Raw genomic sequence first — 283,507 nt, 5'->3', positions numbered from 1 at the left:
AGACCACACACAAAGCGCTTTCTATATCCGACCACTCCCTCAGTCACAGTGCAATTAAAGGGACCAACGAGAAACACTACACTGCCATGGCACGTCAGAAACAAGCAGTTCATACAAAAGGTACAGATACATACTACACAATACTTTCAAGACAACGAGGGCTCGTGGAATCGGCCTCCACTTTGTGGGAGGCTTACAAGACAGTGATCAGAGGATACACCCAGGTACAAATAGGCAGTCATAGAAAAGAACAAAATAGAGAAGCTGAAAAACTTGAACTGTACAAGAGTGTAGCAAGTAAGGTTGCTCCCCATCTTTTAAATATGTACCTTGAGTTAAGGGAAAAAGGGGAACTCCCCCTGGACCAACGCACAGCCACGATAGTGGCGATCCCCAAAAAAGGTAAATCGACGGTCATATGTGGGTCGTATAGGCCGATATCCTTGCTAAACACAGAGGCATAGGTGCTGGTGAATATACTAGTAACCAGACTACGGCGGTCAATTCCAATCCATCTGGATCAGTCAGGGTTTATGCCTCATAGGGACACACGGCTCAACCTTCGAAGCTATACTGGACCAAAAAGACACAAGATGAGGAGGCGGTGCTCCTTTCATTGGATGCCCAAATGGCATTCGATAGTATTGAATGCCAATTCATATTTGCCACCCTTGAAAGGCTAGGCTTTGGACCCAACTTCTGTGAAACTCCTTTAACAAGACCCCCAGGCAAGGGTGTGAGTTAACGGAGAGGTGTCTCGCTCCTTCCTGCTTAGCAAGGGTACGCGTCAGGGATTCCTGCCCTCGCTGATGATCTTTGCCCTGGCATTGGAGCCCTTAGCCACATGGGTCCGTAATGACCCAATAATACAAGGAGTTCCATTAGGGGGAGACTGGGAGGACAGAATATCCTTATACGCTGATGACGTACTGCTCTACCTGGTCCACCCATATAGGTCAGTGTTTAGGGTGCTCCATATATTCCAATTATTCTGTAGTTATTCAGGATTCACAATAAATTGGACTAAGTCACTCATCTTTAAATTGGCGTGTACGGTCCCTCGAAGATTGGTAGACACCACCCCACTAATAGTTGAAACAAGCTTCACATACTTGGGTATTCAGATATCCACAGAGGAAGATTTCCTATCAGACAATTTATATCCCCAGATACAGCGGCTGGGCAATGACGTGGAACACTGGAGGAAACTACAGGTGTTCCTGAAGGGTAGGGCGGTCATTTTCAAAATGATGTCACTGCCCAGGTTACTATATGTTTTACAGAATACCCCATGAAAGATACCCAAGAGGTTGTTGCATGATACAAATAGTGAGCTGCAAAAACTCCTTTGGGGTGGAGGCAGTTCTAGAATAGCTCCCTTTAAGCTCCAAAGGGGAGTTTATGAAGAAGGGCTTGCTGTTCCAGATATGTGCAAATACTACTGGGCCTCACAGTTGACGGTGGTGAATGACTGGGCATTTACTGATTGTGCAGACCTGGCCTTCGGGGCAGACAACTGGGCTGTGGGGGAAAGGGGATATCTAGCGGCGCTGTACTGCAGAAGTAGGGAAACAGCTTCCCCCACATACACAGATGTTGGTTCGAGTTTGGAGGGAAGCGTCAAAACACACTGGTTGGGAAAGGAAATTGATAGGAAGATCTCCACTGTGGGATAGTGATCAGTTGTCAGAGGTGAGGGCCCTGAGAGGGACCTTAAAAAAATGGGAATTGCTGGGAATCGGAAGGTTGGAAGACATATGGAGAGGACAGAAACCGCTTACTTTCGAAGAGCTAAAAAGTGAATATGAAATGGTGGTCACTAAAAGATATAAATATATGCAACTAAGTCACGCTCTACGCCAATATCTTAGAGAGGGGGTGAACCCTACCTGATTACTCGCCCCCGGGAGATAGACTATTGATGGACCCAATTGTGGTAAAGACCACCTCATTGACATACAAGAAAATAATGTACAACTCTCCTAACCCGGTAGACCCCTTGAGGTCGGCCTCTGAAGGAGAAGTAGGCCTATTAGAGATGACGACTGGGAAGAGGCTGTACAGAGCCCATGGGAGGTAGCCATAATGGCCAGATTCCGTTTGATTCAACTACGTATATTCCACAGGTCATATGCCTCTAGAACACTACTGCATCGACTGGGGCAGGGTATGTCCAAATATTGTGCTAGGGAATGTGGTGAAATTGGCTCCTTCTTTCATATCTTTTGGAAATGTAAATGCATCAATGACTTTTGGAAGGCGGTGACGAGAGTTATGTCTGACGTCACTGGGATTGAAATTCCAACCGAGTCAAGATGGTTGCTATTGTGTGTTACTGGGGAGGAAAAATTGCCCAAATATGCAGCTATATGGTTGAAAGTAGCTGCGATGGTGGCAAAAACGAAAATAGCCAGGAAGTGGGGAGTGAGACAAACACCAGATTTATTGGAATGAGAAAATACCTTTGACTGGTGCTCTGGGGCCGAGAATGTGAAATATAATGCCAGAGGATGTCCACACAAATGGGGAAAAATCTGGGGTTGCTGGCGGACATATAGGTGTTACTGAAAGGGGTGTGGGAAGGCGGGGTAGGTTAGTGGATTATGAGTAGCGTTGGATCCCGGCAGCTCTGGGATCTCCGGGATGTATGAGAAGGAAATCTACCTGAGAAGTAAGAGATTTCAGTATTGGAATATGTATAATTGTTGTCCTATGTGTGCAAGCCTTGTTCTGAGCTTTTGTTTAATAAAAGGTTTTTAAAAAACAAATGGAGGCTGTGTCGCATTTATTTACTATAAGCCCTGTCGACCCTCCGAACCATCAGAGGCCTCGGGAAAGCCAATCCGAGCGGCCAAAATTGTTGGAAATGGGGATTGGAGCTGTTCAGCCAACCCCATTCCCCCCCCCCCCCCCCCCACCTCCAAACCTCAAAAGGCACCTGCTTTTGTCCTATCAGACATGTGTGTCTGGACTTATTGGGGGTACAGTGTCTGCCTCAAACAGTATGTTAGGGTTAGATGTGGAAGGACACTAGCACTGCCATAGTACATACCCCATGGACATCCTCGTCTCTCAAAGACCAAGTTTAGCGTGGTTGAAGAAGTTTGTCATCTTAAAAATGCTTAAAGTGGGTATGATTCCCGGGTAACTTTTACTCCATTGGTTTGGGCATGCCTAGGAGTCATTCCCACGTAATAGCCTGTGCCGGCATAAATGAGGCATCTGCAGGAACCCACTTCAGAACACTCCTAGACCTGAGGAAGAGTAGGAGAGGACAGGACCTCCTGTCTGTGATCTGAAAAAAGCCCTGAAGGACTTGATCTGCTCCGTCTTGTACTCTGGACAAAGAAGTAGACTTGTAGGGTCATACGGCTGACCTCCTGTTCAACCTACAAGGATACAGTACACTAAAAAGGCCTTTGCTGCAACTGTCCAGCTGACCAGTGGCATGGACTGGACTGGTCACAGCTGTTGGTCCTTGACTGAGCCCATATGAGGCTCTAGGTGCTGCCCCTGAGGTCCTGGGAGGCTATAGAAGTGCACTCCTATTATGGAAGAAGACTAAAGTCAAAAGGTAAAGTCTTTGACCAGCACAAACCTGGTTGGTGTATCCGACCTGACTTCCATTGCGGTCACCATCAGTTTACACCTAGGTCTTGCGCAACAATGGAGTTTCATTGGCACCTTGTTATTCTTGGCACTATCGCTACTTGAAGAGTTTCAGTTCATATCTCAGATTCCCCTTACTGGGTTTTGTCATTTTAGTGTCATTGTGTTAATTACATTTTACTTGTATTTTGTTTTTTTTTAAATTGTTTTGCATTTTGACTGTTACTGGTTTGGTTTCTGCATAAACATTTTACATATTACCCTAAGTTAAGCGTGCCTGTTCCGTGCTTAGGTATCAGTGGGTTGACCCAAGGTTACTTTTAATGGTGTTGAGAATTCACTCTGACGGGTTGTGATTTTTCCTCTTTCAGCACAAATAATAATTCAATTTCTTGCAGAAACTAGCGGAGAGTTTTTAGAACTTATCTGCAAATAGGCAGTTGATAACCTACCGGGGTTGAAGCACTTGGAATATGGGACGAGTATCGTGCGGGAACAGAACCTCTACAAAATTCAGTTTAGAGATAAACCAAGCATCACGCTTGAGCGTCACAATTTTTTAAAACAAAGTAGTCAGGAAAGTGTGAGGAATATATAACAGCTCTTTGCATTTTGACAGCCCCAAGCAAATTTGAGAACAGAGTGGATGTATGTAGCAGAGACGAGTCTGTGTTTAACTGATTCTCTAAGAAGTTGCAGGAGAGATTACTGAGCTGCAGGAACCCAACTTTCCCCGGGAGGTGAATATTCCTAAAAGCATAGAGCGCTCCACGCTTTCATCTAAGACACTGACCTCTGAGGAGGACCCATCACCAGTGAGTCGCATTCTTGGGACTGCTCTGGGTTGTTCTGTGAACTCCAGAGTCAGAACAAATGGGAATGGGGCTGAGAAAGCTCATCATGGCAATTGTTAAAGGCGTGGGTTTAAGTCACTCGTGGGAAGTAATGGGAAATGCTCAGATCTAGGAAAATTTTGCAATGTTGGGGCATTTTCAAGCAGTATGTGTATGCAATTCTGTTAAAGTCGGTACAATTGATGTTTACGAGCAAGCATGTCCCCAGAGGGAATAACTTAGTTTTAGCAATTGATTCCATAGTTCCACCTTCATGTGACAGGTAATGTGTCCCTTGTGTATGGTTCATGCTTGTACGGTGTTGTTAACTGCTTAACCGCGGCGGTTTATCGGAGCACATCCGTTGGCCGACAGAAGCATCGAAGGGGTTAAATGGAATGGCGGATTCAGGACAACCCATCAAGGTTTTGTGGATGTAGCCTTTGAGAAAACTAGAGATGTGAGAAACAGCTGACCAGCTCCAATATAAATTCCAAAGCCTTAGGTGAGCAGGGTATTGATTTATACTGGATTACTTTGTTAGTCTGCTGGAATGATTGGGTAAAAATATTACCTCAAAAACGTATGTAACTATCAATGGAAGGTAAGGAATAGGATGGCAGAATCAGAATAAGTTGGGCTTCGCTATGAGGCATGGTTCTGATCATTGCAAAAACAATAGGTGATGGACAGAATGCAGAACAATGTCATACATTCAACCCAGTACAGATATCCGGGCCTAAATCCATTGTTGTTTTGCTCACCATGCCATTCCAGTTTGAACCCAGCCATATGCAAATCAGTCTTGACCGTGTGCCCCATGGGAACAGTCCAGCCCGAACTGCCAAGGCATGGTCTCCCTGCACAGGAAACAAGCATCCTAGTATCGGTTTCGGACTTTCTGCCCTCATCAGCCAGGGTAGCTTGATTGCAGTGGCATGGAGAGCACAGGACTCACGTCTGAGCATACCCGTCCCACTCGGGGTGACAAATGCAAACACAACAGTTGATGGACAGAATGCAGAACAATGTCATACATTCACCCCAGTACAGAGATCTGGGCCTAAATCCATCATTTTTTTGCTCACCATGCCATTCCAGTTTGAACCCAGCCATATACAAATCAGTCTTGACCCTGTGCCCCAAGGGAATAGTCCAACCCGAACTGCCAAGCCAGGTCCTCCCTGGACTGGAACTGGAAACAAGCATCCTACGACCGGTTTCGGTTCTTGTCAACATGATATATTGATAATCCAGCTGTGCTGTGTGACATGCCTGTAACTAATGTAGAGTTTTATTCCAATTACAATAAGAATACTTTACTACATTCTCCTGATGTTTACCGAGTGGGAGCAGTGAATGGTTGAGCATTGTATCAAACTTAAAGCTCAGGCAGTACCTCTCATTCATAGAGTGCGCTCTGTTTTTCTGAGGGTACGGAGTGAGCTTACTGCCCTCATACATGATTTATGATGTCGCCAATTCTTCTGAATGGTTTCACCAGTTTTTATTGTCCAGAAGAGGTCTGGGGGCATGCATCTTTTAAAGTTCACAGACCACAGTCCTTTGGTTTGAACCCTTAATGGTGTCAGTAAGGCCCATGTAGAGCTGCTAAGGCTGTTTTTAAAATTACAACTTTGGCTTCAAATTAGTACACAGAGACAGAAACTACATGGATGGCTGCTTATCTAGGATGCCACTTTTGGGTTGTTTGGGTGATGAGGATTTGGATGTTCATGAATGTTTGTGGTAGCGGTGTTAGACGCTGTCCATGATGTTGCTTCTGCAGACCCAGGAGTGGTGCAAGTTAACAAGGACTTCACAGATGGTCTCCCCTGAGACTGGTGCTTAAGTGCTGAGGTGTTTGGGTGTGCTCGAGTGGCGGCAGAGCTAGCTGTGCCTCTGGGTATGGTTATGAGACCAGATTATTTTGTTCTACTTGGTAAGCCGAGACCGTGCTTGTTAAGTATTTGCCCTGTGTGAGTGTGGATTCCTAATTGCTGGCCTGCCTGAAGTTATGATGCTGCTGACAATAGCGTGTCTGCTAAAAGCGATGGCGTGACTAGTGGATCTATAAAGCCAAATAAGAGAAAGTTATCTCCCGACACCACAGTCTTCGTGACTGAGACCAGTAACACTGACGACTCTGAGACTCACAGCAGTATTTTCTCCTTTCAGAGCGTTATTGCTGCAGATGGAGTGAAGCCCAGAAGTAAGCACATTACTATGCAGGGAGTGCAGGGAGTGAGTGACACTGCAGGGAGTGAGTGACACTGCAGGGAGTGAGTGTCAGTGCAGGGAGTGAGTGTCAGTGCAGGGAGTGAGTGTCAGTGCAGTCAGTGCAGGGAGTGAGTGTCAGTGCAGGGAGTGAGTAAGTCTTAGTGCAGTGGGCAGGGCCCTGGTCTCCTCTGGGGTGATCTGCTCCCTTGATTCTGGGCCCTCCTCCTCCTCCTTGCTTTGCTTCCTTCTGTTTGGATCAGTTTGCCTCGTTTCCTGGGGGGGGAGGGGGGGGGGGCGCTCTGGTTGTTGCAGAATGTATTGGGGCGCTTTACATGAGGCCCAGTCACTTTATACACGGTCACCTTCACTTTTTGTAGACCCGGGCGATGGAGTGATTTGCCCAGTCCCATGTCAGGACTCGACCCAAAGACGGCAGCTCTGGCCGCTACGCCACATCGTTTTGGGTTTGTGTCTCTCACACGTGAAGTGCAGGATGTGGATTTCTGGTGAATAACAACATTCCTAATTGAGAAAGTCTATTTACCTTTTGAGTGTTTTAGGCTCATTTATGTGAAAATACTCTGTTATCGTCCGGTGACCAGGGCAGTCTGCGCATGTGCGGAGGAGCGGTGTCCAGCCACTTCCGGTGTCTCGGCAGTCTGCGCATGTGCGGAGGAGCGGTGTCCACCCACTGCCTCGGTCTCGGCAGTGTGCGCATGTGCGGGGGAGCCGTGTCCAGACACTGCCTCGGTCTCGGCAGTCTGCGCATGTGCGGAGGAGCGGTGTCCAGCCTCGGTCGGCAGTCTGCGCATGTGCGGAGGAGCCGTTGTTCTAACTATATTTCCACCCCGTCGTTCTGTACACCCCCTACGTCAGAGGGGTGTCGATTCATGCAGGTTCTGCCTGTGTATTCGTGCTTCCTCGTCTGGCTGCACACCCTTCGAGTGTCACTCACTCTGCGCATGCGTGCTTCGGTTTATTGATTTTATTTATGCGGGGGAAAAATTACCCAATCTGGCAACAGTGGTTGCGGCGGCATTTATAATTTATTTGGGGACAGTGACACTACTGTCACTGAGTGTCACCAAATAATAAATGCCGCCGCAACGGACCTCGAGTGCAGTGCGGCCGCCCTCCCTAGCAACGCCGCTGAGAGGATGGTTGTTGTAGCAGCGGGTGCGGTGAGGCAGGGCTCCTTGTAATGTCTTCATGTTTGATGGGGCCACAGAGGGTAACACAATCACGTCTTGGGAATAATAGGCAGAAGTCACCTGCACCAGTTGTTCACTGCAATCCGATGAGTCTCAGTAACGGAGTGTTTACAACACTGATGCAACAAGATTAGGCATGAAGTATGTTCACACAGAGAGCATGTGTGCAGAGACCTCAGGCGGTGAATGCAGCCAAGACCCACAGTCCTGAGTCCTGAGACCCCGATACCCCCTCTATGCCTCCTGCAGACCTGGTGTGCAGGGCTCACTTAACCAACCCTTCACAATAGGAACAGAACTGAAGCATGAGGAGAAGATTACACGCCAGCATGTTACAAAAGCAAACATTAGATTACATGAGACAAAAGTGACAATCGTGAGCAAACAAAATACATGAGGAGCAAACGGTGCACAGGAGGAGAAAGTGACGTGTGCAGGTTACAAATGCGAACAAAGTACAAGCAAAGGCATAATACTGCACCGGAAACCGACGGCTCGACCGCTGTTGTCTACACATACTGAAGTGCTCGGTCAGTGACGCAGGGCGGCATCTGTTCATGTATCTAAACATAGCTCACTCAGTCCTGACCTCACTCAATCCTGACTCTCACTCCTGACCTGGCCCTCACTCACTCCTGGCCCTCACTCACTCCTGACCCTCACTCAAACCTGACCCTCACTCAATCCTGACTCTCACTACAGACCTGGCCCTCGCTCACTCCTGACCCTCACTCACTCCTGACTCTCACTCCTGACCTGGCCCTCACTCACTCCTGACCCTCACTCACTCCTGACCCTCACTCAATCCTGACTCTCACTCCTGACCTGGCCCTCACTCACTCCTGGCCCTCACTCACTCCTGGCCCTCATTCACTCCTGACCCTCACTCAATCCCGACCCTCACTCAATCCTGACCCTCACTCAATCCTGACTCTCACTCACTCCTGACCCTCACTCACTCTTGACCCTCACTCCTGTCCTGACCCTCACTCAATCCTGACCCTCACTCACTCCTGACCCTCACTCACTCCTGACCCTCACTCAATCCTGACTCTCACTCCTGACCTGGCCCTCACTCACTCCTGACCTGGCCCTCACTCACTCCTGACCCTCACTCAATCCTGACTCTCACTCCTGACCTGGCTCTCACTCACTCCTGACCCTCACTCAATCCCAACCCTCGCTCAATCCCAACCCTCGCTCAATCCTGACCCTCACTCACTCCTGACCCTCACTCACTCCTAACCCTCACCCTATCCTGACTCTCACTCCTGACCTGGCCTTCACTCACTCCTGACCCTCACTCACTCCTGACCCTCACTCCATCCTGACTCTCACTCCTGACCTGGCCCTCACTCGCTCCTGATTCTGTGCCTGGTTTCATGCGCCTGCTGCTATACTCAGTGCATCTCAGCGCTTGAAACGTGGCTCTCCAAGTTTGAAAAGTCAATATTCGATGTGGGCCCTGGAGATGGCTTTGATGCCATGATATTAAAATCCATGAGGGGCGTCCCTCTGGGCGCTGCATGATGAATCAAGAGATTCAGATTCTGCTGCCAGAATCAAAACAAAAACCAAAAAAACAAGCACTGGCGTTGCCAATAGGTCTCGCAGTAGGAAAGTTGGAGCTATTACAATTGCAAATAACAATGCCTTTTAATTTTGTTTTCATTTTAAAAACATAAAGGGCTTTGTCATTTACAAAACCAATAGCTCCAACTTTCCTACTGCGAGACCTATTGGCAACGCCAGTGCTTGTTTAAGGTCACTAAAATAAGTCCCCTTTGATCCTGAAGCTCATCTGTCAAGTGGCATCGGGAAGGAACTCTGTAATGAAGACCATGATTTCGGGAAAGTAGAGCGAATACTGGGCGTAAATGCCCCTGTTGGCTGCACACAGATCAGACAGCACTTTCAGTTGTGGCACCGTATGAGAAGTCTTTGGAACTGGTGTTAAGGGTTAGCAAAAGGTAAATTGTTCAAGAAAATTCTCCAAATTCGCAAAATCAGCAGTGATTTGTTCAATTTACAGCCAAAAGAAGCAACACACAACATCAACATGCACCAAGTGTATTTACTTTTACAATTTCTGAGTGTGTAGAATGCAAGCTAATCATAATATTTATGTTTTCTATTCTCCTCACGATCATCACACTTTTGTGCAGCATAAAAATCATAATAGTAATGCATTATTTTTTTTATATGACTGCACCTCTGCATCACTTACGTCAAAGGAATTTCTAACATACAATCCAGCGGAACTAAATGTACCTACTGTCAGAATGATGGAAGGCTGGTCCGATTCAAACTCCTGACCAGCAGATAACTATTTGTTTCAACACCAAGTGTTCAGCCCACTGAGCCATCCTACCATCTACCTTCAGGGTCATTGTTTACAAGCCTGATGCCAGAGCTCGTGTCCTGTACACCTCACATCAGGCTCATTAAACATGTATATAATCAGCAGTGCAGGTACCCGCCTGCCACACTTGTTAAAATGAATGGTAGGCAGCACAAGGCCTTTTGAGCTATAGAAGGCTTAAAGAGGGGTCCGCACTGGGGAAACGTGAGCCTTGGGTGCAAGAATGCTTTGTTTAATTGTACATAATCAGAAAACTCGAGTTTACACGTGAAATCTGTTCCTAATGATAAAGAGAGAAGGTTCTTGGGCGAACAATACCTTGGAAAGCTGGCGAACTTCCGCAAACGGGCGAGTTTGTGGGTATTTACAAATGTTTATAAAGCACATTCCCATCCTCAATAGACATGGCGATTTATTCCTGAAGAGGATAGGAGAAAACCTTAACTAAAGCAGTAACTTGATTATTTTAACTAACTGATTGGTTGTCGGTGGCTGTTGACAACAAACTAAAATAAAAAGAGCGAGGAGGGGGTGCGAGGGATGAGTGAGGATGGGGTAGCAGGGGAGGGAACACGGCCTCGGGGAAGCTGGCTGGGGAGGAGGAGGAGAAATCCAAGGAAGGCTGTGTAGAGGGAGAGAGGGGAGGTGCTGGAGCTGGGGAACAGATGGCCTGGGTGAAGCTGGCTGGGGAGGGGGAGGAGAAATCCAAACTTGAAGCACCGGGAAACTGAAAGTATGGCCGGCCGGCCGGCCATCCAAGAATAATTAGGGGAGGAGAAGCCGCGGAGCGCATGCTGGGCGAAGCCCTTTGATGTGCTGCGAAGATGAGCGGCCGGTAAACTGAAAGTACGGCCGATAGGAGGAAAGGAGGATGATGCGCGTGCTTGTTTGGTCACGTGATTCACGTGAACTTAAACAAAACCGCACGAACGAAACCCTGGGTCTCACAAGCGTTTTGAGGACATGAATTCTCGCTCCGCTCAATGCGCGAGACCTAAAAACGAGTCCTTGTCATCTCGGTTGAGTCAAATCTTGATTCTTACAATAACTTTCTGTGGATTTCTTTCAGTCTTGAAATGCCTTTTAATGTCACAATCGAAGTTTAAGGAAGACCCCAGAGCATTTCGGGATTGAAGTAGGGTGACCAACTTGCATGGGTGCCAATTCAGGGCAAAAATTGGCAACAAAAGTTATGTTTTAAAGACAGAGGAGGTCACGCAATAGTATACAAGTAAGTAAATAGGCACCCAACACAAGTACAAGTCAAAAAAAGGTTATATCAGGTTGAGACACCGCGCACTTCACAAATTGCGCAGGTCTTTTTGTGGTATTTCATAGGATTTAAGAATCTTGAAGCTCTAGGAAATTGCAAAGCTAGCACTTTTTAGGCAACAGCGGTTTTAAAAAATAAAAGAATTGATAAAAGCATCCTCCTTAATATTTTGCAATGAAACTTTTACAAACATCTTCTTACAGCCGACCTTGCACCATTTCCCCAAGGAATCCCACCCACAGGACTGCAGTAAATGGAGACCTTTTGTTTGCCTCTTTCATCCTAATTGTGGGGATAACCGCGCTGCTACACTACCTTGATCTTGAAGGTATTTTGTCTGTGGGATTTGCTGAAACTTTCAGTGATAGGACAACTGGGCACAGATGAATGCCAGAAGCCAGTGTTGGCAGCAGTTTTACATGGATCTGGAGCTCATGAGGCAGAGAAAGATATTGGATCCACAGGAAGAGAAATGGCACTTGATGGCGAAACGTTTTTTGCAGGACCTTTTAGATGCAGAACTAAATATGTAAAGAAAGCAGCCCTTCTGCAAACCGATAACATCTCAGATGTTTCAAAACTGTGTATGTCTCCTAATCTGTGATGCTTGTTGCTTGCCTTAGTATAAATGATCTGTGAGATGCCATGCCTTCTTACATTCACGTTCACAACATATCAGTGCATTGCCTCATTTAAAGTAGGGCATCCATACCGAGAAACTCAAGATAGCCACAAGAAGCAGGGCAGAGAGGTGAATGAAGGGAGGGGAGGGGGGGGGGGGGCAGGGCAGTGAGACAATATAGCAAACATTTCGAGATAAGCTTCCGCATTGGCAGTTACAGCAGAAAGAAGAAATCTTTCACATCAGGCAGCGTAACATGAACTCTAGCAATGAACAACCCTCCTGCATTCAAGCAGCCTTTACATGCGCAGATTCACTACTTGCCGCATTTCCATCTCTTTGCAGCCGCCCGGCACCCCCTTGCTCCCCCCTCCCTCTGATTCACCGCACATTTATTTTATTCTGGCAGCAGAATCTGAATATCGCGATTCATCCATGTAGCGCCCAGAGGCACTTTCCTAATGGTAGAAAGCGCCTGGTATCCAAATGTGATTCAAACACTCCTAGGACCAGAGAGTGATACCTCCGTGGCACGCCACAACTTTTCTAACACACAAGCAACCAGCTACTGCGTCCTCAATGACTCTATTTCAAAAGTAAAAAAATTACTTTATCATGATCATGATCCTCAAATGTTTCCTCCCGGTTGTGCCTCCCCTTCTCTCCATACCCTTGCATCCCTCCCACCCTCCCTTTGTGCTGTGACTGCATCCACACTTATGGAACTCTGCTCTCTGACTTATTGTAATAACTCTAATTAATGGTATTCGCTTTAGACCTCGCCTAGAGTTTAACCAGTCATTTCCCTTCCTATGTGTATGTAGTTGACTCTTATCACTAGTGTTTGCAGTGGACCTTTGTACTCTCTACCACCCCTATGTGACCCTTAGAGTGTTTCCAGTCATATCCCTCCTGTGTAGATAGAAGATAACTCTAATGACTAGTATCCTATGTGATTCTTAGATTGTATCCATGTGTATCCCCTCCCTGTGTTTAGAGTTATAGCTGTAACGACTAGTCGCCTGTGTGACTGTTGGAATATAGCCAGGTTTATCCCTTCCCCCGTGTGAAGAGATACCCTACTCACTAGAACAAAAAGAAACGTGCTCCTGAAATGTGTAACGTAACTGATTCTATGTAAAGTGCTTTGATAACATGTAACGGAACTGGTGCTATGTAAAGCGCCTTGATAACCTAATCGGTTCAAGTTCCTGAAATGTGTAACATAACTGATTCTATGTAAACTGCTGTGATAACATGTAACGGAACTGGTGCTATGTAAAGCGCTCTGATAACCTAATCGGTTCAAGTTCGCGCTATAGAAAACTCTAAAAATAAATAAAATAAATAAATTCGGTTTCAATTAGGAAAAACCATAAAAGTACATACATATAAGCCAGTTACGTTCATGACATTTGATACAATTTTTTTTTTTTAAAAAAGACGACTCAGTCCAAATAAAATAGCCTAAAATACAAAATTGATACTAAAAACCAGACAATATATAAATCAGAGCAAAGTTGAAAGTGCATCGATCTTCTATTATACATTGCACCTGTAGGGAATACAAAATTAAAAAAATGTAGCGATATTTAACCGCAAGCATTCTATTTCATTTTGACTAGATATAGCTTTTGCAATCGCGCCAGACTCATGTTTCCCAAAATGTTGATACTAAAAACACAGACAAAAAAAATTCCGACCGAGGTTAGAAAGCAAATAGAAGGGGATGATGGACGGAGTGTTGAACATTGCAAGCACTCACCCCCAGTCAACTGATCTGGGTTAATCCATCATTGTTCTTTAGCCCACTCCACCACCTCAGTTCAGACATGGCCATATGCAAATCAGTCTGACCCTGTGCCTCATGGGAACAGTCCAGCCCGAACTGCCAAGCCATGTCTTCCCTGGACCGGAAACAAGGATCCTAGGACCAGTTTCGGGTTCATAACCCTCATCAGCCAGGATAGCTTGACTCCAGTGGCATGGAGAGCACGGGACCCACGCCTGAGCATACCCTTTCCACATAGGGCGAACAAAACAAACAGTGGCAGCCCTCTTCATTCATTTGTTGGTTGTTTTGTCACTCACATTTTTCTTCCACTTCCTAAAGTCTACAGCAGGGGGCTATGGGTCAACCCCCTTCAGCCACTAACTAACTTTAAATTGTGTTTGATGACGTTTTTCAGCCAGCTCACATGTGCACAGCCGCCTGAAAAGGAGTTTGTGCCTGTGCCATTACCAGGTCTTCCAATGCACAACGTGTTGTGTCTACACGTGCTTTACAGGGATTGTGGGGTCGATAAAGCGCTCCGTGGCCTACCGGGTGCGCTCTGCGCTAAATAATACTGAAGACCATGTAACCAAACCGCCCCAATCCACCCCAGTCCGGGACTACACCGAGATAGCGCCTACTCAAGCTCTCACCGGCAGGGGGCGTCCTTCCACCACCCACAGGGGAAAAGCACATAAACCCAGACCACCCGGAGGGACCACCACAACCACATGACCTACTCATCAGTCTGAACTCCAAGCATCCCTCGGGAAGAACCACCACAGAGACCGCCCCCACCCAAGGCCAGGCCACCTGTCGGGGGTGCCACTACAAGAACCAGACCGCCCACCGGAAGAGGCACCTCAGAAGCCAGCACCACCGAATGCCACCGGATTCACTGCAGGGGGCGCTCCACAAATTCCGCCAGCCCTTTCCATGCACAGCCTCCTTGCACTCTGAGGCGCACAGGCCTCCCCCTGCTTTGAGGCGCTTAGGTGATTCCCAAAGATTGATCTGGTAGCAGGCTTCCTAGCAGCCAAGATTATGTCTGCAACTTCCTTGGGATGGGAAAAGGACACTGTCTGGCACCATTCAGTCTCCACTTGTACTGTCGCAGTGTTTGGGGCTCAGGTTGCGGAACCAGACCACCATACTGCAAGAACAAGATCACACTGTATGGTAAGGGGAGCAAAGTATTGAATGCCAGCTGATCAGCATACCAGATCCTCATTGGCTGAATAGGATCAGCCGTGCTCCATCTTTGTACAAAACTTTCAATGGAAGCAGTCAGTGGCTACTTGTACAGCCGACCCCGACTAGATGAACCTAAATGCATCCCCAAGAATCCATTCAGTGAGAAATGTATAGCACAAAACGGAGGACATTCCCTGTTCTAGGTTGAGGTGAATGAGTCTGTGGAAACCCCAACATAGAGATCACCACCACGGTCACTTCAGGGTGAAGAGCCTCTGCTTTCACATTGAGGGAACCTGAAGAGTAAGCTAGTAATGGGAAAATTCCCCATCTTTGCACCCCTGCCAGAGGTGAATCATCTCCCAACACAGGGTCAATTACAGCAATCTTCTCAGTCGATTTATATATTAGATGCTGCTGGAGCAGTCTGATAGAATCGGATTGTTGCCCTCCGAGATGGAGGCAAGAAATGCTTTTAGAACAGTATGGACAGCCAACAACTGCAGCACAAAGAACACCCATTTGGGCATCCGAGGCCAATAAAGCAGCATTTGTGATTACATTAGCCTGTTTTTGACAAGGGCTAAAGGAAATATTTGAAGGAGTCTATTCATTAGTGCAGATCTGATTGGAAAATGATCTACACTGAAGTGAAGAAGCAATGCCTTGGCAGTCATGTGGCACGAACAGGATGTACGAGGCACATCAGATATAAGACATGCAGAATCAAGATCCTTTCTCAGTCAAAAAAAAAATCTATTGAGTATCCATAATCTTTTGAGGAAAAGTCATCATACTGGTCATTCAGACACTTATGTTCTCCAGTATTGGATCTTTCATAGATTAAACATGCCTGAAACATTCTCCATCGAAGTGGGGGTACCATAGATTGGGAAGTTGTTGACAGAGACATTGTGAAGAAACTTGATTCTGAAGAAGCAGTAGCTTTGATTTGTGAAGTCTCTGATTGTGATTTGGGTGCATTTTCAAAAGCACAATGTGAGGTAATTGAAATTTTTATGGTCAAGTATGTCCCCTAACGTGTACCCCAACGTCTCCATGTACGTGCTTAAAGTACATGTAATTTCCCTCCATGACCGAATATGAAGACGCAAATGCATTTGCGTCCAACGTTAACATGTCCTCTACCTGATCCACCATGAATGGATCGATAATTCAGTCTCTAATCATGCCATGCCAACGTCTTTACATGGTACACTTTTTACGTTTTCCTGGCTCTGTCGAGCTAGGCCCTGATTTCTAACTTCGAAACACTTATTTCTCTGCCTCTGAAAGCTGCAGCATGGAGATGCATCCCTGACCTCTGCCTTACTTCCTGCCAAGCGAAGCGGTGCCTGGCTCAACCTGGCCTGCCTGCCAAAACAGTATTTTGCCTTCAAGTTATCAGTTCAGCCTCCTCGACAACACATTCCAGTCTAGTGGTCTAGGTAAACATATTCCCGGCTGCAGAGCAAAGGGCCAAGCCTTCCTGTCTCCTTCATGTAATTCATTGCTCCCGTTACCATGGTAGGCACATGGCCCCGCGCATTACACTTAGACACATATGCATTCAGTATAGAATAGCCTCTGCCCGAGAGACCTTTTACTTCAGATTAAACATCCTCCAAACACAAGATATCAGATATGTTATAGGAACAGGTCGATCTGACATGCCAGACTTCTGTCTCCTTTACTAGTGCTAAAGTCAAGCCCCCAGCTCTCCCTAGTTCCACGTCAATCACACGTCATACTAATTGCGCGCGTACCCATGTCAAAGGTTTCTGCTGACTCTGCAGAATCCTCTATGCATCCACCCACTTATGACACTTTCTGTGACGTTTCCAGTACACGCCTCCGTGCACACCCTTGTACACGCCTTCTTGCTACGCACATGTGTTCTTATCTTATTCTTTTCACTTGTCACGCCCATCACCATTGTACAGTTTTACTATATATATTATGTACTGTTAATAAAACGTTGACATCTTTGCCATCATTGCATATCCCCTCCTGAACCCTTGTATTGATGGATCTGATTTCCACTGGCTCGAGCCATTTTCATTAAAGCCCGTATGACTCAGATACCACGGACTCTGCCTCTCATTTGATTGAGCTATTATTTTACCTGTCATTAATTATACGGAAAAATTGCACGGTAATTTTATTTACCACATAATTTGGCGCCCGAATAGGGACCCCTCCCCCACCCCACGCGCCGGCGATGCGTCGCAGGCCTTGCCCCCTACCACAGCCGTGACGGACTTCTATGCGCATCTGCAGGTTTTCCTGTATCTCCCTCAGGCCCACGGAGGTGACGGAGACTGCGGTTCAGCATCCAGACGAGGCGGTGAGGAGTGCGGAGGATCCCGACCAGAGCCCAGCCGAGAGAGCAGTGTCCGAGGTGTCCAGAGGCCCACCTGTTCCGAAGCGTCGAGGCGCATGCGTAGTGCGTAGCAGTAACCAGACGTCGTAGCAGTCCAGTCCAGTCGAGATTCCGAGGCCTTCCGTTTTTGCTTCCCGGTTAGTACCGTTGCTGGGGACGTATCTAGACGGGTGCATTAATTTGTGTCCGGTCAAGACGGGTTTGGGTACACAGATCCGGTCTGTACTATATTAGCAGTGCATCTGTACTGTTTAACAGTGCATCTAGTAATTCAGTGATTCAGTGATTCAGTATTCTAGTCTTCTAGCATATCTCTCGAGATTTCCAGTATTGTGTTTTATTATGTACTAGACAGTATCTGTTCGAAATGTTTCAATGTGTTTAATGTCGTGGTATGAATGATTGTTTGCATTTTATTACTGTGTTTATCGTGTTTGCGTTCAGGTAGAGGTAATCATGCCTCTGTTCTCAAAATTACGTCAGATAGGAACTAGGAAAGGGATACTCGAAGAAGCAGTTCCCGTCCCGCCTAGGGACACTCCAGGACATTTTATGTACCACAAACATGGCTTAGATGCCATACTGTACTTAGACTTATGGGTGGACTACACAAAGGATCTGGAAGAGAAACATAGATGGCCTGTTACAGGGACATGGGATGCCGAGTGCATCATGAGAGTAGAAGAAGCATTGTGGAAAAAGAAGGCCAGACAATCTCAGAAAGATGCCATAGAATTGTGGCGTAAAGAATCGCATAGAAGAACAGAGAAAGAATTCAGAAAAGCCGAGAAACATAGGGAGGATTCAGAAAAAAACCAAGAAAAAGAACTAATAGAAGAAGGTGAATGAGTTAAAGCAGAACAAATAGATCGACAACGAAATGCACTTATGAATGGCATGTATCCTCTTCTGACCGAAGGCCTACCTAAGGCTACTCCGGAAATGCCAAGTAATCTACCGCCACCATTGGTTCCGACTAAGCTCCGTCAGACCGCAGCAGACATATTCCTTTCTTCCTATTTAGATGGCATAGCTCCAGCATATACCAATGTACCCGTACCACCCGTTAATAATGTACAACAGCCTCCGGCTGTTCAAGCCACAACCCCTCCACGTCACCAACTTCCCGTGCATGTTGTCACTTCCCCTATTGCTGTGGCTACTACTACAGGCCCCCCTGCTACTGTTCCCCCTACTATTGGTCCTCACAATCCTTTTTCGACAGCTGCAACCCAGAGTCCACCCCCATTACTTATGCCCGCCATGACCTCAACAGCTACAACACAGTCAGGTTATGCCCACTCTTCCGCTTCAAGAGGTGCCACAGGAGGCCACCTCCGTACCCCGCCACAAGTGAAAAGGATGACAGTCAGAGAATTAGCATTGCAACGCACACCAAAAGCGGTTGCATACGAAAACCTTAGACAGTATATGACAGATTGTAGATATGATCCAGTACCTGGCAAAGAGGGAGATATGATGTTAGCGTCGTTACGTTTACGACGTGTTACAGATTATTTGATGCTATTACCAGATATGACAAACCATCTAGACAACATATATCATTTTATTCAAACAGGAGAGAGACCAGAATGTATTCGTGAGGCCATGGCATATCAAAAGACTGAGACACAGAGTTTTATTTTACGATTCTTGATAAATTGTTTGATAAGGGAAAAAGACCGGCCAGGTACTGTCAAAGAAGAGATGGATGGCCTGACAAAATGGAGTCCGAATATTGCAGATTGTAAACATGATAAACAAAATTGCGTAGATGCCATGATCAGAAAGATCCGTAAAGAAATAATAAAGATGCATGATAGACAAAAGGCTGAAAGGACAGCCGAGTCAGACAAGAATGATTCCTCAGAGGAGGAAGAAATAGAGTCCAGTAGAGAATCAAGGCACAATAGCGTACGTAGGTAGAGCGAAGCTTCCTAAACAGTATCCTTTAGACAGACCTTTTGACAGACCCATTCGTCTAGAAAACAAGAAACGTTTCCTTCCCCCCATACCAGAACAATGTTCTCTTGAACATGTATTTCAACATACTGATAAAATACTGAAAGAAAGAATAGGTTACAACGAACTTCATACAATGCATGAACAAGAACTAGCACGGTCCGCAGTACAGTGGGCCGATAATAACAGCGTATATAATGATGATTCAGTAGCGCAAACATTTTTGAGCCTTTCCCCAGACGAACAGCGACTAGCTGGTATGTACATGATCCAACATCTCATTACACTATATGAAAATCAGCATTCTGATCCAGGTCCCCTATATAATATATTAGACGACTTACTTCTGAAAAGATGGAGAGGCCTGGGTACCGATTTGATTAACACCATTTTAGAACTACGTCACAAATACAGAACTTTCCTGACTCCACATTTTGTTTCTGCCCCACCCCCAGTAAGACAGCCATATCACCTAGACAGACAGAATCCCTTGCGAGAAGTGCATCCAATCCGGAAGCCAGATAATACGTTTGAACGCGTATTCGTATACACTCCTTTGACCAAAATGGAATTATTGGAAATGAAGAAACTAGTACCTTGTCACGATAAAGATCCTGCAGGGTTCCACCGTGAATTAAAAGACATGTTATTGATGGGAGATTACACGTATTCAGACATTCTTAAAATGTTAAAGGTATTGTTCCGGCAGGGATTTACGAAAAACTGAAAGAGAAAGAATGGGAGGTGGGAGACAAAAAGATTGTTTGGACTGAATTAGAAGACGAAGACAAGGGACGTACCCCAGGTTTAGGTCTTGGGGACAAAACTAAAGCATTACCAGGATTATTAGTACAAGTTTTGCCTAGATTATTGACAGTTAAAAAAGAGGACTGGGATGCAATCTCAGCCTGTAAGCAGAAACAAGACGAAGACACTAGTGATTTTTATTCTAGATTCGAGAAATGTTTTATTATTAATAGTGGCCTGAAAACAAGTAGCGAGTCATATCCACACCTTTTTGTGACCAAATTAGTCGAGAATTCTTTACCTCAGGTTAAGAACCGTGTATTGAAAGTTGAAAGAACATGGCAAGCAAATACGCCTTCCCAAATGTTACAAATGTTACAGTACCACCAGAACAGAATTAGAGAGGAACACGATCATGAACAGAGACGTATAAAAGACACGAAAATGAAAGTTTTAGTAGCTCAGTCAGTTCCAGCTGATGGTCAGAAAAGGGGTACGACACAGTCCAATAATCCGACAGCTCCTGTTAAAGGGACATGCAACTATTGTAAACAGCCAGGTCACTATATAAATGAATGTACGGTTCTGAAACACAATATAGCTACAGGTAAAACGAAAGAAAGACCGCGTCCACCTAGACAGGATCAGGTCCAACAACATATTCCGCAGAATGTGCAGCCTATGCAGATTCCACAACAGACCGTAGCGGTACCACAGCCCCAACCCATTGCCGCAACACAACATGTTACACAGCAGATGTACCAGTATGCACAGTCCGATTACCCCGATTATCAGCAGTATACATGAAACAGCCTAGAGAGGGAGGTTGGCTTGCCTCTCATTGAGGTTCCTGTGGATCAAGAGGGTCCTTATGTACATAGTCAGGTATTAGGAAAGGATAGAAAATTTTTGATTGACACAGGGGCAAGCAGAACTACCATTAGTCATGACGAGGTTCCAGGGGCACCCCTCTCAGGCTCACAGAATGTTTCCCTTGGATTTTCAGGAAAGCCTATTGTTAATGAAGTATCTAAACCAGTTCCCCTTGCAGTTGGTCCATTGTCCCGTACTACAGATTTGTTACTTACGAAATCATGTCCAGAAAACTTGCTTGGTATTAAAACGCTGAAAGCTCTAGGAGCTGTAATTTGTTGTTCTCCGGAAGGAGTGAGGTTGTTCCTACGTGATTTTAAGGGTCATTATGTGTTGAGAGATTTTGATCCCAGGTTACAGAGTGTTCCTGCACATTTGTGGGCACGAGGCCCAACTGATGTAGGTTGTATGCACATCACACCATACCGTGTTACACTCAAGCCAGGAGTTGTACTACCCCGAATCCGACAATACAAGTTACCTCCTGACCCTGTAGTGGCTTTACTGAAAATCATTGACGAGCTCATTGCACAAGGAGTGGTTGTAGAAACCGACTCAAATGTTTGTAATTCCCTTATCATTCCGATTCTTAAACGTACTGACCCGAATGCACCTCCAGTCTATCGGTTGGTGATTGATCTTCGAGAATTAAATAAATGTATTGTACCACAATACCCAGTGGTCCCAGACATTTCGTCATTATTGACAGCTATTGATTCAGAAGCAGCGTTCTTTACTGTAATCGATCTCAAGAACGCCTTCTTTAGTGTCCCCATTGATCCGGAAAGCCAGTACCTTTTCGGATTCTGTTTAAATGGCCGTAGCTTCAAATTTGCACGCGCCCCTCAAGGATTCACAGAAAGCCCTAGCATCTATAGCCAAGCACTGAAACGACAACTTGACAGTATTCACATGCCTACTAACACTGCCCTACTCCAGTACGTCGATGATCTATTGATCACCGCCCGATGTGAACAAGAATGTGAACATGCATCACTGACAGTCCTGTATTTTCTGGCAGACAAGGGACACAAGGTGTCTCCTTCGAAGCTGCAATTCTGTGCCCAGCAAGTTGTATACCTTGGGCACTTGCTGTCCAAGTGGGGTAGGCAGCTAACACCTGATCGTATCCAGTTAATTGCACATCTTCCGCAACCCAAGACACAGAAGGAAGTACGAGCCTTTATTGGACTCACTTCTTACTGCAGACAATGGATTCCTCAATACGCATATCTAGCTAAGCCACTCATACAGTTGACAACCCAGGAGGCAGCGTCTTCGACTGTCCTCCCTTGGACTCAGGAACATACACAAGCTTTTGACGATTTAAAGAAAGCCTTATGTCAAGCACCTGTTTTAGCAACACCATGTTACAGCAAACCTTTTAAACTTTTTGTCACAGAACGCGATGGCACAGCGTTATCGGTTCTCACTCAGGTTCAGGCAGACAAACACAGACCGTGTGCTTATTTTTCGAGTACATTAGATCCAGTAGCCCAGGCTTTGCCTGCGTGCTTAAAATCAGTTGCAGCAACAGCTCTAGCAATAAGACAAAGTGATTCCATAGTATTGGGACATCAATTGACAGTACAGGTTCCACACTCCGTGGAAGTTCTCCTAAACAGAACACAGACTCAGCACTTGACTATAGCACGACTGACAGGTTATGAATTGACATTGTTTCAACCATACATAGAGATCAGATGCTGCAATACACTAAATCCTGCTACACTTTTACCGTCAAGTACAACAGATCCTACTCCACATGACTGCGTGGAAATCATTAACACAATCACGAAACCCAGACAAGACTTGACAGATGTTGCATTACCCGATCCAGACCTGACAATTTATGTGGATGGTTCATGTATGAGAACAAGCACAGGAGAGTTAGTGGCCGCATATGCAGTGACCACTGGAACTGAAGTCATAGAAACACATCGCATTGACACCCTGTCAGCCCAAGCAGCAGAGCTCATTGCTCTGACCCAAGCCTGTATACGAGCCAAGAACCTTAAAGTAAACATATACACAGATTCACGTTATGCATTTGGAGTCGTACACGACTTCGGTGTCCTCTGGCAAGAGAGAGGTTTCTTGACCTCTCACGGAGCCAAGATCCAGCATGGTCCCCTCATTCAGGCTCTGTTAGAAGCAATACATTTGCCTACAGCTATAGCCATCATGAAGTGCAAAGCACACACTAAAGTCACAGACACTATTTCCCAGGGTAACGACCTGGCAGATCGAACAGCGAAACATACAGCTCAGACTCATACTCATAAGACTGATATGACAAAGACTGACGTAACTTCACTGACACATTGCACGACAGTCAGGGATCCCACACAAGATGTACTTGATATACAGACACATGCTACTCCAGACGAAATCAAGAAATGGACTGAACAAGGAGGGGTCCAGACAGAACAGGGATGGATGACGAAGGGAAAAACCACATGGTTTCTCCCCGACTCTATGGTTCAAGTTATCATCAACACAGCACACAGTCCAGCACATTTAGGAGAGAAAGCCATGTTAGACAGTTTACAGAACCTCTGGTTCAACAAGCATTTACGAGCAGCAGCAAAACAGAAAGTGCGTACCTGCATGATCTGTTGTCAGTTCAACCCAGGAAAAGGTATTCCCGTGGAACGAGGTGGATTTCATCCTCCTGACCATCCTTTTGAAGTCCTCCAGATGGATTATATCCAGATGGACCGATGCCGAGGATTCAAGTATGTCCTCGTAGTTGTATGTGCCCTATCCAGATGGACAGAAGCATATCCAGTCCCAGATTACACTGCCGTGACAACTGCCAAGCAGTTGGTTCGTGAATTTTTCCCACGGTACAGTTTGCCCCGTGTCGTGTATTCAGATAATGGACAGCCATTCTCGTCCGAGCTCATGAAGCAGGTTTCACTCTTGTTAGGCTATCAATGGAAATTCCACTGTGTTCGACATCCCGAGGCAGCTGGTCTCGTGGAAAGACACAATCAGACTTTGAAAACCCGTCTTGCTAAAGTATGTGCAGAGAAAGGTGTAGATTGGATGGTAGCTTTGCCAGTTGCCCTCTTTTATATGCGAATGGTAGCTCATTCTAGGACAGGGCTATCCCCGTATGAGGTGGTTTTTGGTAGGCCTCCTAATATGTGGGGGACGCCTATGCCTCGTAAAATTACAGATGTTGACAGTTCTATGCTGACAGATTACCTTGCTTCCTTGATGTCTGCACTACTATCATGTCGTTCACAGGTCGCGGCAGCCTTCCCAGACAACACCGAGGTGAAACCACATGAACTTGTTCCCGGCGACATCGTCGTGGTGCGCAATTTTGACAGATCAAGCCCTCTGGAGCCCCGCTTGAAGGAGCCTAAAATCGTTTTGATGACCACAAGGACTGCAGTTAAAGTCGAGGGAAGGAAGGGGTGGCTACATTCGAGCCACGTGAAGAAGTTTTATGGCCTTCCACCAAAGACTGTTTCCCAGGACTGCCGCATTCCAGACACTGATACTAAACTCCCCCTGTTAGAGAAAACTCCACACCAGGAGTACAGATTAAAATTGAGGTCTAGTAAGTCAGACAGTTTAATTGTTTAAGTCCCCTCCTGGGTGAAGCGGTTAGACAGGTTCCTGACATGTATAAGATAGACCCCAATAGAGAGAGAGATAGACAGGAGATCAAGAAACGAAAATATTGTAAAAGTCTCCGAAGTCGTTGCATTCTAACGTTACTTATTATGTTTTTTCTGAGTCTTACGATAATCTGCATAAGTTGGATGTTACATATATTTTTTCCTATTGCACATTCTTTTTCTAATGACACTGCAGAGCACATGTTTAGTGATCTGCCCCCACATGAATTGTCTTATCGACTTGCGCTGCGCAACAATACATTCATCCGTATGTTACACCATTCTCACCAGACCAGCAATGCTACTAATTGTTGGATATGTGGCCGACTCCCTCCCTATCAGAACTATAAGGGAGCTCTGCCCCTCTTTCCTTATCCGTTTACACACAATGGTTCCTGTGGTGCATGGTTTAGTTTAATATCCTCTTTAGACACTGAATCCAGAGTTTCCCAGGGCAATTGGATATGGGGAAACCTGAACACAGTTATGAACAAAGCATGTTTCCCAGACGAGGAAGGTCTCCCACAAATGACAGGGACCGATCTAGAAAATGAAGTGTATGGATTAGGTAATTTTACACTTAACCTCATGATTCTAAATGTTCAGTCCGAGACAAATCCAGACTTGCCATCAATATCAGTCTTACCAGTAAAAGGTGTATTATGCGTCAGAAAGAATGGTTCAGTACATCTAGGACACAGTGATTGTACTACTGTGGTCGAATTCAGTGATAAAGGCAAGTCTACTTTCAAAGCTTCCCGACATTCCTATTTCATTTGTGGTCATACAGCCTATATACGTTTACCTCTAGACTGGGATGGTACTTGTTTTATTGCATTCCTATTGCCACCTGTTTTTCTAGCCCCATCTGATTATCACAGGAATTCCCGCCTCACTCACGTTAGACAAAAGAGAGGTCTCCCGATTGTCGATCAGACTGAAACTACATTAGAACAATATATAGATTTCAATAAAGGATTTTTTCCATACATAGGTACTGTCTCCAATAGTAAACTAATACGCAAGTTAACCAGAACCCTCGAAGCAGTAGTGAATGAGACTACTTCTGCCCTAGGTAACTTAACAGAGGAGCAGTCTGCTATGAGACTTGTTGTTCTTCAGAACCGCCTTGTCCTTGACGTCTTCCTGGCCGATAGGGGCGGAGCTTATAGAGTCATCGGATCCAGTTGTTGTGTGTTTATTCCTAATAACGCACCATCAGTATACAAAGCTATAACCAGGCTTCACGAAATAGCTCATCAGCTACACCAGAATCCAGGCACCTGGACTTGGTCCGGTTGGCTCTGGAGTGTAATATCAGCCTGGGGATGGAAACTACTGTCATTCCTAGGAATCATACTGCTCATAGTATTCAGTTGTTGTCTATGCCTACAATGTGGGCCAGCGATTTGCGGCTTGTGTGCCACAGCCTGCGTTCCACACCCAAGTCCACGTTCCAGTTCCCGTATGAGAAAAGATGAGCAGATGATGTTATATGAACAGATAGATGGTCTCATGAAAATAGATATATCCTGAAGGGAACGTAGGGGACAAGGAGGGAATGAGGTAATTGAAATTTTTATGGTCAAGTATGTCCCCTAACGTGTACCCCAACGTCTCCATGTACGTGCTTAAAGTACATGTAATTTCCCTCCATGACCGAATATGAAGACGCAAATGCATTTGCGTCCAACGTTAACATGTCCTCTACCTGATCCACCATGAATGGATCGATAATTCAGTCTCTAATCATGCCATGCCAACGTCTTTACATGGTACACTTTTTACGTTTTCCTGGCTCTGTCGAGCTAGGCCCTGATTTCTGACTTCGAAACACTTCTGTCTCTGCCTCTGAAAGCTGCAGCATGGAGATGCATCCCTGACCTCTGCCTTACTTCCTGCCAAGCGAAGCGGTGCCTGGCTCAACCTGGCCTGCCTGCCAAAACAGTATTTTGCCTTCAAGTTATCAGTTCAGCCTCCTCGACAACACATTCCAGTCTAGTGGTCTAGGTAAACATATTCCCGGCTGCAGAGCAAAGGGCCAAGCCTTCCTGTCTCCTTCATGTAATTCATTGCTCCCGTTACCATGGTAGGCACATGGCCCCGCGCATTACACTTAGACACATATGCATTCAGTATAGAATAGCCTCTGCCCGAGAGACCTTTTACTTCAGATTAAACATCCTCCAAACACAAGATATCAGATATGTTATAGGAACAGGTCGATCTGACATGCCAGACTTCTGTCTCCTTTACTAGTGCTAAAGTCAAGCCCCCAGCTCTCCCTAGTTCCACGTCAATCACACGTCATACTAATTGCGCGCGTACCCATGTCAAAGGTTTCTGCTGACTCTGCAGAATCCTCTATGCATCCACCCACTTATGACACTTTCTGTGACGTTTCCAGTACACGCCTCCGTGCACACCCTTGTACACGCCTTCTTGCTACGCACATGTGTTCTTATCTTATTCTTTTCACTTGTCACGCCCATCACCATTGTACAGTTTTACTATATATATTATGTACTGTTAATAAAACGTTGACATCTTTGCCATCATTGCATATCCCCTCCTGAACCCTTGTATTGATGGATCTGATTTCCACTGGCTCGAGCCATTTTCATTAAAGCCCGTATGACTCAGATACCACGGACTCTGCCTCTCATTTGATTGAGCTATTATTTTACCTGTCATTAATTATACGGAAAAATTGCACGGTAATTTTATTTACCACAAATGGGTGCAGGAGATGAAATCTGATTCTATTTTGAAAGAAGTTCTTTCTTTAAATAAGAATGGAGCACCACGAGAAAATATGGTGTCTATTGGAGTTAGACCATATTGGAAACTCTTGGATGAATTATCAGTGTGCAATCATGATGTCATTATAAGAGGTGATAGGTTTGCACCACCAAGTGGTCTTCGTGTTCATATTTTTAAACTTGCCCATGAAGGTCATCTTGGCCAAGGGATGACTATTAAGAGGATCAAACAGGAGTTTTGGTGGCCAGGTATGGAGGATCAGATTATAAAATGTGTTGAAAGTTGTGTCTTGTGTAAAGAAAGTGAGAAGAGACTTAAAGTTGGCGCTCAAAAGTGTGTTGATCATATTACTGATCCAGACAAGGCTTGGCATACCATTTGCTTAGATTTCATCGGTCCACTTGCTGAATTTCTGGTGATATGCGGTTTGCAGTAGTCATTGTTGATGTTCATTGGAGGTGGTTGGTTGTTAAGTTTCTGAATAACATTACTACTAAATCCACTATTGATGTACTGGAAAAATTGTTACTTGATGAGGGTGTTCCTCATATTTTGTTGACGGATAATGGTACGCAGTTGACTTCTGGTGAAATGCATTGTTTTCTTGAAAAGTGTGGCTTTAAACATTCTTGTACTTCTTTATACAATCCCATGGGTAATGGTATGGTGGAGAGTGTCAATAGATTGGTGAAAGGGACATTACAGTTAGCTTTGATAAATCGTCTTCCACCGAGACATTTGATTGATGAAATGTTGTGGGCATATCGTTCTATTGAACATAGTGTTACTGACCTTGTACCTTTTCAAGTCATGAGGGGGCGGTTACCCGGTTCTAGGTTAGTTCCAGCATGGCTTAAAGATTGGGTTTTATCTGGAGGGGAGTCTCCTGAAGCTTTTTCTGATTCAAAATTTAGGATTGGAGATTGGGTAAAGGTGAAGAGTGGAAGGGTTAAGGGTGGTCTCTCTGAATTTTCTGATCCTCAGCGAATCATTAATGTTCGAAAACATTTTGTGGTGCTTGAAGGTGGGCAGAAGTGGAATTTAAGGAGGGTTGCTCTTTATCAAAGGAGGGGTTCTGTGGTCAGACAGGCTAATGACAATGAAGGATGTTCCGGTGCTATGTTCATTCCTGATCATCATCTTAATGTTGAAACAGAGAAGATGGGTCAGTTGGTTGATGAACAGAATGGTTCTGATGAATATAACCCTATTCCTGATTTTGCTACAAGTTCAAGATCTAGCTTGGACACTTCTGTTTATGTAGCTCCCAGAATCCGCAGACCTCCTGTTTACTTGCAAGACTATGTAACTGTATAATTTCCTTAAAAGATTTTATGTTATTTTGGTAATGTTGTTTCTTTGTTTTAGCTAGTTTTTCTCTATTCATTTCTTTCTGTCTTTCTTTTCTTTTTCTTTTTAAAGAGGAAGGATGTGTTGTGATGTTATATTTAAATAAAGCTTCATCTTACCTTGTGACCTCATGTTAGAATTACCTTACCTGTACATTCCTTAGAATGTGAGGCAGACGACACTCGATTGGTGGCAGTTGCTACTTGACCGTCGAAGCTGTCGGAACTTCTTCAAATGCGTCTTAACACTCACCTTAAGTCCAGAAGATTCGTCCCATTAGTCGCTGTTGAGTGCCCAAATGCAATATATGTTTTTCCTACATAGGTTAACATCACACCGAAGTGTTTCAATTATGATTTAAAGTAACACAATCACCCGACGCTGAAAAACACACCTCTGCATCCAGATGCCGCAGTACCCCCCAAGGTGACCTATTAGTGCTGCCTTGGGCCTTGCTCTCTACTCACCTTAAATCCTGGGGAAAGATTCCATAAGTCATTTTTTACATAACCTGATGCAACATATGTTTTCTCCAACGCTTAGCATTACCTCAAAAGGCTTTAATCACAATTTAAAGAGTCAAAAACCTGTTTTCTTCAAACATGCTGTTTAAAAAACATACTTACCTGATTTTGATGATCTTGGGGCCGAAGGTTATATGTAAATGCGCGTTATTTTTATACATTGGTGTGGATCTCCTTATTGAGTTGTGTGATCATTTATTGATTATTGTGTGTATTTGCAGATGTCTAATACGCCTCTCTGATTAGCCTAAGGCTGCTCGACCACACTATCCCCTAGAAGAGCACCGTGGGATTGCTAGAGCAAGCCCTAGTCCACTCGTAAGGGAATACCTGAACTCTTTGTACAGTATACCTCTTTTTGATATACTATATGGAGAGCCAGCTTCCTACACCGCCCTCAACTTACACATTCATTTTTTTAAACTCTAGAAAAAAGAAATTGTCAACAAGGAGAAATGTGGTAGCAAATTTGTTCTGCTTAGTTGGTTGCAAAGTCTGTATTTTAAAATATCTTGTGTGTTTAAAGCACATGCTGCAGAGATCTTTGTGTGCCCAGGAAATCTCAGGGAATAATAATAATGGCAAGATAACTCTGGAGGTTAACACATTTGCTGGAGAGATCTGTCTTTTGTCTAGTACCAGTAGCAGGGAGCGTTATTATATCTCCTGCAAAGCACATCATGTGACGCACACACAACAGATTTTTATTTCATGTAGATCGGTAAGTGGGTTACTGCTTTTAACACAGGGATCCTTTTTTCTTATGTAACATATACTGTACATTGATTTACACATATATGATTTATTATGAAAGTTTAATGTGTAAGTGTGATGTAAAGCGCTCTGACACCCTGCATTGGTATGAGTAGTGCTATAAAAGAAATACAACAAAATAGTGGTAAATTGTTATCTGTGTACATACTAGGATAGACCTACACATCTGACATTATTATGTTAAACGTGTATGGATATCTTTTATTTAAGGGGACTGAACAAAGTCAAAAGCATGCCTCTCTTAAGTACTAGTGAAGTCATAAGCTGTGTGCATTTGTTTCCCCTCCATTGCATTTGCATCAAGGAGTGAGGCTGCAGATACTTGCCAGCCTGGACACTTGAACAAAAGGAGACCTGATGGCCCCTTAACTTCAGCCTTTGTTTTTGGCCCGGCTTGAATTTAAAATAACAAAGCCCTGTCTCCTGGGTGGGCATCTGTCCTAGTGACAGCATTGAGACCTCTGTAGTCCACGCAAAATCTTATCTCTCTCTTACCATCTTGGGTGTGAGGTTTAGGCACAAGGACTACTGGGCTGGCACAGGGGCTCTCTGAGGGCTCAATAACTCCCAACTCCAACATCATTTGGACCTCTGTCCTGATACAATCCCTGACATGGTCAGGTTGCCTGTAGATTTTACTCTTCACAGGCAGACTGTCACCAGTGTCAACCTCATGGGTGCACCAGTTTGTCTGACTTGGAGTCAATGAAAACATATGTCTATAAGCCTGTAGAACCTGTCTGCAGTCCTGATGCTGTTGGTCAGTGAGGCTGCCTGCCAAGGCTACTCCATCAAATGAGCCATCATCAGGGTTCTGAGAAAAGCAGGTCTGGGAGAGGGTCACTCTCCTCCTCCTGTCCCTCATCTGTAGCCATGAGCAAGCCCATGTCTGCTCTGTCAACATATGCCTTCAGTCTGTTGACATGAAGCACCCTGTGGGGGCTCCTGGGAATTCCAAGGTCAACCAAGTAGGTTACCTCTCCCTTTTGCTCAACAATTGTGTGGGGTCCAGACCAACTACGAGGGGCTCGTGTCTTCACCAAACTAGACCTACGAGGAGCGTATCACCTGGTACGGGTGAAACCAGGGGACGAGTGGAAGACAGCATTCCAAACTAAATTCGGACTCTATGAGTACCAGGTGATGCCTTTCGGGCTGTGCAACACCACCGCTGCCTTCCAATTCTTCATGGATGAGGTATTGAGGGGTCTTTTGGATACCATCTGCATTGTCTACATTGATGACATACTCGTATATTCTACCAATTTCCAAGAACACATCTGCCATGTTAAAACCGTTCTAGACCGACTCCGAAAGCATTCGTTATTTACCAAGCTTGACAAATGCCTGTTTCATGTTGAAGAAGTTGCCTTCTTAGGTTATGTCATCAACGCCTACGGATTTCAAATGGACATGAGCAAAGTAGAGGCCATAACCCAAAGGAAGGCACCCCATCATGTGAAATCAGTGCAGAGTTTCCTAGGGTTTGCTAACTATTGCTGGCGCTTCATTAAAAACCTTTCCAGCATTATTCACCCTCTTTCCAGTCTACTGCGAAAAAATGTTCTGTTTGAATGGACTCAAGAAGCTAATCAAGTCTTCGAGGCATTAAAGACCCGTTTCACCCAAGACCCCATTTTACGCAATCCTGATCCCAGCTTGCCGTTTGTGGTGGAAACAGATGCCTCGCAATACGCATTAGGGGGAGTGTTGTCCCAACGTCATCCAGACACTGGACAGCTACATCCAGTCGCGTTCTACTCCAAGAAACTCACTCCATGCGAGGTGAACTATTCAATCACTGACAAAGAACTACTAGCCATAAAACGAGCATGTGAGGAGTGGAGACATTATCTCCTAGGGGCCCTCGATACAGTGGAGATGTACACAGACCATTGGAACCTTCTGTTTCTAAAGACGGTGAGGGCATTAACTCCGAGACAACTGCAATGGTCGCTCTTCTTCTCTGATTATGATTTTATCATCAAGTACAGACCGGGTCCACAAAACGACAAAGCGGATGCTTTATCCCATAGAGCTGATCTCGCAGAACATCCCCCTGAAATGGACAAAGACCGTCCGGCCATTCTACCCTCCTCTGCCTTTCCTGACAAAACTCTTGCCTTCTTGGTGACACAGGATTTCATTGAAGATGTGATGGTGTCGGTGTCCACTATTGATAGCCTCTCATGGATACAGGAAAATCCAGCCCATAGAAGCATCAATGGAGACTTGCTATACCATTACCAGGCCATGTACATTCCACAGCCTGTACTCCAAGAACAGGTGATGACTTGGGCTCATGATTCTATATTAGGAGGACCCCTCGGGAAATACAAGACCATAGCTAGTATTGAAAGAGCCTTTTGGTGGCCCACACTGAGAAAGGATACAAAAGAATATATAAAGAAATGCGCCATCTGTGCCCAGGGCAAAACCAGTCATTCCAAACTCGTGGGTTTGCTTAGTCCTATTCCTATTCCTCCTTCTCCATGGCACACTGTTTCCATGGATTTTTATAGTTGAGATACCTCCTTGTGAGGGCTATACCACAATCCTGGTCCTTGTCGATCACTTGACTAAGATGGGACACTTCATCCCGCTAAAAAGACTACCTAACTCCTCTGAATTAGCGATGGTATTTCTTCAACATGTGGTGAGAGCACATGGTATACCCAGGGTCCTTATAACGGATCGAGGGACTCAGTTCACTTCAAGCTTTTGGAAGGCTCTATGTCAAGCGATTAATATGGAGGCCCGTCTGTCCACCAGTTTCCATCCCCAGACTGACGGAAAAATGGAGAGACTAAACCAAACCCTAGAGAAATACCCTCTTGTCTGGATGGCGGAGTTTGCCTACAACAATGCTGAACACTCCACACTGGGGTGTTCACCCTTCTTTTGTCTGTATGGCTTTCATCCAGAAATGCTCCCCTTTGAGTGGCCTGTTACCTCCACACATCCTTCCATACCGGAACATCACGCCCATCTACGTGCTGTTATGCTTGATGCCAAACACCAGTTAGCCTTGTCCCAGTCAGCCCAAAAGAGATTTGCAGATAGAAAACGAATTTCTGACCCAGACTACAAAGTGGGTGACAAAGTATGGTTATCCACAAAAAATCTGCACTTAAAATGGGTGGGCAAACTAGCTCCCAAATACATTGGGCCTTATGGGATAGAAGAGGTTATCAACCCTGTGGCTGTACATTTAACACTCCTACTCTCCTGGCATATCCATCCCATATTTCGCGTGTCCTTGCTTTAGCCTTGCCCGGTAGGAATGAGACTCCCCGCCAGACCGGGTTCCATTGACATTGATGGTCAGCAAGAGTATGAGGTAGAGGAAATTCTTGATTCCTGTATGGTTAGAGGTCGAATGCAATACCATGTAGACTGGAAGGGGTTTGGGGTGGAGGATAGGACCTGGGAACCCTTTGCCAACCTGCACTGCCCCCTTCTACTAGAACGCTTTCATGCTACACATCCCGGGAAGCCAGGCCAACCGCCGGGACGTCGGTCCTTGAGAGGGGGTTCTGTAGCGATCACGAGCCTGCTGCGTAGGGGTGGGGGGTTGGAACCACGCTATCATCAGCGAAATAGGTGTGGTGTAACCAGAAACGCCTGTTATGTCCATCGAATACCATCAGGAGGAACCGGGTGTACCTTGTACTACATTTCCCAGAGGCATAGCGGGTTTCGAACCGGAAGAGGTAAGACCAGTTTCCTCTACAAAGCCCTTCCAGGTCAAAGGAGCGGGGCTTGTCAATCTTCATCCCGGAGGTGAGCCTATGGAACGAACGGCTGTTCGTACCTGCACAAGACCCAAAGCCTTTTGAATCCAGCGCCACACCTCAATCAGGTATTTGGTACGGTAATACAGAGAGCAGCGCAGGAGCGCATTGTCCGCTCTCCGTCTCAAGCCCCCTTTGGTTTGGCAGCTACAGAACAGTATCTTAGGAACGCCGACTCTTCCTTTCCCCCGTGAATAACAAACAGTGGTGTAGGCTGCTAGTCCCGGCTTTTGAGAGCGTTGAGAACCACGCAGGAGCGTGTTTGCTGTTCTCCATCTCACGAGCCTTCTTACACCACAAAACTCTGATTCAAACCACCACAAGAGGTTCGTGTATCGAGTCATAGGACTCCTATGTCTGATGCCGAGTACTTGTCATTTGACACATCCTGGAGCTCTGAAAAATCCCTTTGTGTTCTATTCCTACGCCTTGCTGATTTTGGTGCTTGCTCCTACTTCCTTGCTGATTTTGTTCTATTCCAATTCCTTGCTGATTTTGGGTGCTTGTTCTTACTGCCTTGCTGATTTTGGATCTTTTCTGATATTGCTTCTTTTGTACTGCGTAGGAGCGCTACTTCCTGGTTTTGTTATTTCATTGTACAAGACGTGGATACTGATACAGCTCTGCTGTGCTTGTCTTCTATATTTGAACCCAGTTTACTGGGATGACTATCCTTCGAGTAAGAAGGGTTCATGACTTATTAGGATTACTGCCATGTAATATTTGTAAGTAGTGTGAGACTATTAACACTTGATGATGTGTTCCCAGACCTTCCTAACCTACGGCTTCTTTTCTCCCCCTTACCTGCAGTTACCCTGTGGTAGACGACTTCTAGAGCTTCTGTGAGGGCCTACTAGCTACAACAGAAACAGGAAAGAAGGAGACATCTCTTTTGGCAGCAGTTTATTATTTTATCCACTTCCCTTTTCCCTGGGGTGCATGGACGCATTGTAGTGTTACCTTCACTCTGTGTGTGGGTGCATCCTGGAGAAGAAGGGGGGATTTACGGCATTCCATCGTTCCTGCTGACATCTTTCTGAGGTTAGTGGTTACATTAAGTGCAGCCATTGACATCGTGACAGCTACTGTTTTAGGCCTTCTGAGGAACTGCGTGTGGCAAGGAGCTGGAAGCACAACTCAACGAGAAGAAGCGTGTCGCCGTCGCTGTGCCTGCCATCGCAACTCCGGAGGAAGGAGTCGCCTCTGGAACTGTCGCACTGCACCGCATTGGAGAGAAGCGCGCCGCAACGAAGAGGAAGCGTGTTGCCGTCGCTGCTGCTGCCGTCGCAACTCCGAAGAAGGAGGGTGTCGCCACTGGAGCTGTCACACTGCACCGCATCAGGAGAAGAATCTGGCAACGAGGTCGGAGCGTGATGCCGTCGCTCGGGCTATCATGGCATCGTGAGCAAACAAATCCAAACAGTTCTGGCTGGCCGCGACATAGAGGGCCAGGTACTGTGTCGGGAAGACCCGCAAACAGGACCTTTTAGAGATGCAGGGCGCGTCCACCTCTCGTTGAGCTTCCGAAAACAAGGCGTCCGCAGGCGTCGATTCCGGATGTCGTTGCAGGAGCCGTCTGGGCCCTCGAAGTCACATGCATTACAGATCGATCTCGTCTCTGCTGGAGTCAGGATCACTGGCGTCGCCGGGCATCGTGTGCTGCGGTGCGAAGTGCAGTGGTGTGACGTGCGGTGCCCCCGTGTCGCGGTGCGAGCAGCGGCTCTGTGGCGGCGTCAGATGGCGTCATTGGTGAGACCAGGGTCACAGTGCGAGCTGAAGGTGGTGCTCATCACGGTGCTGGCAGGTCACGGTGCAAGCAGCGGTGTCGTCCTTGCTGAATCGCTGTTGTCAGCTGACAAACTAGAGTCGATGGCGCCGGCGTCGGTAGCCCAAGGCTGCAGTGCGGGATGAGGGCAGTGCGTCGTGTTACCTTATGAGCGGTGCCCCCGAACTGCGGTGCAAGCAGCTGCGTCGATTTCGGCGTGTAGTGGCACCGTCGAGGATACCAAGGCGTCGTCACGAGGCGGTACTGAGTGCGGTGCACAGAGGTCGCAGTCTGTGAGCTTTCCTCTCAGAGCTTAATGGCCAAGGTCAAGATTTTGCAATATAACCCACAGTGTTTGGTGAGATTACCCTTGACACAGAGTAAAAGCAAATTGTCAGTTAGAGAGAGAGAAAGTTTAAAAGGTTGGCATGTGGGTGCATAGTATTTCTATTTATATAGCGCTTAATGGCCCTAAAAGGCACTGGCATAGGATGTGTGCTCTCATTATTGTGAGTACTTTTTGCAATCCATTCTGGCGAGGGCTTTCGTGCATGCGTCTGCATAGACAATCATGGCTGCTCTTGCCATTTGTCTATAGCAGACAGCAGGCGGGTGTCCATAAGGACTGTGGACAGTCCGACGCTCCAGACTTAGAGTTTCAGCATTCATTTTCTGAATGAATCTGACAAGCATCACTTCTTCGTCATTAACTTCGCTTTTCGAGTCTCTCAACGTATTTATTCATGGCTTCCCCAACTTTCTGCCGTTCTTGACCAGTGGCGTTGCCAACCCCTCACTGGCGGGGGGTGGTGTTGGTGTGCCCTGTTAGGCAAAAGAGATTAGTTTGCAGGGCGTCAAACTCAGCAGTTCTGATACTGGCTATGTTGTCTTGTAACTGTATGCACAAGACACAGTTGTCCCTTGGAGGCTATAGCCTACAGGCCTACTTTTCCTATTTGTGAGTGGCCTGTGCAGGACTGCAACATCCAGGGCTCTTTTCCTAAGCATGTGACAGTAGGTGCCATGACGTAATGCAGATTCTGATCGAGAGTGATAAATGCTTCCATGTAAGCAGCTCTCTGACACAATTTTGGTTGAGTATTTGCAGCGCGTCGTCAATGATGTGTGTCATGGCAGATTCTGTGCTATGGCCTGCACGGAAGCCTGATTGGTGTTTGTTGAGAAGATTAAAGTGATCAATATGTTTCGTAAGCTGTAGGTGCACGCATTTTTCCAGCAGCTTGGCTAAGGTAGGGATATTGGAGATAGGTCGATAGTTGGTAGACTCCATAAGGGATCCATTCTTTCTAAATCATGGTGTTGTGCCGGTTTGTTGCATCTCAGTTTGGAACTCGCGCAGCTCGATATCCGATCAGGGCGGGGGGCAGCGCTAACCGGCTGCAAACACTCACGCACGGTAATGCAAGTACAATTGTCCACCTGACTCCGCTCCAATGTGTATTCGATGGTCGAGTCCCTCGCAGCTCCTACGGGACTGCTCATATGCGGCAGCTCATGCAGCGCCCTAGGCTGTCCAGACACGAGCAGTAGGCTCGTCAAAGCAGACGCGTGTAGTGCTCGAGGCATGGGCGGCCCCCCGTACTTTGCCACTGCCAGTCTCGATCACCCTTAAAAGTGCAGCTGCGAGGGGGAGATACAGGTCCTGCCGCATCCGTTCAATTGACGACCTCTTCAGCCCACATCGGGTGCCAGCGCGGCTCTAACAACGCTCCGCTCTCCTTACCGATCGTCCTACCTGACAGGTGACATTCATCACCGTACTCACTTTGGTGACGGGTCAGGGTTAACATTGGATCATGTGACAGTTTCAGACCGCACTTATTATTTTTTTGACAGGGTATATCAGTACTGTTTCCGCTTTTCGATGACTGACAGTGACTCGCCTAGCAGTTTGACACTTGCGAAGCTCTTTGTAAACACGGCAGGTGAGCCGAGTCTTGTTCAGCAGGTTTTTTCTTATCCAGCACTTAGTTCTATCCAGATTGTTACATCTCTGATATTTATTTCAGATTTTCTATTCAGATTCTCATAGGTATTGTTGAATACGAGCATATGAGCCTCAACCTAGAGTGACAAGGTACTTTTCTGTTCCACCGTCGTTTTTGTTGTAATACCAGGCACGTTTTCACTGCTAATCAGCATGTTGTAACTTCCTTCGTACTAATGCACTGAAAGCTCCATCGACTTCACGAGAGGGATAATAAGGTTGTTTACAACAGAAGTAGTGGAACGTGTCACATGTCACGTGGGGGCACTTGGCAGCTATTAATAATGTTTTTAAGACAATAGAGAGTTTCGCTTTAATCCACCCCTTTTCCCAGATGTCCCTTCTAATATGGACGGGACCACTGACTGCAGGGAAGGAATTAAAATTATGTGGGGGAGTCTAAAGTTTGGAAAGCAGCCCTGATCGCCAGTGGAACGATTAATAATCGCGCAAAAGGCAAGGCACCCTTGGCCTGTGCTGGGTGGCATGTGTGTCTTATCTGTGAAAGTTCCTGCACATTTAAAAGTATCCGTGGTGTGGCAAAGTACCTATTCAGAACCCAAGGCCAAGAAACCCTACTCAGAAAATGTGCAATGTCCCTAATTGGTGAGCAACAAAGAATTTTATTGTAAGTCTCCCGCTCGTCAAGGGCATAAGAGATTGGGGAGCCAGTGTCAAGCAGGAGAGTAATGGACTCTATCATACCCTGACTCTGAAATGAGGTATATCTGTGTGAGCAGTACATAAACAATTATCTCTGCATATACATTCTTTTGGACAACCTCAATTTCTATCAATCTCTTCAGTTGATATCTTTGTAGGTATGTGTATTTATATAGCGCAAGCCTAAATGTGGATCAACAAAGCACTCTGCAGTATGGTGGTATTGGAATACGATACAAGTTTGTGTGCATCAAGTAAAGATTTAAAACAATGACACATTTCAAAATATTTTAACCGCTTCCATGCTCATGACAAGGTCAGCTCGTCATGAGGCACGGTTGAGCTGTGCTTATGACAAGCTGACCTTGTCATGAATAATGGGAATAAATACTTTCCAGCACAGGAAGGGAAAAGCCTTAGGAGCCAAGGTGTTAAGTCTTTTTTTTCCTTCTCCAAATAGGCAAATTCTCAAATACCTCCTGACCCTCAGGCCCCAAACAATGCGTCAGTAGGGAGGTTTTCCTCTCCGGTGTTAAGTATGAACCACAAACCTTGGCATAGTCACCAAATATATTTACCTCACTTTGCCCATTTCATAGGAGGTTCTCCTGGTGAAGTTAGAAAAAATGGTGGGGCTACTGTGTTCAGCATACTAAGTGTTGAAAAGGAAAATAATGATTAAACGCAAAACAAAACTAGAAAAGATTGGAAATATGAGTTGTTTATGTAAAAATGTAGTTACAGAAATGATTTGATTAACTGTTCAAATGTTTCATATTTCCACGTAAATAATCAATGAGGAAATTGGTGAAAGAATCCTGATTGCTGCAGTAATAGATGAGAAACAGGATCTGTCTGACTGCCAGTAACCTTAGCTGAGGGAAAAACAGTTGCTGATCTAGAGCCTCATTTATGAGGCCGTGCGCCACTTTTACGCCGCCGGTGCGTCACTTTTTGTGACGCACCAGCTGCGTAAAAAATGCGCCTTTTTGCGCCATATTTACAAAGTGATGCATCTAGGTAGATGCGTCACTTTGTAAACCCCTACGCCACATTATACCTGCACCAGGTATAATGTATGCAGGGGGGGCGTTTTGACGCAAGAAAGGGTCATGGACGTGACGCAGTGAAATCTATAAGATTTCACTGCGCCACTTCTAGGACTCAAATGTGTCAAAATCTTACGCCTGCCTCACAGCAGGTGTAAGACTGACGCAGGCCCTTTCACATGGGGCTTACCCTATGTGAAAGGACTCATTGCTGGAGTTGCGTCACTTTTATGACACACTCCACCAATGCGTCACTTTTGCGCCTACAGATACTTCAGAAATACTGACGTATCTGTAACTCCTTGCAACATGATGCGTCATACTGTAAATATGACGCATCATTGGTGTCACAAGGAGGATGCAGTGAAAAGTGACGCATCGCTGTTTTCACTCAGCGATGCGTCACTTTTCATAAATGAGGCCCCTAGTGTTTTCCTTTACATTGCTGATCACTTGATGACTCACTAGACATTGGGGGTGGCAAAAACAAGCTGCCGCACAACTCATGCATCCAGGCAGTGAACGGGCAGCAAAGGTAGAGCGTTGTTTCAAATATACTCTCGAGTTTCCAGATTGAAGGAGCAGGACTTTAAAAACCCCAATACAAAGTGTCAAATGCTTGTGAACATGAGAATGAGTAAACATGAGATTGAGCAGACATGATGGTGGTGCTAGCTGTGTCTCATAAGTACTGTTGTTGTACCGTGATGTGTGACAGTAGCTCTAACTGGATGTAGCGTTGAGGTGGCAAATGCTTAGGCGACTGCATGAGCCGTGTCCCAATGCATGATGTTGGCAGGAACTGTGTCTAGCTTGTTCAGCTGACATAGCACACAGTAAGAGTATAACAGGAGTTGGGTGTTATGTTGAGGTGGCAAATGCTTGGCAACCTCTATAGGTTTGAGCCATGTTTTGCACATGTAGCTGGGGTTTGTGTTTATTGAGTGCTCTTTGTATGTCCTAGATGTTCTCCTCCTTAAAATGGTGCAGATGTAGGGTATATCTATGGGAGAGATGCACAAGGGGAGGCAGTGCAAGTCCAAGGCTCACAAGAACAAACAACAGTCATCTGTCTAAGCTTTGGACATCAAACAAGTAAGCATCTTGTCACCGCCTGCCCTCCAACCTAAATTTTGGTGCAGTGAAAACAAGGAAACCCATGTGTGGAACCAACCTGCCCAACAGAGGTGCCTGAACCTCCTACCCTCTGGAAGTGCAGTTTTCTATGTCCGCCATGGCCGCAGTGAGCATCCAAGTGAGCTTTGCAGGTGGAAGGCTGATATGAAAATCCATATGTATGACGTATAGGGACTTGGATCAAGTGTCTCTCTATGACCCAGACTGGCCCACACAACTTGCAATGGGTTTCTCCACCACTAATAAAATGGGGTGACGCGTTTGCTAATATAACTCATTGAACTCGAAAAGTGGCAGCGCACTTACTTTTCCCAGCTACCTTCGTGAGTATCTGTTAATAGCTGCACTCCTGAGACCTCCTTTAGGGTGACCAACCGTCCGTAAATTTCACGGACCGTCTGTAATATGGACCTCACGTCTGTTGTCCGTGAGGATCCTTTTTACGGATGTCTTTTGTCCGTAATTTTGGGTATTGCAGGGCACAGCACTGTTCCCTGTATGAAGCCTCAGCCCCTGATGGGGCCGCCTCGCACTCCTCCTCGGAGTACAAGTAGCCCCCACCCGCCCATTGTCATTCTGTATGCGGCTGATTGCCACATACAGAAGACAATTGGCCAGTTTGGAGTGTTACTTACTGCAGGAGGTGGCCTCCTCCTGCCATGGGCTGGGGGAGATGGAAGGAATAAGCAAACGCACCAATGCTGCTACTATTCCAGTTCATGAAAAAAAGCTAGTGAAACAAGTTGAAAAGAAGGGGCTAGAGTTCTTTCAGTCTCATCACTTTAGAAAAGTGCAATTTCAATATTATATTCAAAGAAGCCATGGTTGCTGCATTTTTATTTTATGCAACTAACAACCATTGACAAAGTCAATAGTTCTGGCTTGTTGTAGGTGTAACGTTACTTGTGTTATATGTCTGGATACATTGACAGAAGAGGCAAAATACTAGTCGGGCGGTACACTGTGCTAAGCAGAGATTTTTTGCTACATCAAACACCCCCATTTGAGAGCCCTCCCCTTTCATCCTGCTTAAAGCCCTGGAAACAACACCATGTCACAGTCACCTCATCGAATGGCACTGTGCATCATGCATGACTCATGCCTTCTACTTTTTCAGATTGCCTATGTGCAGGGGTGTAGTGAATCCTCCCCCCACCCCACTCTTTGCTTTATGAACTAACACAAGGGTGACATTCTTGATGAGCCTCTTCTGTCTGCAACTCTGCAGCCAAAGGCTCAGCTCATAATTAATATAAAAAGTTGGGCGAGTGAGTAAGTGAAGGGATGGGTGGATGGCTGGATGGATTAGTGAATGGGTAAATGGATGAATGAAAGGGTGAATAGATGGATAATGAGTGAACGGATGGATTGATGAGTAAAAGGGTGGATGATTGGTGAGTGAATGGGTTGATGGATGAGAGAAAAGGTAAAAGGGTGCATGGATAGGTGAAAAGATGATAGATGAGTGAAAGAGTGGATGATGGGCGAGTGAATGGGTGGATGTGAGAGAAAAAGGTAAATAGATGGATGTTTGGGTGGAAGGGTACAAGGATGGGTAAAAGGGTGGATGGATGAGTGAAAGGATGGATAGATGAGTTAAAGGGTGGATGATGGGTGAGTGAATGGGTGGATGGATGAGTTAAATGATGGATGAGTGATAGGGTCAATGGATGGATTCATGAGTGGATGAGTAGAAGGATGGGTGGATGGATGGAAGGAAGGATGGCTAAGTGAAAGGGTCAATGGAGAGAGAATGGGAGGATGTATGGATGACTGAAAAGGTGAATTGGTGGAAGGATGCATGACTGGGTGGATGGATGAGTAAGTGAAAGGATGGGTGAAAAGGTAAATGGCTGGATGGATGAGTGGATAAGTGGCTCGATGGATGAGTGGATGATTGGGTGGAAGAGTGAATGGATGAGTATATGGATGTATAGGGTGAAAGGATGGATGGATGAGTGAAATGATGGACGGAAGGATACATGATGGATAGGTTTGCAAATGGATGAATATGTTTGGATGTAGATGGGATTACTTATATACTATATACCTTTTGTTCTGAGGTTTTGTCCTGAATATTGACCTCCTGTCCTGAATTTTTGTCCTGAATTTTGACCCTTTGTCCTGAATTTTTACACTCACTGTCCTGAATTTGCACCCATGCCAGTTGGTCACCCTAACCTCCTTACTGAGACCCATCAACACCAGAATTGAGTTGACGTTTCTTGCTTGGCATTCTAGGTCTTTAGACTCCTGAATTTGCATTAGAAATGGTTGAATGGATATGTTATTTACAGGTTAAACTTATATATAAATGCATTCGTGGTAAAGAAGGATGAAGACCATGCCGAGCAGGTAAGAAACACTTTCTTTATTTGACGGAGAAGCATGCAAAACAGACACTTCCCAGCTGGTCGAAGGATCAACTGACCATACAAGGAATGTTCCGGTTTGATGGCCGGGCGGCTGGCGCAAGTTTGTAAGTATTACAGACAGTGCCACACTCATCGTTTTCTAGTTTTGACCTTGTCACTGATGGTAGTGTTAGCGGACAGCTGTGACTTCCAAGTGTCTACCTCATCTGCCTGTCAAGTTGTCTTGCCCACCTTCAGTGCCGGGTACATGCTGCTTACCGCATGTAGTTTGCATAGACGATCGGGACTAGTTCACACTGAGCTTGTCCTTTTCACCACAGCAATGACTGTATTGCAGGAGGACGACAGTGTTGAACGGAGAAAGCCGTCAACAATGAACTTGCCGCCTTCCTCGAATCCAACAAATCCCACGACCCATCACAATCCGGGTTCCGAGCCAAACACAGCACCGAAACCGCACTCATCACAGCAACCAATGACATTCGAACACTACTGGACAACGGAGAAACAGCTGCCCTCATCCTCCTCTACCTCTCCGCAGCCTTCGACACAGTCTGTCACAAAACCCTTATACAACGCCTCAGCAATGTTGGAATTCAAGGAAAAGCACTGGACTGGATTACCTCGTTCCTCGCCGGAAGAACTCAAAGAGTCCGCCTACCCCCCTTCAGATCAGAAGCCACCGAAGTCATCTGCGGCGTACCTCAAGGTTCCTCACTAAGCCCCACCCTCTTCAACGTTTACATGAGCCCCCTCGCTTCCATCGCACGACAACACAACCTCAACATCATCTCCTACGCAGACGATACCCAACTGATCCTCTCCCTCACCAAAGACCCAAACACCGCCAAAACCAACCTACACGAAGGAATGAAGGAAGTAGCCGAATGGATGAAGAACAGCCGCCTTAAACTGAACTCGGACAAAACTGAAGTCCTCATCCTAGGATCTTCACCCTCCGCTTGGGATGACTCATGGTGGCCACTGGCCCTGGAAAACGCACTCACCCCCACAGACCACGCACGTAACCTGGGCTTCATCCTGGACTCCTCCCTCTTGATGACCAGACAAGTCAACGCCGTCTCTTCATCATGTTTCAACATCCTACGTATGCTTAAAAAAATCTTTCGTTGGATCCCCACCGAAACGAGAAAGACGGTCACTCACGCTCTGGTCACAAGCCGTCTGGACTATGGTAACACCCTGTACGCCGGAACAACAGCAAAGCTACAGAAAAAACTCCAACGCATCCAAAACGCGTCAGCTAGACTCATTCTAGACGTCCCCCGCCAAGCTCACATTTCCGGTCACCTGAAAGAACTCCACTGGCTCCCCGTCAACAAGAGAATAACGTTCTGTCTCCTAACCCACGCACACAAGGCACTCTACGACCTTGGACCCGAATGCCTCAACACGCGCCTGTCCTTTTACACCCCCACCCGCCAACTTCGATCGAACAATCAAGCCCTCGCCGTAATCCCACGTATCCATAGATCCACCATGAGTGGAAGATCCTTTTCCTACTTAGCGGCCAAAACCTGGAATTCTCTCCCTGCCTACCTCCGCCTTACCCAGAACCACCTCTCATTCAGAAAACAATTAAAAACCTGGATATTCGATGAGTGAGCACCCTCCTTCCCCCAAGCGCCTTGAGACCCTCTGGGTGAGTAGTGCGCTATATAAATCCAGAACTTGAACTTGAACGCGCCAGAGAGCCCTGTGATTGCTCTGCTGTGCCTCTCACTGCGGCCTCCAGAAATGGAATCCCCAGCCAGAGCCAGTTAACTCACTCTCTGTAGTAAGTTGTAGTTCGGAGGTGAGTGCTCTGTGGCAGCTATATAAGCTATATAAATATTCCATTGCCACCAGTTGAACCCGTAATACTCCGGTCCTAATGGAAGCAGCCCCTTTGAAAGTCAGCAGTACAGTATTATATTGATATAGCTCTCCCTACCCAGTGTACCTCCCTGAACCCGCGGCGCCGGTATATAGTAGTGCAGCTGACTTGCTGTGGCTGCTATTAATAAATACAATTGATGCTTTCATCGTTCTGAGCTGCCTGTGCCCTCTGCCTTTAGTTTCCTGTGTCGCTGAGCTGTGCGGCCGCTGTCAGACTCCGCTCTGCTCAATTTTCAGTTGCATGCCATTAATGTACTTTAGCTTACTGACTTTGTACAGTTTCTAGTTGCTCAAATGGATGTAATCTTATGTTTCCCTTGCCTTCATTACGTGACTTTGCTCTCATAATGACACTTAAATTATAAAAATGTCACGCACAGCAACTTGAAACCCTGGCAGCTGTGGTTACGCTGCTCAAGCAGGAGTAGTGTTCGCCGCTGGATCTTGAAAGCGCATGCGTGCAATCACACGCATGCGCAATAAACGGCCAGGACAGTGGGGAGCTTAAAAATACACGCAGTCAAGACATGGGGTTTCGACGCATGCGCATTAATTTGCGCATGCGTGGAAACGCGGGGGGTGTAAAGACAGATGGGGTGGGTCTATTGATAGTACACCGGGGCAGAAGGCAGTGTCTGTACTCTGCGCATGCGCAGCTGTTGATCCAGCAGGCTCTCCGGCCCACACTCTGGGGCAGAAGGCAGTGTCTGTACTGTGCGCATGCGCAGCTGTTAACCCAGCAGGCTTCTCTTCAACCCACACTCCGGGGCAGAAGGTAGTGTCTGTACTCTGCACATGCTCAGCTGTTGACCCAGCAGGCTCTCTTCAGCCCACACTCCGGTGTTCTAACTATATTTCCACCCCCGTCGTTTTGAACACCCCCTACGTCAGAGGGGTGTCGATTCATGCAGGTTCTGCCTGTGTATTCGTGCTTCCTCGTCTGGCTGCACACCCTTCGAGTGTCACTCACTCTGCGCATGCGTGCTTCGGTTTATTGATTTTATTTATGCGTTTTTCTCTCGTGACATTATTCCCATTTGTGCGGGGGAAAAATTACCCAATCTGGCAACAGTGGTTGCGGCGGCATTTATCATTTATTTGGGGACAGTGACACTACTGTCACTGAGAGTCACCAAATAAATGAGAAATGCCGCCGCAGCGGAGCTCGAGTGCAGCGACCCCCTCCCCCCCCTGGAGTGCAGCGCGGCTGCCCCCCTTAGCTACGCCGCTGAGAGGAGGGTTGCTGTAGCAGTGGGTGCGGCGAGGCAGGGCTACTTGTAATGTCTTCATGTTTGATGGGGCCACAGAGGGTCACACAGGCAGAAGTCACCTGCACCAAGTGTTCACTACAATCCGATGAGTCTCAGTAACTGAGTGTTTACAAGACGGATGCAACAAGATGAGGCATGAAGTATGTTCACACAGAGAGCACGTGTGCAGAGATGTCAGGCGGTGAATGCAGCCGAGACCCACAGTCCTGAGTCCTGAGACCCCCGAGACCCCTCACTCACTCCTGGCCAGGCCCTCACTCAATCCTGACTCTCACTCCTGACCTGGCCCTCACTCTCTCCTGACCCTCACTCAATCCTGACCCTCACTCAATCCTGACTCTCACTCCTGACCTGGCCCTCACTCACTCCTGACCTGGCCCTCACTCACTCCTGACCCTCACTCACTCCTGGCCCTCACTCAATCCTGACCCTCACTCACTCCTGACCCTAACTTAATCCTGACTCTCACTCCTGACCTGGCCCTCATTCACTCCTGACCCTCACTCACTCCTGACCCTCACTCACTCCTGACCCTCACTCACTCCTGACTCTCACTCACTCCTGACCCTCACTCACTCCTGACCCTCACTCACTCCTGACCCTCACTCACTCCTGACTCTCACTCACTCCTGACCCTCACTCACTCCTGACCCTAACTCAATCCTGACTCTCACTCCTGACCTGGCCCTCATTCACTCCTGACCCTCACTCAATCCTGACCCTCACTCAATCCTGACTCTCACTCCTGACCTGGCCCTCACTCACTCCTGACCCTCACTCACTCCTGGCCCTCACTCAATCCTGACCCTCACTCACTCCTGACCCTCACTCAATCCTGACTCTCAATCCTGACCCTCACTCACTCCTGACCCTCACTCAATCCTGACCCTCACTCAATCCTGACTCTCACTCCTGACCTGGCCCTCACTCACTCCTGACCTGGCCCTCACATCCTGACCCTCACTCACTCCTGACCCTCACTCTATCCTGACTCTCACTCCTGACCTGGCCCTCACTCACTCCTGACCTGGCCCTCACTCACTCCTGGCCCTCACTCACTCCTGACCCTCACTCACTCCTGACCCTCACTCTATCCTGACTCTCACTTCTGACCTGGCCCTCACTTACTCCTGACCTGGCCCTCACTCACTCCTGGCCCTCACTCACTCCTGACCCTCACTCACTCCTGACCCTCACTCTATCCTGACTCTCACTCCTGACCTGGCCCTCACTCACTCCTGACCTGGCCCTCACTCACTCCTGACCCTCACTTACTCCTGACCCTCACTCTATCCTGACTCTCACTCCTGACCTGGCCCTCACTCACTCCTGATTCTGTGCCTGGTTTCATACGCCTGCTGCTGTACTCTGTGCATCTCAGCGCTTAAAACTTGGCTCTCCAAGTTTGAAAAGTCAATATTCGATGTGGGCCCTGGAGATGGCTTTGATTTAGATTTAGATTTAGATTTACTTTTTTTTTAAGTTAACAGAACCTTTATTGAATAGTAAAAATAATTTGCATTATAATAAATTAAAATAACCAACATGGTTTCATAACTATTTCTTGCCACGCTGGGCGGTAGGTTTGGCAGAGTCCTTATCGGTGTTATCTTTGCTTGTGGGTGCAGCCTTTGCTGCCGGTCCCCCCTTCTTTTCACTGGTCTTTTCCTTGGTTGCCACTTTGGCAGCCACCTTCTCCTTGGGCTTTTTGGCTGGAATTTTGCTAGCTTTGTCCGAGTCCACCTTTGCTTTAGGAACAGCAGTCTCACCTTTACTGCTGGCAGCCACTTTTTTCGCAGCCTTCTTAGCCGCATCACCAGGTGCTTTTGGCTTCTTAGCAGCTGCTCCAGAAGTTTTAGGTTTCCTGGACACAACTTTCTTGGCTTTGGGCACCGGTTCTCCATTTGGGTCACTGTTCTCAGATACCTTCTTCAGAGTTTTCGGTCTGGCTGGTGCCAGCTTGAACCTTCCTGTGGCACCTTTCGCTGTAGAGTTGGTCGGTCTCATCAGAAGGCCCTGCTCCATGCCCTTCCCCAGCGCTCGCCTCAGCAGTACTCGGAGCCGCACGGAGTCCACAGACGGGTAGGTGGTGAGGATGTATGTGCGGATGGAAGGCACAGTAGCACCTTTGCGGTCGGTGTTCTTCCTCAGGGCTTCCAATACCATGCTCAAGGTCGAGGGGTGAATAGGAGCATCTGTTGCTTTTGGGACTTTGAGGGCTTTTGCTTTCACCTCGGCAGCTGGTTTAGTAGGCACTGCTTTCGAAGAGTCGAAGGCTGCTACACTACCTTGATCTTGAAGGTATTTTGTCTGTGGGATTTGCTGAAACTTTCAGTGATAGGACAACTGCTCTTGAGGCGGAAAGCCGAGAGCCAGGAGTTACCTTGCCATTTTAAAACAAAGTTGTTTTTAAAAACTGTATAAATTGATTTTACTTGTGTAATTGTGGAAACTTGCACTTTGCTCACCTTGGTTGGTTGAATTGCCGCTCAGCCGAGTAAAGCGCTGAAGCAGGCACCAGGCAACCGCCGCGACCTCCCGGGCTCCGCCCACCGAAGTAGGCCACGCCCCCTCCCTATATCTAGGCGCGCCCTGTGACCAGCGCTGCCTAGACAGAGCTCTTGAGGCGGAAAGCCGAGAGCCAGGAGTTACCTTGCCATTTTAAAACAAAGCTGTTTTTTAAAAACTGTATAAAGTGATTTTACTTGTGTAATTGTGGAAACTTACACTTTGCTCACCTTGGTTGGTTAAATTGCCGCTCAGCCGAGTTAAGCGCTGAAGCAAGCACCAGGCAACCGCCGCGACCTCCCAGGCTCCGCCCACCGAAGTAGGCCACGCCCCCTCCCTATATCTAGGCGCGCCCTGTGACCAGCGCTGCCTAGACAGAGCTCTTGAGGCGGAAAGCCGAGAGCCAGGAGTTACCTTGCCATTTTAAAACAAAGTTGTTTTTAAAAACTGTATAAATTGATTTTACTTGTGTAATTGTGGAAACTTGCACTTTGCTCACCTTGGTTGGTTGAATTGCCGCTCAGCCAAGTAAAGCGCTGAAGCAAGCACCAGGCAACCGCCGCGACCTCCCGGGCTCCGCCCACCGAAGTAGGACACGCCCTTCTTTTTGAATTTTAAGAATGTGCTGTTTCCGGAGGCGCAGCGGACGGGCGCAGCGGGTGCGCCGGCGGTGCGCCGAAGGCGCGCCAAAGGCAAGCCCGTCTGCGCCCGTCCGCGACCAGACGGGACCAGGGGCCACAACCCCTGCCTCCCCTACTCCCCAGGGCAGGAATTACAGCGCGAGGGCCCTACACAGTATAGGAAGAACCGTCGCTGGCCGGTGCACACATATATATGCCCCCATAGAGCTTCCCCTTCGTTGTCCAGACTGTAATCATTCCTTCCGGAATACTCCGCTGGCCTCAGCTCAGAAATACAGCATGTATGCACTAAACTGCCGTTCACTACCTAAGCACTGCACACAAATTGCAATGCTGCTTGGGGAGCACAAACCAGACGTGCTCTTTTTAACAGAAACGTGGCTCACGGCTCACTCGGAGCCTGATATAGTTGCAGCCTTATTAACTGGCTATCATATTTCCAGACTCGACAGACCGGAAGGGAGAGGGGGTGGTCTGGCCATTATTACAAAGGACCAGTACCACTGCCGCACTACAACAGATACCATCCCTGGCTGTGAGAGTCTGGAATTCTGCATTGAGCTCAACGCTAATAATTCCTTCTCAGGTACCTTGATTTATCGCCCCCCCGAGTCTGCTAAATCATTTCTTAGAGCTCTCCCAGAGATCTTAGCAAAAAGAATTTTATTGACGGCCAATCACACGGTGTTGGGAGACTTCAACCTGCATTTTAACTCGCCATCAGATTATACCGCCACGGAGTTACTAGACGATCTTGGAGCCCTCCAACTGATCCAGCTGGTTACTGGCCCGACTCACGAAAAAGGCAACCTCTTGGACCCTATCTTTAGCAACTGTTTGGATTTAATTACGGATCAACCCATTCCCCTTCCATGGTCAGACCATTTTCTGGTCCCGTTCACCTGGGTCACCTCTAAAGCCCCCCAGCCAACCCCTCAAACTACTATGAGGAGAAACTGGTCAAAACTCCCTGTGGAACCATGGAGACGTGAGTTAGACTCCACTCGCCCGTTACCCTGTCCAGACCCCAATGTGGCGTACGATAACTATGTAAGCTGGATCACAAAATCCTTGGATCCACTTCTGCCTCTCCGTAGGTCATCCTCAAAGCGAGTGCAGAAATCAGCCCCCTGGTTTTCCGACTCGCTAAGAGAGTTGAAACGCATCTGCAGACAACGAGAGAGAGCTTGGCGCGTAGACTTCCTCCCGGAAAAAAAGGCTTCCTATAGAGAGGCGATCAGAATTTATAAAGAAGGGGTCAGGACAGCCCAGGCACTCTACTATTCCGACAAAATCCTGGAATCCAAATCTAAGCCCAAAGAAATTTTTAATATAATAAAGCAATGTACCAATGTTGCCACTGCCCCCCCTCTGATCAAGACCCAGGAGCAATGTAATGAACTGGCGGAATTTTTCTACAATAAGGTATCAAACATATACTCCACCTTTCCAGCCACGGCCTCAAATCATGAGGCGACTGAGTCATTCCTCCCGGAAAATTCCCCCCCCCCAGACCAGCCGACTCCTGAGCCTATGCTCGATCATTTCCCCCTCATGGACCTGGACACTTTGAACAAAGTGGCTCGCCAAGTAAAGTCGGGCTCCCCCCGCGACCCAGCCCCTCCAGGAATCCTGATGCAGGCAGGTGAAGTCACCCTCCCTGTTATCCTGGAACTACTAAATCTGTCCTTATCCACATGTACAGTCCCCATTGCTTGGAAGCAAGCCATGGTTCGGGCACTTCTAAAAAAACCTAGCCTAGACCCTGTTGACCACTCCAATTACCGCCTCATCTCACTTCTTCCGTGGGCTGGCAAGGTATTGGAGAAATACATAAACGCCCGGCTGGGCCAGTTCCTGGAGAATCATTCCCTACTTCACACGTCCCAGACAGGCTTCAGACCAAATCATGGGACTGAGACTGCCTTGTTAGCAGTCGCCGAAGAATCTCGAAGGATACTGGATCAGGGAGGATCAGTGGCAGTGATCCTCCTTGATCTAAGTGCTGCCTTCGATACGGTCAGCCATGCCACTCTGCTGAACCGGCTCCAGACCATCGGAATCTCGGGAGATGCACTAAGGTGGTTCAGTTCCTTTCTAGCTGACAGATCTTTTCAGATCTTTGATGGCGACACAACATCTACCAGCAGGCCACTTAGCTGTGGAGTACCGCAGGGCTCGTCTTTGAGCCCTGTATTATTTAATGTTTACATGAAGCCTCTGGCTGGGGTAGTCGAACCGTACGGCATTAAGATCGTGTCGTACGCCGACGATACCCAGCTAGTGGTTTCATTGGCCCAAGAGAACAACAGACATCCCTCGGCTGGCCTGCTGAACTGTTTGGAGAACGTGAGGGAATGGATGACCAACTCCTCCCTCAAACTGAATGGAGGAAAAACAGAGCTCATGCTCCTAGGTCCAGCTTCACCAGTACCTTTTACCTCCTTGTGGCCCGATGGTCTAGGCACACCGCCTATTCCCAAGGATAGTGTGAAGAGCCTGGGAGTATGGCTTGACAACAAGCTCTCTTTCTCCACTCAGGCCACCAGGCTGTCTGCCACCTGTTTTGGCTTACTTAGATCACTAAGGAAGGTTCTTCCACTTCTGCCCCTTGATGCCAAGAAGGTGGCAGTACAAGGCCTCATTCAGTCCCGTCTGGACTCAAATAATGCTCTTTACCTAGGGGCACCCGAGATGACTCTTCGGAAGCTTCAGGTGGTACAAAATTGCGCGGCACGTACCATACTCCAGATTCCACGATCCCAGTCGGCCAGACATGGCCTGAAAAGCTTACACTGGTTGCCAGTAAGGCAGAGAGTGGCCTTCAAGGCACTGTGCATTACGCACCGGGCCTTTTGGAAGACCGGTTCAGCAATTAACAACAGTCTGGTCACCCCCTACCACCCTAACAGGAATCTGCGGTCCACGGGTGCCTTTCTGGCAGTTGTTCCTAGAGTGAAGAGAGCTAGGTCGGGGGGCAGGCTGTTCTCGCTGAACGCCGCCAAGCTCTGGAATGCCCTCCCCCTCACTCTTCGATCTACACCCGACCTGCTCTCATTCCGTAAGAAGCTGAAAACAGCCTTATTTGCCAAATCCCTCTAAGTTCCTGCACCCTCGGCCCTGTCAGATCTCTGTTTAATCTCAGCGCTTGGACGCCTCTGGGCAGCAATCGCGCTCAACAAATCGATAATAAAATAAAAATAAAAAGAAACTGGGCACAGATGAATGCCAGAAGGGGTGCCGCTCGTGAAGGAGTCCTTGCTGCCTGTTTCCGTGTTGGTCTTTGGAGCCCCGCAGGGCAAAGCTATTGCGTGCCAGGAGCCCCGCTGGGCGTCGGAATCACCGTGGGGGAGTTGCCAGCAACGAGGACGGGACTGCGAGTGCCAGCAGGCTGTGCGCGTTCCAGCTAGCACACCTGCCGCCTCTTCCCGTGTCTCCGCCCCCCGCTGGACTGTGAAAACTCCTCGCGGCCCCCGCTCCGCGGGAGCCGCTCGTGAAGGAGTCCTTGCTGCCTGTTTCCGTGTTGGTCTTTGGAGCCCCGCAGGGCAAAGCTATTGTGTGCCAGGAGCCCCGCTGGGCGTCGGAATCACCGTGGGGGAGTCGCCAGCAACGAGGACGGGACTGCGAGTGCCAGCAGGCTGTGCGCGTTCCAGCTAGCACACCTGCCGCCTCTTCCCGTGTCTCCGCCCCCCGCTGGACTGTGAAAACTCCTCGCGGCCCCCGCTCCGCGGGTGCCGCTCGTGAAGGAGTCCTTGCTGCCTGTTTCCGTGTTGGTCTTTGGAGCCCCGCAGGGCAAAGCTATTGTGTGCCAGGAGCCCCGCTGGGCGTCGGAATCACCGTGGGGGAGTCGCCAGCAACGAGGACGGGACTGCGAGTGCCAGCAGGCTGTGCGCGTTCCAGCTAGCACACCTGCCGCCTCTTCCCGTGTCTCCGCCCCCCGCTGGACTGTGAAAACTCCTCGCGGCCCCCGCTCCGCGGGAGCCGCTCGTGAAGGAGTCCTTGCTGCCTGTTTCCGTGTTGGTCTTTGGAGCCCCGCAGGGCAAAGCTATTGTGTGCCAGGAGCCCCGCTGGGCGTCGGAATCACCGTGGGGGAGTCGCCAGCAACGAGGACGAGACTGCGAGTGCCAGCAGGCTGTGCGCGTTCCAGCTAGCACACCTGCCGCCTCTTCCCGTGTCTCCGCCCCCAAGGCGCGGCCGATTTATCAACAGAAGACTCGCGCGTTAGCGGGACGCGTGTGCGGGACAGCACCCGGGACAAAGCCCGGACTAAGGGCGGACCCTCTGAGACCCTCCGAGAACCGAGGAGACCGGACAGGACCAAAATTCCTGGTATTTAATCTGTGTCCCATTGTTACCATAACTGTCACTTTGCGTGCCCTTGTAACCCATTGCTGTGGGACTTTACCTGTATTTACTATGGCCGAAAAACAGGGTGCACTGTTGAACAAAACCCTTGATGATTATTTCACTAAAGCTTCCCCGGATATGCCATTAGATATCGTTTTGGCAGAGCGCCGTGCCGAGCGTCGTCGCTCTGTTGAAAGTTTAAAGCATCGGCGCTTGTCGCCAACATCCACACCTTCAGTGAATCTTAGTGTAAATACCCAGTTAAATGATGTCATTGTACATTCGACTGATTCAATTGATAACCAACCTGTGGTATTAGATGTTTCCAACCCTTGTACAATTCATTCCCCCCATCTGGATATTATAGGTCCCGACGTTACCACACATACAAGTACTCCTAATGTTTTAAAACCTATTTCCCCATTACCATCCAAGATAGTGCGAAGCAGAGCAAAGAAATCCGTACCAGTTCCAAGGGTACATGGACCTCCGCCATGCAAAAAACGACGGAAAGGGGGGATTCCATTGCAACCAAAAATAAGCCACTCTGATTTTGGTAAAAAAGCCAAGACCCCTGAAGCTAGTGTTATTACTACTTCTGCTGCCACAGAAGGGCCAGTTCCTATTACATCTCCTTCGCCCCCCATCGTACCCATAGTCGTAGAGGACATGATGGAAGTCTCTGAGCTGCCCAAATCGCTCACCACTGCTCACGCATCTGCCACTTTAGACTCGATAGTAAACTTAATTAACACCCACTCAGCATCAATCTTGGAAAGGCTGATTGAAATAGAGTCAAGGCTAAATCAACTTGAGCGTGCATTGGGGAATAAGGGCGAGGCAAATTCCAAATCATCGAATTTAGTAACACACAAAGCACCTAGTGTGTCTAAGTCCAATTCAGCCTCTCAAGCAACAACAGCCAACCCTATCCTGTTGGCGATCCCTACCACCTCGGTGCCCAAAGGGAATGCTATAATTACTCCTAAACCAACTCCATCACCAATAAATTCATCAAATAATTTGGCCCCTAAGCCAGCTACTACCAAAATTAATCCACCTAACAAGGTAGTTAGCTCCTCCAATGAAGGCCAATTAATTGATGCAACGGGACAAAAACCAACATGGGGAAGGTCCAAACAGGTGCCAAACCCAGAATTACCACCAGAGGCAGTGCCCTTTGTGGTAGTTCTAACTGGAGTCCCAGTGCTACCCACTAGCAAGAGGGAGGGCTTTGCACAATTAAAAAATAAGATCATGCATTGGTTAAGTCTATACAGACCAATAGCACCCCATATAAATGGCGAAATTGTCCATGTCCGACGCCTCCAATGGTTGGGAAGCAGACCAAAAAACATCGAGGGGGACGTGGTGGTTGTAAACTTTAGGGATCCCAATGCAGTCCAATATGTATTAAATTGGCCCCCAGGCACCACAAGCAACTGCATAATACCCAGACCCTTGACTTTTTTCTATCCAAGGTCTGTGGTTTTTCCCTCCCAACAACAACCAGCCTCCTACATTACAACTCAAACTATGCCCTGCTCTTATCCACCAGTTACGCAGAGGGCTGGTAACATACACCAAATGATACCACCATTTACTAGGCCTAATCCTACGGAGCCTTTCTTTCCACCAAATCATGCACCGGCACCTAATGCTTTTGGTTGGAACTGTGTCCCATATAGGCAAACCAACACTAATAATAGAAGAATGGACCATTTAAAACCGTTCACCCCTTTAGAAATCACCAACAGATTTGACATCTTCAGTGGGCTCGACGACTGTGATTGATGCCATGTGTCTAGGGGGGTTAACGGAAATGAATTGTTGGATGCCAACTTGTTGGGGGAAAGGGGAGTTCTCTGTTTACAGTCAGTTGGTGTTAATATTTACGAAGCCGAAATTGAGGGGAATGTAAACTTATCGTCTGTGTTAGCTCCAATAATTGGGGATAGTTCAATACCATTGGGAAGTGTTGCTCCCCAAAATGAGCTAATGTCTATAGAGCATGATGCAATTAATCGAGAAGGTCATTTTCCAGTGGTTGCAGAGGGGGGAAATGTTCTGATGCAAAAAGTCTTGGAACCTCGACAAACTTTAAAGCTTGTTTCCTGGAACATAGCCGGGCTATCAAAAAATCTAATTGACCCGGACTGGGCGAGTTTCATTGACTCTTTTGATTTTTGTATGTTGCAAGAGACCTGGGCGGTTGAAACTATACATAGGCTAGGATATAAATCTTATGGTGTCAATGCAATTCCCTCGAGGAGTGGAAGACCCTCGGGAGGGTTACTGACCTGGGTAAAGGTAGACCTAAAAGTGAACATTGAAGTGGTGGATACCAACTCCCCTGATATTCTGATTTTGAAAATTGATGCTCGTAAAGAGAAAAAATTGTACCTAGTTAATGTCTACAACAGACCAACCCCCATTACTAGGGAATCTTCCACACTAACATCCCTTGACCTTTTATTGGGTAATCTAGATACTAGAGCAAATTACGTCATCATATCAGGCGACTTCAACTGTAACTATGAGCCTATTGTGGGGCTTAGCGACATCTTCCTAGAAGAAGACGAGGCCAATGGGATCCCTGCTTTAGGAACTACAAAACCAGTAAAATGTTCTCCGATGGCCCTTCAATTGACGAGACTATGTGCAGAACACTGCACTAGAGCATGCAATGGAAGGCTACCATCAGACATCATGAGGAAGCCCACGTTCTATAGAGGGAACTACAAAAGCAATATAGACTTCATAATAGCCTCCGTGTCTTCATGGGAATTCCTTTTGGACATGGAGGTAACTGAAAGGCTAGAGAGTGACCATTTCCCTCTGGCCCTCCATGTCGAGGACTCCCTATTTGGAGATACAGTGTCCCCATCAATAGAAGACAGAAATGGTGGTGACCAAATTGAGTTACACATCAGTAACAACAGACGTTCTCTCAAATGGCCACTAATATTGGGCGATAGTGAAATCATAACAGAAATTTATGGGCTTTTTGCTAGTATCTTTGGAGCATATCCAAATGTCATCCCAACTGAAGGCCACGACAGTCATTTTATGGAACTACACCATAAATTTTTTAATGCACTAAGGCCCCTAGTCACAAAGATGCCGAAAAAAAATCAGCAGAAGACACACAATTTGCTCCATAGCAAACCCTGGTATAACAAGGATTGTAGGGAGTCCAAGAGGGCACTCCTGATAGCAATCAAATCCAAGATCCAAATGGATGTCATATCAGCCAGGAATAGTTATAAAATGGTCCAAAAGGCATGCAAAGTTGCATGGGAAGAAGCAAAATGGGCTGACCTGTTACAAGCAGCAAAAACACGAGATAGTGTAGCCTTCTGGAGGCTGATAGCAAACGGAAATCACCAAGGTAGAGTGGTAAAGGATGTCTATCTAGACGAACGGACTTGGGTAAATCATTTTTCTGAACTTTATAAGGCATATGAGGAACCCAGTACTGATAGCACTCCTAGCCATGTCATTCCGGGAGAAACCTTGGAGTTCACCCCAGGTGAGACAGAATTGGCGATAAATCCAGATTAAATCTGGTAAAGCCCCTGGGTTAGACAAGATTCCGGGAGACTTGTATAAACACGAATTAAAAATTTGGGTTCCATATATTAACCATTTGTGTAACGAGTTATCCCGAACTCTAGACTTCCCAGAAAGCTGGAAGGGGGCTGAAATTGTTTTAATTTACAAGAAAGGTGACAGGATGGACCCCTCAAATTATCGTCCGATAAGCTTAATGGATATACTGCAAAAAATCTACACTAGACACATTTTATTCCGTGTCAATGATTGGCTGGACGAAAAGGCAATTTTGTCTACATACCAAGCGGGTTTTAGAACTAAAGTTAGTACAATCGACCAAATTTTCCGCTTTTGTTGCCTTTATTGGAAATACATTAAGATTAAAAAGGGTCAATTACATGTTGCGTTCGTCGACCTAAGGGCGGCGTTTGATTTAGTTCCACGCAATTTACTGTGGGAAACACTAAGTTCAGCAGGGATGCCATCAACCCTGATAGCGCATATAAAAGAGCTACATAGAGGGAACTTCGCCAGAGTACGGTGGGGCCCAAAAGGCGAACTAACCCCTAAAATACCAATTGAACGAGGTGTGCGCCAGGGGTGCGTACTAGCCCCTACACTGTTTTCGCTATTCGTGAATGACATTCCGTCATACTTGGAAGAATGTAACAATGATTCTCCCAAGTTGAATGGTGAAAAAGTTACTTCCCTGTTGTTTGCGGATGACACTATACTAATTTCCCAGACAAAAAAAGGCCTCCAGTCTCTTTTAAACTCCTTTTATGATTATTGCAACAAGAAAGGACTGGAGATTAACGGGAAAAAGACAAAGTGTATGGTCCTAAATCCAACCAAGAGCGACAAGGGCTGTCTAACCTTAAATGGATCTAAATTGGAATCAGTCCCGCATTTTGGTTATTTGGGGGTAATATTAGACTCCAACTTTACATGGAAAGCCCAATTAGAAAAATGTAAGATGCTGTTTAGCCAGAACACTAAACCTATTTTAAGAGAACAAGGACTAAGCACCAGCAAAGCCGTGTCTCCAGCGGTTGAACTCTTTAAATACAAGGTCCAATCTGCTGTATTGTACGGCTCGGAAATTTGGGGCCCAGGATCGAAAGACGTTTTTAGGGTCATGGACAACAACTTCCTGAGAAGTCTGGTCAGAGTCCCTAGAAGTACTCCTCTGGTTCCGCTCCAGCTTGATCTAAACTTTCGTAGAACGGACCATCACATTATTCTACGTCCTTTATTGTTATGGATCAGGCTGGGGCGTGTACCGGAGTTGGAAGCTTACAAAAATGGGCTAGTAGAAATCATGGAGCTTGATAGCTTTAATGTGATACCCTGGTTTAAACATGTCAAATTCTGGTTCACCTTAATAGGATTGTCACATTATTGGGAACACCCAGATATACTGCCACCAAATTCAAAAATCATGGTTAAAAGGTGTTTTTGGTCGTATATCTCAGGTATGATCATAAACGCTCCTTCTAATGGGTCACTTGTACAAAGATTCCTCAACTTCAAAGATGATCCATTTTTCGAGTTGTTTCTGGATGAAATAGAACCACCGCTAGCAAAGACCTTATTTCTGAAATTCAGATATGGAAACCTCCAAATCGGTTCAACATTGGTCCGTTGGTCTGATGGTGTAAACTCGGCGAATCATGCAGAGGGTGAATTTTGTACCCTGTGTGGCGGTAACCAACAGGAAAATGAGCTACATATCCTCTTCTTCTGCCCAATATACACCAAGGCGAGAAGAAGATGGATTAAGCCCATTTGTTTAAGATTAGGTGTAAGAACATGCTCACAGGCCCTAAGGATCCTCTTGACCGATAGTAGCCAACCTATCGTATTTAGTGTTAGTAGATTCTTGCACAGTATCTTTTTTCAAAGGAAAAAATTGGGTCATAAACTGTAAAATATAATGTACCAAAAGTGTTGTAGACATGTTATAATTGATTTTTGTTCTAATTGAGGGACAATTGATGAACTCTCATTTCTGTCGCCCGTACTTGATGAAATTTATTTCTGTCATCCACATTTGTCTCTATTGATCTAGAGTAATTATCATAACCTTCAGATTTCTTAATCTTGATTTTAGAATCGACATGAAAACTGAATGAATTTTACAGTATGTTATGTATTTTAATGGAATGTTTTTATTGTTGCAATGTATTGTTCTTTTATGGTATTCATGCCGAAATAAAGATATATTGAATTGAATTGAATGCCAGAAGCCAGTGTTGGCAGCAGTTTTACATGGATCTGGAGCTCATGAGGCAGAGAAAGATATTGGATCCACAGGAAGAGAAATGGCACTTGATGGCGGAACGTTTTTTGCAGGACCTTTTAGATGCAGAACTAAATATGTAAAGAAAGCAGCCCTTCTGCAAACCGATAACATCTCAGATGTTTCAAAACTGTGTATGTGTCCTAATCTGTGATGCTTGTTGCTTGCCTTAGTATAAATGATCTGTGAGACGCCATGCCTTCTTACATTCACGTTCACAACATATCAGTGCATTGCCTCATTTAAAGTAGGGCATCCATACCGAGAAACTCAAGATAGTCACCAGAAGCAGGGCAGAGAGGTGAATGAAGGAGGGGTGGGGGGTGGGGTGGGCAGGGCAGTGAGACAATAAGACAATATAGCAAACATTTCGAGATAAACTCCCGCATGGGCAGTTACAGCAGAAAGAAGAAATCTTTCACATCAGGCAGCGTAACATGAACTCTAGCAATGAACAACCCTCCCGCATTCAAGCAGCCTTTACATGCGGAGAAGTGTGGCTCAATGGTTAGAGCGGCAGACCCTGATGCAGAGGTCTAGCTTGGGACCAGGGTTCAATTCCCCGCCTCGGTGGGTCTTGGGCTCAAAAATTCCACGGACCTGATAATTCTCACCTCGGTGCCTATTCCAATCATGGAGTCCCACTCTGCAACTCTGGGCAATAGCTTGCTTAATCTCCACAACAGCCCCCACAATGCTAAGGATGTCTGGCCTCCACCTTGGAGGTGCCCAGGAGTGGACGCCTCACAGGGAAAGCCAGGATGGGTTCCACAGCGGTATTCGTACAAGCGCCTTGAGACCCTTGCGGGTGAGTAGTGCGCTATACAAGTATCAATTTACATGCGGAGATTCACTACTTGCCGCATTTCCATCTCTTTGCAGCCGCCCGGCCCCCTCTGGCTCTCCCTCCCTCTGAATCACCGCACATTTTTTTTTATTCTGGCAGCAGAATCTGAATATCGCGATTCATCCATGTAGCGCCCAGAGGCACGTCCCTAATGGTAGAAAGCGCCTGGTATCCAAATGTGATTCAAACACTCCTAGGACCAGAGAGTGATACCTCCGTGGCACGCCACAACTTTTCTAACACACAAGCAACCAGCTACTGCGTCCTCAATTACTCTATTTCAAAAGTCAAAAAATTACTTTATTCTGGTTCAATTAGGAAAAACCATAAAAGTACATACATATAAGCCAGTTACGTTCGTGACATTTGATACAATTTTTTTTTTTTTAAAAAGACGACTCAGTCCAAATAAAATAGCTTAAAATACAAAATTGATACTAAAAACCAGACAATATATAAATCAGAGCAAAGTTGAAAGTGCATCGATCTTCTATTATAAATTGCACCTGTGGGGAATACAAAATAAAAAAAATGTAGCGATATTTACCCGCAAGCATTCTATTTCATTTTGACTAGAGATAGCTTTTGCAATCGCGCCAGACTCATGTTTCCCAAAATGTTGATACTAAAAACGCACACAAAAAAAATTCCATCCGAGGTTAGAAAGCAAATAGAAGGGGATGATGGACGGAGTGTTGAACATTGCAAGCACTCACCCCCAGTCAACTGATCTGGGTTAATCCATCATCGTTCTTTAGCTCACTCCGCCACCCCAGTTCAGACATGGCCATATGCAAATCAGTCTGACCCTGTGCCTCATGGGAACAGTCCCGCCCGAACTGGCAAGCCATGTCTTCCCTGGACCGGAAACAAGGATCCTAGGACCGGTTTCGGGTTCATAACCCTCATCAGCCAGGATAGCTTGACTCCAGTGGCATGGAGAGCACAGGACCCACGTCTGAGCATACCCTTTCCACATAGGGCGAACAAAACAAACAGTGGCAGCCCTCTTCATTCATTTGTTGGTTGTTGTGTCACTCACATTTTTCTTCCACTTCCTAAAGTCTACAGCAGGGGGCTATGGGTCAACCCCCTTCATTCACTGACTAACTTTAAATTGTGATTGATTACGTTTTTCAGCCAGCTCACATGTGCACAGCCGCCTGAAAAGGAATTCGTGCATGTGCCATTACCAGGTCTTCCAATGCACAACGTGTTGTGTCTACACGTGCTTTACAGGGGTTGTGGGGTCGATAAAGCGCTCCGTGGCCTACCGGGTGCACTCAGCGCTAAATAATACTGAAGACCATGTAACCAAACCGCCCCAATCCACCCCAGTCCGGGACTACAACGAGATAGCGCCTACTCAAGCTCTCACCGGCAGGGTGCGTCCTTCCACCACCCACAGGGGAGAAGCACATAAACCCAGACCACCCGGAGGGACCACCACAACCACATGACCTACTCATCAGTCTGAACTCCAAGCATCCCTCGGGAAGAAACACCACAGAGACCGCCCCCACCCAAGGCCAGGCCACCTGTCGGGGGCGCCTACATGAACCAGACCGCCCACCGGAAGAGCCACCTCAGAAGCCAGCACCACCAAATGCCACCGGATTCACTGCAGGGGGCGCCCCACAAATTCCCCCAGGCCTTCCCGTGCACAGCCTCCTTGCACTCTGAGGCGCACAGGCCTCCCCCTGCTTTGAGGTGCATAGGTGATTCCCAAAGATTGATTTGGTAGCAGGCTTCCTAGCAGTCAAGATGATGTCTGCAACTTCCTTGGGATTTGAAAAGGACACTGTCTGGCACCATTCAGTCTCACTTGTACTGCCGCAGTGTTTGGGGCTCAGGGTGCGGAACCAGACCACCATACTGCAAGAACAAGATGACACTGTATGGTAAAGGGAGCAAAGTATTGAATGCCAGCTGATCAGCATACCAGATCCTCATTGGCTGAATAGGATCAGCCGTGCTCCATCTTTGTACAAAACGTTCAATGGAAGCAGTCAGTGGCTACTTGTACAGCCGACCCCGACCAGATGAACCTAAATGCATCCCCAAGAATCCATTCAGTGAGAAATGTACAGCACAAAACGGAGGACATTCCCTGTTCTAGGTTGAGGTGAATGAGTCTGTGGAAATCCCAACATAGAGATCAGCACCGCGGTCACTTCAGGGTGAAGATTCCACTTGTCTCCAGCGAGAGAAGAGCCCCTGCTTTCACATTGAGGGAACCTGAAGAGTAAGCTAGTAATGGGAAAATTCCCCATCTTTGCACCCCTGCCAGAGGTGAATCATCTCCCAACACAGGGTCAATTACAGCAATCTTCTCAGTCGATTTATATATTAGATGCTGTTGGAGCGGTCTGATAGAATTGGATTGTTGCCATCCGAGATGGAGGCAAGAAATGCTTTTAGAACAGTATGGACAGCCAACAACTGCAGCACAAAGAACACCCATTGGGGCATCCGAGGCCAATAAAGCAGCATTTGTGATTACATTAGCCTGTTTTTGACAAGGGCTAAAGGAAATGGTTGAAGGAGTCTATTAATTAGTGCAGATCTGATTGGAGGATAATCTACACTGAAGTGAAGAAGCTATGCCTTGGCAGTCATGTGGCACGAACAGGATGTACGAGGCACATCAGATATAAGACATGCAGATTCAAGATCCTTTCTCAGTCAAAAAAAAATCTATTGAGTATCCACAATCTCTTGAGGAAAAGTCATCATACTGGTCATTCAGACACTTATGTTCTCCAGTATTGGATCTTTCATAGATTAAACATGCCTGAAATATTCTCCGTCGAAGTGGGGGTACCATAGATTGGGAAGTTGTTGACAGAGACTTTGTGAAGAAACTTGAGTCTGAAGAAGCAGTAGCTTTGATTTGTGAAGTCTCTGATTGTGATTTGGGTGCATTTTCAAAAGCACAATGGGTGCAGGAGATGAAATCTGATTCTATTTTGAAAGAGGTTCTTTCTTTAAATAAGAATGGAGCACCACGAGAAAATATGGTGTCTATTGGAGTTAGACCATATTGGAAACTCTTGGATGAATTATCAGTGTGCAATCATGATGTCATTATAAGAGGTGATAGGTGTGTACCGCTAAGTGGTCTTCGTGTTCATATTTTTAAACTTGCCCATGAAGGTCATCTTGGCCAAGGGATGACTATTAAGAGGATCAAACAGGAGTTTTGGTGGCCATGTATGGAGGATCAGATTAGAAAATGTGTTGAAAGTTGTGTCTTGTGTAAAGAAAGTGAGAAGAGATTTAAAGCTGGCGCTCAAAAGTGTGTTGATCATTTTACTGATCCAGACAAGGCTTGGCATACTATTTGCTTAGATTTCATCGGTCCACTTGCTGAATTTTCTGGTGATATGCGGTTTGCAGTAGTCATTGTTGATGTTCATTCGAGGTGGTTGGTTGTTAAGTTTCTGAATAACATTACTACTAAAACCACTATTGATGTACTGGAAAAATTGTTACTTGATGAGGGTGTTCCTCATATTTTGTTGACGGATAATGGTACGCAGGTGACTTCTGGTGAAATGCGTTGTTTTCTTGAAAAGTGTGGCTTTAAACATTCTTGTACTTCTTTATACAATCTCATGGGTAATGGTATGGTGGAGAGGGTCAATAGATTGGTGAAAGGGACATTACAGTTAGCTTTGATAAATCGTCTTCCACCGAGACATTTGATTGATGAAATGTTGTGGGCATATCGTTCTATTGAACATAGTGTTACTCGCCTTGTACCTTTTCAAGTCATGAGGGGGCGGTTACCTGGTTCTAGGTTAGTTCCAGCATGGCTTAAATATTGGGTTTTATCTGGAGGGGAGTCTCCTGAAGCTTTTTCTGATTCTAATTTTAGGATTGGAGATTGGGTATAGGTGAAGAGTGGAAGGGTTAAGGGTGGTCTCTCTGAATTTTCTGATCCTCAGCGAATCATTAATGTTCGAAAACATTTTGTGGTGCTTGAAGGTGGGCAGAAGTGGAATTTAAGGAGGGTTGCTCTTTATCAAAGGAGGTGTTCTGTGGTCAGACAGGCTAATGACAATGAAGGATGTCTGGTGCCATGTTCATTCCTGATCATCATCTTAATGTTGAAACAGAGAAGATGGGTCAGTTGGTTGATGAACAGAATGGTTCTGATGAATATAACCCTATTTCTGATTTTGCTACAAGTTCAAGATCTAGCTTGGACTCTTCTGTTAATGTAGCTCCCAGAATCCGCAGACTTCCTGTTTACTTGCAAGACTATGTAACTGTATAATTTCCTTAAATGATTTTATGTTATTTTGATAATGTTGTTTCTTTGTTTTAGCTAGTTTTTCTCTATTCATTTCTTTCTGTCTTTCTTTTCTTTTTCTTTTTAAAGAGGAAGGATGTGTTGTGATGTTATATTTAAATAAAGCTTCATCTTACCTTGTGACCTCATGTTAGAATTACCTTACCTGTACATTCCTTAGAATGTGAGGCAGACGACACTCGATTGGTGGCAGTTGCTACTTGACCGTCGAAGCTGTCGGATGCAGGTTACCTCTGAAATAAACTTCATTCATAATTCAACTCACAGAGTGTCTGGAACTTCTTCAAATGCGTCTTAACACTCACCTTAAGTCCAGAATATTTGTCCCATTAGTCGCTGTTGAGTGCCAAATGCAATATATGTTTTTCCTACATAGGTTAACATCACACCGAAGTGTTTCAATTACGATTTAAAGTAGCACAATCACCCGACGCTGAAAAACACACCTCTGCATCCAGACGCCGCAGTACCCCCCGAGGTGACCTATTAGTCCTGCCTTGGACCTTGCTCTCTACTCACCTTAAATCCTGGGGAAAGATTCCATAAGTCATTTTTTACATAACCTGATGCAACATATGTTTTCTCCAACGCTTAGCATTACCTCAAAAGGCTTTAATCACAATTTAAAGTGTCAAAAACCTGTTTTCTTCAAACATGCTGTTTAAAAAAATACTTACCTGATTTTGATGATCTTGGGGCCTAAGGTTATATGTAAATGCGTGTTATTTTTTATAAATTGGTGTGGATCTCCTTATTGAGTTGTGTGATCATTTATTGACTATTGTGTGTATACTCCTCTCTGATAAGCCTAAGGCTGCTCGACCACACTATCCCCTAGAAGAGCACCGTGGGATTGCTAGAGCAAGCCCTAGTCCACTCGTGAGGGAATACCTGAACTCTTTGTACAGTATACCTCTTTTTGATATACTATATGGAGAGCCAGCTTCCTACACCGCCCACAACATACACATTCATTTTTTAAAACTCTAGAAAAAAGAAATTGTCAACAAGGAAAAATGTGTTAGCAAATTTCTTCTGCTTAGTTGGTTGCAAAGTCTGTATTTTAAAATATCTTGTGTGTTTAAGGCACATGCTGCGGAGATCTTTGTGTGCCCAGTAAATCTCAGGGAATAATAATAATGGTAAGATATGAATGGATATACTCTTAGAGTCATATAGGAATGGTAGATAGTACAGAGGTCTACTGCATATACTAGTGATTAGAGTTATCTCTATATACATAGGGAAGGGATACGAATGGATATACTCTAAGAGTCACATAGGAATGGTAGAGAGTACAAAGATCTACTGCATATACTAGTGCACAGCTTTCCAAACCGTGTGGCGCGACACATTACTGTGTCGCGCCCCAACCAGAGGTGTGTCGCGCGATGAGATGAGATGACTTCTGCCGGCAATCGGCAGAGTCGGGCTGCAGGGGCTAGAGAGTACAAAGGTCTATTGCATATACTAGTGATTAGAGTTATCTCTATATACATAGGGAAGGGATACGAATGGATATACTCTAACAGTCACATAGGAATGGTAGAGAGTACAAAGGTCTACTGCATATACTAGTGATTAAAGTTATCTCTATATACAGAAAAGCAGAGTTCCATTAAGTGGGGTCAGAGGGGGGATGCAGTCACAGCACCAAGGGAGGGTGGGAGGGATACAAGGGTATGGAGAAAGGGCAAATCAGAAAAGGGAAGAAACATTTGAGGATCGTCAGGGGGGAAAAGGGTTAAAGGATGTGGGAATGGACTAGTTATCTCTATATACATAGGGAAGGAATATGAATGGATATACTCTAAGAGTCACATAGGAATGATAGAGAGTACAAAGGTCTACTGCATATACTAGTGAAGGGATATGAATGGATATACTCTAAGAGTCACATAGGAATGGTAGAGAGTACAAAGGTCTACTGCATATACTAGTGATTAGAGTTATCTCTATATACATAGGGAAAGGGATACAAATGGATATACTCTAAGAGTCACATAGGAATGGTAGAGAGTACAAAGATCTACTGCATATACTAGTGCACAGCTTTCCAAACCGTGTGGCGCGACACATTACTGTGTCGCGCCCCAACCAGAGGTGTGTCGCGCGATGAGATGAGATGACTTCTGCCGGCAATCGGCAGAGTCGGGCTGCAGGGGCTCTTAGAAGGGGTGAAACAACAACAAAGCCCTATTAACATGCACAAGGTCTTTAAAGACCTGTGAAGTGCTCGGGTGCGGCTAAAGAACAGTGATGGATTAAACCCAGATCTGTTGACTGGGTGTGAGTGTTTGATTGGTTCAGATGCTCCGTCCATCACCACCTCCTTTTGTACCACTTTGTTCGCCATAAGTTGGCAGGGTATGCTCCGACGTGAGTCCCTTGCTCACTTTGCCACTGGATTCAAGCAAGCTGGGCTGAAGACGGCTGAAATGCCAGAAACCGGTCCTCGGAATTTTGTTTCCGGTCCAGGGAAGGCATGGCTTGGCAGTTCGGGCTGGGCTGTTCCCATGAGGCACAGGGTCAGACTGATTTGCATATGGCCATATCTGAACTGGGGTGGCAGAGTGGGCGAAAGAACAGTGATGGATTAAACCCAGATCTGTTGACTGGGTGTGAGTGTTTGATTGGTTCAGATGCTCCGTCCATCACCACCCCCTTTTGTACCACGGGTGCAGCTGTGAGCGGCCCCGGGCTGCCACTCACAACGGGGGGGATGAGTGGGGGCTGAAGCCCTTTGATGCCAATGGGTGTTGCGCGCCTGATACAGTGTATCAACTATAACGCAACACGGAAGCAGCTGATCTGACAGACTTTTTCATGCCGTGGTTTCATCCTTGCTTGCTATTTCAGATGTTTTTAACCCCTTACGGACTGCAGGGAATAAAAGATTGCCTAAAAGAGGCTTCGCTGTAGATGACATCTGCAGAAGTATGATTGGGGGAGGGAGAAAGGGGGGTCCTCAAGGAGTAATTCTAAGAAAGCAATTACGATAAATAATGGTAGAAAACATCCTTTATGCTTCGTATCACCGACTCCTCCCTCATTTATTCACTCCTCCCGAAAGATGAATGCCCCTTGGTTCAGCCCCCCCATTCCCTAGGGGAGGGGGGGTAGTGATAGGGAATGGAGGCAGGGAAGGAGCTGGACCAGCAGACCCCAAGTGTGGGGGTCTGCTAAGTCATAAATTTCATCTTAGGAATTCGGCAGGGAGATACGGTGGGGTTATTTAAGCACAGACGTTGGTCACAGGGCTCTCTTTCTCCTGGGAATTGTACTAGAGAAGAGAGGTGCTGTTTCTGCATACTGTGAGGTGATGAGGGGGTGGGGTGGGCTGCAGGAGCAGTGGGGCTTGGGTGGGATAAAGTGGCGAGGAACAGGGTGAAAGGGTGTGTGAGAAGTGGACAGCTTGCAGGGTGTGCTGATGGTTTGGGGCACACAGGCAAGGGGCAGTGTGGACAATGCCATCGGGGGAGGGGGGACTAGGGCGTTTCACTGTATGCAGGCATAGGGGACATGAGGGAAGGCTGTCGTCTTTCGCCCTCAATGCATTGAGGGCTGGCTACATTCAGAGTGCCCCTGGGCAGACTGCTCTTCCCCTTTCCCTCCAGTGCTTCAGTCTAGAGACCTGGTACGGTGCTCCTGTCAGGCTGTTATTTATTTATTTATGCGATTTTATATAGCGCAGACTTTACCCGAAGGTGTCAGAGCGCTTCATAATAGGAACAGTAATGATACATGAGGAGAAGATTACAAGTGAAAAAATTATAGAAGCAAACGTTAAGTTACATGAGACAAAAGTGACACTAGTGAGCAACCAAAATACAAGAGGTAGCAATCGTTACAATTCAGGAGGAAAAAGTGATGTGTGCAGGTTATAAGAGCGTACAAAGTACAAGTAGAGGTATAATACTGCAATAAATGGCAAACAGTCCAGCACAAGAACAAACATTACGTAGGCAATGGTGGCACTTGTGCAAGTATCTAAAGCAAACAAAATGTGAGAGGTAGCAAACAGTGTGTTACAAGAGAAAAGTGATGTGTGCAAGTTACAAAAGGGTACCAAACACAGGTACAAGGATAATACTGCAATAAATGGTAAACACTCCAACCACAAGAACACACTGCGAAGGAAATTCCATAGTCATGGAGAATAGAATTTTCAATAATGGGAGGTCTTCCTACAGATAATAGAGAGGGCGTGAATTACATTTGGAGGTGTCTTTGGAGGAGGAGAACTTTGAGGTCCGTTTTGAAGGCCTGGGAGGAGTTGGTGGCCCGGAGCTGAGGCGGAAGTGAGTAACAGATTCTCAGTGCGTTGCCTGAAAAGGGTTGGGCCATCGATCTTTCCTTCTTGAAAGTGGGAGGTTCAAGCAGTACATTTTCTGCATTACGAGATGGTCTAGAGCAGAGGTCTTCAAACTTTTGGATGGCGAGACCCCCCCGTCAACATTTTGAGGCTTAAGGACCCCCTCCTGACAAAAATTTCTAATCCTGTAGGCAGGGCTACTAGAATTATGAGACAGTGATGACCAAATTACGCGACAGGCTTGACTAAATTGTGTGGGAAGAAAACGTAAGTGATGTTTTGCCGCATATTTTGGGATAGCATTGCTTCATTATGTTGACATTTTTACACACAGTAACACTGAGGAAAGATTTCACCCCATCAGTACCCGTTTATAACCAAAATGCAGCAATTAACATCATAAAGATTTCTAGTCAACCTTTGAGAAGGGCCTTCCACTCCGCAGGAATACGTGCTGCCACATTAGAAGCTCACCTGGCCCTGGCCAGGAGAAGCAGGGGTCCCTTAAAACCTGGCGGTTTTGTGCAGAGTTAAGCGGTTTACCCATGCAGCTTTCTTCTCACCCCTTCCCTTCAATCCCTCGCTCCTCTCCTAACCCTGGATCCCTCTCTCACTATACAGGCCATTTTCTTTCACCCCTTTTTACAACTTCTGAACTCTCCCTATTTGTATCGTTTTAAACAAAACAGGCAGGCATTTTTCGTTTGGCAACCCTACTTTATATTCCTTTTCATTAAATGCATTCTCACACAACAGCTGTAATTGTAAAATACAAAGGTAAGGAACAGGCAGACCTTGACCGTGAGACTGATAACAGATTATCTTTCTTTTAGAGAGTTCCTTAAAACATTGTTTAGTTGAACAGCTGTGATGAGGCCTCCGAATTTTAATTAGCTTTAGCGCCTGGACATCCTTTCACTGGGGGTAACATCGCGCTTTGTAAATAGTTTTCATTAGTTGATATAAACCTAAGTATCTCTGTATTGGACCAAATAAATCACATGAATTGTTAAATTGCCCACTGAAAAGGCCCTTGCACGGCCTTCAGCCTAAACTACAGAGATCTCAAATGTGCCCCGTTACGAACAGCCACCCAAAGAGTGAATGCACCCGGACACAAGGAGGTGAGTGGCAACTCAGTGCGGAATTAAGACAGATGTTGCTCGAAAAGTAACTACGGAAACGAATACTCGTGGGAAATATGCACAAGTGGCATGAAATTAAACAAATAGAGTGTCCACAGTGATGGCAGTGCCAATCTGGAATTCCTTAAGGGTTCTTGAGCACATTGTGCCGACAGAAACCTTCCTTTCAGTGATAAACTTTGACACGAATGTGAGTCCGCTATGGACATGTGTAATGCCACTTTAAATTTCTATTGTTGCTGAGCAGGAGTAAAGCACACCACACTTGAGAGCTAAAAGAAATGTGCGTAGGGTGCATATCAGACGTTTGCAAACAGAGAAAGTTGTTAGGATCGTTAATAATAGTACTTGGCGCTTATGTGATTGTATACAATCAGATTGCAGTAAGATAGCTTGGTGGGTGAAGGCACCTGGCCTAGGGTCATGATTGTGGCAGGATAGCTCCAATTGATGCTTCGAGCACGTGTCTATATTAGCAAGGGGTAAATCATGACAAAAAAGATATTGCCTGCTATAAGGCACGGTGAATAATTTGTAGTGCTTCTTTCAACCCCCCCTTGTTTACAAATATCACTGCAATCTTGAAATTCAATCAAGTGAGGCCGCCAGGATTGAAGCTGGCTACCAGGAAGGGCACTGCATGGCGTCTCTTTGTATCCAAATACTACGGTTTTTCACAGCAGGGAGAGTTTGTGGTGCAGCGGACAGAGCTGCCGACTCGGGATCTGGTGCGATGGGATGAACTGTTCACTGGGGGCAACCTGCAGTTTAAGTTGACACACCTGCAGAGGTAGTTGAAGGTCAATATCTTTGCTGACACTAGTGTGCTCCACGAACGGACCGCTGTCCGGTACAGTTCTAGATGGGGAGAGTCGATAGATCCCAGCCCAAACTCACGGTTGAACAAACGAAAATGAAAACGCGAGATAATGCATCCTGCCGGAGTCGACACCGACTGGTAATACAAAGAAATTTGTGGAGAAACTTTGGATTGCCCTCCTTGGCGAGGAGATCTTTTCCCCCATGTTCGTAGTAGAAAGGGCGCACTGATCCCTGGGCCCTCGCCCTAACCCTGGAGCCCCTCCACGGCCAATAATTGCGAGATTACTGAACTACATAGACAGAGACATGGTGCTGTCAGCAGCCAGAGAAAAACAATCACTCCAATGTGAAGGTTCTAACATCTCATTGTACCCGGATTTCACGCCTCGGATTCAGGAGGCACGCAGGCAGTGAGCACCGTTGAAGCGACAGTTAAGGGATCAGCACATTGACTACACTATGCTCTATCCGGCCCGCCTGCTGGTGAACCACCAAGGGCACTCTTCACAGACCCCAAAATTATTGCAAAGGCCTTAAAGGAGTGGGCTAAAGAGCAATGGATTAGCCCAAAACCCAGCGTCTTGGAAGGAGCAGTTGGTGGCCAATTAGATGAACAAGACTGATTCCCTACAGATCCGCTTCCCGACCAGGTCGGTTGTGGCTCTATCAGCCAATGGCAAACGTAAGGCTCCCTCCATGGAACCCGCAAGAGACTGGGAATTTATCTTTTTAGCATTGTTGAGGAGGTTCCACGTGTGTCTAGCACTGTTTGGGGATTGTTTATGGGGGGGAGGGAGATTCAACACTACACGTATGTTGTTTAGCACTGCAATGCATATGTTATGCTCAGGAAGGGTTTTTGGGTGTACTTCGTCGGGTTACAGTTGTGGTTTTCCTGACGTGGGTGGCGGTGGAGGGAACATGAGACTCAGTCCACATAACCTATCTTGTGTTGCACATTTGATTACACAAGCACTCTGCACTTCATTTTCACACCACAGACAGAGTTGGAATGACAACATAGACCCACCCCATGATGCATCCTGTTGAGTCCAGTAGGGAAACAAAAATAGACTCTCTCAGAGCACTCACTTGGAACGTTAGAGGGCTTAATGATTACTGGAAGCTATGCAAAAATTTACATACTTGACAAGACAAGAAATAGATGTTGCCCTGCTACAAGAAACTCATCTCCCGCCCAACAGCCCACTGTTGCGTAGCAGAGGCCTACAAGGCAACATTCATGATGCAGGATTTACCACAAATGTGCGGGGGTTCTCACTTGGGTCAACCCTAAGTCGGCCCTCACCCATGAACCGGTAGACACGGACAGAGACGGTAGATACACAATTTCTAGGTGCAGGGGGAAGGGCATGGACCTACTCATAGTTAACATCCACGGCCCTAACTTCGACAACCCTGAGTTTTTTTCGGCACTGTCGGACAGAATAGTTTGTGCAGGCGAGGGACTACAGCTTTGGGGGGGTAATCTTAACATGGTTAGGGACCCCAGACTAGATAGATCGGGGGGCTGGAGAGACATATCACAGCATCTGCTAGAGCAGTGGAGAGCGCGATAGTTAGGTTCGATTTAAGTGATGTGTGGTAACAGAGATACCCGAACAGAGGAGGCTTCACACTACTCAGCATATCATAATCTTCACACCCAAATTGATTATTGGCTGGCAGCAGACGGTATCACAATCTGAGCCTATTCTACACCCTCACCTGCAGTACCTGCAGGCTGCTGTTGTGTGAACAGCGGAGGCTATCGCAAACCCAGCCTATTCTACACCCTCCCCAGCAGCACCTGCAGATGGTGTGTGAACAGCAGACGCTCTCGCAAGCCCAGTCTATTTTACACCCTCCCCAGCAGCACCTGCAGACGTCTGGTGTGTGACGAGCAGACGCTCTCGCAAGCCCAGCCTATTCTACACCCTCCCCAGCAGCACCTGCAGACGTCTGGTGGTTGAAGCGTAGACGCTATCGCAAGCTCAGCCTATTCTACACCCTCTCCAGCAGCACCCGCAGGCGGCTGGTGTGTGAAGAGCAGACGCTATCACAAACCCAGCCTATTCTACACCCTCCCCAGCAGCACCTTCAGGCGGCTGGTGTGTGAAGAGCAGACGCAATCACAAACCCAGCCTACGGTACACGATCCCTGGCAGAACCTGCGGAAGACTGGTGTACTGGTGTGTGAACAGCAGACGCTATCACAAGCCCAACCTATTCTACACCCTCCCCAGCAGCACCTTCAGGCGGCTGGTGTGTGAAGAGCAGACGCTATCACAAGCCCAGCCTATTCTACACGCTCCCCAGCAGCACCTGCAGGCAGCTGGTTTGTGAACAGCAGACGCTATCACAAACCCAGCCTATTCTACACCCTCCCCAGCAGCACCTGCAGGCGGCTGGGGTGTGAACAACATTTATTATTTATTTAGGAGTTATATATAGTGCTAACCAGACCAGAGAGTATCGGAACGCTTTACAACATGTAACAAAGATGCAATCAAACATAAGAAATGACCATAGTAGAACATAGTGATTCGTGACAAATACAGTTCAAACACAGAGAGTAGCAAATCGAACGTAATGATACGTGATGAGTACAGTTCAAACACAGAGAGTAGCCGATAGACTCCATGATTCGTGACAACTCCAGATCGGTGAAGGGGAGCACCAGAGAGAGACGAGAAGTAAGAGAGGTATCGGTCCTCTTAACAGGGTGCCTGTATATTGCAGTATCCGGAATTCGATGTGGAGCGCCAGCTATCCATTCGGAAGAGTTTGTTGAGGAAAAGGTCTTTGAGCTTGCTTTTGAATTTTGGAAAGGCGGGTTTAGTCCTGATATGAACTGGGATGGAGTTCCACATTTTGGGCGCATTTCCAGAGAAGGCGCGTGATGAGGCTTTATGTTTGTGAGTTTTTGGCGGGATGAGAAGTAGAGTGTTGGTACTCCTTAGGTTCCTTGACTGACCGGCTTTGTTTAGTTGGCGGCCAGGTATGCGATGAAAGGAGAACCACAAAGTGTTTATATAAAAATATGTATTTATTTCTAAAACACTCTCTACTATTCCCAATGTGAGAATAGACACAATAAGCAATCAATACGTTTCAATAAAACTATGTAAGTAGCACAATACACAGCAGGCTCTGGGGGAGACCGAACCACATACTTAACAAGCATTTACAATGCAATAGGTCTCGCAGCATTAAAGTTTGAGTTACTGGCATTGTAAATGACAATGCTTTGCATTCATTTTTTTTTTATTTGCAATTGGTATATAAACATTGTTTGTGAATGGTTAGCTGTTGCTTATGCGATGCAAAGTTGGCAGTAATATAGTGCTAGTCTTGCTTGTTATAAGAATGCTGATTTAAAGCGCTCTGATACCTGCTGGTAAAGTTTGCGCTATATAAAAGTGAAAACTAATAAATAAAAAAATGCCTACGCGTACCATGCCCATTCTTATTCTGCGATGCCACATATCTTTGGGTCCCTGTATTTATTAACTGCACCCGGCTGTGGGAATCCTCCATGGCAGGAACAACGTGTTGCGGGGCAGACACAGGCAATGTAGCCACTGTCCTGTGGCTGCACCGCGGGGTAACAGTGTAGGGGCAGGAAGGTAGGGCGTTGGTAGTGCTGTGCCATAGCAGTGTAGTTCTCTGTGTATGCTGGGCATAGGGGTTGCTATTGGCTGACAAGAAGTGGTGAGGAGGTTGCCGGTTCGGTATGCCTGCTTCCTCATCTTGGGCAGGTGACAGTTAAAACAAGAAATTTAAAAAAAGATACTTGGAGGAAAGACAGTCGTGCAGGGAAGGTGTCACAACAATCAGGGAGGCTTTGCTATGCTAACTGTGCTTTACCCCACAGGAGTGTCCATCGCTCTAAGAGGGCAGGGTCTGTCCCAGGTTTTCAGCGCATTCGCTCTGTAAAAGGCTCTCATTTAGAGGATTGTATTCAAGTATACCCCATGTGGATACCCTAAAGTAGGCATTAACTGAGCCTTCAGAAACATCTCTGCCCAGTGCTTAAAGTGACCATGAAGTGGAGACCTTCTGGTGGAGGAGGGCGCAGCACGAGGGAGATTTTAGCCAAGATAGATGTTGCTTCATCAGTGATATGTAAAGTGTGCAAGTAGTTTTCTAGCATCAATGTTAATTCTATTTACTTTTGCAGTGTGGTTATGCATGACGCGTGTTATGGTTTTGGGTAAAGATTTAAGAGTATGGAAAAGAACTGCGAGGATGTTGTCAATCTGGACACATGTAAGACACCTCTTACTAAACAGGCTGCATCTCACTCAACAGCGTTTAATCCTTGTCAGCTACCAGGACGGGTGAGTGTCCCAGTTCACAATTTAAAGGGGTCCAGGTGAAGTGTGATTAGGCCACCCAGCTTCCAGCATAAATCTAGAACTACAAGTCCCAGAATGCAAATCGTTTGAGGCTCCTGGCCTTAGAGCTGGGATAACTTGAGCTGTATGGCAAGGTGAGTGTAGGACTGAGCATGGAGGGCAGCTGGCAGGTGCAGATGCAAAGGCTTGGGATACAGATATGGAGAGAGGCATAGCTGTCAAGGTTTCAGATTGCTGCAACGCCAGTAGCTCAAACTTTCATTGCATTGCATATGCTTGTTTGTACTGCATCTTTGGTACTTTCACTTGTTATACTGAGGCATGATGCATAAAGCTGATCTGACTTACTGGGAACCATGAAGATGAACAAGTATGTTGTAACGAGATCTATGAAACAAGTGCTCTTAGGCGGCAGGAGCACATGGCGCCCAAGTAGCGTGTTTTACAAACGATTTCACAAACACAAGCAATGAGACATTGAGACTCTGATCCGAAGTTGTACAAAACCTTGTTATACAGTGTATATTTTATTCACCAACAAAAACAAGCCCGAAGTTCGCGTCCCTAACTGGTCGGGCATGTATTCATGATGGCATAATGGCACAAGCGGTTAGTGCTGTGAAATTGAAGGCCTCGAAGGAAGGGAATATTTGCAAGTTTATGTTCAGAATGACCTGCAAGCGTTCATACTTCCGAGGGCAACTCCTGCTTGCAATGTCCACACATCCACTTCAAGGGGACACACTGACAAAAGCTGATCTCGTGCAATTTACCTTGCATTGCCGCCTGCTTTCTTCCTGCAGGATGGCATTTGAGACTGGGTGACATCACTGCTCCTGGCTTCTGCTGCTCAGGAGTGGGGCTGGAGAGTGGGGGTGTCATAGGAGTCCGGGGGAGCAGCAGCGCTGGAAGGCGTAGAGCGTGTAGCAGCTAGTAGGAACGTGAAAGTGCGCTCTGGGCACTGTTCAACATAAAGAAATCAATATTCGCATTGTTAGTAAATGCAAATGAATTGCACAACTTGAGAAGGGAAGGGTGGGGCTAAAGCAGCACAGACACAGTCACCCTCAAGCCCAAACTCGCTGCAGCTCCTTAATAAATACAAATGAACTGCAGGGCATGAAAAGGGAAGGGCGGGGCTAAACCGACACTGTGGAGAAAATCAGAAACGCGCCTGACATAAAGAAGAGAGTCCCGCGAATGGTGCACAGGCTCTGTAAGGAAGAAAACAAGACGTGAGCGTGCACTGCCAAAACTGAAGCCTGTCGTGAGGCGGGGCTTAAGCCCGCGCCCACAGAGTGGCTGGCCCAGAGGAGCAGTGGTGACGCAGGGCTCCCATGCCCGAGGGAGAGCACCACGGAGGCTGCATCAGTCCGGAGTGACGCTGATGCGGTGAGTGGGGCTTAGTTGTACTGGGGGTGGCAGCGGCGGCGGAGGGGGGTGTGTGGTGTGTGTGTGCGCTCGTGTGTGTTTGCGCTCGTGTGTGTGTGCGCTTGTGTGTGTGTGCTTGGAAAAAAAAACGAACCACTGACAACCAGACAGCCTTCAAGAACGCTGTCCGCAAACACCACCAACTTATTCGTTCCACCAAGAAATCAGCATTCAAGGACCGACTCGGCAACAATGCCCAAAACAGCAAGGAACTATTCAACATTGTCAAAGAATTCAACAACCCCACCGCCGGCACGAACGACTTCACTCCCTCCCAAGAACTCTGCGACTCCCTAGCCTCATTCTTCCACAACAAAATCGCAGACATACATAACAGCTTTCTTAACCAGGCCGGATTCCAATCCACCCCACCCACCTCCGAACTAAAACACCCACCTAACAACCTGTGCGCCTGGAACCCAATCACCACCGAAGAGACCATCCGCCTGATGAACTCCATCCACTCAGGATCACCAACCGATCCATGTCCCCACCACATTTTCAACACAGCAAACTCCATTATCGCACCCCATCTCCGAGATGTCATCAACTGCTCCCTCAACTCCGCTACCTTCCCGGAAAGCTGGAAACACGCCGAACTCAGTGTCCTCCTGAAGAAACCCACAGCAAACCCCACTGAACTCAAGAACTACCGCCCCATCTCGCTCCTCCCATTCCCTGCCAAAGTCATTGAGAAAGCTGTCAACAATCAGCTTGCCGCCTTCCTCGAATCCAACAAATCCCTCGACCCCTCACAATCCGGCTTCCGAGCCAAACACAGCACTGAGACCGCCCTCATCGCAGCAACAGACGACATCCGAACACTACTGGACAACGGAGAAACTGTCGCCCTCATCCTACTCGACCTCTGCGCAGACTGTCTTCTCCCTGCTCCTGTCTCTTCTCTCACAGGCCCCCACAGACTGTCTCTTCCCTGCTCCTGTCTCTTCTCTTTCAGGTCCCCACAGACTGTCCCCTCCCTGCTCCTGTCTCTTCCCTCTGCAGACCTCCCCAGACTATCTCCTCCCTGCGCCTGTCTCTTCTCTCTCAGGCCCCTACAGACTGTCTCTTCCCTGCACCTGTCTCCTCACAGGCTCCCACAGACTGTCTCCTCCCTGCTCCTGTCTCTTCTCTCTCAGGCTCCCACAGACTGTCTCCTCCCTGCACCGGTCACCTGCCAGGCCCCCACAGACTGTCTCCTCCTTGCTCCTGTCTCTTCTCTCTCAGGCCCCCACAGACTGTCTCCTCCCTGCGCCTGTCTCCTCCCAGGCCACCACAGACTGTCTCCTTCCTGCTCCTGTCTCTTCTCTCTCAGGCTCCCACAGACTGTCTCCTCCCTGCTACTGTCTCTTCTCTCTCAGGCCCTCACAGACTGTCTCTTCCCTGTGCCTGTCTCCTCACAGGCTCTCACAGACTGTCTCCTCCCTGCTCCTGTCTCTTCTCTCTCAGGCTCCCACAGACTGTCTCCTCCCTGCTCCTTTCTCTTCTCTCTTAGGCTCCCACAGACTGTCTCCTTCCTGCTCCTGTCTCTTCCCTGCGCCTGTCTCCTCCCAGGCCCCCACAGACTGTCTCCTCCCTGTGCCTGTCTCCTCACAGGCTCCCACAGACTGTCTCCTCCCTGCTCCTGTCTCTTCTCTCTCAGGCCCCCACAGACTGTCTCTTCCCTGCGCCTGTCTCCTCCCAGGCCCCCACAGACTGTCTCCTCCCTGTGCCTGTCTCCTCACAGGCTCCCACAGACTGTCTCCTCCCTGCTCCTGTCTCTTCTCTCTCAGGCCCCCACAGACTGTCTCCTCCCTGCGCCTGTCTCCTCACAGGCCCCCACAGACTGTCTCCTCCTTGCTCCTGTCTCCTCCCAGGCCCCCACAGACTGTCTCCTTCCTGCTCCTGTCTCCTCCCTGCGCCTGTCTCCTCCCAGGCCCCCACAGACTGTCTCCTTCCTGCTCCTGTCTCTTCCCTGCGCCTGTCTCCTCCCAGGCCCCCACAGACTGTCTCCTCCCTGTGCCTGTCTCCTCACAGGCTCCCACAGACTGTCTCCTCCCTGCTCCTGTCTCTTCTCTCTCAGGCCCCCACAGACTGTCTCCTCCCTGCGCCTGTCTCCTCACAGGCCCCCACAGACTGTCTCCTCCTTGCTCCTGTCTCCTACCAGGCCCCCACAGACTGTCTCCTTCCTGCTCCTGTCTCCTCCCTGCGCCTGTCTCCTCCCAGGCCCCCACAGACTGTCTCCTTCCTTCTCCTGTCTCTTCTCTCTCAGGCTCCCACAGACTGTCTCCTCCCTGCTCCTGTCCCTTCCCTGCGCCTCTCTCCTCCCAGGCCCCCACAGACTGTCTCCTTCCTGCTCCTGTCTCCTCCCTGCGCCTGTCTCCTCCCAGGCCCCCACAGACTGTCTCCTTCCTTCTCCTGTCTCTTCTCTCTCAGGCCCCCACAGACTGTCTCCTTCCTGCTCCTGTCTCTTCTCTCTCTGGCCCCCACAGACTGTCTCCTGCCTGTGCCTGTCTCTTCTCTCTCAGGACCCACAGACTGCCCTCCTCCCTGCGTCTGTCTCCTCCCAGGCCCCCACAGACTGTCTCCTCCCTGCTCTTGTCTCTTCTCTCTCAGGCCCCCACAGACTGTCTCTTCCCTGCGCCTGTCTCCTCACAGGCTCCCACAGTCTGTCTCCTCCTTGCGCCTGTCTCTTCTCTCTCAGGCCCCCAAAGACTGTCTCTTCCCTGCGCCTGTCTCCTCTCAGGCTCCCACAGACAGTCTCCTGCCTGCGCCTCCTTTCTTGTTTTCCTGAAGCCGTTCTTCTCTTTGCCACTCACTTCAATGTATTATTTCTCTATTTCTAACCCTTCCAATTCCTTCTTTCTTTCTCATTGGTGAGACCTTCATATGTTTTGAGTACTTACTACCTAAGGCTTTTGAGAGTAACGGCCGAGCCATGCCTGCCTCCAGTCCCCCCATCTCTCTGCTCCTTGTCTCTCTTTCTTAACGTTATTTATTTCAACTATTTAAAAACTGTGCTTTCAGCTTTGGGTGCATGAAAGTGCTGTAAAGAAATTGGTGACAAAAAAGTTGTACTGATAAAGTACGTGTTTCCGCTTGAAAATAACTTGCTGCTATGAAATGAGCGCCTTTAAGAGCAAAGCTCCCAGGGAATGTAAAGGCCTCCTTTCCTATCTTTTGTTAGTAATATTAATAGGATAAAAACAAACACAAATCAATCAATTAGCATTTGTATAGCGCAGCACTGTCATCACTAGGGGTATCTGGGCGCTATGTGTTGGTCAAAAAGCCAGGTCTTCTTTATTTAATTTTGATTGATTTTGCCAATCATAACCCATACAAAAGTACATCACATTGCTCTTACTGTACTCAGGGCGGTTACACAAAATATTGTTTCTTATACAGCATAGAATATTCATGAGGGGGTCAGGAACTGGCCGAAAGATCAAACGTTGGGTAAGCCATCAGGTGAATTTTCACATTGATTTGTCAGCAAATATGCACTAAAGGGGGCCCAAATGTCCTTCGGTCTGGACGGTCCTGGGAACCCCTCCACATACTGGTTCACTGATCCCTACACCATATGATATCCACTAAAGAGTGCTGCAATTTGGGGACATCTCTGCCCTCGCAGTTTAGACCACTTTCCTCTTTGCTAGCAAAAGTGCACCTGCCAGTCCTGTGGTTTTAAGTGTCCAATAAGTCCCAACTGACACAATAGCAGGTGCCACCCACCGCTTCCAGGATCGTGCCCAAAACTCTTTCACAATACCACGCCAGGTGTGTGAGCATCGCCTACAGCGGCCAACTCTCAAACCAGATCTGTGCAGATGCTTGGTCATATAGGACAGCTGTATATATTTAATATGGATAATACGTAAATTACAGTTAGCTGTTAAATCTCTTGTTAAAGCGCAGCAGTGTTCCCAGTTCTCTCCTGCTCTTGTAGGCCGTGTCTGCCTACATTGCGTTATATCATTGTGTTTGAGTTTTTCTGCGAAAGGGTGACTCCGGTGTCTGGATCTTGAAACTGAAAGTGCAATCACGAGCATGCGCACTAAACCGGCAGAAGAGTGGGGAGCTTAAAAATACATGCAGCCAAGACATGGACCATAGTGCGGCTGCGCAGAATTATGCGCGTGCGTGGAAACGCGGGGGGTGTAAAGACAGATGGGGTGGGTCTATTGATAGTACACTGGCAAGGTCTTAACTCAGCGATAGGAAGTGGTATGCTCGCTCCGCACATGCGCAGCTGAGAGACGCCATGTTTTATTTCGTGCGCGATGGTGGCTGGTGCAGCGCCGTGAGCACGCGCGTCGCTTCGGGGGCAATAACACACCGGGAAACACTCTTCACAGGCATCCGGGCCCCCAGCGTGCCCCACCTCTTCCCCAGTCCCTGCAGCCTCCACTGAGCGGTGTTCAAGGAGAGGTGAGGCATTCTAATCCCAGTTACTGTACGCTTTGCGCATGCTGGAGACAGTGTCTGTTTTCAGCGCATGCGCAGTTGCACGGCGCTTGAGTAATTTAAGCCTGGCTGCAGTTATCTCAGTTTCTAAACTGCATTGGTACGCTTCCCTTTAGCGCATGCGCAGTGGTTAATCCCAGCCCCTCTTTAACACTCGCTCTACTGCGGAAGGCAGCGTCTGTCCTCCGCACATGCGGAGTTGCTGCTGGAGGCAGAGTCGTGAGCGCATGCGCAGCTGCACGATCCTCTCGGCGGTTCTTGTCCCGCGCGTTGCTTGCATGTTTGTGTTTCTGAGCCGGAGTCGCGCGGGGCCCTCGGGGCCCCTCAGTGCCAGGCCGTGGCTCCGCCTCTCACAGCGCGAGCGCACATGGAAGGTACGAAATGGCCTCGAGGCAGCGGTCGGAGAGCGTTAAGTAAAGTATAAGAACTGTAGTGGGGGCGGGGCCTGTGAATGGGAGGGGCGGGGTCTGTAGGTGTGGGGAGGCCACTGTGGTTTGGGGCGGGGTCTGTGAATATGGGCGGGGCGGGGTCTGTAGGTGTGAGGAGGGGCCTGTGAATGTGGAGGGCGGATCAAAACAATAACTCCGCCCAGCCTGGGGGAATTGAGTGATTAGTTTCAGAGTGCGCATGAATGCGCCTCTCTGCCGGGGGTGGGGCGGGGCCTGTGAGTGTGAAAGCCCCTCCTCTGCTGGGGACGGGGCCTGTGGTTGGGGCCGGGGCCTGTGGGTCTGAATGCTCCTCCTCTGCCGGGGGCGGGGCCTGTGGGTGTGAATGTTCCTCCTCTGGCGGGGGCGGTCCTGTGGGGGTGGGGCCTGTAGGTGTGAATGCCAGAATCCGGTCCAGGAAAGACATGGCTTGGCAGTTCGGGCTGGACTGTTCCCATGAGGCACAGGGTCAGACTGATTTGCATATGGCCATGTCTGAACTGGGGTGGTGCGAAGTGCAAAAAAACGATGGATTTAGGCCCAGATCTCTCTCAACACCATTACCTAGTAATGAAAAAATGTGGGACCCCATTCTGGTCTTGAGTTTAACACCCCCGCGAGGGATGTTAGACCACTGCTAGCTGGAGCGTCTGCATGAAGGAGCCTCGGCGCCTCTGGTCAGTGTGTCAGTGTGTCAGCTGGGAAGTCACAGTCTCCTCTAACTTACTATGGCAAGATGTGGTGTATTTATACCCAAAAGTATCTGGGGCTTCTTTCGCCTTGTGTGGTTTGTATGGGCCATTGTCGGACTGAGGAAGACGTAAGGGATGAACGTTGTACATAGATAATGTTCATACATAATGTATGAGCCCATCTGAGATGTTATAGAAGGCCTTTGTTTAAGGAAACCCTCCTTCTGCACCAGAACTGAAACTAGACAAAGGTTCAATCCTAAGAGCCTGTAATTATGTAGTGTAGGGGGCTAATGTAGGTGAAGGATCATGCCAATATTAGGGCATCTAGGATCATGTGACTTCCAACAACCAAATGTGTGACACTTTGTCACTATCAAAATCAAGTTATGAAGAGGCACTTACCTCTCTCATATACATTTCATTTGTTTTATAGCGCTCCTCATACCAGTGTAGGGTGTCAGAGCACTATACATCATACACACATTATACAGAGACATTGAATCATAACTGTGTAAATCAGACTATAGGAAATGTTACATATGACGGTGAGGATTACAAGTTGTAGAAATCACGTCATCCATACTGGTAGGCAGCATATTTTAAGAGTGTTTGGTCTGGAGAAGCACAAACTCATGACTTAAAAAAAAGCGTACTACAGTGATTGGCTTTACTAAAAAAGAATGCACATCGAACCCTTTTTAGCAACATTAGGATAATAAAAGACTGGGGCGGAAAAGAATGTTCTAACCTGTAACACACAGTTTGAATGCAGGTACTTGAAGAGAGTTCATACCTAACTGTGCTCTATTAGGATTGTAACTCATGAACTGCAAGTAACAAAAGGACCTCTGTAATGAAAGCAGTAACTCATTGAGCTGGCCACATAACACTGAGTTAAGTGATCTGCATGGCACACTTTCTTTATAGCAGTCACATTACCCTTCTCTGCTACTTCATGATGAGGGAAAACTGCCACTAGACAAAACGCTGATCTCGCTCCAGCAGAAATATTATTCACAGGAGGCATCTTTACATTTTTATTGTTGCCTGAGAACTCTTGTACACACAATGAATTTGGCAGCAGGTGGTTTTAAACCCATGTTATTTCTGAATACACAGCACCTGGCCCTCCACTCCCCCAGATCAGTGCTAGGTGTTGTAGTGCACCAGACGTAACACAAGTACCAAACGGATCTATATGACAAAACCAGTAACTCATTGCTATAATCCTAAAATACAGTCATAGTTGCGATAAAAGCCTGGTACGCATTCTTTGGAGCAGGATAATTAACCCTCAGAGCTACTAGCCATGCTGGTCAGTCATAACTGCCACTAGACAACAAAACTCTAACCTCTCCGGAGGAAAAATAGAATCACCAGCCGGATTATTTAACTTACATGTGTGTAATCCGCAGCGTGCGATGCGATGTCAACCCTGCTGCAGGCAGCCCTTCACACGGCCTTTGAGGCAAGGCCTGTCGGCTCAGGCTGCCAAGGGCTGGCGTTTTTAAATGTGCCCTTGAAGAGCAGGCGGGGGTTGCAGGTCCGAAGATGGCAGTGACTGGCAGTTCTGATTCCAAATACAACAGTCACTTTGTGCGCCTTGCAGAAAAGGGTATGTGGAGCTCGCACTCGGCCCCTGTAGGGCTTGGCTTCCCCCATGCGGGATATCACTTATCTTCTGTGGTGCTGGCACTCTTGATCTGGGGCACACGCACTAATGATCTGTGGGGCTCGCCTTGAGCCTCTGCTGGACTGGCACTCATGATTTACCGAACTTGCACTCAACTACTGTTGGAACCAGCGGATGTACTGGAGAGTAAGTGTAGGTGTGAATGGCTACATTGGTGGGTGAGCGGATGTGTGAGTGCTTACGCCCCATTAGTGCACCCTCTGCAGTCATTCCCACAATCTTTATTCACGCCCGTACCTCCCAATCGGTCTTCATTTATCTTTTCTCTCTACCTCACCAATCACAACATTCATGCTCATCTCTTTACCTCGCTTCTCCGTTTCCCTTTCTCTCTATCTCTGTCTCACCTCTCTACTACATTCTGCCTGTCTCTCTCGGTCTCACTCACATATCTTTCTATCCCATCTCTCCTTATTTTATCTCATCTCTTCTACCTCACTCCTCTTTACCTCCCGTTTACCCTCTTTCTACATCTCTATGCACCTCGCGTACAAAACCAGCCCTGCTTTAACTCACCTATGTCTACCTCAACACTCACAATACACTTATCAATGCCACCTCAGCCTACTTGTTGTGCCTTTGTGCCCTCTGTTAGACTCGGTTTTTGTGCCTTTCTGCCCTCTGTTACACTCGTTTTTTGTGCCCTTCTGCCCCCTGTTAGGCTCGTTTTTTGTGCCCTTCTGCCCCCTGTTAGACTCGTTTTTTGTGCCTTTCTGCCCCCTGTTAGACTCGTTTTTTGTGCCCTTCTGCCCTCTGTTAGACTCGTTTTTTGTGCCTTTCTGCCCCCTGTTAGACTCGTTTTTTGTGCCCTTCTGCCCTCTGTTAGACTCGTTTTTCCTTTTTTTTCTGCCCTCTGTTAGACTCGTTTTTTGTGCCTTTATGCACCCTGCATCACCACATCATCACTCAGCACCACCCCAGCATCACTCAGCATCACTCAGCACCACCACATTATGACTCAGCATCACCGCAGCACCACTCAGCGCAACCACAGCATCACTCAGCGCCACCCCAGCATCACTCAGCGCCACCCCAGCATCACTCAGCGCCACCACATTATCACTCAGCACCACCACATTCACTCAGTGCCACCACAGCACCACTCAGTGCACCCCAGCATCACTCAGCGCCACCCCAGCATCACTCAGCACCACCCCAGCATCACTCAGCGCCACCCCAGCATCACTCAGCGCCACCCCAGCATCACTCAGCGCCACCACATTATCACTCAGCACCACCACATTCACTCAGCGCCACCACAGCATCACTCAGCAGTACCACAGCACCACTCAGCGCCACCACAGCACCACTCAGCGCCACCACAGCACCACTCAGCGCAACCACAGCACCACTCAGCGCAACCACAGCATCACTCAGCACAACCACAGCATCACTCAGCACCACCACATTATCACTCAGCACCACCACATTATCACTCAGCACCACCACAGCACCACTCAGCGCCACCACAGCATCACTCAGCACCACCACAGCACTACTCAGCACCACCACATTATCACTCAGCACCACCACAGCACCACTCAGCACCACCACAGCACCACTCAGCACCACCACAGCACAAATCAGCACCACTACATTATCACTCAGCACCACCACATTATCACTCAGCACCACCCCAGCACCACTCAGCGCCACCCCAGCATCACTCAGCACCACCACATTATCACTCAGCACCACCACATTATCACTCAGCGCCACCACATCATCACTCAGCACTACCACAGCACCTCTCAGCACCACCACAGCACCACTCATCGCCACCACAGCACCACTCAGCATCACCACAGCACCACTCAGCATCACCACATCACCACAGCACCACTCAGCGCCACTCCAGCATCACTCAGCGCCACCACATTATCACTCAGCACCACAACATTATCACTCAGCACCACCACTCAGCACCACTCAGCACCACTCAGCACCACCACAGCACCACCACAGCACCACTCAGCACCACCACAGCACCAATCAGCACCACCACATTATCTCTCAGCACCACCACATTATCACTCAGCACCACCACAGCACCACTCAGCGTCACCACAGCATCACTCAGCACCACCACAGCACTACTCAACACCACCACATTATCACTCATCACCACCACAGCAACACTCAGCACCACCACAGCATCACTCAGCGCCACCCCAGCATCACTCAGCACCACCACATTAGCACTCAGCACCACCACATTATCACTCAGCACCACCACATTATCACTCAGCACCACCACATTATCACTCAGCATCACCATATTATCACTCAGCACCACTCAGCACCACCACAGCACCACTCAGCACCACCACAGCGCCACCACAGCACCACCCAGCGTCACCCCAGCATCACTCAGCACCACCCCATCATCACTCAGCATCACTCAGCACCACCACATTATGACTCAGCATCACCGCAGCACCACTCAGCGGAACCACATTATCACTCAGCACCACCACATTATCACTCAGCACCACCACATCACCACTCAGCACCACCACAGCACCACTCAGCACCACCACAGCACCACTCAGCACCACCACAGCACCAATCTGCACCACCACAGCATCACTCAGCACCACCACAGCACCACTCAGCGCCACCACAGCACCACTCAGCGCCACCATAGCATCACTCAGCACCACCACAGCACTACTCAGCACCACCACATTATCACTCAGCACCACCACATCAACACTCGGCACCACCACAGCATCACTCAGCGCCACCCCAGCATCACTCAGCGCCACCACATTATCACTCAGCACCACCACATTATCACTCAGCACCACCACATTATCACTCAGCACCACCACATTATCACTCAGCACCACCACATTATCACTCAGCACCACCACATTATCACTCAGCACCACCACATTATCACTCAGCACCACCACAGCACAACCACAGCACCACTCAGCAGCACCACTCAGCACCACCACAGCTTCACTCAGCGCCACCACAGCACCACCCAGCGCCACCCCAGCATCACTCAGCACCACCATATTATCACTCAGCACCACCATATTATCACTCAGCACCACCACAGCACCACTCAGCGCTACCCCAGCATCACTCAGCACCACCACATTATCACTCAGCACCACCACATTATCACTCAGCGCCACTTAGCACCACAACAGCACCACTCAGCACCACCACATTATCACTCAGCACCACTCAGCACCACCACAGCACCACTCAGCACCACCACAGCACCACTCAGTACCACCACAGCACCACTCAGCACCACTCAGCACCACTACAGCACCACCACAGCGCAACCCCAGGTTATAGGTGTCACATTTGCAAAAGTTATAACTATTGGCATTGTAAATGACAAAGCTATTAATTTAGCTATTTTCAAAACCAACACATAAATAAAAAAAATGGTCATTTACAAGACCAATAGCTCAAACTTTCCTAATGCGAGACCTATTGCATTGCAAATGCTTGTTTTATTTTTATTGTTTTGCATTTTGACTTTTACTGTTTTGGTTTCTGCATAAATATTTTACATACTGCCCTAAGTTAAGCCTGCCTGTTCCGTGCCTTAGGTACCAGGGGGTTGACTCCAGGTTACTTTTAATGGCGTTGAGAATTCACTCTGACAGGGGTTGTGATTTTTCCTCTTTCACCACTAATAATAATTCAATTTCTTGCAGAAACTAGCAGAGAGTTTTTAGAAATTATCTGCAAATAGGCAGTTGATAACCTACCAGGGTTGAAGCACTTGGAATATGGGACGAGTATCGTTCCGGAACAGAACCTCTAAAAAATTCAGTTTAGAGATGAACCAAGCATCACGCTTGAACGTCACAACTTTTTAAAACACGGTAGTCAGGGAAGTGTGATGAATATATTGCAGCTCTTTGCATTTTGACAGCCCCAAGCAAATTTGAGAACAGAGTGGATGTATGTAGCAGAGACGAGTCTGTGTTTAACTGTTTCTCTAAGAAGTTATAGGAGAGATTACTGAGCTGCAGGAACCCAACTCTCCCCGAGAGGTGAACATTCCTAAAAGCACAGAGCACTCCACGCTTTCATCTAAGACACTGACCTCTGAGGAGGGCGCATCACCAGTGAGTCGCATTCTGCTCTGGGTTGTTCTGTGAACTCCAGAGACAGAACAAATGGGAATTGGGCTGAGAAAGCTCATTATGGCAGTTGTTACAGGTGTGGGTTTAAGGCACACGTGGGAAGTAATGGGAAATGCCCGGATCAAGGACAGTGTTGCAGTGTTGGGGCATTTTCAAGCAGTATGAGTGTATGCACTACTGTAAAAGTCGGCACAATTGATGTTCATGAGGAAGAATGTCTCCAGAGGGAATAACTTAGTTTTAGAAATTGATTCCATAGTTCGTTCCACCTTCATGCGACAGGTAATGTGTCCTTGTGTATGGTTCATGCTGGTACAATGCTGTTAAATGAAATGGCGGATTCAGGACTACCCATCAAGATTTTGTGTGATGTAGCCTTTGATAAAACTAGAGATGAGAGAAACAGCTGAGTAGCTCCAATATAAATCCCAAAGCCTTAGGTGAGCAGGATATCGATTTATACTGAATTACTTTGTTAGTCCGCTGGAATGATTGGGTTAAAAGATTACCTCAAAAATGTATGTAACTATCAATGGAAGGTAAGGGATGGGATGGCAGAATCAGACTAAGTTGATTTCGCTATGAGGCCGGGTCCTGATAATGCAGTGGTGTTGAGTGACATGCTGGTATCTAATGTAGATTTTGATGCCAATGACATTAAGAATACTTTACTACATTCGCCTGATGTTTACCGAGTGGGAGCCGTGAATGGGTTGAGCATTGTATCAAACTTAAAACTCGGGCAGTACCTCTCATTCATAGAGTGCGCTCTGTTTTTCTGAGGGTACGGAGTGAGCTTACTGCCCTTTTACATGATTTATGATGTCACCAATTCCTCTGAATGGTTTCACCATTTCTTATTGTCCAGAAGAGATCTGGGGGCATGCATCTTTTGAAGTTCACAGACCACAGCCCTTTGGTTTGAATCCATCCTTAATGGTGTCAGTAAGGCCCCTGTAAGGCTGCTATGGCTGTTTTTAAAATTACAACTTTGACATCAAATTAGTGCACAGAGACAGACACTACAGGGTTGGCTGCTTATCTAGAAAGCCATTTTTGGGTAGTTTGGGTGATGAGAATTTGGATGTTCATGAATGTTTGTGGTAGCGGTGTTAGACGCTGTCCATGATGCTGCTTGTGCTGACCCAGGAGTGGTGCCAGTTAACAAGGACTTCACAGATGGTCTCCCCTGGGACTGGTGCTTAAGTGCTGAGGTGTTTGGGTGTTCTCAAGTCGCGGCAGAGCTAACTGTGGCTCTGGGTATGGTTATGAGACCCGATTCTTTTGTTCTGCTTGGCAAGCCGAGACCGTGCTTGTTGAATATTCACCCAATGTGAGTGTTGGTCTGCCTGAAGTTATGATGTTCCTGACAGTAGCATGTCTGCTAAAAGCGATGGCGTGCCTGGTGGAACTATAAAGCCAAATAAGAGAAAGTTATCTTATGACACCACAGTCTTCGTGACTGAGACCAGTAACACTGAAGACTCTGAGACTCACTGCAGTAATTTCTCCTTTCAGAGCGTTATTGCTGCAGATGGAGTGAAGCCTAGATGTAAGCACATTACTAAGGTACCAACAAAGTTTAATATTTTTCAATCGTATTAACTGTTTCTCTTTTGCATCATTTGGAAATGCATTTTCTAGTTTTGTTGCTTTTTGGTTAGTTTTTTATTGTAGGCTGTTACCTTTGGTTTAAAGGGAAATATGTTGTAGTGTGTGACATTAATGCTGCAGTTTCTATTTCATTACCATCATTTGCTTATCCAGGAAAATCTCCAGGGTGTATGAGGTTTACCGTTCCAGAGTTCTTTCTTCCGCTTCTGGGCAGTTGTCGCTCTGTGGCGATCTGTGGTCCTGTTTCTCTGCTCTTCTTGTAGTAGCTCCTATCAGAGCTTCATCTTCCCGCCAACGATAATAAGATGCCAGGCATCACCCAGCACACAACACAGCCTATGATGAGCTACGTCTATCTGCTCGGTGCAGGTAAAGCGCAGATAAAGTTCTCCGGACCCATCTGGCTGTGAATGTAACCTATGGGCTTAATATAATGTAGGTACATTTATATAGCGCACTATCACCCAAAGGGTATCCTGGCGCTTAGAGTTACCAATCAGCTATTGCGAATACTACCCACAACAGTAGGGAGCGAATCTCTAGGAAACAGCCTCATTTTCAGTGCTTTTCTGAAACTTGACAGGTTATTTATTAGTCTCAGCTCCAAAGGAAGGGCATTCCAAAGTGTGGATGCTGTGAATGAGAAGTATCTACCACCCATACGGACCCTAGTCACACAGGGAGCACAAATCAGATTAGCTGAGAAGGAACGCAGACATCTGACAGGAGCGTACCATGTGAATTTCCTTTCCTTAAGATGAAATGTAGAGCTTACCTCCTTCCTGAGTGGCTCCAGACTGCTATGTGCAGACCCGATAGCTGGCAGCACCCTGGAGTATGTATGTATAAATCAGATTATGTTGGAAGTAACCTGCAATATAGTGGCAGGCAGCACCCTGCCATAGAGTAGGATTTCCTGGGTGTGAAGGGCGGCTGATTCTCATTTTGTGCTTGATAGTTTTCCAGAAACTCATGTTCTTGATTATTCATGTTTGTCAGTAGGTAATTAAACACGCTCAGGCGTCAACACGCCAACCAGCTAAGAGGGAGACAAGAGATGGGCATGCGCAGCCTAGCGGAATCGGATCAGATCAGGTCACACGCGCGTTCACCATCTCCTGTCTCCCTTTTAGCTCCTTGTAAGCAGACACACACGAGCGCACACACACACACGAGCGCACATGCACGCACACATAGAGACACCCCCGCGCCGCGCACACACACACACACACACAAGCGCACAGAGACACACACCCTCCCTCCCCCCTACAACTAAGCACCACTCCGCACACACAGACACGCGCACACACACATTCCCCCCCCCTACTCACCGGGCTCTTTCCACGTGTCCTTCTCCCTCTGCAGTGGGTCAGTCTCGGCATCTGGCTCCGTGTCTTCTCCGGCGACCCTCAGCTTGCGTGCATGCTCACGGCGACGGCGTCTCGTGCGCTCCCACTGTGGTATCGGGTTCTCCAGGCCTGCATTCTCCGCAGAATACCCTCTACAACATAAGAACTGTTGGCACGGAAACTAGAAAATGCAAAAGACAAGTTTATTAAGACCCCATGGGGTGGTGGTACATTCCTACAGCACCCTTCGGTAATGCAAGAAGTATCACACCGAACATCGGTGCAAGTCCTTCTTTTATACAGTTTTACAGCAATAAAACATAGGCGGTACACAGTTACAGAGTTTTAGGTACATATATGGTCATTTTTGGAACACAGCCAACTCGTGGGAGGAGCTACAACACCGCTGGTCAGTTTGGCGGAACATTCCTAAGTGATGACTGCTCAATCTAAACTGCGCATGTGTGAGCTTGACCATTACTAAAAATAGCCTGTTGCTGGGCAAACTCGAGTGGTCAGTGGTACAGAGGAAGGACAAAAGGGCATGCTGACCATGAGGCAACGCATTCTCTAAAATGGCCGCCGATACATACAAAATGGCGTCTGACAACTATAGTCCAGATAAGGGAAAGGTACGTGTAGCAAAGCTTAACGCTAACTCGATCACCGTCAAATTACGACAGACGACCCTTTTAGCATTTAGCTGAATCTACCTCATAGTGGACGTAATCGGGGTACTCATCTTCAATATCAATAGACATGATTTGTGCTACTTCTTTATGAATCATTTGTTCATGTTTAGCAAAAGCTCGTTTGGATGGAATACAAGCAGAAAGGCACATAGAGCATAATACAGGGCCACACTGGATACAGAGGCATAAAAAGAATAATATCCCAATTATTACACATAGAATCGTCAGTAACTTCCAACCCCAGGTACTAAGTATTGACCAAAACCACCCCGAAAATGTCCATGTACCATTATCAGGATGTATCTCAGCAGCAATTTTATGTAATTTGGATATTGCATCGTACACAGAAGGTGAATTATCTGGCACATATACACAACAGCTACTTCCGATAATGCGGCATGCTCCTCCACGATCAGCTAATACTACATCTAAAACCATCCGGTTTTGGAGCGTTACAATTCTAGTAATTTGAAGTTCTTCAGTTAAGTTTCCTAGAGCAAAAGCAATATCATTAGCAACAGCTTCTACAACACGAGTTAACCGTCTTATTTTCGACTACTTAGAGCAGCCCCAACAAAAGAAAACAGGCCCAAATTAAAATCGACATATTGTTGCAACGCAGTGTCCGTTTGGTCAATGTCTTCAAGGACTAATGCTCTCTTTGCCCTATTCAATATGAAGTCGTGATAAAGGATGTAATTGTTATGATACATAGGTGGGGCAATAAACACAGGGGGTAATACAAAAGATATATAACATGTTCCTAACCATCCCATAGGGAGACGATGATAGCCTTTATTTCCACATATAAAATACGTATTTCGGGAGGCCACAAATGAAATGCCATTTGGAGTATCGAAGGTAAGAGTGGTGTTACATTCACTTCTGCCAACTGGGATTGTATCTTTATTACGAACACAGAGATCAGCTTTAGTATCAATAACAGTAATTACATGTGAACTGGACATATTAACACTCCGTTGATTATTATAAACTCGTGGTGCTGACACGTTGTCGAGGCAGTACTCCTCCCATTCAAACTAAGGGGCATATTATCAAGCCTGTGCGCTAAAATTATCGCCGCTTTATCGGCCGAAAACGGCCGATAAAGCGGCGACAATGGGCTTGATAATATGCTCTATGGAATTCCAATCGAAGCACATGTTAGATGTGAAGACATCTAACATGGGCTTCGATTGGAATTCCACAGAGCATATTATCAGGCCCATTATCGCCGCTTTATCGGCCGTTTTCGGCCGATAAAGCGGCGATAATTTTAGCGCACAGGCTTGATAATATGCCCCTTAGTTCCTTCAGCTTGCGGATAACCATCTCGATCATGGTAGCATATCTTGTTGAGTCGAAAGAGCAGCCCCCCTTTCGTTGGCCATCGCAAAGTGAATAGGAGTGTATACCAGGCATTACAGGAACCATTATGGGAAAACGGGAGTGGGATAAGTGGTGTGCCTCCTTTCTTTTGATGCCCTGGCAACAACCCACATACCCAGCAGTTCGAAGTGTTAGTCATATTATGGGTGTGATGCAGAATCTGAATAAAACTATTGTTCAAATAAGTCTGTCGGTGCCGTTCTTCATGATAGGGCAGAGTAAAATGGAAATGTTCAGATGGAATCGGGGTAGTTGGCAACAAATGTTCTCGTACCGGCACCACAAGTTCTACTACCCAAGCTATCACAGCTATTACAACAATTGTCAGAACAAATAGCACTGCGCCAAGAACTCTCTTGTCTCGTACTGCAGAAGATGCCATTGTTCAAAGTTCAAAATGTCTCAAAAACACAACTAAAAAATAAAAATATGAGTGCTGAGCTCTGAGGTAGCCGTTGGTTTCTTATCCGAGATTCAAGACGGGTGTCGCTACACTTGGCAGAACAGATCCCCCCCCCTTGATATTCCCGGCTTCCGTTTCACAAACCTGGAGCGGTAACTCAACCAGTCTCGCACAAAGAAAAAAACTGCTTATCGTGGTCGTAGATTGTATCTCTCTCTTCCAGAATCAGTGTGGTCCGGGAAGGCTCCCTCCGATTCAGCAGACGTTACAGCTGGGCTCTTCTCCTCATCCAAGATGTCGCGATAATCAGACAGCACAGTTGGGCTCACCAAATCCGGAGAGACACGGCCGCAGTGAGTAGAGTGCACCCACCGCTTCCTGTTGGTGACTCGCACAGCCGTACGAGTTGCAAGTAATACCTGCTCAGGACCGCGCCACCTCGGTTCCAGGCTGCTTGTTCTCTCGAAAGAGCGGATCATTACATGGTCGCCAGGACGAAGATTGTGAGCCTCTCCAATGGAATTGTCGGGGAGCGCTTCTCGAACCTGTTGATGAATAGAAAGTAAATCATTTGTTAATCGTGCCAAATAATCGTTCATCATTATACAAGGCACATCATGTAACAATCGAGGCTTAGGAACTCCCCATATATTCATTGGCCTTCCAAACACCACTTCGTAAGGTGTGAGGCCAGTTCGGGAATGGGGTACTGATCTGATAGATAGCAACGCCAGAGGCAGAGCGTCCGGCCATTTCAAAAACGTAGATGCCACAATCTTTGCTAGCTTTAATTTCAGAGTAGCGTTATATCTTTCAACAAGACCTGCTGACTGAGGGTGGAACACAGCATGAAATTTCTGCTGAATTCCCAATCCCTTCATCACGTATTCCACAATTTTCCCAACAAAATGAGGACCATTGTCGCTCCACAAAAATTTACAAACGCCGTATCGAGGGAAGTACTCTTTGAGCAAAACCTTAGCTGTTGTCAACGCTGTATTATCCTTCGTGGGGAAGGCCTCAATCCATTTACTGAAAGCACATACCACCACTAAGACATACTTAAGGTTATTACAACGCTCAAGCTGGATGTAATCCATTTGCAGTACTTCAAACGGTGCAGTAGGTGGAACAAACCCTCCTTTCGGAGTATGAGTCCCTTTTGCAGGATTGTGCTGTAAACATATCAAACAGGTCTGCACTACTCTCTTGGCCGTATTGGCAATCTCAGGATGCTCCCAAACCCGTGCTAGCAATCGAGTAATTGCAAGAGCTCCTACATGTGCCAATCCATGTGTCATTTGGACCATCGCTTGCAAGTAAGCTGCAGGCAATTTCCATCTTTCAATATCTTTGCTTCTCCAACAACCCTCATCATCCAGCACTCCCTCTGCTGCCCAGGTTGCCAGTTCTGCTTCAGACGCTGATTTCTGAATGTCTAGTATCTCTTCTCTAGCATCATGCCATCGCTCAGCCTGTGATTTCACCACGTACATTGGCGTGTCATTTCGTAACATAGCCGTTTGTCTTGCTATACTGTCTGCAAAAGCGTTACCTTGTCCCACTTTGTCAGTGACTTTTTTGTGTGCACTGCATTTGATTATCGCCACTTTCTTTGGACAAAGTTACGCATTCAAGAGATCACGCACTAGTTCTCCATGCATGATGCGTACTCCATGCGACGTCAAAAACCCGCGTTCTCTCCAAAGTAGGCTAAAGTCATGCGCTACTCCGAAGGCGTACCGGCTGTCTGTGTAGATGTTCACACATAGGCCAGCACTCAATTCGCAGGCTCTTGTCAAAGCTATTAACTCCGCTGCTTGGGCCGATTTCTGTGGTATTCGTGCTGTTTCTACCACTGTCTTAAGTGTCGTGATCGCATATGCTGCAGAAATTGTGCCATCTGGCAGCCTTAAACACGATCCATCAACCCACAGTTCCCCATCCACATCCGGAAGTGGCGTATCCTGTAAGTCGACACAACCCTTTGTTTGTTCTTCGGTCAGGAAAACACAATCATGGTGTTCTTCCTCCTGGCCCTCAGCAACCGGATACGGCAATAAAGTGGCAGGGTTCAGGGTAGCACATCTCTTTAGTGTGATGTGTGGCGCCAACAGTGTGAGCTCATATCCTGTTAAACGTGCACTCGTGAGATACTGGGTCTTAGTTTGATTTAACAAAGCATCTACTGCATGGGGAACTAACACCAACAATTTGTGTGACAAAACTATTCCTTCACTCTGCCGTATAGCCACTGCCGTTGCTGCAACTGCTCGGAAACACCCAGGTAATCCTCGTGCCACAGGATCAAGTATTGCCGAAAAGTATGCGCAGGGCCTCTGCTTATCCCCGTGTGTCTGCACTAACACCGACAATGCACAGCCATCTTTCTCGTGCACATACAACGTGAAAATCTTTGTGTAATCTGGTGTACCTAACACTGGTGCAGAACAAAGGGCTTGTCTCAATTGTTCAAAAGCATTCTGACATTAATCTGTCCATTCAAGAGGCATTGGTGTAGTTTTGGACAATAATGCTAACAAAGGTTTTATAATGTGTGAAAACCCCATTATCCACTGTCCACAAAAGGGACGTTAAACCTATAAAGGCACGTACATCTCTCTGAGTGCGGGGGACTGGTGTATCTAAAATTGCTTGAATTCGATCAGATGTTAATGCACGTCCCTCCTTAGACAAAAGATGACCGAGGTAGGTCACCTTTGGTCTACAATATTGTAACTTTTTCCTAGAACCTTTGTGATTGTTCTGAGCAAGAAAGGAGAGCAAAGCAAGAGTACTCTCCTCACACTGCGCATATGTATCTGCAGCCAGTAAAAGATCATCCACGTACTGGATAAGAGCTACTCCAGATTGCAAATCAAAAGAATCAAGCTGTCTCTTTAAAGCCTGGCTATAAATACTAGGACTTTCTGTATAGCCTTGAGGAACACGACAAAATCTATAGGATTTATTATTTAACGTGAAACCAAATAGATATCTGCTGTCGGGATGGATGGGAATGGAAAAGAACGCGTTTTTAAGATCAATAACAGAGAACGTGGTAGCAGTGGGGGGGACCAAAGTAAGTAAGGTGGTGATATCAGACACCACCGGATACAGGGGCACTACAATTTTGTTTATTTCTCTCAAATCAATAATAAATCGATAGACTTTGTCATCAGTGTCTTTCTTCAGAATTGGAAGAATAGGGCTGTTACAAACATTGTAGGGAACTTCCTCCACAACTCCCGCAATAATTAAATCCTGAACAATGTGCGTCAGGGCAATTTCACCTTCTCTAGATATCTTATACTGGGGCACACGTGGCAAAGACACTCCCTCCTTAACAGTTATTCGAATAGGCGGAATGAGCATCTGTCCCACATCCGTGTCTGATGTAGCCCATAACGTATGTGGGAGAGAGGCTAATGCTTCAATTTCCTACATAGTACATAGTCTTCCTACATCCGGGTAATTGTCATTCAAAATAACCTGCACTCCTTCAGGAGCGCAGCGTATTGTTGCTCGAAAATATTTAAGCAAATCTATGCACATAATATTGTCTGGGGTATGTGGCGACAATAAGAATGGACATAGACCAAAGAATCTGTCAATGCAAAATGTAAGTGGTTGTGATAATGGGCTTGGAGAGGGTGTGCCATCAAACCCTATACATGTAATCGTTTCGCCAGACAGGGGAGCCCTTGGAACCAAGTTTTTAGACAGAGCACTGCGAGTAGCTCCTGTATCAACCAAAAACTGATCAGTAGAACCCAAAACGCCCGCTGATACATATGGACCTCTTTGATCTACTGGCACTTCAACCGATTCCACACCCCATCCTACGCAATCCTATGCGTGCACATAATCCTGAGACTCCACGTACTCACCCTCCGATATCTGGTACTGATTCCGTTGATCGAAAGTATTACGATCATCCTGACCATGACCCCTCGCCTCAAACCTACCACGATCACTTCCTCCACCTCTTGCCCCCGAATAACTATTCTGTGTCCTTCCACCTCCTCGACCACGCTGATTACGTTGCTCACGAAGCACCGGACAATCTTCGGCCCAATGCCCAAACTCTTTACAGTATGCACATTGATCCTCAGCAATGTCAGTACGACCATAAAACGTGCCATACCCTCCTCGCCTGCCTCTATCATTTCCTCTTGGTTGCGTAGCACGAACCTGAGCCAACATCACCTTCATCTTTAACTCCTTCACCTTCTTATCGGTACTTTCTTTAGCCTCTAATTCCTGCCGCTCATAATACTGAGCCATAGTTAACAAGGACGCAGAGGTCGCCGTGGTCCAGGAACTTTCACTAGTCTTCAATCGTTTTGCAATCTCCGAAAGGAGATTAGCCACATACTTATCAACAAACAAATGCCTACCCGTATCATCCGTTAATAATTGCCCACTGTAATCATGAAACGCTTCTTCGAAACGTGAAAAGAAGTCAGATACTGACTCATCCTGTTTCTGTTTGCAAGAGGCTAACATAGTCCAATCAATCTTTTTAGGGGGAACAAGCATTTTTAATTTATTCAAAATAGCTGTTGGGAGGTCTAGAATTAACTGGCAAGGCTTACATGCAGGCTCCCTATCTAAATCAGCTTGAGCTATAGTTTTCCAATCCACTCCTAAAATTGCTTGGTCATCAAACTTACGAATCGCTCTCCACATATCAGGGGGTAGTATTAACCCAAAGAAAAGGTCAATATCAACTAACGTCCTAACACATGAAGAAATAGCCCCCTCCACTCCTTCATAGAAAGCTGCCAGATTTTTACGGGGATCAGGTAAAGCATTTTTCAATGCCATAAAATCTGCTCTATTCCAAGGCGTATACACCCAATTATATATGAAATACCCTTTTGCATCCCCGGACAATTTATCATCACTGGTACCTTGCCCTTTGGGGGGGACATACAAAGGTGCGGCTTCACGCATAGGTATAACATGAACTTTAGAACTCTTATCTGCTCCAAAGATAGAACACTCTTTGGATTGTTCCGTCGACCCCCAGCGCAGGCACGTCTGCTGCTTTTCGTGCTTCACGCAATCTGGACGCCTCATCCCGTAGGTGGACCAACCGCTGGAAAAACCCATCCGCATCTGTAATAACAAATAAACCTTTACGCATATTCTCACGATGAACTGATATATCCTTAGGCTCTAGATCAATCGAATGTTTCCTAAATCGTTCTACGACTTCATCTCCGAAAGCACTTAAAAAACACAACTGTTCTCGCTCTGACCACTTAATTCTTTCAATGTTAAGCTTTGACATCGTTATCTTATTCAAATTAAGTTTGCGAGCAAAACTGCGCAACTCCGCAGCTTCACTAGCAGTTAACCTCTTACTCTTACTACCTCGACCATCGTCGTCCGAATCCTCGTCCGGGGCCGTAGGCGAAACGTACGGAGGCGGGCACCGATCTAGTAATGAAAAATCATCAACTTCATTAGTAAGGACAGGATAAAGCGGACGCCGAATAGGAAATTGACCGCTCGTTTGCAAATTACGTTCATGTGCCTCCCTCTCTTTCTTTTCCTGCAACTCCTTCTCCTCCAGCTGTAAAGCCTTATCTCGAGCAGCCTTGCGCTGCTCTTTTTCCGCCAAGGCTATTTCACGCTTCATTCGTTCACGCACTGCTTTCTCCCACATTCGTACACAATCAAACATATTTTGTCTAGATCTGCGCTGAAACAAACATTGCTCCACAAACTGAACCTTTCGTAAATCAAACGACCCATGTAGTGAGGTAATATGAATTTTTATGCTCAATTGTGTCCCCTACTACGTACCCCAACGGCTCCATGTACGTGCTTAAAGTGCATGTAAGTTCCCTCCAAAATCAGTTATGAAGACGCAAATACATTTGCGTCCAACGTTAACATGTCCTCTTTCAGATCCGCCATGAATGGATCAATAATTCAGTTCCTAAGTATGCCGTGCCACCGTCTTTACATGGTGCACTTTCATGTTTTCATGGCTCTGGCGAAGGCCCTGATTTCTGCCATCGAGCCTTTTCCTGACTTCTGCCTCTGAAAGCTGCAGCCTGGACCTGCATCTGCATCCCTGAACTTTGACTTACTCCCTGCGCGGCAAGTGATGCCCGGCTCTGCCTGCCTGCCTGCCAAAACTGTATTCAGCCTTCAAGTTATCTGCTCCGCTCCTCGAAAATACATTCTTGTCCAGTAGTTTAGGTAAACATCCCCCCAGCTGCAGAGTAAAGGGCCCGGCCTTTCTGTCTCCATGTAAGTAATTCATAGCTCCTGTTACCATGGTAGGCCCATGGCCCCTCGCATTACACGTAGACACATATGCACGCATTAGCAGTCAGTATAGAATAGCCTCTGCCCGAGAGACCTTTCCTTCTAGATAATACAGTTCTCCAAACACAAAATACCAGATATGATTTAGGAACAAGTCGATCTGACCCACCAGACTTTTGTCTCTAATCCTAGCGCTAAATGTCAAGTCCCCTTCACCCTCCAGTTCCACGTCAGTCACACGTCATGCTGCTGTGCGCGCATCTCTGCCATATATTTCTGCTGACACTGTAGGATTCTTCTAGGGATCCACCCACTTGCGTCACTTCTGTGATTGAAATGCTGAAATGTTTTTTCTTCTATGTGACGTTTCTGGCACCCACCTCCGTGTACACCCTTGTGCACGCCTTCTGATTACATATTGTTACGCACATGTTTCTTATCTTGTTTCTTTCAGCTGTTACGCCTTCTGAACCCATCACCACTGTGATGATACTATATATACTGTGTACTGTTAATAAATCATTGTACATGTCCATGATTCCCTTCCTGAACCCTCGTGGTGATGGATCATGCTACCTGGTTCGAACCAATTCCATTTTATGGAATAAAACCCCTTAAAACTCAGATGCCACGGACTCTGTGTCTCTTATTTTGATTGAGCTATTTTATTGAACTTTACCGCATAGAAATTAAGTACCAGGTAATTTTATTTACCACATAAATTGGCACCCCAGATGGGACCCTCCCCCACCTTACGCGCCGGCGGTGCGTTGCAGGCCTAGTCCCCTGCCACAGCCGGACGGACACTCATGCGCATCCGCAGGATTTCCTGTATCTCCCTCAGGCCAACGGAGGTGACTGAGACTGCGATCGACACCCAGACGAGGCGGTGAGGAGTGCGGAGGATCCCGACCCGAGTCCAGCCGAGAGTGCAAGGTCCGAGGTGTCTTGAGGCCCACCAGTTCCGAAGTTCCGAAGTACCTACGTCACGAGTCGAGTCCGGTCCAGGGTCCAGTCCAGTGTCGAGTTTTCCGAGGCCTTCTGTTTCCGTGCTTCCCGGTGAGTACCGTTGCTGGGGACGCATCTAGACGGGTGCATTAGTTTGCCCCGGTCGAGACGGGTTTGGGTACACAGACCCGGTCTGCACTGTTTAGCAGTGTATCTGTGCTGTTTAGCAGTACATCAAGTAAATGTTACTAGTTAATATGTGGTTTTCTGTTCGAAATGTTTAAATGTGTTTTAATGTCGTGGTATGAGTGATTGTTTGATCTGCATTACTGTGTATATTGTATTTATGGTGTTCGAGTTCGAGTAAGTATCAAGTATCAAGGTTCAAAAATGCCGCTGTTCAGTAAGTTACGACAGATAGGAACTAGAAAGGGGATTCTAGAAGAAGCAGTGCCTGTTCCACCTAGGGACACTCCAGGGCACTTTATGTACCACAAGCATGGCTTAGATGCCATACTGTACTTAGATTTGTGGGTGGACTACACCAAGGAGTTAGAAGAGAAATATAGGTTGCCTGTTACAGGGACATGGGATGTTGAGTGCATCATGAGAGTAGAAGAAGCTCTATGGAAAAAGAAATCAAGACCCTCACAGAAAGATGCCATTGAGTTATGGCACAAAGAGTCACATAGGAGAACAGAGAAAGCAATTCATCAAGCAGAGAGAACTAGACAAGGTCAAGGCAGTATTTATTTTTACATGCTGTTTAAACATGCATGGTTATGTGAGCTGACACTAAAAGTCGGTGATTGTTTAAATGTATGATGGTTTGATTTTACTTTTTCATTGGTTACTAGTTCTGCCTATGTGCTTTGTCAAGCTTACTGACAGCATGGTCACATCTTGCATGGAGAACAGAAAGCAGTGTTCATTTAACTTTCTATTTGAAATGCGTCCACGAATTTGTGTGGGTTTTCCTTGGAACACATGATTTAATGTGTTCTTCCGGAGGTCGGAATGTTATAAATCAACCAGTCGGATTGTGATAAGAGTTTTCAGCTGTGAATGGCACACGGACCAGTGTCTTAGAATTAGTGCGTTAATGGTAGAGAAGAATTTATAAAACAGACCCATCATAGAATGTGCTTTTAATTAGTGAAATGCAACCGTGTGCTTTTATAGAAAATAATATTATAGAAGATATATATGGATATTTTCCTACTGCAAGCTGAATTTTTTTTCAAAATGTAAATGTTTCTGACATACAGCATACCAGTGTGTGACAGTTATCGCACTCACTTAGTTAGTAAAAATGGCTGTTTGAAAATTAATGAACAAGGCCCTTTTAATAGGTAGAATAGAAAGGCTTGCACACTAAATTTTGACTTCTTTGTTATACAATGCAAACCTTTTTAAACATGCTGCCTGATATATGTCCACCAGCATTTGAAAATAGGATTTATTATGTCTGATTCAAAGGTCAGTTAGACTGTAATGCTCACACAGGAGGTTTCAGATAAAACATTTAGTGGAGAAATTTCAATTGATAGGTGCAGAGAAATATTAAACTCAACAGTCCATGATAATTCGTTTTTTCAGAATCAAATTGTCCCCTTTTTGTGTGTTAATCTGCATGCTAAATAAATGCCCATGTTTCAAATGTCTTGCCTTCTAGCTGCATTAGTTAGACAAAAGTGTTTTTTTTAGAAAGTGGAACTTTTAAGTAACAGTACATTGTAACAGAATTATTTTAAAATGCCAGCATGTGTCTGAATTACAAAGCCAAAAAATATGTCCTTATTAATTACTGATTTAGGATGTTTTACATCACGTTTTAAATTTCCTTCAGTTAGTTTGAGAATAGTGGTCTGGCCTGGGAACAGATTTTGTTTTGAGTTAAAAGGAATGTGTTTTTCGACCTTGGATTTAGCCTGCTTCCCAGCGAAAGATTTTTTTGTGCACCGAGCAGGGCCTGTCTTGTTATTACTGGCTATGTTCCAATCTCTCTCCGCGGAAAGAAATGTTTATGTAAGGGAGGGCTACACTCCTCCAACTGGCTCAGGCTCCCTTCGCATGAAGATAAAGGATGCTTGCAAACACTCTCTTCAGTAACTTGGCAGCTGTTCTCAGCTCTAGAGAAAAAACTTGATGAGCCGCAAGAAATGTTTATGTAAGGGAGGGGTCAAGTTGCTCTTCCTCACAGTCAGTACTAAAAGCTTCATTGACTTCAGATAAGGCATGCTTGCAAATTAATAGTTTTTCCCTCAGTAGTGTAAACAGGATAATTGGCAGGAGTGTTGCTCCTGCCATGAGATCAGCATTTGGCAGGTATTCAATTTTAGATCGCAATGAAGCTCGGCTTCTACTTGATTATGTTTGGAATTGATTCAAAACTCTGAAGCACGAACATCTTTCTAGAGGGAGGGGCTGTTCTCAAAGGAGTATGGAGTAGCAAAGGCCCCACCCAGCCCTTCTGTCCATGCAAAAATGATTTGGATTTTATTCAGATACATTTAGAAAATACATTTATAGAACATATGGTCATACTATTCCCAAGATTTAGAGTAGGATTTTTTTTTATAAACTACAGAGCTTTTTGAAAAGAGGTTTCCCCCCCCCCAAAAAAAAGTTGTGCTTTTGAATTGAAAATTTATTTTTGCTAGATTAATTACAGAGAGTCCTAGCATTTACAGTCAAGCATTAAAAAGACAGCTGGACAGTATTAACATGCCTACCGATACAGTAATGATCAGTATCCTGATCATAGCATGATCAGAGACAGACTGCAAACAGACATCACTGACAGTTTTACAGTTCCTGGCAGACAAGGGGCACAGAGTGTCCCCTTCAAAGTGCACAGCAAGTGGTGTGTGCCTTGTACACTTGCTGTCCAAGAGGGGTAGACAGCTGACACAAGTACGTATTCATTTAATTGCCAATCTTTCACAGCCCAAGACACAAGGCCTTCATTGGCCTCACTAGTATGCCTATCTAGCCAAAACACTCATACAATTGACAACACAGGAAGCAGTGTCTTCAACTGTCCTTCTTTGAACACAAGAACACACCTTGGCATTTGAAGTTACAGCAAACCTTTTATGCTTTTTATCACTGAACAGGAAGGGACAGCATTATCTGTCCTTACACAAGATCAAGCTGGAAAACACAAGCCCTGTGCTTATTTTTCTAGTACACTAGACCCAGAGGCACAGGCTCTGCCTGTGTGCCTGAAAGCAGTTGTAGCAACAGCTCTAGCTATTAGACAAAGTGGCCAGATTCTATAGTGTTAGGACACCAATTGACAGTACAAGTTCCACATTCCGTGGAAGTTCTTTTAAACCGAACACAAACTCAACACTTGACTGTAGCTAGACTGACAGGATATGAATTGACATTGTTTCAGCCACACATAGAAATCAGACGCTGTAACACATTGAATCCAGCTACACTTTTGCCATTAAATATGACAGACCCTTTGGCACATGACTGTGTCGAAGTCATTACCATTACGACGAAACCCAGACAAGACTTGACAGACACCGCGTTACCAGATCCAGACCTGACACTTTATGTGGATGGTTCATGTATGAGAACAAGTACAGGAGAGTTAGTGGCTGCGTATGCAGTAACAACAGAAACTGATGTCATAGAAACACATCGTATTGACACCCTGTCAGCCCAAGCGGCAGAGCTCATTGCTCTGACCCAAGCCTGTATTCTAGCCAAGAACAAGAAAGTTAACATATACACAGATTCCCGTTATGCATTCGGAGTTGTACACGACTTCGGAGTCCTCTGGCAAGAATGAGGTTTTTTAACTTCACACGGTGCCAAGATCCAGCACGGTCCCCTCATTCAAGCTCTGTTAGAAGCAATACATTTGCCTACAGCCATAGCCATCATGAAGTGTAAGGCACATATTAAAGTCACTGACATCATTTCCCAGGGCAACGACCTGGCAGACCGAACAGCCAAGCTTACAGCACAGACTCACACACCTGACTTGACAAAGACAACAGTCCCGACGCAAACTCATTGCATGACAGTTAAGGATCCCGCCCTAGATGTAATTGACATACAGACACATGCTACACCAGACGAAATCAAGAAATGGACTGAACTAGGAGGGATCCAGACAGAACAGGGATGGATGACGAAGGGAAAAGCCACATGGTTTCTCCCCGACTCTATGGTTCAAGTTATTATTACCACAGCACATAGTCCTGCACATTTAGGAGAAAAAGCCATGTTAGACAGTATTCAAAACCTTTGGTTCAATAAACATTTACGAGCAGCAGCAAAACAGAAAGTGCGTACTTGCATGATCTGTTGTCAGTTCAATCCAGGTAAAGGCATTCCGGTGGAACAAGGTGGATTCTAATCTCCTGACCACCCTTTTGAGTTCCTTCAGATGGATTATATCCAAATGGACAAATTAGTGTGTGCACTAACTAGATGGACAGAAGCGTACCCAGTCCCAGATTATACTGTAGCAGGCCTTGTAGAAAGCCATATTCAGACACTTAAAACGAAATTAGGGGTACGCCTATGCCTAAAATAAAATATCATGTTGACAATAACATGCTGACAGATTACCTAGCTTCCTTGATATCTGCACTACTCTCTCTTCATTCACAGGTTGCCGCCGCCTTCCCTGACAACACCCAAGTCCAGGAGCCTGCCATAGTCCCTGGAGATGTTATCTATGAGCGGAACTTTTGACCGATCAAGCCCCCTTGAGCCGCATTGGAGGACGCCGAAGCTTGTGCTACACACCACGAGGACTGCTATCAAGGACGTAAAGGATGGCGATTCTATGGACAATTTGGAACTTTAATTTTGACCAAAAATGACAATGACCCCAGTGACTCAAAACCCCCTTTTCTAGAAAAACTCCGCATCAGGAGTATTAATCCAAGTTACGGTCTAGCAAGTCAGACAGTTTAATTGTTTAAGTCCTCCCCTAGGTGAATCGGTTAGACCTGATTCTGACATGTTCCCGTTAGACCCCAATACAGAGAGAGATAGACAGAAACAACTCAAGAAACGTGAATATTGTAAATCTCTCCGCAGTCACTGTATAGTGACATTATTGATTATGTTTTTTCTGAGTCTTATGATTATTGCTGCAAGTATACTGCTACACTTGTACTATCCTATATTCAAGCGTACATATTCTTCCTCAAATGTCACTGTCGAGCACACTTTCAGTGAATTGCCCCCGCATGAATTGTCATACAGACTTGCGCTGCGCAACAATACATTCATTAGTATGTTACACCATTCCCATCAGACCAGCAATGCTACCAATTGTTGGATATGTGGCCGACTCCCCCCCTATCAGAACTACAAGGGAGTTCTGCCCCTCTTTCCGTACCCGTTCACACACAACGGTTCATGTGGTGCATGGTTTAGTCTAATTAATTCCTTAGATTCTGATTCCGTAGTTTACCAAGGCAATTGGGTATGGGGAAACCTGAACACTGTTCTGCACAAAGTATGTTTCCCTGACAAGGAGGGTCTTCCCAAAAGGACAGGGACAGATCTAGAAAACGAAGTATATGGATTAGGTAACTTTACACTTAACCTCATGATTCTGAATGTTCAGTCCGAAGCCGAATCAGTCCTGCCCTCTATGTCAGTATTACCAGTCAAGGGTGAACTGTGTGTCAGAAAGAATGGTTCAGTACACCTAGGCCATAGCGAATGTACCACTGTAGTTGAATTTAGTGATAAAGGCAAGTCTACATTCAAAGCTTCCCGTCATTCTTATTTTGTCTGTGGCCATACAGCATACATACGTTTACCCCTAGATTGGGATGGTACTTGTTACATTGCATTCCTTCTACCACCTGTTTTCCTAGCTCCTCCTGACTATCATAGGAACTCCCACCTAGTACATACTAGACACAAGAGAGAACTCCCGATTGTCGACTATACTGAAACGGCATGGGAGCAATACACAGACTTCAATAAAGGTTTCTTCCCCTATCTAGGCACTGTATTGAATAGTAAACTGATACGACACTTAACCAGAACCCTTGAAGCAGTAATAAATGAAACTACTTCCGCCCTAGGCAACTTAACAGAGGAACAGTCTGCTATGAGACTTGTTGTTCTTCAAAATCGTCTTGTTCTTGACGTCATCTTGGCCGATAGGGGCGGAGCTTGTAGAGTCATCGGATCGAGTTGCTGTATTTTCATTCCACAAAACGCACCTTCAGTATATAAAGCTATTACCCGTCTTCATAAGATTGCAAGTCAGATACACCAGAATCCAGGCACCTGGACTTGGTCCGGTTGGTTCTGGAGCGTGTTATCCGCCTGGGGATGGAAAGTCCTATCCTTCCTAGGAATAGCCCTTCTCATAGTATTCAGTTGTTGCCTATGTCTACAATGTGGGCCGGCGATATGCGGCTTGTGCGCCACATCATGTATTCCCCATTCAAGTTCAAGGTAAAATTCCCGTCAGAAAAAGGAAGAGCAAATGATGTTATATGAACAAATAGATGGATTAATGAAGATTGATATATCATGAAGGGTCCGTAGGGGACAAGGAGGGAATGAGGTAATATGAATTTTTATGCTCAATTGTGTCCCCTACTACGTACCCCAACGGCTCCATGTACGTGCTTAAAGTGCATGTAAGTTCCCTCCACAATCAGTTATGAAGACGCAAATACATTTGCGTCCAACGTTAACATGTCCTCTTTCAGATCCGCCATGAATGGATCAATAATTCAGTTCCTAAGTATGCCGTGCCACCGTCTTTACATGGTGCACTTTCATGTTTTCATGGCTCTGGCGAAGGCCCTGATTTCTGCCATCGAGCCTTTTCCTGACTTCTGCCTCTGAAAGCTGCAGCCTGGACCTGCATCTGCATCCCTGAACTTTGACTTACTCCCTGCACGGCAAGTGATGCCCGGCTCTGCCTGCCTGCCAAAACTGTATTCAGCCTTCAAGTTATCTGCTCCGCTCCTCGAAAATACATTCTTGTCCAGTAGTTTAGGTAAACATCCCCCCAGCTGCAGAGTAAAGGGCCCGGCCTTTCTGTCTCCATGTAAGTAATTCATAGCTCCTGTTACCATGGTAGGCCCATGGCCCCTCGCATTACACGTAGACACATATGCACGCATTAGCAGTCAGTATAGAATAGCCTCTGCCCGAGAGACCTTTCCTTCTAGATAATACAGTTCTCCAAACACAAAATACCAGATATGATTTAGGAACAAGTCGATCTGACCCACCAGACTTCTGTCTCTAATCCTAGCGCTAAATGTCAAGTCCCCTTCACCCTCCAGTTCCACGTCCGTCACACGTCATGCTGCTGCGCGCGCATCTCTGCCATATATTTCTGCTGACACTGTAGGATTCTTCTAGGGATCCACCCACTTGCGTCACTTCTGTGATTGAAATGCTGAAATGTTTTTTCTTCTATGTGACGTTTCTGGCACCCACCTCCGTGTACACCCTTGTGCACGCCTTCTGATTACATATTGTTACGCACATGTTTCTTATCTTGTTTCTTTCAGCTGTTACGCCTTCTGAACCCATCACCACTGTGATGATACTATATATACTGTGTACTGTTAATAAATCATTGTACATGTCCATGATTCCCTTCCTGAACCCTCGTGGTGATGGATCATGCTACCTGGTTCGAACCAATTCCATTTTATGGAATAAAACCCCTTAAAACTCAGATGCCACGGACTCTGTGTCTCTTATTTTGATTGAGCTATTTTATTGAACTTTACCGCATAGAAATTAAGTACCAGGTAATTTTATTTACCACATAAATTGGCACCCCAGATGGGACCCTCCCCCACCTTACGCGCCGGCGGTGCGTTGCAGGCCTAGTCCCCTGCCACAGCCGGACGGACACTCATGCGCATCCGCAGGATTTCCTGTATCTCCCTCAGGCCAACGGAGGTGACTGAGACTGCGATCGACACCCAGACGAGGCGGTGAGGAGTGCGGAGGATCCCGACCCGAGTCCAGCCGAGAGTGCAAGGTCCGAGGTGTCTTGAGGCCCACCAGTTCCGAAGTTCCGAAGTACCTACGTCACGAGTCGAGTCGAGTCCGGTCCAGGGTCCAGTCCAGTGTCGAGTTTTCCGAGGCCTTCTGTTTCCGTGCTTCCCGGTGAGTACCGTTGCTGGGGACGCATCTAGACGGGTGCATTAGTTTGCCCCGGTCGAGACGGGTTTGGGTACACAGACCCGGTCTGCACTGTTTAGCAGTGTATCTGTGCTGTTTAGCAGTACATCAAGTAAATGTTACTAGTTAATATGTGGTTTTCTGTTCGAAATGTTTAAATGTGTTTTAATGTCGTGGTATGAGTGATTGTTTGATCTGCATTACTGTGTATATTGTATTTATGGTGTTCGAGTTCGAGTAAGTATCAAGTATCAAGGTTCAAAAATGCCGCTGTTCAGTAAGTTACGACAGATAGGAACTAGAAAGGGGATTCTAGAAGAAGCAGTGCCTGTTCCACCTAGTTTATTTTAGACACACGTGAGAATTGTAATTTAGGTATTACTTTGCTTTTTTAATTGTTGTATGAAATGGAATAATGTAACATTTATTGTTTTAACCTAGGGGGTTTATTTTACCTGCAAATGAACTTCATGGTCCTGATGATGGTCTTGACGACGGCAGCAATATAAGACCGAAACGTCGACAGCTACATCATCTCCTTTACTGTTGCTTGGGCACAGGCATACAACCATTACTAAATGATTTCTTTTGGTTGTTGTTATCAATTGTTTGGAGTTTGATGTTTAAGTTGTGAATTGATGTGGTGAAGTGATATATACCCCTTTTCACTTCTTTTTTGCCTTGTATGTATGTCTCCCCATATTTTGACTCGAAATTCACTTTACTGAATCTATATAAAATTTTTTGAAGAACAGATTTCACAACTTCTCCGTGTTTCCTTTGCCTTCCATAAGATTGATTTCTATTTCAGTAAATATGTGATACTTGTTACACAGGAGTTTGATACTATTGATACAACTCCCAACTGAGTTTTAATATTAGATGAACAAATCCCTTGTAGCATTTTTTCGACTTGAAATAACCATTGCCCAAGCCTACAAGGGTCTATTGGGTTTCCCCTGGTACGTCTATGTTCCACCTAGGGACACTCCAGGGCACTTTATGTACCACAAGCATGGCGTAGATGCCATACTGTACTTAGATTTGTGGGTGGACTACACCAAGGAGTTAGAAGAGAAATATAGGTTGCCTGTTACAGGGACATGGGATGCTGAGTGCATCATGAGAGTAGAAGAAGCTCTATGGAAAAAGAAATCAAGACCCTCACAGAAAGATGCCATTGAGTTATGGCACAAAGAGTCACATAGGAGAACAGAGAAAGCAATTCATCAAGCAGAGAGAACTAGACAAGGTCAAGGCAGTATTTATTTTTACATGCTGTTTAAACATGCATGGTTATGTGAGCTGACACTAAAAGTCGGTGATTGTTTAAATGTATGATGGTTTGATTTTACTTTTTCATTGGTTACTAGTTCTGCCTATGTGCTTTGTCAAGCTTACTGACAGCATGGTCACATCTTGCATGGAGAACAGAAAGCAGTGTTCATTTAACTTTCTATTTGAAATGCGTCCACGAATTTGTGTGGGTTTTCCTTGGAACACATGATTTAATGTGTTCTTCCGGAGGTCGGAATGTTATAAATCAACCAGTCGGATTGTGATAAGAGTTTTCAGCTGTGGATGGCACACGGACCAGTGTCTTAGAATTAGTGCGTTAATGGTAGAGAAGAATTTATAAAACAGACCCATCATAGAATGTGCTTTTAATTAGTGAAATGCAACCGTGTGCTTTTATAGAAAATAATATTATAGAAGATATATATGGATATTTTCCTACTGCAAGCTGAATTTTTTTTTCAAAATGTAAATGTTTCTGACATACAGCATACCAGTGTGTGACAGTTATCGCACTCACTTAGTTAGTAAAAATGGCTGTTTGAAAATTAATGAACAAGGCCCTTTTAATAGGTAGAATAGAAAGGCTTGCACACTAAATTTTGACTTCTTTGTTATACAATGCAAACCTTTTTAAACATGCTGCCTGATATATGTCCACCAGCATTTGAAAATAGGATTTATTATGTCTGATTCAGAGGTCAGTTAGACTGTAATGCTCACACAGGAGGTTTCAGATAAAACATTTAGTGGAGAAATTTCAATTGATAGGTGCAGAGAAATATTAAACTCAACAGTCCATGATAATTCGTTTTTTCAGAATCAAATTGTCCCCTTTTTGTGTGTTAATCTGCATGCTAAATAAATGCCCATGTTTCAAATGTCTTGCCTTCTAGCTGCATTAGTTAGACAAAAGTGTTTTTTTTAGAAAGTGGAACTTTTAAGTAACAGTACATTGTAACAGAATTATTTTAAAATGCCAGCATGTGTCTGAATTACAAAGCCAAAAAATATGTCCTTATTAATTACTGATTTAGGATGTTTTACATCACGTTTTAAATTTCCTACAGTTAGTTTGAGAATAGTGGTCTGGCCTGGGAACAGATTTTGTTTTCAGTTAAAAGGAATGTGTTTTTCGACCTTGGATTTAGCCTGGTTCCCAGCGAAAGATTTTTTTGTGCACCGAGCAGGGCCTGTCTTGTTATTACTGGCTATGTTCCAATCTCTCTCCGCGGAAAGAAATGTTTATGTAAGGGAGGGCTACACTCCTCCAACTGGCTCAGGCTCCCTTCGCATGAAGATAAAGGATGCTTGCAAACACTCTCTTCAGTAACTTGGCAGCTGTTCTCAGCTCTAGAGAAAAAACTTGATGAGCCGCAAGAAATGTTTATGTAAGGGAGGGGTCAAGTTGCTCTTCCTCACAGTCAGTACTAAAAGCTTCATTGACTTCAGATAAGGCATGCTTGCAAATGAATAGTTTTTCCCTCAGTAGTGTAAACAGGATAATTGGCAGGAGTGTTGCTCCTGCCATGAGATCAGCATTTGGCAGTTATTCAATTTTAGATCGCAATGAAGCTCGGCTTCTACTTGATTATGTTTGGAATTGATTCAAAACTCTGAAGCACGAACATCTTTCTAGAGGGAGGGGCTGTTTCTCAAAGGAGTATGGAGTAGCAAAGGCCCCACCCAGCCCTTCTGTCCATGCAAAAATGATTTGGATTTTATTCAGATACATTTAGAAAATACATTTATAGAACATATGGTCATACTATTCCCAAGATTTAGAGTAGGATTTTTTTTTATAAACTACAGAGCTTTTTGAAAAGAGGTTTCCCCCCCCCCCCAAAAAAAGTTGTGCTTTTGAATTGAAAATTTATTTTTGCTAGATTAATTACAGAGAGTCCTAGCATTTACAGTCAAGCATTAAAAAGACAGCTGGACAGTATTAACATGCCTACCGATACAGTAATGATCAGTATCCTGATCATAGCATGATCAGAGACAGACTGCAAACAGACATCACTGACAGTTTTACAGTTCCTGGCAGACAAGGGGCACAGAGTGTCCCCTTCAAAGTGCACAGCAAGTGGTGTGTGCCTTGTACACTTGCTGTCCAAGAGGGGTAGACAGCTGACACAAGTACGTATTCATTTAATTGCCAATCTTTCACAGCCCAAGACACAAGGCCTTCATTGGCCTCACTAGTATGCCTATCTAGCCAAAACACTCATACAATTGACAACACAGGAAGCAGTGTCTTCAACTGTCCTTCTTTGAACACAAGAACACACCTTGGCATTTGAAGTTACAGCAAACCTTTTATGCTTTTTATCACTGAACAGGAAGGGACAGCATTATCTGTCCTTACACAAGATCAAGCTGGAAAACACAAGCCCTGTGCTTATTTTTCTAGTACACTAGACCCAGAGGCACAGGCTCTGCCTGTGTGCCTGAAAGCAGTTGTAGCAACAGCTCTAGCTATTAGACAAAGTGGCCAGATTCTATAGTGTTAGGACACCAATTGACAGTACAAGTTCCACATTCCGTGGAAGTTCTTTTAAACCGAACACAAACTCAACACTTGACTGTAGCTAGACTGACAGGATATGAATTGACATTGTTTCAGCCACACATAGAAATCCGACGCTGTAACACATTGAATCCAGCGACACTTTTGCCATTAAATATGACAGACCCTTTGGCACATGACTGTGTCGAAGTCATTACCATTACGACGAAACCCAGACAAGACTTGACAGACACCGCGTTACCAGATCCAGACCTGACACTTTATGTGGATGGTTCATGTATGAGAACAAGTACAGGAGAGTTAGTGGCTGCGTATGCAGTAACAACAGAAACTGATGTCATAGAAACACATCGTATTGACACCCTGTCAGCCCAAGCGGCAGAGCTCATTGCTCTGACCCAAGCCTGTATTCTAGCCAAGAACAAGAAAGTTAACATATACACAGATTCCCGTTATGCATTCGGAGTTGTACACGACTTCGGAGTCCTCTGGCAAGAACGAGGTTTTTTAAATTCACACGGTGCCAAGATCCAGCACGGTCCCCTCATTCAAGCTCTGTTAGAAGCAATACATTTGCCTACAGCCATAGCCATCATGAAGTGTAAGGCACATATTAAAGTCACTGACATCATTTCCCAGGGCAACGACCTGGCAGACCGAACAGCCAAGCTTACAGCACAGACTCACACACCTGACTTGACAAAGACAACAGTCCCGACGCAAACTCATTGCATGACAGTTAAGGATCCCGCCCTAGATGTAATTGACATACAGACACATGCTACACCAGACGAAATCCAGAAATGGACTGAACTAGGAGGGATCCAGACAGAACAGGGATGGATGACGAAGGGAAAAGCCACATGGTTTCTCCCCGACTCTATGGTTCAAGTTATTATTACCACAGCACATAGTCCTGCACATTTAGGAGAAAAAGCCATGTTAGACAGTATTCAAAACCTTTGGTTCAATAAACATTTACGAGCAGCAGCAAAACAGAAAGTGCGTACTTGCATGATCTGTTGTCAGTTCAATCCAGGTAAAGGCATTCCGGTGGAACAAGGTGGATTCCATCCTCCTGACCACCCTTTTGAGTTCCTTCAGATGGATTATATCCAAATGGACAAATTAGTGTGTGCACTAACTAGATGGACAGAAGCGTACCCAGTCCCAGATTATACTGTAGCAGGCCTTGTAGAAAGCCATAATCAGACACTTAAATGGAAATTAGGGGTACGCCTATGCCTAAAATAAAATATCTGATGTTGACAATAACATGCTGACAGATTACCTAGCTTCCTTGATATCTGCACTACTCTCTCTTCATTCACAGGTTGCCGCCGCCTTCCCTGACAACACCCAAGTCCAGGAGCCTGCCATAGTCCCTGGAGATGTTATCTATGAGCGGAACATTTGACCGATCAAGCCCCCTTGAGCCGCATTGGAGGACGCCGAAGCTTGTGCTACACACCACGAGGACTGCTATCAAGGACGTAAAGGATGGCGATTCTATGGACAATTTGGAACTTTAATTTTGACCAAAAATGACAATGACCCCAGTGACTCAAAACCCCCTTTTCTAGAAAAACTCCGCATCAGGAGTATTAATCCAAGTTACGGTCTAGCAAGTCAGACAGTTTAATTGTTTAAGTCCTCCCCTAGGTGAATCGGTTAGACCTGATTCTGACATGTTCCCGTTAGACCCCAATACAGAGAGAGATAGACAGAAACAACTCAAGAAACGTGAATATTGTAAATCTCTCCGCAGTCACTGTATAGTGACATTATTGATTATGTTTTTTCTGAGTCTTATGATTATTGCTGCAAGTATACTGCTACACTTGTACTATCCTATATTCAAGCGTACATATTCTTCCTCAAATGTCACTGTCGAGCACACTTTCAGTGAATTGCCCCCGCATGAATTGTCATACAGACTTGCGCTGCGCAACAATACATTCATTAGTATGTTACACCATTCCCATCAGACCAGCAATGCTACCAATTGTTGGATATGTGGCCGACTCCCCCCCTATCAGAACTACAAGGGAGTTCTGCCCCTCTTTCCGTACCCGTTCACACACAACGGTTCATGTGGTGCATGGTTTAGTCTAATTAATTCCTTAGATTCTGATTCCGTAGTTTACCAAGGCAATTGGGTATGGGGAAACCTGAACACTGTTCTGCACAAAGTATGTTTCCCTGACAAGGAGGGTCTTCCCAAAAGGACAGGGACAGATCTAGAAAACGAAGTATATGGATTAGGTAACTTTACACTTAACCTCATGATTCTGAATGTTCAGTCCGAAGCCGAATCAGTCCTGCCCTCTATGTCAGTATTACCAGTCAAGGGTGAACTGTGTGTCAGAAAGAATGGTTCAGTACACCTAGGCCATAGCGAATGTACCACTGTAGTTGAATTTAGTGATAAAGGCAAGTCTACATTCAAAGCTTCCCGTCATTCTTATTTTGTCTGTGGCCATACAGCATACATACGTTTACCCCTAGATTGGGCTGGTACTTGTTACATTGCATTCCTTCTACCACCTGTTTTCCTAGCTCCTCCTGAATATCATAGGAACTCCCACCTAGTACATACTAGACACAAGAGAGAACTCCCGATTGTCGACTATACTGAAACGGCATGGGAGCAATACACAGACTTCAATAAAGGTTTCTTCCCCTATCTAGGCACTGTATCGAGTAGTAAACTGATACGACACTTAACCAGAACCCTTGAAGCAGTAATAAATGAAACTACTTCCGCCCTAGGCAACTTAACAGAGGAACAGTCTGCTATGAGACTTGTTGTTCTTCAAAATCGTCTTGTTCTTGACGTCATCTTGGCCGATAGGGGCGGAGCTTGTAGAGTCATCGGATCGAGTTGCTGTATTTTCATTCCACAAAACGCACCTTCAGTATATAAAGCTATTACCCGTCTTCACAAGATTGCAAGTCAGATACACCAGAATCCAGGCACCTGGACTTGGTCCGGTTGGTTCTGGAGCGTGTTATCCTCCTGGGGATGGAAAGTCCTATCCTTCCTAGGAATAGCCCTTCTCATAGTATTCAGTTGTTGCCTATGTCTACAATGTGGGCCGGCGATATGCGGCTTGTGCGCCACATCATGTATTCCCCATTCAAGTTCAAGTTCAAATTCCCGTCAGAAAAAGGAAGAGCAAATGATGTTATATGAACAAATAGATGGATTAATGAAGATTGATATATCATGAAGGGTCCGTAGGGGACAAGGAGGGAATGAGGTAATATGAATTTTTATGCTCAATTGTGTCCCCTACTACGTACCCCAACGGCTCCATGTACGTGCTTAAAGTGCATGTAAGTTCCCTCCACAATCAGTTATGAAGACGCAAATACATTTGCGTCCAACGTTAACATGTCCTCTTTCAGATCCGCCATGAATGGATCAATAATTCAGTTCCTAAGTATGCCGTGCCACCGTCTTTACATGGTGCACTTTCATGTTTTCATGGCTCTGGCGAAGGCCCTGATTTCTGCCATCGAGCCTTTTCCTGACTTCTGCCTCTGAAAGCTGCAGCCTGGACCTGCATCTGCATCCCTGAACTTTGACTTACTCCCTGCGCGGCAAGTGATGCCCGGCTCTGCCTGCCTGCCTGCCAAAACTGTATTCAGCCTTCAAGTTATCTGCTCCGCTCCTCGAAAATACATTCTTGTCCAGTAGTTTAGGTAAACATCCCCCCAGCTGCAGAGTAAAGGGCCCGGCCTTTCTGTCTCCATGTAAGTAATTCATAGCTCCTGTTACCATGGTAGGCCCATGGCCCCTCGCATTACACGTAGACACATATGCACGCATTAGCAGTCAGTATAGAATAGCCTCTGCCCGAGAGACCTTTCCTTCTAGATAATACAGTTCTCCAAACACAAAATACCAGATATGATTTAGGAACAAGTCTATCTGACCCACCAGACGTCTGTCTCTAATCCTAGCGCTAAATGTCAAGTCCCCTTCACCCTCCAGTTCCACGTCAGTCACACGTCATGCTGCTGCGCGCGCATCTCTGCCATATATTTCTGCTGACACTGTAGGATTCTTCTAGGGATCCACCCACTTGCGTCACTTCTGTGATTGAAATGCTGAAATGTTTTTTCTTCTATGTAACGTTTCTGGCACCCACCTCCGTGTACACCCTTGTGCACGCCTTCTGATTACATATTGTTACGCACATGTTTCTTATCTTGTTTCTTTCAGCTGTTACGCCTTCTGAACCCATCACCACTGTGATGATACTATATATACTGTGTACTGTTAATAAATCATTGTACATGTCCATGATTCCCTTCCTGAACCCTCGTGGTGATGGATCATGCTACCTGGTTCGAACCAATTCCATTTTATGGAATAAAACCCCTTAAAACTCAGATGCCACGGACTCTGTGTCTCTTATTTTGATTGAGCTATTTTATTGAACTTTACCGCATAGAAATTAAGTACCAGGTAATTTTATTTACCACAGCAACTCGGGATCAGATTTGATGTATTTATTCCATAATTTACTGTACAATATTGGGGGAAGGCGGAATTTTATGTACATCTCTCGATTGGGAGTCCCCTCTGGGGGAGCCGGCTGAGATTCATTTAATCGATAAGTGGTACCATTTCCAAAACAGCACATTCCTTGGAGTGTACTTAAAACAGGCATGTTCAAAAAGTATCAAGGAAACGTGATAGCACAAAAAATGGCACTTACTATACTTCACACAAATGTGCCGCTCAAACACAAACAAACTTAGAGAAATATCTCCACATGCCTGCCTATGTGAAGTGCACTCCACATATAGTTCAAATCATAGAATCAAATGTTAGCTAACTCAAAACATATTCATAGAACCACAGTAAGCGTCCGCAGACTACCTTACCACTCACAAGCTTACCAAAATCTCAGATATCCAGATTCCAACTGCCAAGGTCTGTGATCAAATCAGCCAAATCGGCACTGTACGACAACTCGAACGAGCAGGATCTCAGTCGGGGACCGGCGCCACCTGGAAGGTCAGATCGGAAGGAAAGGAAGAAAACACCGTGGGTGCCAAGACTCGGGTCACTCAGAGGCAGCGTACGCGTCCATGGCGAGTTTCCAATCCTTCGTCACGACCTCTCCTTCGGGCATCCGAGTCACCGATGAGTCCCTTCGTGGTCGCTAATTTGTGGTATCGGGTTCTCCAGGCCTACATACTCCGCAGAATACCCTCTACACCATAAGAACTGTTGGCACGAAACTAGAAAATGCAAAAGACAAGTTTATTAAGACCCCATGGGGTGGTGGTACATTCCTACAGCACCCTTCGGTAATGCAAGAAGTATCACACCGAACATCGGTGCAAGTCCTTCTTTTATACAGTTTTACAGCAATAAAACAGAGGCGGTACACAGTTACAGAGTTTTAGGTACATATATGGTCATTTTTGGAACACAGCCAACTCGTGGGAGGAGCTACAACACCGCTGGTCAGTTTGGCGGAACATTCCTAAGTGATGACTGGTCAATCTAAACTGCGCATGTGTGAGCTTGACCATTACTAAAAATAGCCTGTTGCTGGGCAAACTCGAGTGGTCAGTGGTACAGAGGAAGGACAAAAGGGCATGCTGACCAGGAGGCAACGCATTCTCTAAAATGGCCGCCGATACATACAAAATGGCGTCCGACAACTATAGTCAAGATAAGGGAAAGGTATGTGTAGCAAAGCTTAACGCTAACTCGATCACCGTCAAATTACGACACCACCACGTTTTCAGTTTCGCGCCCGTGTAGAAATCAATTTGTCTTTAATTTTAATTGAATTCTGGGCTGCATCTCTCAGTTTAATGAGAGGAAGCATCACGCCTTTAGCAGGTGTCTAAGGGCTTCATTTTACCAACAGTTGAAATCGTAGGCTGTCAGTGTGGAGTCACTCAGTTTTAATGTCACTGAGGGACAGGCTGATGCCAGTGTGGGGCGTGTATGTGTAATGACAGTGAACACATGGCCCAGTGTTCTTTTCTGTAGCCTGCGACTGTAATGACAGAAGGGTTCACTTCCAGATTGGTTTATTACAGCAGTGTTCTATCATATTACTGACAGAATTGTCATTTTCCTTGTTGATATCAATAATATCGGGTCAAGTTCGCACTATATAAAATTCCGTAACAAAAAAAATAGTATTGTTGCATAGTATACTGTAATAATAATTCATACAGACATTCAATGGTGTAAAAACACTAGTACAATTTTATTCGCACTATAGTTAATGAAATTATCATTAGAATTGGTTTTATTATAAACGTATATATCAATTATATTTCTATTATTTAATTTTCTAGTATTAACATGGTCATTATTCATACAGGGTACGAATGCAGCCCAAAACACATCACCTTGGAGACAGGGCAACAAAAAGACAGTGCATAATTTGTGCAGGTGGTCACATGTGGTGGGCCCAGGCCCTAATTATTGGGGCTGTGAACGTATTCCGATTTGTACCAAGAAAAAGATAAAGGCAGAAGAGAGAGAAGGAAATTAGGAAAGACATACATAATTTAAAATAGAACTGTTTCGAAACATGGACGTCAATTTTACCTGGGGTAGTGGAAATGATATCACACGCCATCAGACCTGTACTTTAACTCGCACACATGCTTACACATACTAACATTCACATGCGCTCTCTCACCCGCAAGCATGCATACAACTTACATTTAACAATATTTTTTTTACTTACCTTAGCTTCCAGATAGGGTCATATTCTAGCTAATGTACTCCATTTTATATTACACTAACAGTGAACAATATTCACTATTTTCATAATTAAAAAAGCATTTTCACTGCAGTAGGTCTCCCATTTGCAATAGTTTAAACTATTGGCATTTTAAATGACAATGTCTTTGATTTATGTTTTAAAAATCAAAACATAAATAAAAGGCACTGTCATTTACAATGCCAAGAGCTCAAACTCGCATAAATGCGAGACCTATTCCATTGCAAATGCTTGTTTAAGTATTTGACACAATATTGAATTTATAACCTTTGTTAGGTCGAGCCTACTCCATTCCGCAGGAATGAGTAGGCGAGTCTAATGCCATCACACCAAGACTTAGACTAAGGTCTCCCAAGCGGATTTCCAAGCGGATTTCCACGAGTGCATGTGCTCTCATGCACAAGCTTGCCCGAGCCTTCTGCCTATCAGCCTCCCTCCCACCACCCCCCTAATTGCTTTAACTTTTACGGCCTCGAGGCCGTGAGCTACTTCAAAGAGATCCGCTCCGCAGCTAATCTGACATCAGCATCTCTCCCCCTCCCACCTCCCACGGCCGTCCTTTCTGCCCGCCTCGCACAGCCTGTACCGTCTATCCCTACCCCTTAACCCTTCACCCTGCCACCACCACCTCTCGATATTGCTGCTTGTTATTGAGGAAGCTCTCATTACGTTTCAACGTCCTCCTCTCCCTTCCTTAGCCATTGTCTTTTGCTAACTGCCCACATTTACAAAGCTGACAGCTTTCATGAAATGAACAGTTCTGCAAAGCACACGGTTTGCGACTTCACACACACACACACAAGGTGGCCAATTTAAATTGTAAAAATTGCATTTTAAGTTAACAAATACTGAAAATGTCTGTCCAACTTGTCCCGGGAGCCTCTAGGCCAAGGTGGTGCAACATCATTTGCTACCTTTTGCACCTACATCGTTGCAATTTAGCTTATTCATCTATAAGAATACACTTAGCTGCCATAGCAGCTTATCTTCAGAACAGACAGCATCTTTTGCTGTTCAGAGTGCCAGCAATTAAAGCATTCATGGAGGGACTCAAACGAATAATTCCCCCAAAACACCCACCTTCACCAGTCTGGAACCTAAACATTGTTTTAACCAGACTGATGGGACCACAATTTGAGCCGTTACATTCATGTGAATTACAATTTCTAACATGGAAGGTGGCTTTTCTTGTGTCTATCACGTCACTAAGAAGAGTTAGCGAGCTGCAAGCCCTAACTATTCAAGAGCCATTTATCCAGATACATGCAAAGAGAGTAGTTCTCAGAACAAACCCTAAATTCATGCCAAAGGTGGTATCCCACTTTCATATTAATCAGACAATAGAACTGCCAGTGTTCTTTCCAAATCCACAGTCAGTACCTGAAAGGGCACTACATACACTAGATGTCAAGAGAGCTCTGCTATACTACATTGACAGAACTAAGGATTTTAGAAAGACTAAACAGTTGTTTGTGGCATTCTCACCACAACACAAAGGCAACCCCATTTCAAAATCTTGGTTAGCGAGATGGATTGTTAAGTGCATTCAAATATGTTATCAAAAGGCAAAACGCACGGGGGCGTGGCTTAGCACGCAATGTGAACGGACGTGCCCGGGCTGAGCTCCGAGTGAAGCTCCCCTACCACGAGCCAATTCTCTGTTAATTTCACCAGTGGCAGTCCCAGATTTGGACCGAGTGCACCCTGGAGCCTGATAGATCGCCGGTGCGACTTTGGGACGGATCGGAGTCACGGACCCTCCGACTGGCGGCGGCCTCGGCAGCTACCCGACCTGGGCCCACTTCCGGCCGGCAATCCCGATCACCAGAGGCCGGGGATCCGGCCCTACGAGGTAGGCCGTGCCGCGCGCAGCCACCCCCGATCTGCAGAGAGTGGGGAGCGGGATCGCGCCACTGCGCCTGGCGCCTCCAGCGACCCCACTGCCCAGGAGCCCCTACATCTGTGAGCGGAGGCGACACCCCCGGCCATTACGGACTGTGACACCGGCCCGCCTGCCTGACGGCGCCAGGAACAACCCGCTGAGCCTCGTGGTCCTCGGAAAGGGATCGCGTTCCACCGTTTGGGGGCCTCCACAGACCCTGTTACCCTTGAGCCCCTGCAACTGCCAGCAGGACCGGTGCAAGCGCACACACTGGGCCCCTGTTCCCCCTCTCTACCCTGCAGTGCTCACTAGCCGACGTCGAGCCTGGCCTGTCTCCGGGGACCCGGCCTGCACCCAGTGACGACAACAGCCGCACCTGAGCAGCCCCGCTGGTGGATGATACTACACCGGGAATGCTGGACTCTAACCGCGTGGGAGCGGATCCCGAGTGATCCCGCACACAACACCCCGTGATTCACCCCACGCCGAGTAGCACGACGCCCTGCACCACCCTGGGTGGTGTCTAGTGACGCCCGGACAGACTACACCTCCTGGACCCAGGGGGACGGGGGCGGCCAGAGAAGCCACGTGGTCCGGCCTAGCCGGCCTGCACGTGGCACTACCAGGAGACGGCTCACTGTGGGGACATTCGGAGTGGCATCTAGCGACACACAGGAGCTCCCGCGCCGACTGCGACACAGCCTTCTCACCCTCCCTAAGTGGTGACACTGAGCGAGATCCCGGGGGCCCTGGCCGTATAGCGGTCCCCTCGCCAGCAGCGCGCCGCCCGGAGCGAACGGCGCGGAGTGCCTGACCTTGTGGCCGTCGCGCACGGGGCCCCGCGGTGTGGATTGCGGAGGCCTGCAAGCCCGGCTGCTTTGCAGCGTTGACCAGTCCCATGTCAGGGGGGACTATAGCGAAGACCGGCACCGGTGGGACACTGAACAAGGGCAAAATGGTGAAGAACTACGAGGTTGACCAGACTGCCTCCAAACTGGACACCATGCTAGCGGCCATGGAGCGCCTGGAAGAATCCGTACAGATGACCCGTACTTCGCTGGAGACCAAGATAGATAAGGTGGCGGTGGACCTGACGCATCTCCGGACGGACCACAAGAAACTCTCCGAACGCACCACAGCCCTGGAACAAACTATGGCAGAGGCCTCGCCCAAGCTGGTACAGACGGATAAGCACATACGCGACCTCCTCAACCGGGTGGAGTTCCTTGAAGACAGGGCGGAGGATGCGGAAGGGCGGGCCAGGAGGAACAATGTGCGCATAGTAGGTCTGCCGGAACGATGGGAGCGGAGGGAGACGGCGGAACATATGGAGGCTTGGCTCCGAGACCTGTTACCAGAGGGCACACTGTCACCGCACTTTGTGGTGGAAAGGGCACACCGAGTGCCGTCCCGTCCACCCCCAGAGGGCTCCAATCCCAGGCCAATGCTTATGCGGGTGCTGAACTACCGTGACGCCATTCTGCGTGAAACCCGGAAACTATCGGACATAAAAGTGGACAATGCAAAGGCGATGTTCTTCCCCGACTACACAGTGCAAGTCCAACGGCAACGCCAATCGTTCATGGCGGTGAAGCTACGACTCAGGCGTCTGGCTCTCAAGTACTCGTTACTGTTCCCGGCACGCCTCCGGGTGGTGGCGCAGGACAAGACTCATTTCTTTGACACTCCTGAGGCGGCTGCGTCCTGGCTGGATTCTGGGATCGACACGGGCCATGGGCCCGCACCACCAGAGCAGCGTAGAAACCGAGGCACCCGCAGACGAAGGCACCGGCGCCCCTCGCCGACCAGGTCATCCGCAGCGGACACGGACATAGGTCCCACGCCAGAGCAAATACAAAGTGAACAGCAAGAAGCCCTCCGGATAGCGGCCGAGCTCAGTGGATCACAGTCGCCTATCCTGATCTCCAACGCCAGCCCAAGACCCCGCGGGAGCGAGGACGACGAATACTTGTACGGACTGCCGGATGAGCAGGTTACAGAGGGCCTACCGGAGGTCACACCCCAAACGGCGGACCTAATAGCATAGCGACCCTTCTCACCCTAGTCTTGGATGGACCGCAGCGGTTGGCGCCGAGTAACAGGCTGTGCTCTCACTGGATGACCCGCTTGGAGATCCCCACCGACACTTCTGAAGACTTTGGCTGACACTGTCGGCACTGTCCCCGGGGCCTGTGCCCTGCTTCCGCCCCCCTCCTACCCAAGTGCACCCTGGGCTGCCCTCGCCGCCGGGAGGGGGATCGGACCTATTCTACTTGAGCAACACCGGACACATTGTATTGAAGGGGTGGACGGACCCCCGGAGGTGAGTGCCCCATGGGGGGGGGGGAAGAGGAGGCCCCCCGGAACAGAGCATCCTGGTTTTGTGACATTAGACACTCTGGCCCTGAAAGTGGGCACTGACATTGACTTCTGATGCCCTTTGGCCCACAGCCCGTGGAGGGGAGTCACCACGGCTCTCTTGGCCTAGTGAACTATCCTATATTGCTTAAGTAACGTACTTTGTCATCCCCCCACTGAACTCACGGATTGATTGAGCTCATTAGAGCGTTTGGGCGGCGACATGTTTTGCTGTCGCCCTTTTGGCATTATGGTTCTGTTAATGTTCTTTTTTAGACTAGTGTCGGCACATAAGTGTTACAGCTTACATCCCTGGGTCTGTGCGGGACGGCGGGTTGGAATACTGGTAATTGATGTCTGCTGCTGTGCATGTGTGGCCGGGGCGGGCGGGGGATTGGGGGGGGGTGTGCGGGTGATTGAGCGAGATGGAGACTGTGATGGCTACGGTTAAATTTTGTACCTGGAATGTCAGGGGAATGCACACACCCTCACGCAGATACCAGGTGTACTCCTATCTTAAAAGACATCAGATACAGATCGCACTGCTGCAGGAGACCCACCTGGTAGCCAAAGAGGTAGCCACACTTCGTCGTAAATGGAGGGGGCAAATATTCGCCACGACCTTCTCAGCGTTTGCACGAGGGGCTCTGATTTGGGTACGGCCAGGGGTCCCCTTTGCACTGACACACAGCAACATTGACACAGAGGGGCGATACGTCTTCATACAGGGCAGGCTGGACGGGCAGCAGATAGTTATAGCCTCCATCTACGCTCCCAATGTCGAGCAGGGGAGGTTCCTGACGCCATTGTCAGCAGTGATTGCGCCCTGGCCTGTCGTGCCACTATTGTTAGGTGGTGATTATAACAGTGTCCTAGATGTATCCCTCGACCGCTCGTCTCCCCCGGCGACTATCGCCCCAGCCCAAACAGCCTCCAGAGCCCTACTTGACTGGGCGGCGCAGTGGAACCTACAAGATGCCTAGCGAGTCAGAAACCCCAACGCCCGGGTATATTCCTACTACTCTGGGGCCCACTCATTGCACGTCAGACTGGATAGGTATATGATGTCCCGCGACCTGATTCCTTCCGTAACAGACGCTGACTACCTGGGGCGAACGCACTCGGACCATAACCCACACACTAGGGTTTATGGGTGGAGGCGCCCGCGCCCACCTGTGCCCACATGGCGCCTGCAACCGGATCTCTTACTCGATACTCCATTCCGAGAGGAGATATCTAGGAGGATAATACAATACTTTGAGGACAATGGCGAATCAGCCTCGTCCCCGAAAATTGAGTGGGACGCCTTTAAGGCAGTGACCCGCGGGAGCTGCCTCGGCGTGCAGGCAGGCCTACGGGGACAAGTGGAGAGAGATCTACTGAAAGCTGAAGTGTCACTACTAGACAAGGAGCGGGAAGCGGCGGAGGGCGATGACTCCCGACTGATCTCGGCCAGGGCAGATCACGCTTTCTTGATGGAGAGGCTGAAGAACATTAATTTCGCAGCGCACTCCGCACGCACCCACAACACTGGTGACAAGCCAGGCAGACTCCTATCGTGGCTGATACGACAAGACACTCAGTCTGCGTCGGTATTGTCGGTCCGAACGACACAGGGCACTGAAGTCTTCACCCAGAAGCAGATACATGAGGCGTTCACGACACACTACAGGTCCTTATACAGCTCGCGACTGGAAGCCACCGAGGTGGAGATCGCGGACTACCTGGCGACACTGCAACTACCAGTGGCCACTCACGCCCAACAGGCGGAGCTGGGGGCGGAGCTTACCAGTGAGGAGCTGCGAGAGGTGATCTTTTCCCTCTCTAATGGCAAGGCGCCGGGCCCGGACGGGCTCCCGGACAAATTCTACAAGGCCTATTCCTTGGTGCTGATACCCGAACTGTTAAGGGTGTACAAGTCGGCATCTGAGGATGCTGAACTTCCGGCGTCCCTGAACGAGGTCAATGTGATCTCCCTGCTAAAGCCAGGCAGAGAGGCGTGCTAGCTGGGATCGTACAGACCATTGGCGCTCCTCAACACAAATTACAAAATATTGGCCGCGACATTAGCTCGGAGGCTTGCACCCCTAGTTCCCACACTGGTGCACTCTGACCAAAACGGCTTTGTGCCCACCCGCAGCACGTCTTACAACATACGCCGCTTCTTCAGAGTCCAACGATATGCGACTTCCACCTGGCCACGTTCAGGGTGCATAGTACTTGATCTCAAAAAGGCGTTTGACTCGGTGGAGTGGCCTTATCTCCTTCGAGGCCTCGAAAAGTATGAACTAGGCGATGCCTATGTCCAGATGGTGGGGCTCCTCTACCAGGCACCCGAGGTACGAGTCCGGACGGGGCGATTGTTCTCTGACAGATTAAGGATTGGGAGGGGCACCAGGCAGGGATGTCCCCTCTCTCCCCTGTTATTCGCACTCGTGATGGAGCCATTGGCAGAACTGCTCCGGACCTCCGGCACCACCTGGGGTATCCCGCTGGCGGATGGCACCCACTCGGTGTCGCTGTATGCCGACGACTTACTGTTATATATCAGGGACCTCACCCATATACCCGCGACAATCACGGACATCTTTCGGGTGTTCGGGGACATGTCGGGGCTCCGCGTCAACTGGTCTAAATCGGGAGTTTATGCGTTCAGTGCCGCTAAGCCACAATGTGACGTGCGCATGATGGGAGAGACGCTCCGATGGCACCCAACGGTATTCCGGTACCTGGGGATCCTCATATATCGGGACCCCGTTGATCTCCTGGAGGGCAACCTTGTGAGGGCCATCTCCTCGCTGTCAGCCCAGGTCACGTTCTGGAACTCCCTCCCACTGAATGTGCCGGCTAGAGTGGCACTGACGAAGATGATAATGCTCCCCCGGCTCCTCTACTTTTATGCTAACCTACCGGTGTATGTACCAACACGCATATTTAAGGGGTTGGAAGCCCTCACCAGGCGCCTCATCTGGAATAAAGGATGCCCCCGGGTGGCGTTGAGGACCCTCTACGCGGCCTCAGAGTCTGGAGGCTTGGCGGTTCCCAATCAGGAACTATATTACCTGGCGGCCCAGCTGCAATGGGTTTCCTATTGGCTGAGTGGTAAGAACCTGATGGACACGGCCACGGAGGACACTACCCTGTCCCCCATGCAGGTACTGACGCTCTTCCACTCCCTGACGCGGGGCCGGCCCCCCAAAGAGGTTCATGTGGCTGTCGCAAGGCAGTGCTTTATGCGGAGCCTCAGACTCACCAAGAGCACGGTGCCCTATGCCCCGAACCTGCCTCTGCAGGGGACCCCCTTGGGAAACGGCGTGCTGTCTTCGTCCGGGCTACGCAGTTGGACGGCGGCAGACTTGGACGGCCTAGGTGACCTGTATGACGATGGGGAGCTACTGTCCTTCGAGACTCTGGCCGCCGACACCGGCCTACCGGCAGGCCAGTTTCTGACGCATGCAAGGCTTCTCCGTGTGCTGACGGAGGCATGGGGAGACCTGACCCACGAGCCGACCACGCATATGCTCATTCAATACCTACACGTGATGGGCGATGGTTCCCATATAGTGCACTGGCTGGCACAGGCACTGAACTGTCATACTCAATTCTCCTCCCAACGACTGAGGGAGAAGTGGGCGGCCGACAGGGGTAGTGAATGGACAGACAAACAGTGGGCCGCGGTATTGGCAGGCGCCAGGAACATTCCTCGCAACGCGAGATTTAAGGTCATCCAATACTACATAATACACCGCGCATATTTATCCCCGGACAAACTGAACCGCTTCTTTGGCCTCACCTCGTCGGCATGCCCCAGGTGCGGCCTCCTGAACTCGGACCTACTGCACGCACTCTGGAGCTGCACTCACCTCACTTTGTACTGGTCGGCAGTCACTGACACATTAACGGCGGCCACGGGCGATACCCTCCCCAAGACATGGGAAGCATGCCTGCTGGGACTCTACAAAAGAACCAAACAGACCAAACTGCAGGCGCGTTTCTGGGACCTGGGGCTCATCACGGCTAAGCGACTCATCACGAAACGATGGAAGAATGATGCCCCCCCGCGACCTGCAGACTGGCGTCGCTCATTTGACAACTGGGCTTGCGCGGAGAGCGTGTCTCTACACAGAGAAGAGACAGCGGGCCTCCGTATGTACCCGATTGCCCAGGACTGGGACACTACCCTGACTGCGTACCATCGGGCTTGCACCCAGGCTGGTATCACGTAACCGCCTAGACACGGAGCGATGAGCGACCTGGCATCCGCCGCCCCGACATGACCCTCCCCCCAACCCCCCCTGCCGCTGGGGACATGCCCAGCAAAATCTGCTTGCTATCATTCCCCCCCCCCCCGCCATGCGGCCACAGCAGCCCTCCATCTACAGCCGCCCCGCCCCCATACTGTCCATATATGGCGTAACACACGCCGCTAGGGTCACTGATTCACTACTGTACACGCTAATACTAGTCCAACTGTTGTTGAAATGTTTTCCCTCTTTTTTTCTTTTTCGTTATTTCCCTGTTGTATCTCTTGGTTGGCAGTGGGTTTGTTTCTACTGTACTCACGATGATGTTCTTTATTCCCCTCCCCGCTTACCCTTTCCACAATGCTTATTGACCACTGCCATGATCACAAGAATGTAGCCCAGCGATCCATATGGCAATATGGGATGTGACTCCTACCTTTGACTTTATCCGTGCCAACCAGGGAACGCAGCCTAGAACACTCGTTGTTGGCTTTTATGACCACCTTGGTCCTTTTGCTGTGCTGAATGTTGCAGACACTGCAACCCGAGACTCTTCCTGGCACTGATAATTGTGGACTAATGCATCTCCCCTGGCTACTGTTTATTTTCACCTATGTAAGACTGACATGTCGAAAATGTTACTGGCTGGATAATGTTTGCAGATTTTATGGCATTGTATGATCTATTGGCTTATTGCTTGTGAAACTAAATAAAATCTGGGACCATTGGTCTTAAAAAAAAAAAAATCAAAAGGCAAAACGCACTTAAACTGTTCCCCCGAGAGCGCATTCTATACGCAAACTAGGGGCATCCATGGCTTTCCTGGGAAACATTCCTCTAGAGGAAATATGTAGAGCAGCCACATGGTCTACCATACATACCTTCACAAAACACTATTGTGTAGATGTACATTCCAAACAGCAAGCTGCTGTAGGACAAGCTGTTCTAAAAACTTTTTCAGACTGCTGCAGCTGGCACAGGTAGCCACCGCTAAGGGAGAGACTGCTATATATTCTATGCACAGATATGAATTCAGCAGCCAACATGCCTCGAACGGAATATGCTACTTACCAGTATGCATCTGTTCTTGGCCTGTAGGGCTGCTGACATTCATATCCCCCACCCGCCTCCCCAGTGCCTGTCACAGCTGTAGCATTCACTCTTTGCATGGACATCTCTTACTGTACTATACTCCATCTCTGCCACAATGGCGAAAAAACAATCTGAAGCTGGAGAGGATGCCCATGCGCACTGTAGTCCGAGGGAGGAGCCACCTATCTCGTGATACTTCGAAGACTCTTCCAGGACAACAACGTGCAATCATCCGGATCCAACACTAGGTGGCGATCTATGCACAGATATGAATGTCAGCAGCCCTACATGCCAAGAACTGATGCATACTGGTAAGTAGCATATTCCTTACTAAAGGATAAAGGGGAAAGAACTTTAAGGAAAGCGAAGGTTGATTGAAGGCGCTGGCAGCGTCCAGTTGCTCATTAAGGGTTCTCGAGTGACATTTGTAGTCGATTTTGTTGGAAATGGCTACTGTATTAATAACCAACACCCGATTATCATGTTTCAGTATTTGGCTGCAGGAAGTTCTAAATGCAGTTTTTTCTTGCCGTGCGAGGCGCGCACTTTAATTAGAAATACATATTTAAATTTCCATCAAAAACATACTTTAAAGTGGCTCTGTGCGCACATAAATCTTTTGGCTGCAAATCTCAAAGGAAATGTGCAGCTGCAGCATTTGAAATGCTTTTAAACATCCCCAAGTTCCGTTAGTCACCGGTTTATAGTAAGCACCTGAGTACATGTGATGCCTTAATTAAATAGTTTTCTTTAACCACCACTGGGTACGGGCTCCCAAGCAGCAAGGCCAAACCACTGCCTATATCTGTAACAAAGAACTGCCAAAGAACTGCCAATGCTGCCAGTCACAATCACAAAATCAGTTATCATTATATACAAACAAAAAATCAATTTGTCATGCCAGGTATGTCTACATGACGTCCCTGTGGCAACAATGTGGCGTGTCCTATAAGTTCACCACCCCGTACCATCCCCAAGGAAATGGCCTAGTAGAGCTGTTTAACCGGATTCTGAAGGAGATGATCGTGGGCCTAGAAGAGCCCCTCCGGCGTAAGTGGGACGTCCTGCTCCCCTGCCTTTTATTCGCCTACCGGGTGGTTCCCTAGAAATCCTTGGGGTTCAGCCCGTTTGAGGTACTCTACGGACATCCCGTCCGGGGGCCCCTCAGCCTGGTCAAGGAAGGGTGGGAGACGGCGCCCGAGACCCCCCACGAGATGTGTTCCGATACATTCTGACCCTCCGAAACCAGACTAGGAAGTTTCGAGAACTGGCCGAGGCCAACCTGGAGGCGAGCCAGGAAGAAATGAAGCGCTGGTACGACCAGAATGCCACTCTGGTCGAATTCCAGCCGGGCCAGCAGGTATGGGTCATGGCCCCAGTGAAACCTTGCGCCCTCCGGGCCCTTCAAAGTCATTGAACGGAAGAGCCAAGTCACGTACTAGGTGGACGTCCAGTCACCTCAGGACCGCCTTCGGGTCCTTCACGTGAACCGCCTCAAGCCTCACTTCGTGCGGACGGAGTTGAGTCTACTGCTAGCCACAGATGACGGGGCGGAAGAGGAATCAGATCCTCTCCCTGACCTCCTGTGTACCAAGGAGAAGGATGGCTCTGTGGAAGGAGTGAACCTCTCTCCATCCCTCGCTCCCCAGCAACGCGAGAACTGCCGCCATCTCTTGGGGCAGTTCCCCGACTTGTTCTCTTTTGTCCCCCAAGTCACCGACTGGTGTGTCCACGATGTGGACACTGAAGACAGCCCGCCGGTGAAGCATCGAGCCTACCGAGTCCCTGATCAAGTCCGGTCCTGCATTCAGGCCGAGGTCTCGAAGATGTTGACCTTGGGGGTGATCGAACCCTCAGACAGCCCCTGGGCCAGCCCAGTGGTGCTGGTCCCGAAAGCAGCTGCCCCCGGTGTCGCCCCAGAACTCCGATTCTGCGTGGACTACCAGGGGCTCAATGAAGTCACCCGAGCCGACGCTCACCCCATTCCCCGAGCAGACGAGCTCATTGACCGTCTCGGGTCTGCTCATTTCTTCAGCACCTTCGATTTGACCTGCGGATACTGGCAAATTGCGCTCACAGAGGGAGCCAAGGAGCGGTCCGCCTTCTCCACCCCGGATGGGCACTATCGCTTTCGCGTAATGCCCTTCGGGATGAAAAATGCCCCGGCCACCTTTCAGTGACTGGTAAATAGAGTCCTGGCCGGGCTGGAAGAGTTCAGCGCCGCATATCTGGACGATATCGCGGTATTCAGTTCCGAATGGAGTGAGCACCTCTGGAGGGTGCTGATGGCCCTGCGCCAGGCAGGCCTCACAGTGAAAGCCAGCAAGTGTCAGATTGGGCAAGGTTCGGTGGTCTACCTGGGGCACCAGGTCGGAAGCGGGCAGGTCGCCCGTCTGCAGCCTCAGATCGACGCCATCTTAGCCTGGGAACCACCCACCACCCAAACAGAGGTCCGAGGCTTTCTGGGCCTCACCGGCTACTACCGGAGATTCATCTGAGGGTACAGCAGCCTCGTAGGTCCCCTCACGGAACTCACGTCCAAGAAACAGCCCAAGAAGGTGCAGTGGACCCCTGCCAGCCAGGAGGCGTTCGATGCCATGAAAGCGGCCATGTGTACTGCCCCCATGCTCCAAGCCCCCGACTACTCCAAAGAGTTTGTGGTACAAACTGATGCCTCCGAGCATGGCATTGGAGCAGTCCTGTCAGAAGTGAATGACCAAGGCCTAGACCAGCCCGTAGCCTTCCTCAGCCGAAGGCTGTTACCCAGAGAACAGAGATGGAGCACCATTGAACGCGAGGCGTTCGCCGTAGTCTGGGCACTCAAGAAATTACGACCCTATCTGTTCGGCACCCATTTCAAAGTCCAAACCGATTATCGCCCCTTGCGATGGCTCATGCAGATGCGAGGAGAAAACCCCAAACTACTGCGATGGTCAATCTCCCTCCAGGGGATGGATTTCACCGTAGAGCATTGCCCTGGTACTGACCACACCAACGCTGACGGCCTCTCCCGGTTCTTCCGCCTCGGCGAAGAGAACCCCCAAAAAGATGGGTAGTTCTCTCTGGCTTTCAGCTGGGGGTATGCGTGTTAGACCCAGCCTCGTGGCGTGGCCCTCCCTGACCCCTAGCCACACACCCTGACCCGTACACCTCATTCAACCCCCGAGTACACGGCCTAGCCGATCCTTCCCGCCAGAACACACACACATACGACCCGGACTTCCCCGTCCATGCCCTCCATCTTCCCAGTACCACAAGGCCCGTGTGCCCACTTTCGTGCACCTAAGATGAACGCCCGGCCCCAGCACGACCCAGGCCTAGAGGCGCCACCCCGGCAGGAAGACAGCGCGCTCCCATTGAGTGAGAGAAGGAGGAGCAGTTTCTATCGCACCTTCGACCTCCCCTTGGGAGAAGGGTTTCGATCGCCCCTCCGGCCTCCCTGAGGGCTGGCTCCACGCCTGCTGTGTGTCTGGGACTCCCCCCGACCCGGTCCTGAAAGGGTCAAAGAACGACATGGCAGGAAACCCCAACAAGCGACCCCCAGGTGCTAAGACCCCTGCCTGGACAGACTCCGGACATCAAAGAGGAGATCACCTATAACAAGGGGTGCTCTGGACTATCTGGCAGATTCGATTCTGGAATGACGAGAGCCCTGCTGACGTGGTCGCGGCTCCCCTGGTAGAGAAGGACTTCTACTGAACCATCTGATCCCTGCTGAGTGACTCGCGGCTCCCTTGCAACCTTGGAACACCTGAGCCCTGCTGAGTGCCTCGCGGCTCCCCTGAAGATCGTAAGACCTCCGACATCTTGCTTGAGCCCTGCTGAGTGACTCGCGGCTCCTAAGACTCTCTCGGTCTGGCTGGACCCCAAAGACCCCAAAGTATCCCCCGGCTCGAGGATTGTGAGCTGTGCGCCGGATACGCACCTGCATTGACCCTGATCCACAAAGACTGTCCCGCTACCCCTATCGAGACTCTTTGAGCCCTTGCTCTACTTGTACATATCCATCTTGCTGATCATAAAGATCCTACGAAGCTGATTAGATAAAGATCTGTTCTTAAGAACCTACACTGTGGTGTCTCGTTGTCGTGTGGTGCTTGTGCCGCGTGTACGATCCTAGATACGAGATTCTTCCCCTGAGGAGTCTCCCGCCAGTGCTCGGCTACGATACTTCGAGGGTGGGTCACAGGGTGGTCAGGTACACTTCCTACCTCCCCTGAGGTCGCCTTCTAACACCATTGTACTGATTTACATCTAATCACTCTAGAGGAGTGAGTGCTTGTACTCTCCTATATCAAACTCTGCTTAGAAGCCATTGGACTGATCCACATCTAATCACTCGTGAGGAGTGAGTGCTTGTACTCTCCTATATCGAACTCTGCTTAGAAGCCATTGGACTGATCCACATCTAATCACTCTAAAGGAGTGAGTGCTTGTACTCTCCTATATCAAACTCTGCTTAGAAGCCATTGTACTGATTTACATCTAATCACTCTAGAGGAGTGAGTGCTTGTACTCTCCTATATCAAACTCTGCTTAGAAGCCATTGTACTGATTTACATTTAATCACTCGTGAGGAGTGAGTGCTTGTACTCTCCTATATCAAACTCTGCTTAGAATCCATTGTACTGATCTACATCTAATCACTCGTGAGGAGTGAGTGCTTGTACTCTCCTATATCAAACTCTGCTTAAAAGCCATTGTACTGATCTACATCTAATCACTCGTGAGGAGTGAGTGCGTGTAATCACTCTAGAGGAGTGAGTGCTTGTACTCTCCTATATCAAACTCTGCTTAGAAGCCATTGTACTGATCTACATCTAATCACTCGTGAGGAGTGAGTGCTTGTACTCTCCTATATCGAACTCTGCTTAGAAGCCATTGTACCGATCTACATCTAATCACTCTAGAGGAGTGAGTGCTTGTACTCTCCTATATCAAACTCTGCTTAGAAGCCATTGTACTTATCTACATCTAATCACTCTAGAGGAGTGAGAGCTTGTACTCTCCTATATCAAACTCTGCTTAGAAGCCATTGTACTGATATACATCTAATCACTCTAGAGGAGTGAGTGCTTGTACTCTGCTATATCAAACTCTGCTTAAAAGCCATTGTACTGATTTACATCTAATCACTCGTGAGGAGTGAGTGCTTGTACTCTCCTATATCAAACTCTGCTTAGAAGCCATTGGACTGATCTACATCTAATCACTGTAGAGGAGTGAGTGCTTGTACTCTCTTATATCAAACTCTGCTTAGAAGCCATTGGACGTGCTCACCTATTGACTCTGCAGATTGAAGAAGGAGTTTTGGACTGCGAGCACGCTGGAGCTGCTCTTCCTTTAACCTCCATACTTTACTCCTCGCGGAACCCGCTCCGCGGGTCCCGCATCGCCCCTGGTCATCTCGGACTGCGCTGCTGGAAGTGCGCTGTGCCTGTAAGGAACATCTCTGTCTAAGCTTCTGTGGCGGCGGTGAGTGCAGGGCTGCGAGCGTGGGCAGGCGAGGACTACCAGTCCCAGGAGCGCCTGACCCTCGGCATCATCAGCAGCTGACCCGCTCTCCCTGCTGGCTCTTCCCCCGCCTCAGCGCGGCTAAAACCAGCGCGTCAGTTGCCTTGTCGGATTGCTCACCTATTGACTCTGCAGATTGAAGAAGGAGTTTTGGACTGCGAGCCCGCTGGAGCTGCTCTTCCTTTAACCTCCATACTTTACTCCTCGCGGAACCCGCTCCGCGGGTCCCGCATCGCCCCTGGTCATCTCGGACTGCGCTGCTGGAAGTGCGCTGTGCCTGTAAGGAACATCTCTGTCTAAGCTTCTGTGGCGGCGGTGAGTGCAGGGCTGCGAGCGTGGGCAGGCGAGGACTACCAGTCCCAGGAGCGCCTGACCCTCGGCATCATCAGCAGCTGACCCGCTCTCCCTGCTGGCTCCTCCCCCGCCTCAGCGCGGCTATAAATCTCCCTTGTGACACCGCATCGCGGGAGCGCGCTGGGAGAAGCCCGGGACAAGGGTGGGACCGTCTGAGGCCGTCAAAGGCTGAAGTAGGCTGGGCTGGGCCCCCTCCCTTTGATCTCCGGTATCAAATTTGTGTGACATTGCCTTTATAGGCTTGTATTGTATCTTAGGGCTCGGATTTATATTTTATAATTGTTATTATTTTTTCCTTAATTCAGTCTCATGACGGCTAAAAAACTGCGTTCTGGACGCGTGCTAGTAGGGAGATCTGGGTCTAAAACGAAATCTAACCCCCTACGGAATAAAATTGCTTCCTCCATGCAATTGAAAGGCCAATGTCAGCTTTTCAATTTATGGGACAAAGGGAAAGATAAATCAACTGATCTGCAGTCCCCGAGTGAAATTCCAGGTTCTAACGGTTCGGAGCCCGCTAATAGGGTTATTAATGTTTCCTCTAGCCTGAGTTTGGTTGCTAGTCAATCCTTGCCTATTCCGGCTAGCCCCGAAGTAGTAAGGGGCTCGCCTTTGTTTTCAAACAACTCACAATTGAAACAGAATGCTCTCCTTGAGTCTTCGGGTAGTATGGTTTTAAAATCTGACAGAATTGACCTCCCTCAAGCATCTTTTATGGAAGTTCCTAAAGTTATTGTGAATACTGACCTTTTGTCAGCTGTGTCAGTCAAATCGCCTGTACTAGGAAATGATTTTACATTACCTGACATTGATTTAACAGCTCATAGGGTTCGGGTGGGATCCCTACAGGGGAATTCTAAGGGTATGCCTAATTTAGAGGAAGCAATAACCATTTCAAGTACCGGTCCTCTAAGTAGCACACCCTCTAATAAATTAGATTTTTCCCTTGCGCAATTAAATTTCACTTCTTGTTCTGGCCCTGTGTTGAACAATTTAGCCGAGGGTTCTCCAAATATCAATGGGAGGTTAATTTCCAATTCACTGTCCTCTTTGGAATCTATTTTATCTTCGATTCTGAGTTTACTTGAAAAATTTGTGGGAGGTTCTGAGTGTATTTTTGACACTGTAACGCAAATTTTGCAAGTTCTCTTGCTAAGTAAAAATGATCTAGCGTCAGATTGCCCCCCAACATCGGCTACTCTGTTGGTGCCTCCAAAAATGAGTGTTCCTACTGCTCTAACAGTTCTGGATGCAGCTCAATCTCCTCCTTTGATGGAAGATCAAAAAGCAAAGAATCCTGTAGTGCTCCCAGCTGTCCCTAATCTTTCCAAAGTGGTTTCGGCTGGTGCTAATTGCATAGCTCCCATCAGTGATAAGATAGAGGTAATATCAACGTCCCCACTCATTCATAAAACTGAAACTCCCTCTCTCTTTCCTATATTCTCCTTGCCGTCAAACAAAGAAGAGGAGATTCCTAAAGTAAATTATGGAATGATGGAAAAATCGAGTCCCTTGAAACATAAAAAGATCAGAATAAAGAAGAGAAAACCCATCCGAAGATTCTCTAAAAAAAGACAGAGAAAACTTCTTTTTGATAAGAGTGCGGAATCAATACTAGAAGATTCTCCTCAGGTGGAGCAGTCTCCTACCTCTCATGTAGAAGACAGGATTGTTTCCCCTAAAGGGGACCCCCTGTCTACAGGTCTAGGTCCCATAAGTTTCACTAATCCTTTCCTCCCCAAGGTTTCCCTACCCTCTGTTAATCCTTTCCTTTCATATTGTAATCCTACAGCAGGACCTTGCCAAGTTGTTTCTAAGGTTACCTCTCCTTCTGTTAATCCGTCCCTTATCTCTCTCAATCCTTCAGCAAGACCCTTTCAGGATCCTTCCTCAATTGCAGTCATTCCCCTAAAAGAAAAAATAAATGTAGATACTTTGTTTCTTGATTTTTCTCCCTTATTTGAACAAGATTTAATTCTAAATAGATCTGCCCTACTGATCTGTTTTAAAGAGATCGAAAGTTTAAAATTAATTCAAACGTCCGATTTGGACGTAGTATTTCTTCTTAACTCCTTGGTAGGGAGATCTACAAGATCCACAAGGGTGAAATTCCATTCTAAAGTTGTGTCAAATCTTATTCTACAGTGGGCGGAGGAATTACAAGTTAGAGGGATAGATGTTATGCCATACTTTGGGGAAAAACGAACTCAAAGTATTCTTGACAATTTTTCACTACCACTTCCCTCCAATACGGGTGGGCTGTTGTCGGATTGGTCTAATCTTAGATCAGAGGACTTAAAAATATGTGTGGCTAGGAATGAAAGGCAAGTTTCATATAAAAATCCTCCTCTTAAACAAACGGTGAAGGATGATCAATCTAAATGGAGTTGGTTACCTGGAGTTCTTACGAGTAAATCTGCTCCCTGTTCCAAACCACATTCAAATTTTTAACAGAGAGCTGAAGTTTATCTCATGGAACACTGCTGGTTTTAAAGATTATAAGGAGAAATTATGCTTCTTGCATTCTCTAAAGGCAGATATAATCTGTTTGCAAGAAACATGGGTGGAAGGTAGATTAGCTTTAGAAAAAGATTACTTTGTTCTAGAAAATAGCGCAATCTCCTCCAGAAGAGGCCATGCAAAGGGAGGAATAGCATGCCTGTTATCAAATAGATTACAATGGAATTATTCACATTATCTCGATCCAGGGAAATTGTTCCAAGCAATAACCTTAAAAGATGTATTTGAGGATTGCCCTAATAGATCGTTGATTGTGATAAATATCTACATTCCCCCCAATTGTTGCTTTAATGCTGGTCTAAAAACTTTGTTCACTTTTTTAACTAAAGCGTTGGACACTTCCCCGGCTCCGCATGTATTAATGTTTGGGGTTCTGAATTGTAATATATCCAACTGTGGGTTGGAGTTGTTTAGAAATATTCAAAGGGAAGAGTCTCTGAATATACCATCAGCCCAGCTACCTGCCAAAATTAAAACTAACAAAAGAGGTAAACTTGTTCTAGAAGGTTTACATAACGTTGACTGCTTAATAGTAAATGGGAGGCTTCCGTCCGACACCCCGGCAGCCTTTACGCATAAATCAAATAAGGGAAAATCTATTATTGACTTCGTTATGGTAGATTATGCTTGTTTTTCCCAATTGAAAGATATGAAAGTCATTGAGTCTAACCTTAGTGACCATAATGCGTTGATGCTTTCAGTCTCCGTTAGTCTCCCGAAAGTGGATTCATGGAGTTTGGATGCAGATTTGGTGAACTTTGATTCCAACTCAGGGAAATGTTTTTGGAATTCTTGTTCCTTTAAAAGTGTGGTGCCTCTTTTGCATTCAACTGTCGAGAATTTACCTCTCTGGGAAGGGAGAGAGCTGTTGAGTTTTGTTAACTTTTTAGAATCTGTAACTTCCATAGCGAAAAAGAAATTACCTGTGAAACAATCTTTTGCAGTCCCTCATCCCCTACGGGCTATAAATATAGAAATAAACAAAGTTATAAGGGGGCAATTTTTATTCTTTACCCAAGAAGCTAAGCACAAGTTGTCTATTTTAAAAAGAAGGAGAGTTAGGCTTAAGGCCCGTCTAAAGCGCACCAAGGAAGATGCCCTTTGGATACAACTGAGGGAAGCTTCTTATAATGGCCAAGCCAAGACATTCTGGTCTTTTATTGGCAAGGGTTGTGGTACCAGAGCTAGTCCCACTCCTATTGCCATTGAGGAACAGGTATGGGTTCATTATATCGAGAAGTTGTATAGTAACAATCATTCTCAAGTATACAACGCTGAATTCAATAATGTCTCTCGTGTATTTGATTGTCCAACGGAAAAGGAAATTGAATTTGCTATTAAGAATATGCATTCCTCTGGTGCGATGGGTCCAGATAAAGTCCCAATTTCGGTATTAAAACAACAGAGTGAACTTTGGAGCAAAATTCTCTTTCCAGTGTTTAAATTTTGCTTTTCCAGTGGAACAGTCCCCCCTTCCTGGAAAGGAAGTATCATTGTTCCTTTATATAAAAAAGGGGCAAGAGATCTGCCACAAAATTATCGTCAAATTGCTTTGCTTGATGCCATCGGTAAGGTTTTCGCAAAATGTATTCTTATTTTAATGAACCAATGGGTATCTGAATTTAAAATCCTCCCCATGGAACAAACAGGTTTCAGACAAAATCACGGAACTCTAGATAACTTGACGGCATTGCAAGTTATCACAGAAAAATATGTGAAAGTCCGTGGTGGGCAGGTATATGGCGCTTTTATTGACTTCTCCACCGCTTTTGATAAAGTGGATAGAATATTGCTGTGGAGAAAGTTATTTGACTTAGGTATGCCCCCCTTTCTTATTAAGTTAATTCGCGCCCTCTATTCAGATACCTGGTGTAGAGTTCTACTTGGAGGTGAACGTGGTGTATCTAAAATAATTTCTACTTCCAATGGGTTGAAGCAAGGTTGCCTTCTGGCTCCCTTGCTATTTTCCCTATATACAGTTGATTTACCCGTCACCCTCTCAGCCTGCGCCGGTATTGCCCCGTCATTGGGTGGAGTTCCAATTGCATGCCTTATGTATGCAGATGACATCTTGATTTTGGATCTCACCCCGAAGGGCTTGAACAATCGGTTGCAAGCACTTTCTGAATATGCTGAAAGCCATTACCTATCGATAAACACGGCAAAAAGTAAAGTGATTTGCTTCTCTGGTAGAAAGAAACCCAAATTCCCTAACTATCCTTGGGTTGTGGGGGGAAAAAAATTGGAAATTGTGAAATCTTACACCTTCCTTGGCAAAATTGTCACAAATAATTTAAGTGACAAATTACATACTGACAATAACTCGCGGAAGGCTATTTCACAGGGAAAGAGCCTAGTTTCCCTGTATAAAGCCACAGGTAGAAGGCATTTTTCTATTCTTTTAGATGTATTTAGAGCGAAAGTTCCTGCCTCCCTGTTATACGGAATAGAGTTAATTGATCTAAAAAAGTGGAGTTTTTTAAACTCAGCGGAAGGAAAAATTCTGCGTAGTTTAATGTCTGTTGGTACAGCAAATTCGACTGCTTCCCTGAGACAGGAACTTGGTTTACGCAGTAGCTGGGTTCAAGGTTTGGCCAGTATTATACGTTGGGTAGTAGCCTTATCTAAAAGTGAGTCCAACACCTTAAGAGATCTTATAAAAAATGAATTATTAGGATCCTTTAATGACTTCTCCTTGATTGTAAAAAATTTCAGATTTGCTGTGGCACAATTGAAATTGGATGAAGAGATTTTATTTTCTTTATCCTCTTATCAATTAAAAACCATTCTGAAGTCAGCCACATGGGAACTGGGGTTTTGTCAGGATAGAGATTTCCGTCTATCGAAAAAAGGTTGTACTCCTGTTATTGAGTCTTGTATTTTGCGGAAAGCTCAACCTTATATGTACTGGAACATCTCCCATGGCGTTAGACGCCTTGTGTACCTATTAAGACAAAATTTGCTTCCGTTGAAAGTTCTATATGCCAGTTGGTATGGCCATTCGGCACTCTGTGATCTTTGTCAATTGTATGATCAGGACTTAGATCACGTTATGTTTGTTTGTCCTGCCCTGATGTCTTGCAGGCGTAGATGGTTAAGACCAATTTGCCTACAACTCAACATTTTATCTGCTTCTTCATTTAAGGCGGCCATGATTAACCCACCTAATGAAATGTTTTGTTTTAAACTGTACAACTTTTTCAAATGTTTTTTGGAGCTCTACTAGGATGTTTCCTTTTATTGTTGTTGAAAAATATTTTATGGGTCTCTTGTTTTGTATGTATATTTTGTTTTTATGTGGACCTCATAAAGAGTTCCTTTATCATAATAAATAAAACTTGAAACTTGACTGATCTAAATCTAATCACTCTAGAGGAGTGAGTGCTTGTACTCTCCTCAATCAAACTCTGCTTAGAAGCCATTGTACTTATCTACATCTAATCACTCGTGAGGTGTGAGTGCTTGTACTCTCCTATATTAAACTCTGCTTAGAAGCCATAGTACTGATCTACATCTAATCACTCTAGAGGAGTGAGTGCTTGTACTCTCCTATATCGAACTCTGCTTAGAAGCCATTGTACTGATCTACATCTAATCACTCGTGAGGAGTGAGTGCTTGTACTCTCCTATATCGAACTCTGCTTAGAAGCCATTGTACTGATCTACATCTAATCACTCTAGAGGAGTGAGTGCTTGTACTCTCCTATATCAAACTCTGCTTAGAATCCATTGTACTTATCTACATCTAATCACTCGTGAGGGGAGTGCTTGTACTCTCCTATATCAAACTCTGCTTAGAAGCCATTGGACTGATCTACATCTAATCACTCGTGAGGAGGGAGTGCTTATACTCTCCTATATCAAACTCTGCTTAGAAGCCATTGTACTGATCAACATCTAATCACTCTAGAGGAGTGAGTGTTTGTACTCTCCTAAATCAAACTCTGCTTAGAAGCCATTGGACTGATCTACATCTAATCACTCGTGAGGAGTGAGTGCTTGTACTCTCCTATATCAAACTCTGCTTAGAAGCCATTGGACTGATCCACATCTAATCACTCTAAAGGAGTGAGTGCTTGTACTCTCCTATATCAAACTCTGCTTAGAAGCCATTGTACTGATCTACATCTAATCACTCGAGAGGAGTGAGTGATTGTGCTCTCCTATATCAAACTCTGCTTAAAAGCCATTGTACTGATCTACATTTAATCACTCGTGAGGAGTGAGTGCTTGTACTCTCCTATATCAAACGCTGCTTAGAAGCCATTGTACTGATCGACATCTAATCACTCTAGAGGAGTGAGTGCTTGTACTCTCCACAATCAAACTCTGCTTAGAAGCCATTGGACTGATCAAAATCTAATCACTCGTGAGGAGTGAGTGATTGTACTCTCCTATATCAAACTCTGCTTAGAAGCCATTGTACTGATCGACATCTAATCACTCTAGAGGAGTGAGTGCTTGTACTCTCCTCAATCAAACTCTGCTTAGAAGCCATTGGACTGATCAAAATCTAATCACTCGTGAGGAGTGAGTGATTGTACTCTCCTATATCAAACTCTGCTTAGAAGCCATTGGACTGATCTACATCTAATCACTCTAGAGGAGTGAGTGCTTGTACTCTCCTATATCAAACTCTGCTTAGAAGCCATTGGACTGGTCTACATGTAATCATTCTAGAGGAGTGAGTGCTTGTACTCTCCTATATCAAACTCTGCTTAGAAGCCATTAGACTGATCAACATCTAATCACTCTAGAGGAGTGAGTGATTGTACTCTCCTATATCAAACTCTGATTAGAAGCCATTGGACTGATCTACATCTAATCACTCTGGAGGAGTGAGTGCTTGTACTCTCCTATATCAAACTCTGCTTAGAAGCCATTGGACTGATCTACATCTAATCACTCTAGAGGAGTGAGTGCTTGTACTCTCCTATATCAAACTCTGCTTAGAAGCCATTGTACTGATCTACATCTAATCACTCTAGAGGAGTGAGTGCCTGTACTTTCCCATATCAAACTCTGCTTAGAAGCCATTGTACTGATCTACATCTAATCACTCTAGAGGAGTGAGTGCTTGTACTCTCCTATATCAAACTCTGCTTAAAAGCCATTGTACTGATCTACATCTAATCACTCTAGAGGAGTGAGTGCTTGTACTCTCCTATATCAAACTCTGCTTAGTAGCCATTGTACTGATCTACATCTTATCACTCTAGAGGAGTGAGTGCTTGTACTCTCCTATATCAAACTTGCTTGGAAGCCATTGGACTGATCTACATCTAATCACTCTAGAGGATTGAGTGCTTGTACTCTCCTATATCAAACTCTGCTTAGAATCCATTGTACTTATCTACATCTAATCACTCGTGAGGAGTGAGTGCTTGTACTCTCCTATATCAAAGTCTGCTTAGAAGCCATTGTACTGATCTACATCTAATCACTCGTGAGGAGTGAGTGATTGTACTCTCCTATATCAAACTCTGCTTAGAAGCCATTGTACTGATTTACATCTAATCACTCTAGAGGAGTGAGTGCTTGTACTCTCCTATATCAAACTCTGCTTAGAAGCCATTGGACTGATCTACATCTAATCACTCGTGAGGAGAGAGTGCTTGTACTCTCCTATATCAAACTCTGCTTAGAAGCCATTGTACTGATCTACATCTAATCACTCTAGAGGAGTGAGTGCTTGTACTCTCCTATATCAAACTCTGCTTAGAATCCATTGTACTGATCTACATCTAATCACTCGTGAGGAGTGAGTGCTTGTACTCTCCTATATCAAACTCTGCTTAGAATCCATTGTACTGATCTACATCTTATCACTCTAGAGGAGTGAGTGTTTGTACTCTCCTATATCAAACTTGCTTAGAAGCCATTGGACTGATCTACATCTAATCACTCTAGAGGATTGAGTGCTTGTACTCTCCTATATCAAACTCTGCTTAGAATCCATTGTACTGATCTACATCTAATCACTCTAGAGGAGTGAGTGCTTGTACTCTCCTATATCAAAGTCTGCTTAGAATCCATTGTACTGATCTACATCTAATCACTCTAGAGGAGTGAGTGCTTGTACTCTCCTATATCAAAGTCTGCTTAGAAGCCATTGTACTGATCTACATCTAATCACTCTAGAGGATTGAGTGCTTGTACTCTCCTATATCAAACTCTGCTTAGAATCCATTGTACTGATCTACATCTAATCACTCTAGAGGAGTGAGTGCTTGTACTCTCCTATATCAAAGTCTGCTTAGAAGCCATTGTACTGATCTACATCTAATCACTCGTGAGGAGTGAGTGATTGTACTCTCCTATATCAAACTCTGCTTAGAAGCCATTGTACTGATTTACATCTAATCACTCTAGAGGAGTGAGTGCTTGTACTCTCCTATATCAAACTCTGCTTAGAAGCCATTGGACTGATCTACATCTAATCACTCGTGAGGAGAGAGTGCTTGTACTCTCCTATATCAAACTCTGCTTAGAAGCCATTGTACTGATCTACATCTAATCACTCTAGAGGAGTGAGTGCTTGTACTCTCCTATATCAAACTCTGCTTAGAATCCATTGTACTGATCTACATCTAATCACTCGTGAGGAGTGAGTGCTTGTACTCTCCTATATCAAACTCTGCTTAGAATCCATTGTACTGATCTACATCTAATCACTCTAGAGGAGTGAGTGCTTGTACTCTCCTATATCAAACTCTGCTTAGAAGCCATTGTACTGATTTACATCTAATCACTCGTGAGGAGTGAGTGCTTGTACTCTCCTATATCAAACTCTGCTTAGAATCCATTGTACTGATTTACATCTAATCACTCGTGAGGAGTGAGTGCTTGTACTCTCCTATATCAAACTCTGCTTAGAAGCCATTGTACTGATTTACATCTAATCACTCGTGAGGAGTGAGTGCTTGCACTCTCCTATATCAAACTCTGCTTAGAAGCCATTGTACTGATTTACATCTAATCACTCTAGAGGAGTGAGTGCTTGTACTCTCCTATATCAAACTCTGCTTAGAAGCCATTGGACTGATCTACATCTTAGGAGTGAGTGCTTGTACTCTCCTATATCAAACTCTGCTTAGAAGCCATTGTACTGATCTACATCTAATCACTCTAGAGGAGTGAGTGCCTGTACTCTCCCATATCAAACTCTGCTTAGAAGCCATTGTACTGATCTACATCTAATCACTCTAGAGGAGTGAGTGCTTGTACCCTCCTATATCAAACTCTACTTAAAAACCATTGTACTGATCTACATCTAATCACTCGTGATGAGTGAGTGCTTGTACTCTCCTATATCAAACTCTGCTTAGAAGCCATTGTACTGATCTACATCTGATCACTCTAGAGGAGTGAGTGCTTGTACTCTCCTATATCGAACTTGCTTAGAAGCCATTGTACTGATCTACATCTAATCACTCGTGAGGAGGGAGTGCTTGTACTCTCCTATATCAAACTCGGCTTAGAAGCCATTGGACTGATCTACATCTAATCACTCGTGAGGAGGGAGTGCTTATACTCTCCTATATCAAACTCTGCTTAAAAGCCATTGGACTGATCTACATCTAATCACTCGTGAGGAGTGAGTGCTTGTACTCTCCTATATCAAACTCTGATTAGAAGCCATTGGACTGATCTACATCTAATCACTCTGGAGGAGTGAGTGCTTGTACTCTCCTATATCAAACTCTGCTTAGAAGCCATTGGACTGATCTACATCTAATCACTCTAGAGGAGTGAGTGCTTGTACTCTCCTATATCAAACTTGCTTAGAAGCCATTGGACTGATCTACATCTAATCACTCTAGAGGATTGAGTGCTTGTACTCTCCTATATCAAACTCTGCTTAGAATCCATTGTACTTATCTACATCTAATCACTCGTCAGGAGTGAGTGCTTGTACTCTCCTATATCAAACTCTGCTTAGAAGCCATTGGACTGATCTACATCTAATCACTCTAGAGGAGTGAGTGCTTGTACTCTCCTATATCAAACTTGCTTAGAAGCCATTGGACTGATCTACATCTAATCACTCTAGAGGAGTGAGTGCTTGTACTCTCCTATATCAAACTCTGCTTAGAAGCCATTGGACTGATCTACATCTAATCACTCTAGAGGAGTGAGTGCTTGTACTCTCCTATATCAAACTTGCTTAGAAGCCATTGGACTGATCTACATCTAATCACTCTAGAGGATTGAGTGCTTGTACTCTCCTATATCAAACTCTGCTTAGAATCCATTGTACTTATCTACATCTAATCACTCGTCAGGAGTGAGTGCTTGTACTCTCCTATATCAAACTCTGCTTAGAAGCCACTGTACTGATATACATCTAATCACTCTAGAGGAGTGAGTGCTTGTACTCTCCTATATCAAAGTCTGCTTAGAAGCCATTGTACTGATCTACATCTAATCACTCGTGAGGAGTGAGTGATTGTACTCTCCTATATCAAACTCTGCTTAGAAGCCATTGTACTGATTTACATCTAATCACTCTAGAGGAGTGAGTGCTTGTACTCTCCTATATCAAACTCTGCTTAGAAGCCATTGGACTGATCTACATCTAATCACTCGTGAGGAGTGAGTGCTTTTACTCTCCTATATCAAACTCTGCTTAGAAGCCATTGGACTGATCTACATCTAATCACTCTAGAGGAGTGAGTGCTTGTACTCTCCTGTATCAAACTCTGCTTAGAAGCCATTGGACTGATCCACATCTAATCACTCGTGAGGAGTGAATGCTTGTACTCTCCTATATCAAACTCTGCTTGGAAGCCATTGTACTGATCTACATCTAATCACTCGTGAGGAGTGAGTGCGTGTATTCTCCTATATCAAACTCTGATTAGAAGCCATTGGACTGATCCACATCTAATCACTCTAAAGGAGTGAGTGCTTGTACTCTCCTATATCAAACTCTGCTTAGAAGCCATTGTACTGATCTACATTTAATCACTCGTGAGGAGTGAGTGCTTGTACTCTCCTATATCAAACGCTGCTTAGAAGCCATTAGATTGATCTACATCTAATCACTCTAGAGGAGTGAGTGCTTGTACTCTCCTATATCAAACTCTGCTTAGAAGCCATTGTACTGATCTACATCTAATCACTCGTGAGGAGTGAGTGCTTTTACTCTCCTATATCAAACTCTGCTTAGAAGCTATTGGACTGATCCACATCTAATCACTCTAAAGGAGTGAGTGCTTGTACTCTCCTATATCAAACTCTGCTTAGAAGCCATTGTACTGATCTACATCTAATCACTCGTGAGGAGTGAGTGATTGTACTCTCCTATATCAAACTCTGCTTAGAAGCCATTGTACTGATCTACATCTAATCACTCTAGAGGAGTGAGTGCTTGTACTCTCCTATATCAAACTCTGCTTAGAATCCATTGTACTGATCTACATCTAATCACTCGTGAGGAGTGAGTGCTTGTACTCTCCTATATCAAACTCTGCTTAGAAGCCATTGGACTGATCTACATCTAATCACTCGTGAGGAGTGAGTGCTTGTACTCTCCTATATCAAACTCTGCTTAGAAGCCATTGTACTGATCTACATCTAATCACTCTAGAGGAGTGAGTGCTTGTACTCTCCTATATCAAACTTTCTTAGAAGCCATTGGACTGATCTACATCTAATCACTCGTGAGGAGGGAGTGCTTGTACTCTCCTATATCAAACTCGCCTTAGAAGCCATTGGACTGATCTACATCTAATCACTCGTGAGGAGGGAGTGCTTATACTCTCCTATATCAAACTCTGCTTAAAAGCCATTGGACTGATCTACATCTAATCACTCGTGAGGAGTGAGTGCTTGTGCTCTCCTATATCAAACTCTGCTTAGAAGCCATTGAACTGATCAACATCTAATCACTCTAGAGGAGTGAGTGCTTGTACTCTCCTATATCAAACTCTGCTTAGAAGCCATTGGACTGATCTACATCTAATCACTCGTGAGGAGTGAGTGCTTGTACTCTCCTATATCAAACTCTGCTTAGAAGCCATTGGACTGATCCACATCTAATCACTCTAAAGGAGTGAGTGCTTATACTCTCCTATATCAAACTCTGCTTAAAAGCCATTGGACTGATCTACATCTAATCACTCTCAAGGAGTGAGTGCTTATACTCTCCTATATCAAACTCTGCTTAGAAGCCATTGTACTGATCTACATCTAATCACTCTAGAGGAGTGAGTGCTTGTACTCTCCTATATCAAACTTGCTTAGAAGCCATTGGACTGATCTACATCTTGGGAGTGAGTGCTTGTACTCTCCTATATCAAACTCTGCTTAGAAGCCATTGTACTGATCTACATCTAATCACTCGTGAGGAGTGAGTGCTTTTACTCTCCTATATCAAACTCTGCTTAGAAGCTATTGGACTGATCCACATCTAATCACTCTAAAGGAGTGAGTGCTTGTACTCTCCTATATCAAACTCTGCTTAGAAGCCATTGTACTGATCTACATCTAATCACTCTAGAGGAGTGAGTGCTTGTACTCTCCTATATCAAACTCTGCTTAGAATCCATTGTACTGATCTACATCTAATCACTCGTGAGGAGTGAGTGCTTGTACTCTCCTATATCAAACTCTGCTTAAAAGCCATTGTACTGATCTACATCTAATCACTCGTGAGGAGTGAGTGCTTGTACTCTCCTATATCAAACTCTGCTTAGAAGCCATTGGACTGATCTACATCTAATCACTCGTGAGGAGTGAGTGCTTGTACTCTCCTATATCAAACTCTGCTTAGGAGCCATTGTACTGATATACATCTAATCACTCTAGAGGAGTGAGTGCTTGTACTCTCCTATATCAAACTTGCTTAGAAGCCATTGGACTGATCTACATCTAATCACTCGTGAGGAGGGAGTGCTTGTACTCTCCTATATCAAACTCTGCTTAGAAGCCATTGGACTGATCTACATCTAATCACTCGTGAGGAGGGAGTGCTTATACTCTCCTATATCAAACTCTGCTTAAAAGCCATTGGACTGATCTACATCTAATTACTCGTGAGGAGTGAGTGCGTGTACTCTCCTATATCAAACTCTGCTTAGAAGCCATTGAACTGATCAACATCTAATCACTCTAGAGGAGTGAGTGCTTGTACTCTCCTATATCAAACTCTGCTTAGAAGCCATTGGACTGATCTACATCTAATCACTCGTGAGGAGTGAGTGCTTGTACTCTCCTATATCAAACTCTGCTTAGAAGCCATTGGACTGATCCACATCTAATCACTCGTGAGGAGTGAGTGCTTGTACTCTCCTATATCAAACTCTGCTTAGAAGCCATTGTACTGATCTACATCTAATCACTCTAGAGGAGTGAGTGCTTGTACTCTCCTATATCAAACTCTGCTTAGAAGCCATTGGACTGATCCACATCTAATCACTCGTGAGGAGTGAGTGCTTGTACTCTCCTATATCAAACTCTGCTTAGAAGCCATTGGACTGATCCACATCTAATCACTCGTGAGGAGTGAGTGCTTGTACTCTCCTATATCAAACTCTGCTTAGAAGCCATTGGACTGATCTACATCTAATCACTCGTGAGGAGGGAGTGCTTATACTCTCCTATATCAAACTCTGCTTAAAAGCCATTGGACTGATCTACATCTAATTACTCGTGAGGAGTGAGTGCGTGTACTCTCCTATATCAAACTCTGCTTAGAAGCCATTGAACTGATCAACATCTAATCACTCTAGAGGAGTGAGTGCTTGTACTCTCCTATATCAAACTCTGCTTAGAAGCCATTGGACTGATCTACATCTAATCACTCGTGAGGAGTGAGTGCTTGTACTCTCCTATATCAAACTCTGCTTAGAAGCCATTGGACTGATCCACATCTAATCACTCGTGAGGAGTGAGTGCTTGTACTCTCCTATATCAAACTCTGCTTAGAAGCCATTGTACTATTCTACATCTAATCACTCGTGAGGAGTGAGTGATTGAACTCTCCTATATCAAACTCTGCTTAGAAGCCATTGTACTGATCTACATCTAATCACTCTAGAGGACCGAGTGCTTGTACTCTCCTATATCAAACTCTGCTTAGAATCCATTGTACTGATCTACCTCTAATCACTCGTGAGGAGTGAGTGCTTGTACTCTCCTATATTAAACTCTGCTTAGAAGCCATTGTACTGATCTACATCTAATCACTCGTGAGGAGTGAGTGCTTGTACTCTCCTATATCAAACTCTGCTTAGAAGCCATTGTACTGATCTACATCTAATCACTCTAGAGGAGTGAGTGCTTGTACTCTCCTATATCAAACTCTGCTTAGAAGCCATTGGACTGATCCACATCTAATCACTCGTGAGGAGTGAGTGCTTGTACTCTCCTATATCAAACTCTGCTTAGAAGCCATTGGACTGATCCACATCTAATCACTCGTGAGGAGTGAGTGCTTGTACTCTCCTATATCAAACTCTGCTTAGAAGCCATTGGACTGATCTACATCTAATCACTCGTGAGGAGGGAGTGCTTATACTCTCCTATATCAAACTCTGCTTAAAAGCCATTGGACTGATCTACATCTAATTACTCGTGAGGAGTGAGTGCGTGTACTCTCCTATATCAAACTCTGCTTAGAAGCCATTGAACTGATCAACATCTAATCACTCTAGAGGAGTGAGTGCTTGTACTCTCCTATATCAAACTCTGCTTAGAAGCCATTGGACTGATCTACATCTAATCACTCGTGAGGAGTGAGTGCTTGTACTCTCCTATATCAAACTCTGCTTAGAAGCCATTGGACTGATCCACATCTAATCACTCGTGAGGAGTGAGTGCTTGTACTCTCCTATATCAAACTCTGCTTAGAAGCCATTGTACTATTCTACATCTAATCACTCGTGAGGAGTGAGTGATTGAACTCTCCTATATCAAACTCTGCTTAGAAGCCATTGTACTGATCTACATCTAATCACTCTAGAGGACCGAGTGCTTGTACTCTCCTATATCAAACTCTGCTTAGAATCCATTGTACTGATCTACCTCTAATCACTCGTGAGGAGTGAGTGCTTGTACTCTCCTATATTAAACTCTGCTTAGAAGCCATTGTACTGATCTACATCTAATCACTCGTGAGGAGTGAGTGCTTGTACTCTCCTATATCAAACTCTGCTTAGAAGCCATTGGACTGATCTAAATCTAATCACTCTAGAGGAGTGAGTGCTTGAACTCTCCTCAATCAAACTCTGCTTAGAAGCAATTGTACTGATGTACATCTAATCACTCGCGAGGAGTGAGTGCTTGTACTCTCCTATATCAAACTCTGCTTAGAAGCCATTGGACTGATCTACATCAAATCACTCTAGAGGAGTGAGTGCTTGTACTCTCCTATATCAAACTCTGCTTAGAAGCCATTGGACTGATCCACATCTAATCACTCGTGAGGAGTGAATGCTTATACTCTCCTATATCAAACTCTGCTTAGAATCCATTGTACTTATCTACATCTAATCACTCTAGAGGAGTGAGTGCTTGTACTCTCCTATATCAAACTTGCTTGGAAGCCATTGGACTGATCTACATCTAATCACTCGTGAGGGGGAGTGCTTGTACTCTCCTATATCAAACTCTGCTTAGAAGCCATTGGACTGATCTACATCTAATCACTCGTGAGGAGGGAGTGCTTATACTCTCCTATATCAAACTCTGCTTAAAAGCCATTGGACTGATCTACATCTAATCACTTGTGAGGAGTGAGTGCTTGTACTCTCCTATATCAAACTCTGCTTAGAAGCCATTGTACTCATCCTGCTTCAACATTCTCCGCATGCTCAAAAAAACATTTCGCTGGATCCCCACCGAAACCAGAAAAACAGTCACCCATGCTCTGGTCACGAGCCGACTGGACTACGGAAACACCCTCTACGCAGGTACTACCGTTAAACTCCAGAAGAAACTCCAACGAATCCAAAACGCCTCAGCCAGGATCATATTAGACATCCCGTGCAACGAACACATCTCTGGCCACCTGAAAGACCTCCACTGGCTACCCGTCAATAAGAGGATCACTTTCCGACTGCTAACCCACGCACACAAATCACTCTACGACATCGGACCAGAATGCCTCAACTCACGACTGTCCTTCTACACCCCCTCCCGCCAACTACGTTCTTCCAGCCAAGCCCTCGCCACTGTACCTCGCATCAACAAGACCACCATGGGAGGCAGATCCTTCTCATACCTGGCTGCTAAAACATGGAACTCACTCCCCACTTACCTTCGCCTTACCCAGAACCACCTAGCATTCAGAAAGCAACTTAAAACGTGGATATTTGACAAGTAATCCTCCTCCCCTCCCTAAGCGCCTTGAGACCCTCTGGGTATGTAGTGCGCTATATAAATTCTTTGACTTGACTTGACTACTGATCAACATCTAATCACTCTAGAGGAGTGAGTGTTTGTACTCTCCTATATCAAACTCTGCTTAGAAGCCATTGGACTGATCTACATCTAATCACTCTAGAGGAGTGAGTGCTTGTACTCTCCTATATCAAACTTGCTTAGAAGCCATTGGACTGATCTACATCTAATCACTCGTGAGGAGGGAGTGCTTGTACTCTCCTATATCAAACTCGCCTTAGAAGCCATTGGACTGATCTACATCTAATCACTCGTGAGGAGGGAGTGCTTATACTCTCCTATATCAAACTCTGCTTAAAAGCCATTGGACTGATCTACATCTAATCACTCGTGAGGAGTGAGTGCTTGTACTCTCCTATATCAAACTCTGCTTAGAAGCCATTGAACTGATCAACATCTAATCACTCTAGAGGAGTGAGTGCTTGTACTCTCCTATATCAAACTCTGCTTAGAAGCCATTGGACTGATCTACATCTAATCACTCGTGAGGAGTGAGTGCTTGTACTCTCCTATATCAAACTCTGCTTAGAAGCCATTGGACTGATCCACATCTAATCACTCTAAAGGAGTGAGTGCTTATACTCTCCTATATCAAACTCTGCTTAAAAGCCATTGGACTGATCTACATCTAATCACTCTCAAGGAGTGAGTGCTTATACTCTCCTATATCAAACTCTGCTTAGAAGCCATTGTACTGATCTACATCTCATCACTCTAGAGGAGTGAGTGCTTGTACTCTCCTCTATCAAACTTGCTTAGAAGCCATTGGACTGATCTACATCTTGGGAGTGAGTGCTTGTACTCTCCTATATCAAACTCTGCTTAGAAGCCATTGTACTGATCTACATCTAATCACTCGTGAGGAGTGAGTGCTTTTACTCTCCTATATCAAACTCTGCTTAGAAGCTATTGGACTGATCCACATCTAATCACTCTAAAGGAGTGAGTGCTTGTACTCTCCTATATCAAACTCTGCTTAGAAGCCATTGTACTGATCTACATCTAATCACTCGTGAGGAGTGAGTGATTGTACTCTCCTATATCAAACTCTGCTTAGAAGCCATTGTACTGATCTACATCTAATCACTCTAGAGGAGTGAGTGCTTGTACTCTCCTATATCAAACTCTGCTTAGAATCCATTGTACTGATCTACATCTAATCACTCGTGAGGAGTGAGTGCTTGTACTCTCCTATATCAAACTCTGCTTAAAAGCCATTGTACTGATCTACATCTAATCACTCTAGAGGAGTGAGTGCTTGTACTCTCCTATATCAAACTTGCTTAGAAGCCATTGTACTGATCTACATCTAATCACTCTAGAGGAGTGAGTGCTTGTACTCTCCTATATCAAACTCTGCTTAGAATCCATTGTACTGATCTACATCTAATCACTCGTGAGGAGTGAGTGCTTGTACTCTCCTATATCAAACTCTGCTTAGAATCCATTGTACTGATCTACATCTAATCACTCGTGAGGAGTGAGTGCTTTTACTCTCCTATATCAAACTCTGCTTAGAAGCTATTGGACTGATCCACATCTAATCACTCTAAAGGAGTGAGTGCTTGTACTCTCCTATATCAAACTCTGCTTAGAAGCCATTGTACTGATCTACATCTAATCACTCTAGAGGAGTGAGTGCTTGTACTCTCCTATATCAAACTCTGCTTAGAATCCATTGTACTGATCTACATCTAATCACTCGTGAGGAGTGAGTGCTTGTACTCTCCTATATCAAACTCTGCTTAAAAGCCATTGTACTGATCTACATCTAATCACTCGTGAGGAGTGAGTGCTTGTACTCTCCTATATCAAACTCTGCTTAGAAGCCATTGGACTGATCTACATCTAATCACTCGTGAGGAGTGAGTGCTTGTACTCTCCTATATCAAACTCTGCTTAGGAGCCATTGTACTGATATACATCTAATCACTCTAGAGGAGTGAGTGCTTGTACTCTCCTATATCAAACTTGCTTAGAAGCCATTGGACTGATCTACATCTAATCACTCGTGAGGAGGGAGTGCTTGTACTCTCCTATATCAAACTCTGCTTAGAAGCCATTGGACTGATCTACATCTAATCACTCGTGAGGAGGGAGTGCTTATACTCTCCTATATCAAACTCTGCTTAAAAGCCATTGGACTGATCTACATCTAATTACTCGTGAGGAGTGAGTGCGTGTACTCTCCTATATCAAACTCTGCTTAGAAGCCATTGAACTGATCAACATCTAATCACTCTAGAGGAGTGAGTGCTTGTACTCTCCTATATCAAACTCTGCTTAGAAGCCATTGGACTGATCTACATCTAATCACTCGTGAGGAGTGAGTGCTTGTACTCTCCTATATCAAACTCTGCTTAGAAGCCATTGGACTGATCCACATCTAATCACTCGTGAGGAGTGAGTGCTTGTACTCTCCTATATCAAACTCTGCTTAGAAGCCATTGTACTGATCTACATCTAATCACTCTAGAGGAGTGAGTGCTTGTACTCTCCTATATCAAACTCTGCTTAGAAGCCATTGGACTGATCCACATCTAATCACTCGTGAGGAGTGAGTGCTTGTACTCTCCTATATCAAACTCTGCTTAGAAGCCATTGGACTGATCCACATCTAATCACTCGTGAGGAGTGAGTGCTTGTACTCTCCTATATCAAACTCTGCTTAGAAGCCATTGGACTGATCTACATCTAATCACTCGTGAGGAGGGAGTGCTTATACTCTCCTATATCAAACTCTGCTTAAAAGCCATTGGACTGATCTACATCTAATTACTCGTGAGGAGTGAGTGCGTGTACTCTCCTATATCAAACTCTGCTTAGAAGCCATTGAACTGATCAACATCTAATCACTCTAGAGGAGTGAGTGCTTGTACTCTCCTATATCAAACTCTGCTTAGAAGCCATTGGACTGATCTACATCTAATCACTCGTGAGGAGTGAGTGCTTGTACTCTCCTATATCAAACTCTGCTTAGAAGCCATTGGACTGATCCACATCTAATCACTCGTGAGGAGTGAGTGCTTGTACTCTCCTATATCAAACTCTGCTTAGAAGCCATTGTACTATTCTACATCTAATCACTCGTGAGGAGTGAGTGATTGAACTCTCCTATATCAAACTCTGCTTAGAAGCCATTGTACTGATCTACATCTAATCACTCTAGAGGACCGAGTGCTTGTACTCTCCTATATCAAACTCTGCTTAGAATCCATTGTACTGATCTACCTCTAATCACTCGTGAGGAGTGAGTGCTTGTACTCTCCTATATTAAACTCTGCTTAGAAGCCATTGTACTGATCTACATCTAATCACTCGTGAGGAGTGAGTGCTTGTACTCTCCTATATCAAACTCTGCTTAGAAGCCATTGTACTGATCTACATCTAATCACTCTAGAGGAGTGAGTGCTTGTACTCTCCTATATCAAACTCTGCTTAGAAGCCATTGGACTGATCCACATCTAATCACTCGTGAGGAGTGAGTGCTTGTACTCTCCTATATCAAACTCTGCTTAGAAGCCATTGGACTGATCCACATCTAATCACTCGTGAGGAGTGAGTGCTTGTACTCTCCTATATCAAACTCTGCTTAGAAGCCATTGGACTGATCTACATCTAATCACTCGTGAGGAGGGAGTGCTTATACTCTCCTATATCAAACTCTGCTTAAAAGCCATTGGACTGATCTACATCTAATTACTCGTGAGGAGTGAGTGCGTGTACTCTCCTATATCAAACTCTGCTTAGAAGCCATTGAACTGATCAACATCTAATCACTCTAGAGGAGTGAGTGCTTGTACTCTCCTATATCAAACTCTGCTTAGAAGCCATTGGACTGATCTACATCTAATCACTCGTGAGGAGTGAGTGCTTGTACTCTCCTATATCAAACTCTGCTTAGAAGCCATTGGACTGATCCACATCTAATCACTCGTGAGGAGTGAGTGCTTGTACTCTCCTATATCAAACTCTGCTTAGAAGCCATTGTACTATTCTACATCTAATCACTCGTGAGGAGTGAGTGATTGAACTCTCCTATATCAAACTCTGCTTAGAAGCCATTGTACTGATCTACATCTAATCACTCTAGAGGACCGAGTGCTTGTACTCTCCTATATCAAACTCTGCTTAGAATCCATTGTACTGATCTACCTCTAATCACTCGTGAGGAGTGAGTGCTTGTACTCTCCTATATTAAACTCTGCTTAGAAGCCATTGTACTGATCTACATCTAATCACTCGTGAGGAGTGAGTGCTTGTACTCTCCTATATCAAACTCTGCTTAGAAGCCATTGGACTGATCTAAATCTAATCACTCTAGAGGAGTGAGTGCTTGAACTCTCCTCAATCAAACTCTGCTTAGAAGCAATTGTACTGATGTACATCTAATCACTCGCGAGGAGTGAGTGCTTGTACTCTCCTATATCAAACTCTGCTTAGAAGCCATTGGACTGATCTACATCAAATCACTCTAGAGGAGTGAGTGCTTGTACTCTCCTATATCAAACTCTGCTTAGAAGCCATTGGACTGATCCACATCTAATCACTCGTGAGGAGTGAATGCTTATACTCTCCTATATCAAACTCTGCTTAGAATCCATTGTACTTATCTACATCTAATCACTCTAGAGGAGTGAGTGCTTGTACTCTCCTATATCAAACTTGCTTGGAAGCCATTGGACTGATCTACATCTAATCACTCGTGAGGGGGAGTGCTTGTACTCTCCTATATCAAACTCTGCTTAGAAGCCATTGGACTGATCTACATCTAATCACTCGTGAGGAGGGAGTGCTTATACTCTCCTATATCAAACTCTGCTTAAAAGCCATTGGACTGATCTACATCTAATCACTTGTGAGGAGTGAGTGCTTGTACTCTCCTATATCAAACTCTGCTTAGAAGCCATTGTACTCATCCTGCTTCAACATTCTCCGCATGCTCAAAAAAACATTTCGCTGGATCCCCACCGAAACCAGAAAAACAGTCACCCATGCTCTGGTCACGAGCCGACTGGACTACGGAAACACCCTCTACGCAGGTACTACCGTTAAACTCCAGAAGAAACTCCAACGAATCCAAAACGCCTCAGCCAGGATCATATTAGACATCCCGTGCAACGAACACATCTCTGGCCACCTGAAAGACCTCCACTGGCTACCCGTCAATAAGAGGATCACTTTCCGACTGCTAACCCACGCACACAAATCACTCTACGACATCGGACCAGAATGCCTCAACTCACGACTGTCCTTCTACACCCCCTCCCGCCAACTACGTTCTTCCAGCCAAGCCCTCGCCACTGTACCTCGCATCAACAAGACCACCATGGGAGGCAGATCCTTCTCATACCTGGCTGCTAAAACATGGAACTCACTCCCCACTTACCTTCGCCTTACCCAGAACCACCTAGCATTCAGAAAGCAACTTAAAACGTGGATATTTGACAAGTAATCCTCCTCCCCTCCCTAAGCGCCTTGAGACCCTCTGGGTATGTAGTGCGCTATATAAATTCTTTGACTTGACTTGACTACTGATCAACATCTAATCACTCTAGAGGAGTGAGTGTTTGTACTCTCCTATATCAAACTCTGCTTAGAAGCCATTGGACTGATCTACATCTAATCACTCTAGAGGAGTGAGTGCTTGTACTCTCCTATATCAAACTTGCTTAGAAGCCATTGGACTGATCTACATCTAATCACTCGTGAGGAGGGAGTGCTTGTACTCTCCTATATCAAACTCGCCTTAGAAGCCATTGGACTGATCTACATCTAATCACTCGTGAGGAGGGAGTGCTTATACTCTCCTATATCAAACTCTGCTTAAAAGCCATTGGACTGATCTACATCTAATCACTCGTGAGGAGTGAGTGCTTGTACTCTCCTATATCAAACTCTGCTTAGAAGCCATTGAACTGATCAACATCTAATCACTCTAGAGGAGTGAGTGCTTGTACTCTCCTATATCAAACTCTGCTTAGAAGCCATTGGACTGATCTACATCTAATCACTCGTGAGGAGTGAGTGCTTGTACTCTCCTATATCAAACTCTGCTTAGAAGCCATTGGACTGATCCACATCTAATCACTCTAAAGGAGTGAGTGCTTATACTCTCCTATATCAAACTCTGCTTAAAAGCCATTGGACTGATCTACATCTAATCACTCTCAAGGAGTGAGTGCTTATACTCTCCTATATCAAACTCTGCTTAGAAGCCATTGTACTGATCTACATCTAATCACTCTAGAGGAGTGAGTGCTTGTACTCTCCTCTATCAAACTTGCTTAGAAGCCATTGGACTGATCTACATCTTGGGAGTGAGTGCTTGTACTCTCCTATATCAAACTCTGCTTAGAAGCCATTGTACTGATCTACATCTAATCACTCGTGAGGAGTGAGTGCTTTTACTCTCCTATATCAAACTCTGCTTAGAAGCTATTGGACTGATCCACATCTAATCACTCTAAAGGAGTGAGTGCTTGTACTCTCCTATATCAAACTCTGCTTAGAAGCCATTGTACTGATCTACATCTAATCACTCGTGAGGAGTGAGTGATTGTACTCTCCTATATCAAACTCTGCTTAGAAGCCATTGTACTGATCTACATCTAATCACTCTAGAGGAGTGAGTGCTTGTACTCTCCTATATCAAACTCTGCTTAGAATCCATTGTACTGATCTACATCTAATCACTCGTGAGGAGTGAGTGCTTGTACTCTCCTATATCAAACTCTGCTTAAAAGCCATTGTACTGATCTACATCTAATCACTCTAGAGGAGTGAGTGCTTGTACTCTCCTATATCAAACTTGCTTAGAAGCCATTGGACTGATCTACATCTAATCACTCGTGAGGAGGGAGTGCTTGTACTCTCCTATATCAAACTCTGCTTAGAAGCCATTGGACTGATCTACATCTAATCACTCGTGAGGAGGGAGTGCTTATACTCTCCTATATCAAACTCTGCTTAAAAGCCATTGGACTGATCTACATCTAATTACTCGTGAGGAGTGAGTGCGTGTACTCTCCTATATCAAACTCTGCTTAGAAGCCATTGAACTGATCAACATCTAATCACTCTAGAGGAGTGAGTGCTTGTACTCTCCTATATCAAACTCTGCTTAGAAGCCATTGGACTGATCTACATCTAATCACTCGTGAGGAGTGAGTGCTTGTACTCTCCTATATCAAACTCTGCTTAGAAGCCATTGGACTGATCCACATCTAATCACTCGTGAGGAGTGAGTGCTTGTACTCTCCTATATCAAACTCTGCTTAGAAGCCATTGTACTGATCTACATCTAATCACTCTAGAGGAGTGAGTGCTTGTACTCTCCTATATCAAACTCTGCTTAGAAGCCATTGGACTGATCCACATCTAATCACTCGTGAGGAGTGAGTGCTTGTACTCTCCTATATCAAACTCTGCTTAGAAGCCATTGGACTGATCCACATCTAATCACTCGTGAGGAGTGAGTGCTTGTACTCTCCTATATCAAACTCTGCTTAGAAGCCATTGGACTGATCTACATCTAATCACTCGTGAGGAGGGAGTGCTTATACTCTCCTATATCAAACTCTGCTTAAAAGCCATTGGACTGATCTACATCTAATTACTCGTGAGGAGTGAGTGCGTGTACTCTCCTATATCAAACTCTGCTTAGAAGCCATTGAACTGATCAACATCTAATCACTCTAGAGGAGTGAGTGCTTGTACTCTCCTATATCAAACTCTGCTTAGAAGCCATTGGACTGATCTACATCTAATCACTCGTGAGGAGTGAGTGCTTGTACTCTCCTATATTAAACTCTGCTTAGAAGCCATTGTACTGATCTACATCTAATCACTCGTGAGGAGTGAGTGCTTGTACTCTCCTATATCAAACTCTGCTTAGATGCCATTGGACTGATCTAAATCTAATCACTCTAGAGGAGTGAGTGCTTGAACTCTCCTCAATCAAACTCTGCTTAGAAGCAATTGTACTGATGTACATCTAATCACTCGCGAGGAGTGAGTGCTTGTACTCTCCTATATCAAACTCTGCTTAGAAGCCATTGGACTGATCTACATCTAATCACTCTAGAGGAGTGAGTACTTGTACTCTCCTATATCAAACTCTGCTTAGAAGCCATTGGACTGATCAAAATCTAATCACTCTAGAGGAGTGAGTGCTTGTACTCTCCTATATCAAACTCTGCTTAGAAGCCATTGGACTGATCTACATCTTATCACTCGTGAGAAGTGAGTGCTTGTACTCTCCTATATCAAACTCTGCTTAGAAGCCATTGGACTGATCTACATCTAATCACTCTAGAGGAGTGAGTGCTTGTACTCTCCTATATCAAACTCTGCTTAGAAGCCATTGGACTGATCCACATCTAATCACTCGTGAGGAGTGAATGCTTGTACTCTCCTATATCAAACTCTGCTTGGAAGCCATTGTACTGATCTACATCTAATCACTCGTGAGGAGTGAGTGCGTGTATTCTCCTATATCAAACTCTGCTTAGAAGCCATTGGACTGATCCACATCTAATCACTCTAAAGGAGTGAGTGCTTGTACTCTCCTATATCAAACTCTGCTTAGAAGCCATTGTACTGATCTACATTTAATCACTCGTGAGGAGTGAGTGCTTGTACTCTCCTATATCAAACGCTGCTTAGAAGCCATTAGATTGATCTACATCTAATCACTCTAGAGGAGTGAGTGCTTGTACTCTCCTATATCAAACTCTTCTTAGAAGCCATTGTACTGATCTACATCTAATCACTCTAGAGGAGTGAGTGCTTGTACTCTCCTATATCAAACTCTGCTTAGAAGCCATTGGACTGATCTACATCTAATCGCTTGTGAGGAGTGAGTGCTTGTACTCTCCTATATCAAACTCTGCTTAGAAGCCATTGGACTGATCTACATCTAATCACTCGTGAGGAGTGAGTGCTTGTACTCTCCTATATCAAACTCTGCTTAGAAGCCATTGGACTGATCTACATCTAATCACTCGTGAGGAGTGAGTGCTTGTACTCTCCTATATCAAACTCTGCTTAGAAGCCATTGGACTGATCTACATCTAATCACTCTAGAGGAGTGAGTGCTTGTACTCTCCTATATCAAACTCTGCTTAGAAGCCATTGGACTGATCTACATCTAATCACTCGTGAGGAGTGAGTGCTTGTACTCTCCTATATCGAACTCTGCTTCGAAGCCATTGTACTGATCTACATCTAATCACTCTAGAGGAGTGAGTGCTTGTACTCTCCTATATCAAACTCTGCTTAGAATCCATTGTACTTATCTACATCTAATCACTCTAGAGGAGTGAGTGCTTGTACTCTCCTATATCAAACTTGCTTGGAAGCCATTGGACTGATCTACATCTAATCACTCGTGAGGGGGAGTGCTTGTACTCTCCTATATCAAACTCTGCTTAGAAGCCATTGGACTGATCTACATCTAATCACTCGTGAGGAGGGAGTGCTTATACTCTCCTATATCAAACTCTGCTTAAAAGCCATTGGACTGATCTACATCTAATCACTCGTGAGGAGTGAGTGCTTGTACTCTCCTATATCAAACTCTGCTTAGAAGCCATTGTACTCATCCTGCTTCAACATTCTCCGCATGCTCAAAAAAACATTTCGCTGGATCCCCACCGAAACCAGAAAAACAGTCACCCATGCTCTGGTCACGAGCCGACTGGACTACGGAAACACCCTCTACGCAGGTACTACCGTTAAACTCCAGAAGAAACTCCAACGAATCCAAAACGCCTCAGCCAGGATCATATTAGACATCCCGTGCAACGAACACATCTCTGGCCACCTGAAAGACCTCCACTGGCTACCCGTCAATAAGAGGATCACTTTCCGACTGCTAACCCACGCACACAAATCACTCTACGACATCGGACCAGAATGCCTCCACTCACGACTGTCCTTCTACACCCCCTCCCGCCAACTACGTTCTTCCAGCCAAGCCCTCGCCACTGTACCTCGCATCAACAAGACCACCATGGGAGGCAGATCCTTCTCATACCTGGCTGCTAAAACATGGAACTCACTCCCCACTTACCTTCGCCTTACCCAGAACCACCTAGCATTCAGAAAGCAACTTAAAACGTGGATATTTACAAGTAATCCTCCTCCCCTCCCTAAGCGCCTTGAGACCCTCTGGGTATGTAGTGCGCTATATAAATTCTTTGACTTGACTTGACTACTGATCAACATCTAATCACTCTAGAGGAGTGAGTGTTTGTACTCTCCTATATCAAACTCTGCTTAGAAGCCATTGGACTGATCTACATCTAATCACTCGTGAGGAGTGAGTGCTTGTACTCTCCTATATCAAACTCTGCTTAGAAGCAATTGGACTGATCCACATCTAATCACTCTAAAGGAGTGAGTGCTTGTACTCTCCTATATCAAACTCTGCTTAGAAGCCATTGTACTGATCTACATCTAATCACTCGTGAGGAGTGAGTGATTGTGCTCTCCTATATCAAACTCTGCTTAGAAGCCATTGTACTGATCTACATTTAATCACTCGTGAGGAGTGAGTGCTTGTACTCTCCTATCTCAAACGCTGCTTAGAAGCCATTGTACTGATCGACATCTAATCACTCTAGAGGAGTGAGTGCTTGTTCTCTCCTATATCAAACTCTGCTTAGAAGCCATTGTACTGATCGACATCTAATCACTCTAGAGGAGTGAGTGCTTGTACTCTCCTCAATCAAACTCTGCTTAGAAGCCATTGGACTGATCAAAATCTAATCACTCGTGAGGAGTGAGTGATTGTACTCTCCTATATCAAACTCTGCTTAGAAGCCATTGGACTGATCTACATCTAATCACTCTAGAGGAGTGAGTGCTTGTACTCTCCTATATCAAACTCTGCTTAGAAGCCATTGTACTCATCCTGCTTCAACATTCTCCGCATGCTCAAAAAAACATTTCGCTGGATCCCCACCGAAACCAGAAAAACAGTCACCCATGCTCTGGTCACGAGCCGACTGGACTACGGAAACACCCTCTAAGCAGGTACTACCGCTAAACTCCAGAAGAAACTCCAACGAATCCAAAACACCTCAGCCAGGATCATATTAGACATCCCGTGCAACGAACACATCTCTGGCCACCTGAAAGACCTCCACTGGCTACCCGTCAATAAGAGGATCACTTTCCGACTGCTAACCCACGCACACAAATCACTCTACGACATCGGACCAGAATGCCTCAACTCACGACTGTCCTTCTACACCCCCTCCCGCCAACTACGTTCTTCCAGCCAAGCCCTCGCCACTGTACCTTGCATCAACAAGACCACCATGGGAGGCAGATCCTTCTCATACCTGGCTGCTAAAACATGTAACTCACTCCCCACTTACCTTCGCCTTACCCAGAACCACCTAGCATTCAGAAAGCAACTTAAAACGTGGATATTTGACAAGTAATCCTCCTCCCCTCCCTAAGCGCCTTGAGACCCTCTGGGTATGTAGTGCGCTATATAAATTCTTTGACTTGACTTGACTACTGATCAACATCTAATCACTCTAGAGGAGTGAGTGTTTGTACTCTCCTATATCAAACTCTGCTTAGAAGCCATTGGACTGATCTACATCTAATCACTCGTGAGGAGTGAGTGCTTGTACTCTCCTATATCAAACTCTGCTTAGAAGCAATTGGACTGATCCACATCTAATCACTCTAAAGGAGTGAGTGCTTGTACTCTCCTATATCAAACTCTGCTTAGAAGCCATTGTACTGATCTACATCTAATCACTCGTGAGGAGTGAGTGATTGTGCTCTCCTATATCAAACTCTGCTTAGAAGCCATTGTACTGATCTACATTTAATCACTCGTGAGGAGTGAGTGCTTGTACTCTCCTATATCAAACGCTGCTTAGAAGCCATTGGACTGATCTACATCTAATCACTCTAGAGGAGTGAGTGCTTGTTCTCTCCTATATCAAACTCTGCTTAGAAGCCATTGGACTGATCTACATCTAATCACTCGTGAGGAGTGAGTGCTTGTACTCTCCTATATTAAACTCTGCTTAGAAGCCATTGTACTGATCTACATCTAATCACTCGTGAGGAGTGAGTGATTGTGCTCTCCTATATCAAACTCTGCTTAGAAGCCATTGTACTGATCTACATTTAATCACTCGTGAGGAGTGAGTGCTTGTACTCTCCTATATCAAACGCTGCTTAGAAGCCATTGGACTGATCTACATCTAATCACTCTAGAGGAGTGAGTGCTTGTTCTCTCCTATATCAAACTCTGCTTAGAAGCCATTGTACTGATCGACATCTAATCACTCTAGAGGAGTGAGTGCTTGTACTCTCCTCAATCAAACTCTGCTTAGAAGCCATTGGACTGATCAAAATCTAATCACTCGTGAGGAGTGAGTGATTGTACTCTCCTATATCAAACTCTGCTTAGAAGCCATTGGACTGATCTACATCTAATCACTCTAGAGGAGTGAGTGCTTGTACTCTCCTATATCAAACTCTGCTTAGAAGCCATTGGACTGATTTACATCTAATCACTCTAGAGGAGTGAGTGCCTGTACTCTCCCATATCAAACTCTGCTTAGAAGCCATTGTACTGATCTACATCTAATCACTCGTGAGGAGTGAGTGCTTGTACTCTCCTATATCAAACTCTGCTTAGAAGCCATTGGACTGATCTACATCTAATCACTCGTGAGGAGTGAGTGCCTGTACTCTCCCATATCAAACTCTGCTTAAAAGCCATTGTACTGATCTACATCTAATCACTCTAGAGGAGTGAGTGCTTGTACTCTCCTATATCAAACTCTACTTAAAAACCATTGTACTGATCTACATCTAATCACTCGTGAGGAGTGAGTGCTTGTACTCTCCTATATCAAACTCTGCTTAGAAGCCATTGTACTGATCTACATCTAATCACTCTAGAGGAGTGAGTGCTTGTACTCTCCTATATCAAACTCTGCTTAGAAGCCACTGTACCTATCTACATCTAATCACTCTAGAGGAGTGAGTGCCTGTACTCTCCCATATCAAACTCTGCTTAAAAGCCATTGTACTGATCTACATCTAATCACTCGTGAGGAGTGAGTGCTTGTACTCTCCTATATCAAACTCTACTTAAAAACCATTGTACTGATCTACATCTAATCACTCGTGAGGAGTGAGTGCTTGTACTCTCCTATATCAAACTCTGCTTAGAAGCCATTGTACTGATCTACATCTAATCACTCTAGAGGAGTGAGTGCTTGTACTCTCCTATATCAAACTTGCTTAGAAGCCATTGGACTGATCTACATCTAATCACTCGTGAGGAGGGAGTGCTTGTACTCTCCTATATCAAACTCGGCTTAGAAGCCATTGGACTGATCTACATCTAATCACTCGTGAGGAGTGAGTGCTTGTACTCTCCTATATCAAACTCTGCTTAGAAGCCATTGGACTGATCCACATCTAATCACTCTAAAGGAGTGAGTGCTTGTACTCTCCTATATCAAACTCGGCTTAGAAGCCATTGGACTGATCTACATCTAATCACTCGTGAGGAGTGAGTGCTTGTACTCTCCTATATCAAACTCTGCTTAGAAGCCATTGGACTGATCTACATCTAATCACTCTTGAGGAGTGAGTGCTTGTACTCTCCTATATCAAACTTGCTTAGAAGCCATTGGACTGATCTACATCTAATCACTCGTGAGGAGTGAGTGCTTGTACTCTCCTATATCAAACTCTGCTTAGAAGCCATTGGACTGATCTACATCTAATCACTCGTGAGGAGTGAGTGCTTGTACTCTCCTATATCAAACTCTGCTTAGAAGCCATTGGACTGATCTACATCTAATCACTCGTGAGGAGTGAGTGCTTGTACTCTCCTATATCAAACTCTGCTTAGAAGCCATTGAACTGATCAACATCTAATCACTCTAGAGGAGTGAGTGCTTGTACTCTCCTATATCAAACTCTGCTTAGAAGCCATTGGACTGATCTACATCTAATCACTCTTGAGGAGTGAGTGCTTGTACTCTCCTATATCAAACTCTGCTTAGAAGCCATTGGACTGATCCACATCTAATCACTCTAAAGGAGTGAGTGCTTGTACTCTCCTATATCAAACTCAGCTTAGAAGCCATTGTACTATTCTACATCTAATCACTTGTGAGGAGTGAGTGATTGAACTCTCCTATATCAAACTCTTCTTAGAAGCCATTGTACTGATCTACATCTAATCACTCTAGAGGAGTGAGTGCTTGTACTCTCCTATATCAAACTCTGCTTAGAATCCATTGTACTGATCTACATCTAATCACTCGTGAGGAGTGAGTGCTTGTACTCTCCTATATTAAACTCTGCTTAGAAGCCATTGTACTGATCTACATCTATTCACTCGTGAGGAGTGAGTGCTTGTACTCTCCTATATCAAACTCTGCTTAGAAGCCATTGGACTGATCTAAATCTAATCACTCTAGAGGAGTGAGTGCTTGAACTCTCCTCAATCAAACTCTGCTTAGAAGCAATTGTACTGATGTACATCTAATCACTCGCGAGGAGTGAGTGCTTGTACTCTCCTATATCAAACTCTGCTTAGAAGCCATTGTACTGATCTACATCTAATCACTCGTGAGGAGTGAGTGATTGTACTCTCCTATATCAAACTCTGCTTAGAAGCCATTGTACTGATCTACATCTAATCACTCTAGAGGAGTGAGTGCTTGTACTCTCCTATATCAAACTCTGCTTAGAATCCATTGTACTGATCTACATCTAATCACTCGTGAGGAGTGAGTGCTTGTACTCTCCTGTATCAAACTCTGCTTAAAAGCCATTGTACTGATCTACATCTAATCACTCGTGAGGAGTGAGTGCTTGTACTCTCCTATATCAAACTCTGATTAGAAGCCATTGGACTGATCTACATCTAATCACTCTAGAGGAGTGAGTGCTTGTACTCTCCTATATCAAACTCTGCTTAGAAGCCATTGGACTGATTTACATCTAATCACTCTAGAGGAGTGAGTGCCTGTACTCTCCCATATCAAACTCTGCTTAGAAGCCATTGTACTGATCTACATCTAATCACTCGTGAGGAGTGAGTGCTTGTACTCTCCTATATCAAACTCTGCTTAGAAGCCATTGGACTGATCTACATCTAATCACTCGTGAGGAGTGAGTGCCTGTACTCTCCCATATCAAACTCTGCTTAAAAGCCATTGTACTGATCTACATCTAATCACTCTAGAGGAGTGAGTGCTTGTACTCTCCTATATCAAACTCTACTTAAAAACCATTGTACTGATCTACATCTAATCACTCGTGAGGAGTGAGTGCTTGTACTCTCCTATATCAAACTCTGCTTAGAAGCCATTGTACTGATCTACATCTAATCACTCTAGAGGAGTGAGTGCTTGTACTCTCCTATATCAAACTCTGCTTAGAAGCCACTGTACCTATCTACATCTAATCACTCTAGAGGAGTGAGTGCCTGTACTCTCCCATATCAAACTCTGCTTAAAAGCCATTGTACTGATCTACATCTAATCACTCGTGAGGAGTGAGTGCTTGTACTCTCCTATATCAAACTCTACTTAAAAACCATTGTACTGATCTACATCTAATCACTCGTGAGGAGTGAGTGCTTGTACTCTCCTATATCAAACTCTGCTTAGAAGCCATTGTACTGATCTACATCTAATCACTCTAGAGGAGTGAGTGCTTGTACTCTCCTATATCAAACTTGCTTAGAAGCCATTGGACTGATCTACATCTAATCACTCGTGAGGAGGGAGTGCTTGTACTCTCCTATATCAAACTCTGCTTAGAAGCCATTGGACTGATCCACATCTAATCACTCTAAAGGAGTGAGTGCTTGTACTCTCCTATATCAAACTCGGCTTAGAAGCCATTGGACTGATCTACATCTAATCACTCGTGAGGAGGGAGTGCTTATACTCTCCTATATCAAACTCTGCTTAAAAGCCATTGGACTGATCTACATCTAATCACTCGTGAGGAGTGAGTGCTTGTACTCTCCTATATCAAACTCTGCTTAGAAGCCATTGGACTGATCTACATCTAATCACTCGTGAGGAGTGAGTGCTTGTACTCTCCTATATCAAACTCTGCTTAGAAGCCATTGGACTGATCCACATCTAATCACTCTAAAGGAGTGAGTGCTTGTACTCTCCTATATTAAACTCTGCTTAGAAGCCATTGTACTGATCTACATCTAATCACTCTAGAGGAGTGAGTGCTTGTACTCTCCTATATCAAACTCTGCTTAGAAGCCATTGGACTGATCTACATCTAATCACTCGTGAGGAGTGAGTGATTGTACTCTCCTATATCAAACTCTGCTTAGAAGCCATTGGACTGATCTAAATCTAATCACTCTAGAGGAGTGAGTGCTTGAACTCTCCTCAATCAAACTCTGCTTAGAAGCAATTGTACTGATGTACATCTAATCACTCGCGAGGAGTGAGTGCCTGTACTCTCCTATATCAAACTCTGCTTAGAAGCCATTTTACTATTCTATATCTAATTACTCGTGAGGAGTGAGTGATTGTACTCTCCTATATCAAACTCTGCTTAGAAGCCATTGTACTGATCTACATCTAATCACTCGTGAGGAGTGAGTGCTTGTACTCTCCTATATCAAACTTGCTTAGAAGCCATTGGACTGATCTACATCTAATCACTCGTGAGGAGGGAGTGCTTGTACTCTCCTATATCAAACTCTGCTTAGAAGCCATTGGACTGATCCACATCTAATCACTCTAAAGGAGTGAGTGCTTGTACTCTCCTATATCAAACTCGGCTTAGAAGCCATTGGACTGATCTACATCTAATCACTCGTGAGGAGGGAGTGCTTATACTCTCCTATATCAAACTCTGCTTAAAAGCCATTGGACTGATCTACATCTAATCACTCGTGAGGAGTGAGTGCTTGTACTCTCCTATATCAAACTCTGCTTAGAAGCCATTGGACTGATCTACATCTAATCACTCGTGAGGAGTGAGTGCTTGTACTCTCCTATATCAAACTCTGCTTAGAAGCCATTGGACTGATCCACATCTAATCACTCTAAAGGAGTGAGTGCTTGTACTCTCCTATATTAAACTCTGCTTAGAAGCCATTGTACTGATCTACATCTAATCACTCTAGAGGAGTGAGTGCTTGTACTCTCCTATATCAAACTCTGCTTAGAAGCCATTGGACTGATCTACATCTAATCACTCGTGAGGAGTGAGTGATTGTACTCTCCTATATCAAACTCTGCTTAGAAGCCATTGGACTGATCTAAATCTAATCACTCTAGAGGAGTGAGTGCTTGAACTCTCCTCAATCAAACTCTGCTTAGAAGCAATTGTACTGATGTACATCTAATCACTCGCGAGGAGTGAGTGCCTGTACTCTCCTATATCAAACTCTGCTTAGAAGCCATTTTACTATTCTATATCTAATTACTCGTGAGGAGTGAGTGATTGTACTCTCCTATATCAAACTCTGCTTAGAAGCCATTGTACTGATCTACATCTAATCACTCGTGAGGAGTGAGTGCTTGTACTCTCCTATATTAAACTCTGCTTAGAAGCCATTGTACTGATCTACATCTAATCACTCTAGAGGAGTGAGTGCTTGTACTCTCCTATATCAAACTCTGCTTAGAAGCCATTGTACTGATCTACATCTAATCACTCGTGAGGAGTGAGTGCTTGTACTCTCCTATATCAAACTCTGCTTAGAAGCCATTGGACTGATCTAAATCTAATCACTCTAGAGGAGTGAGTGCTTGAACTCTCCTCAATCAAACTCTGCTTAGAAGCAATTGTACTGATGTACATCTAATCACTCGCGAGGAGTGAGTGCCTGTACTCTCCTATATCAAACTCTGCTTAGAAGCCATTGTACTGATCTACATCTAATCACTCTAGAGGAGTGAGTGCTTGTACTCTCCTATATCAAACTCTGCTTAGAATCCATTGTACTGATCTACATCTAATCACTCGTGAGGAGTGAGTGCTTGTACTCTCCTATATCAAACTCTGCTTAAAAGCCATTGTACTGATCTACATCTAATCACTCGTGAGGAGTGAGTGCTTGTACTCTCCTATATCAAACTCTGATTAGAAGCCATTGGACTGATCTACATCTAATCACTCTAGAGGAGTGAGTGCTTGTACTCTCCTATATCAAACTCTGCTTAGAAGCCATTGGACTGATTTACATCTAATCACTCTAGAGGAGTGAGTGCCTGTACTCTCCCATATCAAACTCTGCTTAGAAGCCATTGTACTGATCTACATCTAATCACTCGTGAGGAGTGAGTGCTTGTACTCTCCTATATCAAACTCTGCTTAGAAGCCATTGGACTGATCTACATGTAATCATTCTAGAGGAGTGAGTGCTTGTACTCTCCTATATCAAACTCTGCTTAGAAGCCATTGGACTGATCCACATCTAATCACTCTAGAGGAGTGAGTGCCTGTACTCTCCCATATCAAACTCTGCTTAGAAGCCATTGTACTGATCTACATCTAATCACTCGTGAGGAGTGAGTGCTTGTACTCTCCTATATTAAACTCTGCTTAGAAGCCATTGTACTGATCTACATCTAATCACTCTAGAGGAGTGAGTGCTTGTACTCTCCTATATCAAACTCTGCTTAGAAGCCATTGGACTGATCTAAATCTAATCACTCGTGAGGAGTGAGTGCTTGAACTCTCCTCAATCAAACTCTGCTTAGAAGCAATTGTACTGATGTACATCTAATCACTCGCGAGGAGTGAGTGCCTGTACTCTCCTATATCAAACTCTGCTTAGAAGCCATTGTACTGATCTACATCTAATCACTCTAGAGGAGTGAGTGCTTGTACTCTCCTATATCAAACTCTGCTTAGAATCCATTGTACTGATCTACATCTAATCACTCGTGAGGAGTGAGTGCTTGTACTCTCCTATATCAAACTCTGCTTAAAAGCCATTGTACTGATCTACATCTAATCACTCGTGAGGAGTGAGTGCTTGTACTCTCCTATATCAAACTCTGATTAGAAGCCATTGGACTGATCTACATCTAATCACTCTAGAGGAGTGAGTGCTTGTACTCTCCTATATCAAACTCTGCTTAGAAGCCATTGGACTGATTTACATCTAATCACTCTAGAGGAGTGAGTGCCTGTACTCTCCCATATCAAACTCTGCTTAGAAGCCATTGTACTGATCTACATCTAATCACTCGTGAGGAGTGAGTGCTTGTACTCTCCTATATCAAACTCTGCTTAAAAGCCATTGTACTGATCTACATCTAATCACTCGTGAGGAGTGAGTGCTTGTACTCTCCTATATCAAACTCTGATTAGAAGCCATTGGACTGATCTACATCTAATCACTCTAGAGGAGTGAGTGCTTGTACTCTCCTATATCAAACTCTGCTTAGAAGCCATTGGACTGATTTACATCTAATCACTCTAGAGGAGTGAGTGCCTGTACTCTCCCATATCAAACTCTGCTTAGAAGCCATTGTACTGATCTACATCTAATCACTCGTGAGGAGTGAGTGCTTGTACTCTCCTATATCAAACTCTGCTTAGAAGCCATTGGACTGATCTACATGTAATCATTCTAGAGGAGTGAGTGCTTGTACTCTCCTATATCAAACTCTGCTTAGAAGCCATTGGACTGATCCACATCTAATCACTCTAGAGGAGTGAGTGCCTGTACTCTCCCATATCAAACTCTGCTTAGAAGCCATTGTACTGATCTACATCTAATCACTCGTGAGGAGTGAGTGCTTGTACTCTCCTATATTAAACTCTGCTTAGAAGCCATTGTACTGATCTACATCTAATCACTCTAGAGGAGTGAGTGCTTGTACTCTCCTATATCAAACTCTGCTTAGAAGCCATTGGACTGATCTAAATCTAATCACTCTAGAGGAGTGAGTGCTTGAACTCTCCTCAATCAAACTCTGCTTAGAAGCAATTGTACTGATGTACATCTAATCACTCGCGAGGAGTGAGTGCCTGTACTCTCCTATATCAAACTCTGCTTAGAAGCCATTGTACTGATCTACATCTAATCACTCTAGAGGAGTGAGTGCTTGTACTCTCCTATATCAAACTCTGCTTAGAATCCATTGTACTGATCTACATCTAATCACTCGTGAGGAGTGAGTGCTTGTACTCTCCTATATCAAACTCTGCTTAAAAGCCATTGTACTGATCTACATCTAATCACTCGTGAGGAGTGAGTGCTTGTACTCTCCTATATCAAACTCTGATTAGAAGCCATTGGACTGATCTACATCTAATCACTCTAGAGGAGTGAGTGCTTGTACTCTCCTATATCAAACTCTGCTTAGAAGCCATTGGACTGATTTACATCTAATCACTCTAGAGGAGTGAGTGCCTGTACTCTCCCATATCAAACTCTGCTTAGAAGCCATTGTACTGATTTACATCTAATCACTCGTGAGGAGTGAGTGCTTGTACTCTCCTATATCAAACTCTGCTTAGAAGCCATTGGACTGATCTACATGTAATCATTCTAGAGGAGTGAGTGCTTGTACTCTCCTATATCAAACTCTGCTTAGAAGCCATTGGACTGATCCACATCTAATCACTCGTGAGGAGTGAGTGCTTGTACTCTCCTTTATCAAACTCTGCTTAGAAGCCATTGTACTGATTTACATCTAATCACTCTAGAGGAGTGAGTGCTTGTACTCTCCTATATCAAACTCTGCTTAGAAGCCATTGTACTGATCTACATCTAATCACTCTAGAGGAGTGAGTGCTTGTACTCTCCTATATTAAACTCTGCTTAGAAGCCATTGTACTGATCTACATCTAATCACTCTAGAGGAGTGAGTGCTTGTACTCTCCTATATCGAACTCTCCTTAGAAGCCATTGTACTGATCTACATCTAATCACTCTAGAGGAGTGAGTGCTTGTACTCTCCTATATCAAACTCTGCTTAGAAGCCATTGGACTGATCTACATCTAATCACTCGTGAGGAGTGAGTGCTTGTACTCTCCTATATCAAACTCTGCTTAGAAGCCATTGAACTGATCAACATCTAATCACTCTAGAGGAGTGAGTGCTTGTACTCTCCTATATCAAACTCTGCTTAGAAGCCATTGGACTGATCTACATCTAATCACTCTTGAGGAGTGAGTGCTTGTACTCTCCTATATCAAACTCTGCTTAGAAGCCATTGGACTGATCCACATCTAATCACTCTAAAGGAGTGAGTGCTTGTACTCTCCTATATCAAACTCAGCTTAGAAGCCATTGTACTATTCTACATCTAATCACTCGTGAGGAGTGAGTGATTGAACTCTCCTATATCAAACTCTTCTTAGAAGCCATTGTACTGATCTACATCTAATCACTCTAGAGGAGTGAGTGCTTGTACTCTCCTATATCAAACTCTGCTTAGAATCCATTGTACTGATCTACATCTAATCACTCGTGAGGAGTGAGTGCTTGTACTCTCCTATATTAAACTCTGCTTAGAAGCCATTGTACTGATCTACATCTATTCACTCGTGAGGAGTGAGTGCTTGTACTCTCCTATATCAAACTCTGCTTAGAAGCCATTGGACTGATCTAAATCTAATCACTCTAGAGGAGTGAGTGCTTGAACTCTCCTCAATCAAACTCTGCTTAGAAGCAATTGTACTGATGTACATCTAATCACTCGCGAGGAGTGAGTGCTTGTACTCTCCTATATCAAACTCTGCTTAGAAGCCATTGTACTGATCTACATCTAATCACTCGTGAGGAGTGAGTGATTGTACTCTCCTATATCAAACTCTGCTTAGAAGCCATTGTACTGATCTACATCTAATCACTCTAGAGGAGTGAGTGCTTGTACTCTCCTATATCAAACTCTGCTTAGAATCCATTGTACTGATCTACATCTAATCACTCCTGAGGAGTGAGTGCTTGTACTCTCCTGTATCAAACTCTGCTTAAAAGCCATTGTACTGATCTACATCTAATCACTCGTGAGGAGTGAGTGCTTGTACTCTCCTATATCAAACTCTGATTAGAAGCCATTGGACTGATCTACATCTAATCACTCTAGAGGAGTGAGTGCTTGTACTCTCCTATATCAAACTCTGCTTAGAAGCCATTGGACTGATTTACATCTAATCACTCTAGAGGAGTGAGTGCCTGTACTCTCCCATATCAAACTCTGCTTAGAAGCCATTGTACTGATCTACATCTAATCACTCGTGAGGAGTGAGTGCTTGTACTCTCCTATATCAAACTCTGCTTAGAAGCCATTGGACTGATCTACATCTAATCACTCGTGAGGAGTGAGTGCCTGTACTCTCCCATATCAAACTCTGCTTAAAAGCCATTGTACTGATCTACATCTAATCACTCTAGAGGAGTGAGTGCTTGTACTCTCCTATATCAAACTCTACTTAAAAACCATTGTACTGATCTACATCTAATCACTCGTGAGGAGTGAGTGCTTGTACTCTCCTATATCAAACTCTGCTTAGAAGCCATTGTACTGATCTACATCTAATCACTCTAGAGGAGTGAGTGCTTGTACTCTCCTATATCAAACTCTGCTTAGAAGCCACTGTACCTATCTACATCTAATCACTCTAGAGGAGTGAGTGCCTGTACTCTCCCATATCAAACTCTGCTTAAAAGCCATTGTACTGATCTACATCTAATCACTCGTGAGGAGTGAGTGCTTGTACTCTCCTATATCAAACTCTACTTAAAAACCATTGTACTGATCTACATCTAATCACTCGTGAGGAGTGAGTGCTTGTACTCTCCTATATCAAACTCTGCTTAGAAGCCATTGTACTGATCTACATCTAATCACTCTAGAGGAGTGAGTGCTTGTACTCTCCTATATCAAACTTGCTTAGAAGCCATTGGACTGATCTACATCTAATCACTCGTGAGGAGGGAGTGCTTGTACTCTCCTATATCAAACTCGGCTTAGAAGCCATTGGACTGATCTACATCTAATCACTCGTGAGGAGTGAGTGCTTGTACTCTCCTATATCAAACTCTGCTTAGAAGCCATTGGACTGATCCACATCTAATCACTCTAAAGGAGTGAGTGCTTGTACTCTCCTATATCAAACTCGGCTTAGAAGCCATTGGACTGATCTACATCTAATCACTCGTGAGGAGGGAGTGCTTATACTCTCCTATATCAAACTCTGCTTAAAAGCCATTGGACTGATCTACATCTAATCACTCGTGAGGAGTGAGTGCTTGTACTCTCCTATATCAAACTCTGCTTAGAAGCCATTGGACTGATCTACATCTAATCACTCGTGAGGAGTGAGTGCTTGTACTCTCCTATATCAAACTCTGCTTAGAAGCCATTGGACTGATCCACATCTAATCACTCTAAAGGAGTGAGTGCTTGTACTCTCCTATATCAAACTCTGCTTAGAAGCCATTTTACTATTCTATATCTAATTACTCGTGAGGAGTGAGTGATTGTACTCTCCTATATCAAACTCTGCTTAGAAGCCATTGTACTGATCTACATCTAATCACTCGTGAGGAGTGAGTGCTTGTACTCTCCTATATTAAACTCTGCTTAGAAGCCATTGTACTGATCTACATCTAATCACTCTAGAGGAGTGAGTGCTTGTACTCTCCTATATCAAACTCTGCTTAGAAGCCATTGTACTGATGTACATCTAATCACTCGTGAGGAGTGAGTGCTTGTACTCTCCTATATCAAACTCTGCTTAGAAGCCATTGGACTGATCTAAATCTAATCACTCTAGAGGAGTGAGTGCTTGAACTCTCCTCAATCAAACTCTGCTTAGAAGCAATTGTACTGATGTACATCTAATCACTCGCGAGGAGTGAGTGCTTGTACTCTCCTATATCAAACTCTGCTTAGAAGCCATTGTACTGATCTACATCTAATCACTCGTGAGTAGTGAGTGATTGTACTCTCCTATATCAAACTCTGCTTAGAAGCCATTGTACTGATCTACATCTAATCACTCTAGAGGAGTGAGTGCTTGTACTCTCCTATATCAAACTCTGCTTAGAATCCATTGTACTGATCTACATCTAATCACTCGTGAGGAGTGAGTGCTTGTACTCTCCTATATCAAACTCTGCTTAAAAGCCATTGTACTGATCTACATCTAATCACTCGTGAGGAGTGAGTGCTTGTACTCTCCTATATCAAACTCTGATTAGAAGCCATTGGACTGATCTACATCTAATCACTCTAGAGGAGTGAGTGCTTGTACTCTCCTATATCAAACTCTGCTTAGAAGCCATTGGACTGATTTACATCTAATCACTCTAGAGGAGTGAGTGCCTGTACTCTCCCATATCAAACTCTGCTTAGAAGCCATTGTACTGATCTACATCTAATCACTCGTGAGGAGTGAGTGCTTGTACTCTCCTATATCAAACTCTGCTTAGAAGCCATTGGACTGATCTACATGTAATCATTCTAGAGGAGTGAGTGCTTGTACTCTCCTATATCAAACTCTGCTTAGAAGCCATTGGACTGATCCACATCTAATCACTCGTGAGGAGTGAGTGCTTGTACTCTCCTTTATCAAACTCTGCTTAGAAGCCATTGTACTGATTTACATCTAATCACTCTAGAGGAGTGAGTGCTTGTACTCTCCTATATCAAACTCTGCTTAGAAGCCATTGTACTGATCTACATCTAATCACTCTAGAGGAGTGAGTGCTTGTACTCTCCTATATTAAACTCTGCTTAGAAGCCATTGTACTGATCTACATCTAATCACTCTAGAGGAGTGAGTGCTTGTACTCTCCTATATCGAACTCTCCTTAGAAGCCATTGTACTGATCTACATCTAATCACTCTAGAGGAGTGAGTGCTTGTACTCTCCTATATCAAACTCTGCTTAGAAGCCATTGGACTGATCTACATCTAATCACTCTAGAGGAGTGAGTGCTTGTACTCTCCTATATCAAACTCTGCTTAGAAGCCATTGGACTGATCTACATCTAATCACTCTAGAGGAGTGAGTGCTTGTACTCTCCTATATCAAACTCTGCTTAGAAGCCATTAGATTGATCTACATCTAATCACTCTAGAGGAGTGAGTGCTTGTACTCTCCTATATCAATCAATCAATCAATCAGTGACACTTATAAAGCGCGCTACATACCCGTAGGGTCTCAAGGCGCTGGGGAGGGGGGGTGCCGCTACTGCTCGAACAGCCAGGTCTTCAGCTTCTTCCTGAAGGAGAGGTGGTCTTGGGTCAGGCGCAGGTCGGACGGGAGGGAGTTCCAGGTCTTGGCGGCCAGGTAGGAGAAGGACCTTCCTCCTGTAGTCGCTCTTCGGATGCGGGGGACGGCGGCGAGGGCGTGGTTGGCTGATCGGAGGTGGCGTTTGGGAGCGTAGAAGTTGACTCGGCTGTTGAGGTAGCTCGGGCCTTGGTCGTGTAGGGCTTTGTGTGCGTGGGTGAGGAGGCGGAAGGTTATTCTCTTGTTGATGGGGAGCCAGTGAAGGTCTCTCAGATGTCCGGAGATGTGGCTGGATCGTGGGATGTCGAGGATGAGTCTGGCTGAGGCGTTTTGGATCCGCTGGAGTCTCTTCTGGAGCTTGGCGGTGGTCCCGGCGTAGAGGGCGTTGCCGTAGTCCAGTCGGCTGGTGACGAGGGCCTGGGTGACGGTCTTCCTGGTCTCTGAGGGGATCCACCAGAAGATCTTCCGTAGCATGCGTAGGATGTTGAAGCACGCCGAGGAGACGCTGTTGACTTGCCTGGTCATGGAGAGGGAGGAGTCCAGGATGAAGCCCAGGTTTCGTGCATGGTCTGTCGGTTTGGGTGCGGTGCCCAGGGCGGGAGGCCACCAGGAGTCGTCCCAGGCGGAGGGTGAAGAGCCCAGGATGAGGACCTCCGTCTTGTCCGAGTTCAGTTTCAGGCGGCTGGTCGTCATCCACTCGGCTACCTCTTTCATCCCTTCGTGCAGGTTGGCTCTGGCGGTGGCGGGGTTGTTGGTCAGGGAGAGGATCAGCTGGGTGTCGTCGGCGTAGGAGATGATGCTGAGGTGGTGTTTGCGTACGATGGCCGCGAGGGGGCTCATGTAGACGTTGAAGAGGGTGGGGCTCAGTGATGATCCTTGGGGGACGCCGCAGATGACTTCCGAGGCCTCTGACTTGTACGGTGGTAGGCGGACTCGCTGTGTTCTTCCGTCGAGGAAGGAGATGATCCATTCCAGCGCCTTGTCCTGGATACCGATGTTGCTGAGGCGCCGTGTTAGGGTGCGGTGGCAGACCGTGTCGAATGCCGCGGAGAGGTCTAGGAGGATGAGGGCCGCTGTTTCTCCATTGTCCATCAGGGCTCGGATGTCATCGGTGGCGGCGATGAGGGCGGTCTCGGTGCTGTGTTTGGCTCGGAAGCCGGACTGTGAGGGGTCGAGGGATCCGTTCGTCTCGATGAAGGCGGCCATCTGCTTGTTGACGGTCTTCTCGATGACTTTGGCTGGAAACGGGAGAAGCGAGATGGGGCGGTAATTCTTGAGGTCGGTGGGGTCTGCTGTTGGTTTCTTGAGAAGAGCGCTGAGTTCGGCGTGTTTCCAGCTTTCGGGGAAGATGGCGGTGTCGAAGGATGTGTTGATGATGTCTCGCAGGTGGGGTGCGATGACAGCGTCGGCCTTGTTGAAGACGTGGTGAGGGCAGGGGTCGGTTGGTGATCCGGAGTGGATGGAGTTCATCGTGCGGATGGTGTCTTCTGTGCTGATCGGGGTCCAGGCGTGGAGGGTGATGGTGGGGGGGGGTGGCAGGTCGGTCGTGGTGTGCGTTGGTTGGTTGTTGAAACTGCTGTGTATGTCCGTGATCTTGTTGTGGAAGTATGAGGCGAGGGAGTTGCAGAGGTCTTGCGATGGGGTGATGTCGTTGTTTCCTGCGCTGGGGTTGGAAAGCTCTTTCACGATGTTGAAGAGTTCCTTGCTGTTGTGTGCGTTGTTGTCCAACCGGTCCTTGAATGCTGTTCTCTTGGCGGCGCGGATCAGCTGGTGGTGTTTCCGGGTGGCCAGTTTGTAGGAGGTCCTGTTGTCCGGTGTCGGGTCCCTTTTCCAGACTTTCTCGAGGGCTCGGCAGTTCTTCTTGGAGCTCTTGAGTTCGTCGGTGAACCATGGGGCCTTCTTGCTGCCGGGTCTGCTGGGCGGGGTCCTCAAACTCTTCTTAGAAGCCATTGTACTGATCTACATCTAATCACTCTAGAGGAGTGAGTGCTTGTACTCTCCTATATCAAACTTTCTTAGAAGCCATTGGACTGATCTACATCTAATCACTCGTGAGGAGTGAGTGCGTGTACTCTCCTATATCAAACTCTGCTTAGAAGCCATTGTACTGATCTGCATCTAATCACTCGTGAGGAGTGAGTGCTTGTACTCTCCTATATCAAACTCTGCTTAGAAGCCATTGGTCTGATTTACATCTAATCACTCTAGAGGAGTGAGTGCTTGTACTCTCCTATATCAAACTCTGCTTAGAAGCCATTGTACTGATCTACATCTAATCACTCGTGAGGAGTGAGTGCTTGTTCTCTCCTATATCAAACTCTGCTTAGAAGCCATTGGACTGATCTACATCTAATCACTCGTGAGGAGTGAGTGCTTGTACTCTCCCATATCAAACTCTGCTTAGAAGCCATTGTACTGATCTACATCTAATCACTCTAGAGGAGTGAGAGCTTGTACTCTCCTATATCAAACTCTGCTTAGAAGCCATTGGACTGATCTACATCTAATCACTCGTGAGGAGTGAGTGCGTGTACTCTCCTATATCAAACTCAGCTTAGAAGCCATTGTACTATTCTACATCTAATCACTCATGAGGAGTGAGTGCTTGTACTCTCCTATATCAAACTCTGCTTAGAAGCCATTGTACTGATCTACATCTAATCACTCTAGAGGAGTGAGTGCTTGTACTCTCCTATATCAAACTCTGCTTAGAAGCCATTGTACTGATTTACATCTAATCACTCGTGAGGAGTGAGTGCTTGTACTCTCCTATATCAAACTCTGCTTAGAAGCCATTGGACTGATCTACATCTAATCACTCGTGAGGAGTGAGTGCTTGTACTCTCCTATATCAAACTCTGCTTAGAAGCCATTGGACTGATTTACATCTAATCACTCTAGAGGAGTGAGTGCTTGTACTCTCCTATATCAAACTCTGCTTAGAAGCCATTGGACTGATCCACATCTAATCACTCTAGAGGAGTGAGTGCTTGTACTCTCCTATATCAAACTCTGCTCAGAAGCCATTGGACTGATCTACATCTAATCACTCGTGAGGTGTGAGTGCTTGTACTCTCCTATATTAAACTCTGCTTAGAAGCCATTGTACTGATTTACATCTAATCACTCGTGAGGAGTGAGTGCTTGTACTCTCCTATATCAAACTCTGCTTAGAAGCCATTGAACTGATCGACATCTAATCACTCGTGAGGAGTGAGTGCCTGTACTCTCCCATATCAAACTCTGCTTAGAAGCCATTGTACTGATCTACATCTAATCACTCGTGAGGAGTGAGTGCTTGTACTCTCCTATATCAAACTCTGCTTAGAAGCCATTGGACTGATCTACATGTAATCATTCTAGAGGAGTGAGTGCTTGTACTCTCCTATATCACACTCTGCTTAGAAGCCATTGGACTGATCCACATCTAATCACTCGTGAGGAGTGAGTGCTTGTACTCTCCTTTATCAAACTCTGCTTAGAAGCCATTGTACTGATTTACATCTAATCACTCTAGAGGAGTGAGTGCTTGTACTCTCCTATATCAAACTCTGCTTAGAAGCCATTGTACTGATCTACATCTAATCACTCTAGAGGAGTGAGTGCTTGTACTCTCCTATATTAAACTCTGCTTAGAAGCCATTGTACTGATCTACATCTAATCACTCTAGAGGAGTGAGTGCTTGTACTCTCCTATATCGAACTCTCCTTAGAAGCCATTGTACTGATCTACATCTAATCACTCTAGAGGAGTGAGTGCTTGTACTCTCCTATATCAAACTCTGCTTAGAAGCCATTGGACTGATCTACATCTAATCACTCTAGAGGAGTGAGTGCTTGTACTCTCCTATATCGAACTCTCCTTAGAAGCCATTGTACTGATCTACATCTAATCACTCTAGAGGAGTGAGTGCTTGTACTCTCCTATATCAAACTCTGCTTAGAAGCCATTGGACTGATCTACATCTAATCACTCTAGAGGAGTGAGTGCTTGTACTCTCCTATATCAAACTCTGCTTAGAAGCCATTGGACTGATCTACATCTAATCACTCTAGAGGAGTGAGTGCTTGTACTCTTCTATATCAAACTCTGCTTAGAAGCCATTAGATTGATCTACATCTAATCACTCTAGAGGAGTGAGTGCTTGTACTCTCCTATATCAAACTCTTCTTAGAAGCCATTGTACTGATCTACATCTAATCACTCTAGAGGAGTGAGTGCTTGTACTCTCCTATATCAAACTTTCTTAGAAGCCATTGGACTGATCTACATCTAATCACTCGTGAGGAGTGAGTGCGTGTACTCTCCTATATCAAACTCTGCTTAGAAGCCATTGTACTGATCTGCATCTAATCACTCGTGAGGAGTGAGTGCTTGTACTCTCCTATATCAAACTCTGCTTAGAAGCCATTGGTCTGATTTACATCTAATCACTCTAGAGGAGTGAGTGCTTGTACTCTCCTATATCAAACTCTGCTTAGAAGCCATTGTACTGATCTACATCTAATCACTCGTGAGTAGTGAGTGCTTGTTCTCTCCTATATCAAACTCTGCTTAGAAGCCATTGGACTGATCTACATCTAATCACTCGTGAGGAGTGAGTGCTTGTACTCTCCCATATCAAACTCTGCTTAGAAGCCATTGTACTGATCTACATCTAATCACTCTAGAGGAGTGAGAGCTTGTACTCTCCTGTATCAAACTCTGCTTAGAAGCCATTGGACTGATCTACATCTAATCACTCGTGAGGAGTGAGTGCGTGTACTTTCCTATATCAAACTCAGCTTAGAAGCCATTGTACTATTCTACATCTAATCACTCATGAGGAGTGAGTGCTTGTACTCTCCTATATCAAACTCTGCTTAGAAGCCATTGTACTGATCTACATCTAATCACTCTAGAGGAGTGAGAGCTTGTACTCTCCTATATCAAACTCTGCTTAGAAGCCATTGGACTGATCTACATCTAATCACTCGTGAGGAGTGAGTGCGTGTACTCTCCTATATCAAACTCAGCTTAGAAGCCATTGTACTATTCTACATCTAATCACTCATGAGGAGTGAGTGCTTGTACTCTCCTATATCAAACTCTGCTTAGAATCCATTGTACTGATCTACATCTAATCACTCGTGAGGAGTGAGTGCTTGTACTCTCCTATATCAAACTCTGCTTAAAAGCCATTGTACTGATCTACATCTAATCACTCGTGAGGAGTGAGTGCTTGTACTCTCCTATATCAAACTCTGATTAGAAGCCATTGGACTGATCTACATCTAATCACTCTAGAGGAGTGAGTGCTTGTACTCTCCTATATCAAACTCTGCTTAGAAGCCATTGGACTGATCCACATCTAATCACTCTAGAGGAGTGAGTGCCTGTACTCTCCCATATCAAACTCTGCTTAGAAGCCATTGTACTGATCTACATCTAATCACTCGTGAGGAGTGAGTGCTTGTACTCTCCTATATTAAACTCTGCTTAGAAGCCATTGTACTGATCTACATCTAATCACTCTAGAGGAGTGAGTGCTTGTACTCTCCTATATCAAACTCTGCTTAGAAGCCATTGGACTGATCTAAATCTAATCACTCGTGAGGAGTGAGTGCTTGAACTCTCCTCAATCAAACTCTGCTTAGAAGCAATTGTACTGATGTACATCTAATCACTCGCGAGGAGTGAGTGCCTGTACTCTCCTATATCAAACTCTGCTTAGAAGCCATTGTACTGATCTACATCTAATCACTCTAGAGGAGTGAGTGCTTGTACTCTCCTATATCAAACTCTGCTTAGAATCCATTGTACTGATCTACATCTAATCACTCGTGAGGAGTGAGTGCTTGTACTCTCCTATATCAAACTCTGCTTAAAAGCCATTGTACTGATCTACATCTAATCACTCGTGAGGAGTGAGTGCTTGTACTCTCCTATATCAAACTCTGATTAGAAGCCATTGGACTGATCTACATCTAATCACTCTAGAGGAGTGAGTGCTTGTACTCTCCTATATCAAACTCTGCTTAGAAGCCATTGGACTGATTTACATCTAATCACTCTAGAGGAGTGAGTGCCTGTACTCTCCCATATCAAACTCTGCTTAGAAGCCATTGTACTGATCTACATCTAATCACTCGTGAGGAGTGAGTGCTTGTACTCTCCTATATCAAACTCTGCTTAAAAGCCATTGTACTGATCTACATCTAATCACTCGTGAGGAGTGAGTGCTTGTACTCTCCTATATCAAACTCTGATTAGAAGCCATTGGACTGATCTACATCTAATCACTCTAGAGGAGTGAGTGCTTGTACTATCCTATATCAAACTCTGCTTAGAAGCCATTGGACTGATTTACATCTAATCACTCTAGAGGAGTGAGTGCCTGTACTCTCCCATATCAAACTCTGCTTAGAAGCCATTGTACTGATCTACATCTAATCACTCGTGAGGAGTGAGTGCTTGTACTCTCCTATATCAAACTCTGCTTAGAAGCCATTGGACTGATCTACATGTAATCATTCTAGAGGAGTGAGTGCTTGTACTCTCCTATATCAAACTCTGCTTAGAAGCCATTGGACTGATCCACATCTAATCACTCTAGAGGAGTGAGTGCCTGTACTCTCCCATATCAAACTCTGCTTAGAAGCCATTGTACTGATCTACATCTAATCACTCGTGAGGAGTGAGTGCTTGTACTCTCCTATATTAAACTCTGCTTAGAAGCCATTGTACTGATCTACATCTAATCACTCTAGAGGAGTGAGTGCTTGTACTCTCCTATATCAAACTCTGCTTAGAAGCCATTGGACTGATCTAAATCTAATCACTCTAGAGGAGTGAGTGCTTGAACTCTCCTCAATCAAACTCTGCTTAGAAGCAATTGTACTGATGTACATCTAATCACTCGCGAGGAGTGAGTGCCTGTACTCTCCTATATCAAACTCTGCTTAGAAGCCATTGTACTGATCTACATCTAATCACTCTAGAGGAGTGAGTGCTTGTACTCTCCTATATCAAACTCTGCTTAGAATCCATTGTACTGATCTACATCTAATCACTCGTGAGGAGTGAGTGCTTGTACTCTCCTATATCAAACTCTGCTTAAAAGCCATTGTACTGATCTACATCTAATCACTCGTGAGGAGTGAGTGCTTGTACTCTCCTATATCAAACTCTGATTAGAAGCCATTGGACTGATCTACATCTAATCACTCTAGAGGAGTGAGTGCTTGTACTCTCCTATATCAAACTCTGCTTAGAAGCCATTGGACTGATTTACATCTAATCACTCTAGAGGAGTGAGTGCCTGTACTCTCCCATATCAAACTCTGCTTAGAAGCCATTGTACTGATCTACATCTAATCACTCGTGAGGAGTGAGTGCTTGTACTCTCCTATATCAAACTCTGCTTAGAAGCCATTGGACTGATCTACATGTAATCATTCTAGAGGAGTGAGTGCTTGTACTCTCCTATATCAAACTCTGCTTAGAAGCCATTGGACTGATCCACATCTAATCACTCGTGAGGAGTGAGTGCTTGTACTCTCCTTTATCAAACTCTGCTTAGAAGCCATTGTACTGATTTACATCTAATCACTCTAGAGGAGTGAGTGCTTGTACTCTCCTATATCAAACTCTGCTTAGAAGCCATTGTACTGATCTACATCTAATCACTCTAGAGGAGTGAGTGCTTGTACTCTCCTATATTAAACTCTGCTTAGAAGCCATTGTACTGATCTACATCTAATCACTCTAGAGGAGTGAGTGCTTGTACTCTCCTATATCGAACTCTCCTTAGAAGCCATTGTACTGATCTACATCTAATCACTCTAGAGGAGTGAGTGCTTGTACTCTCCTATATCAAACTCTGCTTAGAAGCCATTGGACTGATCTACATCTAATCACTCGTGAGGAGTGAGTGCTTGTACTCTCCTATATCAAACTCTGCTTAGAAGCCATTGAACTGATCAACATCTAATCACTCTAGAGGAGTGAGTGCTTGTACTCTCCTATATCAAACTCTGCTTAGAAGCCATTGGACTGATCTACATCTAATCACTCTTGAGGAGTGAGTGCTTGTACTCTCCTATATCAAACTCTGCTTAGAAGCCATTGGACTGATCCACATCTAATCACTCTAAAGGAGTGAGTGCTTGTACTCTCCTATATCAAACTCAGCTTAGAAGCCATTGTACTATTCTACATCTAATCACTCGTGAGGAGTGAGTGATTGAACTCTCCTATATCAAACTCTTCTTAGAAGCCATTGTACTGATCTACATCTAATCACTCTAGAGGAGTGAGTGCTTGTACTCTCCTATATCAAACTCTGCTTAGAATCCATTGTACTGATCTACATCTAATCACTCGTGAGGAGTGAGTGCTTGTACTCTCCTATATTAAACTCTGCTTAGAAGCCATTGTACTGATCTACATCTATTCACTCGTGAGGAGTGAGTGCTTGTACTCTCCTATATCAAACTCTGCTTAGAAGCCATTGGACTGATCTAAATCTAATCACTCTAGAGGAGTGAGTGCTTGAACTCTCCTCAATCAAACTCTGCTTAGAAGCAATTGTACTGATGTACATCTAATCACTCGCGAGGAGTGAGTGCTTGTACTCTCCTATATCAAACTCTGCTTAGAAGCCATTGTACTGATCTACATCTAATCACTTGTGAGGAGTGAGTGATTGTACTCTCCTATATCAAACTCTGCTTAGAAGCCATTGTACTGATCTACATCTAATCACTCTAGAGGAGTGAGTGCTTGTACTCTCCTATATCAAACTCTGCTTAGAATCCATTGTACTGATCTACATCTAATCACTCGTGAGGAGTGAGTGCTTGTACTCTCCTGTATCAAACTCTGCTTAAAAGCCATTGTACTGATCTACATCTAATCACTCGTGAGGAGTGAGTGCTTGTACTCTCCTATATCAAACTCTGATTAGAAGCCATTGGACTGATCTACATCTAATCACTCTAGAGGAGTGAGTGCTTGTACTCTCCTATATCAAACTCTGCTTAGAAGCCATTGGACTGATTTACATCTAATCACTCTAGAGGAGTGAGTGCCTGTACTCTCCCATATCAAACTCTGCTTAGAAGCCATTGTACTGATCTACATCTAATCACTCGTGAGGAGTGAGTGCTTGTACTCTCCTATATCAAACTCTGCTTAGAAGCCATTGGACTGATCTACATCTAATCACTCGTGAGGAGTGAGTGCCTGTACTCTCCCATATCAAACTCTGCTTAAAAGCCATTGTACTGATCCACATCTAATCACTCTAAAGGAGTGAGTGCTTGTACTCTCCTATATCAAACTCTGCTTAGAAGCCATTTTACTATTCTATATCTAATTACTCGTGAGGAGTGAGTGATTGTACTCTCCTATATCAAACTCTGCTTAGAAGCCATTGTACTGATCTACATCTAATCACTCGTGAGGAGTGAGTGCTTGTACTCTCCTATATTAAACTCTGCTTAGAAGCCATTGTACTGATCTACATCTAATCACTCTAGAGGAGTGAGTGCTTGTACTCTCCTATATCAAACTCTGCTTAGAAGCCATTGTACTGATGTACATCTAATCACTCGTGAGGAGTGAGTGCTTGTACTCTCCTATATCAAACTCTGCTTAGAAGCCATTGGACTGATCTAAATCTAATCACTCTAGAGGAGTGAGTGCTTGAACTCTCCTCAATCAAACTCTGCTTAGAAGCAATTGTACTGATGTACATCTAATCACTCGCGAGGAGTGAGTGCTTGTACTCTCCTATATCAAACTCTGCTTAGAAGCCATTGTACTGATCTACATCTAATCACTCGTGAGTAGTGAGTGATTGTACTCTCCTATATCAAACTCTGCTTAGAAGCCATTGTACTGATCTACATCTAATCACTCTAGAGGAGTGAGTGCTTGTACTCTCCTATATCAAACTCTGCTTAGAATCCATTGTACTGATCTACATCTAATCACTCGTGAGGAGTGAGTGCTTGTACTCTCCTATATCAAACTCTGCTTAAAAGCCATTGTACTGATCTACATCTAATCACTCGTGAGGAGTGAGTGCTTGTACTCTCCTATATCAAACTCTGATTAGAAGCCATTGGACTGATCTACATCTAATCACTCTAGAGGAGTGAGTGCTTGTACTCTCCTATATCAAACTCTGCTTAGAAGCCATTGGACTGATTTACATCTAATCACTCTAGAGGAGTGAGTGCCTGTACTCTCCCATATCAAACTCTGCTTAGAAGCCATTGTACTGATCTACATCTAATCACTCGTGAGGAGTGAGTGCTTGTACTCTCCTATATCAAACTCTGCTTAGAAGCCATTGGACTGATCTACATGTAATCATTCTAGAGGAGTGAGTGCTTGTACTCTCCTATATCAAACTCTGCTTAGAAGCCATTGGACTGATCCACATCTAATCACTCGTGAGGAGTGAGTGCTTGTACTCTCCTTTATCAAACTCTGCTTAGAAGCCATTGTACTGATTTACATCTAATCACTCTAGAGGAGTGAGTGCTTGTACTCTCCTATATCAAACTCTGCTTAGAAGCCATTGTACTGATCTACATCTAATCACTCTAGAGGAGTGAGTGCTTGTACTCTCCTATATTAAACTCTGCTTAGAAGCCATTGTACTGATCTACATCTAATCACTCTAGAGGAGTGAGTGCTTGTACTCTCCTATATCGAACTCTCCTTAGAAGCCATTGTACTGATCTACATCTAATCACTCTAGAGGAGTGAGTGCTTGTACTCTCCTATATCAAACTCTGCTTAGAAGCCATTGGACTGATCTACATCTAATCACTCTAGAGGAGTGAGTGCTTGTACTCTCCTATATCAAACTCTGCTTAGAAGCCATTGGACTGATCTACATCTAATCACTCTAGAGGAGTGAGTGCTTGTACTCTCCTATATCAAACTCTGCTTAGAAGCCATTAGATTGATCTACATCTAATCACTCTAGAGGAGTGAGTGCTTGTACTCTCCTATATCAAACTCTTCTTAGAAGCCATTGTACTGATCTACATCTAATCACTCTAGAGGAGTGAGTGCTTGTACTCTCCTATATCAAACTTTCTTAGAAGCCATTGGACTGATCTACATCTAATCACTCGTGAGGAGTGAGTGCGTGTACTCTCCTATATCAAACTCTGCTTAGAAGCCATTGTACTGATCTGCATCTAATCACTCGTGAGGAGTGAGTGCTTGTACTCTCCTATATCAAACTCTGCTTAGAAGCCATTGGTCTGATTTACATCTAATCACTCTAGAGGAGTGAGTGCTTGTACTCTCCTATATCAAACTCTGCTTAGAAGCCATTGTACTGATCTACATCTAATCACTCGTGAGGAGTGAGTGCTTGTTCTCTCCTATATCAAACTCTGCTTAGAAGCCATTGGACTGATCTACATCTAATCACTCGTGAGGAGTGAGTGCTTGTACTCTCCCATATCAAACTCTGCTTAGAAGCCATTGTACTGATCTACATCTAATCACTCTAGAGGAGTGAGAGCTTGTACTCTCCTATATCAAACTCTGCTTAGAAGCCATTGGACTGATCTACATCTAATCACTCGTGAGGAGTGAGTGCGTGTACTCTCCTATATCAAACTCAGCTTAGAAGCCATTGTACTATTCTACATCTAATCACTCATGAGGAGTGAGTGCTTGTACTCTCCTATATCAAACTCTGCTTAGAAGCCATTGTACTGATCTACATCTAATCACTCTAGAGGAGTGAGTGCTTGTACTCTCCTATATCAAACTCTGCTTAGAAGCCATTGTACTGATTTACATCTAATCACTCGTGAGGAGTGAGTGCTTGTACTCTCCTATATCAAACTCTGCTTAGAAGCCATTGGACTGATCTACATCTAATCACTCGTGAGGAGTGAGTGCTTGTACTCTCCTATATCAAACTCTGCTTAGAAGCCATTGGACTGATTTACATCTAATCACTCTAGAGGAGTGAGTGCTTGTACTCTCCTATATCAAACTCTGCTTAGAAGCCATTGGACTGATCCACATCTAATCACTCTAGAGGAGTGAGTGCTTGTACTCTCCTATATCAAACTCTGCTCAGAAGCCATTGGACTGATCTACATCTAATCACTCGTGAGGTGTGAGTGCTTGTACTCTCCTATATTAAACTCTGCTTAGAAGCCATTGTACTGATTTACATCTAATCACTCGTGAGGAGTGAGTGCTTGTACTCTCCTATATCAAACTCTGCTTAGAAGCCATTGAACTGATCGACATCTAATCACTCGTGAGGAGTGAGTGCCTGTACTCTCCCATATCAAACTCTGCTTAGAAGCCATTGTACTGATCTACATCTAATCACTCGTGAGGAGTGAGTGCTTGTACTCTCCTATATCAAACTCTGCTTAGAAGCCATTGGACTGATCTACATGTAATCATTCTAGAGGAGTGAGTGCTTGTACTCTCCTATATCACACTCTGCTTAGAAGCCATTGGACTGATCCACATCTAATCACTCGTGAGGAGTGAGTGCTTGTACTCTCCTTTATCAAACTCTGCTTAGAAGCCATTGTACTGATTTACATCTAATCACTCTAGAGGAGTGAGTGCTTGTACTCTCCTATATCAAACTCTGCTTAGAAGCCATTGTACTGATCTACATCTAATCACTCTAGAGGAGTGAGTGCTTGTACTCTCCTATATTAAACTCTGCTTAGAAGCCATTGTACTGATCTACATCTAATCACTCTAGAGGAGTGAGTGCTTGTACTCTCCTATATCGAACTCTCCTTAGAAGCCATTGTACTGATCTACATCTAATCACTCTAGAGGAGTGAGTGCTTGTACTCTCCTATATCAAACTCTGCTTAGAAGCCATTGGACTGATCTACATCTAATCACTCTAGAGGAGTGAGTGCTTGTACTCTCCTATATCGAACTCTCCTTAGAAGCCATTGTACTGATCTACATCTAATCACTCTAGAGGAGTGAGTGCTTGTACTCTCCTATATCAAACTCTGCTTAGAAGCCATTGGACTGATCTACATCTAATCACTCTAGAGGAGTGAGTGCTTGTACTCTCCTATATCAAACTCTGCTTAGAAGCCATTGGACTGATCTACATCTAATCACTCTAGAGGAGTGAGTGCTTGTACTCTCCTATATCAAACTCTGCTTAGAAGCCATTAGATTGATCTACATCTAATCACTCTAGAGGAGTGAGTGCTTGTACTCTCCTATATCAAACTCTTCTTAGAAGCCATTGTACTGATCTACATCTAATCACTCTAGAGGAGTGAGTGCTTGTACTCTCCTATATCAAACTTTCTTAGAAGCCATTGGACTGATCTACATCTAATCACTCGTGAGGAGTGAGTGCGTGTACTCTCCTATATCAAACTCTGCTTAGAAGCCATTGTACTGATCTGCATCTAATCACTCGTGAGGAGTGAGTGCTTGTACTCTCCTATATCAAACTCTGCTTAGAAGCCATTGGTCTGATTTACATCTAATCACTCTAGAGGAGTGAGTGCTTGTACTCTCCTATATCAAACTCTGCTTAGAAGCCATTGTACTGATCTACATCTAATCACTCGTGAGGAGTGAGTGCTTGTTCTCTCCTATATCAAACTCTGCTTAGAAGCCATTGGACTGATCTACATCTAATCACTCGTGAGGAGTGAGTGCTTGTACTCTCCCATATCAAACTCTGCTTAGAAGCCATTGTACTGATCTACATCTAATCACTCTAGAGGAGTGAGAGCTTGTACTCTCCTATATCAAACTCTGCTTAGAAGCCATTGGACTGATCTACATCTAATCACTCGTGAGGAGTGAGTGCGTGTACTTTCCTATATCAAACTCAGCTTAGAAGCCATTGTACTATTCTACATCTAATCACTCATGAGGAGTGAGTGCTTGTACTCTCCTATATCAAACTCTGCTTAGAAGCCATTGTACTGATCTACATCTAATCACTCTAGAGGAGTGAGAGCTTGTACTCTCCTATATCAAACTCTGCTTAGAAGCCATTGGACTGATCTACATCTAATCACTCGTGAGGAGTGAGTGCGTGTACTCTCCTATATCAAACTCAGCTTAGAAGCCATTGTACTATTCTACATCTAATCACTCATGAGGAGTGAGTGCTTGTACTCTCCTATATCAAACTCTGCTTAGAATCCATTGTACTGATCTACATCTAATCACTCGTGAGGAGTGAGTGCTTGTACTCTCCTATATCAAACTCTGCTTAAAAGCCATTGTACTGATCTACATCTAATCACTCGTGAGGAGTGAGTGCTTGTACTCTCCTATATCAAACTCTGATTAGAAGCCATTGGACTGATCTACATCTAATCACTCTAGAGGAGTGAGTGCTTGTACTCTCCTATATCAAACTCTGCTTAGAAGCCATTGGACTGATTTACATCTAATCACTCTAGAGGAGTGAGTGCCTGTACTCTCCCATATCAAACTCTGCTTAGAAGCCATTGTACTGATCTACATCTAATCACTCGTGAGGAGTGAGTGCTTGTACTCTCCTATATCAAACTCTGCTTAGAAGCCATTGGACTGATCTACATGTAATCATTCTAGAGGAGTGAGTGCTTGTACTCTCCTATATCAAACTCTGCTTAGAAGCCATTGGACTGATCCACATCTAATCACTCTAGAGGAGTGAGTGCCTGTACTCTCCCATATCAAACTCTGCTTAGAAGCCATTGTACTGATCTACATCTAATCACTCGTGAGGAGTGAGTGCTTGTACTCTCCTATATTAAACTCTGCTTAGAAGCCATTGTACTGATCTACATCTAATCACTCTAGAGGAGTGAGTGCTTGTACTCTCCTATATCAAACTCTGCTTAGAAGCCATTGGACTGATCTAAATCTAATCACTCGTGAGGAGTGAGTGCTTGAACTCTCCTCAATCAAACTCTGCTTAGAAGCAATTGTACTGATGTACATCTAATCACTCGCGAGGAGTGAGTGCCTGTACTCTCCTATATCAAACTCTGCTTAGAAGCCATTGTACTGATCTACATCTAATCACTCTAGAGGAGTGAGTGCTTGTACTCTCCTATATCAAACTCTGCTTAGAATCCATTGTACTGATCTACATCTAATCACTCGTGAGGAGTGAGTGCTTGTACTCTCCTATATCAAACTCTGCTTAAAAGCCATTGTACTGATCTACATCTAATCACTCGTGAGGAGTGAGTGCTTGTACTCTCCTATATCAAACTCTGATTAGAAGCCATTGGACTGATCTACATCTAATCACTCTAGAGGAGTGAGTGCTTGTACTCTCCTATATCAAACTCTGCTTAGAAGCCATTGGACTGATTTACATCTAATCACTCTAGAGGAGTGAGTGCCTGTACTCTCCCATATCAAACTCTGCTTAGAAGCCATTGTACTGATCTACATCTAATCACTCGTGAGGAGTGAGTGCTTGTACTCTCCTATATCAAACTCTGCTTAAAAGCCATTGTACTGATCTACATCTAATCACTCGTGAGGAGTGAGTGCTTGTACTCTCCTATATCAAACTCTGATTAGAAGCCATTGGACTGATCTACATCTAATCACTCTAGAGGAGTGAGTGCTTGTACTCTCCTATATCAAACTCTGCTTAGAAGCCATTGGACTGATTTACATCTAATCACTCTAGAGGAGTGAGTGCCTGTACTCTCCCATATCAAACTCTGCTTAGAAGCCATTGTACTGATCTACATCTAATCACTCGTGAGGAGTGAGTGCTTGTACTCTCCTATATCAAACTCTGCTTAGAAGCCATTGGACTGATCTACATGTAATCATTCTAGAGGAGTGAGTGCTTGTACTCTCCTATATCAAACTCTGCTTAGAAGCCATTGGACTGATCCACATCTAATCACTCTAGAGGAGTGAGTGCCTGTACTCTCCCATATCAAACTCTGCTTAGAAGCCATTGTACTGATCTACATCTAATCACTCTAGAGGAGTGAGTGCTTGTACTCTCCTATATCAAACTCTGCTTAGAAGCCATTGGACTGATCTAAATCTAATCACTCTAGAGGAGTGAGTGCTTGAACTCTCCTCAATCAAACTCTGCTTAGAAGCAATTGTACTGATGTACATCTAATCACTCGCGAGGAGTGAGTGCCTGTACTCTCCTATATCAAACTCTGCTTAGAAGCCATTGTACTGATCTACATCTAATCACTCTAGAGGAGTGAGTGCTTGTACTCTCCTATATCAAACTCTGCTTAGAATCCATTGTACTGATCTACATCTAATCACTCGTGAGGAGTGAGTGCTTGTACTCTCCTATATCAAACTCTGCTTAAAAGCCATTGTACTGATCTACATCTAATCACTCGTGAGGAGTGAGTGCTTGTACTCTCCTATATCAAACTCTGATTAGAAGCCATTGGACTGATCTACATCTAATCACTCTAGAGGAGTGAGTGCTTGTACTCTCCTATATCAAACTCTGCTTAGAAGCCATTGGACTGATTTACATCTAATCACTCTAGAGGAGTGAGTGCCTGTACTCTCCCATATCAAACTCTGCTTAGAAGCCATTGTACTGATCTACATCTAATCACTCGTGAGGAGTGAGTGCTTGTACTCTCCTATATCAAACTCTGCTTAGAAGCCATTGGACTGATCTACATGTAATCATTCTAGAGGAGTGAGTGCTTGTACTCTCCTATATCAAACTCTGCTTAGAAGCCATTGGACTGATCCACATCTAATCACTCGTGAGGAGTGAGTGCTTGTACTCTCCTTTATCAAACTCTGCTTAGAAGCCATTGTACTGATTTACATCTAATCACTCTAGAGGAGTGAGTGCTTGTACTCTCCTATATCAAACTCTGCTTAGAAGCCATTGTACTGATCTACATCTAATCACTCTAGAGGAGTGAGTGCTTGTACTCTCCTATATTAAACTCTGCTTAGAAGCCATTGTACTGATCTACATCTAATCACTCTAGAGGAGTGAGTGCTTGTACTCTCCTATATCGAACTCTCCTTAGAAGCCATTGTACTGATCTACATCTAATCACTCTAGAGGAGTGAGTGCTTGTACTCTCCTATATCAAACTCTGCTTAGAAGCCATTGGACTGATCTACATCTAATCACTCGTGAGGAGTGAGTGCTTGTACTCTCCTATATCAAACTCTGCTTAGAAGCCATTGAACTGATCAACATCTAATCACTCTAGAGGAGTGAGTGCTTGTACTCTCCTATATCAAACTCTGCTTAGAAGCCATTGGACTGATCTACATCTAATCACTCTTGAGGAGTGAGTGCTTGTACTCTCCTATATCAAACTCTGCTTAGAAGCCATTGGACTGATCCACATCTAATCACTCTAAAGGAGTGAGTGCTTGTACTCTCCTATATCAAACTCAGCTTAGAAGCCATTGTACTATTCTACATCTAATCACTCGTGAGGAGTGAGTGATTGAACTCTCCTATATCAAACTCTTCTTAGAAGCCATTGTACTGATCTACATCTAATCACTCTAGAGGAGTGAGTGCTTGTACTCTCCTATATCAAACTCTGCTTAGAATCCATTGTACTGATCTACATCTAATCACTCGTGAGGAGTGAGTGCTTGTACTCTCCTATATTAAACTCTGCTTAGAAGCCATTGTACTGATCTACATCTATTCACTCGTGAGGAGTGAGTGCTTGTACTCTCCTATATCAAACTCTGCTTAGAAGCCATTGGACTGATCTAAATCTAATCACTCTAGAGGAGTGAGTGCTTGAACTCTCCTCAATCAAACTCTGCTTAGAAGCAATTGTACTGATGTACATCTAATCACTCGCGAGGAGTGAGTGCTTGTACTCTCCTATATCAAACTCTGCTTAGAAGCCATTGTACTGATCTACATCTAATCACTCGTGAGGAGTGAGTGATTGTACTCTCCTATATCAAACTCTGCTTAGAAGCCATTGTACTGATCTACATCTAATCACTCTAGAGGAGTGAGTGCTTGTACTCTCCTATATCAAACTCTGCTTAGAATCCATTGTACTGATCTACATCTAATCACTCGTGAGGAGTGAGTGCTTGTACTCTCCTGTATCAAACTCTGCTTAAAAGCCATTGTACTGATCTACATCTAATCACTCGTGAGGAGTGAGTGCTTGTACTCTCCTATATCAAACTCTGATTAGAAGCCATTGGACTGATCTACATCTAATCACTCTAGAGGAGTGAGTGCTTGTACTCTCCTATATCAAACTCTGCTTAGAAGCCATTGGACTGATTTACATCTAATCACTCTAGAGGAGTGAGTGCCTGTACTCTCCCATATCAAACTCTGCTTAGAAGCCATTGTACTGATCTACATCTAATCACTCGTGAGGAGTGAGTGCTTGTACTCTCCTATATCAAACTCTGCTTAGAAGCCATTGGACTGATCTACATCTAATCACTCGTGAGGAGTGAGTGCCTGTACTCTCCCATATCAAACTCTGCTTAAAAGCCATTGTACTGATCTACATCTAATCACTCTAGAGGAGTGAGTGCTTGTACTCTCCTATATCAAACTCTACTTAAAAACCATTGTACTGATCTACATCTAATCACTCGTGAGGAGTGAGTGCTTGTACTCTCCTATATCAAACTCTGCTTAGAAGCCATTGTACTGATCTACATCTAATCACTCTAGAGGAGTGAGTGCTTGTACTCTCCTATATCAAACTCTGCTTAGAAGCCACTGTACCTATCTACATCTAATCACTCTAGAGGAGTGAGTGCCTGTACTCTCCCATATCAAACTCTGCTTAAAAGCCATTGTACTGATCTACATCTAATCACTCGTGAGGAGTGAGTGCTTGTACTCTCCTATATCAAACTCTACTTAAAAACCATTGTACTGATCTACATCTAATCACTCGTGAGGAGTGAGTGCTTGTACTCTCCTATATCAAACTCTGCTTAGAAGCCATTGTACTGATCTACATCTAATCACTCTAGAGGAGTGAGTGCTTGTACTCTCCTATATCAAACTTGCTTAGAAGCCATTGGACTGATCTACATCTAATCACTCGTGAGGAGGGAGTGCTTGTACTCTCCTATATCAAACTCGGCTTAGAAGCCATTGGACTGATCTACATCTAATCACTCGTGAGGAGTGAGTGCTTGTACTCTCCTATATCAAACTCTGCTTAGAAGCCATTGGACTGATCCACATCTAATCACTCTAAAGGAGTGAGTGCTTGTACTCTCCTATATCAAACTCGGCTTAGAAGCCATTGGACTGATCTACATCTAATCACTCGTGAGGAGGGAGTGCTTATACTCTCCTATATCAAACTCTGCTTAAAAGCCATTGGACTGATCTACATCTAATCACTCGTGAGGAGTGAGTGCTTGTACTCTCCTATATCAAACTCTGCTTAGAAGCCATTGGACTGATCTACATCTAATCACTCGTGAGGAGTGAGTGCTTGTACTCTCCTATATCAAACTCTGCTTAGAAGCCATTGGACTGATCCACATCTAATCACTCTAAAGGAGTGAGTGCTTGTACTCTCCTATATCAAACTCTGCTTAGAAGCCATTTTACTATTCTATATCTAATTACTCGTGAGGAGTGAGTGATTGTACTCTCCTATATCAAACTCTGCTTAGAAGCCATTGTACTGATCTACATCTAATCACTCGTGAGGAGTGAGTGCTTGTACTCTCCTATATCAAACTCTGCTTAGAAGCCATTGTACTGATGTACATCTAATCACTCGTGAGGAGTGAGTGCTTGTACTCTCCTATATCAAACTCTGCTTAGAAGCCATTGGACTGATCTAAATCTAATCACTCTAGAGGAGTGAGTGCTTGAACTCTCCTCAATCAAACTCTGCTTAGAAGCAATTGTACTGATGTACATCTAATCACTCGCGAGGAGTGAGTGCTTGTACTCTCCTATATCAAACTCTGCTTAGAAGCCATTGTACTGATCTACATCTAATCACTCGTGAGTAGTGAGTGATTGTACTCTCCTATATCAAACTCTGCTTAGAAGCCATTGTACTGATCTACATCTAATCACTCTAGAGGAGTGAGTGCTTGTACTCTCCTATATCAAACTCTGCTTAGAATCCATTGTACTGATCTACATCTAATCACTCGTGAGGAGTGAGTGCTTGTACTCTCCTATATCAAACTCTGCTTAAAAGCCATTGTACTGATCTACATCTAATCACTCGTGAGGAGTGAGTGCTTGTACTCTCCTATATCAAACTCTGATTAGAAGCCATTGGACTGATCTACATCTAATCACTCTAGAGGAGTGAGTGCTTGTACTCTCCTATATCAAACTCTGCTTAGAAGCCATTGGACTGATTTACATCTAATCACTCTAGAGGAGTGAGTGCCTGTACTCTCCCATATCAAACTCTGCTTAGAAGCCATTGTACTGATCTACATCTAATCACTCGTGAGGAGTGAGTGCTTGTACTCTCCTATATCAAACTCTGCTTAGAAGCCATTGGACTGATCTACATGTAATCATTCTAGAGGAGTGAGTGCTTGTACTCTCCTATATCAAACTCTGCTTAGAAGCCATTGGACTGGTCCACATCTAATCACTCGTGAGGAGTGAGTGCTTGTACTCTCCTTTATCAAACTCTGCTTAGAAGCCATTGTACTGATTTACATCTAATCACTCTAGAGGAGTGAGTGCTTGTACTCTCCTATATCAAACTCTGCTTAGAAGCCATTGTACTGATCTACATCTAATCACTCTAGAGGAGTGAGTGCTTGTACTCTCCTATATTAAACTCTGCTTAGAAGCCATTGTACTGATCTACATCTAATCACTCTAGAGGAGTGAGTGCTTGTACTCTCCTATATCGAACTCTCCTTAGAAGCCATTGTACTGATCTACATCTAATCACTCTAGAGGAGTGAGTGCTTGTACTCTCCTATATCAAACTCTGCTTAGAAGCCATTGGACTGATCTACATCTAATCACTCTAGAGGAGTGAGTGCTTGTACTCTCCTATATCAAACTCTGCTTAGAAGCCATTGGACTGATCTACATCTAATCACTCTAGAGGAGTGAGTGCTTGTACTCTCCTATATCAAACTCTGCTTAGAAGCCATTAGATTGATCTACATCTAATCACTCTAGAGGAGTGAGTGCTTGTACTCTCCTATATCAAACTCTTCTTAGAAGCCATTGTACTGATCTACATCTAATCACTCTAGAGGAGTGAGTGCTTGTACTCTCCTATATCAAACTTTCTTAGAAGCCATTGGACTGATCTACATCTAATCACTCGTGAGGAGTGAGTGCGTGTACTCTCCTATATCAAACTCTGCTTAGAAGCCATTGTACTGATCTGCATCTAATCACTCGTGAGGAGTGAGTGCTTGTACTCTCCTATATCAAACTCTGCTTAGAAGCCATTGGTCTGATTTACATCTAATCACTCTAGAGGAGTGAGTGCTTGTACTCTCCTATATCAAACTCTGCTTAGAAGCCATTGTACTGATCTACATCTAATCACTCGTGAGGAGTGAGTGCTTGTTCTCTCCTATATCAAACTCTGCTTAGAAGCCATTGGACTGATCTACATCTAATCACTCGTGAGGAGTGAGTGCTTGTACTCTCCCATATCAAACTCTGCTTAGAAGCCATTGTACTGATCTACATCTAATCACTCTAGAGGAGTGAGAGCTTGTACTCTCCTATATCAAACTCTGCTTAGAAGCCATTGGACTGATCTACATCTAATCACTCGTGAGGAGTGAGTGCGTGTACTCTCCTATATCAAACTCAGCTTAGAAGCCATTGTACTATTCTACATCTAATCACTCATGAGGAGTGAGTGCTTGTACTCTCCTATATCAAACTCTGCTTAGAAGCCATTGTACTGATCTACATCTAATCACTCTAGAGGAGTGAGTGCTTGTACTCTCCTATATCAAACTCTGCTTAGAAGCCATTGTACTGATTTACATCTAATCACTCGTGAGGAGTGAGTGCTTGTACTCTCCTATATCAAACTCTGCTTAGAAGCCATTGGACTGATCTACATCTAATCACTCGTGAGGAGTGAGTGCTTGTACTCTCCTATATCAAACTCTGCTTAGAAGCCATTGGACTGATTTACATCTAATCACTCTAGAGGAGTGAGTGCTTGTACTCTCCTATATCAAACTCTGCTTAGAAGCCATTGGACTGATCCACATCTAATCACTCTAGAGGAGTGAGTGCTTGTACTCTCCTATATCAAACTCTGCTCAGAAGCCATTGGACTGATCTACATCTAATCACTCGTGAGGTGTGAGTGCTTGTACTCTCCTATATTAAACTCTGCTTAGAAGCCATTGTACTGATTTACATCTAATCACTCGTGAGGAGTGAGTGCTTGTACTCTCCTATATCAAACTCTGCTTAGAAGCCATTGAACTGATCGACATCTAATCACTCGTGAGGAGTGAGTGCCTGTACTCTCCCATATCAAACTCTGCTTAGAAGCCATTGTACTGATCTACATCTAATCACTCGTGAGGAGTGAGTGCTTGTACTCTCCTATATCAAACTCTGCTTAGAAGCCATTGGACTGATCTACATGTAATCATTCTAGAGGAGTGAGTGCTTGTACTCTCCTATATCACACTCTGCTTAGAAGCCATTGGACTGATCCACATCTAATCACTCGTGAGGAGTGAGTGCTTGTACTCTCCTTTATCAAACTCTGCTTAGAAGCCATTGTACTGATTTACATCTAATCACTCTAGAGGAGTGAGTGCTTGTACTCTCCTATATCAAACTCTGCTTAGAAGCCATTGTACTGATCTACATCTAATCACTCTAGAGGAGTGAGTGCTTGTACTCTCCTATATTAAACTCTGCTTAGAAGCCATTGTACTGATCTACATCTAATCACTCTAGGGGAGTGAGTGCTTGTACTCTCCTATATCGAACTCTCCTTAGAAGCCATTGTACTGATCTACATCTAATCACTCTAGAGGAGTGAGTGCTTGTACTCTCCTATATCAAACTCTGCTTAGAAGCCATTGGACTGATCTACATCTAATCACTCTAGAGGAGTGAGTGCTTGTACTCTCCTATATCAAACTCTTCTTAGAAGCCATTGTACTGATCTACATCTAATCACTCTAGAGGAGTGAGTGCTTGTACTCTCCTATATCAAACTTTCTCAGAAGCCATTGGACTGATCTACATCTAATCACTCGTGAGGAGTGAGTGCGTGTACTCTCCTATATCAAACTCTGCTTAGAAGCCATTGTACTGATCTGCATCTAATCACTCGTGAGGAGTGAGTGCTTGTACTCTCCTATATCAAACTCTGCTTAGAAGCCATTGGTCTGATTTACATCTAATCACTCTAGAGGAGTGAGTGCTTGTACTCTCCTATATCAAACTCTGCTTAGAAGCCATTGTACTGATCTACATCTAATCACTCGTGAGGAGTGAGTGCTTGTTCTCTCCTATATCAAACTCTGCTTAGAAGCCATTGGACTGATCTACATCTAATCACTCGTGAGGAGTGAGTGCTTGTACTCTCCCATATCAAACTCTGCTTAGAAGCCATTGTACTGATCTACATCTAATCACTCTAGAGGAGTGAGAGCTTGTACTCTCCTATATCAAACTCTGCTTAGAAGCCATTGGACTGATCTACATCTAATCACTCGTGAGGAGTGAGTGCGTGTACTTTCCTATATCAAACTCAGCTTAGAAGCCATTGTACTATTCTACATCTAATCACTCATGAGGAGTGAGTGCTTGTACTCTCCTATATCAAACTCTGCTTAGAAGCCATTGTACTGATCTACATCTAATCACTCTAGAGGAGTGAGAGCTTGTACTCTCCTATATCAAACTCTGCTTAGAAGCCATTGGACTGATCTACATCTAATCACTCGTGAGGAGTGAGTGCGTGTACTCTCCTATATCAAACTCAGCTTAGAAGCCATTGTACTATTCTACATCTAATCACTCATGAGGAGTGAGTGCTTGTACTCTCCTATATCAAACTCTGCTTAGAAGCCATTGTACTGATCTACATCTAATCACTCTAGAGGAGTGAGTGCTTGTACTCTCCTATATCAAACTCTGCTTAGAAGCCATTGTACTGATTTACATCTAATCACTCGTGAGGAGTGAGTGCTTGTACTCTCCTATATCAAACTCTGCTTAGAAGCCATTGGACTGATCTACATCTAATCACTCGTGAGGAGTGAGTGCTTGTACTCTCCTATATCAAACTCTGCTTAGAAGCCATTGGACTGATTTACATCTAATCACTCTAGAGGAGTGAGTGCTTGTACTCTCCTATATCAAACTCTGCTTAGAAGCCATTGGACTGATCCACATCTAATCACTCTAGAGGAGTGAGTGCTTGTACTCTCCTATATCAAACTCTGCTCAGAAGCCATTGGACTGATCTACATCTAATCACTCGTGAGGTGTGAGTGCTTTAACTCTCCTATATTAAACTCTGCTTAGAAGCCATTGTACTGATTTACATCTAATCACTCGTGAGGAGTGAGTGCTTGTACTCTCCTATATCAAACTCTGCTTAGAAGCCATTGAACTGATCGACATCTAATCACTCGTGAGGAGTGAGTGCTTGTACTCTCCTATATCAAACTGTGCTTAAAAGCCATTGCACTGATCTACATCTAATCACTCGTGAGGAGTGATTGCTTGTACTGCCCAATTAAATGCACATCAGCCCTGCTGAAAACATCTTTACTGTTCTATAGCAAATCTCTGGTTAGAAGTGCTTGCACTGTCCCATTAACTGCACATAAGCCCATCTGAGAAGCGTTAGTACTGTTTTACATCACAGCCCTGCTGAGAAGTAATCGCACTATCTAATATAACAGTTCTGCGGGGAAGTGCATGCACTGTCCTATATCACTGTCCTGCTGAGGAGTGCTTGACCTGTCCTGTATCACAGTCCTGTCCTGCTGAGAAGTGATCGCACTGTCCTGTATCAGACCTGCTCTGAGATACCCTGACTCTGGGGGATTGATGCGCGGGCTGACCAGATCCCAGCTGCCTGACCCTTAGATAGCAGCCATTGTGCCTAGGGATCATTGTGCCCAGCTACCTGAGACTTGCCTTGCTCTAAAATGGTGCCCAGACTTCAATTTATGACTGAGACCCCATCTGACCGTGGGGGCAATTTACTCTACCTTCTTAGGCCCCCAAGAGGTGTTTTAACTCCCACTGCTGATCTGACCCGCTTTCCAGTCCCCTGCACCCCTGCCCCCCTTCCCTCTTTCCTATCCTGGGGACTTGTTTCTTCTGTCTTGGACTTTTGCAACTCTAACTATTGTAACCATGTTCCCTTAACCAAACACTCCTTCTCTCCTTGTTGGGGGGGATCCAACATGTATACCCTGGAGTCTCAGAGCCCCCTCTGTGAGAGTCCACAGCATCAAGGGAGCCACACACAGTGAATGTGTGGGAATGGCGCCCCTTGCCAAAGCACTCCCTCTATCCTTGTTGGGGAGGGATCCAGTATGTATACCATGGAGTCTCCGAGACCCCTCTGGGACAGTCCACAGTGTAAAGGGAGCTACACACAGCGGAGATGTGGGAATGACACCATTTCCACTGGGATCACAGCACACCGGTCGTTGGACACTGTTTTTCATCATCTCCCGGTTGTTTCTTTCACCCTCCCTCACCTCTTTCCCGCTTTCATTCTTTGTTTACCTCCCCTACTCCTATCCCCTCTCCCCTGAATCTCTCCCCTTACCTGCTTTTTACCTTACGTATATGTTTTTTAACACATGTAACTACGCTCCAGCAACTTGTAATTATGCTCTGAAACTGTGTAACTATGTAATCTGTAACTATGCTTGTAAACATGCTTGTCCTCATGTTAAGCGCTTTGATACCTCCGGATCTAGCCAGCGCTATATAAAACTTTTCAAAGAAATAAAACAAATAGGTGGCTTTTAGCACATTTCTTAGCCCTGTGAGCCTTACATTCCACTGCTGGTTGCCTCTCAGTGGCGATGATGTGTGAATGCCCTCCCAAGCTGAGAAGCTGAAACTTTGTGTCCAGACTCGTACTATTCCCCTGCAAGAACCCAGCTTCTTTGAGCAGATGCCAGATGAGCTGAGAAATACTTGAAAGCCACTGACACTTTTGTATTTTTTTTATTAGACTTTGTACTTTGCTTTTTTTTCTTTCTGTAATGCTGAATGAGACCAGTTTAGGGTGTGCGTAGTTCCCTTGTCAAAGGACATAGCATGTAGGTTATTTAACTTTATTCCTAAAAAGTGTTAACATATTAGAAAGAAAGTCATCCTTTACTTAAAAATATAAGTGCATGGACATAGATTATTACAGGGGTTATTTTACTATTTGAATTAACGCTCTGCCCCAGAAGAAACTTTTTAGTGTAAACCTTGACTCTTTGACCTCACCAGCCCCTGGATGTGAAAGGCCCAGGTAGGAGATACTTGGAAACCAGTGAACTCTCAGTACAATCCTGCTTCTGTGGTTTTTAGTTTCAGGTGCAGCTGCCATACTTGCCAGTAGGATTGCTTACTTGGCCATGATTTCCAAAGGCCCCAGAGAACTGGTCTTCCAGTGTTGCTTGGTGAAATATGTCTTCCAATTCCTTTGGAAGTGGAAACTAGAGGGAGACTTTGTGCTTGAACACTGCCTGCTCTTTCCTATATTTACATATACATCTTTTTTTTTGTCCTCTCATAAGCTCAGAAGAAGATTACCTCCACCAGATACCTGTCACAGACTGTCCGTTGGACATGGTCCAAACATCCTACACTTATCCATAATGAAATGAAATGAAATAAGGTATTTATAGAGCGCACGGTGGCCAAACGGCTTCCTGGCGCTGAGAGCTCTACTGAACAGAACAGACAGGGCCAAGGAAGTTAGCAGGGGTAGGCCTGAGCAAACAAGAATGTTTTGAGCGCTTTGCGTAAGTGTGAAAAGATGGGAATAGAACGCATGGAGAGAGGGAGGGAGTTCCAGAACCGGGGGGCAAGGACAGAGAATCTGGTTCCACCAGTGCGGGATTTACGAAAGCGGGGAACAGTGAGGAGGGCAGAAGTGGATGAGCGGAGGGTACGGGCAGGAGTGTGAGTGGAAATCAAAGAATTGATGAACGCCGGAGCAGAGCGATCAACAGCCCGGAAGACTAGGCACCCTAGTTTAAACAGGGATCTCTGTAGAACAGGGAGCCAATGGAGAGATTTGAGGACAGGAGTGATATGGTGAGTTTTGGGAAAATGAAAAATAAGTCGGGCAGCCTGATTTTGGATTGCTTGGAGACGACGGGTTTCGTAGGCAGGGATACCCACGAACAAGCTGTTTCCATAATCAAGGTGGGAAGTGATGAGGGCCGAAATAATAATTTTGAGGGAATCAAGGGAAAAGAAACGGGAGATTTTACGAATCAGACGGAGGGAAAGAAAGCAAGAAGACACTACAGAACTGACCTGGCCGTGCATTGACAGGTCATGGCTGACCTTAATGCCCAGCGTTTTGACGGAAGGAACAGGGGTAGGAGGGGGACCAAAAATAGGGGGCCAGAAAGCAGAGGACCAGGGGCTGGATGAGCCACCAGTCACGACAAGCTCAGTCTTATCTGGGTTGAGCTTGAGGTGATTGGCGCTCATCCACCCGGAAATGAAAACCAGAGTGGAGCGGAAAAAAGATAAGGAGTGAGAAGAGGAAGAAAGATCAAAGACGAGCTGGAGGTCATCTGCGTAATTGTACACAGAGACCCCCAGATCGAGAAGAGAAACAATAAGAGGGCGGATATAAAGATTGAAAAGAAGAGGGGAGAGAGAGGACCCTTGGGGAATCCCACAGGACACCGGGAGGGGGGAGGCAGAGAAACCGGAGAGGTGAACAGCTTGTGAGCGTCCTGAAAGAAAGGACGTGATCCAGGAGAGAGCGGAGCCCCGAATGCCCGCTGCGCTGACACGGTCAAGAAGGATGGTATGATCGACCGTGTCAAACGCAGCGGATAAATCCAGGAGAACCAGAGCTTGGGGGGAGTTGGTGTCGGCCTTGGCTTTCAACTCATCGAGAACCGCAAGCACCACTGACTCGGTCGAGTGGCCCGAGCGGAAGCCTGCTTGGTGGGAAGCGAGGAGATGGTTCTGCTCAATATAAGAGGAAAGACAGGAGGTGGCATAACTTTCGAGGATTTTGGCAAGATAGGGAAGAAGAGAAATAGGTCTGAAATTAGAAAGGAGGGAAGAATCAAGACCAGGTTTTTTGAGGATAGGAAAAACAATCGCAGATTTAAATGAAGAGGGGACCAAGCCAGTTGAGAGGGAAGCCTTAAGAAAGGAAAGGGGAGTAGTAGGACAAGAGGTAAAGAGAGTTCTCAGCACGCGGGCAGGGGCACAATCGGCTGGGGAGCCAGACTTGATTTTGGTAAGTAAGGCTAGAAAGGAATCCAAGGAAATAGGTGGGAAAGAATCAAAGGAAAAATTAGACACAGGGAGGGCAGGATGAGGGGGAGGGAAGGGAGTGGTAGGAATGTTGGATTTAATTTTAGCGATCTTCTCGATAAAGAAGTCATTTAAAGAAGAACAGAGGGCCTGGGAAGGGATACGCTTGGGGCAGACACGATCAGAGGTGGCCAAATTAGTGACCAAGGAAAAGATCTCTTTAGATTTATTAGCGGATAATGCTACCTGCTTAGAGAAATACTTGGTTTTGGACACAAGGATAGCTTTCTTATAATCATTAAGGAGACGTTTATATTTAATCTTGAGATCGGGGCAATAACTGTGGCGCCAAAGACGCTCAGAGCGTCTGAGTTCCAGTTTAAGGACCTTGAGCTCAGAGTTGAACCATCTATGGGCCTCGTGTGGGCGAATAGACTTGACTATTTTAAGAGGGGCAACTAGATCACAACCAGAAGATAACCAATTGCTGACTGCAACGGCCTGAAGATCGAGAGGAAGGCCGTTGAGGTCAGGAGGGGAGGATGCCAGGGAGAGGGAAAGGGAATGGAGGTCCACGCGGTTCCAGCTGCGTGCAAAGATGTTCTTGGGGCGAGAGGATTTGTGAAGGGAACCGAGGTTAATAGTGAAGGAAATAAGAGAGTGGTCAGACCAGGTGCAAGGAAGGATGCTAGGGGGAGAGACAATGTCCTGAGATGACCAGACTTGGTCCAATGTATGACCAAGATTATGGGTGGGGGCAGAAACATGAGACAGGAGAGGGTGGCCGTGAAGTCCTTGGACGCCAGGTCCTCCCTGGGATCACCAGGCTAGTAATTGAAGTCTCCCAGCAGGAGAACCGAGGAGTTGTTAACTACTAGAGTAGCAAGGAGTTCCTGCAGGGAGGCCACAAACAAAGGCATGCTCAGGGGGGGCGGTACACAAGGACAACTGTCAGAGGGGCAGGAAGGTTAGCGGAACGGGCAACCAAAAAGTCCACTCCAGCTATGGAAGATTGAGGGAGAAGCTGGAATTGGAGACTGGCCCGAGCAATCATGGCTACACCCCCTCCGATCCTGCCGTCAGGGCGATCAGCCCGGAGGGCGTAGTAGGAATCGGGAGGATGGCCAGGATATCGGGGAGTGAAGCCTCCGAGAACCAAGTTTCTGTTAAAAACAGAATGTCAGGGGAATCGGAGGTAAGAAGGTTAAATAATTGCAGTTGATGCTTGCCTTCTGAGCGAGTGTTAAGGAGGTAGGCAGAGGCAATGTGAGAAGGAGAAGGTGTGGTGGTAGAAAGCATAGGATCCTGGGAAGGCAAGGAAGGAATGGCCCGCGGGAAAGTGGCACGGGCAGGATGGGGGGCATAGATACCTAGGGAAGTGAGATGCTGCGTGAGGGAAAGGGGAAGGGGCACATCAGCAGAGCAGGAGAGAAGTTGCGCAGAGGAGTATGCGAGTAAAGAGGCAGGGGCTGTGGCCCCTGGTCCCGGCCCGTCGCGGACGGGCGCAGACGGGCTTAACTTAGACGCAACTTCGGCACGCCTTCGTCGCACCCGCTGCGCTCGTCCGCTGCGCGGCCGGGATAGGAGAGCCATAATGTAGGCCGCCGGAAGTAGTAGGGGCGTGACAGGGGGTGGAGGGACAGAGGAGCTGCCCCACCAACCACAGAGCAGCCCAAGATGGTGGCCACGCCCGTCCCCGCCCCAGTGACCTGCCCGTCAGAGGGGGGAGAGCGATCAGCGTGGGGCGCTCTGGCAGCGGGAGCCAAGGGGATGAAGTGGCGGCAAGGGGTGCGCGATGTCCAGAGCGCAGCCCCAGAGCAGGAAGAGGTAAAGTTATTAAAAAAGTCTATCCTATTTAAAACACAAAGTTGCGCCACACCAGGTAGCGTTGTTGCTCCCGGCGAAGCCTCAGGAGATCTGATCGTCAGTGAAAGCTGGGGCGGGACTCAACCAGTCCGGAAGAAATTGCCAGGGGGGAGGGACAGAGGATCTGCCTCACCAACCACAGAGCAGCCCAAGATGGTGGCCACGCCCGTCCCCGCCCCAGTGACCTGCCCGTCAGAGGGGGGAGAACGATCAGCGTGGGGCGCTCTGGCAGCGGGAGCCGAGGGGATGAAGTGGCGGCAAGGGGTGCGCGATGTCCAGAGCGCAGCCCCAGAGCAGGAAGAGGTAAAGTTATTAAAAAAGTCTTTCCTATTTAAAACACAAAGTTGCGCCACACTAGGTAGCGTTGTTGCTCCCGGCGAAGCCTCGGGAGATCTGATCGTCAGTAAAAGCTGGGGCGGGACTCAACCAGTCCGGAAGAAATTGCCAGGGGGGGAGGGGGGGAGGAGCTGCCCCACCAACCACAGAGCAGCCCAAGATGGTGGCCACGCCCGTCCGCGCCCCAGTGACCTGCCCTTCAGAGGGGGGAGAACGATCAGCGTGGGGCGCTCTGGCAGCGGGAGCCAAGGGGATGAAGTGGCGGCAAGGGGTGCGCGATGTCCAGAGCGCAGCCCCAGAGCAGGAAGAGGTAAAGTTATTAAAAAAGTCTTTCCTATTTAAAACACAAAGTTGCGCCACACCAGGTAGCGTTGTTGCTCCCGGCGAAGCCTCAGGAGATCTGATCGTCAGTGAAAGCTGGAGCGGGACTCAACCAGTCCGGAAGAAATTGCATGGGGGGGAGGGACAGAGGAGCTGCCCCACCAACCACAGAGCAGCCCAAGATGGTGGCCACGCCCGTCCCCGCCCCAGTGACCTGCCCGTCAGAGGGGGGAGAACGATCAGCGCGGGGCGCTCTGGCAGCGGGAGCCAAGGGGATGAAGTGGCGGCAAGGGGTGCGCGATGTCCAGAGCGCAGCCCCAGAGCAGGAAGAGGTAAAGTTATTAAAAAAGTCTTTCCTATTTAAAACACAAAGTTGCGCCACACCAGGTAGCGTTGTTGCTCCCGGCGAAGCCTCAGGAGATCTGATTGTCAGTAAAAGCTGGGGCGGGACTCAACCAGTCCGGAAGAAATTGCCAGGGGGGGAGGGACAGAGGAGCTGCCCCACCAACCACAGAGCAGCCCAAGATGGTGGCCACGCCCGTCCCCGCCCCAGTGACCTGCCCGTCAGAGGGGGGAGAACGATCAGCGTGGGGCGCTCTGGCAGCGGGAGCCAAGGGGATGAAGTGGCGGCAAGGGGTGCGCGATGTCCAGAGCGCAGCCCCAGAGCAGGAAGATGTAAAGTTATTAAAAAAGTCTTTCCTATTTAAAACACAAAGTTGCGCCACACCAGGTAGCGTTGTTGCTCCCGGCGAAGCCTCGGGAGATCTGATCGTCAGTGAAAGCTGGGGCGGGACTCAACCAGTCCGGAAGAAATTGCCAGGGGGGGAGGGACAGAGGAGCTGCCCCACCAACCACAGAGCAGCCCAAGATGGTGGCCACGCCCGTCCCCGCCCCAGTGACCTGCCCGTCAGAGGGGGGAGAACGATCAGCGTGGGGCGCTCTGGCAGCGGGAGCCAAGGGGATGAAGTGGCGGCAAGGGGTGCGCGATGTCCAGAGCGCAGCCCCAGAGCAGGAAGAGGTAAAGTTATTAAGGTTGGTTAAGGTTGTACAAGCTTTATTCGAGATAATTTCTCATAAAAGCACAGCATAAAATTGAACATGACAGAATAAAACATATCATTTAAAAATACAAATTCATGTAAACATTTTGTGCAAGCTCATACAATACCTATATAAATTTTTTTACGTATATAACAATTTAGATTTAGATTTTATAAGACAATTAAAAACCTGATTAACTGGGCCCCCCCAAAAATCGCCGCCTAATTGCCCAGGCCCACCCCAAGTATTTGGCTACCCCAATAACTATCGACTCCTGGGTTGATGTGCACAAAATTCTCAGTGCCACAACGCTATCTCGTGTCCCGAGGTTTTTACATACAGGTGTAAGCCATACCCTCCTAGGTGAAGAATAGGCTTTACAGACAAATAGAAAGTGGCCTAGGCTTTCCTCAGCTGTTTCACATACTGGGCATAACATATTGGTCGACCTCTGCCAACCTGCAGTTAGTTTTTTTAGGGGAATAGAACCAGATCTAAACTGGAAGACTAGCTTCCTATCCATTGGGACCGTAATAGTATCCCAGTAATTTTCTAAGATAGGATAGATTTTTGTCTCCAAGAAGCGACCCGCCATAGAGTCAGACCTAACACTTCTCAACAAATTACTGCCCACCCAGTCCCAATATTGTAATTTGAGGGCTTCCTTGCTTGGGAAGACCTCCCCCAGTGGATTGGTCCAAAGGTTGGAAAACCCAAGGATAATTAACATGGACCTTAAATTTTTTAACCACTTTATCTTGTGGAAGTTATCTTCCTTGATTATCGAGAGGAAACCCTCAGCATATTGCCTAATCTCGGGAGTTGTCCAAAGACGTCTCCAATAGAGAACAGGGCGCAGTCGCGCTCTATCACTAATTGGACGTGTACCCAACTCCAGAAACAGTGGTATTAGGGGGGTGCTCTGTGGGAGGCCTGTGATCCCTCTGAGAAACTTGTTCTCAGATGTCTGTAAGGTCGAGAGATTGTCCCAAGCCCATAACTCTGCACCGTATAAGGTCGCGCCTAAGACCTTGGCGTCATAGACTATAAGGGCAGGTTTGATCGGTTTCGTCTTGGATTTTCTATGTTCCCCCCGCAATGCTCCTGATAGTTGTTGGTGTTTTAGGGCCGTTTTTTCCAAGTGATGTGACCAACCAGGGCCCTCAGCTATCTGTGCCCCTAGATATGTAAACTCCTTGACAGTCTCTAGCTTGCTATTGTTCAGGGTTACCTTAGGATAAATTTTACGGCGTGGGGAGAAGGCCATTAGTTTCGTCTTCCCCACATTTACTTCTAGGCCGTGCTCCTTGCAAAAAACATCAAATATATTTAATGCGCGTTGTAACCCAGCAGGGGTTTTTGACATGATCAGGGTGTCGTCGGCGAACATCAGGATGGGGACCCTGATGTCCGCTAACGATGGAGCATCTACGCTTGCTTCCAACATTCGCTCAACAATCCCATTAATGAATAATGAAAAGAGTAAGGGTGCCATGGCACAGCCTTGTCGGACCCCCCTTTCCACCGGTAAGTCCGAAGTTGACTCGCCATTCCCACCCCACGTTGACTCGCCATTCCCACCCCACGTAAAGTTATTAAAAAAGTCTTTCCTATTTAAAACACAAAGTTGCGCCACACCAGGTAGCGTTGTTGCTCCCGGCGAAGCCTCGGGAGATCTGATCGTCAGTGAAACCATACAAGACTGGGCACTCTGATTCGGGTGCACTGACTTCTCCATACCCTTAGACATATGGGGCTGACCGCTTGCAACAGGATACATGCATAGTAAAAGGGACATGGTTTACACACCCATCACTCATTTCTACTATGAGCAATCTGGTTTTCGGGTGTGCTGATTTTCCAAATGGGTATATGGCGCTGACCCTTTAAAAACACATGCCAGTACATCGTGACATTTGCATTTAACTTCGATGGAGGCCCGTAGTTAGTGATTCTAATCCACGTGAAGAAGCAGCTGTATGTGACAGAGGCACGAAAGCCTTCAGCATTTAGTGCGTGTTCATTCAGATTCATGCTGCCGGCATGGGACTACATTTCCCAAGTACACGTGGTCACGTGACTGCATCAAAGTGATTCGATTATACAACCTGAGTGAGTAGCCACACACCAAATCCGGCTTTAGCTAGCCCCGGATCCTCTATTCAAGCAAAAGCAATTACTCTGGGCACCGTCCTTCATCTGCAGTGGTATAACGGATTGCTGTCTCCCCGTATATAGGTATGGGTCTCTGACTCTACATTTGTTATATCTGTAAGTTTTTTCTGCACCGAAGCAGCATGTTCCTTGTATACAGAAATGGGTCCCTGAACCTACCTTTTTGTTTAACTTGAATCTTTTGTGCCTTGAGCGCGTCTTTTCTTTTTTTGTTTGTTATGAAAACGGAAAGAATGTTGCATTTGTGTTAAAGATATGGAAGTTTCAAAGCACACTCTCTCATGTCGTAGGAAAGCTCTCAGTGCACATGTGGCAGGTGTTGTGTCTTGAAAACAAAGCACGCTGCACCCATGCTGAGGTCAACAATTTTAAGCGCATTTCTTCCAATACATTGCAGCCTTGTTATTGCAGTGCACATCAAATACGTCCGCTGTTTTCACTTGAAGAATGCTGCATTTATGTTTAAGGCAGTGTCATCATGTGCCTTACCGCTGCATATTTTGAAGGGGCAGTTGCTTCTGAAATCTGAGCACACTGTACTTGTTTGTTAGGCCAACTAGCTCTAAGTGTCATTTTGTTCCCCCATAACACCACATGTTTGCTATGGAAGTTACTGCACTAGGTTCTGCCTTTGTTCACCCTGTGCCGCCTTAACACAGGCCTGTTATGAGGCACGGACCATCAAATGCATTGATACACAAACTTCAAGGCAGACACACGACTGCCTCTATTGTCTTGGTGTGTCTCCCCCTAGTGTTCAACACCAGTACGCTGCCCGCTTGTCTCGATAGACCTTAGTGACATCTGAATACATGCTTGGGGAACCTATTAGGAACTTCACAGCCATACGAAAATACCTCAATCACTGTTGCAGACACCGCCTATGAGTATTTGGATGGTTTTTAATCTACATGGGCACACTTTATCTTTACACTTGTTTGTGAAATACCTAGAACTCTTACAGCCTTTCAAAAGACTTATTTTCTTACCATGCTCCCCTTCCCATATTTATTTTATAAGGCGGAGAGTCACCCTGAGCCGCATGCCACGGTGAGTTGAGGCACATATCCCAACATAAGCGGATTAACCCTTCTACAGAATATTGTTATTGTAGTGAATCTTGTTGTATAAAAATTATTTTATTTTTCACCTATACTAAGAATAACAGACATTGACTATACAGTATATGTTTGTCCCGTTCAGATGGTTTTGTATGTCCTGGACTGAATAGCTTTGAAATGTAACGCTAGCACAGTTGTTCAAATGTCTGACCTAGATTTTTTCAAACCATTCTTATTTTTCCTATGTATGTATTCATTTAGGTACCACCAGTAAATTCACCACTCTATGAAGATTAATATGATCACTGGATGGTGTTGTACATTAAAACCCTTCTGTATACTTATATTGGTTCGTATACCAATTTTTGGTCTCGCCTGAGCCAGGGTGCATGCGCTGCTCTGCAGGGCTTTTAGTAAGGGCTTTAAACTCTGAACACACGCTCGTGTGTGTGCTTTTTGTTTTTTCATCACCAGCTATCGGCCTTTGCATTTGTCTTTCTAAGAAAGACAGCATGCAATTGGCCAAAGGGGGGTGCATGTCCTGCCTTCCCTCTCCCCTGGCCTAGGCAGCTTGGGACCGAGCAGCAGCGCCATCTGTTTCCATTTATCACGCCCACATCTCGCTGTCTCGTTAATTGGGAACAGATGACGGCCGCTCTGGCCCTGGTGCACTTTTGCTCCAAAAGCGTCTCTTTCACATTCCCCGCCGACCTGGCGCGCGCGGCCGCGCTTGTTCATTCTTGCTGTCTCTCTTTATCACCTTCCTCTTTTCTGCCTTTCCCTCTCTTGATTTAGGACCTTTTCAATGTTTAACAAAAAGCTGTAAAACCTGCTGACCGATCGTTGTTCTTTTTTTTGATCACCCTGTGCCTGGAAGCTATGACAGATTGGAGTACGATGAACCCATGAAAAATGGACCTCGTTTGCCGGTTTCTGAGCATTAACTAAGGAGAAATGAATTGCGTAATAGCTTGGACAGATGAACTGACCCATCAGGGATCCCGCAGCAGCTCTGCGGAGACTCAAATTCACAAGCTCCTTCTTGCAAGGAGTTGTGGGAACAAAATCATGCACACTCCAGAGCATGTTGTGCCCTCTGACCTTTTGCAGGCAATGTAGTTCATTTTAAATCCCTCCTTGCACAAAAAAATCCAGAATGCCTAAGAATCCATTCGGTCCGTAGCGTGGGGTCTGTCTTCTATATCTATGTGTTTTAATACCAAATTATGAAAGCGCCTAGATTTTTGCACCATATAGGTCAAGGTAGTTTACGGGAACGCTGTGTGCCCCTTGTATCTGTTCTCTGCAGCGCGTGCATCATTACAGGAATCCGACCCAGAGCTGGAGGATCCCGCCACATTCCTGTGCTTTGGTAGCCTGGTTCATCGAATTGTTGCCTTCTGAAACATTTAACCCCGGTTTGTCCAAAATGCCTTCAGTATTGATACAGTGCCTATTTATTCCTTTACATTTACTTTCCAGTTGGCCTGGTAACATTTTCTTTTTGGGAGGAGGTATGTTTTTGATAATTCAAATGTAACTCCTGTAAAGGTGCACATTTCCACAGAGGATATTGCATTCACAGTGTATCCTTCCTGCTATATGGGAGATGGGTGTGGGCCGGAATGTTTTTCAAACTCATTCAATTTTCTTTTGTATAATAAGAAAGCTTTTTTCCTATCCTTGTGCTTGCAAACATGAATTGCATTAAAAATAGAAGCCTTGACTGAGCCAATAGACTCTTTGATACATATTTATGCTGTTTATTCTCTCTTGGCGCACAACATATAGACTGTTCACACACTTTCTGTAGTATGCTTCGTTCTGGGCAGATAAGCCCCACTCAACTTCTATCCTCGTGTTAGTGCAGCCCGATGTAAAGTGTAATTGTAATGTATTTGTATTTATATAACGCTTACTACCCCTGACGAACTTTGAAGCGCTCGTTCGGCGAGTAGCACGCTGCTCCAGGATCCAAAAAGGATTAGTGGTGAATTAGTATAGGGAAATATAAAAAATATTTTGGGAGCTGGACATGTTGGTCTGTTAGTTGGGTTGAAAAAGATAGTGGAGGGATAGAAGAGGGAAGGTTTTGCATTTATATAGTGCTTGCTACCCCTGATGAAGTGTTGAAGCGCTTTTCGGCGAGTAGCATGCTACTCCAGAACCAAAAAAGATTAATAGATAAATCAATTATGGTGAGTAGGTTGTTTTATTATATACATACAACTGAACGAAAATGTATAAAATTCTGTTGTAAAGTTCTATCCAAGAGACAAGTATAGTCTCTGATAATAAGGTAAACAATACGGATACGTTTTAAGTTGGCTTGCCATCAAGACTGATGCCCGTAATGTTGATGCAAAGCCATCTGTGCTGGAGTATCTTAGGCTCTTTTTGAATTGTACCATCCAGCTTGTAGGTACTGTCATTTGTATCAGGTCCACGTTGTAGGCAGACATAAACCCCTAAATTGTGCACTATTTATATTAAGCATAATGTAGGTGAGCAGATGACAGTAACCACTGTACAAGCTTGCTGGAATGGGAAGTGTTTAATCAAAAGGTGGATTGAATTTAAGTTTAGGTGACAATTTTAAAAATGTTTAGACTGACGGTTAACACCTACTAATTTTATAAATGGGAGTAGGGAAGGACACCGTATGGCAAAGAGGAGAATTACCCCATTGGCGTGTTGCAATTTTACATCATCATTAAGTAATAGAGACAAGGATGATGCTATTGCACCCATTTTAAAATATCAAATAACTATTGAGGGCGACAGATCGATAAATTCAGATTTTAGAGGTAATAAAATAGCTATAGAAAGCCTGTCAGTCCAGTCATGGAGTACAAGTGTGACCAAGAAGAGTGTAGTTGATACTTCAGAATCTGTATAACAAGCATTGCCGATCCTAGGGAACTTGACATAGTGGCACAAAATGTTGACCCTACTTTCCTCGATTAACATACAATTTGCCCCTCTCACACTTCTTTGTTGCTTGTTAATGCAAGCACATAAATCAGGGCTACTTCTGATTATGTAGGTTTATTTAGTTTCACCATTTACTTTTTCTAAATTCAAATACAAAAATAGGTTTCTTTTGCATGTATGAGAAACACACAAAACATATAACACTTAATCAAAAAAATACAAATCATGAATAACAACACATTCATTGCAAGAACATTAAGTCTAAACAAAAGTGAAAAAACAAACAACATTTTGCACATTATTTTCCAAAATGCCTGTATCATGAAATGAAAATTTCAAAGAGTCATTGAAGGACAAAAGAGTCTGCAAAAAGGCTAATAGATACAAATCAATGAATGCAATATCGCAATAAATCCTGTGCACTTTTATAGCCTTCTTGATGCCGACGCGTTTCGAACCCGTAAACTCAATACACGGGGTCTCATCAGGGCCTTGTCACTTCTATTCTTTCTCTATCTGGAAAGTGTGCAAACGAGAGGGAACAACACTTTAGTAATTTTGTTCTCCCCCATTGCGCTTCGCTTGACCTCTGTCTATTAGCAATTGTGTACCTGTAACTTTGCGTGTAGCCGGATGCAAGGGGTTCAACAGCCTTCTCACTTTTTCTACGTCTCAGGATATTCTGTAAGATAGTTTGATCTATTAGTGTGGTGGTAATTGTGGGGTGATCTCTCCTAACTACCGGGCGGTGCTCATATTTCGTACCTGTTTGTGGCACCGCTGTTCTTAAGGTCAGTATCCAATTTCTCCTTATCCTCTTCTGTGCTCTGCTAATGTTTTGTTTATGTATGTATGTATATGTATGTATAGGCATTTATATAGCGCACTACTTACCCGGAGGGTCCCAAGGCGCTTCGACTGCTGCGAAACCCTTCCTGGCTTCCCTGAGAGATGGTCCCTTAATGGGTATCTCCAGGGTGAGACCAGGCATCCCCGGCGGTCTGGTGGGGCCGTTAGTGAAGATGAAGCAAGCTAATGCCCAGAGTTGCCGAGTGTGATCGCTGATCAGAGTGGGCACCGAGGCGAGAGAATTATCGAGTCCGCTGACCCTGGTCCAGAAACCTGCCGCGCCGGGAATCGAACCCTGGTCCCGGGCCGTCCTCTGCTCTCGGGTCTGCCGCCTCTAACCAGTGAGCCACACTACTTCACTGGTGTTCGATGGTGTTTATGGTGTTCGATATTGTCCTCCCTATGCAAGAAAAATTGAAGTTGGAACTGTTTGCACAGATGGATGGGGCAAAATTATATTATGTGGTTGACACGACCAAATGCTTAAATCAGTCTACCTTAGGGGGTGACGTCCCTCGGCGGACGTGAAGATGCTCTTTTGGAGGTGCGGCACTGTTCCTCCTTAGTCTGTCGGGAAACAGAATACTCCGTATCACTTTATGCCCTATGCTCATATTTCTATTGCGTATCGAATATTATTAACTAATCTCAGACCCTACTTTCCTGGCATTCATTGATAACTTCAATGTTATCTGTCTACAGGAATGCTGGGATTTGGTCGAGACCCATATAAACGGGTTCCGAACCTTTTTCTCCGCAGCACAGCAGACTAGCAGAGGGAGGTGCTCTGGAGGGATTTGCACTTTCATATCCAATGCAGCCAACTTGACTGTTAAATGTCTACTAAATGGGGGTACTTATTTTTACCAGGTACTTTCACTCAAGGCGGGCCGTGATCAGTATTTCACTCTTATTAATTTTTATAATAATATACCTAAGGCTGATCAAATGAAGGTAGTGGATGAACTAAATAAATTCTTACATAATGGAACAGGTCCAGAATTTAGGGCGAAGTGTATAATATTAACAGGCGACTTTATTTGCCACCTTTGCCCTTTTGGCAGTCAACGTATATGTGGTATGGCAAATCTCAAGGGTGACCCTTGCACCCACTTTGAACTCTCCACGATTGGAAATGTATTTAACAATTTAATATCCGAGTGGGATCTAGGATTTGTAAACGAGCTTTGCAATCCTCAGGCGGGTTTTCGACCAACATTTAATGGGCGGGGACTATGCTCCATTATAGATTACACCTTGGCTTCCGCCAGCTATTATACCAGCGTTCTATCATTCAAAACAGAGGATATCACATTAAGCGATCATTTCCCAATCAGCTCAGTTTATGATATTGGGTTAGGAGGTAAACAGACCTCTAACGTGGCAGATAACTTATACCCAATTGGCGTCATTCTGTCCAGAACGAATGGCTACGCATAAAATGGAAGAAAGTGAACCCGACAAATTTTTTTGAAAATCTTGTCAAGGGGCAACTTGAAGAATGTATGACTTGTCTTGCGGAAGACTCAAACTCAAGCCTGGTTATAGCAGCATTCTGTAAAATCAGCGCACAGATCAGTAGCAACTTAACAGGCACCATACGGGAAGGGGAGAGACCTAAGGCAGACGGCTGGTTTAACTCAGAGTGTAGTAGAACTCACTCTTTATTAATGCAAGCCCTAAAAACAGTACCCAAAAATAGGTCAGGCATTAGGTCTGCCAGGGCATTTTATAAAATTGCTTTAAAAAAATGCAAAAAGGAACTAAAGATGGCTGCCTGGGATGCATTGTCTAAAGCGTCCTCGCTGAGAGATAATACCGCTTTTTGGAAGGCGGTAAATGCCCCGTTCTTCGTCGATAGAAAAACTGACCCGGTCGAGGTGGCCATTGATGAGTCTGTCTGGGTTGACCATTTCACTGAGTTATACAAGGAAGATGACCTGGTCAGAGCAGAGTCCATCGGCTATTTAGTACCTATGTAATCCGCTGCTTCGGATCTCTTTCCCTTGGAGATAGTCTTCTCTTTAAAAGAAGTAGAACAGGTAATCGCTGAAAGTTTAAACAGCAATGCTCCAGGCCCGGACGGGGTACCTATTGATATATTCAAGGATAACACTGACTTATGGGCCCCGCTCCTGACTAATGTACTTAACAGCTGTAACATTAAAGGATTTCCATCAACCTGGCAGGAAGCGGTAGTTATACCAATATTTAAAAAGGGAGATCAAATTGATCCCAAATGCTACAGGCCCATTTCCTTACTCGACTCGTTGATGAAAGTCGCAGGTCGAATTATCCTAAATAGATTGCAAACATGGGCGGAAGACGAGGGCATTCTATCCAAATTCCAGTACGGGTTTAAGTCGGGCATTGGCACGGTCGAGCAAGGTTTAAACCTGGCAATGTTAATAGGAAAATACACGTGGCAAAAAAGGGGAACTTATTTATTACGTTCGTAGATCTCAGCTCAGCCTTTGACTGTCTAAGTCATGATATTTTGTGGGGCACTTTAGCTGACCTTGGTATTGATTATAATATTTTAAATTTTCTTAAAGAATTATATAGAGGAGTAGGGGCTAAGGTGCGATTTGGCAAGAAGGGTGAATGCACCACTAAATTTCCAATAAAGAAAGGTGTCCGCCAGGGTTGTATCCTGGCACCCTTTCTTTTCAATTTGTACATTAACAATGTGGCTGAACATCTAACAAAATATTAGAGGTGGATTACCCCCAAGTTAATAGTGCTGCAGTACCAATTTTATAGTACGCAGATGATGCAGTGATAATGGCAAGAACCCAAGTTACAAGGCCTACAGAAAGCATTGACTAGTTTCTCAGATTATATGGGATCTAGGGGCCTAGAGATTAACATTGGGAAAACTTTTACCATGTGCTGCTCATCTAAAAATAAAGTCTCATGCAACACTTTTTTAGAACAGTCGAAGATAGGTTTAACTAATACCTTCTCTTATCTAGGGATTGTTTTTAATAAAAGAGGTGGACCTCCGCAATTACCTCAAGAAACTTAGCTTTTTCTCGCGCTATTGGTGCTGTTAGAAAATGTTCTAATCAGTTGGGGGGAAGACCAGTTCGCATCCTGTTAGACATTTACAAAGCCAAATGTGTATCAACGACAGTGTATGGGGCTGACATTTGGGGGGTCGCTGATTGCAGGGCCTTACAAATAAGTGAAAATAGCTTTCTGCGTTATTTGTTAGCTGTCCCCAAATCTACCCCCACTTACGTCTGTCATAAACAACTTGCACTGGTTCACATTTCAGACTTAGTTAGGATAAGCCCAGTGTTGCTCTGGCATAAAATATGGACCTCATTGGCTACAGAGTTTAACAGGGCCATCCTTCAGGACTGTATTAAACATGTAGGGTAAAAAAATATTCAGTGGCTCAGTTATGTTAAGGATTTCTTGGTTAAACTTGGTCACCCAGAATTCTTTAGTACACCAACTACACCGTCCTTGATCTCCAGAAGAACCTTGAAGGAACATTGTTTACCTTTTCTGGATGATCAACGATGGAAGGTAGAGGGCAAGAAGGCTTCTGTTTTACAACACTATTCTTTAATTCAGGGACCCGGTTTACATAATTATCAGTCCCCCGATCAGTCCTGTTACACAAGGATGCTATTAGCATGATTGTGAACCGGCAGTTTCTTTAGGCTGATTACTTTTCCAGCCATTAATGACTGGTCAAAACATCTAATTAACTGTCCATGCGATGACTTATCTCCACAATCGTTAATACATTGTATTTTATTTTGTAAATTTTATATGTGGAGTAGAAAGAGGTATTTGTTACCATTGTTAAAAATCTGGGGTCTGAGACAGTGCAGACCAGCTTTGATTAAAATCCAACAACTTCATGATGAAATGTCGATACATGTTGTATCTGTTTCTTAAGTCCATTATTAGATGCAGATCGACTATGCATTAGTCTTATATTCCAAACGAACATTTCTAATTCGGAAGCGATTGTATTTAAAGCATGCTACTGTTACACCTTAGTGTTCTTTTAGTGACTCCCCATATTATGAATGAATTAGGGTTCTTATTAAGATAAAAATATTCCTAATGTATGTATGTATTGAACTGTGCTTTTATGATTTTAACATTGTAATCGAATAAAGCTATCTTTGACTTTGACTGCATGAGTGAGAGTGACTGCATGAGTGACAGCAGAATGAGTGACTGCATGAGTAACAGCATGAGTGAGAGTGACTGCATGAGTAACAGCATGAGTGACAACAGAGTGAGTGACAGCATGAGTGACAGCAGCGTGAGAGTGACAGCAGCGAGAGTGACTGCATGAGTGACTGCATGAGTGACTGCGACTGCATGAGTAACAGCGTGAGTGACTGCATGAGTAACAGCGTGAGTGACTGCGACTGCATGAGTAGCAGCGTGAGTGACAGCAGCGTGAGCGGGACAGCAGCGTGAGCGTGACAGCAGCGTGAGCGTTACAGCCGAGTGAGCGTTACAGCCGAGTGAGAGTTACAGCCGAGTGAGAGTGACAGCCGAGTGAGAGTGACTGCAGGGTGACTGCAGAGTGAGAGTGACTGCAGAGTGACTGCAGAATGAGAGTGACTGCAGGGTGACTGCAGAGTGAGAGTAACTGCAGGGTGACTGCAGAGTGAGAGTGACTGCACGAGTGAGAGTGACTGCACGAGTGACTGCAGAGTGAACAGCAGAGTGAGAGTGACTGCAGAGTGAACTGCAGAGTGAGAGTGACTGCACAAGTGACTCCAGAGTGAACAGCTCCTCGCCCCCCCGTTGCCGACCTAAATGGCCTGCAGCAGTAGGACCAGGCCACATGCAGCTCGACAGAAAACCCTTTGTGTCAAATGTGTTGTAATTGCCTGTGATATTGTGCAGCATCCCATGCTCCGCATAACACCCTCAAGGAGAAGTTGAGTCCCCAGCACCCCAGGAGATTTCCCCCTGGGCCTTGCTCAGCAGCAATCAAGGCCCCACCTCTCCGCCCACAGTCCAGGGGGCCACGGGTCTAACAACAACTGTTCCTTGACTCCAGCAGGGTCAAGAGTGTGCAACTGCACAATCTGCAGCCACCGCTGCAAAGGGAAATCGTCCTCGAGCTACACGGAGAGCGACGTTTGGGACAAGACCGTCCGACTCACAAGCTCACATTTTTGGGACAAAATAGGATCCCTCAGATGCATGGACTGCCTTATTGACATCGCGCAAGATACTGAATCCCTTTGTGGGTTGGAAAAAAATTGAAATAACTTGTGTATAGTTTGTGCTTACATCGTGCACTTAACAAATTGTTGATACACCTTTGACGGTGTGCTGAGGATTTCTTTGTCTATTCAGTTTTTGTGTTTCACCCACAACTTGAACACCGAAAGACGTAATCTAAGATTAGCAGAAAGAGCCTGGAGATCCTCTCCATCCATAGAACTTCTAAAATGCTTAAGATCAATGAGGAACACATACAACAGAAGAATAAGGCAAATGAAAGCTAATTTCTTTAGAGCACAGCTTGACCAAGCCAGAAATGCGCCCAAAAACTATTTGAAATAGTCAAGCAGCAGTCACGCCGGAACCAGCGCCCTCCCAAACTGTGAAAAACTGGCAGCCTTCTTCATGGAAAAAACCACAAAGATCGAGACTGAACTACAAGTAGTGAATAAACTACTACCGGCTTCCTCACTCAGTTTTTTACTCACCACCAAGTATACTGAAGGTAGTGATCCATCCAGGCACCCTTCCAAAAACAATGCCTCTTGCCACACCTTCTCCTCAATCAACGAAAGTGACATTTACAAAATCCTTTCATCATTAAACCCATCTAATCACTTCACTGACCCTCTATCTCCATCTATATTCAAAGAGATCAAAACCTTCATTCTCCCCTATGGTCTAAGATAGTAAATGCCTTGCTACATCAAAACACTATCCCTGATTGCCTAAAAGCAGGACAAGTAACCCCCGCTTAAAAAAGGCAGACTGCTCTGATCCTAATAACTTTCAGCCCATCTCCAACATCCCTACTCTTGTGAACTCCTTAGAAAAATGTGCCTATATCCAACTCTACAACCACATAGACAACTTTTAACTCCTTTTAACTCCTTGACCAACACCAATCAGTTTTCCGTCAAGGTCACAGCACTGAATCTGCACTTACTCATTTTGTGGATGACATAGTAACACTGGATCACTGGATCTAAATGAATCATCCCTCATGCTACTTTTCAAATTTATGGCTGCCTTTGACAGTTAATCACGATAGACTACTGAAACTATTGGAACAAAGGATGGGCTTATTAGTGGTCGTATTGCAATGGTTTTCCTCATTCCTCTAAAACAGATCTCAGACAGTCCAAATTAATCCATCTCTGTCTAAGCCCCATGCGATCACTCTTGGCTTATCACAGGGATCTGCTCTCTCACCCATTCTCTTCAATCTTTTCCTGGAACCCCTGGCAAACCACTTAAAATCCGCTGCCATCCACTGTAATATGTACACTGACTGACTGGCTCACAGAAAACCATCTGAAACTCACTACTGCAAAAACGGAATTCTTTCTCATCTCACCGCCGAATAACATCCCCAAGATCGATCTTTGGTTGAAACCTCTTGCAGCCCTCAACTACTCTCCTCACATCATACACTCCGCTAGATCCTTGGGTATTACATTAGACAAACATCTGAATATGCAGGATCACTTTAGCGCAGTCACTAAAGGAGCGAATTGGCAGCTGAGCATTCTGCGGAAACCTAAACCCTACCTTCCACATGAAGACCTAAAACAAGCGGTCTAAACTCTTGTATTGCCCAGACTGGATTATGGTAGTGCCCCTCCATGTGGCTTACCTCGATACAAGTTGGCCTCTCTAAGAGCCTCCCTCATCACGGCAGCCATACTTGTCTCCGGAACAAAAATCCCTGAACTGGCGACTGTACGAAGCAAGAATTCAACAAATAATTGCATGCATGACTCATAAAGTGCTACACATCAATACCTCCAGATATCAGGCCCAAAAGCTAAACAGTGAGGGGGCTGCAGACCTTTGCGAAGTGCGCACACCCTGCTTCTGAAACCAAGTGAACCCATAAAAAGAAAACAGGCGCCAGCGCGTTCTCGGTGGTCGCACCTAAGATATGGAATTCTCTACCACCGGAAGTTTGTCTAATCTCTTCTACCACCGCCTTCAAAAAAGAAGCAAATTCTTTTCTGCTGACTAAGTTTTTACCCTATGACAATATATTTATGCTCATTAAAATGTAACCATACTAACTACTCTTTATGATGCTTGACCATCTTATTGCTTACTATTATTGAAATCAAGCTTTTAACTCTATTAACTCTGCCTCTCGTCATGTAAAGTGTTCCAATACCCGCAAGGGTCATGTTCGCGCGATACAACACTATAAATAAAAATAAATAAATATAAATTTTTTATATACATTTTTCAGAGTTCTGAGCTGTTTTAGGTGTGGTGAGGGTGCTAGCCTCCATCGTCTCTCTGCAAATCGGAGTCTGCTTCTTTCTTCATTTTGGTGACCGTTCTACCAAGGTTGTGTTCATTTGTTTTTAATCCTTTTTTGTTAGGGGATGGGGGGCTACCGTCTCCATTTTTCCATTTTGTCATTCATAGTTCTGTTGTGTTCCATGAGTTTGTGAGCATCGGAAATGCTTTCCTGGGGTTGAAGTTTTCTTTGGCATAGATCATACAGATCATCTCTATTCTTATTTCTAGTATCCCTGACCCACAGTCTAGGTCTAACCTCTTATCTTGTTGACTTTGCTACAGGAGCTGAGATGTGGAATGAGATGCTGTGAATCACATGCCGTTATGGAGTCTATGCATAGAGCTTCTGCCATGGCGATAAGGGTTAGTGATGTTCCTTTGCTGTGTGTTCGACCTGTGCATGTTTTTTTTAAAGAGTTATATATATCGCAATCTTGACCCAGATCGGGTATCAGAGCGTTTTACATAGCACCAGTTGCATTACATGAGGACACGTTTTTTTATTTTTCATTCTTATTAGGCACAGGAAGATTAAATGATTTGCCCAGAATCGCAGTATGTTCAGCGTCATTGCAGAGACTCAAACCCAGTTCCCCAGATACAAGATTGACCGCCCTAGCCGTTGGGCCAACTCCTCTCCCCTGATTGCATGATTGTACCAGATTATGGTCTTTGAAAAAAGATTTAGTGCAGTCACATGTGGGTCCTCAATTTAATTGCAATTTAGGTTGAAGTCACCTAGAAAGATTGTGTTCGGGTGCCTTAAGGTCTGTACTGTGATTGTTAATTGCTCACGAGGGTCTGTTTGTCTCCAGAAGGGTGGTAGATAATATGTAATTTGGTCAGGGAATAAATCCCCCTAACCCATGAGGACTTCAACTCCCATATGTTCACAGGAGGATATCTTCTTCATTTGGAATCGTTTGATTTGTAAGGCTGATCTGTGAATGCACGCAGCCCACACGACCCCAACTTGGTTGTAGTGTGTGGTCCAGTCTAATGATGTTGTAGTTAGGTGGAACTAAGATATCCAATAGTGGTGTGGAAGAGTTATTTAGTCAGGTCACTGTTAGGATTGTTGTGTCTAGCAGGGATGTGGAATTCCTATAGGCCGACGCCCAGGACATATTGTTTGAGGCCAAGGGCAACAAGTTTTCATTTGAATTTTGTCCTTGGGACAAGTAGGCCCAACCCCCTCCAGCACAAACCCTTTGGCTGCCAGTTTGCATTACCACATTATGGATCAGGGAAGGGCACTGTCTGCAGTTAAGGTAATATTTTTGTCCATATATTAATGCTGTTCAAGCTTGTATTTATGGTTCATTAAATAAAAGCATTTATTATTAGGGCTAGAGTAAATGTTGTAAGCTCCAACTGCACTACTTACCGTGGTTCCACTATAGGAACGTCTGCTCACGTTTTCAAAGTTTGGCAATATGAGGCTATGTATAATGCTCCCAGAATGCTCCTATTTGATGCAAATATTTGCAGAAAATCGAAAGCAAGATTGATGATTCTCTGCTTTCAAAATAAAATGTTCATAAATAAATGAAAGCAAAAAAAAAATCGCTAAACTACTATAACATTTCAGATACCATTTCTTTGCAGCTGCAGCATCATTTAGTAACATGTGTTGATGCATGCTAGTATTTCCCAAAACTATTCATTATGGGAAATCATTGTAACCAGTTTCAGTAAGATTATGAGAAACAAAAATAAACAAGCATCAGCAAAGCCAGTAGGTCTGAAATTGGTGATCAGCTTTTTAGTTTTAGCAATATGCGAATTGTTTTGGCATGGTTTTTGTAAAACCTTATTGGTGTGAGAACTGCCGGGCTCTCACCATTATAAAAAACATTGGCAAAAGCAACAATTGTTTTTGGTCTCAAATAACATGTTCTGCCACAGTAGTTATTGGCATTGAGCAAAACTACTGTGTGCCGATATGCTCCTTGTGAAAGAGCAGAATGCTGTCACTCACAGTGAAGCCAGCCGATACAGAGAGAGACAACATTTTAATAAACACAAAACGTCATGGTCAACGCCAGACCAAATTAGACAACCAATTATTAAAGAAAGTCTAAAAAGTGCACACAGAGTATATGTCCTTGCATTAAGTGCAGCTATACCGCTTTCGAGGATTCCCAAGAATTTACAGAACTAGTACAAGAAATAGTACTCCTCGAAAATATTTGTGAACTGCATTTTGGCATGAGCAAATATGCATGTGTATCTTAGCTCATGCGAAGATCTGAGCTTTGCAAGTTAACTTTCCCTCCAACCACTCTTTTTCCCAACTCTGTAAGAAAGTTTACATCTGCCATTGTAAGGAGTACATTTCCAACATTTCTCAGTATGGGAAAAGATCAGAGAAGAGTTGTTGAAAACCTTAAAACAGCAACTTAGTAGGTTTGCACAGACACAAAAGGGCATTCTAACACTGGAACTATTGTGTACCACTACCTTCAGCCCCAGTATGTAGATCTGCGGAAATGTGGCAACATAAGGGGATTGCAAGTATTCAAACACTATCATGGTATGCGCCCTGGCATAATCAGAGAGGCTATATCAGAGCTCTTATATATGGAGATTACTGCCATAATTTGTCGCCACACTTCATGGCACTAAAGGGACAAGTGGATTTGGTTACAGGACAAGTAGATTTCTGAAGCAACCTTCCTATGGACAAGTAGATATTTTATTAAATTCCACACCCCTGGTCTAGATTATGTGACGGGATGGGGTCAGCTTTGTCTTTGGCATATTTAGCAGCTGATTTCAGTTGTGCAGTAAGCTCTTCAGTGTCTTTTTAGGCTCTCTTTTTCTATCTTGATTACCTGGGATGAAGGTGATCTGTCTTACTTTTGAGAGGGTCATAGTAGAAGCTATGATTTGTTGCTCCAGAGAAGTATTTATAGCTATAGTGTGTATTTTATAAGTTGTTTGTGTGGTGAGAGCAAGTTATGTAACATTGGCAAAGGTCATCAATGTCCACCTCTAACATCTGGTTTGTTGTCCTGTTGAGGCGTATAGTTGTGTTTGGCAAAGGCATAGAGATCCATCTAGGTGTGCTTGATACTGTGTGTTTGTGGTGGTTGGAGATCTATGCGGTCTCCTAGTTTCCTCATTCGTAGTTATTTCAACCGTCTGCTTAAGGTTTGCCATGATATTCCAAAATTCTTGTCTATTGTCGACTCTAAGTTGTTAACACATGCTTGCCCGGGAGAAGTAGCCTTGTTTGTGGTGCTGGGAAGGGGAGACTCTTATGAGGGTGTGCGTGCTTGCGCTTTGAGAGATTACTTGCCTGGTTTGGGGAGTTGTGCGAAGAGGTATACCGCACAGTGAGAGGGAGGAAGTTTTGATCAGACACTTGATTAGCTTACTGATGATTTCTGATGTGCACAAAACTGTCCATCAGAATTTCCATCTTTAGACCTCCTCAATCTAGTGTTCCAGTGTTCTCAAGCTTTCTATCTCGAAAATGCCTAGAGCCCTCTCATCGCTCTCATCCATCTCTCAAAATGAACTCAGACTGTGGATGTCTGTATTAGCTAATAAATGTTATTCCTTTGTTACAGTTTGCATTCTTAAACAATCTCTGGTTTTAAATCCACAGGTGATTGAAGAGTGGGCATAGAAGACAAAATGGTAGTCCGTAATAAGCAAATAATTGAAAACTATTAAAGGACCAATGCTAAAGATGTAAAGTTGCTTCAGAGCTCCAACAAGAGGAAAGTATCCAGGAAAAAGAAGTGGTGAGGAACTTGGATTAGAGTAAAATACAGAGTGTGAAAGCAGTTTCTCTAAATAGATTTCCTACTGCTCTAATGGTATATGAAGAATGCCCTGGAGATGCTAATCCAGGGCAGGAAGACCATCTGTCTGAACCAGAGAGGACAAGCATCAGTCTAAAGTTCTAATCGATCCAAGAGAAGATAACACACACCAAACAAGTGAGACTTGAACAGTTTTTAACAGACCTCAGCAAATGGAACACCTGAGCACCATATCCAGTGAATTGCTTTTAAATCAAAAACAAATATATGTTTGTCACTTATAGTGTAAACGAAGCTGCTTAAAAGACAGGTAGTCAGGTTAGGACTAAGATACCTGTTAGTTACGAACTAGTGATGTGGGTATATCTGGGACCAAGGGAAGGACCTATTGCTTGTAGTCCGGGTCCACATGTTCACTATCATTCTTGCCCATTAGATGAGACCTCGGGTACTTTTTACCCGGCAAGACCTGCAAAATCCATAACATCCTCATTGTAGTCTTATATACAGACAAAGACATCCGTAAGAAGGGTGACACGAAAAAATGTGGTGCTACTGATACACAATAGTATTCTGAATGTTCATGCCAAAACGTTATTGAATGTGTACCTAGCTTTGAAATACTGAACACCAACCAAAGACCTAATCAGTGCTTCATTTACTCAAAAATAAGTATGAGAAAAAGGTCAGAGAATCCACATGGATGTCATGAAGAGGTAATAATCCCATGAGAGGCTTCCCCATAAGTACCAGGGGCTGCTGATATTAAGGTTGGAGGGTGAGTTAAGTTGCCTACAGAGGATGTCCAAGTGTTAAGTTCAACAAGTGCAGCACATTTGAGTGGGTGATGCCAAACACATGCTGAATAAGATTTAGTATTGTCTTATGGTGTGTCTGCTAGAAAAATCTCAACTTGGAGATATTAACTTCAGAAAGAAATCTTATCTCATAATGGAATGTATACAAGACAAAACTGAACTTGGAGATATTAGCACCAAAAAGAAGTCTCATGCATGCTCTGAATGTAAGAAGAGCTTTAGTTGTCAATCCAGACTCAGTCAGCATGAGAAAATTCACACTGGGGAAAAACTTCATAAGTGCTCTGAATGCCTGAAACACTTCACTTACAAACAACATCTGACTCGACATGTGAGAACTCACACCGGGGAAAAACCTCATAAGTGCTCTGAATGCCACAAAGGTTTCCTATCTAAATTCAGACTTACTGAACATGAGAGAACCCACACTGGAGAGAAACCTTATCAGTGCACTGAATGTCACAAAAGGTTCACTCAAAAATCCCTTCTCAGTCGACATGAGAGAACTCACACTGGAGAGAAACCTTATCAGTGCTCTGAATGCCTAAATAGTTACCAATGTAAAGCAGATCTCACTCAACATGAGAGAACGCATACTGGGCAAAAACCTCATAAGTGCTCTGAATGCCTGAAACGCTTCACTTGCAAACATAATCTGACTCGACATGTGAGAACTCACACCGGGGAAAAACCTCATAAGTGCTCTGAATGCTACAAAGGTTTCCGATGTAAATCCAGCCTTACTCGACATGAGAGAATACATACTGGAGAAAAACCTTTTCATTGCTCTGAATGTCTGAGACGCTTCAATTGTAAATCCCTTCTCAGTCGACATGAGAGAACTCACACTGGAGAGAAACCTTATCAGTGCCCTGAATGTCACAAAAGGTTCGGTCAAAAAGCCGATCTCCGTAAACATGAGCGCACTCACACTGGACAGAAACCGCATCAGTGCTCTGAATGCCTAAATAGTTACCAATGTAAATCAGATCTCACTCTACATGAGAGAACGCATACTGGGCAAAAACCTCATAAGTGCTCTGCATGCCAGAAAACCTTCAGTCGGAAAACCATTCTCACCCGGCATGAGTTAACCCATACTGGGCAGAAATCCCATCAGTGCTCTGAATGCCCAAAAAACTTTAGTCGTAAATACATTCTCACTCAACATGAGAGAACTCACACCGGAGAGAAACCATATCACTGCTCTGAATGTCAGAAAAGTTATTGGCTGAAAACTGGTCTTATTTTGCATGAGAAAACTCACACTGGGGAGAAACCATATCAGTGCTCTGAATGCCACAAAAACTTTAAGGAAAGAGCTAGTCTCACTCACCATGAACAAACACATACTGGGCAAAAACCTTATCAGTGCTCTGAATGCCTAAAAAAGTTCAGTTATAAAACCAGTCTTATTGTACATCAGAGAACTCACACTGGGGAAAAACCTTATCAGTGCCTTGAATGCCAGAAATGCTTCAGTTATAAATCCAGTCTAACTTCACATGAGAGAACTCACACTTGGGAAACACCCATGCTCGGAATGCCAGAAAATCTTCAGTGTGAAAAGTCATCTTACTGTTCATGAGAGAACACACAATGGGGGAAGAACCTTAAAAATATACCCTTTGCCAGAAGCACTTTTCATATCCATTGCAGTGGTTGTAAACGATCTATACTAAGAGCAAAACTGGTTTACTTCCAATCTCAAAAAGCTGATGCCGATAATTCCTCAAATAGGTCTTTGGTTCTACCAAGCACAGTTCACAGGCCCCTCTTCTAAGTTTCATGGGTTACCTTTGCAACAGCTTTGAGAATGATTTGATGCTTTCCTTTTCCCCTCCAAGGGGACAGTCCATTCCTAAGATTAATTCATGTCACGTCTTATACACAGGTCAAACATTTATACATATATTCCTATCTTTCCCACGTAGAAGACACCTGCGGAAAAAGGTACCCAATTGGCCTCCATTCCCACATCTTATAGAAAATAGAAAGATACTCTACTATCCCTCTTAAAGTATAGACACCCACTCGTTAGAGGTGCCCCCACCCTTGACCCTTTCCTCCTAGCCCCTTTGCCTTTTTTTTGCATATACTGCCACATCCGTATGATAAATAGCCATTAGACGAGCGAGCCATTGTTGCACCGATGGTGCTGAGAGGTCTTGCCATGCCTTAGGCAAGCTTAGCCAAAAATCTGTCATTACAATAAATACAAATGTCTGTGCCTGGCTAGGGATTGATTCATATCTAATCCCCAGTAATATAAATTGCGGGCTCTGTACTATACTTAGTCCCAGTCCTCCCTCCAGGAACTCAGTAATGTCCCCAATGAGGCCACCTTGGGCTGGGCAGGTTGCAAACAGCGTATCAAATGCGCCCCGTATGAATGGCATCGGGAACAGTGCTTGTTTCTGGTTCCACCCCATTTAGCTATTTTCCCCAGAGTGTAGTACAACTTGTAATCTGTTTTAAAATGCTGTTACAGGTTAAAGAAGGACAGAATGCTTATCACAATTCGATTACGTGTGTGACGACTTTTGGCACAGAATCCAATGATATCAGAAAAATTGTTCTTAAGAACTGGCATTTGATAAGAAAGGTTGACTCACAATTAGAGAAACCGCGTTTTGCATTCAAACGTGGGGGAAATCTTAGAGATCATCTAGTTAGGGCATACAGTGAACCTAAAACTCCAGCGTTACAGGATATGTGGGGCCTTATGCAAGTGGTGGATCATTACCCATGTGGGCACTGCCGCCTGTTCTACCACTTTAGTGGTAAAATCATGCATTCTGAACGATAAGCAATAGGTGTTGAAACATCATTCTAACTGTTTGTCGAGAAATGTAATATACTGTATCCAATGCCCGTGCCTATTATTTTACATTGGGAAAACTGCACAAGAGGTGAAAAAACTCATAATGCAACATCAAACACGAATACGATGCAAAGGAACAACTGCACCTCTTGTAGAGCACTACTTGCTTATGTCTCATGTTCCAACAGATATGCAATGGTTTGTACTAGAGATTGTTAAGGGTTCTAGACAGTGACGCAATGTTGATCCCCTACTCACACTGAAGGAAAACATATGGATCTGGTCTGCTAAGACTGTAGAGAAGGGACTCAATTCTTTTTTGGAGTGATATACTCTGGCAACACTGTATCACTAGATTTTTGTGATATTTTTGCGAGGCATTTGCTGCTGTGATGTACTGAAGAACTTTATCCTGTCTGGTCTGCGTTGGATTTTTAACGAAACAGATGGTCCTGTGGTTTCTTATGTTCTGAGAACTGTGGGCTTCTCATTTACGATCCAAGTATTGTCACAACATATTTAGTTTTGGTTGAATCGAGCCACTGACTAATTGATATCCTAAATGCTGATCTGTCCTTAAGGGGGATGGCTTATTCTCCCGTTGTATTTTACTGATTATGTAATCCATTACTTTTCACTGTCCCGATTCTCTGCACTTATGAGTGCAATGCTTCAGTCATCTGCCGTAATAGTCTATTAATACTTCCAAGATGGCGGTCACGCCACGCCGTCTCTCACGTAAACAGGGTTAAAGTTCAGCGTGAGGCTGGCGGTTTCAAACGGACTTGGAGATTGATTCTTCATGCATAATACGAAATGTGAGTACAATATTAGTTGTCTGGTTTGTAAGAGAGTATATGGATAGATGAAGTCGGCAGTGATTAGATTAGTTTGATTTTTCTTTTCTTCCATTTTTACAGCTACAAAATGGTTGTTGTTGACACAGGTAAGAGTGACTGCTCTGTTGGCCTTTGATTGATTTTGGCTTCCTATGATGAAATGAGTTACAATTCTGAATTTTAATATTGACCTTATTCTTTGCTTTAGAGACATGTTTGAGAAGGCAGGATGGAAATGCAATTGGATATATAGAGTAAGGATTCTATGTTGCTGTGTTGGTCACAGGTTTGTGCACTATGGGCACATTGAGTGTTTTCAATTGGTTTTCTTTCCCACACATATTGGTGTAGTTTTAGTTGTAGTATCTTGAGGCTTGTCTTTCTGATTAGGCATGCTTGATGGGTCAGTCACTGAAATTGGACTGCGGAGTGAGCAGACAATACTTTTAGACCCAGGGGATATTCATGGTTGTGTATATCGTTTTTATTCTGTGGTTGGAATGGTTGGATACTAAGCAACGCTGTGTCCTGAGGATGGTCTTATGGATCTGTATGACCTACTAAAGACCGAAACGTCGACTTCCTTACACCCGTTTTGTATGTTTGTCAGATTTTCTGACACCTGTTTTGTATATATTTGTCAAAACTATAAAAAGGTTTCTGATTGAAAAATACCTGTGAACTGTGAGTTAGCTATGTTTACAAGAGGGTGTTACACTAAGAAAACTGTGAAATAGATTTACTAGTGACAGTTTTGCTAGGTAGTCGATTGATTTAAATTCATTCTATAAATACAACTTTTTAGGTCTCGCCCTGGCGAAAGCGCGCGAAGCACGCACCCACACACAGGCACACATAGACACATAGATACACAGACACACACACACGCAGACACACACGCAGACACATGCGCACACACACAAACACACGCACACACCCCGCCCCCCATCACCGGGCTCTTTCTGCTACAGGCTCCAAAAACACGGGGCTCCCTCAGCTCACGGGAGCCCCGGACACTGCCACGCGCTCCATGCCCCAGGCAAAGTTGGCCGCACGCATGTGCAGTGCGTAAGGACTGCGTGTGTGTTCCCGTGAGGTCGCCCGCTTTCGCTTCGGCTAAACCTGTGGTGGGCGTCCCTTGTTTGTCCTGTTTGCTGAAAAGAATGGCAGACTGGCAAGAAATGAGCGCTTATCTTCTGCACCAAGGTACAGGCACAGGTAAGCTGCCTTTAACGTATAACTTGTTATGTAACTGGTGCTTGTGTAAAGCACTCCCTCGCCTTTGTTTTCTCTTGCTGTGGTGAGCTCTTCCTGTGCTCATAGTCAGTGCCTAGAAGTGCTCCATGTTATTGGCTGGGAGAGGATGGGTCATTACAGAGCTGCTGATTTTGGAACTAGTCAATCAGACGAGTCCAGGCGCCGGCTCAGCACCCTGTGATTCCAGGCAAATCGCTTCACCTTCCCCTGTTCACAATATGAATGCGTCCCTTTGTTATGTAACTGTTGCTCGTGTAAAACGCTCCCTTGAGTTTGTTTTCTCTTGCTGTGGTGAGTGCTGCCTGTGCTCAGACTCAGTGCCTAGAAGCCCTTTTTGGCTGGGAGTGGATGGGTCATTACAGAGCTTCTGAATTTGAACTAGGCAATCAGACTCGAGTCACGAACTAAAGGAGTTCTGAGCATAGCCCTTCCCAGACCTTCAAGGCTGAGACGGAACCCACCAATCAGAAGGGAAAACAGCAGCGCGTCATCACTCACCAGGTTGATCCTGGCTTCTGTCCTTTTGTGTTCCCGTCTGATCCTTTTCGCAGTTCTTAAAAGCCTCTGTCACCTGTCCTGTCTGCAGACCACAACGAGGTATCTGCACAGGGGTGTCACCCCCTATCCCAATTGTTTTTTTGTTTTAATACCCCATTTATATGTACTGTATCAGCTTGTCACACCTCTGTGGCATAAGAACCTGCCTTTAAGTAATATCTTGTTGTTTAAGAATGCACCAGGCCTTCACAAGACTGTGAATAAACAGGACGTGTTCCTTTTGATGATGAAGACGCCCGACTCATGCCTCTCTTGTGTCCGAACAGTATGTTTTGACTCGCACTAAAACATCTAGTTTGAATATGTCCCTGTTGTGATACATTTCTTTGTTCATAGTTATGACTTGATTAAAAAGTGTAATAAGTATTTGAATACACCCGTATGGTACATTTGTATAGATGTACTTGCAGAAAGGCAAAAATTAAGATTGTCTGTGCCAGATTTCGGGACTCTGAGAGGACGACTATTCCTGCTTGAACCTTCTCTTCCCACCATTTTATCTGTTTTTCTATATCCTCTGGCATGAGCTTATTCAACAACTGATAAAGTTTCCCAATGGGGGGGTTTGCAAATCAAGACTCTATCAACCAGTTCAACCCTCAAAATGCCTTTGCTCCTGCTTTTTTCAGTAACAAATCATGGAGCTGAAGATATTTTTAAAAACTTGTGATGCCCTAGGTTAAACCTGTGCAGTAGGGTCTCAAACAATTCATATGGGAGTCCTATAAAATTACCGGGTGATTAGAGTTTTTGTGTAATGCAGTTCAGCCAACCCAGCCCTACTTTCTTCCGGACCACGGCCCATATTTTGAACAAACAACGGAGGGTCTTAAATCATACTCTTTTATAGTATCCATACTAAAGATGCCTTCAAAGTACACCCCATTCCCCATCAGAAGCTTGTACGGGATTAGGACTTTGATAAGCCTCTCATTTTATCCCCAACAAAATAGACATCTGTTGCAGGGCAGTGGCCCAGTAGTAGATTGTTGTATTAGGTGAGCTCTCTCAGGGGGGTCAGATATTTTAGCACCATTATAGACCTAGTATAAGCCTAGAAAAAGCCCCATCAATATCCTTAAATCATTGGTTCCCTACTTCAAGAGGGATGGCCCTAAACAAGTAGAGTATTTTAGGGATCTTGATCAAATTGATTCTACCTATTAAAGACATTTGTAAGTTGTTTATTCTGCCAATTTCTACTCTTGTACTTTTTAGGGCTCGCCCCTTTTCTATTTCGCAGAAATAGAAGGGGTGAGGACTATTGCGGCCAAACCACTACTTTGGAAAAGGCACTCTACAAGCAGGGGGATTCGGCGGATTTTGGACAGTTCACGAGTCTCGTGACTCCCCGTGAACGAGCTTGCCCGAGCCTTCCCCCTGCCAGCAGCATTCCCATCAATCACCCTCTCACAGGCTTCCCAAGCACTGCCCCGCCCCCTGCACGGCCATCTGTTGCAGAGCCATCTGTTCCCTTGGATTCCCGTGAGTCGGCTGGCCGTGTCTCGTTTTTTAAAAAACTTTCACTCCTTTTCCCTCAACCATCTCCCCATATACTCTACTTATATGCCTCCTTCCTTCTTATTCCCTTCATCTTTATCCCCACACTATTCCTGCTTTTCCCTCTGCCCCTACTCATTCTACCTTTCTTCTCTCCTTTGCCTCTGCTCTCCTTTTCCCCTCCCTTTCTTCTGCTCCTCGCATCTCATCCTCTCTGTCGGTTATTTTTCTACTCCTTTCTGGTTATTTCCCTTTTCTTTGCTTTCTTCCCTATCCCTTCTTCATCTCTACCTTCTCTTGATTGAATCATCCACTTCTCGTTCTTTTCTTTCCCTCTCTTGTTGATATTGTGCATACTGCATTTTGTACACTTGTTGCCCATGCCGTCTCGCATATGTGCAGCTAGGAAGAGTTGCAGCTTGCGACTGTGGATTATCAGGTATGGTCGAGTAGTGCGATGGTATAGCACTAAGCTTATGGCAGCACGTCTGTTTCGGCAGGCACTCAGCGGGTGGTGAGAACTGTTGTTATCCCATAGCCGTGTAAATGGCACCCGGCAATCACGGAGTGGTTTACACTTATGTACAACACCCCGTGGCCCTGTTTAATGAAGCTAGATTTTGAGGCTGATCAAAATGGGCAAATCGTATGAATGGGCCTAGCATAGTCAGAGGTGTTAGCTTGGGTGTCTTTACTTCAGGGAAGCAGTGCTCGATAGGGTTCCCCTGCTAAAATTGCCAGTGTCACCAGAGAGCCAGCAAAATCCATGGTGTGCTCGTTCTTGGCAAACAAGCAGATTTCAACCCTAGGGTCTTTGTTTGCAGTTTGCCGATTCACAGCCTGCGCAACGCAGTTTGTGCAGTCCCTGCGTTCTTTCATATGGAGGAGCAAGGATCAGCGTCACAGCATGTTCTCTGCACAATCTGTGATGGGCTGCAGGGTTCCCCAGCCTAGGGCGATTAAGGAAGGGAAATGCCTGTCTGCAAACTGTCAATTAATAAAAAATAATCTGTGCGCACGAGAGCGAAGCTTGCGCCCCTGCTTCCTGTGATATACTCGAATTCCCGTCTCACAGAAATGTGCATTTTAGTAAAAAAAATAGCCGATGTAAGAAACGCTCAACTGTATATACTCATTTTAGCGTTAAAGACACAAGGTTAACTTTATTGTACACATCACATTGTATTTAAAGCGAAATAGGAAGGAAGGGCCAGTGGAAGCTGCCAGCAGTGGACAGTTACAAGTTAAATGACAAGGAGCTTTACAAGAGCAAATGAAGGGCATTTGGTCTTTGCGCTCACTCGACAGAAATGTGCATTTTAGTTAAGAATCAGCTCTGTAAGAAACGGGCAACTTTACATACTCTTGTTAGCGTTTGGGACACAAAGTGAACTGTATTCTACACATTACCCTGCATTTAAAATGAAATAAGAACAAAGGGCCAGTGTAAGCTGTGAGCGACGTGTTATTTTAAGCAGCGTTGGCATGTAGCACATAATATTTCTCTATTAGGCGGCTCAGCCCGTGACTCTTTTTATGCTGTGTGCCTCTTCTGCCACTTAGCATCCCTGCCCTCTCCTTCTCAGTGTGTTGTGGCTGTCGTGGTTTCGCTTCCCCCACCTCCCATCCCAGTTGGCTCTGTTATTGCAGCCCCCGTTCTGTGTGTGGGCTCTCTCTCCATCTGTTGACACACGAACTAACCAGGCAGCCCACCCCCTCCCTCTACCACATCAAAGGCAGCCCAGCCTCCTTCCCCCAGCGTGCGCTCTGCCTCAGGCCAGCATCTCTCCTCCCATAATTATTCGCGTCTCGTCATCCTTCCTCCCAGTCCCCACAAGCAGGCTTCTCCAGTGGCTGCATGCAAATCTGAGCCCCAACCTCTCTGACATCGCATCTTTCTTTCCATTTGTCTTCCCCAGCCTCTATCTTTCTTTCTGACAATTTTTTTTTAATTTCTAGTAGCAGCTCTTCCTTTCTCCTTCTCTCTCTGATGTATTAGGTTCATACCTATCCGCAAAACTTTATTGCTTGTTTTTTTTCCTGCGCCCCTGTGCCTTTTAGCCTCGTGGGGGTTATCTAAGCAGCTGTCAGTTTCCATTGCTTCCACTTCGCTGCGGCTATCGGTGTGTATTTGTCAGGCACTCGGTTCCTGTTGCTGTCTGTTTGTGGTCCGCCGGTGACTGGCGGTCACTCTCTGACCCTGTGCTGATATGCCTGCCAGTATCTTCCTCAGTTTATGGGCGTCAGGGTGTCTGCCTGCTTCTGTGTCTTTAGGCCCATCTGCTTGTGTTAACCCCATTGTGCCACAGTGTGTGTGCATGTTTGTCGTGCTTACAGAACTCAGTGATACCATCCCTTTCCAACTTCATTGCTCTCACTCTGCGTGTGCTCTGCCTCAGGCCAGCATCTCTCCTCCCATAATAATTCACTGCAGGGCCTGCGTCTCGTCACCCTTCCTCCCAGTCCCCACAAGCAGGCTTCTCCAGTGGCTGCATGCAAATCTGAGCCCCAACCTCTCTGACATCGCATCTCTCTTTCCATTTGTATTCCCAGCCTCTATCTTTCTTTCTGACTATTTTGTTTTCTTTCTAGTAGCAGCTCTGCCTTTCTCCTTCTCTCTCTGATGTATTAGGTTCACATCTATCCGCAAAACTTTACTGCTTGTTTTTTTTTTTCGTCTATCTTTTTTCTCTCTCTGTCGATTGGCCTCTGCCCGCCAGCGCCCCTGTGCCTTTCAGCCTCGTGGGGGTTATCTAAGCAGCTGTCAGTTTCCACTGCTTCCACTTCGCTGCGGCTATCGGTGTGTATTTGTCGGGCACTCGGTTCCTGTTGCTTTCTGTTTGTGGTCCGCCGGTGACTGACGGTCACTCTCTGCCCCGTGCTGATATGCCTGCCAGTATCTTCCTCAGTTAATGGCGTCGGTCTTTACTCTACTCCTTCTGTCCTGGCATTTAATTTAACTTCTGAGACATATTTTGGGTAAACAGGGCTCTGTGACACCCTCAGCCTCATACTTAAACTACCGCCGAATGTGCTCACCCCTCAGCCTGGCCGCCATGTTTGCCCTCACTCTACCGCCCTCACACTACCAGTCTACCACCCTCACTCTACTGCCCTCACTCTACTGCCCTCACTCTACCGCACTCTCTAGCACTCTACCGCCCTCACTCTACCACCCTCACTCTACCGCCCTCACTCTACCACTCTACTGCCTTCACTCAACCGCCCTCTACCACCCTCACTCTACCACCCTCACTCTACCACCCTCACTCTACCGCCCTCACTCTACCACTCTACCGCCCTCACTCTACCGCCCTCATTCTACCACTCGACCGCCCTCACACTCCAAATACCACTCAGTGCCACATAATTACACGCCACATAATTACACTGCACTCAATGCAACGCTCTCCAAATACCACTCAATGCCACATCATTACAAGCCACACAATTACACTGCACTCAATGCAACATACACTCCAAATACCACTCAGTGCCACATAATTACACAGCACTCAATGCAACATACACTCCAAATACCACTCAGTGCCACATAATTACACGCCACATAATTACACTGCACTCAATGCAACATACACTCCAAATACCACTCAGTGCCACATAATTTCATGCCACATAATTACACTGAACTCAATGCAACATACACTCCAAATACAACTCAGTGCCACATAATTACACGCCACATAATTACACTGCACTCAATGCAACATACACTCCAAATACCACTCAGTGCCACATAATTACAAGCCACATAATTACACTGCACTCAATGCAACACACACTCCAAATACCACTCAGTGCAACATAATTTCATGCCACATAATTATACTGCACTCAATTCAACATACACTCCGAATACGACTAGGTGCAACATGATTACACGCAACATAATTACACTCTACTCAATGCCACATAAATACACTTTATCTGGATAGCGAACTATCACACTCTATCCACCCTCCCCTCCCTCTCTCAAATCCCACTCTCTCCTCACTCACTCCTCTCTCCCCTCTCCCCACTCACTCCTCTCTCCCCTCTCCCCACTCACCCCTCTCCTCTCCCCATCTCTCCTTTCACCACTCAACACTCTACCCTCTCACCACTCACCACTACACTCCCTCTCCAATCCCTCTCTCTCTCCTCACTCACATCTCTCTCGCCTCTCTCCCCTCTCCTCACTCACCCCTCTCCTCACTCTCTCCAGGCCTGACTCACTCCTCCCCTCTCACCACTCTCCCCTCTCAACACCACTCTATTCTCTCAACACCACTCTCCTCACTACTCTCCCCTCTCCTCCTAATTGCATTTTTTAACGGCTGCCAGGCCTTGACACCACATCAAAGGGCTTCTCCTCCCCTAATTATTTTTTTACGGCCGGCCGGCCGTACTTTAAATTTCACGCCCGCCATACAACATACAACCACACGCACAACCACACCGTCAGTGCACAATTTCACCAGGCACAGACACCATCAGTCGTCCGTGCATGCATTCACCGGGCACAAACACCACCAGCTGTCAGTGCACACTTTCACCGGGCACAAACATCACCAGCCGTCAGTGCACGCTTCCACCAGGCACACACCACCAGCCATCAGTGCACGCTTTCACCAGGCACACACACCACCACCAGTGCACGCTTTCACCAGCCACACACACACACCACCAGCCATCAGTGCACGCTTTCACCAGCCACACACACACCACCAGCTATCAGTGCACGCTTTCGCAGGGGACAAACACCACCAGCTGTCTGTGCCCACTTCCACCAGGCACACACCACCAGACGTCAGTGCACACTTTCACCAGGCACACACACACCACCAGCCTTCAGTGCATGCTTTCACCAGTCACACACACACCACCAGCCGTCGGTGCACGCTTTCACCAGGCACACACCACCAGCGTCAGTGCACGCTTTCACCAGGCACACACACCACCAGCCTTCAGTGCACGCTTCCACCAGGCACACACACCACCTGCCGGCAGTGCACACTTCCACCACAGCACTACTCAGCACCACCACAGCACCACTCAGCACTACTACAGCATCACTAATGGCCACCACAACATCACTATGCGCTACAACAGCATCACTGAACGCCACAGCATCTCTTGTCCCCAAAACAACATCACTCAACCCCACCACAGCATTAATCTGTGCAACCATTCAACAACAACTGGTTCAAATATTTTCTGTCAATGTTTCAAGCTTTATTACAAATGTCATAAAAAGATGTTAAATGTTTTCACTTCTGTTCTTGTTAAAACATTGTGATTTGTCAGATCAATACATGTAAGACAGGGGAAAACTAAACATATACCTTTCCTAATGCTATAGATGTAACATTTGCTAACTTTATAACTATTGGCATTTCTAATAACAAAATGAATACTTTTATATTTTGAAAAACATAAACGAAAATTACAAATTTTTTACATTTTACACACCAAAAGCTCAAACTTTTCTATTGCGAGACCTATTGCATTGCAAATGCTTGTTATTAATGGATCCAAATTTTGTCTGTATAATTTTATCTACGTCAACTATGATTTTTACCCCTAAATAGGTAGCCCCCTCTAACACTTGCCAATCCTCCCATTCCACTTCTGTGTTTTAACAATTTGGTTCTTATCGAGATTTAATGGATATCCCAAAAATCTTCTTAACTGATCTTTTATTTCTCTTAATGCTTCCCTGGGATCTGTAGTAACTACTGCCAAGCCATCGTCGTAGGCCAGTATTTTTGTTTCCCAATCATGTGACCTAATATGCTGAATAAATATATTTTTTACTATCCTCCTTATCATAGGATCAATATGCAAGGCAAATAACAAGGAAGAACAAGGACATCCCTGTCTAGTACCTCACTGTATTTTTATAAGTTCTGACTGGCCTTCCATCATGGAAATCCTAGCTTTGAGCTGCTGATACAATGCTTTCAAGACCATTTAGAACCTGGCCCCTATCCAATCTGCTTGATCACTAACCCAAGGCAGTGCCAGGAGACTCTGTCAAATGCTTTTTCAACATCCAAGGGTATTGAAGCCCTAGAGTCTCCCTTCACTGCTGCTGCATCGAAAAGTGTGATTTACCCGCCTGACGTGGTCAGTTGTTCCTGGACCCGGAACAAAGCTGTGTTTCCAAGAAGACACAATTTTGCTGATTGTTCCAGACAGCCTTGTAGCCAGGATCTTGGAGTAGATTTTAGAGTCACTGTTCATTAGGGTAATCAGCTGGTATGAGCCTAGTTCTAATGGAGACTTCCCTTGTTTTGGGAATACCACCATTTTTATTAAGGCCCAAGATTCATGTGGCGCCTCCCCTCCCTGTACTATCAGCACAAGTTCCAGCAGGTACTCATTGAGGCAGGAGGACAAAATCTTCTAGAACTTTCCCTGAATGAGATCCGTTCCAGCTGCGAGGGCGGAGGTTGTTAACTCAATTTCCTCTACAGTGATTGGTTGATCTAAATATTACTGGTCTTCCTCTCCTATATTCCACATCATCACTGAGTTCAAATATCTTATAAAGTCCTCAGACTCCTCTCCCGCATCCTCGGTATATACCTTTGGTAAAATCTCTAAAAGGCAGCCCTTGTTCTTTCTCAATCCGAGACTATTCCTGACACAGGATCTTGAACTTCCTGAATATGAGACTGGGCTATTTGCTGCCTAGTCCGCACCGCTAAGAGATGACCCACCCCTCACTGTATTTGTAAAAAATGTTATTGCTGTGCCAGAAATTTGTCTGCGGCCTTCTTTGTCCAAAGACTCACTGTTGCTGCTTTAGCCACAGCCACTTTCAGCTGTGCTGTCTGAGTCTCCATACCCAAGGCCACTGTTTCCCTCACCATAGCTTCTGCGAGTGACAGCCTTTTATAGAGGTCACCCAGAAAGAGTCTCTCTCATTTTTTTGACGGCCCAGCTGTACTGGTCAGTCTTGCCTCGAACCCCATCTTGGAAGGCATCCCAGATTATCCCAACGGGGAAACTACCCATGTTTTTTTTACATAAAAACTGGAATCCAGTCCTGCATAAAATGGAGGTATGCATCATCCAGTAACAGATCCCGTTCAAAAGACCAATCCTGCAACTGACCCACCTTATCTAGATGAGGGACCTCTAGTACCAAAGGGTTATGGTCTGACGTGACCATGGGATAATTCTCTATTCGGCAACCCTGCAAAAGATCTAGGGAAATAAAAAAAATAGTCTAGCCTTGCATAAACTTTATATGGAGCTGAAAAATTAGGGACCGAGGCTCATCAGTCAGCCCTGGAGGTAGTCCCTGACAAAATCGCTACTCAAAAATGGAGAAAGAAGATCAGAACCGGATGTATGTCAGTACAACGCGATCTTTTAGAGCGCGGTACTTGACATCGCAGGTTTTACAACGCAAGTCGTTACAACGACTTGCGTTGGAGGGCGCGGATTTCGGAATTTTTTAATTTTATATTCCAACACCAGTCCCCGTAACAGTAGGGAAGGTGTTGGACTATAAAATTAAAACATTCCTTATCCCACAGCGCCATCCAGCGCAAGTCGTAGTAACGACTCGCGTTGTAACAGCTGCGGGGAAAAGGTCGTTGTAATGGCTGGATTTTCTGTTTAGATGGGATCAGCCCCCAGGGGCCCCTGTGACCCAGCCAAAACGTACTCACCTTCCCTCCTCAGATCGTATTCACAATGAGTAGATATACAGATAAATATACAGGTCGCACCTAAGGATGGGGAATGACAATATATGTATGTACGGATTTTCTACAATATCTTATTCACATCAGCTGGTCTCGCGGCCACCCCGACCCAGACCGTTCTACCCTAGGGCAGATCTGACACACAATCCGGTGTGTCTACACATGGGCCTGCAGAACCCAATGCTCCCTTTTCCAAACTGTTCGCAATCCTGCGAAACTACACACTAGTTCGACCTCCTAGTGCTCTCATTTACTCAAGCCACAATCCAGTGGATATTCACACTGGTCTCCCACCCAGTGTTTTCACTAACGCCGCATATCAACGACGACCACATTCCTATGAACCATTATTGGGATAATATCTCAGTGGTCTACTCGGAATAAAACTACAATAATAACTTTGAATAGGGTTCCAGATTGTATAGTGTACTCCCTGCTCTTGACATCGAAGGTCCACTCACTCCCTCTTTATTCAATCACCATTTACCTGATCGGGATTTCTCATCCGCTCACCTAAACAGTTCCTGACTAGAAGTGCGGTTTACCAGGATTGAACATAAGCACCAGGTACACGATAATTCTATATGAATTAGGGTATTTATTAACAATAGATACAAATCACATTACTATGCAGCATAACTTTTGCAAGAAAAAGGTAAAGATTAGAGTGCACATCCTAAATAAGTTAGGCAGGTATCACCTTGTTAGTGGGAAGTCTGGACTCGGCAGTCATCTAGGTTCCCTTCTCGTCTCTGTATCCTGGCTCGCCTTGCAGTCACCCTCAGCCGTCACAAGTACACGTCTGCACCGCTAGGCTCAACCTCGTCTGCTTCCCCTCAGGACACCGGAACCTTGCTGGTTATTAGCTACCGTCTCTCTCTCTCTCTGTATCAGTGCGCTCCGCGCCACTTCTCGTTCAGTCTTTCTCAGAGAGTTTCGGTCTTAAATCTTTCTCCGACTTCAAAGATGGCGACTTGTCCACCATGAAAATGAATAATGGCAGAGATGCTAACGGCTAGATGCCGCCTACGGACTAACTCACAAACTGACTAACACCTTCGCTAATATCAAAGCCCGTTCCTTCATGGAAATTCACGGCCAGTAACCTGCCGCCCACCAAATTCTTGTACCTCCCCGTACCAAGGACACTTTCCCAGCCGGCCGGCCTGAAGTTGTGTCTTCGGAGTGGAGAAAAATACATTCCTTCGATAAGGGTCAGCCTGAACCGGTTCTCTCCAAGCGAACAACAGCTTGAAACTAAAACATTACACTTCACCTAAAAAAGCCTTCTCGAGCTACCGGGCAGAAAGCAAAATGGAGTCTGTCTCGTTTAAGGCCTACGGAGCCCATAATATGCATAGCTCCATGAAAAACAGCCCAGCATGTTAGCAAATGAGCGAATCATGACTAATACTTATATATCTATCCCCTAACTTAAATTCATAAGCCTTACTCTAAGGAAAATAATACGAAAATGCCCTTATATATGTAAGACAGGGTCCCTGTCTATCGGCCTAATCCCTATGCTATGGGGGTGATAGGCTGGAGTCACTCTCCATCATTCTCCTTCTCCAAAGAGCTAGCAAAAAGACAGCCATAACATTACACCCCTTGACTCCAGTCTATTAACCAGTAACTAAATGGAACTAACGTCAGTAGACGAATAATATGAAACAAAATTAACTGATCTACGACCCTTAGTAAGTCTAAAAAATTGTAGCAGGGAAGGGATACACTGAATAAAGCAACAAATAGCTATGAGGATACAGAGAGCGACAATAACCCCCCCTAAAATTTGTCGTATGAAATGCATGTCAGGGAGCCAATTAAAAAGCCAGTCAAAGAAACCCTGATCTATATGTTCTCTAATTTCTGCAGTCAAGTCGTGGAGTTTGTTAATGTGGGACTGGATAGCTTTAGAATGGTCAGACAAATTAAAACAGCATAGACCTTCAAAATCAGAACATTCATGTCCATGTTTCAACAATAAGTAATCGATAGCAGCACGATTCTGTAAAATAGCTCTACGTTCACCTTGGGAGTCTAATAATAAATCAGATAAAACAGTAGAGGTTTGGTTAATGGACTTGACCATCCAGCAGGCCATTTTGCCGATTGTTTTGGCATTATAAACGGCCAATGCTGGCACTCCAATAATAGAAAAAGCTAAACCAAGATATTCTGATTTGGAAAAAAGATGAACAGAGGAATCACAGTCTTCATGTAATGACATTGAATCACGTACAATACGGGAATGTGAAGAAGGATGTGAGGAAAACATTAGCAAACTTAATCTAGTGATGGCACATGGGCCACCAGAAATATTCGCAGGAATATAGGGCCAAGATGAATTCCCACAAGAAAAGAGCCATCCAGCTGGCAATAGCATTGAACGATAATGGCTAGTGGCTACTACTAAACGTTTACAAGTCATATTATTCGTAACTGAAAGACATGAATTAGGAAGTCTCTTTAAACATAACAGGCGTTGATGAGATGAAAAAGTAGTAGCGGCTTGGAGCTTCAGCCGCAAGCACTCGGCAATAGCTTTAGGGTTGCAGGTCATAATAAAGCAAAGATCTCCAGGGGTAATATTAAAAGTAGTAATTCTGGAATTAATAGGGACATCAAGATCTGGAATAAGAGTACATGAGGGACAAAATTCGTGCGCCGCAAAATCACCCAGAATAACATTAGGTCGGGCATTAGATACATTGAAAATATGGTGAAGAGTCTCAGTGGATGCAGGGACAGCTACCAAACAGGTCGCTAAAATGTCAGTAACGCTCTTCATGGGGGTAAGGCAAAAATGCGGAGAGTTCGTCACCCGCTTTGCGAGTGTGATCCAGAAATTTGACGATGTTTGCCACGCAGACCGCGGGGCTCAAATTATCACATCAACCGGCGTCGGTGGATCCTCTCCTCTCCCGGCGTAGCAAGCCAAAAGGAGTCCAACGCCGACACATCCTGCAGCAGCAATCCAAAGAATGATCTGAAAGAATACAAATACAGGCCTTAATCATTCTCGTAAGTAACATTTATCAGCTGGGACAGCTTCCCAGCCATCTTTCCCTGGCTTCATCACCAAAACGGTGTTGTCATGACCGGTCGCAATAATATCAGCCTGTTCAGGAGGATTTTTAGGCGATTGCACCCATATTTTAGCTCCAGGAAGATCAGACGATCCGAAGCCTTTTTGTCCTCGCACAGTTAGCAACGTTGGAGCAGAGCCTTTTTTGATCTCACCACTGAAGACAGGCATAATCAGTAACTGAGCAACACGGTCAGACTTTTTGATGAACAAATCCATCTCACTGCTATTAAGCAGGAGAACCTTAATCTCTCCCTGATAATCACTGTCAATCACTCCTCTGAGTACTTGTACACCTTTCAGGGCCAGGCCAGATCTAGGGGCAATTAATCCAAAACTACCGGCAGGTATAGAGACACCAATGCCAGTTTCAACAATGATTCGATCTTTTCCTGGAAATTGTGCATCATTTAACGCATGCAGGTCGAGGCCTGCGGAACCTGGGGTTGCTCTACATGGAGCCAAAGCACCAGGGGTAATTTCCCAATACATGACAGTGTGTGATATAGAATTAGGTTTTGCATCAACATGTGGAGGAAACAAACGCATCAAAGGAGATTCAGCATGTAACAAAGGACGATTATTCAAAATTAACAAAGCTTGAAGTAGGACATCTCTCCACTGGCTGTAACGGTCATCAGTCAACTTGCGCAACTGCTCTTTCAACAAGCCATTCATTCTCTCTATCAGTCCTGAAGCTTGTGGATAATATGGAATATGAAACACCCAATCAATATTATTTTCCGTACAGAATTCCTGCACCAATCTTCCACGAAAGTGGGATGCATTGTCTGATTGAATCTGGAATGGGACACCATAATACAAAATAATGAGCTCCAGGGTTTTAATTGTATTCACTTGGGTAGCGTTCTTGCAAGGGAAAGCGACCAAAAGGCCACTATAAGTATCAACCACTGTGCAAATGTATTGACAATTTCTGCTCATAGGGAGCGGACCAATATAATCAATCTGCCAAATTTGGGCGGGCAATTTACCTCGATGTAAGTGACCTCGAACAATTTGAGGCACCTCTTTTTTCCTAGAATGCTGGCAAATGGGACAATGTAGAATGACATCTTTAATTAAAGAAAAGGGAATATGAATTCCTCTATCGGCAGCCCACCTGCTAGTGGCTTTCTCTCCAAAATGTCCTGCTTTCTGATGGGCCCACTTCGCCAATCCCGCCAAATCAGAATCCTGCATGTCAACCACTGCCTCAGAAATTTTAGACTGTTCATCTGCAATATTATGAAAAAATTTGTCAAGGGAGTCAATTGGAGTATGAGCATCCACGTGAAAGATTGTTACAGTACTCTGCGGGAGCAATTCCCAAATTTCTTGCCACAACTCTTTACCCCACAACTCCTTGGAGTGCAATTCCCAATTATGAGAATGCCATGTTGGTAACCACACCGCTAGTCCATTTGCAGTGGACCAGGAATCAGTGAAAATATGACATGTACCAGGTAACTCCTGTTTCAAAACTTGGTAAACCGCATAGAGTTCAGCATATTGACTACTCTTACCATCTCCAGTTGTGCTTAACAATTTCTTTGTAATCGGATTAAAAGAGACAGCTTTCCAATGTCTTTTGTCACCAATGAACTTCGCAGAACCATCCGTAAACCACACATGTTTTCTATCCTCCGCGGACAGATCATCAAATGATTTACCCCACTTCACGGGAGACTCCTGCACTACAGGAACCGAACACTCACTTTCAGCCTCATTGGAGGGCGCCTGCGCCACTCGTTCATGTAAAACCGCCACTCCTTTCGGACCCACACGTGCCCTGTCCTGAATGTACCATTTCCATTTAATCACACTGGCCTCCTGAGCATGTCCAATTCGATGGGACTTCGGTGAACTCAAAACCCACTGCATAATGGGAATTTCAGGCCTCAAAATCACAGCATGGCCTAAGGTCAATTGCTCGGTATCCACCAGAGCCCAATAACAAGCAAGCAACTGTTTTTCAAAAGGTGAGTAACGCTCACCAGCCTCTGGTAACTTTTTGGTCCAAAAACCTAATGGCACTTTTTGTCTGCCCTGCTTTTGCCACAAACTCCAATTGGCATACAGGCCTTCCACGGACACATTCAAATCCACATCACCATCACTCACGGGCCACAAATCCAAAGCATACTGAATAGCTTCTTTAGCCAAATTAAAAGCAGTCTGTTGAGGTTCACCCCATTCAAACGCATTCTTTTTACGAGTGACTCGATACAATGGAGCCAAAATCTGACTCAAATGGGGAATATGCTGACGCCAAAATCCAAACAATCCAATAAAGCATTGCGCTTCTTTCCTGTTCCTGGGAACAGCAAAATCAAGTATTTTTCGTTTAACCTGTGGAATCACCTCTCTGTGACCCTCATGCCAATTAATTCCTAGAAATTTTACAGCTTGGGATGGAGTTTGTAATTTGTCAGGATTAATTTCCCAGCCTTTCGCTCGCAAACAATCAATGATCTGATCTAAATGGGACTGTACCTGGTCTTGCGTTTCACCTTGAATCAAAATGTCGTCAATATAATGACAAATCTGAACTTGTGGATTCGTGGGCACTTCAGACAAATGTTCCGCCACCAGCCGGTGACAGATCGTAGGACTATGTACATAGCCTTGAGGAAGACTCCGGAACGTCATTTGACGTCCATTCCATGTGAAACTGAATTGTTCCTGACATTCGGGGGCAATCGGAATTGAAAAGAACGCATTAGCAATATCAATGGAAGCATACCACGTACCTGGATGCTTTTGAATTCTCTGAATCAGTGTGACAATGTCAGGCACTGCAACAGTCAATTTAGGTGTATTTTTGTTCAATTCTCGATAATCAACAGTCATGCGCCAAGAGTTGTCACTTTTGCGCACGGGCCAAACGGGATTATTCCAAGCAGATGTGACCGGAGTAATGACTCCCGCGTCAACCAAATCCTGAATCGTAGCGGTAATTTCTTCATGACCACCTGGAATGCGATATTGCTTTTGAGAAATCACTTTCGTTGCTAAAGGGATCTTAATAGGTGGCATGCGTAAACGACCAACCCGTACGGGTCTGGTCGAAATGTACTGTCGTGTACCAAATTGATAGTATCCATCATCCAAATGCAAAGTCATACCTTTCAAAATGTCAATTCCAATAATGTATTCCAAAAGTGGCACAACCAACACAGAGTATTCTCTACGAGGAATTCTACCAATTTTAATTTCGAGTGCAGTTTGAACCGCGGGTGTCTCTTTACCACCCAGTCCGGTAATTGTAAAAGACTGTCCATTAAATTTTCTCGACTTACCATGAATTAAAGTGGCCTCCGCCCCAGTAGCAACCAACGCTCGGGCCCTTTGGATATTACGATGTCTCCAAAAAATCTCAATATCTACATAGGGTCTGTAATCTCTGTGGGCCCACTTGCGTACCGGAGCTTGACCTATTTCCTAGTCATTTTTCCTGCGTTCTGTCAACCAGGACAAATCAGGGTAAATGTTCTCGGTTTTCTTTGGTATTAGAATGTCTTGTTCATATCCGTCCCCAGTACGAAACGGATTAGTATCAGGTTCAAAAAGTTGTGAATTACGGTCAGGGAGTCTGTTACGATCCTCCCTTTTTCTTACGTCAGGGGAATAACTCCTTGCATCCCGTCGTCTGCTAGAAACACGATCATCTCTTCCCCTTTCACGATCATCCTCTCTCCCCCTCCCATCATTACGACGAGGGGATCCATCACGTTCATAGCGCCGATCATCACGGCGATCAGAATTCACACGTCGTCTCTCATCACCACTGTCATCCGAACCACGATCATACTCATTCTTTCGCACACGACGGGCACCCTCCTTTCGATCCAAACCACGCTTACGAAACATGTCCCATAAACGATTATTAGGCTCGCCATCAATGTCTTCCCTTTTGACACCATCAGCAATGAGAGCAAGGAACATGTCACGTCTAGAGAACTTATAGTCCCCACCAGTACGACCTTCAGGTCGAGATTGTCTTTCAGGTTTAAACCATTCACCCAGCTCACCAAGCTGACGAACAGACTCAAGCACAATAGACAAAGGATTGCCAGTTTGGTTAATCAATAATGTCATCATGACCTGCTTGTAAGCAACAGGAGAAGAACGGATAATGCGATTACGCACAGAAGATGTTAAAAGACCATCCAATAACTTGTCAGCAGTACTAAGGAAGATACACGTTTTCATGACTTCCTCCTTTAAACGTTGCGACGCATCGCGCAGAGTGTACCACGGTTTTTCATCAGTAGGCCAATCAGATTCAGTTGGATATTTATGATTACAGCCATCAGACGCAAGCTGGAGCAAAGAAATTTGACCAGCACCATTATAATTCCGAAAATGATCCTGAATCGTAGAATCAGAACTCAAAGAGCAAAATCGTAAGCAATCAACAGCATCGAGCATAATACCGGCAGCGCCAAGCTCATAAAGACGCACCATCCAGGTAAGCAAGGCCTCACCAGGCCGTTGTCTAAATCGTTGCAGAATGTCACTAACCTCCTGCTGAGTAAAATCTTCAATACAATCAAGAGCTATACCACCCGGATTACCAGGGGCCTGTTGTAATTTTCGTCGAAAAATCGGGTGAGCAGAAACTGCGGGAAGAGCTTCCGAGGAAGCCCGCATCTTAGATTTAACAGCACAATCAGGGCAAGCTACGTCATCCACACGGGAAGAACGAGCACGGTCACAATCGGGAGTTGAATCAATGCATGTAGCAGATTTACAATCACGTCCGGAGCGAGAAGACTCGCGCTTGTCACCCTCCTCTGCTGAGGAGTCAGAAGTATGAGAATCCCAGATATTACCGTCCCACTCATCGGGGTTCCAATCCATTCCAGCTTTTGCTACAATCATACGCACTTTGCGGGAAGACACACGTCCACGACGATGTTTATATTTATATCGTGCAATACGGACCGCAGCTCTTTCGGCAATGGTCTGATATGTTTCAAGTTTGTCGGCAAGCAATTTATTTTGACAACGCAACAAAGTATGCGCATTTTGTAACTCAACACACTGTCCTTCCGAATCTTTAAACTGTTTCTGTAGTTGAACAAACCTCTCATGCAATATTCTGTATGCATTAAGAACAATCCACCCTCTGCGTCCTAAAATAGGAAGCTCATCACCCTTCACTACCGGCGCTTTCTGTAGGCACGACACCACATCGGCAGGCTCCGCCTGCTCCAAGCATGAAGACCAATTTTCACTCAAACCAGTAGAATCAGCCCACTCACGGGCCAAGGCCTCGTAAGGCGTAGACTCCCAGCCGGGAATCTGAATCGGTAATTTGAAAACCGACGATGATTTTTTCGCAAACATAATAACACGCAAAAAATTATATACACAATTATAAACAAAATTTTATACGTACAAGCCGAGCGCAAACCAACGATATTAAAACAACACAATGCACACAGGCTTCGTAAACAGTTCGTGACGCCAGATGTAATGGCTGGATTTTCTGTTTAGATGGGATCAGCCCCCAGGGGCCCCTGTGACCCAGCCAAAACGTACTCACCTTCCCTCCTCAGATCGTATTCACAATGAGTAGATATACAGATAAATATACAGGTCGCACCTAAGGATGGGGAATGACAATATATGTATGTACGGATTTTCTACAATATCTTATTCACATCAGCTGGTCTCGCGGCCACCCCGACCCAGACCGTTCTACCCTAGGGCAGATCTGACACACAATCCGGTGTGTCTACACATGGGCCTGCAGAACCCAATGCTCCCTTTTCCAAACTGTTCGCAATCCTGCGAAACTACACACTAGTTCGACCTCCTAGTGCTCTCATTTACTCAAGCCACAATCCAGTGGGTATTCACACTGGTCTCCCACCCAGTGTTTTCACTAACGCCGCATATCAACGACGACCACATTCCTATGAACCATTATTGGGATAATATCTCAGTGGTCTACTCGGAATAAAACTACAATAATAACTTTGAATAGGGTTCCAGATTGTATAGTGTACTCCCTGCTCTTGACATCGAAGGTCCACTCACTCCCTCTTTATTCAATCACCATTTACCTGATCGGGATTTCTCATCCGCTCACCTAAACAGCTCCTGACTAGAAGTGCGGTTTACCAGGATTGAACATAAGCACCAGGTACACGATAATTCTATATGAATTAGGGTATTTATTAACAATAGATACAAATCACATTACTATGCAGCATAACTTTTGCAAGAAAAAGGTAAAGATTAGAGTGCACATCCTAAATAAGTTAGGCAGGTATCACCTTGTTAGTGGGAAGTCTGGACTCGGCAGTCATCTAGGTTCCCTTCTCGTCTCTGTATCCTGGCTCGCCTTGCAGTCACCCTCAGCCGTCACAAGTACACGTCTGCACCGCTAGGCTCAACCTCGTCTGCTTCCCCTCAGGACACCGGAACCTTGCTGGTTATTAGCTACCGTCTCTCTCTCTCTCTGTATCAGTGCGCTCCGCGCCACTTCTCGTTCAGTCTTTCTCAGAGAGTTTCGGTCTTAAATCTTTCTCCGACTTCAAAGATGGCGACTTGTCCACCATGAAAATGAATAATGGCAGAGATGCTAACGGCTAGATGCCGCCTACGGACTAACTCACAAACTGACTAACACCTTCGCTAATATCAAAGCCCGTTCCTTCATGGAAATTCACGGCCAGTAACCTGCCGCCCACCAAATTCTTGTACCTCCCCGTACCAAGGACACTTTCCCAGCCGGCCGGCCTGAAGTTGTGTCTTCGGAGTGGAGAAAAATACATTCCTTCGATAAGGGTCAGCCTGAACCGGTTCTCTCCAAGCGAACAACAGCTTGAAACTAAAACATTACACTTCACCTAAAAAAGCCTTCTCGAGCTACCGGGCAGAAAGCAAAATGGAGTCTGTCTCGTTTAAGGCCTACGGAGCCCATAATATGCATAGCTCCTTGAAAAACAGCCCAGCATGTTAGCAAATGAGCGAATCATGACTAGTACTTATATATCTATCCCCTAACTTAAATTCATAAGCCTTACTCTAAGGAAAATAATACGAAAATGCCCTTATATATGTAAGACAGGGTCCCTGTCTATCGGCCTAATCCCTATGCTATGGGGGTGATAGGCTGGAGTCACTCTCCATCATTCTCCTTCTCCAAAGAGCTAGCAAAAAGACAGCCATAACAGTCGTGCGGTGTAAACACCGCGTTGTAAACACCGCGTTGTAAACGACGTTCCCCTCAGAACCAGCTGAACCGGCCAACATACGAATACCAGCACTGACGGCAAACTAAGATGGAACTATTCTACTACCTATCAGGTTTACAGTAAGGACGGGGGAGGAAAAAGCTTAACTCAAGTCTGCTCTGGCAACTTCCCTGATCCAAAAGACCTCCCTCTTGAACTTATTTACTCAACCTTCAAGCAAATGCAAGGGGAGGCCTGGTTGAAAAATCGTTGGGCTCACTAGGCCACAAAAAATTGCAAGGGTCAATTTGGAAAATCAGTAAAACTTGCTCAGAAATGAAGGATAGAGTGACCCTTATGGAGGAAAGGGCCGGAGTAACAGAGGGGAGAGGCAGGAAACTCTAAAAGCATAAGGAGGCACATTATTCGCAAATGACGGATGTAATGCGGAAACTTGAGGAATTTAAGAGCCAACAGCACCGAAACAATCTTAGGTTTCTGGGTCTAGCAGAAAACATTGAGGGGAGTGATATCAGATGTATTATGGTGGGACTTCTAAGGGAGTTTTTTCTGACTTACCTCAGTGGAACTGGGACGCTGAGGTGGAGCGAGCTCACTGTTTTCCGATTACGCTAAGAAAAAAACCAAGTGGCAGGACAACCTGAATGGCCTCAGGCAGTTTTATTTTTCTTGGATAACTTCCTACTCAGGTAAGCCATATTCAACAAGCGGAAGGTAAGGGCACCTATGAGGTACATACGTTCTTTGTCCGCCCAGAATTTTGCTACACTATTGTGGAAAGGCGATTGTGACTACGCCAGCTGATTTCATCCTTTCAGGGACTAGGTAGTGAGGCATATCTATTAAATCCGTCCCGTCTTAAAGTCATCTATAATGGGAGGGTGCAGTTTTTTACGTCTGAAATGAAGGCTCAAGAGCATCTGAAGGAGATCAAAGAATGGTCCAGGGTTCCAGGATTAGAATGAAACGTTTCCCTTAATATTATCTGTGTAGAGATTTCTGCAGCCAGCAGTCTATGGACTTTAAGAAGAGGGCTCTTTTTTTTCTTCTTCTTACTTATATTATCTTTACCACCGAATCTTTCTTTTCCTTAGTTTGTCTTTTTTTTCTGCCCTTGCTTTTACATGAGGGTTGGAGTCTGGGGGCACTTCGGGAAAGGTGGAGTGGGTGGCATTAACAGGGTCAGATCTGACCTATTTGCTCGTTTGAGGTGGGGGTGGTGAGGGGGTGGGTGCTGTAGGGTGGTTTGGGGGAGGGGTCGGTGGGGTATGGGCAGGGGAGGTCATCAAAGTAGACGGACAGTCATGCACAAGGGGGATGACAATTGGCTTTTCACACATTATCAATGAGTAATTTGCAGATTGCAACTATTAACATTTGTGGGTGTAAATGGTCCCATGAAAAGGCGTAGGGTAGCCCTTGATATGCTTTATCTCAAGGCAGACATCATATGTGTGCAAGAGACACACATTGAGGGGTCTAGAAAGCACTGTGAGTAGGGAGTACTTCGATAGGAGCTTGTAAAGCAATTTCCCAAGGGTTCGGGGAGACCAATATGGACACTGGGTCATCGCTCAGTGTCAGTTCCCCAAAGAAGGTTTTACACTTTGTTCAGTATATGGGTCAATCTTAGATAACCCAGTGGTGTTTGTGTCGTTAAACTCTGAGTTATCATTATGGCCACTCCCTCTTATCATGTGTGGGGATTTCTATATAAATTTGAATGTGGATTTGGTAGGCACAGGCTCTAGAAAGTATAAAGGTCGTACATCTAAAGCTCTTCGTTCTCTGCTGGATCTAGGCTCCATTCATGTTCTGAGGGACGTTTGGAGAAAGAAATATACCTCAGATCCTGGTTTTACATATTTGACGTGAAGTTTTCCAATGGCAAGATCATTAATATCCTCGCTAATATAAATGTCTCATATTCGCCAGAATGAGATCATTGTCTTTTGAGACCGACGCCCCTTCTTGGATTCCTTTGCCACACTAGTTAAACTTTTGTAAATAAAATCATCAACAAACTAACACCTGTTACCACCTCCTCAAAAACCTACAGTGCCAAAACCATTTAACCTGACCAATATGCCCCCGTGACAATCATCACCATATTTGTCAAAACATCTCTGTTGGTAGGAAACATCCCAGACATACATGCTGTTATAATGACACCTCTTGTAAAGACACCTGCCAGTGACTTGAATGTCCTTGCCAATTATAGACTGATTTCTGGCCTAGACCAGTATTACTAAATCCTGGAAGTGTCTTAGTGACTTCTAGCCAGTCATCAGGCACCAAAGAATTATTAAAACTATCCTATTGGACCTCAGGTAAGCATCCCTCTCTGCCATGGACTACAGTAAAAGCTGCATATTGATCCTCCTAGTCCTGTTCGCAGCTTTATATACAGACAACTGCATCATTCTGTCTTCTCAACTTTAGACCTCTTTGGACTCAAATGTGTTTCACTCCAGTGGCTCAGATCGCATTGAACTAACTGCAATGACCAGTGATGTTTCTGAGGGTTCATCTCTCAGACCAACTCTATTCACCACCTACAATGGCTCCACTCACTTCTATACTCGACAACATCAACAGTGGCTACCACCATGCTGACAATACCATAATACATACAATCCCAAAAGAACTAGAGAAAAAAGTTAACTGCGTCATTGCCTCCAACACATACAGAAATGGTTGACAAACAATTGGCTGTGTCTGAATAGCACCAAAGTTTTAGGCACTGTCTAGTTCCTCTCTCCCATCCCAATATATCAGGTAGAAACCTGGGAATCTTTTTCAATGATGAACTGTACGTCTCCACTTGCATTGTCTTTTATCATCCTCTTCTGCTGCCTTTGTGGACATCCACCCTACTGTATGGAGGGTCCAAACTCATAATTATCATGTCAAACTCAACAAAAGGATGAGGATGCAAAAAATGTATAAAATATTATGCTGACAATCACCACACAGCCAAGTCTTCGAAGCTCCAACAAGGTCATCTGGTACTTGCCAAGTCGAGGATTTATCACAAGGATGATACCGACTTAGCCCCTCAGCTTTATGTGATCACTGCTGTCCATGGCACCCTGACTACGGCCTGGTGAGATGAGAACACCATCACTCGCAACTCATCATATTTCAAGGCTCTACTAGGAGGAGAGCATGAGTTACAGATGACGAAGATGACTCCAGCAACCCTGGGATACTTGATGCTGGAGGAGAAAATCATGAAGGCAGCACAGGTCCAATTACCAAACAAACTGTGCGCCCCTACTTTGTTTCCCAGCCCTTGACATCTTGGTTTTCTAATGGAAAAACAAGACCATAACTCCTAGAATGAAAAGAAAAAATAAAATTAGCACATCACTCCAGGACCTGAGAAACTTAACAGTTATAACTATGAATAACTTGCTACCTTCTCCACCTGCTCTGTTCTTTGAGTCCCTCTGTTTAAAGCCTTTGTGTTGTAATGTAATTATGTACAGCTTATTTAAAACTTAGAGGGTGAAGAATGCCTTATAAAGGAAATCTATATCCATTCACTGTGCTTTCACTCTCAATTCTCCCTTCACTTTCTGTTTGGTGTTTATTTTCCTATGTGTTTGTTTCTATCTCTTCCTTTTCTCTACTGCAGCGCATGCTCCATCTCCATTGTGTGTACTTAAAGAGCTTCCTGGCCTTGTATGTCTGCACAGGGACTGTAATTCCAGGAAAAAATAAACAGCTTTTTCAAGACTTACCGCCTCTGGCACAACTCTAAAGTTTGGTCACAAGTTACTCTGCAGTCATTTGTGGTGTCCACACCCTGCACCATGGCTGATATGGGTTTTTATGTCCTGTAATGGAATCTTTGGCTGTACCGGTCAAAATTGCGTTTGGCGTTTCATTTCCTGATCGATGCATTTCATCAGTTCATCAACTTGGAGGGGCTGCGCCCTGTTATTGTGTAACAGTGTCACTAATGTTCAAGTTGAATGATGCTTCTGGCAATTAATTTCAATAAAGCTTTATGTGCACTGAAATGTAATATCTACAAGCTTTACAAACTCAAGTTGCTAATTTTAATCTAAATGTGTTCATTAAAACATTTAGTTTTAAGTGTGTGTGTATGTATGTATATATATATATATATATATATATATATATATATATATATATATTCGGCATAGAGACGTCCTGCAGAGGTCCGGCAGCAAAAGAAGACGAAGCAAACCCAGGTATAGTGCTCAGCAGTTTATTGTGCTCTTCACCACTCGACCAAGACGCATTTCGGTGCCCGAAGCACCTTGATCACATGACAACGTCTTGGGGCAGATGTGCTCCTTTTAAAGTGATACGATACCATGATACAGTGCCAAATGCAATAGACATAAAAGCCATACGGTTAAAAGTCCATTACTGCATGAATGTAGAAACACACACTTGTGCAAAGTTAATCCATGGTTATCAATGGTCTATAAACTGAGGTGGTCAGTAAATTCCCAACAATAAATAACATGTTGTGCAATCAGTTCTAATAAATGCATAAATACAAATATATAATCACCAATATAAATATTAATTAATTAATTAATTAATTGTGGGTTTATATAGCGCTAGAATCAACTCCCGGAGGAGTATCTCTGCGCTTCGACCGCTGGGGAACCCGTCCTGGCTCACCCTGAGAGATGGTCCCTAATGGGTATCTCCAAGGTGCGACCAAGCATCCCCGGCGGTCTGGGGGGGCCGTTGTGAAGATGAGGCAAGCTAATGCCCAGAGTTGCCGAGTGTGGTCCCTGACTAGAGTAGGCACCAAAGCGAGAATTATCGAGTCCGCTGACCCTGGTCCACGACCCTGCCGCGTCGGGAATTGAACCCTGGTCCCGGGCCGTCCTCTGCTTACGGGTCTGCCGCCTCTAACCAGTGAGCCACACTTCTTCAATATCTTCATATATATACAGTTGAAGCAGCAATTGGAGGAAAAGGGGGAGGGGGATGTGCTAATATTTAGATAAATATATAAATATTCCAAAATAAATAGACAACAGAATATAAAAGTATAAATATATATAAAAATATACTCTCACTCTGGGAATGAAGTTGTTATCTCCCAGTAATTCCTGCACTCCACCTTTTGAGAATTGTACATCCGATGTTGGTTGATACTCATAGATATTAATAGACCAAAGGTTACCATTATTATGCCCCAGTGGGCCTTTTTAACCACAATGTGCAACAAGCGGACCTATGTACAAAATTGGCAAATACTGAATCTTGGCTAAAAAAGGTTGCGTGATACCCATTGTTGACGTGAATATTAGAAAAATGCAATATTATTGCAGTTAAAATATAAATGAAAATGCCGAGGCACCTAACCTGTTACTGAATACCACAAATATTACTGTTTGCATGTTTCCTAAAGATAGGTGTGGCAATCTTCCCCTGCATTGAGTCCATGAGGATTTTTGGTATCAAGTAGGATAATGTGATGAGTTTCCAGCCTACGCAATAGTTGTTCCCGGTCACCGCCTCTTCTCTGAGGTGGGACCGTGTCAATGACAAAGTACCTCAACTCGGATGCTTTCTTGCCATGAGTCTCACCAAAGTGCCTCGCTACCGGGTACGCAGTGTTCCCGTTGGTAATGGCCCTTAAGTGCTGGAGTATACGTTTGTACACCTGTGGTCTCGTGCTACCGACATAGCGTAGACCACAGGAACACTCCAGCACATACACTGCGTACTCGGTGCGGCACGTCAGTTTGTACTTGATGGTGGTAGGTATGCTGTTGAATGGCGTGGAATACTCTGTTCTGCTTACTCCATTCTTGCAAGCTTTGCAAGATGAGCATTTCAGAAACCCCTTGCTTGAATCTAACCACAAGCCCGTAGTCCTGATCTCAGGGCTACTTGATACCAGACAATTGCCTAGAGTTCTTGCTCTCTTGTACGCTATACTCGGTGCCCCACCAATTTGATTGCACAGTACTGGGTCACTCGTAATCAGTGACCAGTTGCGCTTGACTATATTTCTAATAGTCCTGTGTTGGTTATTGAAAGTGAAAATCAATTTGGTTTCACTTTCAATTTTGCGGGTTTTAGCTTTCTTATTATGCACCGTTGTGGACTGTGAGGGTACTGCGTCATGGGATGTTACAGATAGGAGGGATGCCCTGTCCTGCGAATTGGCTCGATTCATTGCTCTTTCTATGACCTCGCTATTGTAACCCCTCTGTCTGAATCTGTTGCTGCATAGTTGTTGGGCTGCTTTACAGTCTGATTCTGTACTGCAGATCCGTCTTATACAGAGCATTTCTCCATAAGGTATGCTCCTTATAAGATGGGCAGGATGATGGCTATCTGCATGGAGGACACTGTTGCCTGTTGTGTTTTTCCGATACAGCTTGGTTTCAAGTTTGTCCCCTCTTACAAAAACTTCTATGTCCAAGAAACATATGGATTTGTCACTTATATGACTAGTGAACTGTAGATTCAAACCATTGTCATGTAATTTGTCAATGAACTCAGTCGCCTCTTGTGCTGAGCCATCCCAAATTACAAAGAGGTCATCTATGTACCTCAACCATTTCACTATTTTGGTGGACATGGTGTCTGCAAATTTCGACAAGAGGACCTGCTCCTCCCAGTAGCCCATGTGCAGACAGGCGTAACTGGGAGAAAAGCAGGCCCCCATTGCCACTCCTCTGATTTGCTGAAACAACTGTTTTCCAAATAGAAAGAAATTGCTCTCCAGACATAGCCTGATCATGTCTATAAACATGCGGGTATGGTCTTTTAACCCCTCTGGTCTGGAGCCTAGAAAGTGCTGCACTGCTCTCAGGCCGTCCATGTGATGTATACTGGTGTATAATGCGGTTACATCCAGAGATATTAGTAGATAGCTAGATTTCCACCTTACATCATACACTTTCTTGAGGAAATCACCCGTATCTAACACAAAGGAAGGCAAAGATTTTACCAGGTCTTGGAGAAAGAAGTCTGTGTATATATATATTATATGTTCGAGGCATGTGGGCTGCTGAATTCATATCTGTGCATAGATCACCGCCTAGTGTTGGGTCCGGATGATTGCACATTGTTGTCCTGGAGAAGTCTTCGAAGTATCACGAGATAGTTGGCTCCTCCCCTGGACTACAGTGCGCATGGGCCTCCTCTCCATCCTCAGATTGTTTTTTTCCACCATTGGGTTCGGATGGTAAAAATCTTAGCTCAAGTTAGGAAACTTTTAGTTTGAAGCCAGAAGGCTTTCGAGCGTCGGTATCGTTTGCGATCGGCATCGATAGACTTTATTCGTTAGACATCGACTTCGGGAGGCTTCCGCTCTTCTCTCACATCGAGTTTTTTAACCATGGAGAGTCGAGGCCTCTTCAAAAGATGTCCACTTTGCAATGCAAAGTATGCAGTCAACGATGCACACCCTGTGTGCAACAAATGCCTGTCCCCTAAGCACGACGAGGGACAGTGTATGGCCTGTGCTCTATTCAGGTCAAGGAAAACCCTCAAAACTCGGCGCGCGGCTCGACTGGAATCGAGGAGAGAAGCGCCGGAGCCGGAGAACATCTTCGAGACCGGAGACGATGATGTAATCGAAATACAGACCCAGCCCGAGCCATCGGAACATGGATCCGAAGAGGCATCGGAGTATGAGGAAGAAGAAGATGTATATCTTGAGGAAGAAGAACAAGAGCATGAAGTCGTCGACGAGGTAGGAGACGACGTTCAGGCCTTGGGGGCCGAAGAAGATTCCTCTGAGGAGCTAGGCCCAACCGTTGAAACGGGGGCCGATGAACAAAATATCGATCTGGCTCAGGTCGAGGGATCACCACGAGGCCTTACCCAAGATCTACAATCAAGTTCAACAGCCCCGCAAAAAGGCCCGGCTTCGAACATTATATACGAGCCATCGGTTTCGAAACCAACTTTAGTTGATTTCATGAAAACGAAACCGAAGCCATTGCAGACAAAATCGAAACCGAAACTGCAACTGGCTATGGGCGGCGCCAAGGCATCGATACCCTCGGAGCTGACAACAGAAATGAGGGACTTCGCTTCTGGAACCTTCCAGCAAGCCCTCGATTCGAGTACCACGGTAACGAAGGCCAAGAAAGCCATCGAATCGAAGAAACTGGCACCGAAGAGAGTCGTTGCCCAGATGAGGCTCGAATCGACACAAGCCGTTGATCCTAGGACGAAGATGGGACCGAAGAATACCGTCGGGTCAAAACCATCTGTCGAACCGGCTCAAGACTCTAAATTCATGACCATAAGGGTGATGGAGTCGTTCCAAAGGATCAAGGATAAAGCTTCAATGCCCGGAACAAAGAAAACAACGGCCACGAAGCTGGTTACCGTACTGGCTACGTCGGAGCCGATAAAATATGGCCTACTGCCGCCAGTCATGCCAAAGATCTTCCAGCTGAGAAAGACTGCGGAACCTGTCAGACCATCGACAGCGATTCCAAGGGCTGCAGAAGAAGACTAAGAACAAGAACCGAGACAATTTATTGACTCGGAGACGGGGAGACTCTCCATACTCAAAAGGAAGATAACCCCAGAAAAGCCAATGGAGCCCTTCAAGATACCCCTGAAGAGGAAAAGGGGATCACCATCAACGCCGGTAATGATGGAGAGGGTGCAGACTTTTAATCAAGAACCCCAATCACCTACAGATGCAGGAGCAGGGGACAACACCAATGATGGTGATGACGACGCCATGGACCCTGATCGTGACGATCAGACACTAACATGGGCAGACCCTGCCGACCCTCGAAATGACCCCGATAGCACAGTCTATCATGTCAAAACATCGCCTACCGAAGACACTGCAGCTTTCAATGCCCTCATTGAAAGGGCTGCATTAAACCACGATGTGGAACTTTACAGTGACACCATTGAAGAGGACTTCCTTATGGACACATTCGCAACCTCTGAAAGAAATGTAAAAACTCTGCCTATGCTCAAGGGCGTTCTCAAACACGCCAATGATATTTTCAAGGAAAACACCAGAGCAAGGGTGATAAACCCTAGGATAGAGAAAAAGTATAGGGCAGCCCCGGTGGATCCACCCTATATTAGAGGACAATTGCCGTTAGACTCCATGGTAGTAGCTAACGCAAGGAAAAGGGCGAACTCACAAACCTCAGGGGAAGCGCCTCCCCCAGATAAAGAGTCCAAAGTGCTAGAAACATCGGGGAAGAGAGTGGCAGCGCAGGCAGCAAACATCTGGCGCATTGCCAACACACAAGCACTTCTGGCACGATATGACAGAGCTCATTATGACACTCTGGAAGCTTTACTGCAGCACCTCCCAGACATACACAAAGAAGGGGCAGAACTGCTAATACAAGAAGGGAAGCTCATATCTAATGCTTCTATTAAGTGTGCACTGGACATAGCTGACACTGCAGCAAGGGCTATTAATACCTCAGTCATGCTGAGACGTCACGCCTGGTTAAGAATCTCCGGGTTCAAACCAGAGATACAGACAACAATTCTTAATCAACCAGTCAACATGGACTACTTGTTTGGCCCAGAGGTAGATAACACACTAGAGAAAATAAAAAAGGATACGGAAACCGCAAAATCAATGGGGGCTTTACAGACCTAGCAGTTTTGTGGCGGTTCTTTTCGTCGCTCAAGCAACAGAGGACCGTCAAGAGGCCAAAATACACAACAGGGCCAATTCAACAAGGGAGGTACACAACCCACCTACAGTAAAATCAACAGAGGTGGATACAGAGGAAACAACGTCAAAGGCAGAGGAAGAGGAAACAACAACTCCAGATCCTCTGCTAACAACAAACAGTGACGTCTTGTCACTGCCCCCGACCATCTAACACCTGTTGGGGGGAGACTACAACAGTTCCTGCCTGTCTGGAGGTCCATCACAACAGACAGGTGGGTGAAAGATATTGTATAGTACGGTTATTGTCTAGAGCTTACAGACACTCCACCAAACATACCACCAAGACACCGTCCTATGTCCGCAGAGCACTTGCAGTTATTGCAGCAGGAAGTCACCAGCATGCTGCAAAAAGGAGCCATAGAGCTCGTGCCTCTAGCAGAACAAGGATCAGGGGTGTACTCACTGTACTTCCTAATTCCCAAGAAAGACGGGTCTCTAAGACCCATACTCGACCTAAGGCCTCTGAATGAGTATATTCTGTCAGAGCATTTTCACATGCTCACCCTACAGCAGGTGCTACCGTTGCTAAGTCAGGGAGATTTCCTTGCAACACTGGACCTAAAAGATGCGTATTTTCACATACCAATACACCCATCACACAAAAATATCTCAGGTTCACCATTCAGGACCAACATTACCAGTTCAAGGTCCTACCTTTCGGAGTGACAACAGCACCCAGGGTATTTACAAAGTGTCTGGCGACAGTGGCAGCACACCTACGGAGGCAGCACATACATGTCTACCCTTATCTGGACGACTGGCTTGTCCAAGCGAAGTCTGCCCAGCTGTGTGCCAACCACATGTCCCACACCATTCATCTCCTTCACGATCTGGGATTCTCACTGAATTACCCAAAGTCACATCTAGATCCCGCCCACGTACGGCAGTATCTGGGCGCGACAATAGACACTCTGGTGACCAAAGCACAGCCAAATTCAGTGAGGATAAACAGCATGCAATTGCTGATACAGAAATTCAGACCTAAACACTCTCTTCCAGCGAAAGTGTTCATGCAGTTGATAGGCATGATGGCCTCCTGCATCTTCATAGTCCCGCACGCAAGACTACATATGCGCCCGCTTCAGGAGTGCCTGGCACGTCAGTGGAATCAGGCTCAAGGACAGTTGAAAGACCTAGTGTTGGTGAGAGGTCGGGCATACAACTCTCTGCATTGGTGGAATCCACAAAACCTTTCCAAGGGCCGACCGTTCCAGGAGCCTGTACCACAGATAATACTGACGACAGACGCATCTCTCCAGGGATGGGGAGCTCATGTACTCCATTACACAGTGCAGGGACTATGGACGACACAGCAGAAAAAGATGCACATCAACTATCTAGAACTGATGGCAATCTTCATGGCAATGAAAGCTTTCAAAGTACATTTGTGCAACAAAGTCGTGTTGATCCGGACGGACAACATGACTGCCATGTACTACATACAGAAGCAGGGAGGAACACACTCTCCACAGTTGTCTCATCTGGCTCAGAGCATGTGGAAGTGGGCCATTCAGAGGAACATGTTCCTTATGGCGGAGCACCTCCCGGGCAAGGACAACCAGATGGCGGACCTGCTCAGCAGGCACAGCCATCAGATGCACGAGTGGGATATACATCCATCAGTACTCCAACCATACTTCCAACAGTGGGGTCATCCAGAGATAGACCTATTCGCTACAAGGGAGAACGCAAAATGCCAAAGCTTCGCCACCAGGTTCCCACACCCGCAGTCTCAGGGCAATGCGATATGGATGAACTGGTCAGGCAGATTTGCGTACGCTTTTCCCCCAGCTCCATTGATACCGCTAGTGGCACGCAAACTGAAGCAACACTCGATGACACTCATCCTAGTTGCTCCAACGTGGGCACGCCAGCCATGGTACACCACGCTCGTAGAGCTTTCCGTGGTGCCGCATCAGTCGGCTGCGACTAACACCCAGACTTTTGACGCAGAACCATGGCGAAATTCAGCACCCAGATCCGCAACAGCTCAATCTGGCTCCTGAGGTCCTAGAATTTGGATACCTCAACTTGCCTCCAGAATGTATGGACATCATCAAGGAAGCAAGAAGACCCACGACTAGGGCATTATATGCAGCAAAATGGAAGAGGTTTGTCATATACTGCAACAATAATGACATTAACCCTCTAGATGCATCTATTCAGAACATTATTTGTTATCTATTACACCTATATAGATGTAATCTAGCCTATAGTTCCATCCGCATACATTTGTCAGCAATAGCAGCGTACTTGCAGAACAGACAGCACCTATCGCTGTTCAGAGTGCCTGCTATTAAAGCTTTTCTTGAGGGACTCAAGAGAGTGATCCCTCCCAGACATCCACCTTCACCAGTCTGGAACCTGAATGTAGTCCTTACAAGATTAATGGGACCTCCTTTTGAACCTCTACACTCATGTGAGATTCAATTTCTTACCTGGAAAGTAGCTTTCCTTGTAGCTATCACTTCACTGAGAAGAGTTAGTGACCTCCAGGCACTAACCATTCAAGAGCCATTTATTCAAGTTCACCCAAACAGAGTGGTACTACGTACAAATCCTACATTTATGCCGAAGGTGATCTCGCAGTTCCACATGAATCAAACAATAGAACTGCCGGTTTTTTACCCAAATCCTGAAAATGTTGCAGAAAGGTCCCTGCATACACTAGATGTCAAGAGGGCCCTCATGTACTACATAGATAGAACGAAAGATTTCAGGAAAACCAAACAACTGTTTGTTGCATTTGCTCCACAGCATAAGGGCAACCCCATTTCAAAGTCAGGAATAGCCCGGTGGATCGTTAAGTGCATTCAGATATGTTATGAAAAAGCGAAACGCACTTTAACGGTTCCTCCACGTGCGCACTCAACACGCAAGTTAGGAGCATCCATGGCTTTCCTAGGGAACATTCCACTAGAAGAGAAATGTAGAGCACCCACATGGTCCACTATACATACATTTACGAAACACTACTGCGTAGATGTACACTCTAGACAGCAAGCAGCTGTAGGACAGGCTGTTCTCAAGACTCTTTTTCAGACTGCTGCAGCTGGCACGGGCAGCCGCCGCTAAAAGGAGGTACTTCTATGCAATCTATGCACAGATATGAATTCATCAGCCCACATGCCTCGAACCGAATATGCTACTTACCAGTATGCATCTGTTCTTGGCATGTAGGGCTGCTGACATTCATATCGCCCACCCTCCTCCCCGGCGCCTGTAGCGGCTGCAGCATTCAGAATTACTGTTAGCATGGTCATCACTTACGTAATCTACTCCATCATTGCCACAATGGCGAAAAACAATCTGAGGATGGAGAGGATGCCCATGCGCACTGTAGTCCAGGGGAGGAGCCAACTATCTCGTGATACTTCGAAGACTTCTCCAGGACAACAATGTGCAATCATCCGGACCCAACACTAGGCGGCGATCTATGCACAGATATGAATGTCAGCAGCCCTACATGCCAAGAACAGATGCATACTGGTAAGTAGCATATTCGTACCTAGTGGTGTTGTCACTAGGAAGTTATAGATAGGTCTGTTTTCCGAGACAGAATGTATTTGGGTGTTTTGGTAATAACTCTGACCCAATTTCCAACTTTTCAAAAAAGAGTTAATCTACCTCATCTCCTTCCTGGAAAGTTTTGTGGTGACACAGCAAGCTGTGGCCAAGATAAAAGGGAGGGTCACAAATCGCAAAATCCCCATGCATTTTTCATAGACTTCTTTAGGATGGGCTACAGCAAAAACTGATTAATGGAATTACACCAACTTCTGCAGGAAGCTAGATCTTGGTCCACAGACTGTTCTTTTTGCGATTTAATGTAAATCCATTCAGTAGTTTTTGAGAAGTTAAGGTTAGAAAATGGTTGTATAACTGGACGGTTGGGTTTGAGGGACTCTTGCAAGAGTACCTTGAACCCAATGTTAAAAAATAGAGCATTCTTTTTGGGCAATTGGCTCTTTTCCCCTTGGGCCAGTTCACTCTGCAAAAGTTTTAAAAAAAAATTTGTAAACAAAAACATTGTTTGAACTTTTTAAAAAAACACCGAAATTCACCAGTTATAGTTAGCGCAGCTAACTACAACCTGTGCCCCATCATGCAGTGCTTATGACCTCACATATTACATCATTTATGACATGTTCTGTAACATAATTTATGACAATACTGATGGCATCTCAAATGACATAATTGATGACATCACTGATAACAGCTCTCAAAGTATGTTAGTTTGTTTTATTGTTTACACAGTGGTGAGTAGTTACCATATTAATTTTCTACCCAGTTTTGTACAGCCTGTATCTAGCTAATGGGTATGTTTACAAAACTCATTCTCTTAATACATCATAGGTCTGTAGAGGTATTGAACACCTTATAAATCATTGCACTGAAGAGTAATTCTGTGTGCAGATGACAGTTGACTGCATGTGTCCATTATGATCCTCACATTTTTTGGTTCTACAGAGGATGATTCCAACAGGGTAAAGATTCTACTTAGTAGATACTACGTATTGTAAGCAGGTCTCAGTTGGCACCAAGGCATGCGCACCGTGCTGCAGAGACTCACTTTCTTCCGATGCACACGATGAACAGTCGATCACCGCCACAGTCCCAGGTTGCACCAAAGCATGCACACTGCCTCACTGAGACTTACTCCAACTCCGGTGCCCCGATATCCAGGCGCTCTTCACCAACGCCTTCGGCTACACCACGACACAATCACTGTGTCCGAGCCCCACTTCGCCTCCGGTGCACTAGATGACCAGGCGCTCCTCACCAGGGCCTCTGGCGCACCCCGACACGCACCCTGCGTGTCCGAGACTCACTCCACTTCCAGTGCAAATGTTGCCCATGCGATCCTCACCAAAGCCTCCTGTGCACCACGACATGCACCCTGCGCGTCTGAGACTCCCTTCACCCCCGATGCACACGCTGACCAGGTACTCTCACCAGTGTCTGCGGTGCACCACGACACGCACCCTGCGCGTCCGAGTCTCACTTTTCCTCCGATGCACACGCTGACCAGGTGCTCCTCTAACACCTGTAGTGCACCACGACACGCACCCAGCGCGTTCAAGACTCACTTCACCTTCGATGCACATGTTACCAGGTGCTCTTCACCAACACCTCATGTGCACCACGACATGCACCCAGCTCGTTCGAGTCTCGCTTTTCCGTGTGTCCAAGATCACAGAGCACACCTTCCGAGGGTCTCAATCTGCCACAACACGCACCCACCGCGTTGCTTGAATCTTCTCCAGAAACGTTTATATTCCTGTTTCCAAAGAGGGAGCCAGCTCACCTCGGGGCCCTTGGAGTAACAAGACACTCCAAGGGTGCACAGTCTTCTTCAAGCAAGGGGACCCAGCGCACAAAGCACAGTCCCAACACCCTCTTCCTTGATTAACCCCTTGGCAGCGGCGGTAATTCCACTGCGGTGCTGGGGGGAGGGGGGTGACGCGCTGCACCGCCATGCTCGTGACGGAACCAACCCAGGCCTTTTCACTTCCCGGGCTTCTCCTCCCTGATCTCCCCAGATGCAGAGCAGCTGGTGCCATCTCAACCCCTCCCTTGGTCAAGACCTCTCCCAGCTCCTCTCACCTCTCACCTCTCAGATCCAGACAGTCAATCCACATTCAGCAGAGACGCACAGTAATGCTTAAGGCACAAAACTCAGCCACTTTCTAAAAGAGTGGCTTCTGAACACACAGTGACAAAACCGCTTTCATAGAAAGACGTGTTATGACACTGTGAGTTCGTACATACTAAACTTCACCTCTCCATTTTAAACCTATGGGAAATTAGGCTAACAAACACAATACCCAGCCTCCCCCATTCTGTTCTATGGGCAGGATGGCAGGAGTGTTTTTTCCTGTCACGAAGTAGCACACACCTCAGTATATGACCTGCCTTTTACTTACACTGTACCCTGCCCAGAGGTTACCCGGGACCTACCACAGGGGTGCCCACTGTGTACGCAAAAGGGAAAATGAGGGCTGACAAGTGGTTGCAATTGTCAGTACAACATCCTAACTTAGCAAACTGCGCGCAGGCCCTACACTGCCGGCCTGAGTTCCTTTCTCCGCACACCTTTGCATTACTAGGCCTGGCACACGCAGTGCACATCACTAGGGACTTTACTAGTAAGGCAAACATACCAATCATGGCCAACCAATTACCATTACACTTTACACAGGGAACACTTGTACTTTGACACTGATCAGCAGTGCAAAGTACCCAAAGCATCTAAATTGGCAACTCTATGCAGAAAAAAAAAACATTTAGCTAAACTACTGTAGAATTTCAGGTACCATTTCTTTGCAGCTGCAGCATCATTTAGTAACGTGTTAATGCATTCTACTATTTCCCAAAACTGTTCATTATGGGAAATCAGTGTAACCAGTTTCAGTAAGGGGGCGCTAGGTGGCGCCAAACCAAGATGGCCGCACTGGTGCGAGGCACCCGACTGACCGAGTGCTCTCACACGATCCTTCACCATCCTTTCCAGTGCAAACGGCTTGTGTTATATCCCGGATTGTTCCTGGCGCCGAGACGGACAGATCAATACCAAGATCTCCCCCTGAGGGCTACGGGATCGGAAGCCACGGAGCAGTTCTCCCTTGACTGTCACTGATGCTGGAGGGGCCAATCACTGCCGACGGATCTGGCAGTCAGGAAATTCCGGTGCTTCTGGGCCTACACACGCCGGCCAGAGGACCTCTCTTTCCCCGGCACTATCGCTTGCTGCAACTCTCCCGGGGGCTGATATATGTTCTGCGACAGCTGGTGTGGTGCGCGTCGCCTCAGGACCCCGGATCACGGCCGACGGATCTGGCAGTCAGGAAAGTCCGGTGCTTCTGGGCCTAAACACGCCGGCCGGAGGACCTCTCTTTCCCCAGCACTATCGCTTGCTGCAACTCTCCCGGGGTTGATATCTGCTCTGCGACTGCTGGTGTGGCGCGCGTCGCCTCAGGACCCCGACCACTGCCGACGGATCTGGCAGTCGGGAAAGTCCGGTGCTTCTGGGCCTACACACGCCGGCCGGAAGACCTCTCTTTCCCCGGCACTATCGCTTGCTGCAAATCTCCCGGGAGCTGATATCTGCTCTGCGACTGCTGGTGTGGTGCGCGTCGCCTCAGGACCCACGCTGCCGGTTGTTCGTGGCGTCTTCGTTCGGCGGAGGGGCCGGCTCGCACTTCTCCCCCCCCGAGCCTCAACACACTTCTGGCCCCTGATGCGCGGCATTTACCGGAGGCCGCCTACAATACGCCTGAAATACCTACGTACGTCTGGAGGAGTTGCCGCAGGACTGTGTCACCGGACCCAGCTTCACTTCAGGCCGAGGCTTGCGGCCTATCAGCTCAGAGCCAGAAGGGACCTGCTGAACTCTGCCTCCGTGGCAGCCCTCAACTCTGCGCTTCACTCTTGGGCATTGTGCAACCCCCCACAGCGCTTACCTACTGGGCCCCCTCACGCCTGCTGCGGAGCCAGTGTAGACCAGAGTTCCTCCCGCAGCTCCTCCCAGGCTGATTCGCCGTGGGGGACCCCCCCCCCCACGGCCGGTCGTCTGGGAGCATCTTCACCGCCATTGCTGGAGGACACGTGGTGCAGCCCCCAAACGTGGGAGAGGTGGGTGAGCCTTGCGACCCTCCTGCCGCCTTCAGCGACACCGACCGGAAGTGGGCTGATACGCGCTGCCCCCCCTCCCCAGAAGCCTTGCCATCCTTGGGGCCCCTATGTACGGTTTGGCTCGGGGGCGGCCCGCGCTACACCCGCTGTGCTTCATCTAAACGCCCTGCTGTCAACTGTCCAGCGAGACCCTCCTTGACTCCGGCACCTACTCCACACAGCGCTGTGGCGTGCGACCGGACTGTTTCGGAACCGGAGCGGCCGCCATAACACTGGCTCGGGCTCTGGCCCCCCTGCCTCCTGCCTCTGAGGGACCATGCAACGCACACCCACGGAGGCCTGCGATCAGGCTCGCCTACTATTGGGCCCTTCTGACCTCCCTTGCCGGGCCTATACCCTCCTCTTCTCTCGATTGGGAGCGATAGCGTTAACCCTGCAAACGCGCCTAGTGGCACCCGAGCGCCTGTGAGCCACCTCTCCGACCGCACGCTGCTCTCTCCCTACATTGGTGGTACTGGGTCGGGCTGGCGGCTGGTACAAATCGGACGACCCACACGACCACTTCTCCTGCAGCCTGGGACCTGGAAGCCGCGCGACGCTGGAGACGCGCACCAGCCAGGCTCCTAAACACTTGCAGCCTTGCGCCCCGCTGGCACTGTGGCACTCGTCTCCCGCCACTTTCAGCCCGCCACTCGGTCGCTAACGCCCCGCGACCTGGCTTCCTCTTTGGCCGCAACATCGCTGACTCCCCGGCGCGACATGGGTCGCAATGACGCTAGACAGTCAAAAATACCCTTTGAAACCCAGAAAAAGGCGTCCAAAACGCAATCGGAGGGAGCGGACAGCCCCACCGCTTCTGCGCCCCAGGAAGAAGACTGGAAAACGCTCTTGCTGGGCATGAGACAGAGCCTCTCCACGATTGATGCCAAAATAGACACCATTAATACACGCATGGACAGTGTCGTCGCGAAACTTGAACACCATGACACTCGTATCAAGGAGACTGAAGACAGGATATCGGTACTTGAAGATGGCGCTGCCTCCACTACCAAGCAAGTCACGCAGATGGACAGACTGCTCAAAATAATAGCAGACAAGAACGAGGATTTAGAAGCGAGGTCCCGTCGCAACAACGTTCGCGTCCTGGGACTTGCAGAGTCCACCAACACAGGTAAAATGGAGGTGTTTGTGGAAAAACTAATCGTGGAACTGTTTGGTAGAGAGTCCTCCCCGCACCTCATAGTGGAGAGAGCTCATAGATCTCTCGCTGCCCGCCCTCCACCAGGTGCCCAGCCGCGGCCAATCATCGCCCGCTTCCTAAATTACAGAGACAGAGATGCAGTGCTGCGCAGAGCGAGGGAGGTGGGAACAGTGACATATGGCAACACAACGCTCTCTTTCTTCCCTGACTTTACCCCCTCAGTCCAAGAGGCTCGACGTAAGTTCGCAGGGGTGAAGAAGAAACTCCAATCCCTGGAAATTCCTTATGCCATGCTCTACCCGGCCAAACTGAAAATATCGCACCAGGGTGCACAACATTTCTTTCTAAATCCGCAACAGGTGGAGGACTTCCTTAAGCGCCACCAAAAAGAACGCGCCGGGGACAAGGGTGAAACCCGACGCTCCAGATCGCAGTCCCCTATGTCTCAACAAGACTGACAAACTGAGTTACCGCTTTGATCAGAACGACGCTGCCTGAGGCCTTCCACGTGACGGAAATCTGCGTTCATTGGTGAGGTACAATTTCTGTTTTAAATCTCACTGGATTAAGATTGAGAAAGTGCTTGGTCGCCCACCTCCGTCCCGCATAGGATAGCTAGGGCCTCCGTGCGTCTTGCGGGTGAAAGCAAGGAGGTGGTGGGCAGGTTTGGCGCCCCTGGATATCCGTCCCCAATGGGTGATCCCCTACAAACCTTTATCGTATTTTTTGTTCTGGGGTTGTTAAAGTTTGGGAGGGGAAAGGGAGTCCTTGATTCCCGGCCAGTTGGGAATGCCGGTGTGGGTGGGGACTTTATTTGTCTTCATACTGAGATAGCTCACATTGTGTTTTTGCACAACACGTCACGAGCTACTGCTGTTTTACATTACCGGCCTGTTGGGGTTGCCGGACAAGTTAGGTATATTACCTGTTTTAGGTCCACCTGCGCAGCCGCGGTGGACATCACTGGGAATTTGAGGAATGCCTTGGAAAGTCTGCTATGCGAAAGTACTGGTTTTACTGCTATGTTCTGTTTGCTGTTGCGCGCTGCGTGCATGTGCCATGTTTTCATTTCTAGGGTGGGATGGGTGACGTGAACAACTCGCAACCAGCTGTGCAATTTCAGCTTGTAGCATGGGTTGTACGCGGGTTGAATAACCCTAGGAAGAGGCGACAGATACTGGGATATATGGACAGACATGGGGTCTCGGTCGCTTTGTTGCAAGAAACTCACTTAGTGCCTACTACGTCCCCCTCTTTTGCTTCCCGATGGTCATCATGCAGAGTGTTCTCATCTTACTCAAATTATGCTAGAGGCACCACTGTCCTGGTCAAAAGAGGTATGGTGTTTACCCCGTTTGGCTCAGAGGTAGATTCTGATGGAAGATACTGTTTGATTTGGGGGAAACTACACTCACACACTGTCCTATTCGCCTACTATTACGGCCCCAACACTGACGACCCTGATGCCCTCCTCACCATGTGGGGCAAGATACAAACCCTTGGCATATCTCACATAGTTCTCGGCGGGGACTTTAACACTGCACTGATCCCTGCAGTGGACAGGTCGCACCCGCAAGCCAGTCATTATACGCACACACAACGCACCCTCCTGGGCATTGTAGAAGAGCACCGCCTGACTGACACATGGAGGCACTTACACCCTTCTCTTCGACAGGGTACACATTTCTCCGCAATCCATTCCACCTGGGCGCGCATTGATTATGTCTTTCTTTCCGCTGGTCTCACCCCATGGCTTGTCAAGGCACAACACCTTCCCCGCACCTTCTCGGACCACTCACCGGTTCTATTGACACTACGCGTTCCCCTAGATGCTTCCCCTTACCTAAGCTGGCGCCTGAACCACGCACACCTAACTGATTCAGCCTTTAAAGCTGACCTAGAGCAAGACATATCGGATTTCTTTGACCGCAATGTCGACTCAGTTTCCAGTCTTACCACCGTCTGGGATGCGTTCAAGGTCACTGTGCGCGGTTGGTGCATCTCCAAGGGAGTCCTCAGGTCCCTTCGCGGTGACTTGCGGAAACTGGAAGTGGAAATAGGCAGACTGGAGAGCGAAATTTCCCAAGGGTCAGGCGGACACGAAGTCAAAGCTCAACTCACGGAAAAAATTAATGACTACTCTGAGGCTGCAGACAAAGAATGTAAATTCATGGGGAAACCCTTTACAGCACGGATATACGGAGAGGGGGACAGACCGGGTAGAGCGCTCGCTTCTGCAATCAGGCCGCCCAGACACAGCAACTTTGTCACTACATTACTTGATTGTCATGGGACGCCCCAGAGAGACTTCGCAGGCCAGCTCAAGGTTCTTACGGATCATTACGCTACACTATACACCTCCCATAGGCAGACACCGCTGGATCTTTCTACCTACCTAGACGACACCGCAATTGCTTGGCTCGGCCCGACCCAACAAATGTTTTTGCACCTGGAATTGGAAGTGGATGAAATCAAAGACGCCATCATGTCCATGAAATCGGGCAAGGCCCCGGGCTCTGATGGCCTACCGATAGACTTCTATAAAACTTTTATATACTTACTGGCCCGATTCTCAAAAATGTGTACTACTCGGCCTAGAGGACGGCATTTTACCGACAAGTATGCGGGAAGCCCTAATTACCTCCCTGTTAAAGCCGGGTAAACCACCGGAGCACTGCGATTCGTACAGACCCCTCTACCTGTTAAATACTGACGTCAAAATACTAGCGAAGGTCTTAGCGACCCGCCTCAATCTATTGATGGAGCGCCTGGTCCTGCCGGACCAGGCGGGCTTCGTCCTAAATCGCGCCACTTCTCACAACCTCTGCACTCTCCAGGCGGTGTTGCAGGACATAGACCCCAACTGCGAGGCCGCTGCGATATTCCTGGATGCCACAAAGGCGTTCGATTCCCTAGAGTGGGATTACCTTCTAAACCTGCTGGAAAGAATGGGTACCCCCTTTAGCTTCCTGGACTGGATTCGTCTATTGTACCGTAAACCACAAGCCTCTGTCCTCCTAAATGGCGCACGCTCAGTCCCCTTTGAAATATATAGAGGCACTCGACAGGGATGCCCGCTCTCCCCGGGCCTCTTCGCGATCGCAATTGAGCCCCTGGCTGCCAAACTCCGGCAGAGCCACAATCACAGATCCCTTATCTACCCTGAACGACAACTACTCATATCATTATATGCTGATGATATGACACTATATGTTCATAAGCCACAGGAAAACTTAAATCCCATCTTGCGCGAGGTCACCAAATTCGGCGCCATCGCGGGAATACAGATAAACTGGGCGAAGTCATCCCTTTTCCCCCTTACAGACAAGACCCAACAGTTTCCTCTTGATAACCCGTTAGTATGGGAAAACGAAGAACTAAAATATTTAGGAATAAATATCACCAGAAATCGGAAAGCCCTTATGCGAGCAAATTACGGCACAGTCCTTGATAAGCTGACAGACAGTGTCACTAAGTGGATCCACCTCCCTCTGTCTATGGCGGGGCGGATCTCTCTAATCAAGATGGTGGTGCTCCCCAAGCTGCTATACCTCTTTACTAATATCCCCTACAGCCCTGGAGCATACTTCTTCCGGGCCCTTGACTCCCAGATATCCCGGCTTATATGGGGAGGAAAGCAGGCCAGGGTCAGACTAAAAACTCTCATGCTTACCTACCATCAGGGGGGTTTTGACGTGCCTAACTTCCGCCTCTACTATGACTGTGCGCAGGGCCACTTTGCCGCCTACTGGCTCCACCCTCCTCCCTTTATGGCTCACCTTGCTGTTGAAGACGGTTACATGAGACCTGAAAAACCGTCTGGCTACCTCTACTTGGATACGCGGGTCACTGACCGCGACCCCACTACAGTGGACTGCACCGTTCTAGCATGGCGCAGGATTCTGAAACGTATGGGCGCTACCATTCTATACTCCCCTTGCATGGTACTGGCGCATGATCAAAGACTAAGCATCACCCGCGAAGAAATAGGTCGCAAGATGTTGACTAAACTGGCATTGCATACGTGGGGAGACCTGTATATTCAGGGCCGTTTCCGTACCGCTGCGCAATTCTTTGGTGTGCACACGCCTACGGTCATGGATACTTTCCTGTACACGAGACCGAGGCAGAATATTCGGGCAATCACTCCAGATTTCCCGGGTGAACCGGAAACCGTCGCCCCATTGCATGCCCTCCTCCACACCGACACACGTGGTGTCCATGCTGTACAAGCACGCGTATGCTGCCTCTGACCCTCCGCCTCTCAAGGCTAGACAGGATTGGGACGGGGACCTTGATGCCCCCCTCTCTGACGAACAATGGGAGGAAAGCTGCTCCCACACTAACGCAGTGACGGGTAACGCTCGCCTCCGCCTGGTACATTTCAAATTCTTGCACCGCCTTTACCATACACCCGCTAAATTAAGTCGCTTCGGACTGCGCACTGATGACCGCTGCCTCCGCTGTAAACATGCGGGTGCTGACTTCGCCAACCTTGCCTGGACTTGCCAGGCTGTAGCGTCGTACTGGGTCGAGGTTTTTAATGCTATGTCCGACATGATGAGATTGGTGATCGCTCCCTGCCCCAAAATAGCACTCCTGGGGCAATCCCCCCTCACTTAAGAAACACCGAAAATTCTTTGCACTGGGTTTTTTGCTGGCAAAACGACATTTGGCTTGCAGTTGGGGACGGGGACGGGCCCCCAAATTCAAGACTTGGCTGTCAACTATGTCCACTTGGCAGGACCAACTCCACAACTATGCTGACCTGCTGCCCCATAAAATGCGCCCCAAGAACCTATGGGGACCTCTCACTGTTTACCTACTCCGAACTCAGGACGACGAACCGGATGAACCGGACCCTCAAATAGCTCAGGTCCGCGCAAAGCGGCAGACGGAACCTGTAGAGAGCCCATCCCCTGATAGATTTTCCCCTTAAGACCCCCCCTTTTCCCTCCCCCCTCCCCCCACTCCCCGGACCCCCCGCACAATCACCTCCACAACTCAAGCATAAATGTCGGCTCGGGGACAGTCGGGGGGACACGAGCCATAATTATAGTGGATACTTCAAGGCCGACCTCAGGCCAACCTGCCTACACTGCCTGCCTAGGGACACCCGGTGCGCTTTTTCACCCCACACTAGTCTCCAACACACAACTACTTGCACAAAATACATGCAGCGCATGAGCAGATAGTGCACTTTCCTGATCGCGGACATGTTCACAGACCACATAAGTTCCGCTCCCTCTGCAGTACATTTAGCTAAGGGATGGCTCCACGCGTGCTCCACGCGCGCTTTCATCATGCTCCTGAAGGGGGATCAGTACCTCCACTCGCTCTGCCCCAGAAACTCAGCTGTGTCACATACTATGTATGGTGGTCATATATGAGGGAGAGAATGTATACTTTGGTTTTCCTCAAATCTGTTCTCAGGTTTTGGAGGGGAGGAAGGGGTGGAGGGGGGTGAAAATAATAAAATAATAGACCTCTAATGTCTAGTTGCTGTCCCAAGACTGGCTTTGGAACATGTTTGTGAGATGACGAAATATGTAGCAGCTCTGATCTATTTACAATGCGGCCGGCCCGGAAGGGTTGTAGGCGACATGCTGTGTTAACAAACTGCTCCTCACCACCTCTTGGGTGGATATTGCGACAATACATTCAATTGCTGCTGGCCTGTTATTTCGGGTTGTGGGCATTAAAAAGCTGGGTATACAATCTGTGCATCTAATAAAGGTCTTGGAAAAAAAAAACAGTTTCAGTAAGATTATGGGAAACAAAAATAAACAAGCATCGACCAAGCCACTAGGTCTGAAATTCCAGGTCAGCTTTTTAGTTTGGTCAATGTGCAAATTGTTTTGGCATGGTTTTTGTAAAACCTTATTGGTGTGGGAGCTGCCGGGCCCCTCGCCATTATAACAAACTTTGCAAAAAGCAACAATTGTTTTTGGTCTCAAATAGCATAAACTGCCACAGTAGTTACTGGCATTGAGCAAAACTACTGTGTGCTGATATGCTTCTTATGAAAGCAGAATGCTGTCACTCACAGTGAAGCCAGCCGATACAGAGAGAGAGAGACAGCATTTTAATAAATGCAAAGCGTCATGGTCAACACCAGACCAAGTTAAGGGCTCAATTATTAAAGGAATTCTATGTCCTTTGATTAAGTGCAACTATACGGCTTTCATGAACTCCCAAGAATTTACAGAAGTAGGACAAAAAATAGTACCCCTAGGAAATACTTCTGAATTGCATTTTGTCATGAGCAAATATGCATGTGTATCTTTGCTCATGCGAACATCTGAGTGTTTGAAAGTTTACTTTCCCACCAACCACTTTTTTCCCCAACTCTGGAAGAAGGTTTACGGCTGCCATTGTAAGGAGTACATTTTCAACATTACTCAGTATGGGAAAAGGTCAGAGAAGAGTTGTTGAAAACCCTTAAAACATGCAAGTTAGTAGGTTTGCACAGACTCAAAACGGCATTCTAACCCTAGAACTATTGCTTACCACTACCTTCAGCCCCAGTATGTAGATCTGCAGAAACGTGGCAACATAAGGAGACCGCAAGTATTCAAACACTACTCTGGTATGAGCCCTCTCATAATCCGAGAAGCTATATCAGAGCTCTTATATAAGGAGATTGCTGCCATAATTTGTCACCACACTTCATGGCACTAAAGGGACAAGTGGATTTTGTTACAGGACAAGTAGATTTATGAAGCAACCTGCCCCAGAGACAAGTAGATATTTTATTAAATTCCACACCCCTGGTCTAGATTATGTGACAGGATGGGGTTGGCTTTGTCATTGGCATATTTAGCTTCTGATTGCAGTTGTGCAGTAAGCTTTTCAGTGTCTTTTTAGGCTCTTTTTCTGTCTTGATTACCTGGGACGAAGGTGATCTGTCTTACTTTTCAGAGGTTTATAGTAGAAGCTATGATTTGTTGCTCCAGAGAAGTATTTATAGCTATAGTGTGTATTTTATAAGTTGTTTATGTGGTGAGGGTATGTTATGTAAGATTGGCAAAGGTCATCAATGTCCACAACTAACATCTGGTTTGTTGTCCTGTTGAGGCGTATAGTTGTATTTGGCAAAGGCATAGAGATCCATCTAGGTGTGCTTGATACTGTGTGTTTGTGGTGGTTGGAGATCTATGCGGTCCCCTAGTTTCCTGAGCCGTAGTTATTTCAACTGCCAGCTTAAGGTTGGCCATGATATTCCATAATTCTATTCTTATCTTGTCTATTGTCGACTCTAAGTTGTTAACACATGCTTGCCCGGGAGAAGTAGCATTGTTTGTGGTGCTGGGAAGGGGAGACTCTTATGAGGGTGGGCATGCTTGTTCTTTGAGATATTGCTTGCCTGGTTTGGGGACTTGTGCAAAGAGGTATACCGCATAGTGAGTTGGAGAAAGTTTTGAGAAGACACTTGAATAGCTTACTGATGTGGACAAAACTGTTCATCAGAATTTCCATCTTTAGACCTCAACCTAGTGTTCCATAGTTCTCAAGCTTTCTATCTCGAGAATGCCTTGAGCCCTCTCATCCCTCTCTCAAAATGAACTCAGAATCTGGATGTCTGTATTAGCTAATAAATGTTATTCCTTTGTTACAGTTTTCATTCTTTAACAATCTCTGGTTTTAAATCCTGGTTTTAAATCCACAGATGATTGAAGTGTTGGCGTTGAAGACAAAATGGTGATCAGTAATAAGCAAATAATTGAAGCAAAAATGCTAAAGAAGTAAAGTTGCTTCAGAGTTCCAACAAGAGGAAAGTATCCAGGAAAAAGATGTGAGGAACTCGGATTAGAGTAAAATAAAGAATGTGAAAGCAGTTTCTCTAAATGGATTTCCAGCTGCTCTAATGGTATATGAAGAATTTCCTGGAGATGCTAACCCAGGGCAGGAAGACCATCTGTCTGAACCAGCGAGGACAAGCATCAGTCTAAAGTTATAATCGATCCAAGAGAAGATAACACACACCAAACAAGTGGGACTTGAAGAGTTTTTAACAGACCTCAGCAAATGGGACACTTGAGCACCATATCCAGTGAATTGACGTTAAACAAATATCTGTTGGTCACTTATACAGTGTTAATGAAGCTGCTTAAAAGACCAGGTAGTCAGGTTAGGACCAAGATAACTGCTAGTTACGAACTAGCGATGTGGGTATATCTGGGACCAAGGGAAGTAGAATGAGGGAAAATAAATGCTCCTCTGTGACCAATGACCATTTTGCTTGTAGTCCAGGTCCACATGTCCACTACCATTCTAACCCATTAGAAGTGACCTCAGGTATTTGTTACCTTGCAAGACCTGCAAAATCCTTATTGTAGTCTTATATACAGACATAGAAGACATCCGTAAGAAGGGTGACAAGAAACAATGTGCTGCTACTGATACACAATAGTATTCTTAATGTTCATGCCAATACATTATGTGAATATGTACCTAGGTTTGAAATACTGAAAACCAACCAAAGACCTGATAAGTGCCTCATTAACTCATAAATGAATAATTTTGAGAAAAGGGTTTGAGAATCCACATGGATGTAATGAAGAGGCAATAATCCCATGAGAAGCTTCCCCAATAAGTACCAGGGGCTGCTGATATTAAGGTTGTAGGGCGAATTAGGTTGCCTACAGAAGTTATAAACTGTGAACTCCACAGAGAAGTCATCTTTGGCTAAATAAATGTCCAAGTGTTAAGTTGAATAAGGGCAGCACATTTGAGTTGGTGATGCTAAACACATGCTGAATAAGATTTAGCCTTGTCTTATGGCGTTTCTGCTAGAAAAATCCCAACTTGGCGATATTAACTTCAGAAAGAAATCTTGTCTCATAATGGAATGTATACAAGACAAAACCGAATGTGGAGATATTGGCTCCAAAATGAAGTCTCATACATGCTCTGAATGTGAGAAGAGCTTTAGTCATCGATCCAGTCTCAGTCAGCATGAGAAAACTCACACTGGGGAAAAACTTCATCAGTGCTCTGATTGCCTGAAACGCTTCACTCGCAAACAACATCTGACTCGACATGTGAGAACTCACACTGGGGAAAAACCTCATAAGTGCTCTGAATCCCACACAGGTTTTCTAAGTAAATTCAGCCTTACTCGGCATGAGAGAATACATACTGGAGAAAAACCTTTTCAGTGCTCTGAATGTCAGAGAAGCTTCAATTGTAAAACCCTTCTCGGTCAACATGAGAGAATTCACACTGGAGAGAAACCTTATCAGTGCTCTGAATGCCTAAATAGTTACCAATGTAAAGCAGATCTCACTCTACATGAGAGAACGCATACTGGGCAAAAACCTTATAAGTGCACTGAACGCCAGAAAACCCTCAGTCGGAAAAAAGTTCTACGCCGGCATGAGTTAACCCATACTGTGCAGAAATCCCATCAGTGCTCTGAATGCCCAAAAAACTTTAGTCGTAAATACCTTCTCACTCAACATGAAAGAACCCACACCGGGGAAAACCCATATCACTGCTCTGTATGCCAGAAAAGCTATTGGCTGAAAACTGGTTTTATTTTCCATGAGAGAACTCCCACTGGGGAGAACCCATATGAGTGCTGTGAATGTCACAAAAACTTTAGTGAAAGAGCTAGTCTCACTCACCATGAACAAACCCATACTGGGCAAAAACTTTATCAGTGCTCTGAATGCCTTAAAATGTTCAGTTATAAAACCAGTCTAACTTTACATGAGAGAACTCACCCTGGGGAAAAAACTCATCAGTGCCTTGAGTGCCAGAAAAGCTTCAGTCATAAACTCGGTCTAGCTTTACATGAGAGAACTCACACTGGGTAAAAACCTCATCAGTGCCTTGAATGCCAGAAAACCTTCAGTCATAAACTCAGTCTAACTTTACATGAGAGAACTCACACTGGGTAAAAACCTCATCAGTGCCTTGAATGCCAGAAAACCTTCAGTCATAAACTCAGTCTAACTTTACATGAGAGAACTCACACTGGTGAAAAACCTCATCAGTGCCTTTAGTGCCAGAGAAGCTTCAGTGTGAAAAGTCACCTTACTGTTCATGAGAGAACACACAATGGGGGAAGAACCTCTTCAGTTCTCTGAATTCCAGAGAAGCTTTAGTTATAAAATAATTCTCCCTCCACATGTAAAAGCCCATACTAGCTAAAAAAAGTATGAGTATTATGAAGGCATGTAAAGATTCATTTGGAAGATCCATGTTCTAAAGGAAAAGTGTTTATTAGTGTTCTGGATGCCAGAAAAGCTTTATTCATAAAATTAATTTCAGTGAAATTCAAGAACGCGTCCTATGCCAAATCCTTATCACTGATCTGAATGTCAGGAACACGAGTTCTAAAAGGGATGCCTTTCAACATGAGAGAACCCCCACTGAGTAAAAAACCTTAAATATATACCCTTTGCCAGAAGCACTTGTCATATCCATTGCAGTGGTTGTAAACCACTTAAACTAAGAGCAAAACTGGTTTACTACCAATCTCAAAAAGTTGACGCTGATAATTGCTCAAATAGGTCTTTGGGTCTACCGGGCACAGTTCACATCCCCTCTTCTAAGGTTCATGGGTTACCTTTGCAACAGCTTTGAGAATGACTTGATGTTTTCCTTTCTTCTTTTAAACATATCTTTATTGCACATTTTATAGCTTACGTTTAAACGTACCTCTCCAAGTGGACAGTCCATTCTTAAGGTTAATTCATGTCACGTCTTATACACTGATCAAACATTTATACATATATTCCTAACTGACCCCCTATTCCCACATCTCATAGAGAATAGAACGATGCTCTACTATCCCTCTTCAAGTGTAGCCACCCACCCGACAGAGGTGCCCACATTAGACGAGCGAGCCATTGTTGGACCGATGGTCCGGAGAGGTCTTGCCATGCTGTAGCCAAGCTTAGCCGAAAATCTGTCATTACAATAAACACAAATGCCTGTGCCTGGCTAGGGATTGATTCATTACTAATCCCCAGTAATATAAGTTACGGGCTCTGTACTATACTTAATCTCAGCCCTCCCTCCAGGAACTCAGTAATGTCCCCAATGAGGCCACCTTGGGCTGGGCAGGTTGCAAACAGCGTATTAAATGTGCCCCGTGTGAATGGCATCGGGAACAGTGCTTGTTTCTGGTTCCACCCCATTTAGCTATTTTCCCCTGAGTGTAGTACAACTTGTAATAGGTTTTAAAATGCTGTACTTGCAGAAATGCAGACATTAAGATGGTCTGTGCCAGATTTCAGATAACCTTTGGTCTTTCCAGTGAATTTCTAGTGTTTTAAAAATTAACTTAAAGTAATATTGTATTACCATATGTAAAGCCAACCCCCCATGTGGCCAATCTCCCCGAGCCTCATAAGACTCCATCACCTAGGGCATTGTTTTTTAAAGGAGAAAGGGACCATGGGGCCCCCTCCCCGAACTAATATAGGCCCTGTGGAGACCACACCTGTGGCCAAAATGTAGAACAGAAGGGGAGAGGGACCATGGGGCCTCTCCCTGAGCCTTAAGAAGACTACTGCCTTTTATTCCCCGAGAATCATGCAAAACACTAGTAACTGCACTGGCCTTGTCCAGGTTTGATTACGTCAATGCCTTGTATGCTGGGATACAAATCCGACAAAACTCCAGTGTCTACAGAACACAGCAGCTATGTTAGTGCTAGACATCCCCAGATCTGAACCGGTTGCCCAGAGACTAAGAGCCCTCCACTGGCTACCAATGGAGAAAAGG

The 283,507-nt window shown here is 45.6% G+C and overlaps 3 protein-coding genes across 3 annotated transcripts; 2 read left to right on the top strand and 1 right to left on the bottom strand.

Annotated features, from left to right (window-relative positions):
- Positions 1-47,624: 47,624 nt before the first annotated feature.
- LOC147737459 (uncharacterized) lies at positions 47,625-97,707 on the bottom strand. Its single transcript, XM_086924091.1, has 2 exons — positions 97,687-97,707; positions 47,625-48,380 (listed from the first exon to the last, which is right to left on the bottom strand). Exons 1-2 carry the CDS (start codon positions 97,705-97,707, stop codon positions 47,628-47,630), a joined length of 774 nt encoding a protein of 257 aa, XP_086780217.1. The 3' UTR covers positions 47,625-47,627.
- LOC147737458 (uncharacterized) lies at positions 80,915-233,948 on the top strand. Its single transcript, XM_086929937.1, has 4 exons — positions 80,915-81,075; positions 89,564-89,614; positions 223,929-224,009; positions 227,263-233,948. Exon 4 carries the CDS (start codon positions 228,308-228,310, stop codon positions 229,826-229,828), a length of 1,521 nt encoding a protein of 506 aa, XP_086786063.1. The 5' UTR covers positions 80,915-81,075; positions 89,564-89,614; positions 223,929-224,009; positions 227,263-228,307; the 3' UTR covers positions 229,829-233,948.
- Positions 233,949-280,451: 46,503 nt separating this feature from the next.
- On the top strand, positions 280,452-281,905 carry LOC147737457 (uncharacterized). Its single transcript, XM_086930155.1, has one exon. It carries the CDS (start codon positions 280,549-280,551, stop codon positions 281,587-281,589), a length of 1,041 nt encoding a protein of 346 aa, XP_086786281.1. The 5' UTR covers positions 280,452-280,548; the 3' UTR covers positions 281,590-281,905.
- The last annotated feature ends 1,602 nt before the right edge of the window (positions 281,906-283,507 follow it).

The sequence above is a fragment of the Lissotriton vulgaris genome, chromosome 1_1 (assembly GCF_964263255.1).
Source record: "Lissotriton vulgaris chromosome 1_1, aLisVul1.2, whole genome shotgun sequence".
In the NCBI taxonomy this organism is placed as follows: Eukaryota; Metazoa; Chordata; class Amphibia; order Caudata; family Salamandridae; genus Lissotriton; species Lissotriton vulgaris.
The sequence above is the reverse complement of the archived record's forward strand: the minus strand, read 5'-3'. Positions and strand labels throughout refer to the sequence as shown.

Coding starts and splice junctions, on each gene's coding strand:
- LOC147737459 (XM_086924091.1), bottom strand. CDS start 97,707: ATGAAGGTGATGTTGGCTCAG. Junction 48,381..97,686: donor TGAAGGTGATGTTGGCTCAG/GTTCGTGCTACG, acceptor CAAATCCCACAG/ACAAAATACCTTCAAGATCA.
- LOC147737458 (XM_086929937.1), top strand. CDS start 228,308: ATGGTGTGTCTGCTAGAAAAATCTCAACTTGGAGATATTAACTTCAGA.
- LOC147737457 (XM_086930155.1), top strand. CDS start 280,549: ATGGCGTTTCTGCTAGAAAAATCCCAACTTGGCGATATTAACTTCAGA.